The sequence below is a fragment of the Dermacentor andersoni genome, chromosome 6 (genome assembly GCF_023375885.2).
Source record: "Dermacentor andersoni chromosome 6, qqDerAnde1_hic_scaffold, whole genome shotgun sequence".
NCBI lineage: Eukaryota > Metazoa > Arthropoda > Arachnida > Ixodida > Ixodidae > Dermacentor > Dermacentor andersoni.
In genome coordinates, this window is record NC_092819.1 from 146,431,726 (window position 1) to 146,720,083 (window position 288,358).

Below are 288,358 nucleotides of genomic sequence, written 5' to 3' on the forward strand. Positions count from 1 at the left end.
ATGCAGATCCCACGCACTGTGGCAATCAATGTAGGCGAAGCTTTCTGTGCTTATTGCGTTCATTGACACCACTTTACGGTGATGTTGATGGCATATAACAGTCATTTGATGTTAGATGTTACCTTGCCTGCACCCCTTGTTTTTGGCCATGTAGTATACAGAGACACGTGGCATTCATTCTCTCATTACTTTAATTAAAAGCCCAAATGAGCAATTCTTTCTGATGACGCGTTTTCGTTCTCCCGAGTCACGTTAGGAGAACAGCCACAAGCGCAGAGGGGAACGGCTAACCACCTGTTTCCTGACTGCGTCGTACGGTATCTGGTTGTACCCATTCTCTGCCTCCTCTTTCTCTCTCAGCTCCCTCCCTAACATTCACCGTACCTCCTCCCTGGACTGTCATTGTTGTTGCGCGTGAGGCTGGAGGCAAGCGCGCCAGCTTCTGTAATGCTTTTGCGGTGGGTCACGCCTAATTACGGCGCCCAGAGGCCATTGTCGCGTCGCCCACGTCGCGTCAGAGTGCACTGTAGTCCTACTCTCCTGAAATGTCGTCTAAATCGTCTCCCGCAGCCCTGCTCGGAGCACTCAATCACCTCCGACGTGGCGTGCAGGGCAAGAGCAGCAGCAGTTGCAGCGCAAAAGTCGAAGGAAGAGGCAAAGAAAGCTCGTTGAGTCTGAACCCGTCAAATCACAGGGAAGGCGCATACGGAGACAGGCAAAGAGGGCAAGCTGGGAGAGTTTTCTTTCAAGCTTAAACTCTTACACGCAGGAGGCGAAAATTTAGAATGGTCCAAAAAGGCTTAATGTGCAGAAAACCCAGCCATTACCTCTGGTCGATGACCAAGGGATAGACCAGGCCGATGCTCTTATTGAACACTTCGAGGGCGCATCCAGTTCAATTCATTATTCCGAGGCACTCCTAAAACAGAAAGAAATCGCAGAACGCAGGACATGCGACGCAAAACGTAGGCAGAACAAACTTTACAAGCCACCTTTTACTATCGCCGAGCTTAGAGCTTCCTTGAATGCTTGTCTTAACTCTGCACCCAGACCAGAAGAAATCATGTAGGACATAAGTAAACACCTTCTGAACGATACTCAAATGACTCTTCGTGCACTTTACAGTGCCATATGGGCTGCTTGGTACCTTCCATCTTCATGGAAAGAAGCCATTGTGGTTCCAGTTTTAGAACAAGAGAAACGCACCCTTTCCGTGACAAGTTATCGCCCAATTGCGCTCACGAGTTGCCTTCGTAAGTTATTTACAAAAACATTATTCGTCTCTCGTCTTCTGCATTTCCTGGAATGTAACAGACTGATAGATCCTCATCAATGCGATTTCAGAGAAGGGTAATCTACAAGCGGCTATATCACGCGCATTAGAACGAATATTTTAGATGCACTCATACATAGCCACTTCTTCATGTCTGTATTTCTCGGTATGCAAAAGGCGTGTTGACAAAACACGGCGTTACGGAATCCTCCGAGACCCGTTGCCAATGGGCATCCGCGGGAACATGTTAAGCATTATTGAAAACAATATCTACTTGCACAGTCATTTTTGCTATTCAAAATGGGAAATTTTCTGGGCCGTTTCTCCATTTACTCCATTTACTCCATTTACTCCAACTACTCCATTTTCTAGGAAAATGGAGTGGTTCGAGGAGGCGTGCTCAGCTGCACGCTCTTTATGGTTCAGATGAATTCAGACCTAACATAACTGATTTCGGCCATATCTTATTCCGTGTACGTCGATGACATAAAGATAAGTTAAAATCCTGTAACCTTACAGTGTGCGAGCGACAGGTTCAAGTATCCCTGAACAGAGTGTCTAAATGGGTCACTGAAAATGAATTGAAAATAACTCCTATTGAAAGCTCGTGTGTTCTATTCACACGAAAGAGGGCTATTAGCAGGCCCCGAAGTGGAACTTCACGGACAGCACATACTAGCCAACACAGAACCCAAATCTTTAGGCATTATTCTAACACAAAACTTACCGATTCGGCACATAAAGTACCTCAAGGGTAAATGTGCAATAGACAAGGGCAAAAGCAATAGACATACTACAAATTTTGTCGCATACCCCATGGGGCAGTGACAGGAACTGTCTATTAATCTTACACAAAATCTTCATTCGTGAAAACCTGTACTATGGCGCGATAGCTTATCAGTCCACTGCAATCAGTGTTTTAGTGATTGTGGATACTGTCCACCATTTAGCAATCCTTCTCGGGGCCGGAGCCTTCAGGGCAAGTCCTGTGCAAAGTCTTTATGTAGAGTCAAACGATTGGTCCCTCGATTTTCAAAGGACTTACACCAGTTTTACGTAATTTCTGCTAGTAAATTCAAACTGTCAACATCATTGTTACTCCATCACACATAACATTGCGTGTGTCAGACTTTTTTTTACCCGCGCTAGTGCAAGGGAGCCCATCTCAGTACGCGCGTGGAAACCAGTTGAAGAAATGGCTGTTCCACTCCTTGAGCGTCGTGTAGGGCTTCCGGCAAAGGTGTTACCACCATTACAATGGCAAATTTCTAATGTGACACATCGTTCATTGACGCCGCGAAGCACGGTCCTAAAATACACATCCAAGTGCATTTTCTTGAAGTCCAGCCAAAATCCCCTTGCCCGGAATTTTACGCCGATGCGTCAAAGCCACATGCTGGCGTGTGTCAGGCGGCAGTCGGTCACTCCTTTTCTGTATCCTGTTTCCTGCACTCGGAGGAAGGAGGAAATCAACTTTATTAGAGGTCCTGCAGGCCACGAGAGCTTTGGGCTCTCATGGAGTGGGCGTCTCCCACGACGGAACCGGGAGGTTGAGTTTCCTGGCGGCGTCGTGGACCTGCTGGACGGCCCAAAGTTGGGGAGCGAGTTCTTCACTCCGGATTGCTTCTTCAAACTTGCGCTTGTCCTGTTCGTAGTTTACGTGAGCTTGCGAGCACGGCCAGAGTAAATGATATACGTTAAGGGATCTATTGCAACTCAGAAACAAGTATATTATTACGTAGGAAGACGCCGACGAAGAGCTATATACAAGTATATTTATAAGGAAATACGCCGCAATTCGCCAAGAGGCAACAGCCCGCTAGCCCAGGCTGTTGCCTCTTGGCAACAGCCTGGGCTAGCGGAGGCTAGCGGGCTGTTGCCTCTTGGCGAAGTCTGGGCTAGCGGGCTGTTGCCTCTTCGCAACAGCCTCTTGGTCGTCACCGTCTCTTGGTCGTCTTGCCTCTTAGTCATCGTCGTCTTCACACTACTCGCCTCTTCGTTATCGCAAATGCTGTTCCGTAGCACTACCCCCGGCGGCAAAAGCGCCGTCCTGGAGTGACTAAAGGCCGGACTCGGAAACAGTGTAGTAGGCCTTGGGCCTACTGACGTGCACGACATCACTAGATGCCAGAGTAGAGGACGACGTTGAACTCACAGGAGCAATTTCGTACGTCACAGGCGTCACCTGGTGATGCACGTGGTAGGGCCCTGTGTATCGCGAAAGGAGCTTTTCTAAACGTCCGACGTGACGAGAGGGCGACCACAGGAGCACGAGCGCACCAGGCGAAAACTGTTCGTCCCGGTGGCGGGCGTTGTACTCACGCTGCTGAGTGGTTTGCGGGGCCGTCCGTCGAGCACGGGAAAGCTGGCGTGCATGGTCGGTGAGGGCGATGGCGTCGTGCGCATACTCGCTTGTTAAGATCGCAGCAGGAGGAAGTGCCGTGTCAAATGGCAAGGTCGGTTCGCGACAGTACAGTAGATAAAATGGAGAAAATCCGGCCGTGCCGTGCGGGGAAGAATTATACGCAAATGTGACGTAAGGAAGGGCAATGTCCCAGTCGTGGTGGTCCTTGGAAACGTACTTGGACAGCATATCGGTAAGAGTACGGTTTAACCGTTCTGTCAGGCCGTTGGTTTGAGGATGGTATGAGGTAGTCAGCTGGTGTTGAGTGGAGCAGGAACGCACAATGTCGGCGATAACTTTCCAGAGGAAGTTACGACCACGCTCAGTAAGCAGCTGTCACGGGGTGCCATGAAGCAAGATAACGTCATGCAAGGGAAAGTCCACGACGTCAGTAGCGCAACTGGTAGAGAAAGCCTGCGTGATAGCGTATCTGGGGGCGTAATCAGTTGCGACGTCTACCCATTTGTTCCCAGAGGATAACGTGGGAAAGGGACCGAGGAGGTCTAATCCAACACGAGAGAACGGTTCCACAGGGACGGTGATCGGCTGGAGATGACCGGCAGCTAGCACCTGAGGTGTTTTCCGACGCTGGCAGGCATCACAGGCAGCAACATAGCGTCGGACGGAGCGAGCGAGACCAGGCCAATAGAAGCGGCGGCGGACGCGCTCGTACGTGCGGCTTACCCCAAGATGTCCTGCAGTGGGTGCGTCATGCATCTCAAAGAGCAGTCTGTCGTAGATGTTTTGGCACAAGAAGAAAATCAGATCCGTCAGGGACGAAGTTCCTTCGGTACAGAATGGCGCCCTGGAGGACATATCTGTGAACGGATGCGTCGATAGGTGTAGAGCGCAGACGCTCGATGAGTGCTCGCAGCGATAGGTCTCGATACTGCTCACCGGTGGTGTTAGCGAAGGCAGACACAGAGAAAGTGCCGTTGGCTGTACAACTGTCGGCGTCGTCAGCCTCGTCTACCGGGTAGTGAGACAAGCAGTCAGCGTCCTTGTGTAGTCGGCCAGATTTGTAGGTGACAGAATAGAAATATTCTTTGAGGCGTAAGGCCCAGCGACCAAGTCTTCCTGTAGGATCTTTCAGTGAGCATAACCAACAAAGCGTGTGATAGTCTGTGACAAGGGCAAAGGGTCGGCCATATAAGTATGGGTGGAACTTTGCGACTGCCCAAACTAGGGCCAGACACTCACGCTCAGTGATGGAATAGCTGCGCTCCGAAGGTGAGAGGAGCCTGCTGGCGTAAGCGATAACACGGTCGTTGCCGCGCTGGCGTTGTGCCAGTACTGCGCCAATTCCGTGACCCCTAGCATCAGTACGGACTTCAGTAGGCGCAGAAGGCTTGAAATGGGCCAGTACGGGAGGCGTTGTGAGAAGGTCGATTAGATGCGAGAATGCAGAGGCCTCGTTATCGCCCCACTGGAAAGGGGCGTCTTTTTTCAAAAGCTCGGTTAGTGGTCGTGCTATTGCCGCGAAATTTTTCACGACACGGCGGAAGCACGAACAAAGCCCGATGAAGCTGCGCACATCCTTGACACACTTCGGAACAGGGAAGTGCGTAACAGCATGGATCTTGTCTGGGTCCGGTCGCACTCCGTTCCCATCAACGAGATGCCCAAGGACGGTAATCTGGCGACGGCCGAATTGGCACTTCGATGCGTTGAGTTGCAGACCGGTTCCACGAAAAACGTCCAAGACTGTTGATAGGCGCTCGAGGTGCGTAGCGAACGTTGGGGAGAATACTACAACGTCGTCCAAGTAGCACAGGTATGTGGACCATTTGAAACCGTGAAGAAGGGAGTCCATCATGCGTTCAAAAGTGGCACGAGCGTTACATAGACTGAACGGCATCACTTTGAATTGATAAAGACCGTAGGGTGTTACAAAAGCAGTCTTCTCGCGGTCGAGATCGTCCACTGCAATCTGCCAGTAGCCGGAGCGAAGATCAATAGAGGAGAAACAGCGAGCACCGTGGAGGAAGTCAAGGGCGTCATCAATCAGAGGTAGGGGATACACGTCCTTTTTGGTAACCCTGTTAAGGTACCTATAATCCACGCAAAAGCGCCATGAGCCATCCTTCCTTTTTACCTGTACAACAAATGGCGTCCATGGACTACATGATGGTTCAATAATGTTCTTGGCAAACATTTTGCGAACTTCTGCGTGAATAACTTGACGCTCAGCCGGGGACACTCGATACGGGCGACGATGAATAGGAGGGGCATCGCCAGTATTAATGCGATGTTTAACAGATGTAGTTTGCGCCAAAGGACGATCGTTATAGTAAAGAATATCGCGGTAGGGTAACAGAACGCGATAGAGCTCACGAGCCTGCTCGGACGGCATGTCGGGCGCAATCATTTTCTGTAAGTCGGCGATGGTACAAGTTGCCGACTGCGATGGTAGAGGAGGATCGGCTGAATTGTCGTCTACTGCCATAGATGCTACTGAGTGATGCTCGAATCAGCAAAGCTGGGCCAGAGCAGCCCGCGTGGCAGCACTTGTGTCGTCAAGCCGAAATTGACCACTGGCAGGCAGACGCAATTCTTCGTAATAGATAAAACTGAATGAGGTACTGTGATCCCATGTATAAGGAGGACGTCTTGCATAGGAGCCACGATGTAGTGACCGTCGGGCACTGGTGGGGATAGCGAACGAAGTCAACGGAACTGAGGCGACTGGGGTGTGGTTCAGCGGGATCCAGAACAGACAGGTCAAGGCGGAGAGTACTGGCGGAAAAATCGATGAGAGCAGAATGTCCGGAGAGGAAGTCTAAGCCGAAGATGATGTCGTGGGGACAGTGGGCGATGACTGTGAATAGCACGATAGCGGAGCCATCGGCGAAGGAGACGCGGGTGGCACACATACCAATTACGAGGGCTGTTCCTCCATCGGCGACACGGACAACAGGCGTCGTGGCGGGCGTGATTATTTTCTTCAGGTGGTTACGAAGGTCAGCGTTCATTACCGATAAATGCGCCCCAGTGTCTATAAGAGCAGATACAGAAACACCGTCGACTTGCACGTCAAGAACGTTCAGATGAGTGGGCAACGTCAGTAGAGGATTTGGCGGCGTAGGGAGCAATGCAGCGTCACCTCGAGGCGCTGCATCGTCTAGTTTTCCGGCAGGGAGCGGCGTCCGATGGGAGTCGACGAAAAGGACCGACGGGACTGGGGAGAGTGAGATGAGTGAGAGAGTGAGTGAGTGGGACGAGAAGGGCCACCTAGGGGGCGATAGTAGGCAGTATAAGTAGACCAGGTCGGGGAACTCCAGCGACTGTTACAGTGCCGAGAAATGTGCCCGATTCGACGGCAGTGAAAAGAAATGAGCTTGTCGTCAGCAGCGCGCCATTCAGATGGGTCGCGGAAACGTGGTGGGTAATAAGATGGGACGGGGCGGAATCGAAGAAGCCGGGTGGGTATCGGAGCGATGGGCTGAGCAGATGGTGTGAAGACCTATGTTTGCGCACTCCTGGCGGACAACTACCTGGATCAGGGAAACCGTGACTGCAGGTGCATTGGAAAAGCTAGAGTCGAAGGCCGCCGGATAGGCGGCCTCCATCTTACGCCGGATGATCCTGGTAACATGGCCAGTGCTGTTGGGACGAGGAGCTTCGGCACAGAAAGATGTCGCTGGGGTTTTGGGCAGACGGGCAAACTGCTGGTCGATACGTAGGCTGTTAGCGAGTTCTAGGCTGCGGCATTTTTTAATAACTGCAGCCACCGTGCCCACGTTGTTGAAAACGACCAAGTTGAAGGCGTCATCGGCAATGCCTTTGAGGATGTGGGAACCCTTGTCGGACTCAGTCATGTGTGCGTCAACTTTGCGGCACAGAGCCACGCCGTCCTGAATGTACGTGACGTAGGGCTCTGTTGATGTCTGCACACGGCGGGATAACGCCCTCTGCGCGGCAAGTTGGTGACCGTAGGGGTTGCCGAACAAGTCTCGAAACTTTTGCTTAAGCAAATCCCAACTGGTGAGCTCATGTTCATGCGTCCGAAAGCAAACCCGAGGTGTGGCACCTAGGTAAAAGACTACGTTGGCGAGCATGATACTAGGGTCCCACCAGTTATTACAGCTGACGTGTTCGTACAGGCTGGTCCAGTCCTCAACATCTTCCCCATCTTCGCCCGAGAATACGCCAGGATCACGGGGAGCAGGGAGAGCGATGTAGGTCGTCGAAGTGGTAGCAGGTGTCGGAGGCGGCCGAGTCGAATTGTCGTTGCCGGGAGCCATGAAAGAAGGCTCGACGTACCGTCCAGTGCGAAGCTCCGTGACGAGGTACAGGGAACGTCCACCTCTACCAGAAATGTTACGTAGGAAGATGCAGACGAAAAGCTATATACAAGTATATTTACAAGGAAATACGCCGCGCTTGGCCAAGAGGCAACAGCCCGCGCTAGCCTCCAATTGTCGTCGTCTTCTTCACACTACTCGCCTCTTCACCTCTTCGCCTATCACAAATACTGTTCAGTAGCAATATTTACTGTAGAGGCCTTTGTACTATTATCAGCAGTGAAATACATAAAAAACTAAATATTCCAAGAACAGTTATATTTGCTTACTCATGAAGTGCCGTTAAAGCATTAATGCCACTCCGTAAACAGAAAAAAATCTTATTGTCATTAAGCTATATTTCGTGCTGTGCACAACATATATGCCAAATCAGCATGACACAATATGCTGCGCACCTGGTGCCAGAGGTATAGAGGTAAACATGCTTGCAGATGAAACTGCGGTTTCATCATATCGCAAGAAAGGGGTACTCATTCTCTAGAGCTGTCCCTGCAACAGATTTCAAGCCTTTCCTGCAGCAAAGCCTTAGGAGCCAATGACAGAGCTCATGAGACATTGCAGCACTTAATTTCTCCGCCTTTAGGTCACAGTTAGGGAATTCGCCAACCATTCAAAAATACGATGAACTGAGGTCATTTTCTGCCGTCTTAGAATTGGCCGCACGTATGGCACACACTCTGACCTGTTGACTGGTAATGAATCTCCTATCTGCAATAAATGTGGCTAGACGCTCAGTGTACTTCATTATTTAATAAGGTGCCATCAGTTAGAAGAAGAAATAAAAGTGCTTTCTTTTGGCATATAAGCGATAGGTTCCCCTCCACCCGGCAATGTTTCTAGGCATAGATCCGTTTTTCTACTGGAAGTTACTGTTACGTTTTCTTCAAGATGTCGGTACATTGTTCCCTAGATTCAAAGAGCATCCTTTCTCCGGAGGCTACTGCTGCGATAGAATGTTTACAGAGCACGTGCCTCGAGACCCATGCGGTCTAGGGCCCTGTTGAGGCGCTAGTGCCACTTTCCCCTACACGTCTTACGGCATCATTCTTTCGAAACAAGAATTTATGGTCATAGCACACATCATGAGTCTATGTCATTATTGTAATACTGATATATTTCGCGCAAGTTACTGTGACTGATTTTAGCCCTTTTCACATCCATGTTACGTCCACCATTTGCAGTTAATTTCTCCATTTCATAAAGGCTTCATTGAAAGCCAATCATCACGTACATAGCGCTCTTTGGTCATATCTCGCCCTTGTGCCATAAAACCGCATACCTCATCATCATCGTACAGAATTCTGTGACTGGCGTTCCTTCTGGACAAAAGGTGCCTGACAGGCGAGCGTGCAACTATGGAATGCCATCTTCGCTTCATCGTTTCTTCGACTCCAAAGAGCTGGCGAAGAAACCATCGTCGCTTGAAGATAATTGACAGCGATTACGGGTCGCGCCTTCGTCTGTTCGACGACCCAGAGCTGACGAACGAGATGAATTCTGGGACCCAAGACTGCATTGAGTCATCGGCTATGCGCGTCTCTAAACGACAAAGCTTGGTGCGCATCCCGCGGAGCTCCCTTCACGGTGACCATAAACACGGCATTCTTCGGAAGCAGTAGGCACTGTCGAGCCAAGAGACCTGAAGTCGCTACCTGCTAGCCGTTACAGAGAGCCCGCTAACTGCTGCACAGAGCCAACGCACGCGAGTATCGTGGGAACAGCGTCGACCCATGTTTCACATGCTATTGCCTCTTCATTAGATCGAGGGCCCGTCGATTGGTTGGACACTAGAGGCGGAGTCAGGCGAGGTGGTGCGGTGCCATAGGTGGGATTTTGCGGAGTGTGCGACAATTCCAAATGGCCGAGAGGAGGACATTGAATTCCCCTCGTCGAGCGAATGGGGCAAACGGACTGCTAAAAAAGCGGATCTTGAGTGTTGCGGGAAGGTGCTTGGACGCATGAAGACTTTGACATGTAGTGTGCTCCGAGAATTATAGAACCCTTCTTGTGAAATTCTATATTATTAACAATCAATTTTTTCATCGCGCTGACGTCGTTATGGACCTCTCTATCGACCGGCAGCTGGCATGTCGCCAGCCATGGAATCCGTGAGCTCTGGGACCCTCGACTTCGCAACAATTAAAAGACAAGTTCTGATTGATTTATCTACGTAAACTGCTAGGGAATTTTCACACTCCACCCATATCTGAATGCAGCCCGAAATCCGACCCCCCGACCTTGCAAGCGTAACCAGAATGACATAGCTGTCCGGCAACCACGGCGGGTCTGGAGTATACAGTGTGTTCCACGTAACTTAAGCCAAACATTAAAAATATGCAAATGCCACGTAGCTGGACAGAACCAAGGTAATGTTGCTTGCCGTCGCTTTGAGATGCTAAGATATTTTTTATTCCGCTTTATTAGACAGTAAGATTTAATTAATCAAATCCTTCAATATTATTGTTAAATGAAAAGTGTCAATGAGAAAATGTAGAGCAACATGAAAAACTCCCGATACATCTTTCTGTTGCTCAATACGAGCTACATAAAAGTGTTTTCCGCGCGTGAAAGAAGCCCACACATACACGCAAAATTGTCTCGCGAATGGCAGCTCGACGTCATGGGTCGTGCGTTTGACTCCCACCAAAGGTTGTGAGTTCGAATACCTTAATTAATTTTATCTTAATTAAACGTGTCAGTTAACTTTGCCTCAATTAGCCCCAAAAGTCGTGGGTTCGATCATAAATGGTAGCACCTTCGATTTTGGTGCCATTGAATTTTGGTCCCACCAAAGGTCGAGGGACCCACTCCCACCAAAACTCGGGGAGTGCCTTAATTTACTTTATCTTAATCAAGTGTGCCATACTTAACATCGTCTCAATGAATACCAAAAGTCGTTGGTTGGACCATCAATGGTGGCACCATCGATTTTGATGCCATTGAATTTGGTCCCACCTAAGGTCAAGGGATCGACTCCACCAAAGCTCGGGAAATGCCTTAATTAACTTTGCCTTAAAAAACACCGAAGGTCGTGTACTCGGCTCCCACCAATGCTCGTGGGTGGCACCATCAGTTTAGTACGATTGAATTTGGTGGTATAACGCTGGATGGTCTATTTTTCGATAACGCCGGACAACGAATTTTTCGACCCGTGAGCGACTTAAGGCTTTCGCCTTAATAAATTGTTCCTTTGACTGGAGCCTGGGAAGGCTGCATACTAACCAAAAAATTTCGGGGGCAGGGTGGGGGGGGGAGGGGGGGGGGGGGAGCGCGTATTTTAGATCCGCCTTCAACTTTATCATCAATCTGGTGGCCCTCTTTATCGACTTTAGCCTCAAAAGGGAGCTAGAGATAATTGTGGTTCTCTTTCCGATAAAGTTTTCGTTCGAGAGCTAGGGATCTCTTTCTCTATGGGTATAGTATCATACTTTGCTTAAACTTAGTTAAGCTGTTTAGCGAGTGCCCCGAAGTCTTTATCACGTTATTGTGTTATTGCATTAGTCATTACTCTGTTATCTGCAGCGTTACCATACGATGCATATATCCTGTAGGTGATGTCGAATCGTAGATGCCGCTAAGCAGGCGACCGCGGCCGTCAGCGTCAACCCCGCCGTTGTTGCGATTTCATGACGGCGCATGCGCGGCTCGCGCGCAGCAGGTTAGAGACGCGCACCTGGTTTTGCTAGAAAAACGACGAAGCGAAGAGGACGCACCCTATAGGAAACGACCAATCGTCTGGGTGGTGGAGCATGGTGGACTTTCTGCCTTCCGACGCTTGGATGAACGCTGTGCGCACGCACATTATAACCACATTAGCGTGCCTGACATCCTAATGAGCCGTTCTGTGCATGCTCAGCTCTGACCAGTAAACGATGGATTAAATTCTGGGGTTTTATGGGCCGAAACCACGATTTGCTTATGAGGCATGCCGTAGCGGGGGACACCGGATTAGTTTCGACCTATCTTTAACGTGCCGCCAATGCGCCTGGCATTGGCGTTTCTGTCTTTCGCCACCCGCCACCGCGGCCACGTCTCGATCCCCCCAGGTCGTGCTTAGCAGCCCAACACCATAGCCGCTAAGCCACCGCAGCGGGTGACATGATAACGCTAATTGATATTTCACCTGGCGCTGGCTAACACCGACGGTTTATTAACGCTTGTGAACGTTATCGCTGGCACCATTAGTCATTTCCAGATTCCGTGCGCCACCTCATACTTATTGTGCCCCCAAAGTACTCTGTTTCATTATTGCTGCATTCCGCTGCCCTTTTATTTTCAGATTATATTGGTGTGCCTTTCCATTGTTTATGTAATTACTCGTCCTTTAATTAAACATCATATATCTACAGTATCTACAGATGAGGGAGATGAAATGCACGCGCAGCGCCAACATGATACATATATACGTATATATATATATATATATATATATATATATATATATATATATATATATATATATATATATATATATATATATATATATATATATATGGAAGCTCCGTTCTACCCATTGCAACGGCTAGCAGAAGCGAAGTTTGAGTTCACGAGCGACGGCCGTCTACGCCTCTGAAAATCGTGGGCCCAGCGAGCTGCGATGATGGACAGGTACCGCTCTGCAACCGTGATCTGTGTACGGATTCCGTAAACGACATACTTCTGGACCTGTTGGAGCCACACGTCAGGATCTCGCAGCAATCGTTGGCCGAATATGCCGCCATTCATTGCACACTGAGTGAGGTCTCGCTAAACGAAGCCAAGACGGCTAGCATCGCTGAGGCCGTGATTTGCGAAGACCGTGTCGTACTGCCCAAATCTCCCTATCAGACCGACAGTAGACTACGAACTACGCAGATACAGCTGTCTCCTGGTTTGAGTGCGGAAAATATAGTGGCTTCTGACCAGGCATCACTTTTTACTTCACCTTCGGACATAGACGACTCGGCAGCATTCTGCATTGTGTCGAGCTCCGCAGATTCGAGTGCATCGGCGAGCCTTGATCTGTCATCGGCAACGTTGCGAAGAGGCACGTGAAAGTTGACCAGAGAATTTCGCTGTTTGCACGATGCGTCAGTGCAGACAGCCGCTGGTCAGTGTACAACATGTGCTGCCGAGCATTGGCAAGTGCGACTAGATAATCCAGAAGAGTTAACTGCTAGGCTAGTTGGTGATCTTGCATACTGAAAAGATTTTTCGCCAAAAAACAACGCACACAGAAAGACGACGACACCAAGCGCCCGTGGTGTTGTCGTCTTTCTTGTGTGTGTTGTTTTTTGGCGCAAAATGTTTTCAGTAGACTAGATAATCATCTGCGAGACTTGCGTTCGCCTCGAAACAGCCAATGCCGCCCGCCAGAGTCATGTTCCGCGACCAAAGTGGCCATGAAGTCGCAGCAGAAAATAAACTTGCTGCGTGGCCTAGTGTAAGGATCGGCATCGTTAGGCAATCACAAGGCAGCGCAAGGAACAGAGATTGGATTGCCCCGAAGACGAAGAGACGCTTTTGGGCGGCCGCGCTCGATATATATATATGACGGCGATCTGCGTACCCAGGGGCACACACCCAGTATCACATATCACCCCAAATTTTAAGGCTGCGCTAACATCGCTATTGGCCCATGAGAGAGGTTAGAGACGTGCCCGATGCGGAAAAGTAGGGGTAACAGGCTAAGGAACACTTCACCTTTAAAACATCCGCCGGCACAATCATTGATAACTGACGCGCGTCCTATTGAACGCACCTGAGAGCGAAGGGATCGAGTTGTAGGGCAGGGGTTGGTGGACAGCGGCGCACATGATAAAAACCCCTTCGCAAAGGCCCTAAGCGAGGAACGCCCCGTAAGGGGCAATGCCGCCCACACAGTCCAATCCGGTCGTGACTACACATTGCATGCGATTACGCGTTGTTGACAAGGAAATGTATTGACCCGTAGGCACGCTTACAACTGTGGTATGAAAGAAAAGTACAATATAAAGTACATCACATGTAATACATCATACTTGATGTAAACAAAACAGATTAACAAATGAAATTATAAATGGTGTCTACTTGACACTGGCTTTGCCACACACAACTACAACAACAACAACAAAACTCATTATTGCATCCACGCAAAAGCATTATTGTCAGCCTCGAATTTATGAAAAGTACCCGGCGCACATACAGATACAGTCTGAACTCAGGCAACCGAATTGAGCATTATTCTGGCTGTAGAAAGACTTTGCCTCGGGAGACGGTTGTGTACCGCGTAGACCAGCGGCGAAGAAACTCGGCTTCACCGAGTTTGAACAACTGTTCTTCAAGATGGCCCCATATTATCACCCGTAGTTTCCGCATTCTGGGGTACATTGCTCTATTTGACTGCCGAGATCGTTCTGCGATGTTACGGAAGCACCACAAAATGTAGCTAGCGCTGTAGTAGACGAGACTCGCAAACTGATCTCGGCGCTGTGGTGGCCGCACGCTGGATATTCCGAACATTCTTGCAACTATCTTCCAGAAGGTGCGTGCTACAACGCAGCCCTTTACTACATGCGCGTTGGTCTCTGTTTGTGCGCAATATATGCATTTATCATTCGCTACCATATGCCAGCGTTCAAGCCTGTCTCTTGTAGGTAGAATGCCCCACTGATATTGCCAATGAAAATCCTTCACTTGAGAGGGCAAATCAGGTGAAAGCACAGCTGTCCATGTTTGTGTAGTAGCTGTCCGTGGAGGTACAGCTGTCTCACACAACATTTCACAAAGCCTGTAAACTGGTGTCGCACGCCACTTTGTAATTCTTAGTTACCACCGTCGGAAGCAAGTTGCCTGTACTCTGCGGCATAAGCGTTGTGTGCTTTAGATTGCTTCCGTGCACTGCTAATGGAGCCAAATGCACGATGTCACTGCTGTCATAAGCTATCTTGAAGAGCTTCCGCTGCTGTTCTGGGTAGGTGGCAGATTTATACCTGCATATCTAATTGTCCTTAAGAGCAATAATACCGCAGAAAGGGTAAGATAACCTTTTTTACAAAACATTCATATCCTTTAAGATAATGTCTTCTCTGTATTGAGTTTAGCTCTCGAGTGACGTCGAAGGAAGCGGACACGCGGTCGCATCAGAGCACCTTTGCGCAGCAGGAGCAGCGCACCAAAGCGATACGTTCTTGCCATGTTTTGAAGCGTGCAGCTTTCTTTGGCTCTTTCAGCCGTTCTCGTGGTATGTCGATGGTACGACTGTGGTACTACGTGTGTGGAGGAAAGGCGTCGAAAAGCTACAAGGGAAAGTGCGCATGCTCTCAGGCAAGCGAGTTGCGAAGTGGGGCGGAGGAAGAGCGATCTCGCGTGAGCTGTCGGGTATCGGAGTGGTGGGCAGGGCAGCAAAGGAGGGGGGGGGGGGGGGGGGGGGCATGCTATCTCTCGTCAGATCACTCGCTCGTTCGTGGTGGCAGGCATGGAAAAGGGTTCGTGCCCTCGGGCAAGCGAGTGGCGGAGGAGGACTGGAAAGAGGATTAGGGGAGGCTGTCGGTCCCACATTGGTTGTAGATCCCGCCGGCCGTACGATGGTGGCCAGCCCATCATGAACGACACACTGCGACGGACGAGAACCATTACGAATTCTCGCCTACAAAACATACACTGCAGACGCGGGCGAGCGTTCCGTCGAACGCTGACGGCGTTTACGCTGACTCGCAAACGAGAGCAAAAAGTGGACGCGTTAGATCTCCACGGCTGCCTCGAAGGAACTCGAGGAAGGCGAGGCGAGTCGCCAAGGTAAAGGATGCGTGCTTTCGGGCAACTGAGAGATGGGCGGCAAGGAAGGGAGGGAGGAAGGGGGTTACTGCCAACGCCTCCTAGGTAGCACATGGCTGCTGCACATCAATCCGTGACGTCATGCTATCTTGTCCCACTTCCATAGAATCTGATGGGAATGCTCCCAAGTAACCCGTGGTGAATTTGACGTCACCGTTTCCGTCACGCCGGGTTTGGTAATGGAAATTTCACTCCATATAGCATCACCTCATAAAGCCAAGTGCACAGGCCTGCTATCTAGGAGGCGTTGGTACTACTCGCTCTTTCGTTGGTCAGTTCGTTTGGGCTTTTAGTTTGCATTACCAACCATCGGCAATGGTTCCTGCATAACTTTTGGTGAATTTGGTTCTTACAGTGTGTAGATTCAACAAATAGGTTGGTGTTCCTTTCAGGATTTTTAAATTTTTTCTCTGTTTGGTAGATGCAGACACGGGAAAACTTATTTCAAATAGGCTTACTTTATTTTTGAAAGTGCTAGTACATGGTGAAGGGGTCCTAGCGTGCATTGTACGGGGTGCGAGCGTCCTCAGGTACAGCTTCCGGTGGCGAGGAGGAGGAAATGCGTCGAGTTGTACTTGTCCGAGATTCAAACGGTGCATAACGAAGAACCGGTGATGAGAGAGAGAGTAAGTGCACACGAACGAGTCTAGAGTAGAGCGCTTCGGAGGAAAATGGTGAATGAAGTGATAGCGAAGGTCAAGCTACACATGTGGGACACAGTGAAGGAATGGCACTGCAGCTGATTCTAGTAGATGTGAATTCGCACATGAAGGATTTAAAAGGACATTACGAGGCTTCTCGAGCGCAGGAACTGTGCGTTGAACACAAGCTTATAGTAGTTAACAGGGAGAATAAATGTCATGGAAAGGCAATGTAGCTGTGCAGAAAGATGCAGTCAAGAATCGCCTGCACTTTAGTCTCAGAAATGATCTATGAAGACTAGTCAGGAATAATTATAGATGAACATGAACAATATAGCCTTGGTAGCGATCATAAACATACAATCTCAAAATTTTAAATACTGACGCAAGGCAGGAAACAATAGCAGCAGATTTAAAAATATATCTGTGGAATTCAAATAGCAGAGGTAGCAAAAAGCGTAGAGAAGATAATGCAAACCTTTGCTACAGCAGTATGAGAGAAAGAGAGAGAAAGAATGGAGGAAGGGAATGCAGGGAGATTAACCAGCATTATGGGACTGCAAGAAACTGGAAGACGTAAGAGGTCGAATAAGTGTCATGTACAGGAAACGTGGCTATACAGAAAGATGCAATCAAGCATCGACTGTACCTTAGACTGCGAAATTATCTATGAGGACTAGACAAATATGACTGCAGATGAACATGAAGAAGATAGCCTGGGTAGCGATCATAAACATACAACCTTTAAATTTTGGATACTGACGCAAGACGGGAAGAAAATAGCAGCATATCTTTTTAAAAACCATGGAGTTCAATAGCCGAGGCACCAAATGCGTAGAGAAGAGAATGCAAACCTTTGCTTCAGCAGTATGAGAGAGAGAGAAAAAAAATGGAGGAATGAAATGCAGGGAGCTTAAGCAGCAGTATGAGATTGCAGGAAATTGGAAGACGTCATGCTGCAGGAGATAATAGAAACGCCGCTAAAAGCTGTTGGAGGGGGAAATGAAAACCACGTAGCTGACGGTACAAGGAAATAAGGCAATCTATAGACGAGCATAAGCAGGCGTCTAGAGATCACAGCTAAGCCAAAAATTACAAATTACATAAGGAAGGGTGGCTCCTTCGATAACACAAGTACCGAGAAAAGAAGAGGTTGGGCAGTGAGCTTGTTCAAGAAAAGTTGTGTGTACTAGTGAAACGTGTGTGCATGACATTCTCGATAGTGACAAAGGTGCACCAAGAAGATTCTAGAACCCTGTAGGTGCATTAGGCGCATCAATAAAAACATTCACAAACGACTATAAACGATGAAAGAAGTAAGGAGAGGGCGTTTCGCGGTACATGAGAGGCGTTATGAGTGATAATATTTAGTAAGAAAGAAAGCGCAGTTCACACCCGACCAGATCCGGCAACACAGAATCCTGAGAGGTTCAACCCTAAAGTAGAAACCCTTTATTGGTAAAAAGCAGTGGAAAATTGCTCTAATAACATGGCCCAGGACAAGACGAAATCACTATATTGCTAATAAAATAGTTCGGCTCTAAGATCAAGCCACAGCTTACTGGTGCAAATGAAGCAAGTGATTAAAACAAATATAATCACGAATCGGTGGCGTGTCATCTACAAAGGCATAGGGGACAAGTGTAACACGAGCTCGTACAGACCAGTTAAAATAACGTTGGTGATATAGGCAACATTTTTCTTATTTGTTTAGCAAAGTTCGATAGGATACCGAAGTTCGATAGGAATGCAAGCTATAAACTTGAAGTGGGCGGAAGAAAAATATGATAGGGCGGGCCAATCAGACAATGTGTTCAGACAAGGTAGGCGCATGGATCAGAATAGAATTTGTAATATCTCAGTGCATAGATATTTCTATAGCAGACAATGTGCTTCTCTAATTTGCATTTCTAGACATTATGGAGCTTACGACAAGGCATACCAGGAATGAATATGTGGTAGCCTCAAGTACGAAGCCAGAGATGGCGATGTTGTGGAGCTGCGCAGAGAGATAGAGACAACCCAGTATGCATTTAGGAAGCCCAGGAATGCACATAACTTGTGGAAATTCACCGATGACGGAAGCAATGATATTCTCTGTCTTCATCGTTGTTTACGCTCTATGTTAAGGACATAGAAAAACGACTGGAAAACAGTTAATCAGGTTTCCATTTATTTCACATCCGTAATGCGCAAATGTGCAACAGCAAATCACTGGGCCACATATTGCTTCTGGGCAACGTAAGATAATTGAAAACGATTTGCGAATATACGTAGCAATGGGGCGACAAATCAAGCCTTATGTTTAGCATAGGTATATAAGGAATTTTCGTTTTTAATGAAGAAATGAATATTTAAGTAGTATCAATTCAACGGCAAGTCATACCCATATTCAAGTAACATGAATATATCGGTGTATACATAAATGACAGAAAAACGTACTCCAAGCATCCACCAAGATAATCAAAGAATAAAGGGGAACCGAATGCAGCAGTTATGAAACATAGAACTCTTTTGGCACAATAAATATAAGGTGGTGGGAGAAAATTGGAAAGGGAGAATGCTGCTAGATCTAACCTTCGCAAAGCCATTTAATATTTCAAATTTGCCATATCTTTGAGAGTATAAATTAACCAAAATTGAGAGGCCCGGTTGGCTTTTCGGACCCAATGTAAGACCAAAAATGAGCCACGCAGGGTGACATGGATTGGGCCTCGTTTGAAGTCAGAGAAGCGCAGAGCAAAAATTCGTTTTGAAGTCTCAGGAACATGGATCAAAATGAATGGGCGGCTAAAGTGCAAACATATTTGTACGTCAGAACTGCGGACAGAAAGTGGGGAATGAGGTCAAGACAGTTGGCAGCCAAATACAAGGCCATTGAAAGTGTAAATAGACAACCAGGAGTTACCAAAAAGAAAGCGAGAGAAACATAGACAGTAAATTGGATACAGTGGTCGTAAACAAGAAAGATCGTAGAGATTTACAAGAATCGCATCATAAATATTTCAAGAAAAAATCTGTACTATAGCAAAAGTGGCAGTGCCTTGCTATTTCTGGCCCTGACTGGTTACCTAAACACGAAAGCACGCCGGTGAAATTATTCGCCGCTGGATGAAGATTGTGTCTGCTTCAGTGAAAATCAGGCGACAACTCGTCACATCCCAAAGGAATATACAGGTAATCGCCCAGCGAGACCAGTAAGTAATGTTCACCTTCCAGAGCGCTGGTTTCTGAACTTATGGAATTATTAATCAGTAAGCGGTAGAGATCAGCAAGACACGTTTAGAGTATTGGTGGAAAAAAGTAGAGAAAGCATAAAATGGTACCGGATCTGCTGCACGGAGAGGTAACTGTACAACGCTTATATAGAGGGCTACAGCTGAAGGGAAGATATGAAAGAGCTGTTGCCAAATGCTAGTCTGGTAGGTATGTATAGATTACCTGATTAGCTCATGAAGGCTAGGTAAGTATATGTCACCGGCCAGTTTCAAAGAGGATGCCAATAAATGATCACCGGCAGTATCATCGCAAGACGCCTGTTGCTTCTGCACAGCAGAAGCAACATGCAAGCTACCTTGTATGGTGTGCTTCGCTAAATTGTCGCCTCCACGTAAAGATAGACCGCCATCTGTGGAGGCTGTGGTAGTATTGGGTTCATGATCACTGCAGAAAGATAAAGCAGTATGCAGAAGCACAAACACAAGTGAAGCTTGTATTAGACACCTAACAGATAGAAAAAACACACAGAAGCGAAGGTTCCTAAAATACATTCCAGAGGACGTGCGGATATATGTGAATTAGTCGAAGGTAAGCGTGCAGTTCATGTAGAAACAGATGTCGCCATGTCGGAGAAGTCGCGAAACTGGTTTTGGACGGGTCGTACTGCCACGGCAGGCGTTGTCATTTGATAAGCTAGAGCTCAAGTAGCTCAAGTAGGTTTTCAGACGACGGGGTTGTGCTCGGGAGCACGCAGCAGAAGCCCAACGTCTGATGTCCACAGCCGTGTCCTAGCGCTGGTTCCGCTCTCCCCAACGCTCATACTGCAAGGCTCAGGCACGCCATCCTTCGTGGACCAATTGTCCAGTGGATGAACCGACCGAGAAACCGGCTGTCAGCTGGTGAAAGCGTCGGTTCGGGTGCAGACGTAGTGACGTGGGCGGCGATCGCTCCTATGAGCTGGACGCACAGGGAGGAAGCTCTGCCTTCGATCGCCGAATCTCGTGCACTGCACACGACGCGGGCCACGCTCTCTGGAGTCGCTCTTCAAGAGGCACAACTGCCAGTACTCACAATCTGGTTCCGCCTTCGCCACCGCACGGTGCACTGTAGTGATTTGTTTTGCTTTTAAGGTTAACGCCTAAAAACGCGTGGTCATCAAGACGAGTGGTACAAAACATATCATTAGCAGCAATGCTTCATACGCCCGTAAGCAAGCAAAAAATTCATTTTTTTCTATAAATGGTCGGAGATGGTACAAAAAGTCACGCAGTCAAAGCCAATCAACAGGAGACGCGCGCCGTGTCGGTGATGCGTTCCTTGAAGCACCGCGAGATGCTGCTTACCTCAGTGGCAGCGGCGGCACCTGCCGTGAGGGGGAAACCAAGAAAAAGAACCAGAAAGCTTGCTTTCGCGCATAGCGTTCGCCGCAAGCGTTTTGTTTCAGAAAGTTTGTTTCTGAAAAAAAAATCATTTTCTTGAATTTTATTTTATCACATTACACATTCATTTTTGTATGATTTGCGCAAAAAATTATGCTCCTAACTAAAACTCTTCCAAAGATACAGACAAATATGTAAACCCCTGTGCATTTTGCAAAACCGAAACTAAGACAGTTTCGGTTTCCATATATCGAAAAATATTTGGCTCCTTTGGCAGTCTTACCTTCTTTTGCACCACAATTTTTCAGTCTACAATCATAACTTTTTTAAGCGTTTGTGTCTATGTTTGCTTTCATTTAATAACAAAAGTGCTCGCAAGAGGGACGCATAATGTTTCGAACATGTGAGTTGTGTACCCTGGAGCGTTCCCGCGCAAATTGAAGAACCTGCAGACTGCTTGCTCGGTGACTCGTGCGGTTCAACGACATTGCTTAGTTGTTACGCGCTTTACGCACATAGGGAAGTTTAGAGCGCAGAGGAGACGAAAGCGAAAGTTTGCCGGAAAAAGACACACGACAGGTGAAGTGGGTGACGACCCCAATTCTACCAACGTGAGTGCTTCGGCAAGTGCCTTGAAACTCGGCGATGTGGAGGACTACGATGACTGTAAATCGGATTCTACGCCGGAAGGAAACAGGATAATTGACCTTGACATCCTGTCAAATGTGTTTTCATCACTGGCGTGTCCGGAGTGCTTGGCAAAATCCCTGAAACTTGAGGAGCGCTCCTGTGCAGGTGTGCCTTGTGTGTCGGCTACTCTGTGCGTTGAATGTGGCTATGAGAACCATTTCAGGACCAGCGAGCCCTCGTGGAAAGAGCTAGGGCGGCGGCCTTAGCCAACGGAATTCCGGAATAAGAATCCGACCACCCTTCTCCTAACCCCCTCTCCCTTTTTTTTCTTTAAATAAAACGTTTTCATTATCATCGTCATCAAGAAAGCCGGGGCATTCAACGGAGAACAATGTTCGACTTGTATATGCAATGCGACAGCTAGGAAGTGGGCATGCGGGTGCGAAAACATTTTGTAAAGTTATGAATATGCCTCCACCCCCATGGCATTCCGCTTACGATAAAATATCTTGGAACGTGTCTGATTCTGCAAAGGAGGTTGCATCGAAGTCAATGATTGATGCAGCAGCTGAAGTGCAGAAGGCTGTCAACAGTAATCACTGCGGTGTCAGGGGATGGCACATGGCAAAAACGTGACCATTCTTCATTGAACGGCTGTGTTTCTTTGATATCTGCGGATACAGCAAAAATAATTGATGTGGAAGCTTTGTCCAGCACATGCAAGTCATGCAAGATCAAGAGTAAACTGAATCCCACAAGCAGCGAATTCCTGGAATGGAAGGCGAACCACACAACATGTCATGCCAACCACACAGGCACTGCCGGTGGTATGGAGCGAGTTGGACGTTACCTCATGTTTGAGAGGTCAGAAACGACGCGCGGTTTGAAATATGTACACTACTACGGAGATGGAGACTCGAAGAGGTACTCGACAGTGAAGGATATTTATGGACCAAATAGCGTGAAAAAATTTGAATTCATTGGCCATGTCCAAAAACGGGTTGGCTGCCGGCTAAGAAAGCTGAAAAAGACAGTGCGTGGATTAGGTGGCAAAGGAAAATTGACTGATGGGCTCATTGACCGCCTTCAAAATTACTATGGCATTGCCATCAGAGCCAAAGTCGGAAATCTTGCAGGAATGAAACAAGCAACGCTAGCTAGTTTGTTCCACTGCAGTTCCACGGAGGACAATCCAAGGCATGGGCTGCGCCCTATAGGAGCAAGCAGTTGGTGTGCTTTCAACCAAGCTAAAGCGGCTCGCCAATGTAACTACAAGCACAAGGGAGGACTTTCAAATGACGTTCTGAACAGAGTAAAGGTTGCGTACAAAGACCTTTGTTCAGACGAGCTCCTCAAGAAATGTTTGCATGGCAAGACACAGAATGCCAATGAATGTTTCAACGGCATGCTCTAGCAAAGGGTACCTAAAAATGTCTATGTCAGCCTGCCAACACTGAAGTTTGGCTTGTATGATGCCGTGTGCCATTTTAACAATGGCAACAGAGGAACGCTGGATGTCTTGAAACACATTGGGATCGAGTCTGGACGCCACACAATGAAAGCTTGCTTGACAGGTGACCAACAGCGCATCAAGAGATCCTCCCGTCAGTCTACCGATGCCGCAAGAAACGCAAGGGAAAAAAAGCGAGCAGACGCTCGAGTGAAAAAAAGTAAAGACAAACCTAAGGAGGACCTGAGCTACAAATGTGGTGGGTTTTAATCCTCCTTGATATTGTTGTATGGCATATGTAGCTATATCAAATCTTTTTGTTGTTTTGTTTTTCTCGAAACTTACTTTTCTGCCGTTTCAGCTTGCGCGAACATTCCTAACTTTTTTCCTCGAGTAGATTTTTTAACGAAACTTTCAACACTTATTCTTGGTATATCAGGCTGTGCAACCAACTAGAGACAATAAAATTGAGCGATAAGATTTGTTATTGTTGCATTTATTTTAATAACACTCCTTGCTGAAAACCGTCGTTTTTGGTAATACTGTAAATAAAAAACTACGATTGATGATATCGTAATTATTTTAGTTCATTGCATAGATTGTGGCTTTATGTACACAAGTGCAAGAGGAATTTTTCTTGTGGTGAGGTATATATGAGTTATGACTGCTGGCGTGGAATGCATTATTAGTAAATTTTTTTACAATAAAAGTATATAAATTTTTTGTGTATTTCAACACTCTTATTAGAATACAAAAAGGCAATCTGTAATATAGATACTAATTTCCACTTTGTATTCGATACCAAAACATTTTTTCTGAAAAGTGGCCTCATACGCTCCATAAGCTGCAGTTACCGGGAAGCGACAACATTGTGGCCGGTCTATATACAGAACTGCGTGTCGCGGCGCCGCTAGCCGGTGCGCGACTTCGCAGAGTTCTGTCGTACGCTCCCATAGACGAACCTTCGACCTGCCAGTCAGTAGCTGCTCCCGGCTCCTTGGGATGTCCACGCAAGTACGCTAGAGATGTCGAAGCGTCATCCGAGAGACGTCGCAATGCTTTCGAATTCATCCACGTAAGGGTTTCTAAGTGCACTTATTCTAATGCGAAAGCATTATATGGCTCCTCAAGTGGAGAATCCAGCGCCGTCCTCGGAGATGGCACAAAAATGTCACGTGGTCAAAACCGATCAACGGAAGGCACGCGCCGCGTGGGCGCTGGGTTCCTTGAAGCACCACCAGAGGGGGCTCATCTCCGCGCATCCGCGGCCGTGGCGGCGCCGGCCGTGCGTGGCAACCAAAAAAGTCACCTATGATTACGATACTCCCTAATGCGAAATTTGAGCGCAGTTCCATTGGGGGAGAGCTCCACCACTGAAAGACTGACGCCATTGTCGATGTGACGTGGTATGAGGGATCACGCCGGCACAGCATTCGCGTCGGCTGCTTTGGAAGCGCCGAAGCGATCTGAAAACCAAAGTTCAAAGTCCGACCTGCGCTGTAGTTCTGATTAAGCAGGGAGGTTTACCCGCTTCGGGCGTGTGCTTGACAACACTTGAAAGCCCTTTAATGGGTAGTGGCTGCCTTTGAAGGAATCGAACATGGTAGGCTGCTGCTCGGTGCCACAGTGCCGAACGTACCCAACGGAGCCCGATGTAAACCTTCACACGTACCCGCAGGACAAGAAGTTGCGTAAACCTTGGATCGTGAAATTTAGAACCGACAAGCAGCCATCGCCTACAACTCGGGTGTGCTGCAAACACTTCCACGGGGAAGATTTCTGATACGGTGTCGGTGCTGCGATGTTCAGCGACTACCAGAAAGCGCGTGCACTGAAACGCTCGCCCGCCCACACTGCCTGTCTAATGTCATGAAGCTATGGTCTATTGAACTTGTTGGTGCTAGATACTGCAAGTGCACAGGGATGAAAAGGAACAGAAAAAAGCACACTAAAAAAGACACGGCATATGCTCATGCTCGTGTAGCACCAAACATTGAAACGTACTGCATTGAGAAAAAGAACCAACGGGTCATTGCTCGCTGGGGAGACTGATAAACGTACAGTGCGAGGCAACTTGACGAATGATAATATTTAAACGTCCAAGAATTTAGAAGAAAAAAACAAAAACAAAGGACTGAATCCTCGCGACGGAACATCACAAGTCGCGGTCGTAGGTGTCGAAGTCCCTAGTTAAAACGAACACAACGGGGGCGTTCGCTTAGCAGCACTAGTTCTAGGTTTGCAGTGGTATGCCGAAACAAGCAGCGGCTATAGCGAAACGGGCAAGCATGAGCTTGTCGTCGTCTTCTTTTTCACCAGCACCATGTCCACTGCCCAGTGCCTTCAGTACACGAAATTATTTTGTTTTAACAGCTGTGTTAGTATCCATGCAACAATGGTTGCCTGTGTACGGTCAAATTCTCATGCTGTGGCTAAAGTGTCAAGGCACGGTGCGAAAACACACTCGCAGCAAAAGCGAAACATTGTGCGCGAACACGCATGCAGACATGCATGCGTGTCTATGTTATGCTCCATTTGGTTATACAGAGAGCCCAATATGAGAACATTCCAAATAGTTCGCTCTCATCGACTGCCGACCTTTCACGCAAGAAGCCGGTTCTGGTGACTCCATCGCGGCGACTACGCGCTGTGGCCGTTCACTGCATGTATTTGGCGAAGCTATATTGAAATAGTGTCTGTAGACCATTGTGTGCTTTCTGTTTGCCCAACACTGTTACTTTGACAGTAAAAACTTCCTTCGTTTGTGGAGTACTCACAGAAATGCCCAGGAGCTAGGCCTCCCGCGTGGTGTTTATATTCAGCGCCGACAGCCAAACCTATGAGGAGCACGTCGTGTTGTCCCTTATACCGGCCACACAGTTGCCGCTTCCTGGCAGCTGCAGCTTTTGCAAGCGTAATATTTAACAGGAAACGCTTGCGCCGAACGCTATGTGCGAAGGGGAGCTTCCTGGTTGTTTTTGTTTGTTTGTTTGTTTGTTTGTTTGTTTGTTCGTTTGTTTGTTTGTTTGCTTGTTTGTTTCTCCCGCACGGCCGTTGTCGTGGATGCGCAGACGCAGAAAACAGTAGTGGTCCATGCAAGGTAACATTTAACGTGAGCTCACCACTCTGGTTTTGGACTAACCGCTAAACAAATTACACATTCCCCGCCAACGCCACCACTAATTGTCATTAATCAAAGCAAATGGTGTAGAAAGCTCCACTTACATCGATTCCCACGGTGTGCGGGATCCGCAGATTTTCTTTTTTTTTCTTTTCTTTTTGCTCCCGCGTACCATATATTATTACAGAGATCAAGCGCCACGCTAAACCTTTCTCTCTTTTCGTATTCATTTAGCCTTCCTATCGCCCTTCCGCCAAAATCGTGAACTGTTTCCTCGTAATTGACCTACTCATTTCTTGGGCGTGTAGGAACCTCAGCGCTGACGCCCGTTATTGCAAATGGGTCGCAAGCCCCAAGGGTAGCGTTGGCCTGGCGGCCTGGGGCGCAACTGGAAGCATCCGAAGGTCCCGGCAAAGCATGAGTCGACTGGTAACAGAACAACTTGTTTATTCTAGCATCGCAAAAGAGCGCGCGGTCAGGTCGACCGAAGTGGAGAGACGGGAGAGCACGTAACTCAACGGAAGAAATCGGAGCCTCTCTCTTGGCGTCCGGGGGCAGCTGCTCTTATACTCTCGGAGTCGAGGGCAAGAGGAAGGCCTCGTGACGAGATCACGTGACGGCGGGGCACGGACAGGCTGAGAGACACGTTGAGACGAGTGTAGTGACGCATCCGCCAAGCCGGCGCCGATCAGACCTCCTCGCTTCACACTTGGGGAGCTCCTCTCCCCGGCTGCCGCGCTTTGACAAGCGTGGGCACACACACACACACGCACACACGAAGACACGTGGCACTTAAACACGCCTGGACGCGCTTGGCGGGGAGGCTTTGCGGCAGCTCCGAACGGGCCAAAATGTCCGCCGCTTTGAACGAAGCCCCGGCGTCCGTTGCATCCGCGCCGGCTATACCGCGCGTCGTAGGCGAAACGTAACAGGCGACTGAGTTCGCGCCACTGTGACTCATTGAGCATATACAATTACATATATTTACCTATTTGTCGCACGCCTTCATGTCAATGGCTATACATTTCTGTACATGCTTAATTCGTCCAATATGCGGAAACACGGCTCTCATGACTCGCTGCAGTGAAATCCCCACACTAGGTATCGGCATGAATTTCTGTTAGAATTTCAGCATAGCTTATGAGGGGTATAGTGAATAAACCTAGAATCCCTGGTAGCATGCAACGTTTTAAAGACGTCGTTGAAAGGGATAAAATGGATTAAACGGATGTCTCAGCACTATCGGCGTTTTAGAAACCAATTTGGCCTCACAGAGTCAGTCTAGCATATGATAACGCTTAGAAAACGTATAAAAACTAGTTATAGCTATCCCTTTATGAGACCATTCGGACACCATGTTCCCGCTAGAATACGTCAAGATGGCGAAGATGATTTAGTGGCATCCCCTCTGAAACGGGACGTTAACATATGGTCACCTAGATCTTCTCTTCCTCAGAACCTCTATATCTCTACCTCAAACCGCTACCTATGCCTGTAACGCATCCGATCGTATCAATCTCTTCCCTGTTTTTTTCCTCTATCTTTTCAGTGATACTCTAAACGGGTACCTTGCTTATCTAGACTGCTGGCCGCTTGATGCTGCCGTCCAGTTTAAGTACAAGTGCTTCTGGAAGGTTTACGTTACCTGCGGGTCTCGTTGTGTGAATCCATTCGCATTCCATTAGAATGTGCTGAGCGGTCGCCCGTTTTCCCTGCAATATACACATCTCTCGTCTTGTAGCGAGTATTTGCTCCATGTTTTTGTCCTTAGGCAACCAGCTTGGACCCTCAAATAGCAAAGCACAGCTTTTTTTTATTATCCTACACATTTGCCCTTCTAATTTCTTCCTTCCCATTCTTGTAAATGACCACGTTTGACATGGCTCTGACTCTTCTCACAACTCTTGTTTCTCAGGGAATTGTCGGAAACTTGCTTGTTCTGGTCAACCAATGATTGTTAGAGCGAAAAAGAATACACTCTTATAATCCTAATGGGACGGAAAACAATATTATCAGCCGATCTAGCCTACATAACCCACTTTACGGCGGTCTACACACTACTGAGTTGATAAGAAGAAATAGAAGCACGCGCAATCGGGTATCACGTAATCAGAGGACACCTACGCACCCGATTCATTGTGCGCCATCAATTTCAAACAAGGCCGTGTGGAGATTATCTCGAGCTCCAGCGTTCCATTTGTGCTTTCGGTCGAAAGCGCTACATCACATACCTCTATACTGCTGGTGAGCGGGGTGTGATATGTTGCTAGATTAGTCCGTACGATCATCGCTTTCTGCCTCGCCCACCGGCAATGGTAAAGTTTTTAAAAAGTTCAGGGCTTTTACGTGCCGAAACGTAGTCTGATTATGAGGAACGCCCTAGCAGGGGACCCTCAGTACACTTTATTACCTCGAGTTCTGTAGCATACAATGCACGGTACACGACTGTTTTAGCATTCCACCCCCACCTAAATGAGGCCGCCGCGGTCGGGGATCGAACCAGCGATCTCGTGCTTAGCGGCGCAGCCATAGCCGCTGAGCCACTGCAGCAGCTCGTGTCGCCCACGATGTCTGCCACAGCTCCTCGCTGCGAGGGAAGGAATTTCCCCCCATGTGAATAGATCTTCACCAACGTGTTCACCTTGGCCTTAAAGAAAACGCTGTTTGAAATACATGGCAGGAAACTATGGTGGATTTGCAATTTCCAGTGGCTCCTCCTCCTCATCACCATCATCATCAGCCTATTTTACGTCCACTGCAGGACGAAGGCCTCTCCCTTCCATCTCCAACTACCCCTGTCCTGCGCCAAACAATTCCAACTTGTGCCGGTGAATTTCTTCATTTCATCGCCCCATGTAGACTTCTCCCGTCCTTGACTGCCTTTCCCTTCTCTTGGTACCAATTCTCTAACCTTAATGGTCCACGGGCTGCCTAACCTACGCACTAAATGACCTGCCTGAATTGGCTCATATGAACACCTTATTAGGCTATTTGTGAAAACGCTTACCTTATTTCTCAATTCGGTACAAAGCACCTGCAGTGAAACTCAAGAGCATGAGGTGAAGCTTGATTATGCATGCACAAATGTGGGCGGTATAGCTCCAGCTGCTCACGCAATAACGCTCGGACAGAGGTCAGAGTGGTCGATGCCTGTTTTCCGTGCAGGACTTTTGAAATATTCCGTGACCACTGCGGCTACCCGGTGCCGTATGTTTCTTTTGCACGGACAGACAAGCGAGAGAAGGAAAGGTTTGACGCGCAGCTAGAGCAGCGATCGAAAGGTGATTTCATTTGTTCGAAGCATGACGCAGAACGCGATTTATTCAGCCGTCACTCAAAGGAACAGAAATCGTACGTTTATTTCTTCATCTGTGGCTAAAACTACCGGATAGCGTGCAGGCTCGCCGCCGAGGCTCCCCCAAGCCTTGAAAAGGAGGTGCTGCGGTTTGACGGCTTTCTTTCGGTGAGGCGCACACTTTACTGTGTACAGCATGGGGCGCTACGGCCGCACAGTCTCTTCTGTGATCGTGCTTGCACTCTGCTTGGGTTTGACAGTCGGCTCATTTCTCTACTGTAGTCCACCGAACATCGCTAAAGGAAAGCATGCGGTGAAGAAGATGCGCGTTTCAGGTAAGATGCCAAAATGATTACTTGGTTTCGTGGTTCCGTATTTCTTGTCACAAATGGCGTCATTTCAAAGAAAGAAACAGTTGCAGCAACACAGAATGTAAACACTGCAACGCGAAGCTTCACAAAAAATAAACGCAGCCGTAGTTGTTAAAGGCCATTCTGCGCACGCAATCCTGAACCTCTAATGTGAACTTGTAATGGAAGAACATGTGTTGTTGCGAGCTTCAGTGCAACATTGGTGAACGTGCTTCATGTTATGTTGCAATAGCAACTGCAACGCCGCGTGTGCACATCGGTCTCCTTGCTCATATTTTGGTCAGATCTCTGTTATCACGAGTCATGGCTGCCTATGTGCAAAACAAATATGGTGAAAAAAAATTAAATTATGGGGTTTTACGTGCCGAAACCACTTGCTGATTATGAGGCACGCCGTAGTGGAGGACTCCGGACATTTCGACCACCTGTGGATCTTTAACGTGCACCTAAATCTAAGTACACGGGTGTTTTCGCATTTCGCCCCCAACAGCTATTCTACAACATCAAATGCAGAAGCTTCTACGAAGAACCTACTATGAAGAAAGCTGGTGGAGTGTGCGTACATCTTTTCAAATTCATCACCATCAGCCTGGTTACGCCCATTGCAGAGCAAAGGCCTCTCCCATACTTCTCCAACAAACCCGGTCATGCACTAATTGTGGCCAACTTCTTAATCTCATCCGCCCACCTAACTTTCTGCCGCCCCCTGTTACGCTTCGCTTCCCCTTGGAATCCAGTCCGTAACCCTTAATGACCATCGGTTATCTTCCCTCCTCCATTACATGTCCTGCCCATGCCCATTTCTTCTTCTTGATTTCAACTAAGATGTCATTAACTCGCGTTTGTTCCCTCACCCAATCTGCTCTTTTCTTATCCCTTAACCTTACACCCATCATTCTTCTTTCCATAGCTCGTTGCGTCGTCGTCAATTTAAGTAGAACCCTTTTCGTAAGCCTCCAGGCTTCTGCCCCGTAGGTGAGTACTGGTAATACTCCGCTGTTGTACACTTTTCTCTTGAGGGATAATGGCAACCTGCTGTTCATGATCTGAGAATGCCTGCCAAACGCACCCCAAGCCCATTCTTATTCTTCTGATTATTTCAGTCTCATGATCCGGATCCGCCGTCACTACCTGCCCTAAGTAGATGTATTCCCTTACCACTTCCAGTGCCTCGCTACCTATTGTAAATTGCTGTTCTCTTCCGGGACTGTTAAACATTACTTTAGTTTTCTGCAGATTAATATTTAGACCCACTCTTCTGCTTTGCCTCTCCAGGTCAGTGAGCATAGCATCCATTGCAATTGGTCCCTTGAGTTACTAAGCAAGGCAATATCATCAGCGAATCGCAAGTTGCTAAGGTATTCTCCATTAACTCTTATCCCCAATTCTTCCCAATCCAGGTCTCTGAATACCTCCTGTAAACACGCTGTGAATAGCATTGGAGAGATCGTATCTCCGTGCCTGACGCCTTTCTTTATTGGGATTTTGTTGCTTTCTTTATGGAGGACTACGGTGGCTGTGGAGCCATTATAGATATCTTTCAGTATTTTTACATACGGCTCGTCTACACCTTGATTCCGTAATGCCTCCATGACTTCTGAGGTTTCGACAGAATCAAACGCTTTCTCGTAATCCTTTGAACTTAGTGTTAGCTTAATTGAGCTTTGGGTAGAGAGCGGTGGCATTTAGTTTAATAGCTTGCGGGCAGCAAAACGCAGCTTCGCCATTCTTGATCATAACGCTATGCATGACCAGTTTATGAATGTCGCGAATAGTCGGCTTAGTGCGCTTCTCCCAGAAGCTATTCCGTCCCTGTGTTCTCGATATCGCACACTTTAGGGCATAAAACACGTTTTGATTTGATTGCAGTTATCTTCTACAAACGATTTTCGTGAATATACCAACGCCACTTAAGGAATACATATTGAGCCATGTGCACCCAGTCATTTGTGGTCAGTTCAAGTTCCCTGGAGTCGGCATCAGCCAATGCGTTCTTAGCGATGGGCGACAGGCAGTGTGAAAACGTGTAAACTAAAAGCTTTCTTCCATATTCACAGGTCATAAATTGAAACAAACGCCTTTTGTGCACAGCTTAATTACCGCGCTATCCCCCGACCGCGCAGCATAAGAAGGCCTGCCAATGTGTGTTGCTCAAAACGTGACAAATTCATCAATGCGAGCACGGCGACTGCTAACAAAACTCATTTGATCCCATTATCGCATCCGTAGTCATATATTTAAAAGAAAGCTTGGTCCGCAGTACCTGGAACACACGGTATATGCTTTCTGTTCTACCTAGCGAGAAGAACGACGACAAAAGCGTCCCGTCCCGCACGTCATAACCTCGAAAATGGGCGAGGCATGCAAAAATAATCCCTAGTCTTTGTATGCTTCTCTAGAGAAAAGTACGCACAACTGCATGAAAACCGGGTTCTTAACATGCTTACCTTCATGTAGAGTCGGTAACCCGATGACGCCGCATGTCAACGGGTGCACTCTCATCGTGAACGTCTAATAATGCGAAAAGGCGAAGTGGCGTGACTGCAGACCGAACATGTGCTGGCTCGTTCAGATTGCAATTAGCATTTCGCTGCACCACTGGTCGCCCTAAGAAAAAGTTTTTTCCCACAAACCTCGCGTGAGCTCATCAAAAGTTTCAGAGATCATTCTTTGTCTTGCACAGGCTCGGCTGGGAAGTCTGGTAGTTCATAAGCACAGTCAAAACAAAAAAATAACGGCGCTCCGACATCTTATCAAACTCTGTATACGACCGCCTTGTGAAGTGGCAAAATGTGGCCGTGTACGAAAGATCCCATTACCACAAGGCACCGGCGACCAGACTGGGGAAACTTCTATATATATGGCACTTGCCGCGCAGACAAAGGTGCTGCGATTTTACCATATTCGCAGCGCTAGAAGGCCAGTGGTGAGCGTCTATAACAGCGCTTGAACCATTGTACATCTGTATCATGATTTTTCCATCTCTCTTTCATATGCTCCCCAGCCTTCCATGTTACTAAAGTTGAACTGTGTATCGAAAGGCTATAAGTTTTTTCGTGGAAAGAAACAATAAAATTTTGTAGCTCTCACGTGCACAATGGTAACCGAGATTATGCGAAGCATTTCGCAAATAGCTGGCTATCCAGCTTCGTTTGTGGTTCTTCAAATCGTTACCAGATGGACCAAGGTGTTTGTGTAAGGCGATTGCGGGTGGTCGATGCCGCGTTAAACAAGCACGTTAGTCCATCTGGTAGCGTTTTGCAGAATCTTATATCATGCTGGATGTCCCCCTATACCATCATGCTTGAGGGGGGGGGGGGGGGGATGCATTTGTTCACCACCTCGTGTGGGAATTTCAAAACATTCTGGGAAATGTAGTGGCCTAAGGAACGGATATCGTTTCAAAGCTGGGTCCGGCTGCAGACTCACGTCAAAGAGGCACCTTACTCACTATGTAGCTTTGCGTGCGGAAATTCCGTAGTCAGTGGTAGTTAGCTCCATTACCCACTTTCCCAAATAGACTTAGAGCCATTGTTTAAAGATGTTATTCTCTATCTCTTTGCATATGTAAGGCAACAAGTTGTGTACGTGACGCGAGTGTGTGTGACGACGACCATGGAATGATGGCGATGGTATGAGGAGTAATGTTTTCTAATAAACGCTGCCCGTCATCGCAAAGCGGTTACCATATCGATCTCCGAGCTGCACATTGCGTCAGGTTCATGAGCTACAATTCCTGTGGTGGTGCGGTAAATCTTTGTTTCTTTGGCCCCTGGGGACGGTAACGCTGAGGATGAGACGGCCTCAGGACGATCACACGGTAACGACAACGACTTGAAGGCGGCCGTGGTCGTCAGCGTAACGAAAAGAAGGGACAGATGAGCGGGCGGAAGAGCGAACCATGTTTTGACGTTAAAGCTGCTGTCGCTGCCAAAGTAAGCGAGAAGACAGGGTTGTTAAGCACGGGAACCTGCGGTCGGATACGCCTTACTCGGGGAGAGAAACAGGTAACCTACATTGGGGGTCGGGGGGTGGGGGCGAACAGCGTTGTAAAAAGGAGACAGGGGTATAAACGCACCCAAGGTGAATTAATGCACGCGCGTGGACAGCTTTACGCTGTCGAAGGTGGTTTGGGACGAAAAAGAACACGATCCGCGAGGTCATGTAGAGAGGTTCAAAACTTCAGCACAGTACTTCGTTTGCTTTTGAGAGTCAGAGAAGGGCATAAAAAGACATGCACTATACAGCACAGCTGTTAGTGCTCTGTCCGTCAAAATAACGCCTGTCCTGTTCCTATCTTCAATCGCTCCCTCGCACTATACGTAACTAAAATCAGGAACAAACTAGCACGTATTCATCGGTTCTCTTACCTTCGCACTTTATTATCAGAACACACACACACGCGCGCACGCGCGCGCACACACACACACACACACACACACACACACACACACACACACACACACACACACACACACACACACACACACACACACACACGCACGCACGCACGCACGCACGCCCGTTTACTCCCCTGTGGCATAAGAGCTTTCTTTGTGACATCGAAACTGGCAGGTTTAAGTTTGTGGCTCTCGGTAATGTCGGTTGCCAGTTCGTGACATATTCCCTAGGAGGCAATCGTTATTTCGACGTCGCCTGACACCAACCGGAGTGTAATCAGTGCCAATATCCCAAGTGGTGAGTGAGGATTTGATGCCACAACATGGCTCTGATGCAGGTGCCACGGCCACATTGATGAAGAATTATAGACGTTGCTTGCACTCCAATTCCACAAGAAAGCTGATGACGGTAAGAACTGAATTCCTTAACGGCCTTGCTTATATACTGAAATTGCCAGACGCTTCGGTGCCTTGCTTTCTTTGCAGCGTATAAATTCAACAGAAACAACGTGAATGGGTGAATTTGCCTGGCCTATAGATTTATCCAGTCGTATAAAACACTATTTAACAACAGTGTATTCGGCATGCTGCACTGACGTGAGAGGCAACTTTACTTTGCGCAGCACCAATAATAATCAAATCAAAACAACAAAATGGAGAAAAGATTGCTTAGTGTTGTACCTCGTTCTTAAACTGCTGCAAGATATGTTAAGTATTATGATTTGCCGGAGCAGTGCTCTCAGAGATGTCAGTGCTTCGAAATTAGGTCACAACTTCTGAAGTATTGCAAGAAACTTGCACAAATCTCTGAACATGCTCCTAGCAACGCTTCCTTTAATCAAAACAATTTAACGGGTTCCCTTTTTAAAGGTACTCAAGCTATAGATAGTGGTTAACTATTTAATCCAGTTGTCAAGAAACGTACAGAACCAACTGAAATTTTACAAGGGGGCCTCAGATAAAAAAAAATATTATTTTATTGGAACATAAGCCTGTTGGCTATTAATAGAGAGAAATTATCATGCCACCATCAGAAGCCCTTATTTCTAATGTTAGCTGCTTTACCTTCGCTACCGTATAATATAAAGCGCAATTACGAAAGATAAAAACACAGAGAATTTCATATGGAACACGAATATGGAAGCTTGATGAATTTAAGAACATACATTGAAGAAGGGCTCTTTTTTGATGCATATAATACGGGACAGTTATTGTATTACATCAGTACAAAAGATCCATAACGGGAAAGCTTTAAGCTGAGGGCAACATTGAATTAGTTGGGCACAATCATCAGATTAAAAAATTCCCACGGGTAGAGCGTGTGCTCACCTAGGTGTGCCAATTGTCGCAGGACACGGTTAATTTCGAGGTTTGCGAGTGACACCTTAGTCTGGTTGTAGACATGCGTGAAGATCAACTTGCAAGTGCTTCTTATGACGTTGATGACTACTGCAGAGCGCAAGTTAGGGATATATAGATTGCTGCTTCCTTAACAAGTTGGAAATTCCCATAGTGTAGGGCACTGTGGGATTGGGAATGAGGCACACCTAATAGGAAAGCGCACTAGCCACTGAAGTTTATTTGCCGGGTTGCATAGGCATAAGACCACAAAACGCGTCACGTTCGCTGGTTTTATCACTGCTGAGTTAAGAAGCACATCTTTTCAGAAAAAGAAAAGCAAACACTGGACTGGGGCCTTCGTTGATGTATATTACTTTCCCTTCTATGATTTCACCCGTATATTCATTTACATGGAGGCTGATGTTGTTGAGCTTTCAAAAAAGAAAAGAAAGCAGCAATCACCTATAGTCTTGCTCCCTAACAGCCTAGCACCCTAATCACCCTAACACCCTAACAATCACCCTAATCACCCTAACACCCTAACACCCTAACACCCTAAAATCACCCTAACAGCAAAGTGTTTTGTGTCTCATTCATAGAATATTCAGCCTAGTGCATACCTGCAAAGAAGGAAAACATATTTACCCGGAATATATTTTTTTATTTATTTTTCTGCCTTGTCATATCACTTCTCAAGGCTTTAACTACACGCGTAAATGAGCCAGTCAAAGGCAGTAATGCAGATTATTAATTGCATTTTCCAGCTATGGGCCCCGGTTTCAAGAATATTCGGATTTTACGCAAATGTAGCCCGCCTACACGTTCTGACGTTTTAGTAGCCTTGAGCGAGATCTGTATTCTTTATATTGTGGTGAGGTAATATTCAAGTTCATTGCAAGTGGAATGCTGGTAGCGAGTTCCCGTATGCTCAAGAGCCTTTTGGCAGTGATCGCTGAGAGTGATCGTCGTCAGAGTGATCACTCTCAGCGATCACTTCGAGTGGTCGCCGTCAATGCTGTATTAACTTTCCTTCCAGAAATATGGTTTCGACTACAACTTGACAACCTGCAACCTTGAGCTCAGTCGCGATGATATCTGCAATAACCCGGATCTAGTTGCGGAGGTGAGCAGTTGCACCTGTCTTTTACTTTTTCTCAACAAAACATGGCCGTGTGCTCGGCTGCAGCCAAGAGACAGTTTTTGTCTTTGTGGAGGTATGCTCACTTTTTATTCTGGCACATTAGCCAGGTGCTCGTTTCACTTGTAGTAACAGGCAGCTGTGACGATTATTTCGTTCCTAGCATAGTTCTTGGCTAGTCAGTCAGTCCGGGGGGAACGTGTTGATTTAAATATTTATTTATATGATGCACAAGGTGGCGCCTTTTCTAAATGCTGCTCAGATGGTTTTGCCTCAGTACCTTGATGTCCGAATTAACGCTCCAAATTTATTGTTGGAAAGCTGACCTACTACACTTCACTTCGCTCGTAAAATGAAAAGGAAATTTACATATTGAAAAAATTGTGAATCCACCTTACAATAACCATCATTCCCATCGGGTACGTAAGCTCTTACTGTTACCTCACCGTACACAGCACCATATATCTAACTTTTTTCACATGAGTTCCATAATTGACAATGCCAATGGCATGCTCGGGTACATCCGCCGTAACCTCTCCTCCACACCTGCCTCAAGAAACGTACTCATATACAAGACGTTAGTTCGCATCAAGCCAGAATACTCCGTTGCAGTGTGGGATTCCAACTCCGAGAATCTAATTCGTGCTCTCGAATTAATGCAAGATAATTCTATTCGCTTGGTTCTTCATAACTACAACCGCCAGTCAAGCATAGGCGCATGAGAACTTACGCGAATCACCTCCACTTGCTTCTCGTCGTAACTTTCTGCCTGCGTTTATTCCACGAACTCTATTACCATGTCCCTACTCTTCCTGACAGGCGTATTACTCTCCTTTAATACGTATCGGTGAGATTGGGTCATTCTAATAAAGTTGGTCTTATGCGATGTCTGAACAAAACATGTGGAACCTCCAATTTCCACTTACCTGGCACCACCTTCCCGGATCTTTAGTCACGACCACCAATCATGAGCAGTTTCGTTCCGATCAAGCAAACATTGTATAATGAAGTGATCTAACTTACTGTTCTTCTTATAGACATATCCATCTTTTATTGTATTGCAGTTAGCAATGATTGTAAGTGTTATTAAAATGATGTAACTACTCCCCTCCATAATACCTTTGGCCGGGAGGATATTATTAAATTAAGATAACTAATATTTATGTAGAATCTCTTAACTACCGTATACAGGGCATTCACCATAACTTTAGCCATGTTTAGAAAAAACTGCTAGGACATGCGATTCTTAGACCAGCGGGGAGCGGACGTCAGCCTTCTTGTTCCGCCAAAGAATTAAACATTTCCTAATGTTTCATACTCATGGCATGACATCCAATGAGAAAATTGTTATGTATTTTGTTACTTTTTTCTTTTCCTTTTTTGTCCCAAGATGCTCCTAATCAGTAGTTTCCGTGACCCACCAAGCCCTGCGCATGTATTTTTTTCATCGCTTTACTCACAGTGCATGAAACTGAAAAGTGCGGCATAATCGCACGCCCGCACTCTGCGACACCGGTGGTCCTAAACGTGATTTGAAGCAAACAACTCCGCTAATTTAGAAACAGCTTAGTCGATGCGTAGGCAGCGGATGGCGCACGGGCGCACAAAGATTAGCATTTTTCAAGCTACGTAAAGGGCGCAATAATTAATTACGCACAACATTGAGCACTGAAATTGACTTAATGGGCTATGCTAGCACAAAGTGCTAGTTTTCCCACCTGAAGTGCCGTAGAAAGACCAAAAAGAAACACTTGATTAGTTATTCTTCAAGAATCAGTCCGATACTTATGACAAAACTTATCCCGGCGGCGGCATACGACTGAAGAGCGAAAATCACTGGATATAAAATCGTAGATTGTGCCAGTTCTAGAGCGAAGCACATAACGTGACTATATGCGCAGACTATTCTTGGCTAGGAAGCGGAAACTATGCAGGCGCAGCTCCTGCACATGTATTCCTACGCAAAGCACTTCGGGCAAGTTTAGCCATAGTTTCACTTTCGGTTTCTACAACCTTTCAGTGTTTGTTTACTATAACGAAGGCAGATATAGCTAACCGGGTGTAAGTTTTCGAAACTCATTGATGTTAATAGACGTCCCATACGTATTGAGTTCTGAATTTTCACTAAGCAGAAATTGTCAGTCTCGTGTTGGCGCAACGTATATTTGTTTCGAAGAGAGAGAGGTTCACGGTAATGTTGATTATGGCACAGCTACCTACTTCTTTTACAGCGAAGTGGCCAAGGGTGGCGAAGATTTTTGTTTTGTCTAGTTTTTTTTTGCAAGTCATGTAGGAATATTCAAACTGCGCCGAACCGAAAATATTATTTCCGGAAGGCGTTCCCAGCAAGCCAAAAAATATTTGAAAGTGGAGGCGCAAGCGTCGTCTTATAGTTTATCACAATGTTTTCCGATTGCACGGCCGAATTAAATGCAAAGTAAGAATGTTGCGTTCGATAACCTTCCTGCTCATTTTAATACACTTCACAGTAAATTAGTTCCATGCGCTTTTTTTTTTGCTGTCCAATAACTAAAAATGTAACAAATACAGACATGGTTCAAATAAGAAAAAATTAACTTTAATGCGTCTTGACGCGTTTTCTATGGCACACAAACTTAAAAAACACGTCAAGAATGAAACGTCTTTTTGCAACATTTATGCAAAATATTATCTTTCTACATAAAACACAAGAGAAGAAAGAAAATAGTTAAACAAGATTTTCGAAGAAATCTTTTTTCCAAAAATATAAAGCAAGAAAATCTCGCGTTCCCATTTTTCAAAAGAATTTGGATGCACGTCCGCCTATGTCAGGCAAAACGTTGGCGTGATAATATGTTTCGCCATTTGCTTTATTCACAAAATATAACGGGCCAAAGTGGCCCCTGTTGAGCGTACTGGTTTACGTGCCGTGATGACTCGTTTTGGTTTGTTAACATTTATTTCCTTTTAAAAAAAAGCAAGGGCAATGGTGCCACAAATGAAGGAAAGTTTATCTGCATTTTCTATTGTGACAACAGAGAACCGTGTTTTGTGCTTTGTTTTGTGGGGCGCAAGGAAGCACAAAGTCGGCACTATACTTGTGGTGCTCGAACTAATTTATTGCTTGTCCTTTGTGATAAGTATTTAAAAGTGTTTAATCACCGTCAGCTGGCTAGCGCCAGTTCTCGCAATGGGCAGCGCACGTCTGCTTGACTGTTCGCGGGCACACATTCGCACATGCCATGAGTGGATCCCAGCACACGCGGCACTGATTTTCACTCCACCGACATCTGCTGACGATGCTCCTCGATGGCTGCAGCAGGTGTATGAAGCAGGGCCACATGCTTGATGTTGCCGCTAAGTTGGGAGACCCTCTCACGTGCCTACTGAGTGGAGGCGGCGCTTCACACTTCAAGTTGTGCAAGGAAGCTTGGCGCTAAGGGGTCCACCCACACCGTCACAGGCGTTCTTCCCATGGCCCGTAGAGGAAACATATCCCCTCAAGGGCGTGTACTTGGAGTGGCACAACTCCTATAGTTGGTACCCATGTTTAAGGTGGCTCGCTACACCATCGCTGATGTATGTTACGTGACAATAGATGGGTGCTTTTTCATCTAACACTTCATGCACTCTACCTAGGGCGTAGCAAGCTTAACGTTGACCTTGTGTACGGATCAAAATATGGCCGCATTGCATGCTTCTCGCGCCAATTTCGCGCCTTTCTGAGCATGCACGTTGTGACAGCTGGGGTTTCCTCTTGAACGCGTTTGTTTTCAACTTCTGGTGGCACGATGCTTAAGAGAAGGAGGTGCTCTCGATAGGTCTTTGAAGCCTCGCAGGCTTCCTTCAAGCTATTTAATCTGCCAGTGCACGCACGGCATTCTGTCACTGAGGGTTGAGGTGTACTGACGATTCCGTATGCAGCGCTTAAAGTTGAACGTGTCTTCGTCACCACAAAGCTGTCAATCTCGGCCCGGTTTCTCTTTCCGTAACATCGCGTGCTGCGTTTGGGAATGGAAGATGGTGGATTCAATGGTAAACATCATAAGAAAGTTGGACGCACCTGTTCAAGTCGCCAATCGTGTCTTCTTCCTGAAGGTATGCCTCGTCTGCTTCACTGCGGGTGTCACTAGGGGAGAGGATTTCCTTGAGGCACGTAAAGCAGTGCCGGCGGACCTCGTCGGTGTAGCGAACTTCCTCAGTCTACGGCAGTACCTTCCGCAGGGAGGCAACATCCAAAACGTTTGCGCAGCGCGAATTTTTTTCTTCGCAATCTTCTTCTTGTGAACGCGTAAGTAATGGGCACAGAATACTCGGACCGAGCTATGAGCCGCATGCATCGCGTGTAGTGAACAGCTAGACCAAATCGAAACGTTCGTACTGAACAGCGCCGCACTCTATCTGTCGCTTTTTTCTGGGCCTGTAGAATATCTCACGGTTTCATTTTTTATGAACAAGGCCGTCTAAAACTTTTCGCTGTGAAAACCTGTAGGCCACCCTCGTTATCGAAGGACAATGTCTGTCTTGCGCCACCTGTAACCTCTGCTGTTCTCGGCGTGGGAAAGCATGTCACCAACGTGCTGACAAAAAAATTATAAGTAAGGCAACTTCGGCACCCTTTGGCTCAGTCATGCCGCACTGCACGTTTTCGGACCGCTGAAACGCGGAGGTGAAGGTCGAGGTAAGAAAGGAAGACATTATCTGTGAGTGGCGCGGAAAACATGTGATAACGGGAAACGAAATAAGCGGCTCGGGGAATGACTCAGATAAGTTTTTAGAAAGGCACAGTGTGACTCATACGCGGTGTTGCCAATGAAGGTTTCAGTATCTCTTGCACGTGGGGGACGGGGAGGAAGCAGTGAAGTAGTGGTGAAGGGTGCAGTGGTGGCGTAGATGCAGAGCATCCGCCTCGCATGCAAGAGGACCGTGGTTCTAATCCCGGTGCCCCGCAATTTTCCACCGGATAAAAAAAATCCGCGTGTTGATGAGATTGCATAAAGAGGCCTGGAGTGCGGCCTGATCCCCGTGACCAGAAACGGTAACGCACTCCCTCACCAGAACAGGATTGGCCCCCCTGGTGCAGTACTTGACCACAACCTCCTATATGAATACAACAATCAAACCCCGGCCCTCAGTCCCCAGCAGCTACGAAGCAACTGACCAAGGCGGCGGTCAAACCTGTGACGCAGCAGAGGGTGCTAAGAATCTCTGGTTCCGGACAGGCCGCCATTGGAATCTGAACCTGGCAACGTTTAACGCTAGAACGTTATCTAGTGACGCGAGTTAATCAACAAGCGTAAGACAGCTGACATAAGGAGGTATAATATGGATAGAATTGAACATGCTCTCAGGAACGGAGGAAGCCTAAAAGCAGTGAAGAAGAAACTAGGAATAGGCAAGAATCAGATGTATGCGTTAAGAGACAGAGCCGACAATATCATTACTAATATGAATGAGATAGTTCAAGTGGCTGAGGAGTTCTATAGAGATTTGCACAGTACTAGTGGCACCCACGACGATAATGGAAGAGAGAATAGTCTACAGGAATTTGAAATCCCACAAGTAACGCCGGAAGAAGTGAAGAAAGCCTTGGGAGCTATGCAAAGAGGAAAGGCAGCTGGGGAGGATCATGTAACAGCAGATTTGTTGAAGGATGGTCGGCAGATTGTCCTAGAAAAACTGGCCGCCCTCTATACGCAATCTCTATACGCTCTATTCTACAGAGCCTTCGAAAGAGATCTGAGTCCCGAGCATACTTGGCCGTTAATACTCTTGGTTACCTGGGCCTTGACGCTAGAGGCCGAACTAAGATGTTGAAACCACCTTGGTCATTCGCGAGCCTCGATTGTTCGTTGACAATTCCTCACGTTCGCGCTAAGCGGAGTTCTCCTTTGGCGGCAACGCGCTCGCTCGTACCGGATCATCTTGAGACTGAATATGCACGTCATCTTCAAATTTTTACTGATGGCTCTGTGGACAAGGTCAGAGGATCTAGTGCTGCTGCTTTTCACATTCCCTCTTTGAAGTATGATTGGTCGGTTCGCCTCACTGCAGTCGTGTACTCCACAACGGCCGAAAGCGTTGCCATTGAGGCAGCTCTAAAGAAGCTACGGTTTTGAATGCCTTAACCTGTTGTCATTTTTACAGATTCAAAAGCCGCCCTTCAAAGGTTAGAGCACGGGTTCCCTACTGATGCCTCATGTGTTAGCTCCCTACGCTCGGTGCACAATCTCCATATCAAAGGCTTCTCCATACGTTTCCAATGGGTGCCCTCGCACATAGGTATCATAGGCAACGAGATGGCGGACAGCCTCGCCCATAGAGCGCTGCCTGGGAATTCATTGAGAAAAGCGCCTCAAGAGGACAAGAGACTCTTCAGAGAAGCGGTGTTGTGCCATTTCAGTTATTTGTGGAGCTCACTTCACAAGCCATGTGTGACCAAGGGTCTCAAAAGAAACCAAGCCACTTTACTGCTCCAGGTCCAGCTACATGCAGCATGCAACTGCTATGTGCAAACACTACTTGTCGGGACACCTGGTGGAGTATAACGGAACTGCAATGCAAAGTTTGTACGTATCGACGCAATGCGGCGCCCGTGTTCCATCGTGTGTTAATGGCACGGTAGGATGCCAATGATGATGATGACGATTTAATGGCGTTCCCCTTGAAACAAAAAGTCACGTAGCCTGCTTGAATTAATGAGGTAGGTCAAAGATGTTGTTCATTAGATAAATATTTGTACATCTCCATAATCTTCTTTATTTTCCTCAAGAATTCTCTATACACCTTTGTAACTGATACATGGCATGCCACCTGGCATAATAATATGCAAATGCAATGCATAGGGCCCGCATATACACTCTACACGGGGCGCATCTCACACCTCAAGGTAAGTTGCACGACAAGATGCTAAATATGATGATGATGATCATGATTTATTGACATCCCCTTTGATGTCACCTAGCCTGCTTGATTTAATAAGGTACACAATTGTACCTTATGCCGTTCTAGCATTCTTGCATACATCTCCTTAAACTTATTTTTCTACCTCAAACCTTAACTGCCCTGTACCGCCACCTGTGCATCTACTACATGGTGTTCTACCTTGCGTAATAAAATACAACTGCATGCCAAACGCGTACGTATCGACGCCATGCGGTGCGCATGTCACATCGCGTGCCTCCTTGCGTGCTAGACCGTGTTTACAGCGCGCAAGAATTTTTTTTCTTCGCGCATTTTTCTTCTTTAAGAAGAATAAAAATGAAAAGCCGCTTCGAACCGCGCTGTTCAGAATGTGCTCTGCTGAAAACAGCGCATCGGCCCTAGGACGAGGATTTCTTGCAACGCCTACCGTTACCAGTATTACAAGATTGTTCTTCCGCGTTTGCCATCGGGAAACACCGTTTTCAACTCCGTGTTCCTGACCTCGCTGGTTGGCTGTACCACATCCCATATTTTCGTGATGCTCTGCTCTCGGTGCTGTTGAGCCAGCCTTCGACGAACTCGCATAACGAAGAAACGAAATACCTAAGCAGTTATCTCTCGCGTAGGCCCGCGCGGGTGGCTTATTGACAGGTGGCGCTACCATACCTGAGCATGCGCAGATAGGTTTTGCGTCTACTTTCGTTTCAGCCACAGTGCGCTCTTCAATGGGTAGTTGGCATTTGTGTTGTCTGGTTCTCTTGTGTCCGTGTCGGCAAGCCGTACTTCGTGACGAATCCCTACAAAGTAGCTCCACTTTATCTGCTTCTAGTTACGTTCCCTGGTCTCCTCGATAGACTACGCGATACACGCTGTTTGTATTTCGTCGATGTACGGGGCATGTTGTGATTGATTAGCGATAAATATTTCATCTGTGGAAGGTAATTAGCGCCTTTGTAGAAAGCTACTGATTCAATAATTTGTAGCGGTCATGCTGCCTGTATTCGGAATATTTACAGGAGCCTAAACGAACTGTAGAGGGCGCCAAGCTCAAATTCAGATAAAAGGAATGAATGGTAATTGTAATTTGTGGCCAACCTTTCATGTTCCTGGATCAATTAGAGGCGTGGTAAATTACGACTGAAAGCTCATTTCCCTTCTATTTTCATGTGTGGTGAAAAGTTTCTAGTTTGTTGCTCCGGTCACCTCGGAGGACTAGACACTGCGAATTGTTTATATTTAGCTTGCAAAAGGGGGCAGGTAACGTCTAATGTGTAAGCAAAGTTCATATTGCGTGACCGATTACGGTTTTTGTCATAAATTACGTTTTCAAATTTACCGGAGCGTTATCGTTAAATTTTGCTAGTGGCGCGAAGGTGGGTCCACTGCCCTAGCCTAACTTCAAACGCCAGCGTAATAAAACTTATCGAGGTTGGTCGAAGACGTTATTGCAAATTTCCCTGTGAAGTTAATGGTATGGGGGTTGAATAAAGCCTTTGTAAAAGATTCCTTATTCAAGTAACTGAAATAACCACGCTGTCATTATCAGCTACTTTTCCCAGAGGCCCAAGCGAACTTTCCGTTACATAAACTTTCTATTTAGAACGAATGGCAAACATCTTAAGTGCAGTGTGTGGCGAAATTGCAACATTTGTTGCTTAACTAAGAACGTTATAAATGATTATTGAACCTTCTGTTTATTTTCTTATTTTCCCATGCGGGATATGACGTTGGCATGGTGTCCTTTGTCAACCAAACGCGACAACTTTTTTACAGTTTGGTGACGATAAGGGCAGGGAAAGTTCAAAGGGAGGAGACTGATCGGGGTCTTCGCAATAAATTACGGATTCAAGTGCTCTCCAGCACTATTAGTGTGCTTTACGGGAGGCAAGGAATTGGAAGGCTACTGCCGTAGCAGAAGTACATATACCACCGAGATCAATTTTAGCGAAAATGGGTAGAATGCTATGCGGCGAATCTCTCTACAAGGTTAAGTACGCGTGGATCAAATGCAGACTCTGTAAGCATTTTCTTAAGTGTCAGAAAAGGTTCGTGAGGCTGGCATCAGCTATGAATCCTAGTGTCTCTACATAACTGTGGGTTACATTAAGTTTCTATTTCACGCAAATGGGGATCATGGTAAGCGTAATATGTGACGAAAATCAACGTCTTTCGCCTAATTAGAAACATTGCAAATAATTATTGAACCCTCGTGTTCTCCCTATTTTCATGCACCATACGAAGTTCGTGGTTCGTTTATCCGGTGTCCTCATTATGCTAATCCCTACCTTTCCTTTCTTATATTTCTCTCTCTCTCTCTCTCTCTCTCTCATTAAACTAAACAAGGGAACTTGTTTAATGAAGGCGGAAGTAGGGGCACGTTATGTAATGTGTAGGCAAGGTTGAAAGTGTGGTGAATAATTACAGCCTTTGCAGCAAATTACGTATGGAGACGTTCCGGAGCGTTATACGTGGTTTTAAGAAGAATGCAGAATTTATTCCGGTGCCCTAGGAGAAATATTAACACAACCAAGATCAATTTTACGAAAACTCGGAGGGGGGAAGTTGGGGAAGGCACATTATGACCATTTTTGTGTTTCTTTTTTCGTTGAAGAATGTGTGGGGATGAATAACTGCCATGCCAAATTTTCTTGAGTGCTCTAACACGTTTGCTGTGGGCAAGGTTTCAAACGGAACAGTCGCATACGGGCAACGTTATCAAGTATGTGAATTAATTACAAGCACCTGAATCTCTCATTGAAACGACTCGAAAGAAACATCTTCGCTGGAAATTATATTGTGATTGTGAAAGGTCACATATGTTTGCGGTCGTTTTTTTTTTTTTTTTTTTACCACTTTGGCTAACGCAGATGAGACACCCTGGATTCATTAATGTAGCCTTGCGGAAAAGGCAACAGCTCGGTAACATCGAATGGCTCCAGTTTGGACGGTCGCCATCACAATTACGGATGACATTCATTTTCTGGCAAATTCTCCTACTAACGGTAACTTCTGGCAGTTCATGAGATATTACAGTACTTTTAGCGTCCGGGTATTTAGAGTCGTAAGCATCAAATGCTACGTATTTCTTTTTATTGACGAATTGCAATATTTTAATGAAGGCGGAAAGTCCATGCCGAGTCGAAAAAGTATACTAATGCCAATTGCCCTGTCCATTTTCTTACAGTATTACGACTGCTTTTTCAAGCAGCAGGCCTTAATAATGGTGAGTATAATTTACTTATATGAATCGATCCGGGAGCTGCGAATCATGCTTCTCTGGAGTTTCCTTTTTCCGGAAACGATTTTACACGAAGCAGGGATGAAGAGTGGTAGAACAAGAAATGTCGCCCGACACCACAGCTTCGGCATGAGGTCTTGTCTTTATCAGGACAGTAGCTGATTCTGTTGCCTTGACGAAGACAATTCGCCATGTCAGAGCATTGGTTCCAGCGACATTCTTTGCTTTGCCGCTGTTCATCACTTGAAGTATCAAATTACCTGGAAAGCTCTTGTTTTGTTTTTTTACGTCATGTGGCCACAAAGATATGCGGTACCAGACAAAGAACACGTGGTTTCGTCGTGGCGAAACCACGTGTTCAAAAGATTGGAGACTCTCGGATATCCTTATTCTTCTCGCTGATCGCGGGAGCTGTTTCTGAAGTCGGAATTGCTACTAATATATTCCTCAGTTCAAAGTACAAATTTTGTTGTACTGAAACTTCGTTATGAGACGACAACGATCCCTAATGTGAACAAATGTCTACAAGAAAAATACGAGTGGCAGAATATTATTTGCCAAAAATAGCACGCGTGGCGATTTTAAATAGAATATGCATAAAACATCTGTGTTCAATTGTGATCTGAGTTGTGCACGTTTCTTTTTCCTCAGATCAGCTAACTTGGATTAATACACAGCGTTTAATGAAATATAGTTGTCCGACCACTTTAGAGACTGTAGAAACGTGTAGTCGTATCAATTTGTACCGAATCTTACACTAAGCGATCGTAATCGCATAACCGTCAATGCCCGCTAGCATAGCGTCGATGTTATTATAAGCTTAGCGGAGCCAGTAGCATCATTCGTAGACTGCATCTTATTGGACAATATAAGGTTTAAGATTGTGTCCATCGAGGTGTTGTATTAAAAGCAAGACCTGCAGCATAGTTTCGTAATGGTGCGTTGTTAGAAGGCATTAAAAAAGCGGAATATGGGGACATAGTAGCTTAGAAGTAGTCGGAAATTTAAATCGAAACATCACGTGCGTTACGTGCCAGTTTCCTGTGCGCAGAACTGCTGACATTTTATCTCTCAGATTCGTCATAAGTTGGAGAGCTCCGTGGTTATGGCTAGACTTGCCGCTAGATGTTGAAGTTAACTTGCCCGATTAGTGCAGTGAGCTAATCAATGCATGTGTGAAACGCATGGATTTTCAGCCCCTAACAGTTCGTATGCTCTGCCGTTTCAGCACAACGCCAATGCCACAGCTGAAGAACACGTCAAGCTGAAAACTTTATGGGTCGGTATACCTTTCGACTTGTACATTTTTTGACGTACCGTCTCAGTGCTCTAGTGCAAGAAATACAATTTCGGCCGTTATAATTCCCTGTAAAGAATGCTTCTCTTTGTTACTGAAAGAATTAGTAAGCCTTAGTGAAATAACGCTGTGCCCGAATCGTAGATGAAAGTAGCGATCAATCTGCTGAGCGTTAGCAAAGTCCTTGTGAACATTCGCACGACACTAGTAACAAAGTTTCTTTATTTATATTTTCTTCCGGACGCATTTTCCGCCTTTCCCATATATGTTACAATGAGTTTCCCTTTCCTACATCATTGATTCCTTCCCTGGATTGCAAGCGATGACACGTTCCTAATGGGGTGTCCATCATCTACTTACGGTGTAATCCTTCCGCCTCTTCTTGCAGCCTTTAACGTGATGCATAACTCAACTCTCCCTGACACATGAGCAGTATATTTGTAACCTCATTTAGAAACACACTACATCTAAATCATTAGATCTATGCCAGGCCATATATTTCTCTGCAAATTACAAGCAACGTTTGGGCAGCCACAGCACACATATGAGAGATTTACTTTGTGCTCCAAATCACGATACTGGTTTTTAGGGTACCAAAAAATTCAAGTTCTCTTTTTAGTTGGGACGTTTCGGGAAAATATATACACTGAACATGCTTACGAAAAACCCCTAGCGCAGGAAGCGCCACAGCGCCTCTTGCTCTCTCCATAATATAAATTGGCTGGCGTTCACGATGTCTAAATTACACTCTGCACTATTAAGCATAGCTTGAAGATTTACCTTTTGCACTCTTACATCGGAAACGGCGGGAAAGTGCCAAAATCTGTTATAAACAGCAGGTCAGAATTACACTCTACACTATTAAGCATAGCTTGAAGATTTACCTTTTGCACTCTTACATCGGAAACGGCGGGAAAGTGCCAAAATCTGTTATAAACAGCAGGTCAGAATTACACTCTACACTATTAAGCATAGCTTGAAGATTTACCTTTTGCACTCTTACATCGGAAACGGCGGGAAAGTGCCAAAATCTGTTATAAACAGCAGGTCAGAATTACACTCTACACTATTAAGCATAGCTTGAAGATTTACCTTTTGCACTCTTATATCGGAAACGGCGGGAAAGTGCCAAAATCTGTTATAAACAGCAGGTCAGAATTACACTCTACACTATTAAGCATAGCTTGAAGATTTACCTTTTGCACTCTTACATCGGAAACGGCGGGAAAGTGCCAAAATCTGTTATAAACAGCAGGTCAGACGAAGCGGCAATCTTTATATAGAACTTGCTTTTCTCTCAAGATTCCCAAATGAACAGAAAGTAACATAAAACTTTTTTTTGGAGCGTAGGTACTAATGTCCCGGTCCTACGGCGAGCTTCGGAGGCAGCCGTGGCGTAACCGCGCGAACGAGTACAACAGCGAAAAATGAAAGCGTGAACCCGTCGTGGTAGATGAAGGACACGAACCGAGAAGGGCGGAGATCAATGAGCGGCCCCTTAGTGACGTGCGCGCAGGAACTCGCTTCGTGTGGACCCACTGGATCGCTCCATGCGTACTCGTATCTGGTCTCAGCCAGACCACTCGTTCCGTATTATCGTCTGCTCGCGTTATCTCTCGCGTGCGCTTGTTTGATTTCTTTGGTTTGGTCACGTTCGCACTTCTTTCGCTTGTCATGGTTTGTGATTGGTTTGTATTCTGATTCTATGTGCTACGCGAATTGTGTAATACTTTCTGGGAGCCAAGTGACACCAGCGATTACACTGAGACCTTCGACGAGTCATGTATAAAAGCCACGAGCTTGACCCACATATCAGATTTTCTACGATTTCTGACTCTGCTACATGTGGCTCTCAAATTCTTTGCCTCAATGTACCGCGAAATGCAAACACGTATAGACCTGCACTCAACTTTCGCAATAGGGAGTATCGTAATCATCGGTGAGCTTTTTCTAATTATTATCAACAAGTTGTTACAGCAGGAGAAAGGTTCACCAGTACCTAGTTCTTAGTTAAAGGGTTATTTTCGTCCTAGTGATAGTGTACGCTGGGCAGACAAAACGGCTTGCAAATTGAAATTAATTCAGATGAGATTGTGCAGAATTTCGGCACTCAACTATTTATTGAGTGCTACAGGATCTAACTGCCGTGTATAGATGTTACAAACTTTTTTTCACTACCCACGTGTATCTTTAGGTATTACCTATGAATCAAAGTATTCACATAAACTTCACGACAGACTGAGAAGTTCTCAAATCGGCCGGCCGGCCAGCTGCTCCGAAAGAAATAGCACCAGAGACTTCGCGTTTCCTTGCCGTCACTGCTTCCAGCTGACCGCTAAGCACAGGCTTGACATTTGATGGCCTTAGCTATCACTCCGTATTAGAGCTGCCTCTGCTTACTGAGATATCGCCTGGCCCTTTGTGCACACGTTAGACATACTTCCCTAACAAACAACAAGACAGCGTCATCGCCTGTCACCCGGCCTAAGAACAAAATCCTTGAAAGTTTTCTGAAATGCTCCGGACAATTATCCTGGCCCCTATTTGCGTCCCAACTCTTTTGTTAACAAGGCCACACTGAGGCAAACACAGCACTCGATCCTTTTTGGTTCCTAAGTTTCCAATTGGGCACCATTGTTGCCCATCGCTTCAACCCTTTTATTCTAGATACAAGGTCATCGTTATATATATTCCGAATAAAAATAACGCCATATGCGTGCCGAATCCCGTGCAAGAAAACCGCCTAAATATGCCCTGCATGCTTCAATTTGTTGGATCTTAGATGTTAGAAAAACTGCTGGTAAAAGTATGCGTGAGAGAAGAATAGAAAAATGTTCAAAGTTTAAGGGAGCACAAATGCTCACAGAGTATAGATGCTCAGATCACAGTACATGTGACTATATTTGAGGCTGTGCACTATCACATCGGCTCATGTAGTTGGCGTTAACGTTCACATATGTTTCGTGAGCGTCAAATGTTCACGTTCTACAGGTGAATATACTGTTTTGGGTAGTAAAAGATGCTCTCTGGCATGGGAGAATCAGTGGAGAGCCAGATTGTTCTTCAGCAACAAAGCCACCATTCAACTTTGCTTGGGGGCATCTGTCCCGTGGATCCTGGTTATCGACGAGGCTTGGATGCGGATGGTTGGCCTTCGTCATAGCACTTCAACATGTTGATATGGAAGAGCTTTCTGAAGCTACCTACTTCCAAACAGTAATCTGGGTCGATCTTTTTCCCAACTACGTGGTATGGACCTTTCCAATGAAAAGCAGCGTGTTGTTTATCACTGGGAACAGGATCAATACTATTTCCGACGTTTTGTTGTCGAAGCGTGGAACCTCTTTCAATATACTCCTTCTGCATGTCTTGATCTCGCAAGTGGTTGTGATGCACTAGTTTCAACGTTCGTTCGAGAAATTGCCTCAGTTTCACGACGTAGGTGTATGCAGTCTCGATCTGGTCACTCAAGTCTAGTTTGTTCCAAAGTTCTTTTAGAGCAGCGAGTGGTCCTAGCACGTGCCTTCCGTGCATCAACTCGACTGGTGAGCAGACGAGACTTGCTTGAGGCACCTCTCGGTACGCAAACAGAAGCAGCACAAGGAAATGGTACCAAGCCATACGCTGTTCATGACACAGCTGGAGCAGCGCTTGTATCCGAGAGCCAGTAAGGCGTTGAACCATCCCGCTGCGCATGAGATGGTATGGCGTAGAACTCACGCATTTCATTGCGAGGAACCCATTAATTTAGGTCATCACCTAGAAGTGAAACAGGATGCTTCGTCCCATAAAATCTCTTGCGGAAAGCAAATCCGAGAAAACATTTCCTTTAATCTTTCGGCTATCGAGGTTGCGCCAGTGGTAAGTAGAACAGCTTCCGGGTGTCTTGTGGAAAAATCCACCTGCATCAGTATATGCACGTTTTCTGTAGATGAGACAGGAGACAGTGGGCCAGTGATGTCGACGGCCACTCGCTCGCAAGGCGTGTCTATCAGTGGCATGCATTCCAATAGTGCTTTGCCAGGTCTTCCTTTAGGAAAAGTCTGTTGGCAAATTAATTAATGAATATAGTTGGGCTAGTTGGTGTTGATGCATTTGCTACGGCATCGTTACTAACGCGAACAAGGCTACGAAAAAAAAGAGGAGGGAGAGGACCACCTTTTTTCCGTAGTCTTGTTCGCGCTAGTAACTGTGTCACCGCAACTATTGGCAAACATCGCATGAACGTACATACTGGCGGACTTCTTCTTGCACTCCGGACCAGCAAAACGATGCAAGGACTTGGTCCATTGTATTTTTCATGCCCTGGCGTCCTCCCATTGAGTTTTCATGTGCCAGAGATAGGCGAGGGCTCGCAGACACTTCGGTACCATGGCTTGCTGCACTGATTTACCCGGACAAAGCTGATAAGTACTACACAAGACGCCTTTGTAGTAAGAGAATGTCTGAGTTGTGTTTTCCCCCTGACAGCGTCTTCCCAACTTTTCGTCCACACCCATGTAGATATTCGTCTTTTTCATGTTCAGCACCAAAAGCAGCTTTTGACATTTATAATCTATTGAGACCTACTTTCGGGTATCCCCTTGCGGTCTTGACCCTGACAACAGACGAAGCCGCCCAATGCGGGTTAATCTCGTCAATGGATTCATTCCCGGCATGAGATGTCGAAAGGCCTAATGGCGTCTTCCACTTGCAGTCTGGATTCGTTGCTCGACGACAACCAGGGACAATTTCAATGATAACGTCGTACAAAGGATTTCCAAGAACTTAGCTACAGTGGTGCCTAAAAATACGACGTATGACTTTCCACTTGAGCTTCTGGGACCTCGATACTCCGGTCATATGCCAGTAGCATTATTGTTGTTGAGCCCGTTAAAGCAGCATCTGATATGAGAGCACATCACACCAAACTGGTGTTGCTGCCAGTGTCCCACATTACGGAAACCACCTGGCCGTAAAGTTCACCACTCTGCAGTGGCATGTCGTGGTTTTGTAACGACAAGTCCGTCGCATCCCTCTGTTCGTTGCAATGTAGAATGCATGAGAATTCTGGTTTTACAACTTTGTTTTCTGGCGTCATACAACAGGCTGCAGTAGAACTTGCAGCGCTTTTCTTCCGGTAGTCCCGCGACTCATGTCCCAGCTGTTGACAATAGTCGCAGTAAGGCTTCTTCAAGTTTGCCTGAGAGTCAGAAGGCTTGTGTCCCTGCTTATTGCAGAGGAAGCACTTGACTTGGTTTTTTCTGCACTTGCTTCGTCCTCTTTCGTGTAGTGGTCTTCTGTCTTCTCCTCGAATGTGAGCAAATTGTTTTGCCACTGTGCTTCCAAGAAATGGTCCGTGGTTTCTGCGATCCTCTCTAGTGTTCTGCAATTTCATGCGCCCAGAAACAGGATTAACCGGGTATGGCAGTTATTCATGAACTACTCTGCAAAAGCTAAGTCGCGGACCACATCAAAAGTCTTTTCTCCATTGGAGAGTTCAACTCACTGGTCACAAAGGCTAAATAGTCTGGCAGCGTACTGCTTGCCAGTATCTCCATCTTGGGGCTTGTTGTGGCCAAGCTTTTCGCAGTAGCCATCTGCCGTAAACCTTAAACATTGTAGTGACGCTAGTTTGGTCTTGTCATAGCCGAGGGAGTCCTCCGGAGACAACTGACCAAACACCTTCAACGCTTCATCATCGAGACATAGGCTGAGAGTGAGAGAGTGAATAAACTTTTATTTGGTCCAGCAAAACGCGATAAAACGCGCACCCGGCTAATCCCACGACGGGACTGACAGATCTAGTCTGCCGGCCCGATCGCGGGCGTGCTGGACGGCCAGGATTTGGTCCTCAAAGACGGGACTTCGCAGGAGTGCGTCCCACTCTTCCTTGGTGAACTTCGGGCACATAGGCTGAGAGCTGTATCCCATTTCTCTTTTGGCCAACCGCATGCGGTGGCTACTCGTTCAAACCGCTTCAGATGCGTATCCAAGTCATCGCGGACTTCGCTTAAAACAGGAATCATGTTGAACGGGTTTGCGGAAACCGAGGATTCTGCCTGCTTGCTTGCAAGCGTCTGAGACATGTTTACGAGACTGCCTGCTCCACTCATCTCCGCTAGCCTTATGCGCAACCGTAGAATCTTTTCCTCGCACTCGAGACAATCCTTGGTCGTCTCATGTTCTGCCACACGTTCCTCAAGCGCCCCTCCCTGTTCCTTATCGATCCACTCTTTCGGTTCTGGACCGACAAGACCCATGCGTTCAGCTAGCGTGCGAAGCTCAATGGGTACTCATCTCGTATCTACTCCAAGCACACTGTGTCGCAACCGGCTTTGTCCTGTCACGGACGCCAATTTGTAATGTCAGGTTCTAGTGAGAATATCGCTCACGCAAAGTCAACCTTGGTGAAAATAATGGACAGAGCTGTTTGTACACAAAGTGCAATCTTTTCACACTAAATTCTCACGAAAGCGAATAACCTATATTTACAACACAAGAATACTTGGAGGAAAACATCGTTATTGCATGCAGAAATGGATCAGCAAGATGCGATCGAAGTTATAGAGTAGCTATATTTTTCTTCAACTATGAGGCTTTTCTTTCGAGGAACCCGTATGGGTTTCCTTTGTAGCAATTGCTACGAACGGGTGGATGTCTGGTTTTCCCTTTATTCAGAGTAGCTCTAAGTATTGTAATGTTCCGTCCGTAAACGACACCGAAAGTAATAAAGTCACGGTAAAAGTGTACGCACGCATTCACCCGGGGAGTTGCGTCGGCTCAGACAATGGGGTGATTGCCGAGGACGCGACGCAGGACGAACCGCAGAGCCTCTTGTCGAGGCTGTCTGCCACGCCAAGTTGGGTTATCATGACGAGTATGGTCGACGAACGGGTCCGAGCTTCGTTCTACGGGATACGTCGGTAGGTCCGAATGCGGATCAGCATTTAGCAATAGTCGGCGGAGGCCAGGTTAGGGGGCAGGCCATGGTCCTTTTGCCTGACCAGCCAGTCAGCTCCATCGACCAAGCACTGTTCGACCATGGAACGTCCTCCGTGAACGTCGCCGCAACAGTCTGGTTCCTTGGATCAGCAGAGATGCCTCCTGGCTTTGTCTAGGAACGCATTGCCATCACCTCACGAACGGGCACCGCCTCCTCGTCCTCTGCCTTCCCAGCCCCCCTCCTCAGGCTCTCCTTCGCCCTGTGCCTCGCGGTTTTGCCTTCATTTTATTGTCCCCCTTCAGTTTGCCTCCACCTGTCTTTCTTTCCCGGGGTGTTGCTTGTCCCTCCGTGGGTCTGTTTTCTAATCGACGAGCACGTCTCACAACACAAGTGCAATGTCTCGCGCATATCACCGTTATGCAGTTAGGGGCAGCTGAGTTGGTCCACTCGTCAGCAAAGCCTTTAATTTCGTTTTGTTATGGAGCTATTCGTCTTGCTGCATGTGTGCGTGCGTCTTTTCTCTTTTGAGTGACTTTCTGGGCTGGCGTTCAGAAGTTTCCATGTGCTCGTGTTTTAGTCTTTATTCAGCGTTTTTCAGAGCTGTTTGCTTTTATTTTTGCTTGCGACCAGGCATAGCTAGTGACACTTGAAAACGCGAACTTCTCGTTCCAACCAATATAATTTAAATGGTTCACCATTTAGTCCTTATGCTGACGTCTTAGCGCTGAACTTCGGACGCACATTTAAATTGCAGCTGGTTGCTGTTAAGAATAATTATTGCACGCTTTATTCGTTGCTGTAAGAAAAGGCTACTTCATAGCGAAGCAAATCAGGGCGATCAGTCCCCGCCCAGACAACTTCTGCACTACTACTCATCATGATCCGATCAGAACAGTCATGCGGCAGTACAATTTCTCAGCCTGTTTGAAATGAAGTTCAACAGGACAGACAGAGAAAGGGCGGACATAGCCGTTTCGCATATGCATTTGACGATTTCGTATTAGAAAGATATGCGCCAGCCTGTAACCATGGTTGGGATTTTTTCTAAAAAGGAAGACAGTACCAGATAACATGAAAGAAAAGGTTAAGCAATTATGGATTCAAGATTCGTACAGGTCAATCCACTTGATGTTTTAAGGAACGCACCATTCTGTCCCTTAGTGAGCTGCTTGGGTAATGCGCATAAATATATTGTTTCTTGCGTTGTCATAGAACTGCAAAACGTCCATGCATGATTAAAATCACAAGGTAGCGCCCATTTATGCTTAAGTGACTTCAAGAAATGTCTCATGAGCATGTTCGTTCTTTTTTTCAGAAATGCATGAAAGACGCCTTTAAAGGTTTTCAAGAGATTGTAACGAGGAAGCGTTAAAGAGTTATCGCCGATAGAGGTAACCTAATTCCCTGCGATGTCTTCCAGAAGAGTCGTGCTACAGAAACGTTTCTTTCCTCGTACTCCATTTAGGTCAAGTTCGTTTTTCACCTACAATATGATCGAGCGTCCAGGATGATCTCGACGACTCCAGGCCATGAAAATTCTGTTTTGCCACCATGTTGGACATATTGGATACAAGCGGCAAAAGATAGTTTCTACTATTGCGCATATACTAGGTGAAAATTGTACAACTGTAATAAAAATAAAGCCGTCACCGCGTGATCACTACACGTCGGCTGTCTTAGTGAGCGGCTGAGTGAGCGAACAAAGTAATGGCAAGATCATCGCTACGAAACAAAGGGTAAGATGAGTGCATGTTATTGGTGCAATAGGCGATTATAATTGTGCTCACATCAACATTTTTGTTTTGCCCTCTAGGCCTATTTAAATGTCTTTCTTGTTTACGGTAAAACTCGTTATGTGTGTATCTCCGGCGTCGTCCACGGCCATAACCGGTTTTTCTTATTCTTATATTTTCTTTCTTTTTTTCTAAGCAAACGCATCCATACAGCGTTTAAAGAGTGAAGCTCCTAACTCACGAAAGGCCAAATGGTGCTCGTTTCTCGCATCATGTCAAAGGGCACGTATACGTGTTCTCAAAAATTCTCCGGAGTTCTTGAGACTGTAGGCAATAAACACACTTGAAACTTATTCTAATATAAAAAGGTTACATGGCTATTTATGTGGCCCATATCGCAAGTTACAAATTCTAGGCGTAGAGTTCGCAAGGTGGATCCACTCGGAACGAATTCTCGGTATGACACCAGTTTCGAGAATTAATATCTCACCAAGTTTAGGAAATGGTACCTCGAAACTGGTGTTATCCTGAGAATTGGTTCCAAGTGGATGCGCCTTCTGAACTACACGGCTAGAATTTTAAATTGCAATAGGGACCATAAGCTAATAAGGTAAAGAAACTTTATTAGGGAATTTTTTTATTAGTCAACTATGCATGTCAATTTTTTGTTCAGGTAACGTCCGCCTCTTCGAGTAGACCGACTCGTGAACTAGAATTGTACTATCCGCCATAAGCATGCAACCTTTAAAATTTTTTTATAGTGTTCGCTAAAACACCCGGTATATTTTGTAAACATAGTTTTGTTTACAAAGTTGTTTACGTATAATATGATGAAATCTTGACCTAACAAATCCTTTAGCAGGAACACAGCAAATATAAATATTAGTTTCGGTGTCTTAATTCACCTATTTTACATACCTCCTCAAGAGCGGTTGTCTCAAAATATACTGGGAGTGAGCACCAACAAATCTTTTTGGCACAAAATCTGTATGTAGGCTTCGTCGCTGTCTTATCGCACGTGGTGGTCACATTTTCGCCGCAGCGAAAATCATTTTCGTTATTTAAGGAAGCCCTTAATTTTTATATGGACCGAGGTGCGCCTGAAGAATACATATTCATTTTGTCAGTTTTTGTTCATAGATACCTTGTAGGGTGGCGCACGTCTCTGCACGACGATACTAAACGAAATTGTTTAGCTACTAATTGTAGGTTGAGGCACGCTTTTTGTGCTGTTCATCAGACCTACGGCCTTCCATGGCTTTTACGAATTTCAGGCAAACATTATTTTCTAACTATTGCATTTACGTGAAATATAGCGTATCAGTCCCATATTTCAAATGGCGTCCTGTGTGACTTGAAAAAAAAATTATATGGCAGCACATGTTGCCATGAAACGTCGGTTTTTCAGCATTCCAATGACTCGTGTATTGTTGCATCTACGTTGCCACGAACAAAGTATACTACAGTATAATGAGAGGGCGACGAGACGCAGCGTGAAAAATTGCGCTGCTCCCGAGCCACTCAGAGCTTCGTTCAAACGGTGGTAATGTAGCTGACCAAAATGTGGGTCCTAAAACATCAAAGCGGTAAGCAGGTAACGAAAATCTCATTGGTCTGACATTGTTGCACCGCGTGATAAACATTTGTGTGGGCTAAGCAAAATCGCACTTTTTTTTTTACGACTCCGAAAATATAACCTCGAATAGTGTAGGAGAGACTAGAGATGAAGAAATACACAAACCACGTGCAACTTTCAACCAGATCTAGCAGTATTTGCTGAGACGCCAAAGAGCTAACGTTTTGTGTTCATTCGTGCTACTCAGGACAAGGCAGTGAGTACGTCAAAGGTAGAAAGCACCCGTATATGACAAAACCCCTGAAATAAAACAAAGCCAAACTTCCTAAGTGACCATGCCGAAAACGTTGTGGCAGGTTACCTCACTGAGCAGAAAATTAATCTTTCACTTCCTTTCCAGCCAGAATTTAACAGAGAGGCCACTTCATCTTTCGCACACCGAAGCGTTTCTTAGGGCAAATGGCAAAATTACAATGTGTTTCTCTGTTTGATGAGTACAAATAACTGTTTCGTTCCTTTTCGCCATTACTAATATTCTAGAAAAGGCACACGGCTGTAGTTCACGAGTACTACAAAACACCACTCTTTCCTGATACATTTACCTTTACCTGGCAGCACAATAATATTGTTGACCTACTGCAGATCGCTTAGTTTTTGGATAAACCTTTTATATTTCAATCTGTATGTTTTATCCATCATGTAGAAGAAATCAAGCAATAGAAAAATTCTAGGTCACGTCTTTAGTACATCATCCTGTTAAAGTGTCAAATACATAGCGGCATGTCTCATTATAATTCCGCTGACAATTAGCAGCCACAAATTGTGACTATAGTTACAGCCAATTCCTTGTAAAGGTCATGATTGAGCCTCTAACCTTTCTAGCTCTGATTAGCTTACGTAACCATTTCACGCACATCGTAATTTTTACTCCTTATAAAGTTATATTTTCAACTGCAGTAAATTAACAGTGAACTGCAGTGGTACACATAAAGCAGGATTTGCGATTATTGTGCTATTCTTTTTGTGCAGGTTTGACACTATGGATTGTCTAATTTTAGTCACAACACGAAAGACAAGTGGGTATTTGAAACAACTTTTAATTCACTATATACATATCTCGGTCAAGGAACAGAACAGGAAAGCAATGACACAGGCACTTTCATTTGTTAGTTCAAGAACGCAAACATCACGCGCATTCAATACGCTTTAGCAAGCACGCGAGGTGTGTGTAATACCACTCCACCATATATTGCAGCAGAAGATAGATTGCCATTTACATTACGCGATGTGAGGCACAATACATTCGTGCGCTCTGCGAAGAGGGCAAGACTCTGAAGGATTCGCACAGCGCGTCTTTGAGTATGGCGATCAAACAGAGTTCACAACGAGTGCCATTTTCTTACTAAGACGAGTCCCAAGTTTTGGCACAATATTGCGCACAGTAAGAAATATTATTACACAAGGAAAATGCACTAATAGATATATTCACGATTTTGAATTCTGCATTGCACACACAAAAAGCTTCTTTGCTAAAATTTAATTGCTTTGTCAGCTACTTAGATAAAGATAAGGCATTATGCACTTGAATAACACCTTCGCTCAGTGAGTGCTAAAGACGGGTAAGGCTTATGAGGGGTTTCATAGTGTCACGCTCCATTTATGAGAATATAGGTAGCGCAATAGCGAAAAGCAAAGCACATAGCAAAACAGGTCCTCTGACATGTCGTGAAAAGGACAGTAGAGAAAGTCGGAATAGTAAAAAATTACAAAAATACATTACCACGTTTTCAAGATCTATGTACAAGAGGACAAAACTCCTCGGTATAGAAAGAACAGTGACTACGCGCAAGTCACGTTGAAAGTGACTGGTGAGCCATTCTTGTGACTATTACGTAAACTGGCAGGTAGCCACACTCGCCCTGATAAATCACTACAACTAACTGTTGGGAAATGCACTGAATGGAGCCAGCTGTAAATTCATTGCAGCCTTCATTTATTATTTTAACGTAAAATCAATTACTCCAATATCTCTCTTCGAGGAATAGCATTTCTTCCGGCAGAATAATATTTGCCAAGCTACTACCATCTCTAATATATTCTTTTAGATACGATGTACCGCATAGAAACGCAGATGGTAAGAATACTCGATCACTTCTCACTTTTTGCTCACACGTGATACAATTGGAATTGATAATCAACTTTTATAGACGTGCCTGCTTTCACCTAGATAAATTTTTGCAACAAATGGTCAAAGAAAGGGAAAACAGGAAGCAGTCTAAAACCACAAATGGAATGGCCGCGAAGTATGTGATGCATCAGGAAGTAGAGCTCTAAAAGCTCTTGTAGGACACCATGGCATCATCTCAACGTCACCACAGTTTATTCTGGGTCACCAATGCAACCAGATGTGCAGGGGAAAACATCCATGCAGCATCAATTATGGAATGTGGGGCTGAATATTTCTATTTCGAACAAAATGGCAAGACTTTGTTTTAAGGCACTTCCAGCGAGGTGTCCGTCGATGGCTCGATGTACAGTGCGGTGAAAGAAGGATACGTTGTCATTGTCTAAATTTATATAATTAGTTAATCATAGACGCTACTACGGTGCTTTCTTTCTGAGCAGGAGAAACAATAACCAAGTAGACGTGACCAAACAGCTTTCAATGATTGTCTTCTGCATGTTCTTCATATGAGTTTTGCAAAAAAAAAAAAAAAACATGAAACTTACAGAGGATAAAAGGCCTGAAGCGCTTAAGCGACGTACAGCTTGCTTTACCGAACGCTAGAAATTATTTTAAAGGCATGCTGCAGATGTAGACTTTAAACAAATGTGCATTTTATGCCAGGTAAAATGAGATTCTCAACGAAATTAACACCAGCATATCTGATCGCGACTTTTGAACTGACAACTGATCGTGACTTGAGCGCGAAAGCCTTTACCCAATGATAGTTATCGATAAGATTCTCTCAAAGAACAAACACGCTTAATTAACTAAACTAGAAACCTTGGTTAGTCATGGATCAAGTTCATGCCTCTCTTCTCAACAGTAATCATACGCGCCCATGCGGTTTTGTTGCGTCTTGTTTTTCTTTTCATGATTCGTCGAGAAGCCTTTTATTCATTTACCTACATAATCTCACCTTGGGACGGCATGCCCCTTTTCCATATTATATTTTGAAGCACAGGTAATGGCCTTGTTTGGTGCATTACAGGCAGAGCAAACTACCACTAAATGATCTTCGTCTTCGGCAAATGTCAAATGGGCCCCTTCGCATTGTATTTGTCCTGCTACCCAAGTGCGCTCAAGGTTTCGCGCGTTCGACACAAACACACACACTAGCAGTTACACGATATTCACCCATAAACCTCTCACAGTGATTGCGCACCCTTCTAAGCAATCAATATTATTATCCTCCGCAAGGTATATCAGGACAAGCTGGAAACAGCGCATTCGACGAAGGGACGGTTCAGTATTCGTTTCTGGGTCTGAATATAACTCCATAAATTACAAGAAAATAAAGTCTACCACTCCCAACAAAACGTTATGGCCTCACACAGAAAAAAAATTAGAAAATAAGAAAAACAATCTTCAAATTTTCTGGTAAGCACTGGCTCAGGGTCAAGCTGCAGTGACAAACAAAACAGAAAGAAACACTATATAGGTGACTGGAATGTGGCTGCTCGCTCTTGCCTCGTCTTCATAACTTAAGTATGTCGTGCAATAAAGCGTTCCCAACGAGAACGCTTCCGATGGCACCCGATATTCTTCGGCGAAGCCGAGCTCACTACAAGCGAGACGGTCGACGGCGAGAGGTCAGCCCGCCAGGCCTCTCGTCACATTGCACGGCGATCGCGGCGGCGATGTATTTCACACATTGACGCGCGCAGGTGAAGCCCAAGCAGCTCTCGCGTGGTACACTGACTCTTCGGTGCAGCAGCGTGGCCGCTGCATTGTAACACTGTAAAGTTCTCGGTCGTGGTCCATCTAGCACTGAACGTGACCAGCCAGGCAGTGTGCGCCGTTTGCAGGGCCACACCGGACACTGGTTGTAGCTGGGCACCGTGTGACAAGACACGCGATTCTCGGTGGAGCCGCGCGCGCACCACAAGACGCTTATGAATCCAGAAAGGCCAGAAAAATCACTGGAGTAGGTTTTCAGAGAACCGCAGTGCGTTGCGACAAGGCTGAAATGACTCATGGCTACGGATGCAAAGGCGAAGCCGAATGACCTCTTGATGTTCTGGCCATCAGCCTTCCAATAGTTCGTTTTGCAGTGAAATTGGGCCTACAGTGCGCGTTAACGTTTCTTTTCAGGCGACTGGCTCTGCGACTTTTGGTTCTCGAAAGGAAGCACCAGCTACAGGAATTGCTAGAATTATTATTACACAAGCAATTCGCAGTATTTTCTGAAGAGTTTCTGTACTCGTGGAGTATTTTGTGCGCTTACAGAAGTGCTTTTACACTGCAGGATCCTACGGAGTGCTAGCTGTTTGACATTCTTCCATTGCTTTTTATATATCTCCCTTTAGAAGTGCCTATTGGAAGCTGCTTAAGCTCCGAATATTATCACGGTACACACATTTGAACATGTATGCTTCCTAACCGAACCGTGTGCATGCTGCCGAAAATAAGAAAAATCGTTCATAAAGAATTGTTCCTGACTTGAACTAGTTCCGAATCTCACTGGTACGAGTGCTGGTTTCTGCTCACCCGGGAAGGCCAATAATGCGTGGTACGCACGCGGAGACTGTCTTCTCCCACATTTGCACTTTCTACGTGTTCTAGTGCACCCGCATCGGAGGCCATGAGTCCGAAAGCCCTGCCTAGCAGCCAGTTGCGGTACCCTGGAGATCTCGTTCCAGCGGTCCGACAAAGACCGAGCTTCAGAGTCGCGTGTCCTGCGCGTCGCCAGGCGGCTTGCGCTCGTTGACTATCTGCGAGTACGGCACGACCCAGCCGTCGCCGTTGATGTGCGTGCCGTTGCCGTTGAGCGCGTCCTTCAGCTGCGCCTCCTCCTTGAGGATCTCGTCGGCCGGCCGCAGGTCGCCCATCTCGGCGCGCATGTGCAAGTCCTTGGTCAGCTTCTCCTGTGCGGCCAAAGGGAAAGCGCGGGTTAGAGGTAGGGCTGGACGCCTTGCTGCCTTTCTGCAGCATCTAAACTGTAGGTTGAAGTGAACGACCATCTCAATGAGATGCTATAATAATAAGCAGTGATTCCTCCAGTTGAACCTTTAATTTCCGTTTCATTTCAGTACCATGAAGACCCGCTCGGTGGTGGATATTACATAAGGGGTGGGTTACATATACATTTAACACAATACAAAGGCAGCAACGCGCCGTGATTAAATGTCAGACAGCTAAGTGCATTTATAAGCAAGCACAATACAACAGTAAAAACAGACCTGTAAGTAGACAAGAAAACCACAGTCAATAAAACATTACATGTTAGTGAAACGAAAGCATTATTATTCTATAATCGCAGAATCTCAAGTAGAAGATGAGTAATTGCGTCATTTATGAATAACTCAGGGGAAGTAATGGCAGCAACAATTCTTCAACAGACGCACTCTGCAAACGTGCTTGATAGGAAAATCTTACCTAAGGATTTCTTCATCATGCGTTTATTCATATAATGTGGAGTTGAGATACTCCATCAAACCAATGTTTGAAGGCTTCAGGGGCCGAAATTACAAAACCCCGATTGGTTCGTAAGAGCTCTGCCTATTGGATGTCACCCTTCGCTAATAATATGTTCAGCATCAGGCTAAGGAAAAATTGTCTGTCACGAACAAATCTAGCGTACGACTGCATTTCTTTATTACGGGCCCTGTTTTCTGAGAATTACGCGTATCGCAACAACTTTTCATGCACCCGTGCGCTAAAAATCGCGACGAAATCAACTTGGCGTTCTACGTTCTTTGCCTTCTGCACGGGTTGCATACAAACCGAGCACGTCACCTGCTCATTCCAACTACCTCCTCAACAACGTCGCGCAATCTTCCGGATTGTGCATCAGAAGGCTACAACAGATAGTGAATTTTCTTGTTTTGTTTTTCGTAAGCTAAACGTAGAGCATTTACAGGGCCTTCTTTTTTTACTTTTTAACGCCTTTTCAAATTGTTCCTATTCATCTTGATAAACAGAGCGAAGGACGATAAAGTCCAGAATAGATCAAAATAAAACACTAAAGAAAAGCGACGGAACAAACGCTTAGCTTTGAACCTGGTTAGTTTCCTAGGGGGAAAACACACACTTTGATGAGCTGAACCTACTCACGAGGCTATAGGTAAGCTCTGCCGCAAAGTTACAACATATTATGCCACGGCACCCTACATAACCTTTTCTATATATATATATATATATATATATATATATATATATATATATATATATATATATATATATATATATATATATATATATATATATATATATATATATATATATATATATATATATATATATATATAAAGAAATCTCGAAATGCTGTCTGTCTTCTAGCTGACGTGACGGAGTTGTGCAAGTAAAATTTATTTGTTTGGTGCACATAACTGAATTCCTTGTTTGAAATAGCGTTTTCATGCGTCCACAAATAATAAAACGGACCCGTCGTTGTTGCTCAGTGGCTATGGTGTTAGGCTGCTGAACACAAGGTCGGGGATCGAATCCCGGCCAGGGCGGCCGCATTTCGATGGGGGCGAAATGCGAAAACACCCGTGTATTTAGATTTAGGTGCACGTTAAAGAACCCCAGGTGGTCGAAATTTCCAGAGCCCTCCACTACGGCATGCCTCATAATCAGAAAGTGGTTTTGGCACGTAAAACCCCATAATTTAAGAAAAATATATATACGGATATATTTAAGTACATGCGGCACATTTCAATATACAGGGCGATCATTTTTAAGTTTTATGGAATTTTAAAAGATAAGCCTGTTGCAGATGACATAATTCTAGTCCTTGAGCTGGATAGTTCGAAGAGGAGGACATCACTCGCAAAATAAATCGAAGGTCATATACTATAATTATTAAGAATCGACTAATTATGTTCTCAATTAATTACTTTAGGGCAGATATTCCAATTTAAGAATTGTAGCCGGTGAGCTTGCAAGGCGTGTTCACTTGGAATGAACTTCCAGAATGACGCTAGTTTGCAGATACGCGCCATCAAACTTGGCCTAAAAATGCACTGTTCGTCTATTACTTTTTTAATATAGCGTTCTTTCATGCATTGAAGCACAAAAATAACCTCAACACCAACGTATTTCGTTCCACAGGAGGAGGAGGTGGAATGGTCGTTCCACAAATTGGGAAATAATATCCGGAAACTGGTGTCATCCTGTAAATTCATTTCAAATCTGTCTTGCAAGCTCACCCACTACAATTTGTTAATTGCAACATGTGCCATAAGAAGCCAATTTTTGCTAATTAATCAAATGTGTGTTTCGATTTCTCGTGCTGGCAATGTCCGCCTCTACGAATAATCAAGCTCAAGGACAAGAATCATGCTATCTGCCAGAGGCGATCTTTAAAAAGTTCGATAAAACATCAAAATGATCACCCTGTAGTAACAAGGTCGTGTCGTCTGCTCTGCCAGATTTGTTTATTTTTTTTATATATATTTCTTAGCCGTTCCGCCTGTAGCGCACTGATAACCGTGATGTTCGAATTGATAATGAAATAATACGTGCAGAAATACGTAAACTGACCGAATCAGGCGAGTACTGGTTCGAGGACAGCGTCCGGCACTTGACCATGATAACCACGAGCAGGGCCAGTAGGAGTAGCGCTGCCACCGCGGCACCCACGATGACGTAGACGAGGCCCAGCGACGAACCCAGGAAGCCAGCCACACCCACGTCCTTCTTCTGTATCACGGGCAGCCCGTAGAAGACGTCCGTGATGGCAGTTCCCAGCTGCGCGGAAACAGTGTTGTTCAATAACCTCGTTTCCATTGGAGAGCCTATAATGCGCTCGCCAAATGAACAGCTGCAAAAGTAATAGAGGACGCATTTGCACACCGCATTCTCCGAATTTTAATTTAATCAATCGCTTTCCTTACTTTTCGTATTTGGCAGCGTACACGAAAAACCACCACTGCCGAAAAAGAATTTGCCTGCACTACCTCGCATCAACACAAGATATCACTACTACTATCGATGAATGCGCGCGGTTTGTAAGAGTATCTTTAAAGAAACCATAGCATTCGACGAATACACAATAACCGTAAAAGCTGTATGCAAATGTAAGGAAATCAGAACAAATCTGCGGTGTATCGCGCTCTGAACTCATTTAATGCAACAGCAGCAGGTCATCACCGCGGCCATGCTCATGTTTATGTTTTTGTTGTTGTTACCTTTAAGATATATGGCACGCGCGCCCGAACGAGGATGCACCTTCTCAAGAACTGCTTCGTCTTTGCAGTGCGCGTGACGTCGCCTTCAACCGCTATGGTATTACGTGTTGCGGTATGCAGAATATACAGGCCTAATTACTCTGAGAGTCTTCGCGGCATGCGGAATTCTTTACAAATTACCGAGCGCGAATGTTCCCCGGTAGGCAAGTGGTTGGCACACCCAGCTGCCACAGGAGTGTGAGTTCGACCCTCAGCGAGCTTTAGAGTGAGGTTTTCCGTGCCTACTTCTTCGCCATATCGCTGGTCGTCGTGATCGTCGGCTCTCACGCCGAGTTAAAGCTATCGCTACTCCTCGCACCATCTGTCGGAATCGGGGATACGATCACTATCGCGAACTTTCGATTGACTCGGCAGCTGGTGCGACGCCGTTCACTACCGACAGCACTTGTGGTAGCGTGCCAAGCTCGCCATCTTTGAAAAGTGCCAGGAACGCTTTCTTCGATGTGTGCGATGCCCAGTCTTGCGAAGTGTCGCGAAAGTGATGCTATAATCGAAAGTGATCCCCTGCGAGCTTCTTATTGTGATGCGCTTCTGGTTGGCCTCCCTGCCTTTCCTGTCCTTGCTCTCTCCCTTTCTCTTGTGCACATGTGCTTGCAAGTGCCTGTGTACGTTTACGCTTGCTGGAAAAGCATTACTGTAATCGCTCGCCTCGCCATAGTGTCCTTGCTGCGGTGTACCTCACTTAAACGTTAAGATTGTGTGCTGTTTTCCGCCTTCGTGACTGTATAACTTTCTCTTCATTTATGTTCTTCAAACGGCACCGATTCGCCCAATCTTGCCCTCGTTAATTCTCTAGAACTTTCATTGCATATCATTAGAGCAATATCTGCATGCTCTAACCGTAGCCCGTTAAGTCACAAATTATGATATTCTGCAGAACAAAATTTAAACTTCCAGGTATTGATGTTTTATGTGCCCAGAGTTCGAAAAAATAAGTTCACTTCTCTGGAGCAATTATTGCGCAAATTCAGTCGCGTCCTCATGCGGAGACATCGTGACTCAATACTATTTTTTTTTTTTTCGCACTTACACTTTGAGTGGTGCAACAACAGGCTCAGAGGTCGTGATATTGGAAGAAACAGTCCTTCTCAGCTGCGATACACAGGAAAACATCGCATTTCCGTCCGTGGACCCCGGTTTTCGCCACACACTTCTCGTATTTGCATCACTGCGGAAACGGCGACTGGGCTTGCTGAGGCCAGCGGTCCTTCGCATCGTACCTCACACAAAAATGATAGCAACCCGTCTAATGCAAGGACGATGACTTCAAATTAGCTATTGAGGGACGAAATTAAAGGAAACAATGCTAAACTGTAATGCATACCTAATTCTCAAATACGAAAACGACAGTCCCGGGTGGTTCTGCGGGTGTGCTTCGCTGGAACAAAATTCTTTTGACCTACTATAAAACTAGGAGTCACTGATATCCGGACAACCATTCGAGGACGTGACATAATTCTCAGACCGCCGTCATTCATTCTATGGCCCAGCGACAAGAGCTTCTACCCTCTTCATGATCAAACCGTGCGTACGGCGATCTTTGTTCCACGTTTAACAATTGCCGCCACTCGTAAATTAAATAGGATACTAAGAAAAAAAATATTTTTCGACAGTGAACTACATGGCGGAACCAGTCTACAAAATCGTCGGTAAACTTAAATTTTCGCTCGATGCGTATGGGTGGGTGGCGTGGTACAGAAAGAGTAAACTACTGCGTCTCCGTATGGAGACGCATATCGAAACAGGATCAGAACTATTCATTACCAGAACGCGAGTATTGAGTAACTGTTTTTTACAAAACGTGGTTCTTTCTCTGCGTAAAACAGGGGCTTTTAACGGTTCTGAATGATCGAGGCAGCGCCAAAAGAGAAATTTGAATAGCGACTTAGCAAAGCTCCCGTAAAATGTGGAGGAGTTCGTCTTGAAACATGCTTTTCTTCAGTAGTATTTCGCCGCTTCATATCAGATGGCGCTCTTTACGTTTATTAGTGTCTCGAAGATTACTCGCACCAGTGTGCGGCGTGAATCGTTCGCTTGCTGATGAAAAACGCAACGAAGGAAGTCGCGTCTCCGAATGGAAACATGGTGACTGTACAAAAATATATGTCATGTGTCGGCACAATCAGCCATTACCACGCTTATTATGCGAAGGCCATTCACTGCCAATATTTAGGCCGGAGCAGCGAAGAAATAACTTCGACAGACAGAGCATGTGTACAGCCTTATCTATAATTTACGCCACTCTGAAGACAGTCGATGTTCGTTAACGAAGCTAAGGAGGTGGTGAACGTGAATATTTTTCTCTTCGGTGCTACGCATGCAGTGTCATTCAACAAGATCATGGGTTACTGAATAATGAACGAGGAGCATAATGGAACGCATTTACGATTTATTCTGGGCTGGGTGCCTTCAGTCGTCGGCGCGGACACTTTACGCTGCTCAATAAGCGCGCTGTAACATCTAACGAAACGTGTTCCGCGTAAATAAACGGACACTCGGGAGAAAAGTGGGCTGACGTGTGAATTACCATTCTACAGCATCACAACAGGCACCGTTAGGGGAGCCTTAATAAGCCAGAAATTATGCAACTACAATCAATCTAGATTGAGTTAGTTTAGGCTGTTAAATTTCCTTGTAATAGTTAAAGCGGGTACCTACTAGCAAGTGCTTAGGTCGCTGACACAACTTAAAGCCCAGCGTTACATAGAAGCGTCGGCGACGAATGACATTTCGCCGCCAATCTGTGAAGCAGAAGACGTCTAAACCTAATTCAAACCTGACGCTGTGTTACGGACAGCGTGCTTATAACGAGTACAAGTCGGCACCGGTATGCAAGGTTACTACACAGTATATCAAGTGTAAATCAAGGAGTAGGGATTCTTATAGGTACACGCAATACATAATATTATGCCAGCCATGTTGAGGTTATCTATCTATCAGGGGAGGGGGGGGGGGGGGGGTGAGTCGCGCAGTCGGTCTGCTCTTGATGTTAGTTGTGGGAAAATGTTTTCTTTTTTTTTGCATTCGAGAGCTTCGAAAGGCGGGAAATTTAGCAACTGATGTGCTGTCACTAGCGTGGGCCGGTAACTGTAACATTCCTAACAGAACAAAACAAGTAGCAGGGAAGGTAATGTTGTGTTTGTAATCAGAAGGAGTTTTTTTTTTTTTTTTCAAATCCTGAGAAGTGAAAAGGTATGAGTGGAAGGCTCGCGTCCGCGCGATGCTGACCTAATTTGTTACCCGTTTGATCACCCTTTAATGGGGCGTTGCGTTTAGAGGCGTCTATTATACAGCCCGCAGGCCAAACCGAGCGGCTAAGCGAGGACGGTGCTGAGTAGACGCCGAACCGCAGCGCTGGTGGCAGGTAATTAGCAATATTTCAACCAATATCCACTACTGTGTAGATAATGGACCGGTTTCAACTTAGCTGCTCCGCACCATGCAACTTCATGTCTTTCGTACTTTTGCAATGTACGATAATAACAATTGCATAAACGAAATGGACCGACCTGTAAAAGAGAAGCCAAGCGGTAACGCTATCAGATAAGTAACGTGTCTTAAACGTATGTGATTGTGCTGGATACCACGGTGCGACATAAACAGTCCTTGGATGTTTAGAGCACCTAGTAAACCTTGTACGCTTGCTGATTTACTCACGCAAGCGTCCACACAGCCACCGTGAATGTGTAGCTCTTTGCTAAAGAGGAACTGTTTGCAAGATTTTGCTTCTCCCTTTCGCTGCCTGTTAGACACGCGAAATCGCGGCCGCGGATTGTTTAAGAGTGTTTCTGGGAACAATTTAGCACGCAAGCGCAACATCGGTGCTGCTTCTGGGCTAGAGGGAGGTTTTATTTGAAGTAAGAAAGTTAGAAAAAACTTAGCAAATAATTTAGAAAAATAAGCGATGTAGGTAACTGCAGCAATATTACAGCTGAGGTCAAGCATGTTTCCATCGATTCAGTGAGAAATAGTTATTAGTGATGCACAGCGGCTGCGCGCTCCTGACCAACTTTATTCGCCCGTGCAGAAATAAGGGGATACAGGGTGTCTACCAAATTAACATTTCCAAATTCCCCGAGTTTTCCAGGTTCCCCTTGAGTGCCATTGCACAATTCCCTGAGTTACACAGAACTTTCGTTTTGTCCTGACGGGCAGACACCATGTCGGCCGATGCTGTCACTCTCTAGTAAGCAAGTTAAAAATTAGCAAAAGACCGCTTAGTTTAGTTTGAATAGTAAGGAGTAGCGTCTATTTTATTGAAAAAGAAAACAGAAGAGGGAGGTTACTAGGATGCACAGCGAGCAAGATATCTCCTAAAAAATGGTAAACGCCATTGCAAATAGAGTCGAACATTTCCAAATACAGATAAAAAAAGATGCCTAACAAAGTAAATATTTTCGAATATGGGCTATTTCAATCAAATGATAGCAAGCTGATTGGTATGCGGCTCGAACTTTGTCACAAGTGATATTCTCTCTCCGCAGCTGTAAAGTCAAGTAACCTCAACTGTCCTGACATACTCTCAGCCTGAGAACAACGCCTTAGTGTTGCCTTCCACTGCTTTAATGAGTTTATTTTGGTTTGGCTGAGGGACACCTGCATCTCGGCGACAGCCAACACTTTGTTTTTTTAACTCAAGCTGCTTCAACGAAGCAGACGCACGCTTCCTTTTCCAGTCATTCCTCAATGCGTCGGCCCTTTCTGTTCTCGTCCTCCTTCTGCCACGTGTTTGCCCCGCGGACCATTCGAAGCATCCTCTTGGTCAGTTATACAGTCAACGTCCGATTTTTCGGACTCCCTAGGGGACGCGAACACGTCTTAAAAATACGAATACAGGGCTTTTAATGCCATTAGGGGGTCAAACCGCCATAGGTACCGCCTAAAAAGCTCTGAAGGCCTGCCAGTAGACCTATTAGGCATATCGGTGCAAGTACTGTGACAGGAGACGGCGGGTGTGGGCGTGTATAATTAACGAACACATGTGTCCTTTCACATTGCCCCATCTTACGCTTGTTAAGCTTCACCGCAGTACTTAACGTAGGCTTCACCGCGTAACAACACTGTCTTAAGGTGAAGCTGACTTTTGGGAACCAGCATTATGCAACGGGTCGGGCTTTCCGAGCTTCGAAGCTGATCGCGAGGATTACAAAGGGGCAGTCCGTGCCATTGCTGACAGCGGCGAATTCTTTGAATGGAAAACATGACACCGAACGGCAAGAAGCTTAGCAGGGAACGCGGAAGCAGCTAGGCCTAGAGTGGCCGTGGGAGTGCCTGCCAGCGGATCTGCGTATGAGATTACCGGTTCGAAGGGGCGATATAATCAAAACGGTGGCGATGGTGGTTTTGATTAATGGCATTTCGGACTTAAGATCAAGGCAAAAAGTCCGGAAAATCAGACTGCGAGGGGTTCTTGCACCCGACATTTCAGACGTACTTATACATTTTCTCTATGGAGTACGTGGTGGGGCCGCGAAGCCGTCCGAATTATCGGGCATATCCGAAAAATCAGGCGTCCGGAAAATCAGTCGTTGACTGTACACTGACCACTCTTTCAGCCAACGACACCGCGTCCAAGGCGATTAGTTACAATTCCTATCTGTTACTCGAGCCAGCAGTAGCGCGACTTTCGTTCTTTTTCAATAAAGTTACAGCTAATTTTATCTGATAGAGCCACAATTTCCCTAAGTTTTCCCTGAGTTTTTCCTGACTATTCAAAATGCCTGAGAATTCCCGGTTTTCCCTGTTAATATATACCTTGGAATATAAATGTTTACAAAGTGAATGTACCTACAGTCCCGCGAAGTTAGAAAACTTGATCTAATCACAAGTTTGCGCTTTCACAGCCTAAAAACGAAACCACCTTATGGAAGGAGGAGACGTCAGTGTGAAGCCCCATTTCCCGGTTTGAAGGCTCTGCTTACTGCTGTTCCACATCTCTTGCAAAAAAAAAGGAAATATGAAAAAGATTGGACTATGCAACTCTCATCTTCTCAGAAGTAGCTGAGTCAATTATTTATGATACTTTGCCCCTGAAATCCTTACTCACGCATTCTTCTTTGCAGAACCGATACAAAATAAGCAATTAGATTTATTTGTGTCTTTCCTATGAGTATCTATAAAAAACTAATATCTGAACTACTTAAGTGACCGACCAGTGAAAAGACTGGATTCGTCTTGGCCCAAACGGGTTGCTGCTGCATGTTGTGCAGACACTCAAGAAACCTCAGTGGGGACTAGCAAATACAGCATGTTTTAATGCGCCGTTGGCTTCGTTCGTCCAGAAACATGCAATATTCCCGAAGTCGCGTTTGCAGTGAGGTTGAAAAGCCCTTTTTATGTATATGTGCAATGAAAAGCAGTGTGCTATATGCGTGCTCAGAAATGGCATCACCTCGATTTAGGCCTTAATTGGATTATACTTGTGTGCCCAATATTGTGTTCAACTTCCAGTTTCCAGAGACACCTTCCGGAATAGCGATGAGGCTGAATTTGGCCGCAATAAAAAACTCACGTTGCATGCTGCAATATAAGTGTCAGAGTAAAAACCAAAGGAAACGAAAGCCTACAGTGTCAAATAATAATCTTCAGTTGAGGCAGGTGGACCCCACGGCATCCGTTGAAATACAAGCGTTATTAATGTCTGTTGAAGAGCCATACCAGGTGAAGAGATTGAGTGAAGTAAAGCCGCTTCATATAGTACATAGACTTACCTTGTCTTCAAACGTCAGCTTCATGTTGTTTAGGACTGCAACGACCGTATCACTTGGAACCACTGAACCTGCAATGGGAAAGCGTGAAACGTAAAACATCTTCAAGGAAACTATGCACAATAAATAAATAGCTTCGAATTAATGACAAGGACAGCTGTCATTTCAAGGACGTCATCCTTCTATGGTGAACAGATATATTACAAAAAGATTGTCAAAAATGGTAGCGCCAGTGTTCGTATGCCTGAACGAATACAAGTAAAATGTCTGCAGATTTTCTTGAAGGCCGAAGCATAGACAGTGATTATATAAAGTCTAGCGCTGCGCTCGAACTCCTCGCACCTACGCAGCTGCGACATGTTGGCGCGAAGCAGCGTGTGACGTAACTGCTGCTGGGCCGGGCTGCATCCTCCTTGAATCTAGGCTGCTAGCATGAAAAGCGTCCCGCTAGCTACCGGGCGTCTCAGAACGCTGGTGCAACGAGCTCCTCCAGTGGGTGTTGCAAACGTCGCACCTGGACGGTGCGCGAGATGAGACCGACGACGGGATATCCTCGGCACTGGTCAGCGCCCAGCGAAGCGTTAAATCACGTTAGCTTGACCTTTAGCGCTCAGACCAGAGCATACACGTATCAGCTCAACAGGAACACGGGGGGTGCCTATAGCGAACGCGCGCACAACCTTTGCTCTAGCAGCGGAAGCCGAAACGGCGCCCTCTCTCCGCCACCGAGTGGTCGACGGGACGTCCGCTTTGCTTCGTCGTTCTTGAAGCGAAATGCACTCCACGTCTCCGGAGACCATCCAGCTCTCCCCGCGCGTGAGCCGTGCGTGCAGCCTTTAGGGAAAAAGCACAGCCTCGCCGGCGGCGCTGACGAAGTCGGTGCACCTCGAGCGTCCGCTTAATCAGTAAAACGCGCTCAGATGATACAAGGTGTTGATAAGAGCATCAAAAAAGCCCTACCGTAGCAGAATGCAGCGTGCAACAATATTCGCTTGTTTATATGTATACAAAGTTCCATAAATATACCACAAATTCAAATATCAATTTTCTTGGTTCGTACGTACATACACTATGCGTGAAATTACGCGCACCCGCCCTTTGTATTTGCTACACGCCAGTGTCGAAGCGTGAATGCGCGCGGCTACTTTTTCGGAGACATTTTGCATTGCAGCACAGATGCACCAACCACCTATCACGTAAGGAAGACACCAGCTGGATGTTAGATTCGCAGCACTATTCTTGGTGGAGCAACAGTACTGCTAACTAAATATATTCTCTAGGCTTCTTCGTGGAACGCCCCCATAACAAAATGTCATTCGCCTTCTCTAAACCGTAATGCACTTGAGCGGGTGAGGTATAAAGAATACTTGGGTGTCACAGTAGATTAACATATTCATTGGAAGCCTCATGTTGCATCGCTCTGTAAACAATTAAGTAAAGTTAGTTTGATTTTGCACAAATGCCGTTGTTACTTTCACACCACCACGCTGCAAGCAATTTATATTAGCATATTCCATAGCCATTTATCCCAGTGTATTGCATCTTTGGGTCACACGTACGTTTCATATGCAGAACCTATTTTACTTCTTGAGAAAGGGGTATCTCAATTTATAATTTTACTGATTACAATATTAAATCAATTCGCTGTTTCAAAGTGAAATATACTGCATATTAATTTATTACTGTATTTTAAGACAATAACCACACATAATAGCATAACCACTAAGTGCCCTTCGAGTTTTTCAATTTTTTTTACAATCCAGAAACCATTTAGGCAGTGCAATTAAGAAAAATTATATCTTTCCAAAAAGTCATAATGTATATGGAAAGAGGAGGTTAAACAGCACTGGAGAACTTCGATGGAACATCTGACCACTAGAAGTAAAACAAGGCAAATATTTTCCTTATCATCGAAATACCATTATCATTCACTACTGTTATCTGTTTAGGGCATTCATTTCGTTGGGGCATTCGTCTGTTTTTATCACTTGCAGTATTGTACTAAGTACAAATGTCTGTCTGTAGGTTTATCGTAGGTGTAACTAGAAACACCCTGCCTTTTGTTTATAAATGCATACATATATATATATATATATATATATATATATATATATATATATATATATATATATATATATATATATATATATATATATATATATATATATGTATATATGTGTGTGTGTGTGTGTGTGTGTGTGTGTGTGTGTGTGTGTGTGTGTGTGTGTGTGTGTGTGTGTGTGTGTGTGTGTGTGTGTGTGTGTGCGTGTGATTTATTTATACTTTGCTGTATTGTATTTGTGATTCTCAGTACTTACTAGCATGGATCCCAACTAGCCTTGAGCTGGGGATCCATATGTTTTATACCACATTGCCTACATAGTCTCTTTGCTTTGAATCAATTTGGATTTGAACATGTGTTTACGTTGAAAACTTCACGACGCATTCAGTCCTACAAGGACAATCGTGGTTCGTGCTACAACAAACTGAATAAGTAGCTCTGCACCACAAATCCAATTCAATGTGTGTCTAATTCATTTTCTTTAGTAGCCCTCTACGATTGGTCAAACTTCTTCGATCATCGCCCACTTCCTCTGTTTGTCACGTTACGTCATGAAATCCCTGAAAGCTCCCCATATGATACGCCTTGTACGCACCGCTTATGAATGATTAGCCCCCCCCCCCCCCCCCCCAAAAAGGTTATTTCGTATTCTACGCCTTCTTTTGCCATAAGCCCTCCACTATTGTTAAAAATCGCTTTCTGGTGGCGCCCATTTTGTCTGTTTGTCACGCGATATCACAAAGCCGCTAAAACTCAACAAGTCAAAGTGAGGTGTATGCACTAAAAATACCATTATTATGCCTATAAAAACACAGAATTTCTTTCGAAATAACGGGACAGTGTCCCGTCTCGAAATTGATGCAAGAAGGCTGCCCGCCGATCGCTCTGGCACTGGAAATGGATTTCTTTGCGTTGAATAATATTTTTGCTTGGCAGTATAAGATTGTCCAGTCCTTTTGGCACGTATACAACGTCGCTCTCCCAACTCTTCTCCATGGAGAAACCATTGTAGCGTCATTTTTTACTTTTTTTACCGCCATGATTTTCGACCAGCCACCGCAAGCTAAGCAAGGGGGAGCAGACCAATCGCAGACGCCAGCACCACTCTCCTAGCCCGACACCTGCTTGCACTGCTCGGCCCCAGTGATTCCCTCTCCACTTCTCCGCGTTCCACGCCCCTTGTGAGCTAATTCGATAAGAAAAATCCTGTCAAAGTAAGAAATACTATTCGCTTCGAAAGCAAACAAATGTAGCCTATAAACAAGGAGATCGTTTGACTGAACTCTTCAGACAACGCTGCGGGTCACCACACGATGCTTTCCTCGGCGGTTGCGTAAATTTGACGTCAAGAGATTGGAATTAATTCAGAATGGAATAGTTTTACACTATACGGTCCACGCAGCTACAAGAATGTGTTGTTTGTTCCTTGCTAGTACTAGGCATGTACGATTATTCGATCCTTTCACGTAAGCAATTCTGATTCTTAAGTGGTCACCAACTATAATTCATTTAGAGCACACAAACATTCAAACTACAACCTTTTCTGCAGATACCTGCAGAAAAACTGCAAACGCTGTTCGTTTGTAACACTGGCTCGAAACGAAAGCGGTGCTCTTTCGTGTCGGCTCAGCAAAGCTCTATGTGCTCTGAGCGAAACATGCGATGAACTAAAGCGGGAAAGCTACAGAAGGTAAATCTAGAAACGCAACAGTGTATTTCATCTTCAAAGGTATACAAGCTCCAACTTCATATTGTCGCTAACTGATATTACTAGCTGGCAGTGAGAGCTCCCTTTGTCTCTTTTGATATAGGAAGCCTCCGCTCTCAGGGGTAAGTGTAAGCTATTTGATACTTTATTATTGGTTGTATCGCTAAGTGACGCAGACGAAGATCAGAAGAAGTCGGACGAACGCTTTTAGCGCTCCTCCTGGCTTCTTCTAGTCTTCGTCTGCGTCACTTCGCGCTACAAACCAATACCGTACTAACTCGCCCAACTGTCCCTCTTCTTGCACTATTTGATATTAATGGTGTCCAATCTGTCGATCCATCGTAACTTTGTATCTTCATTAGCGACCATTTATTAACGTTCCTTGGAAGATAATGCCTCACTATGAACGGTTGGCAGTCGCGTAAGCACTCCTCAAAATATTTCCAGAAGATATTTCGAGCAACTGCAGCAACATGACGAACAAACTTAAACCGCCGTGTAATCTTGTAAACGTACCTCTCGTACGGTTGAGTACGAAGAAGGAGATCAGATCCATGCCCCGGTCTCCGCTGAGGAACACCACCAGCGGGTCACCAAGCGGGATGCCATTTTTCTGCCGGTGAAAAGTCCGTGAGACACACGAGGTAAGTCACTTTACCATTCGCTTAACGCGCTTGGTAACGTTCTTGTAAAAATTGCTTCAACTTTCTTAACGGCTGCGAAACAGCGCACACATGAAAAGCTGGAGCGAAACTGTAAGCTCCAAAGGAAGCGCATATGATCATCTCAGGGGGAAGAGATAAGCCAAAATAGCACATGGCAGATTCCATGTAAATGCTAGATTCTAGAGCCCCCATATGACCACATAACGACCGCTGCATGGCATTACAGTTTTGTTTTATTTTCATCACATAAATTCTAAAAAGTAACGATTGAGTCAGGCACATTTCTACTCCTTGAGCAGGATTTGTGGAAAAGGCGGGAATCACATGCACCAGAAATCGAAACGCGAAACTGAATAATTAACAAAATTAAGCTAAATAACCTGTAATTGGCCTTACCCGGGCTCATATTGTGATGTATGAATTCAGCCCGGCGAATTTCCTGAGGCACGTTTAACTTTGACATAATTTCGAATGAAGCACTTGTTTTGAGAGAACCGTCGGAAAATTTTCGGTAAAACGCACCGTTCTTTCACCAGATTTTTTTTAACTAAACGCATCTTTAAACTGCAGGATCCATTTAACTGGAACGTTCGTCCGTTTCGTCGTACGATTTGGGGATCCACACCTACGAACTTACGCCGACCTGAACGTTTCATCCAAGTATTCACGCACTGTGAAGTCGCCAGGCTGCAGATGTTTCCGCAGATCTTGCGGCAATTTTTGTGAAAATATGCGTAGCTATCAAAATAAGATGCTTCCCCACTCCAAAGGAGCGCTGGCACACAAGCAAACAATACAGATGAACGACAAGCAATATCAGACCAAGTGCACCCTGTTGCTCCAAATTACAAAGACGTGTGATTTCCTGAGCACAGGGCATTCTGTAAGGCAAGGAGCTTGAGGTCTTTCTCGGAAAACTTCGTCACCACATATGCTCCCTGAGTTTTTCTGCACATAGGACAGACTTGGTGGTTGCCTCTCTGTGCTGGCTTAATAATTCGCACGAAATTATTCATCACATCTCGTCACCGCTTTACTGTTGCAAGAAAAATGATTGTGTAACATTCTCTTCGAAAACTTTGTCTGGATTTAGCAGTTTCTGTTGCAGCTTTCTCCGCGCCTTGACTTTGCCAAAGGCATTTTATCCCAGCCGCCAATAAATTAATGATTCAGTTGAACCAATTGCCTTGCTAAGCTGTCATCTTTCTTCTGTCTTTGTCGTGTGCGTTTTAATTAATCATCGCTGATTCTTACTAGCGCCGTTTATTTCCAAGAGGTAATTTCGTTTTTTCACATCATTTACTTTTTATAAATGCTGCTAAGTTGTTTTCGATTACAACTAAGAATAATCCATCCAATTCATGATCGATCATCGATAAACAAATATCAGCCAGAATTCTGCAGGACAACGACAACGAAGCTCAGAAGTGGCCAGAATGGGAATTAGCGTCGTCACCGAAGCTGGGGGAAACTGCTAATGGCTCTCTGTCAACTGCCCACGTTCCCAGTGTCATATTCTCCTTCAGCACCCTTAGCAAGATATCCTATGGTGCCAGGAATAAAATGCACAGTTGTGCATCTTCGTTGCTTCGCACTGTGTGTTTCACGGTAGTTCTGTAATTCTTCTGTGTTTAAAGCAGTTGCGCCCTTTTCTTTATACTTGTCACGCACAATGACCCTAACGCAAGCAATGCGACCGGTTGCCCCATCCCTACAATTAGGCACAATTGGATTCAGCGTCAAAACTCTGGCTCCAACTCCACGCAGCTTGCACTGTATGGTCATTAAAACACCGCTATTTGTGGTGCTAAATGCGTCGGTATCATGTTTCGGTAGCCAAGAATTTGGATTTTCGACCCACTGGTGCCCAACCAGTACGACCGGTACGGCTGCGCAGTACCAAGGGAAAGCCAAGAGAAAACGCTGTCACCATCTTTTCACTGGCAACAACGTCTTGATCACAGCCGCCTATATCTCTTGAGGAAGCTATCTGCTCTAAAAGAAACATGTGGTTTTTACAATTTGCAGTATGAATGCGCGTCCCCATTGTGGCAGAATCTTTCGATGCACGCGAACAGTAAAAAATTGCGTTTGACAGCCAAGCTAAGCGTAGCGGTTACTGGCTAAGCAGCAAACACGTTTGTTACCTGGCTCATAAATATCGTCCAACCATGTGTCACCCCCACTACCTCCGAAATACTAATATTAGCCATGTTCTAGCATATTCTCGTACTTGGCGAGGCAGAAAGTTCAGCAAATACATACTTACGTTGCAATAGTCCAGCAGCCACACCCGGGCCTCAACTCGGAATGTTTCGGCCCTCGTTTTGTTCAGCTGCAAACAGAAATGAAATTTTAAGGGCTCCATGCATTGCCGAGTTATGAAACTCAACACATAACAGGATTAACTGTGCCAGTATTGTTTAAACGATATCCTGCAGACTGGTTGGCGCTGCCTTAGCGGCAGTTACGCAGTTATCTATTTCTTGCGTTCTATTGGTTAAATTTGAGGGATGCTCGAGCGCAATGCTTCACATAAAACATTAAGCCGAACAATCTCACTGATTCTACTGAATTTAGCCTTACTGCTTGAGTGAAGTGTAAAGGGCAGTACGGAATTACTGCTGCCTTGTTAACGAACATAAAATAAGAGTGAAAAACATACAGTTAGGATAGTAACCCCTTACACAGTACCAACAGAAACGAGCATGATCATTAAAACACCACGTTAAAAACGATTCTGTCAATGCTTTTGTCGTTCCTCACGCCTTCGTGTTAGTGTACTACATTTACCGTTCCCCCCCCCCCCCCCTACGTCCCCCACTCGCTCCCATTTAGGCAAATGCTGCAGAACAGGCCTTACAGCAAAACTGCTGTTGTTAATCACGCAATACATCCCCTTTTCTTCTCACTTCTACACTACAAATCGCTGAACAAAGTTGTATTTTAACCACAAAGCACTGTATTATTAAAGGAAAACGCAAAGCACATTGACAACTATGAAATGACCGTGCCTAGGGGGTCTCTAGATAAAAATCATCCATGCCCTTTTATAAAACTCAGATACCAGTCTTCTCAACAAATAGGTCATTCATTCATTCATTCATTATAATTCTGAGAACTTGTGCTAGAACGCAGCTCAACTCTGTTACGGCGGTACTCACATCACCAAACTTGACTGTCACAGTTTGGTTGAGTTCCTCGGGCAGAAGGCACGACACCGGTAGGGCCCCTTCCACGATGTTCTGCACAAATGCCACTTGACAGGTAAGCGAGCATAAGGAGAAAGCCACTACATGGCCGAAGAGCAACAGAATGTTTATTAACAGCTCAATATTTCAATCCGTGTACAAAGAAACTACATGAGAATTGGCGCACTCTATACAGAAGAACGATTGTTGAATTTATTCAAAACAAAGCATTGTATTTTATGTATCTATAGCACGAAAGTTTGTTTGCGCTTTTGCGTCCATTTTTCACTATATATTGAAGCCCGAAGCAGTGACTGCTCTCAAAGTAGATGTGTTTGAAATAATTTCTTAGAAACGAGCGATTCGGTTTTTCGGAATTTCCACTGTTATGCTTCTCGACGCATTTCTGAATTCCCTGTTTGAATCCTGTATATGGCGCCAATCTAGCGCGTGAGTGTCACCAAAGTGAAGTATTTAGCGTGCACCATTTACTGCGATTATTGTATAAATTGGGTCTAACACCCCCTTACTTCGCGCCAGCGCTTTACGCTAAGCAAGCATTTCGATAAAATATTTCCATTCTGCTCGTTGCGTTCTGCTGGGCATGGCAGTTCATGCAATGCTGCTAAAATATAACAGCCTTTCCGCTGCGAAGAACTGCAAAATACTACTCGTAGGAATAGAAAATATTGTGCATACGAACATTTTATGCAATGTGGGTGTACGAGCGCACAATCCAATTACCCTGGTATAGTTTTTATGTAAATCCTTCCCGCTTCCTAGCACAATGTTTCAGGATCTGAAACGTCCTATTAGAAAGACTTGGTAGACTGCCGATCTCGCCACAGATCTCTATCTCTAGGGACCCGCTCACCTGGATGCCGTGAAAAGGCGGCTCATTTGAATGACCGTAGATATGCTAGTTCGTCCATTTTCAATCTCTGAATATTATTGCCGATTGTTCTAGACTGTGCTCATTAAAGCAAATAACGCCACGTAATTTCTTTTAAAATCCACTTATGTGCTAGACTAGATAGCGGCACTATAGTATTACGCTACACGTGATCCCGCGTAAAATTGTCAACACATCGACACAGTCGTAACTTTCTGCGTCGAGATTGGGTGATAAACGCTTTATTTAACCTCGATATTATACAACAGCCCAATTATTGTTTCGTGTCTATGTTCAAATATACGTACACCACGGGAACACGAGACGGACAGGAACAGAGGCACACGGTTTCGCACTGCCCGCCCACTCCCATTCGTCTGGAGTTGCGGCTTTCCATGTACGAGTACAATCGTGAATCTCCAACCAGGCCAACTTTTGACTCTTTGAATTTACTTTCCCGTGAAACGCACTGGTATGACATTTCCTGTCTTTTTGAGGTCATAGCACTTGAGAATTTGTCAATATTATGTCACGTGTGAATGAACATTCCCTTGATTCCACTAAGAGAGGCGCTACAGGCAAACGGTTCCCGATTCACTGCTTAGCACGACGTCTTCTATAAGCGTCATCGAACATCGGGCAGGGGGCAAAGCTAACGAATCGTTTCTAGTGAGCAGTGCGCACCACGTTACTCTCGCGGCTACACCCACAACCAGGGACATCGAAAACGGGTCTTAACGCCCGTGCGCGTCGATATGTGCAGAAAAGGTGTGGCGATCGGGGGCTCGCGCAGAGGACAAACATACTCACGCAGGACGTGTCGTCGGCGCCGATTTCCGTGCTGGTTGGCGAACCTGCGAAGCCACAAAGAACCGGAAGTCGTAAATAGCGTCGGCGGCTGCTGCCACCATCGGGAGCGTCTCGCAATGCACCGACACTGACGGGAATGCCTCCCCGGCAGGAGATCACTCGGTTGTTCCCATCGGCAAGCACGGCTGTCGCGGGTCGACGCTGCTCCAGCGCCTGTCGTGCGACGCCTGAGTTACGGCGTCCTCGGGAAATCGAGCGCCATGCGAAGCAAAAGTTTGTGCCGCACTCTTGCTCTTCTCCGATGTGCCGCGGGCCGACACTTTGGAACAGGTTAGATACAACGAGAAGTAATCGCGCCACGAGTGTCACCGCAGCATTTCTGGCTCGGAGAGTGATGTAAGCAGACGAAGGAAAAACATTTAAAGAAGAGAGCCGGAAGTGGCGGCCTTATTAGTGGCAAGTTAAACGGGGCGCAATTTTTGCCATGTTTCCTTACCGATAGCTGGGAACGAGGGCGCGATGTACCGCGTAATTAAACTCAGAGAAAATACGGGACACGCCACGCGACAGAATTCGCGATGCTGCCTCTAAAGAGACCTCAGATTGACGCAGACAGATCAACGCATGAGCTTGTACATTTTAGTTCCCGTGGTTCGCTGTGCCTGTCGAACCAAATCAACGCACAAACATCAAGCCCAGCCATTTAGCGCTTAAAATAGAGTCCCCAACCAATCGCCGCGTGAACGTTTTACTTTATGAATATCATTTGTGCATTGCACCCCGAGAGAGCTTCATTCATATTTTAGCATACATGTTCCATATAACTGAGTGCAGCAGAAATATCACAGGAAAACTGCAGCTGCTTGGATCGATTACTTGCTTCAAAAAGTCTTAATTGTGCTCTATTTTTCATCTACGTCGTTTTGTCTGTGTGTGCTTATCTTCATCTTGCTGTTTCGCCTTACGCCTTCCCCAGTGAAGGATTGCAAATGGGATATCTATATTACGGTTAGCCTCCCGGCCTTTCGCATCTCATTGATCTCTTTTTGTCTCTCTCTAGACCACGTACGCATAAAGCGCATCTAATGCGAGAAAGACAAATGATAGCCATAGACGCAGTCACTACAATACTAGCGCCAGTTGAAGGCTCATGTGCAGTACAATGCATTGCTCTCCCGCTGAAAAAGACTACCCAGAAACTTTCAGCATATGGACACTAGAGCAAGGATATTCTAGCGTCTTCAATGTAAATTATATTTTGCCGTTGCTACTGGATCAAGCTAGTAGGAACGAAAATATTCGGTGGCATCAAAAAAATATCACAGACCAATAGCAGCTTGGATCGATGACATGCTTCAAGACGCCTTAATTGCGGTTTTCGTACAGATATTCCTGGAACAAACTAATAACCTTACGAACGAGCCCACTGGTCACAACTTAGTCGTCATAACCACTATCCCACAGCCTGCCTGTCAAAGGGAACACGAGCAAGCGTTATGCCGCTAGAACGCGTTACCATGCGAGAAATTGGTCCCTCTTTGCAAATGCAAGAGCAATTCAAAGCACCTCCTTTGCTATCAGAACAAATTTAAGGGAACATTTCAACGCACAAAAGGATACCGACGTCCACGCTACTCAAAAAACGAATTTGAATCTTATTCTGTGCCTTAATTTCAATTATTATTTTTTTTTTGCAGCCTGAACTGTTTGTGTCAATGTGACAGCATGACAATCGTTATCTGATGCTTAATTAATTTATGGCGGTCACGCGATTCTCCAGTCGTCCTACCTACGGGCCTTCAGTTCAGCAACAAGAGTAAAATTTGAAATGCAACTACGTCAAAGAGCGGCGTTAATAACTGCAAGGATAGATTGACGTAAAGTTAATACGCTAGAACTGCTTGTAAGAGTATGTCCCAACCAAGTGTGGCATCAAACATATTATTAGGGAAGTTGGCCAACAAACCGAAAAAAAAAAGCACCGACGAAACCTTTCGGAGTAAGGCCTCAGAAATGCAGCGAAACCGAATGATTTATTTAAAGGTATACAGCGGAAACCTTGGACGCGAAGCCTTTCAGAAAGGGAAAGGTGAGCGCAATGACAGGGCCTAGAAATTTGGCAAAGCATCTGATAAGTGGCCGAACAGAACTTTTGTTACTTTACTTAACACCTTTGTAAAGGGGAATTACCTGGATGGAAACCTGCTGCACTGCGATGAGAGAGCCACAAGAAATAATATCTCATTTGCGCAAGGCGGTAAGTAAGGTAACGCCATTGGCAGCCCCAAGAAATCTTAAGGACCACATATAGACATGAGTATACCACTTTCTGATTGTTTACCTGGACTTACCTTCAAGTTGTGTCTCGCAAACGATCCAATCTGCACAGTGCCTGCACGAACATGTATCCGCGCCGCCTTTTTACGTAAATCGCATCATACACTGTATAGATGCTGCGCCAATTACTTTATCTAATGAGTTTTCCAACATCAACAGGCTATACTACTCAGGCGTGACTGTGGGCGCACCCATATAAAAGGCTGTTTGAACGAAGGCGCAAGGGCTGACGCAAACGTGACGATTTTCAGGTGCATGCCTTGGATGACAAAGCCAAAACGACATGAGTAAAGCGTCACGTATACTGTCTTACAAAACTCCCGCGTCGTCATTGAGATGTTTTATCGTTCTCATCAATCAAGATTGGCTGCGTTGACGACGAAGCTTCCTTGTTGGACACAGGAAAACGGTAAAAGTGAAAATTGTGGGTAAATTGGAAATAAGCAAGAGATGACCCACTGCGTTACACAACAAACGTTTTGGATTGATGTTCTAGCCTATTTCTCTGGAGTCACTGATCGATATTTGTGTTGTAGTTTTTTATCGCAGCCAGTGTCGTCATATTCAGAGAAATGCTGCTACCAGCTCTTAAACAACATGTCAGCTTCTCTCACCCGACGTGTAGGCTGGCGCCTCGGTCGACGACGTCCAGTCCTGGATAGAGGAGGCCGTTGTAGTATCCGTATTCCAGGATGTCCCTTCTGTAATGTCCCGGCCAGCGGGCTCCTCAGAAGGTGGAGGATGTGTTGTGCTTTGCCGCCAACTTGTGTATGACAGAGTAGTTGAGAACAGGTCAGGGGCAGTCGTGAAGCTGTGCTTGGGATCGTGTTCAGTAGAAGGTGACGTGGTCCACTCTGGCAGAGACATGGACGTGCTCTCAGAGAGTTGTTTAGGACTTCGGCTTGCCGAGGAACCACCTGTCACCTCTGATGCCATTGAAAAGTCAGTAGCTGGTTCCGTCGACGGGGCGTTTCCAGGTGTTGTAGCTTCGACTGCTGTCGTCGTTATAACATCGCTTACTTCTACTGTTGTAATTCCGACAGCCGATGGTGACGTTGCCACCTCGCCTACTGCTGGTTCCGTTTCAGGCACATCACTCAGGGCAGTTGTGGTCTCGGCGGCGTGGGTTAGAATCTCGGCTGTCGGTGTTGTACTTTCGGCTGGCGGTGCTGTAGCCTCGGCAGCTGGCGGTGATGTAGCCTCGGCAGCTGGTGGTGCTGTAGTCTCGGCAGCTGATGGTGCTGTGGTCTCAGCAGCTGGTGGTGCCGTAGTGTCGGTAGCTGGCGGTGCCGTAGTCTCGGCAGCTGCTGGTGCCATGGTCTCGGCAGCTGGTGGTGCCGTAGTGTCGGTAGCTGGCGCTGCCTTAGTCGCAGCAGCTGGCGGTGCCGTAGTCTCGGCAGCTGGTGGTGCCGTAGTCTCAGCAGCTGGCGGTGCCGTAGTCTCGGCAGTGGGCGGTGCCGTAGTCTCGGCAGATGGCGGCGCCGCAGTGTCGGCAGCTGGAGGTGCCGTAGTCTCGACAACTGGCGATTCAGTAGTGTCAGTAGCTGGCGTTGCAGAGTCGGCAGTTGGTTTTGTTGTAGTGTCAGCTGTCAGTGTTGTGCTGTCGGCTTCTGATGTTGTAGATCTGCCTTCTGTGGTTGCTGCAACCTCAGCAGTCGGTGTTGTAAACTCGGCTGGCCTGTCGTCTGCTATTGGCGTTGTATCCGCGTATACAGATGATCGTGTACTCTCACCGTCTTCATTCGAAATAACAGGCGAACGGGGTGTTGTCGCCTCGTACGTCGGTAATTCTGTTGTTTGTACTTCCTGCGTCGTCATTGCCTGCTCGGTTGCCGGGGAAGTGGTCCCCTCCGATAGGATGGGAGTGCTTCCTTCCACGTTGCCTTCTCCTTCTGTCGTCAACTCTTCCTTTCCAACTGGCTGAACGATTTCGGTTGTACCTGAAACGGAAGGGTTGGTCTGCGTGTGCGGCGGGCCCTCATTTGCTGGTCCATCTGTCATAGCAGGGGTCATGGTCGTGAAACCATCTTCTGTCCTTAACTCTGGGTGTCCTGACGCTGCGTCTGTAGATGCTTCTACCTGGGATGTCGCATCCTGTGAACTCACATGAGATTCTGTCGTAGCAGTGTCCGTTGAAATGTCAATGGTTTCTTGTGTAACAGAAATACCCGGGTACTGCGTGCTGCTGTCGCCACTCGGAACCGTTGTCGAATCTGTGGAAACCCCTGATTCTCCCGTCGACTGTGACACGCTCTGAGTAGACGAATCTGTGGGTGCAGTTTTCGCTGAATCCGTGACACTCTCTGTCGTAGCGTCTGTAACTGAGCTTGAGGTCGCCTCCTCAAGAGATGAGGAGGTCATTTCCACCGGTGCTTGGGACACGCTTGCGTCGCTGGTCTCTGACGTAGTACCGCCCTCTGCTGCCAAATGCGTAGTCGTGGTCTCCTGCGAAGGTGTTCCAGAATCTCGAAACGTGGTAGTAATGACAGGGGTCGACATTGTACTCTCTGTAGGTGCTCCTGTTGCGCTCTCGCTGCTTGTCTGCGTAAGATCTATGGAACCGGTGGTGTGGCTCGTTGCTATATCTGAAGGTACGGTTCCTGTGGGGGCCGCTGTAGCCGGTTCTGACATGACGGAGGCAGTCGCTGTGCTCTCTATAGGAGAAGCTGTTGTTGGTTCCTCTGTTGCACTGACACTAGGAGTGCTTTCAGAATTAGTGGCGAGCGGTGATGCCGGGTCAGATGTGCTATCTTGTAGCGCATTTTTACCTATTACCGGAGGCTCTGTGTACTGCGTCATTTCTCGAGGTCCCTGCCCGGTTACATCATTCGAATCTGGGTCTGGGTCCTCGATGGTACGTGCCCTGCCCATTTTTGCTCTAATAATGGAAGGCTCAGGCATCACGCTTGACTCTGTGGTCGGTAGGTCGGGTGCACCGTCATGAACACTGGTAGCAGGCGTGGGATCTGTAGTGGGCGTCTCTTCATCGTGTTGCTTTTCTGTAGAACTGGTCAGCTCACTCCGATGTTGCATGCCCGTACTTGCGTGCTGAGCCGGAGATTCTGTTGATAGCGATGTAGAATCAGCAGAGTTAACGTCGTGCGACGTGAGAAAGGGTGCTGCATGAGTGATTCCTTCAGTAGTAGTGTCAGCAGCTGAAGGCGGCAACGATGCTCCAAAATCAACGGCCTCAGATTCGGTTGTAGTGCCGTAAGTGACAGGTAGTGAGGCCTCGCCGTACGCGTGACCCTGTTCCGAAGGGGCTATATTTGCAGATGGTGTAGTGTCATCAACGCTATCCGGAGACAATGTCTGCCCTACGGTGACCACTTCTGGAGGGCTAGAGTAGCGTTTACGCGAGAACCCCAGGCCAAACCTAGGAAAGGTGACGCCGTTCGTTCCCGTTGGATTAAAATAGCCCGGAACGTTCGTGTTCAGCGGATCAGAATAAAGACTCGGAGTATGAAAAGGACCCGCTGCAATACCAGGTGAGGATATTGCTGGCTGGAAGTAAGGATCGCCTCCGTAAACACCGTCACTGGGCGTTTCCAAGCTGCTCTCTGCACTCTGAGGACCACTAATGCTCGGCACTGAACTGGACTGCTGCAGAACATCAGTGGAAAACGGTACGGCTTGTGCCTGCTGAGTAGCGACGGACCCCGGAGAAGTAGTCTCCCTCAAGGCGTGTGGCGTAGTTGTGGCTGCAAAAGACGTCGCTTCCGGGTTTACACTTGATTCCGTGGTGACCCCGGAATCGTCAGCTGCTGTAGCTACATCCGGTGGCCATGTACCTGATGTAACAGGAACCATGGACGACGCGCTCGTTGCGTCGTCGCCACCGATGTGACTAGACACAGTCGTGCCTTCTGCTTGGAACAACACAGAGTGTTCTTTTGACCCAGTCGTTGCGAAGACATCAGCTGAATTTGGCTCTAGTTCTGTCGCAGGGACTTGCGTAGGTGTCGTGGTACCATTCGTCGCCACCGCGGGCGTCTCTGCACCAACCGCGCTTTCGGGCTCCACGTGGGCTTCTGTCTTCGCTAGCTTATCGGCTTCAATGTCGTTCAGTTTATCGTTTTCCGTGCCGAATATATCGTTGTTCGTCTGCGTTCCAGAGCTACTCTCCGAGCTTGGTGGCAGAGTGGTAGGTTCATCACTTGTTTGGTCCGTGGGCCCAGTGGTTGTTGTCCCCTGTTGGATAAGCAAACTCTCCTCAGATGACGTCCCCAACAGATTGTTTGAGGACTTTTGCATCTGAAAAAAGAAACAGAAAAAAAAAGGACCGTTGTTAAAATTAAGCCCACAACTATTACACAGAGCACTGAAGTTTACACATTGACCACCACAGAGCGGCACAATATTGACTTAACTACATGCACATGACGGCACCAAATTACAGAGAGAGCAAGCTGTTTTACGGTGCCTCAATTCTCTTTGTAGCACATGTACTATAATGAACAAGCTAGGAGGAAGTTCCTGCCGAAAAAAAAGCTGTGCATAGTCAATGTGGCTCACATTACTCGCATCTTTGATGTTGCTTCTCATAAAAACATTTCTTCTCTGGCCACATTTTCTTTCAAAAGAGCAAAAAGGATAACGGTAATGCGATGGTATTACTTTCTTTTAGCGAGTGTGATCCAGTGATCCACTTATCCCAAGTAAATATAAAAGATTTCTTGGAATAACTGGATCGTCGGAAAAATGGGAAATATGAACTGGAAGTACATGGACTTTACGCTTATGTCTTTCTTACCGCGTTTCTCGTTTAATTACGCATGTCGTGTGTGTAGCTTAGGGTTGTGCAGAGCTAACATTTGGGGGCAAATAATCGCAAATAATCCGGATTACTACATTGTGTTATATTATTATCAGCAAATTTAGAAAGTAATGCGAATATCAGTATTGTGTAAATATATACAGGGTGTCCCAGCTAACTTTAGCCAGAGTGTAAAAATATCTTAATGCCACGTAGCTGGACAGAACCAAGGTAATGTTGTTTGCCGTGGCTTGGAGATACTCAAGTTATATTTTTCATTCCACCTACTTATACAATTAGTAATAATTATTTATTTTGTCGAATAATATATTTAGATGGAAAGTGTCAATTACAAAATTGTAGAGCGACATGAAAAACTCCCGATACAGCGTTCTGTTGCTGAATACACGCTACATAAGTGTTTTTCCAAGCGTGAAAGAAGCCTCAAAATGCACGCAAAATTGCCACGCGACTGGCCGCTAGAGGCGCTCTGCGTGCATACGCGGCCTTCTTTCACGCTCGGAAAAACACTTTTATGTAGCACGTATTCAGCAACAGAAAGCTGCATCGGGAGTTTTTCATGTAGCAATACATTTTTTTCATTGACGCTTTTCATCTATCACATTTGAGAAGTTCATCGATTAATTAAGACTAATTATATAATTAGGTGGAATGAAAAAAAAAATAATTTAAGTATCTGCAAGTGACGTCAAACAAGATTACCTTAGTTCTGTCTAGCTACGTGGCCTTAGCATATTTCTAAACTCTAGATAATGTTACCTGGGACACCCTGTAGTAAGACTCAAAAGAAAACTGAAAGGTAATATCCTATTTCGGTTCCTTAGTGGCGGCTTAGAACCATGACGCGCGCTAGATTATCGGGGACTGTAGCTTCATTTTAATGGGACCGCGATGAAACAACACTGTTCTATCGCCTTAGCGGGTACGTTAATTAGCATCAGAAACTCTAAATTATTACGGGAACCAACTCTACAGCGTCCATCAAAGAGTCGTTGTGCTTCGGGCACATAAAGTCTCTTCTTTTACTCCCCCCCCCCCCATACTAAATTCTTCACTTAAATTGAAAGCTCTTGCAGTTTTTCGGAAGGCCGGACCTCGGCGGTGGCCAGTGGTAGGGACTAACAGATTTATTTAGTCTTAACAGCGATTGGAGTGCGGTGTGTGTTTACATATCTCATCTAACATGGATGGAAACAGACCCAAGTAGCCCGGTGCGCCCGCAATGAAGAAATGTACCGGAAATAATTGGCAAGCTTTAGCTAGCCCTAACAGAATCGTTAACGACAGTTTCAGAGATCTCTTACGACTGTCGTCAGTTATTGGTGTTTTCGTCGAGCAAGTACCACAGTTACAGGGGCACTGATATAAGTGAAAATTTGAAGCCTTTTTCAGCGCGTACTCCTCGCTAGGCCCGAACCGCTGCTGAAGAGGCGAATCGTGGAGCTACCCGCGCGCAGCTGCAGCCAGGCAACGTCGGGCTCAGCAGACCGCTGCGCAGAGAGCAGCACAAGCTGCTACTCGCCGTCGACTCCGGGCGGACAGCGTTCGTTCTCAAACGACTCAAAGAGATTTTCGCCGCGAAGACCCTCTAGTGCATGACGCAGAAAATGGAGCTCCTAAGGAGCTGCTCCTCCAGCTTACGCTGTGACTGTGCTACGGGTGTCGCGCTGCTCTGTCACATTTTTTTTTTCTCGAATGAAATTTGTTTCCACTCCTCCTACTTGCGTTCTTTATTGCAAAAGAAGTAAGCCTTGTGTTCGCCCATGATGCCTTATTAGGTCGCAAATCTGCTCAAAAGGTGTCTAAATGTGGCGCGCTGACTCAGGCCTGTCTTCTTTCAACAGCGAACACACATTCACTTCCCCTTTCAGCGGGTCTCCTGACCTTCGTAAGGGACCAGCACTAGATTATTTGCGTTCAATGCTTAGCGTTGGCAGACGCAGCGGTAGCGCACCAGGGTCGTCCTAGCTGTCCGAGTTGCACGACGAATGCTCATCGCACGGCGCGGGCCAACAATGCAAAGCCAGGTTGCACACTGGACATCGTACGGCGATTCTCGGGCGTGCGTAGCTTATATACGCGCCGCACAAATGGAGACGTCAACGTCTCGGCGCGATGCCTCGCCAGTGTACTCTCTACATCACTGCGCCGCTGCTCTCCCACGGTCGTGAACCCTCCAAGGGCTGGCTGCCTGTACGTACGCCGGCTAGGGCAACGTGCTCCTCTTCGGTGCACTCGGTGTGCGTGCCACGCACAATGGTGCATTCCCCGGCTTGGCCGCGGCGGTGAAAGCCCGCGCCTCTTTTGGAAACGCTGCCTGCTCAGCCGAAGAGGGGCGGCTTCGGCGGTACAACATCGTCACCATTAAGGACCGGCCGCAGTAATAAACAACAATAAACCGAGGTGCGACGGCTGGGGGGGTGCGGCGTATACGGCTGCCTTCGCACAAAAAAGTAGTTGCACCAGCTCGGCTCATAGAGCCGCGTCTCAACGCCTCGCGAATGGACTTTACGACTGCGCTTGCCAACGGAGATGCCGGGAGAGATTTGAGCCGGCGAAGGCGAAAGTGACGATGCAGAGTTCCGACAAGGGAGCGGCTACAACTGATGGCTACAGGAGCACAGCAAGCGGGACGTCGAAATGCATTTCGCTTGGCGAAGCTCCTATCAAACCTCGCTTCCTATATTTAGGACCGAATATTTACACGTATACGTTGCCACAGACGGGCCCTATGCATCGCAGCACGTTGATTAAGGGACAGGTAAGATAATTCAAGGCCAAAATAGCCACTTCTAACAAGGTCAACAACACCCAGTATCGCTATCGCACTCGCGAGCTTCGGCTCACCAAGGCTGCATAGTTCTTTAATTGGGTCACCATACGATCAGCGTCTAACTAGGATTGCAAGCTTTGAAGCAAGCAACTTTGGAGCACATTCACAACGTGCACAGATTCCGGAAACATGTATACACAGATGGCTCAGTAAAACTCCACAGCGCTGCTGCTTCAGTCATCATCCCGGCACAATCTGAGGAAATCAAATTAAGAACTTCATGTGTGACCACATCGACGGGTGCAGAACTCGCGGCGCTCCGTGCTGCACTTGATTTCATTAAGCAGAAATCACCGCAACAATGGACAGTCTTCAGTGACTCCAAGGCAGCCCTTCAGTGCATACGAAGCCCAATGCTCCACGGACCCAATGAACAACTGGCCTCAGAAATTCGGCACATATATCATCAAAGCTATGATAAGGGACACAACATAATCTTTCAGTGGCTTCCAGGACATTGTAACATCAGCGGGAATGACCAAGCCGACGAAGCCGCCCGATCGGCACATGAAAGTGGTCAACGAGTCTTCATTCCGCTTTCGCGAACAGACGCTGCGGCTGGGCTGCGATTGATGTCCCGTGAGTGTACTTTGCTCCTGTGGGACTCAAATGTTTTCACCATGTGTCGGTTGCGTTCGTTGTCTCCGGACATACGGATGCACCTCCCGCCTGGATTACCACGACGTGAACAGACCATGCTTTACCGTCTGTGGCTAGGCGTTGCCTTTACAAACGCCTATGCTTTCCTCATAGGAATGGCCAACAGCCCCACGTGCGACACATGTAACATCGACGAGACGCTCGCACACATTATCTGTGTCTGCCCGCGATACAGTGCTGAGAGACAAGTGATGTGCAGGGTACTGGACCAGCTGGACAATCGTACACTTTCAGAACTAAAAGCTTTAGGCCAATGCTCCGAAAGAACATCCGCGTTGAAGGCCTTACTCGCGCTATTAACATTCTTGCGGTCTACGGGGCTTCACGACAGACTCTAAGAATGCCGCCCCCTACCGTTCTGTAGTGTACGCGCTTTGTTCGTGCTTGTCTCCCTTTCTTTCTATCTCCCCCTTCCACTCTGTTTCTCTTTTTATCCCTCTTAACCCTTCCCCCTGCGCAGGGTAGCCAACCGGAACTACCTCTGGTTAACCTCCCTGCCTTTCTCTGCATTATTTTCTCTCTCTCTAGGATTCAAACAGCGCAGTAGGAATGTGATAAGCGTCGGCGGTCTGAAGTATACGCATACGTTGAAAAAGACAAACTGTGAACAAGAAACGCTAGAAACATTTCATACGAGGCTACTGCATGCGTGTAGTTGGCTAAACCGTGGTGCATTATACTTCTGTAATGTCACCACTGCAATTTGCCGACTCTGAAGCGCTGACATAGAATCGTAAGGTACACAAAGTTGCCAGTATTTAAACTTGCAATTAGTGTGCATCGCTTATGACAGCCGCACAAAACCTAGGAAGAAATGGCGCTTCTCTATCATCTCACAGGCATAACGTTACAAACTTACTCCAAACTTTCCTCGTCAGCCCGTTCACCAAACGTGGCTTGTGACGCACATATGTCAAGTTTACCACCGGCAGCACCCTAGAGAGAGCGTGCCAACAGCGCCAATTCGGGCGAATCTGAGGGCAAGTTGCGGCCTTCCACTTCCATGCGGAATGCCAGGCCACTACCTGTTCCATTATCGCCCTTCGATGAAATGCCGCTCACCCTCTGATGCTAATAAACAAAACAGCAAAGTTATTTTGTGGGTCATTTCTGCACCTAACGTTCCAGTGAAGCACTGTCCTATGACCCACACCACTGACTTATTGAACGAAATAAGCACAAAATAAAGAGCCGTTCACACGCTCAGTGAAGGCTCAGTTACCTTGCATTACCACAAGCACTTCCATACTGACTCAACAATGAACAACCTTTCACTGTCAGTTTGGATGATATGATTGGATGAAAAGTTGTTGGAGGCCACAGTTGTGAAAGTATTCCTTATCAGTGCGAACGTTTGCTTTTTTATCTATTAGTCAAATGTACAGTGCTCAGAAATTCAAACGCGAAGAATTCCGAAATGACTCCGAAGTCTAGTGCTGTTTCCCGTTTCGCCTGCGTTTGTAACATCGGCTTAATTTGCGCACGAAAGCCGACACTTCGAACTACTTCAGGGTTAGAAACCAGCCGCAGCATGGTTACGTGTAACACGTCTATTTAATTAGCGCTTAAGTTTTTTAAGACTTTATTTGTTATTTCTTTTTGTTTATCTCTACTCGTTTATTATTTGTTTTTCCCTTCACTTTGAAGGATCTGTCAGATGCACAGATTAGCTTGCATATCTATACTTTTTCGGAAAAGCTAAACAGAGGAGTCGGAGACCGCTGCTTGGAAAACCATTATTTAGACCTTGCTTGGTCTCTGTACCCTACCATTCTTTAACCGTAGCTGCCCTGCAAAGTATTGGCTTCGACTAGAATAGCAAGCAATTCGATTGGTTCTAGTTGAACTTCACGGTCCCTTAAGCCCACACCACGGCCGTAAAACGCATGCCGCTAATTCTGTGCATTAAGGCATTCCTTTCATGTCGACAAGTGGGAAGCATGCGACGATGGGACGTGGCAGCGCAGGGTTGCGGTGCTGGACCGTAAAATTGGGAAAACCCTGCTCTTTCTCGCTGCCCTCGAAACGGGCCCACGCGAAAACGCGCTGCGCGAAATCAGCGCAACTCCGGAAGTGAAAATGAAGGGGGGAAAAAAAAGAGTGAAAAATGTGTGTGACGCATGCCTCGCTACATATCCAGTTCGATGAAAATTTGTTGTTTGCCCGCGAACATACGCGAGGTCGTTCTAGAAAGTAGCCGCCAAGGACGATGGCCACGCGCCCTGGACAGCTGGAGCAGTCTCTCCAGGGACAGCTGGGTCTCGCCTACGCTTGGCGGGGACTTTCGCACTGACACCGGACGCGCATTGCTGTTGGTAACGACACTTTACGAGTCGATTTCCGCAATGTCGTTTGACGGTTAAAGTTACTACCGGTAGGAAACAAGATAGCAACAAATAATATCGCCTCTGAAGCCCCACGCGGGCCTTAATGCGCATATTGGGTAAGTTTTCCTCAATACCTCACTGTGTGCAAAGCACGAGCGTATGTGCTAACTTCGCCACAACAGTAAGCTTGGCCAGTTTCGGAGCATGCTTGGAATTATGAATGCTATTTCGGTTCCTCAGGAGAAGCACCTTCTCGCGATTGTTAACATCCACAAACGGCCACTCCAGGAAGGGTTTGTCATGGACAGACGCCATAAATCACACTCCTGGATCGAGCTGCGGGGCATAAGTCCGTGGGCCGACGTGGACAAACGTTTTTTGTAGTTGACATGTGCATTCCGTGCAGCCCTAGATAGATATCAGGCAGCATTAGTCGGCTGTCTTACGCCCACTGATAATTCCAAGCCTATCGCTACTAACAAGATTCGCTGTCAAAGTATCTCCTCCATACATCACAACAACCAGCCCACAGGCCACCACCAGTTTTGGACTTGGCCCCATCATGAGCAGGAAATACTTGTACTAATGGTCCACGCTATACCATTCGCATGGCAGTGTGCGGCATAAAAGAAGCGGGACATATATCTTAAAACGCATAAATATCCCGCAACGACTCCAGATGGCCCATGGATGTGAAGAGGGTTGGGGAACTTGTATTTGGGAAACCACGAGAAATTGAAATGTTGATAATTCAATTTAATACGTTTCTCCAAGTGAAAATTGCATCGGGTTGCGAAAATGCGGAGATAATATGAATTGCTTGCATACCCCGCAAGCAACGTAGCACGTAGTTTATTGTTGATCGGTTGTTGTCATTCTTTCGTTGATCCAATAGGTTCTGTTTTCACCTGCTACTAAACTGTTTCTGGTTGCCTGTATATTGCAGCCTCCTCCCCTTACCTAACTTTTCTCCTATATCTTCGCCTAGCACAAAATCAAAAACAGATGAAGAAGTAGCGCAGAGCGCATGTAATTCGGAATAGAATAGGCTACCATTTGTTTGTAATTAAAAAATAATAAGCTCCATCGCGACAAGTCTATGCAGAAGTATTTCGTGGGTAGGCACTTCGGCGGAAAAAGCTGAACAGTCTTTTGTGCCCAAATTAACCGTTTAATAATTGAGTTGCCAGATATGAAATAGTGACGCATTACTGGAACTACGAAGGCAAACGCAATGTTCTTCAAAAAAAGAAATGTAATATGCTCCGTTCTTTTTTTGGCTTCGTGGTCTATACACAGAATGTTTTCTGCAGGTGGAGACGAAGGCTATGACATTCGCGCGTCATGTTCGGCCGTAGAGCTTTTCTTTGTTACCTTTATTACTGCGTCACAGATAGTTGTTTGCAAAAGTAAACTACATTTTTCTCGAAGTGCAGTAACGTGCAAAATAGCGTAGCAGAGCTGCAGCTCTGTGACATCTTTCTGCAAAAAAAAAAGTGGCGCAACGCTCCCTCCACATTGTCTTATGCTATCAGGCCGAAAGCAACGGTGACACAACTCCTCCGGGAGCGGGAGCATAATTTTGGCGAAAACTTTGAGCGCGGCGCAATTACAAGACAACTCGATCTACTCTATCACACCGCCACCGCACCTCGATCACATCAAGGACTGCAGTCCCGACCGTCGTTATCGATCTGCGTCTGCTCCTCTTTGCCATTGCGAAACGTATCGTCCTGATTAACGTTGTTCCGTCTGTGGCGACCCTCCCTCCATCAGTGGCCACTTTCGCGCTTCCCTCCCCGCACGATTTCACCATGGCAGGCACATTGCCGGGCGGAACGGGCCTGACGTCACCTCGGAACCGCAACTGGAAGTGAGTCAGACGGGGCCGCTGGAAGCCACGTGCAAACCATGCAGCCGCAATCGATCAAAGCGCTGCGTGTTGCCGACGCCGCTTTATCGGTAACCCCCCCAGCACGGGGACGGCGCAGCGCCGTCGACGGTCGGCGCGAAGAATGCCGTCTTTCCTGGAAACCTCATTTTCGCCTCCATCCAGCGACTCTTCCATTTCGTTGGCGCGACGACGTTTCGGCATCGCCGCGTAATCATGCTTCATACCTCCGGTATCTCTGCCGGGGCTGCATATCCCACTTCCTCCCACACGTTATTCGGTTATGTGTAAATAGGCGCCATTGCACCAGAAGGCAGAGCCCTGACATGTTACGAGTCAAGTCTACGTGAAGAGACTCGGACCCTACACTAATTTGTACAACAGCGTTCGATGGGCCAACGAGTAAAGTGGGAATGTGAACGATATATCAGAAGACAGTGGACGACGAAAGTTGAACACTTGTTGACGACAGCATACCTGTTCCCGACACGTGCCTGTTCATTTTTACCGCTGTCCCAAAAGGTGCCGCAGGCTTTTTGATTTTAATTCCGCCAGGGAATTTCAATTAAATGGTTCAAAATATTTTGGTCCGAAGAGTATGACAAACTCTTCGGACCAAAACTCTTCTTGGGCGTTATTTTCTGTCGATGACTCGTAGCCACTTTCGTAGCGACCGTCGATGTCAACCAAATCGCTGATTTCATCTGGCGAAGTTTCGCCGTATAGAAGTGAATAATGACCGGTGATCATTTATCACCGGACATTAAGTGACAATGCCACATGCACGTGAAATTTAGGTACGGCTTATCGATCAGCTAGCCAAACGCAAAAGCCTAGGTGCTGGGGCTTTCACCGCAATAATAATGGTGTGAATTCATAACGTCAGTATCTGCTCGGACGAGGTACTAGTGAAACGAAATCACGAAGACCTAACGTGGGTCGAAAGTTGTCGCGGAGTGCAAGAAAGGCAGTGAGAACGATGAAAAGGCCCTGAAATCAAGGGAACCGTCACCGTCGTAATTGTCATCGTCTCCACCACCAAATGTCGTGATTAGCCATACTTAAACTTCTTCTTTTGCAGCAATATGTACATCATTGCGTTCCGAGGTCCACTGACACCTTTGTAGATGCCATTGCAAGCAGTGCTCCTTGCTTTAACATAATTTATTTCTACCATGTCGTAAGCTGCTCATGCCTATGACGAGTTTACTTATGTTGCTCTTTCATGTTCATGTGCGTGGCTCTACAATCTTCCTCCATATCCTCTTAATGTAGTTCTTACCTTCCGTTCTTTCTGTTTGTTACTCCTGCCAGTGACGTCGACGTTTACGGTTCTTTTTGCTTTGCTATTCTTGTTTCTTGACGCACGCGCAAGGCTCCTTGTTATATCTTATCTGACTGCTGAGCAATACTGTAGGCAGTGACACAGTGCACATGCTGTCTACAGTCGCCTCACATACATGGTTGGCGAGGTCATATGTGGAATTAGTCGACACCATGTGCCAAATTTACAGGAATATGTTTCTCACACAGCACGCGTCTTCCGCCCTGAAACTGAAGTCCCACATAGCATCGTATAGTTAGGACTTCCAATCGCTTAGCTACAAGCCCATAGTGTCACCAGCGCTCCCTCGGTCGCAATTTCCACTTGATTGGGGAGAGTTCGCGGCCAGACATCAACATCAGAGTCAGCGCAAACTGCACAATATAACGTCTATTCTAATTAATTCTGCCTCATTAAAAGCCAGCGGTGTCAGTACGTTGGTGCCATTGAGGGTGCACTTGGATTAACAATCATTCTTCCCGCATACTTTCCGCACATACCTCTCGCGTTTAATGTTCGATGGTTTCCCCTTGAACTCACGTTTTCAACGTAACACGTCGAGGCTAACATCCAACAAGCATTGTCCAATGTGGGGCCGATGTTGCTCAGCGGATCACCTACATTGACCCATCTTCCCGTTCTGCTATATGCTTTCTTGTCGATACTGACAGTCCACCCCGAAACATTATACCATGTGCGCAAGTTTTTCAACCATCCGTGTACAGGGTTTGCTGCGAACCTTTAGCCTGCTTAACTACGCATTCACTGGCAGCAGTGACTGCACATGTTTCTGGTTTTTCTGAAGGGCCAGAAACCCATGCCATGAGTATCAGCATGGAAGAGTGAAAAAAGAAGTAAACCAATCAAAGGATAAGAAAGGAACATAGACGAAGTAAACTAAAGAGAGATGCACAACGTGCCCTGTGCCCTTGGGCATCGTTTGCTTTTGCCTGTGTAAATACTGCGCGTTCAAACACGCATGGTCATTACACGCCGCTAATGGGACAGCGGAACACTTGCAATCTGTAACCAAGTGATCTTTCCCGCTTGCAGCAAGAAGCGTTGTTTCTCAGAATGCCAGCTTAACGAGCCGTGAGGCCCGGCTATTAAAAGCCTTTATCTCCCGCCCTTGCTCGGGTGTCGCCCGCTTGGGTTCGCCGCCTTCTTCCAGAAGGCGTTGGCCGCGGTTGAGCAAGAACGGAACAAGTAATTGACGGCGATGCTTTCCACGCAGGCGTATCGGCAGTGCTCCAATTAACGCGATGTCGTAAGTGACCCAAAACTCTTCCGCGTTCGAAAGCTTAGAGCGAAGGCTCAAAGCAAACGACGAGGGTGAAAAATGCCTGAAGGCATATCAATCTTTCTTCGAAGCCTGTCGGCGAATCAATCAGGAATGCGACTCACAGCAGTGGCTCTTTGACAGGACTTCGTTTTTCTTCGGCTGTCCAAGTCTTGCGTAAAAGATAAAATTTTTGCCCGCTTTTCCTACAGGGTAATATCATCGTAGATGGTGCTGCGCGTCTTTGAGGAGCACAAAGCAGCTCGCCTGCCGTTAATTTGGTGGTGCAGCTACTGCTTACATAACATCTGCGCACTGACATGCGAACGGCCGCATTGTCGTAATTATAGTAGCGTACGAGGTTATTTTACCACTGTCCTCGACTTGACTTAAGACAACAGTCGATATCTAATACAGTGGAAAGACTAGATAATCGTCCACTCTCCATGCAGACGCTGCTCAATTATGCTCACTACTGAAAGCAGTGTGGGCTGCTTTCGGTACCACCGAAGAAAACAGCGTGTGCTAAAACAAAAGCACGCCGGTCGAACGCAATTTTTCAATGGAAATGACGTGATGATTGCTTGAGTTAACACGCTAGCAGGAGACGCTGATGACATAAGTACAGTCTTGTAGCCTGCAGCTCTTAGCTGTATGTGTCACGCGGGAGAAATCGGTGTATGATGGTTGTTGTCGAGGGTAGAATGTTGATGAAAGGTGTATGAGGCACAGAAGAGTACGTCACATATAGTCAAGGCTTCATAGTCCTTGTGTCACGGTGGCACATCCCTCCTGCATTGGTGACTGACCAAGAACGAGCACATACCCAGTAGTACATACCCAATTCCACATACCCAGTGGCGAAGTATGGGCACATAGTAGTGCATACCCAGTGACCCGAGCTGCCCAGTTGGGACAGACAGCAGCGAGCAGCAAGTTGTCTATTCCGGCACGTGCCCAGTGACCCAAGTTGTCCATATCATCCGACGAGAAAACATAAACAAACACCAAATCTCGGGATGTGGCAAATTGCTTTAACAACCACTGCACGCTAAACACCTCGTGTGCTTGAAACCTTGATCAACCTTAGGCACCTCGTTTTCCCTACATACATTTCAATGGCTTTCAATGGACTTTCGTCACTTCGGTGCATGCAACGTCACAGTTCAATGTGTCCATCCATGCTATCTGTTGTAGCACTTCTTCGCTAAACCAATTCGACAGCATTCGTCATCGATGCGCTCTCGAGAATAATACCAAATAAGTTGTTTCACCGAAATATAAGAGAGTCCTTATATTGTCAAGTTGTATAATGACGGTGAAGAACACAGTAGCGAAAGCTGTGAATCACGTAATGAACTCCAAACCAAGTAACAATGAGGTACAACAATAGCGACGAGCAAAGTCGGCGATCGTCGAAACCGGTCTGCAGGTCAAACGCGTCGTCTTATACACATGACTCGGCGAAAACTGCAGCATTAGTCGCTGGTGCCCGCGTGCCTCCCAGAAAATACTACGCAATTCGCGTGCCGCATCCAGTCAGCTTACACAGTGCCCCTTGACAACAGACAACGAGTAGAACTGTAACATTTGAGAAACGTCCGATGCATGCAGGCGTGTCCTTTGTAGAGCGATTACGCTTAACATTTTTTAGCCCGTGAAGCGCGATCACTGGAGAAGAATAAGCATGTACACGTGTCGATATACAAACGTTTTCGACTGAACGTATTATTTATGAACAGCATTTGTGTCGCATAGGTCGAACCACTGATCAATAGTCTGATATTTGTGGGAGTCCAGAAACTGTGAAATACACAATACTAGAATCTTACGCGCACCGCGACGAGAAATCTGTTCTTGCGCGCCAGATGGATACGATTTCTAGCGCTCCGCTGAGGCTACGTGGAACCGTCGGTCCAATACCGTGCCCTTAAAAACCACGACGGAGTAAGTTTTTCATTCTATTTCCTCCAACGCCGGGTTCTTATTTCTTGCTGTTTTAGTTTGCGGTCGTTGTCGGCTCTCCTTGAGTCACTGCCCTGTTCTCGTGCTTCGGTATTCCGGGCTGCCAAGATCGCGGATGTGAATAACTTGAACTGAATTTAAATGGAGACAGGACATTAGCAGTTACGCCGAAAATACATAGTCGACAAGGAGAGCTGTCAAGTGCACAAGGTTAAAGAACGCGGTCCAGCAAGCAGTCTGTCGCTCCCATCGGACACTTCGTAGATCGGTCCGTTGTCTTTGTTCGCGTCACGCAATGTGCTACCAGAACCACCCGAGCTGCCGGCGGAGCCTCGACTCCGACCAAAACACTTCCCAAAAACTTGTTGTGGTGCTCGCAAGAACCGCTGCGCAAGAACCCTCCCTGCGGCTCTCTCCAGCGTCCCGCCACCGCCTTCCCAATGCAGGCTTTGGAAGTGTTCTAAGAAGGCAACTCGGGTGCGAGCCAACAGCACAACATTACAAGGTAGCAAATCCATAGACGCAGAAATAACCCCGGAGATGACGAGCGAACACGTATTTCAAGTAAACAAAAAAACTGCATGCATGAGTTAACCAAGGCGAACATTCACAACGACCTTAAAGACGGGTCTTGGATACATGTTTCAATAGGCTTTCAGAAATTCATCTGCTCGGAAATCTTTAGCCAAAGTTTGATTCGTAATAACTATAAAGAATAATTTACCTCCGTGGCTTCGCGTGCAAACATCACCAGGTTTCTCGCATGTAAGAATCACTCCGAAGCTTTTCATATATAAACATTTTGTTAAGGTTTTACTCGCGTACATACATTTTGTTTTCTTTCATATTTCGTATTGCTTTCTTTTCTGCAAACTTTAACGCTTTTACCTCTTTCTGCACAGAGTAGCACTTCAGAAGTCATATGCGCACCAGCGAGTGAAAGTACCTGCAATATAATGAATAGCTTCTCTGTTCTTTATGACTCAGACGTGATATTGCGAAGGCGCAAGCAGATTGCCTATTTTTGACTTAAAGAAGAGTTTGTAATCATTCGCGACTTGTGAGAGAGTTGGTCTCACGTATCGCGCCTGTTATGTGTGCAGCTAAGCGCTGTCCCTTAGTATTCTTTTCGGGGGCGGGTCAATAAGCGGTGGACCCTGTATCCAATATGCTCGGCTCATCGCAGCCACGCGCACGGCCTTTGCCTTGTGCGTTGGCAACTCGAGGACGTTGCGGCTATCGAGGCTATACAAGGCTCTCGAAGCTATATATTAGTGAACGCTTTAAGGGTGCTACTATAAGCGTAAAACAATGATGAGGAATTATTTGCTACAAAAACGCGAGGCTTCCTTTTGAAGTACTCTATATAGTCGGCCCGTGGGTGGAGAGATTGGCGTAGTTATATATGGAAGCCCGACGGAGGCACGCCCGCGAAACGCAACGTGCCCATGTTCTCAAGGCTCATCATCGGCGGTCCCGTTCGCGAGACACGTGGGTGTCGCCCGTCAGACTGGAGAAGTGGGATAGTTTGTCCAACAGGCCGCCGAAAGGCTGAGCGCGCCTGCGTCGAGTGCCCGTGCCCGGGCAGCGTTAAATAAACGGCACCGCTATAGCGCGTGGTTGTTTGCTTACATTACACATAGGATCTAGCGGTATAGACACCGCCTGACTACTCGGTCAAGTCAAATCTGCATAGCGGCATCTCCATCGTGGCGGCCTCATACCTGTAAAACGGCGCGATTCCACCGCTTGCCTTTCGAGCGCGATCACCGAGATTATCAGAGGAGGGGCTGCGCCGCATCGAAACGAGGTTATGGAGTGGCGCGGGGAGAATTGGCTGTTTATATACGGCATCTCCAATCACTCGTTCGCTGCAACTAGCGTAAGGATACTCCTGTCGATGGTGCGCGATGAGTACCGTGGATTTTTAAAACTCCGAAGCCCCTTCTCCACCTGCACTATGCACACCTTCAGTCACGCGTATATTCACTAAGTAAAAAAAGTCGTTATATTTTCGCAATCATCAATCAGACGTAATTTCAACTCCCGCAAAGAATTTCGCCGACGCGAGCCTGTCGTTGATGCATACGGCGGTTGCCCGCAGCAGGAGCCCCACGCATGCGTTAAGCCTCCCGAACGGTTGCTCCTCTGAGCGGCGCCCGAGAAGACAACGGGTATAGCGCTGTTGCGGCGGTCGCCAGACAAGTTGGGAAACGGGGCAAGTGGAACGCCTCGCGAGCACACGGCGTTAGAGCGCCGCCGCAGTTCGCTTATAGACCGCTTTACGAACTCTTTTCTTTTGCTTCGTCACTGCGTAAATCGACGCCGGTGTTGTCTTTCTGCACTTTACCTTTGCGATTACGAGGTTTCAACCACACCTGTAAAAATGCTTGCACCCTCGAGGGTGTTTTCTTGTCGGACTGGTAACACCTTTATCGTTAGGGCCTTACAATAATTTATAGAGGACAACGGAGCTCTAACTATAAGTAAAAGGCGCAGTTGAAAACTGTGTAATCATTCAGAAAGCCATTGGCGCACAGAAATATCTGATAGGAGAGTTTCAGATCCCTCCCTGCAAATTTTTGTGCGCCCAAGGCTGTCAGAATGATTACATAGTTCTCAACTACGTCTTTTGTCATCGCGCGTCCAGTGATAGCTCCATCGTCGGCCTCTATAAATTTTTGCGAGGCCCTAACTGTAAGGGTTTCACCAGTGCGACAAAAACACCCTTAAGGGTGCAAACATTTTTACAGTGCATTAAATTATTTTTCTCCAGAATTCCTTTGCTCAGACTTTGCCAACTTAGATCATATGCTCTGGCGGTGCCCCGCGTTACGGGACGACGAAGATGTTACGTCGTCCAACTGGGAGACTGCCCTGCGCAGTCCCAATTTCGAATCCCAACTATGGGTAGTCCAACGGACCCGCGATGTGGCGGAGAGGCTAGGTCTTTCTGTGCGGACGTGGGAGCAGCCCGCTGCGTGCTAGTGCATGTCCCTATGGACCTTAATAAAGTATTTGCATCCACCTTCCAACGCAGAAGCACAGCCATACAAATACCACGAAGAAACGGCGACGAATGGCAGTGAGTTCGTTGGCAGCCGTAGTGCCTTCTCCGTGCTTAGTGTCAAACGCATGACGTACTTCGTGCGTTATAAAACTACACAAATCAATCATATCCTGCCATACCACGGGATGCGCGCAATACATTGGCAACACGCGACTATCCAATCCCAGCCACATTAACGCTTCCATCAGCACCAAATGACGAACACGCCGCTCCAATTGCTGGAACATGCACCACGACTTATCTATCCTCATCGACGACCATAATGAACGCTTTTCGTCCACGATCGCTCAGTCCGATAATCACGCGGCATAAAACCAGAGCACCGACGGCGCAAGCGACTAGCGTGCTGATAACGCGCCCGAAATACCCGCCCCACGAAGCTGCCGCCTCAGGGTTGAGGAAGTGCAGATCACAAATTGCGTCAGCGCATCCAGTGCATTCTTTCTTTTGTTCACTGACACGTTCGCAGACCTTCGTTGTGCTAGCAACACGGCTGCGGTAAGCAAATATATATATATATATATATATATTTTTTTTTTTAGAAAGAAAGACACGCTCTGCCCGGGTCTTCCGAGCTCGGGATGACTTCGATAGCCACTGTGCTGTCAAGGGACGGGTGGCGGTCTGACGGCGCGGTCGTCCGTCGTCGATCGCTTCCTCAGATATGCGTCGCACTCGTATAACCACTCCGCGCGTGCATGCGGCTGGCTGCCGCAACTGTGTCGCCGTCCCAGTCATAGCCGCCCGCGAAACGAGCCGGCCAGGCGGGCGGCGCGATGCAAATCTCGTGTCGCCGCACGCGCCCCGGCTAATCCAAAGGGACGCCGCGCAGATTACGGCACGCAGACCACGCGCCAGACTGAGGGAGGGGGGAGGGGGAGAATAAAAAGAAAGGACGTCGGCTCGCTCGCGCTGTGATAGATAGCGAACCTTTATATGCTAAACGGGCACACCGTAAATACGCGTTCTGTAGCACGTCCGCTTCTCCGGGTCGCACCGGCGGCAGTGCGCGCGTGCCCAGCTGCCTGCCCACACGCGCAGTCCAAACTGCCCCAATTTTTTGCCTTTGCACTCGCGCATTGTCGCGCTTCGATTTCCTCGTGTGTTGTATCATACGTGACACTGGTTCCGGGCTTCTTTTCCTGTGCCGCCGTGCGGGATAAAAATCTGAGTCCCGGCCGCTCTGCTCTGAACGCGGATCAACGGCCGTCCTTCGCTGACATTCGGAGGAAGGAACAAGAAGCAGGGACTCAAGTTCAGACATTCGCTTCCGGAATGCAAACAGACTGGGGGGGACTTCCGCCAGTGATTCAGTTTGCTTCTCGGACAGCCTTCCTATTTTCGTGCTCCTCATAAACAGGAAAATGTTCGCGGGCGGAAAAAGGCGCGACTGTCGCTAACTCGAACAGTCGAGAACTGTCCGCATATTGCTATTCCGGGACGAATGCTCCCACTGAACAACGCCCGCCCGCAATGGGAGGACTAAATTAGCGGACAGGCACGGGCCTGAAAGCTGCTGCCGGTACACCGGTTTGTCCAGCCATTTTAGTATACGGCCGCTGCCTGCATTAGGTTAATCGCCGTTAGTCTCTCCCACGCCCTAGAATTTTTAAACACAATTTACGCGCTATCTAGATAGCGCGGTCAGAGGCCAGAGCTAAGCAGCTTGCATATCAAGCAGGGGCCAGCAGCCAACTGCAACCCGGAATGGCACACACGTACGCAATAAAGGGGTCCTGAACCACCACCCGCGGGTTTGCTTAAAGAACACAGACCGAAGACACGCTGCCGTGAACATCTCAGCCAAGTCTTGCAGTCGTGCGGTCGCAAGCGGAGCCCGAAGTCACCTTTCTCTCAAACGCTCTCTTTTAACAGAAGCCTGCTCCTCACTCTTTTCTGCACTCTACATTTCGAAATATAGCGGATCCCCATACGCGGCTGCTGTTGCTGAATAGCTGACGTCGATCAAGAAGGGTATGCAAAAAGAGGAGTAGCGATGCTCTGTCTAGAATCGTCTCTCCAGAAGTCGTGCGTGCACAGGATGCAGCTTGCACTTTACCATCATATTTCCCGTCTTAAGACGGCAGGGTTCCTTCACGCCACGGTAACGCCAGTGGTGGAAAACCTCAAAAGGGTCTAGGAGCAAAGTAAGGGTGAGGACGACGGCTATAGCCTTAAGACCTGAAGTGGTACCGTATGTTCTCATGGTCACTCACAACCTAAGGAAGGAGGCAGACAGGTTCGAAGTCCTCCTTGTCTTTTCATGCCCCTTTTAAGCTGCTGCGGCTGTGCCCTCGCACCTCCAGTGATCCTAAAAGAAGGCAAGGCTGCGGCAACAAGCATGCCAAGCCATATGTCAAATGCAATGTAGGAGTTGTGTATGAAATCCCCCTGGCGTGTGGCAAGTCTTACATAGAGCAGACGGGACAGGGCCTGAACTATCGAGCCAGGGAACATGCACAAATTTAACTAAAGACGAACTGGTGCACTTGCCTGCGCGCAGCAATGCCCGCCCCTGTTTCGACGTTTCAAGGAGATAAAGTTTCTAGGGAGAAGCCATGACGAGGCTGCACGCGAACTGATAGGGGCATATCATATAAGACAGAAAGGCTAAAACTGTGTTAGTGATACTTCCATTGGGCTGTTTCAGTCGGAGACAGATTTTTTTAATAAGTGGTTGTCCCGCTGGACTGACGAGTGGTCTTGTTGCTGCGTTCTGCGCATGTCATATTTGTCTATAAATTGCCGAGTGTTGCCGTGAATAAATCCATAGAAAGTTGCCGCCCGTGTCGTCGTTTTGTGTTCGCTTCCCTTGTCCTCATCTTTATAAGCGGTCAATATGATATGCGGCAAACGCCAACTAGGCCAAACTCCCGAAAAGTTCTTCTGAAGCATATACTATCCGTCGGTCAAGCTGGTAAGGGGCAAAGCCGGTCCGCGCCACGTAGCATGGTCAGACTGGAGCGCTTGAGCGCGAGCGCGCACTCAAGCCCCGTCGTGCACAAAGAAAATGGGGCGCATACGCACTAACGTTGCACGTAGCTGCGGTCTGCTACATAGGGTAGATACCGTGGCCGCCGCGAGTCCACTGGCTAAGCGCACAGCGGCTCGCTGAGGACAATCGCGTTTGGCTTATGTTTGGCACGTAGTAGGCGCCAAAATCGGTAGTGGCGTCTACGTTAACATCCAAAAGCAAATTTTAACTGTGCGCCACGGTGACATTCAGTAGGCGGAGCGTTGACGGCTGTTAAGAACGGCCCGCGACGTGCAAATTTTTTCAGTCAGTTGCGACAGCGGGCGTCAACTTTTCTTGGAATGCCACCGCAAACCTCTAGCTACGGCGTCACTCCGTCGCTGGAGCCAAGATGAGTGCGACGAAGCAGGCTTTGTGCCTGAACCCGCCACCGCCAACCTGGTCTGCTGTGAACGAGGGAGTCCCCGAGGGAACGTAGTTCGAGCCCCCTTCCCACGCGCCGTTCAAGACGCAAGACAATGGGCAACCGGCGGGGGCGCTGCGGGGGTCAGCTCGGGGAATAAAATGCGCCTTTATTGACGTAAGCCCCGAATTCTGCGAAGACCATCTGACCTCGGTTGGGGACCGTGAACCTGTGCGGAAATGTGTGTGTAAGCCCTCCCGCCTACGGTGCCTGGTCGTCTCGCCTACGGTGCCTGGTCGAACGTTTCCTTCACCTTGGGATCGAGGGAGGACCGATTGTTTATAAACCGCTGTTGTGCGGCTGCTCAGTGTACTTTTCACTCGCAGTCATGCTAGACTGATGAACTGCAACGTCCTTATGTAGATACCGTAAATAAACCCATATTCCTCGATGAGAAGCAGTCCTTCCCTTCAACAACGTCCTCAGCGTGGATAAGTTGGACGACGGCATGGGCCAGCTACCATCTAATTCATGCCCGACTCCAATCTTGACAACTGGTTACGAGCGGTGGGATTGAGCCCCCCAATCCTTACACGGCACAAACCGCTCCGCCGTAGGCTTCGCAGTGCAAGTCATTGAAGAAGGAACGGAATCGCAGCGAACGGCGTGTTTAATTGGCCATAACTCCGCTTCTGCTGTACGGATTGAAGTACTTCTTGCGGCTTGCGGCAAAGTATTTCTCGAATAGCCTATTTTAACTTCAAGCGCTTTTCTTCACTTCGATAAAAAGTGGTTCAGGGTCCCTTTAGTGTAACCGTGGCGGTGGTCAGAAATAGTTCGAGAGTGTTACTCGCAGAAGGCTGCAGCTATACGCATAGCATCCGCATACATACTGTGTGAAGTCGGCGACTACCTAAGAGTTTAGTGGCAGATACACCTGTGTCCAACTCAAAGAGAAGCTATCAAGATGCACCCACCAAGTACAATTCCTAATTTCCGTGCCGCCATGGCGGAGACAAACTCCTTTCATATCGTTGTCTTTTGGGGAACTATGTTTTGGAGTACGGAAGCGCGGTGGGCAGTTGCAGGGCAGTTTTGTGAGCGAGGTTTGTACTGAAGCCTTAGGTTGTTCGATTCGTACTGTCTGTCATTCTCTATAATTAACTGCGATTAGCTTGTATTTGACGACAGGCATCGCTCAGAGTCACGTAACCTGCCTGCTGTTTTGTAGAACTAAGTCAGTCTCAAATGGCTTGCTGCCACTTTTGATCAACATTTCTTGTGCGTGTAGGAGAAGTACTTCAGCTGAATATAATATTCTTGTCCAATTTATTCAATTCGTGCGCCGCCCAGCTCGGTTCTATCACTTATACGCAATACGCTCAAAACCACAACTGACTAATGGGGAAGACCGCAAAGCCGTTTCCTTTGTCTTCTGGCAGGACACACAACGAGTGGTCAACTGAATGTGAGGCTACACGCTTGACAGAAAGATTTGAAGTAGGAATCTTACAGTGAGAGATGATGTCGACGCCTGCTGAGACGACACGGGATGCCTCCTCATCTGGCGCAACATTTGACACCTGTCTCACCAAGGTGAGCAGCTCCCGGCTCGACCGTTTAGTTTGGACCGCAAACTTGGGCCCCATTGAAAGAAACTTGCCAGCAGGTCCCGGTAGAACCGCCTCCTGAAGCGTACGGACAGGACACCGTTGTGCTGGCCTCATATTTATTTGGCAATTCACTGTGTGTCCTGCCAGCAGACAAAGAAGGCGGCTTTGCAATCTTCGCCATGAGACAGTTTCGTACAAGTGCTGGCGAAACCATAAAGGCTGTCAAGTGTCGTTGACAGCTCCCAATAAGGGCTGAGGCCAAAAAGCTTTGGAACCGTATGAATTTCGGCAAATTTTGAAGTGTATTGACAAAAGCAAGCGCGATTTTCCGGAAGCTTTCTTCTCTGCTAAAACACATAAAGTAGAAGTGCCTTTTTATTTCTGAGCATGACACTTGGCAAAAGCCAGTCGCATCGTTTCTACAAGCCAAGCTTGATGTTCTATCACTTTGTGACGCATATCCTGTTTAAGAAATGGAAGAATTTGTTAGTTTTATGATACTTAACCATGACAAAGGCTTCCAGTATTTTTATAGCTTAAAGATTTGTTTATTGCTTGCCTCATGACGAATTGTTATTGTGTATTGAAAATGCGATTGATGAGTATGGTGTCATTTCCTTACAAAATGAGAGAGGTCTTTCGTGTGGGCAATTCTTGGAACTACTGAAGTGCTACCTAACATCTACCTATATTATGGTGGAAGGAACATCCCTGTTACAGAAAAGCAGTATCTGTACAGGTTCACGGATTACTGTACGTACAGTATCTGTACAGGCCACCTTGGTGTGATGCTGTCTGCAAGACGACTAGGTGCAATAGTAGAAAAAGATTTAATTGATGATGATGTGTTTTTTCTCATTTGCCCTTCCGATCAGTTAGAACCTGAGGTTCACGCTGTGCTGCCAATTATTGCAGCTTGTCTCAAACTCATGGACGTAACTTATGAGTTACGACAGAAGGGAATCTTGCGCTTTCTGGACCTACGCCTGTCGCTAAGTAATGATCACTCTTGTTGGCATTATGAGCCACGCGCAAATAAGCCCCGGCTCCGTTACCACTCAGGGCACTCTAAATTAGTTAAAAGGCCAATTGCTAGCCTATGCTTCAAGAATGCCCTAAAGAAGTCTTGGCACCATCTAGTTGCCTTCAGTTTTGACCAACAAAAATTAGGCTGATTGATGCTGGATACCCAGAGCCAGTGCTGGTTTCTCTGGCTCACCGTGTTGTGAGGGACAGCAAGAATGTTTGTGAAACCGTGTACAGATCGTTTGAGCGCGCGAGTGCCATAAGCGTGTTGCCGTACATGCACACTGTCTCCCATTATTTGAAAAGAAAAATCGCTCAACGAACCAATGAGCGTGTGGACTTTTCAGCATCAGAAAAGCTGGGAAAGCTGTCCAAAATCACGGCTCCAAAGGCAAAAAATAACAGCGGTTGCGAAGACAACCGCAAAACCAAATTTGCAGATTGTGCTGAATACGTAATTTATTGCTTGCCATTGCCATGTGGTCGCAGCTACATTAACCAAACCGGCCGTTGCCTCAACGATGGGATACGCCAGCATAGTTATAACGTCAAAAATCGTGGCCAGTGGCTTTCTCGCGATGCATTGTAAGAGTCGCGGTTGCTTCCCTTGTTTCACGCTTGTAGAATTGTTGGCCAAAACAGAAATCAGCTTACAAGAGAGATTACAGAAGCAGAACGAATAGAAAAGGGGGGCGAAATGTGCGTAAGCGTGGCGTCGATCACGCTGACAAGGAAATGATTTTCTGGGTGTGCCATCCTCGCTCGCGTGGAACTGTTGATTCATGGTGCCTCGGTGTTCTGCGCACAGATGTGCTCAGATTATCTGATGCACAAAAAGTACCGTCGGGAGCAAAAATAAATTGTTTCAAGTTGCACCTATATTTGTGCCAACGTGTGCGTTTTCTCGTCCGCGTTTTTCGTGCGCTTGTGCAGTTATTCAAAAAAGAAAGGAATACCAACGTGATCAGACTGCCACATTGCTAATAAGATCATTGGCTGTCCTATAGCGCATCGCTGTTTGATCCAGTGGGACCCATCTCTATTCAATCACAGCTAGCGCCCAATTTATATGCACCACTTGGTAGCCATCAGCTGTTTGTGTTCCCGGTATGGACCGGGAACACACAGGGTCAATAGCAACGCTATGCAAGGTAGCGCAACACTGCTTTTGTCAATAACGTAATATTGTCAGGGGAGAGGAAGTTTTGTTGCGTGGGTAGTGCATAGCAAGCAGGCCTTGCAGTATTGAATGGTCCTTTTTCTTGAGCAGTATCGTCAGTGCTGTGTTGAGTGGATTTTGAACACAAGACTCGCAAACGTCTGCGTGGAGCTGTGACCTCGACACACTCAGGATAGTCGACAAAGTACTTCTCTAGCTCGAAAAAAAATGAAAGAACGTAAATCTAAGTACATGGGTGTTTTCGCATTTCGCCCCCATGGAAATGTGCCCGCCGAGGCCGGGACTCGATCTCGCGACCGCGTGCTCAGCAGCCTAACACCCTAGCCACTAACCACGGCGGGTGTCCAGCCTCGCAACCTCGTTCAGAAAACCCTGAAGAGACACCGGAAAGTATGGTCTGTCTCTGAACCATCTTACGACAGCCTAAAGAGTGGTGTGAGAATGCCAACACCACCTCGCGTAACCTTGGTGGAGCACGTGGTCGCGCGCCGCGAAAGTCTATATGACGGAGCTTATATCGAGGCACAGACCACTGTGCTTAATCCGGATTGTCGGGCCCGATCTATCGATGGCGTACGTGAACTCGAGCGGGCTACGGATTTCCAGGTGTGTATATATATATATATATATATATATATATATATATATATATATATATATATATATATATATATATATATATGCGCGCCACAGGCATCGGGGATGGCCGGCAGCTCATCCGTCACGCAGCATCGCCAGACGGGTATCTGCGAACCGCCGCCAGTTACTTTCGCGCGCCGAACCTCACCCTCGCCCGCTTACGCCACCCTTCGCGCCATACTGCAACAATGGGGGGAAGCTCGCCTCTCTCTCTCTGTCAGCTCTGGAATGCGAACAGGCGTCTCCTTTACGAGCAACCGCGGCGCGCCCCACGAATGGCGTTTAGCAGTGCCGACGAGGCCGTTGACGTACGTATGGGGTGTTTTTAGAAAGGGACGTGGAAAACTTAGCCCCGCGTGAGGGAGTAAATCAGGACTATCTGCTCGGCGGCCTAGAAACGAACGCTGTGGCAGGCAAGGAAACAAAGCGACTGCAGGCTGCAGGTAAGTATAGAACAAAGAGGAGGTAATCCTGCACCGAGATGCACGCATTCTCAGCTCGGGAAGCCTACACCAAGGCCACGTAGCGAAGAGTGAAGTCGAGGTTCTCTCCTCAGTAGTATGCGTGGGCACGCGTAGCCTGTACTTTGTACTTAACGTGGAGTTGAGTTATAGACACAGCAAAGCAGTAGCCGGAGATACGTAGACTCATAACGAGTACGCGGCCGAACTATATATACGAGCATGCGTTTGCGACGCAGCATAACCGCATCAGGTGCACTGCGAAGTGCGCAGTGGCGTATGCAGTGGAAGCGCCGATTCAAGACTGCACTGCCGTATAGACGAGTTTAGTCACGTGCTTTTTTTAGTATCTCAGCTCGTCACTATCACATCACAGTGCGAGAAACTTTAAAGTGTGTCTCAGTGTGTGTCAAAGTTAAAGTGTATCTCACGTAAAATTGCTTCGGGTTGAGGTGGTGTCCAAGAAATGAAACTGAGGACATCGGTGTTTGTGTTAATTGTGAGTGCGAACTGAAGCATCGTGTACAAATGCCACCTGTACGCTCTCATGGCTGCACGAAATAATTGCCTGCGTCTTCGACAGATCTGCTACGAAAGTGAGAGAAAGTAAAAAGTGAGAACCAAAATGTACGTTTTTTTGATTAGCACAGCATCACTCCCAATGTCATACATAATTTATGGAGCCACTGTGTCTCCATACCGCACTGGTTGGTCACAGTCTTACAACTTGTGTCTGTATTGCAAGAAGGAAAAACTTTTTTCGGAGTGACTTTAACGAATGCAAATAATTAAAACATTTCGTGCTCTTTTTAATCACACGTACACAACTGTTAATCCATAAGTCCATAAACCATAAATCCATACATTTCCAGCTTTGATATTCCTTTTAACAGTTCCAGTTTACTATTTTACAGAGAAGAAAGTGAACTGTGAAGAGATCACGTGGAAGGTTCTCCACAACACAGGAAAAATAAGAAAGCTGCAGTTCAATATAACAGATCATATTTTTAATATTTCTTGTAACCAGCAATAAATAACATTACTTGAACTACAAGTAAATGCAAGTAAGTATGTAACAAGTGAGTGCCTGTGGCTGCTTAAGCAATTCAAATGTAAAAACTAGCCGCTTAACGTTGAAGGCCTAAAGATTTGTTCTGACATGATTTCCTTCTGAATTAGGTTTCAAGTTTTAAGTCTATGCATTGAATATCTGTGATAATGGACAACTGTACAGGTTTCAATTTTTTTCTTTGTTGCACTATGCGCCTGCTCATAGTGATTATAATAATTTGCCGGCCATTTATACTCGACAATAAGGTGATCTTGATATTTATATGACATTGACTAAATTAGCATCCTTGAAAACACGTCGAAGTAAACTGAAAACAACTAGAGCGTCAGGACAAGATATGAAGGATATTGTTAGCATACACTACATTCCTTAAACGCAATGCTGACACGCTTAGATTGTCTGCCTATTCGGAGGCCATATAGCGTGTTTCCGCCATTTCACTATCTTGAAACCTGACCAAGACTTTGTTTGTTTAACTTACTCCTACTGCCCTGCACACTATCTTCCAGAACTCTCCTCGCATGATCGGGAAACTTCCAAAAGGGAAAATGTTCGACGGAATAAAGCTTTTCTCAGCTCGTGGTTGACGTGTGCAAGTACGATCAACCGTGAACTGGACCTCACTTCGCGTCACACTCATTCAGCGTGCCCATAGCAATGCAAGCTCGATTTTAGACAAGTTGCCTGCGCGCACTCACCGGAGTTACTGTTGTCGTTACAGCTGGCGTCGTCGTCTCGGCCTGGCCGACTGTTGTTGCCGACAAGGCAGCTGCGAAGAGCAAACAAAAAAGAAACTAGGTTTCAGTGACGCAGCCACAGCCTCTAGAGATGACCACCACATGAACAAGAATCAAAGTCACTGTTACATCAATATATATTTTAGCATTACCAATGGGTTGGGTTCTTGAAATGAAACGGTGCTGAAATCCAGTCAGTCGCTTCGTGTATTTTGATTTTGAACTGCTATCCTGATGGGAACGGATATAGAAAACAAAAGTGCATAGAACTGCGAGACGATTTCGAAATCAGAGGCAAATTATAAGGTTTTCAATAAACACGGCAGCATATAAGTGAATAAATGTATATAGATCACCGTGTGAAATGTTACCTGCTTCGTCATAGTGTCTACAATCACGTGATTAGCCGAAATGCTACACCTTGCCCTTCACATGTGCATCCGAGCACAAGCAAATTAGCACGCTTAATGCCGTTTTCCATTAAGCGATGCCTCTTAGTTTGCCAAAGCAAGTACGCGCACAGTCGTCATCGCTTCGTGTAACCGGGCTTGTTAACATTAAATGCAAGGGACGTTCCGAAAGTAAGTGCCGCCATTTTTTAATTTTTTTTTACGGAGAAGACGGTACACCGGGTGAAACAAACAATCGCCATAAGAATCCACGCCCGTTGCTGGTTCAATGACGGTAGGAGCGTCAGCGGAGGAGAAATGATGCTTGCGCAGAGCGCCCGAGAGTGTATCAGGTGACCGGCGTGCCCGAGGTTTATCATCATCATCATCAGCCTGGTTACGCCCACTGCAGGGCAAAGGCCTCTCCCATACTTCTCCAACTGTCCCGGTCATGTACTAATTGTGGCCATGTTGTCCCTGCAAACTTCTTAATCTCATCCGCCCACCTAACTTTCTTCCGCCCTCTGCTACGCTTCCCTTCCCTTGGAATCCAGTCCGTAACCCTTAATGACCATCGGTTATCTTCCCTCCTCATTACATGTCCTGCCCATGCCCATTTCTTTTTCTTCATTTCAACTAAGATATCATTAAATCGCGTTTGTTCCCTCACCCAATCTGCTCTTTTCTTATTTCTTGCCCGAGGTTATTCGAGTACAAATCACGATGGCAGACAGACGTGTGCTGACAACGTGGTCGCCAATGGCAGTATGAATGGGCACGTGGGACTAGTGTGTTCGTCATCCATGAACGCCTGCAGGTCGTGTATGGTGAAGAGGTCATGTCTCAGGCTTTGCATCGCAGGGCACCCAGTTTTACCAGAGCGGTTTCTCCAAACAGATTGCCCGCTACGCCAGACGTCTCAATGTCTGTGGCGACTATGTGGAAAAATAGTGCAAGGTGCCGTGGTGTATATATAAATAGTTCATGATGCCGTGGTGTATTATTATTTCTTTTTGGCAATAAAGCTTCCGTGAGAAAGTAAATAACGAAACTTACTTTCGGAACGTCCCGTATCAAGAAGAGAACAGCTTTTCTTCCCATTATTGGTGTCTATTTCCTCATACTTGATTTTTTTCCGTTATTGTTAAGTATTAGTGTGGTGTCAAAAGCACACATTCTATAGATTGTCACGTAAACCCTCTCGTTTCTTACTACGCTAATGTAGCACCAGATACAAGGTGCGTGGCTCCACTGCGCCGTTATGAACATCTAGTTTCGGCACTCCTCAGATATCACTCTGCGGTTCCTCTTGTACACTCACTAGTACAGAGTGTAAGTGCCTATGGTATTTGCACAGCCATAACTTCGCTATTTTTTCGCGAGTAGAACTCTTTTCAGGTACTTCTTTCTCCTTTTATTTCAGTTTGGCGCCTTGCTGCCCATAGTGCATCTGCCATAATAACGGAGTGCCGACCTGAACAGAGGTTGTGGCACTTTTTTTTATTGACAAGACAAGAGAGAGAGAGATCTTGGCGTGTGAACGTGGTTTTATGTCTCATGAACAGGTAGCGTATTGGCAGGTACACTTCCAACACGCTCGCATAACTGTAATTCCCTTGTCGTCATCATAATCATCATCATCATCATCATCCTGGTTACGCCCACTGCAGGGCAAAGGCCTCTCCCATACTTCTCCAACTACCCCGGTCATGTACTAATTGTGGCTATGTCATCCCTGCAAACTTCTTGTTCGCCTGTACGCCTGCACATATATAACTTACGTAATTACTGCACATGTAGATAACGTACACTCTTACGCATGACTAAGTAGACGACACTGCATCATCATTCATTTATAACTTCCCTAGGGGTGAAATTCGGGCTTGTCGGTTATTCTCGCTCGTCAAATACCATCCCCTAAAAAACAAGGCACGAAGGTAAACAGTGCTGTGTATGTCTCTTTACGTTCGTCCCTTGTTCTTTTTTTTTTCGCGCTGGTATTTCGCGATAATTTATAGCATTTGCGTATAGCTTTACCTTGTTCTTCCTCGAATATCTTGTTTAGCGCAAAACAACAGACACAAGAAAGACGAAAGGACAAGGCGCTTCTTGTGTCTGTTGTCTTGCGCTAAACAATATATTCATGGATTCGCACCAACTAGCCCGCCAACGCATTGTGTTGTTCCTCCTCGCTCAACAGCATAACCGTCTACATCATACGTTATACCTCGCACATCCAACACATTCTCGTCTTTGTCGGTATGGATCTTCACATCGACATCGACGCCGTGCGCTTTCTTTGCAGTGTCAGCAGTTGCTCATGCCACATTTACAATGGGGCGGGCGAACTCGACTTATTAGGTATAGAGCACCCTTCCATAATTTAAGTTCGCGGTTCAACTCCTGTCTAGACTATCTCTGCAGGATTCTCGTCCTTTTCTGTCATAAACACGTGACCGGTGCGCCATGGCACTTAATGACACTTAAAGACTTTCAGAAACTCTGTGGGAGCTTTGCTGAAGTCTTATTGTTGCCAGCCATACGCATTTTAGAGTTTCTATATGTAGTCGACACGGTACAGAGATTCTAGCCCACTGAGAAGAGGCAGTCTGGTGCGCACCGATGTGAAATGAATGAATGAAAAGTAATCGCTGTTTGCATGTCAAACACTTTTGCTTGAACTTGGTTACTAGACGACTGAGGCTTTTCACAAATGTTATCCTCGGGGCCGGGGTATCAACACCGCCCCATAGCCGCCACATTCCGATGGGGGCGATAATGCCAGAAAGCTCGTGTACATAGATATAGGTGAACGTTAAGAACGCCAGGTGGTCGTAATTATTCCGCATTCCCCCACTACAGTTTGCCTCGTAATCAGATAGTCGTTATGGGCACTAAAATCGCCGAACTTAGTTATTTATTTCAATTTTTAAATATATTATCGCTGTCTTTTCAACTTTTTTGTTGCTCGTCCGGACTTCCCGTTTGCGTTCCCGCGTTGAAAATGGATTCAGTAGGGTCGGGCGCTACATTTTCGGGGCTAACGAAACTAACAGTGCGTCGCAAAAGAGAGTGGGACCTTGTGGTTTTTCTTTGTCCTGTATTGTATTACGTTACTTTGCTAAATGTTCCAAGCAACAGATTTGCCGCAACACGTCCCGACGGTAGCACGCTTCGTGTCATTCGATAGCCTGGCGAACGTTCGAATACATTTAGTAGCCGCAAAGGTGTAAGGCGAGTCTTTGCCCACCTTGAACTGCCGGCGAACATTGGAATCAGTACACTAAAAGGAAGCCACGTCGATGAAGACGTATAGTTTGCCTTGGTATCACATGACACACTTTTCTTAGAGAGCCTCATTTGCGTTCTTGTCTTCAGCGTGTACGCACACGTCGGTCAAGTATTCTTATTTTAGCCAGGACCCGTCTTTCTTGCGACCGACTCGCGTCGATATACAGATGCCAGCCGCACGGGTAAGAACGCTGTGTACTCTAGTGCAGAATGGTGTCAGAATCGGGGGGGGGGGGGGGGGGGGGAGGTGAAGGCGGGAACAGCCACGGGGCCACTCAGGCGCGTTGAAAAGATGGACAAGCGCGCAAGCGTACAGCACTTCGTCGGTGGATCGCTGTCTCTCAGTTACCACAAACAGTTTTAGGCACTTAACAATGTCACCGAAAGTACTGTGCAAAGCAGGCCTTTTTCACATTGACGTAGTAATTGGAACGAAGCAAGCGGGCAACATGAAAGCCAATGACAGCGCATTGAACGCGCCGATGACGTGTTGGAAACATTGTCGAGCATTCAGTTCTACTGAACATGAAAACAGCATAAGCGGCGAATGCTCCGTGGATGATTAAGTGGCTGTAGTGCAAACGCAGAACTAAAGAACAAGAACGGATGGAAATACCTTACCTACGGAAACCAGCAAACAAACAAACAAGGGGATGTCCGCAAACCGACCCATTATACGGGGCTGTAAACACATGCGCAAATGTGGCCTGTCGAACAGCACAAATACCTGAAAATTGAGCGTATATGGCAGAGTGCGACATAAAACTGTGAGAAGACGCCCATCTGTATAGTTCGCCTCCCTTATTCTTAAAAAACAAAAAGACGAAAACAGAAAACCAAGAAAGAAACAAATGTGCGCTGCTATTTCAGGGCATTAAGTAATCTTGCTCCTTTATACTTCCAAGTGTCGACAGTGCCACTTTATTGTCGGTCTCAATAAGCCAGAGAAAAAAATATTAAACTACTGAAAATCATTAGGTTAAAGATATCTTCAAGAACACACGGTAGCTCTGTACTGTGGTCTCAAGACGACATTTATTTTGTGGCAGTTTACTGATTGAACTCATTTATGTGGTTGGTATCATTGCGGCACATACTTGCGCCATGACTCGGCTCGGACTGGCGACCTTTAATTCTGGAAACGCTCATGTCGGGCAGCATTAATCGTGAAACTTTCGCCTTTCTAAAACAGAGAATGTCAACAGCCCTTCGACTTCCTTTTCAGATTTGCCTGTTTTCTGTTTCGATTTTCCTCTTTGTGCTCTCGCGGGACAGCTTAGATTGGAAACAGCTTCAAGATACTATTTCACATCAGAGCACTCTGGCAATCGCTCAAACCATTGCCCCTGCCTGCCTTATGATCCAACGTTGAGGAATAGCGCTCACGTAAAAGAGAGTACAAACACATAAATAAAACATGAGCGTGGATGGAACCAAAACTAAGCGCTAATGCCCATCATGTCGTTTCCTTTTAAGATAAGGTCAGAGGTATAACAGTGCTGGCTCTTTTTAATTATATATGTATGTATTTTTTGGACGCGTTCCATGAAGATGGCCCGCTGTATCAGAGGAGCTATCGAGGTTACTTCTTTGCGTTCTTCGCCAGGGCCTAGTCTTAGCTGTTTTTCTCTTCTTCTTCTTTTTCTTTCATTTCTTTTCTGCGCGCCTGTGTCAAACTGCCAACGAAGTCCCATGAGTGCAGCCTAGCACACTGCATACATGACAGCAGAAAGTGCAGCCTCTGCAACCATGGCGTCCCCCATGCAACACCAAATTTAGTATACGGTACACTGGCTGTTTCAATGTCTCTTGCTCGTCGCCAGTGAGGGCGCCACCGCGATGGCTATACTATGTTTCGGCATTCAAACCCAGGGAACCGCGATTTGAAAGAAGCCCAGGGCACCGCAAAACAAGGCCGACAGATGGGGAGCTTCTCCTATCGCAAGGCGCTCTATAATTATATAGTTGGCAAGACAACGTACGTACAACTATACAATTTAGAGAAGTCTGCCGGAAACATTAAAAGAAAACGAAAAGATAAAAAAGAGGAGAAAAAAACCTATCCAGGATGAAGGGTTATCGCGCGTACGCCGTTAAGTGCGGAGGCGCCTCTTTCGTCCACATGGTGCTCGAACCTGCTGCCTCAGCTTAGTGGCGGTGTCGTTGCGATGCTGAAATCGAGGTAGCGGGATCGAATCTCGGCCGTGGCTTCCGCGATTCGATGGGGGCGAAATGCTAAAACCCTCGTGTACTTCGATTTGGGTGCACGTTGAAGAAACCAGGGTGGTCGAAATTAATCTGGGAGTCGCCCACTCTGGTGTGCCTCACGGTCACATCGTGGTTTTGCGTTGTCACTAAAACGACGGAATTTAATTAATTTTTTTGATGCTACCCGATGGACGTAGGTGACAGGATATACAAAAAAAAAATGAGGCAGGTATGTATGATGAAAGACGAAGATGAACATTGTACGCTCCCGCCGCGTACTTAGCGTACGTCATAAGCGTGGCACAAAAAAAATATAGTGGCTGTTATATATCTCTTTAATTACTCCTGCGAGTCGTTTATGATGAGAAAAATTTCAGTGTGATGAGCGTGACATCATTACCCCCCGCGGTGATTCAATAGCCATGGCGTTCTTTTGCAGAATACCAGGGGCCCTATAACGTAAAACTATTCCAATATGTTTTTATTCCAATCTCCTGACGTCAAATTTGCGCAACCGCCGACGCAAGCATCGGGCGGTCGCCCGTAGGGTTGTCTGAACAGACCAATCAAACGCTCTCCTCGTTCATAGGAGGTAACTTTTGTTTTCTTGAAAAACGAATAACATTGCCTACACTGAGCGGCTTGTCTTATCTAATTGGCTAACAAGAGGCGAGGAGCACGCTCAAGTGGAGAGGGATTCGATAGGGCCGAGCCACTGCACTGAAAATCGATAACCGGATGAAGAGGGTGGCGCCGGCGTCTGCGATTGGTCCGCTTCCATTTACTTTGCTCGCGGTGGCTCGTCGACAATCGCGGCGGCATGCAACGGAAACTTAAGAATGACGCTAAAACGTATCCTCAGCAAAGAAAAGTTGGCAGAACGAGGTCGCAAACGTGCTGAAAGTGCTCGAAAACGTTGCACGGCCACGCAAAAGGTCTTATTACACGCAAATAAACCCATGCTCACCGACAGGAGCGAGTAGCCAGTGCGTGAGCGATCGGCGGCATCTATCTTTTATTCCTTTCGGAACGGGGCAGCCTGCGGCTATTCAGAAGAAAATTATGTTTTGTTCGGCATATTAATGCATCTTTATCGCGTACACGTCACTTTGACGCGGTGAGTTGTTGCGGTTTTGTGAAGTCGCGTGAGAGGCAGGTGAAGTGGGCGCAGCCCGAGAACTTTTGACCAATAGCCGAGGGCTAATGGCGAAGAGGCCTCGAATCAGAAAAAAGCTATTTTTCTTTTGTTCGGTCAAATTATGCATAATCCGTGTGTGCACGTCATATTGGATGGGGAGCTACCGCGGTTTTCGTGACGTCGCGTGACAGACCGGTGAAATGGGGGTGGTCCAAAAAAGTTTTTGACCAATCGCGAAGGGCTGATTGCAGAATTGGAATGGAAGAGTTTGTAATAGTTTTACGTTATAGCACCCCAGGTTGCCGGTTCGATTACCGACGGCGGTGGCCGCCCGAGGAAATATGGGTATGTCGGACTTAAGCACCAGTGACAAACGTCATTGACTTGTTAGGAACGTTTGTCACCCGCATGAAAGAACACAAGACGCGCTTAATGGCTTTGCTTTTTACGATATGTGCTTATGGAAGCAAAACTTTCATCTTTGTGCTTTTTTCCTCTTGAATAAATATAGACTTGACCCTGTAAATATTTCGAGTTTTTCTCAATTAACGAAATAGTTGGGTTAGCGAGATAAGAGTCGGGTCTTATCGGCTACGCTAGATTCAGGTTTCATCATCAGGCTATCTTTTTAGATACACGGCCAAGACGAAGGCTTCTCCCACTGTTCCGGAATTATTCCTGTCTTGCGCTAGCTGATTCCAACTTGCGCCTACAAATTTCCCGCCTTCAACACCCCACCTAGTTATCCGCCGTCGTAGGCGGCGCTTCCGTTTCCTTGACACCCGTTCTGTGATTCTAGTGGTGCACAGGTTATCCGTCCTACATGGCCTGCCCAGCTCCATTTTCTTAATTATCCTAACGCCAACTAGAATATCGGATACCCCCGTTTGCGGTCTGATCCACACCGTTCTCATCCTGTCTCTTAATGTTATGCCTAACATTTCTCGTTCCAGCACTCGTTCCTTAACATGTTCTCGAGCTTCTTTGTTAACCTCCAAGCTTCCGCCTCCATATCTCAGCACAAGTAGCTAGCTCCCAGTCAGGATTTGGCCGTATCCACACCAACCCACCTTTATTCATCTGGAAATTTCCTTCTTATGATCAAGCTTCAATTCAGGTTTAACCATCTCTAAATACGTAACACAAAAGAATCCGCTTTTGTTACGTTCCACTTCATTATGAGCTTGCTGCACACTTACCTGGCGCCCTCTCCTACACTCAAGTAAAATTTTCCTTTCGTCAGTCCTGCTTAACTTCCCTGCCTTTCATTTATGATTTGCTCTCTCTCTCTCTCTCTCGCTCTTCCTTTCATGGAATGCCTGAAAAGCAGGAATGCGAATTGCGCTTGAGCATCTCGGTATTATATGTAGACAGTGTTCCGTCTGTCGCTGACCGCCTCGCACAATTGAGAAGCGCCAGATAGCACGGGCAGACGTGCGGAGATTTCCGAGCACCGTCATCGCTTACATTTTACCGCCAAGCGGAGGATGCCTTTCCTCCAGTTAACGAGAACAGTGACACTTCTTTGCATACCCTACGCAAGCTCCGCAAGCCTGCACATTCAACAACGAATGCGCGAAACAGCGTATTCTCTCCAGAGGCATGACTAACACACCGGCCCCTACGAACAAGTCGGGCAGCGCTTGTTATGCATGACAATGAAAAAGACGAAAGTTGGCGACAATCTCCCGTGTGACGTGGAGCCCTTTTTCTGGAAAGCGCACGTAGAGCGGGCATGGTACAATAAATTTCTTCCTTTTTTGTTTTCGCTTTCTCATACTTTCTACCCCCGGTTGCTTTCACGCGTGTCTAGCCTTGCGTAGACGCAGGCACAGGCGCGGCGAGCGTGTCGGCATCTGGCGACGCTTGGCCGCACAAGCGAGGACGTTTCCGCCGCTGTCTGCACACGTCGACGCAAGAAAGAATGTGGGAGCTGCGATGGCAGGTCCCGATCGAAATGGTAACCATACTGCGTGTACTTTGCGAAGGAGGGGCCCGAAAATAAGGTGAGGTGCAGGGGCCGCCGAAAGTTTACCCGCCGTGAGATTTGAATGAGGGCTGTATACCTGCGAAGCCAGGACGCGTATCCCAGGCTGCGCTAATCGTATTTTCAGCCTGTGCTACAGTGTAATACTAATATATGTGCTACTAGCAGTGCACCTACTGCTGTATAATGTATGTACTAGTATATGTTCTAGTTGTGTCAAAGAAATTGGCAACGAGGGGCCGTTCCTCCGAATGCCTGCATGTTTTACTGTCTGACTTCTTTCTTCGCTTCTCATTCTCAGCGACGCCTTGTGTATTCCGTCTCGGCGTAGTGTAGTATAGTGTTGTGCAACAATTTTACAGGTTGAGGTTCACAGATTGCTTGCTCAGAAACTCGACGCTTCTTCGGGACCATAGTCCCTAAATGTTTGCCGCAGACGGCACAGTAATACGGGTCGAGGCTGCAGAATATTCACAATTTTTCTCAACGCTATATATTGTTCGTCCTAGTGCACAGCCTTTGTGGAAACTTTCAGAGCGCGTCCTCAACAGGCAAGCCCTCTCCGTGTATCTAGAAAACACCGTGCCAAATGAGATCAAGGATGTTAGGATAAATACTAGGCGAAACATCCTGGCAATCGATGTGATGAACCCGAGTGCACTGACCATACTACAACATGTAACGCAGCTGGGAAACATCAAGGTCCGATCCATCGTGCCAACGAATGGTGCCACAATAACAGGAGTCATCTATGACATTGACAATGAAATATCTAATGCAGACCTCCCAATTCTCATAAAACCGGCAAGCGAACACAACGTGATTGTGCATGTTGGTCGCCTCGGCAACACACGTTGTGTGAGGATAACCTTCAAAGGCGACTGCCTTCCACCCTACGTGAAGGTCGGCCACTTTCGCCACCAGGTTCGACCATTTATTCCAAGACCAATGCAATGCTTCAATTGTCAGAAGATTAGACATGTGAAGGGTGTTTGCCGAAATTCGGCCGTGTGCCCTCGATGTGCCGAACCCCACTCAGAAGACAACTGCAGCGCAACCACGTTGAAATGTCCTAACTGTCAAGGTGATCACTGCGCCTCTTCCAAAGACTGTCCCCAGATCAAGAAAGAGATCTCCATTCTTAAACAAATGGCGAGAGACAACTCTACCCACAAAGAGGCTGCTGTGAAAGTACGGCGAAGACGACGTCACAGACGAAGGTCTTCCCGGCGGAAAACATCAAGCTTTCAGGAAAAGTCACCTCGTCAAGCATCACCATCAGCAGATGTTTCCAGCACTCCGAACACCGATGTTGGAAGGGAGAAAACTGCCAGATCTCTCTCCACAAAGGAATGGCCGCCACTTCCGCGTACACGACCGCCAGAAGAGGCGCAGAAGAATCCGCCCCCAGTACAGCAAGGTGCTGTATCCGAGGAGTCGCGGAAAACAGATGAGCAAGTGATAGCACTTATCAGGCCTTTAATGAATGCCATTCGCGTGCTGCTAAGCAACATGAACACACCGTCTGCCAGGAGTGCGCTTCAAGTACTGGACGCTCTGAGTCCGGTGCTTGCAACCCTTGAGTAGATCATGGCTCTACAGCCACGGTCTTTTAGGGAAGAGGTCCGACAAGCAGCTATTTTTCAGTGGAATGCCCGCGGACTCAGAGCGCGCCTTTCGGACTTTCGTCGCTTCGTGTACGCCAATATGTTTCCCATTATCGTCATTTGCGAGCCCAACTTATCGAACAAAATCAGGCTTTCTGGATATGAATCATTTATGTCGTCAGCTGTTTATGAAAACAGCAAGGTTTTGGTGTTTATTCGCCGTGACCTCACCTACACTCATCAGCCTGTACCACCTAATGACAGTAATCAATATATATGCCTAAACGTAAGGAAAAAGAATCTGGCCTTTACTTTTGTAGGCGCCTACCTATCTCCGTCAAGTCGATTTGATTACAAAAGACTACGAGACATCCTTTCCTCAACGTCCAATCCCTGGGTCATCATTGGCGATTTCAACGCCCATCATACACTCTGGGGAAGTCCGATCATCAACGCAAGAGGCAGAGCACTGGTTTCTTTCGCCTCCAGTAATGAACTTTGGCTGCTGAATGATGGAAGTCCTACGTTCTTACGTGGCTCCACGTACAGCAGCTGTCTTGACTTGGCTTTCGTCTCACGAAGCCTAGTCAGACGTGCAGGGTGGTTTGCGGACATAGAGACGCACGGAAGCGACCATATCCCCACGTACATCAAGATCAGAGGATTGACCACTTCCAAAATACGGGATACGATCCAAAGAGTGGACTGGCCTAAATTTCAGTCTATTATGGAAGAACACTGCGACGCCAATACATCTTTCGACTTGGAAGAGGCAATCAAGAGCGTGGTGCAAGACACTATGCGTACTCTAACATGCTCCTCGAAACTTAATGATTTCGATGTGGAACTAGAACGACTTCGAGCAATCCGACGACGTGCTGAACGAAGATACCGACGTACGAAAACAATGGACGATCTACGGACCGCCAGGCGCACGCAAAAGAAGATACAGCGCCGGTTAGACAAGCTCGAATCGCAACGTTGGGCTGCCTTCTGTGAGTCGCTAGATCCACGTAAGCCTTTATCTCAACTATGGAGAACGGTGCGCGGACTGCGGACACTTCCCGTACAGCGATTCCCATTCAAGGCGCTTGCCCTCTCTCAAAAGAGATCGGAGATTGACGTGGCAGAGGATTTCTGCGCCAGATTATCTGGCCAACTCACAGCTACCAACATTCCATCGCCTTCGAGCAGCTGTCCGCCACCACGTGATCACCGGTTGGATCTACCATTCTCGATCCACGAACTTAAGGCAGCATTAGCTTTGTGTAGCCGCACATCAGCGCCAGGACCTGACGGAATTTCCTACCGAGCTCTGTGTCACCTGGGGGAGCGAGCGAGAGGAGTTCTTCTTGAGGTGTATAATGAATCTTGGAGAAATGGCACGCTACCAACAACCTGGAAGACAAGTCGCCTTGTTCCACTGCTGAAGCCTGGCAAGTCGCCGTTGGAGCTCTCATCATATCGCCCGATCGCTTTGGCGAGCTGTGTGGGCAAAGTGATGGAGAGGATGGTCCTAGGACGCCTGGAGTGGTACTTGGAGTACCACAACACCTACCCAGATGCCATGGCGGGCTTCCGACGCGGTCGATCATCGATCGATAACGTCGTCGACCTGGTGACATACATTCAACATGAGAAATGCCGTAAGCGTCTCTGCGCATCCTTATTCCTCGACGTTAAAGGGGCGTATGACAACGTTACGCATGAAGCCATCCTCTCTGCTCTCGCAGAGGTAGGAGTGGGTGGTCGTATGTTTCAATGGATACGGAGCTATCTATCCATGCGATCCTTCTTTGTAAGCACCGAGGAAGGCCATACTTCTCTACATTATAGCTACCGCGGCGTCCCCCAGGGCGGTGTACTTAGCCCCGTGTTATTTAATCTAACACTAATTGCTCTCCTTGAGCACGTGCCAACCACAGTCAGGCTATCAATGTACGCGGATGACATCTGCATATGGACATCTGCAGTAACACGCCTACAGTTGCGAGCGAGAATCCAGAGAGCCGCCACACAAACTGCTATCTACCTCCGTAATCGAGGCCTGGAAGTTTCCTCCGAGAAATGCGCACTAGTGCCATTTACGCGCAAACCCATGGCAAACTACAGTGTAACGATAAATGGCCAAATAATACGACGGGTCCGATCGTACAAGTTTCTAGGTGTCATAATCGACAGGGACTTGTCATGGAGCCCACACATATCATACGTGAAAAAACGGTTGACAGGCATCTGCCACCTGTTCAAGTTTTTCGCTGGCAAGACCTGGGGAATGTCGCCTAGTGCCATGTTACAACTGTACAGGGTGCTTTTTCTAGGATTTCTACGATACAGCTTGCCAGCAATAAACAACACAGGCAAAACGAATCTACGCACAATACAAAGTCTTCAGGGTCAAGTGCTCCGGATCTGTCTAGGCCTGCCTCAGAGTGCTTCAACAGTGGCTACGATAGCAATCGCTAGAGACCACCTTGTCAAGACCCACATTGAAATTGAAGTACTCAGGACCCATATAAGGCATCTAGCCAGGACTCCTCGTCACCATTTAGCCTCTCTACCAGCGGACAGGCCACAGACATCTTTCAGCCAAACGATAACTGCATATGATGAATCATTGCCAGCTTGTTTCACTCCGGCTGCGAGACCTTCGATCCCTCCATGGTGCCTCGCTCAGCCAAAAATCAACCTCGCAATACCTGGTATCTCAAAAAAAGCTGATCTGTCATCACCAGCCCTTAGACAGCTCACGCTACTATATTTGTACGAGAACTACCGTGACTCTACGCATATTTACACTGATGGATCAGTCCTTCCAAGCAGCTCCGCGGCGGCAGTCGTCATACCAGCGAAAGCTACAACAATTAAGTTTAAGACGACCCACGCGACAACATCGACGGCAGCAGAGCTCGCAGCGCTCTTTACTGTCCTTCTTCACATTGGTGATGAACCGCCACACAAATGGACAATATTCTGCGATTCGAAGGCGGCACTGCAGTCTCTACTGTCACCTTTACGACGCGGACCGCACGAACAGCTAATATTCCATATTACCGAGACGTTACACCATATAAGTGATGCAGGCCATGAAATAACCTTCCAGTGGCTTCCAAGTCACTGCGGGATTATCGGCAATGAACGGGCGGATCACGCTGCCCGCTCAGCCCATACTGAGGAGCGCCACGTCCCAATTCCTGTTTCTAGAACTGACGCGGCACGGAAGCTCCGCCTACTTGCTCGGCAGTGCACCGCGTCGCAATGGAATGAGCCACATTTAAGAAATACGCGACTGTACTCACTTGATCCAACATTAAGTCTTCGAGCGCCATCACAGCTTCGCCGTAGAGACGCCACGCTGTTATATCGACTTTGGTTGGGCGTTGCCTTTACTAAAGCCTATGCCTTCCGCATAGGGATGACCGACACACCAACCTGTGACCACTGCGGCCATGAAGAATCAATTGGCCATATTTTGTGCGCCTGCCCGCAGTACAGTCCACAGAGGGCATGCCTTAGCCACGAACTTGACCGACTGGACGACCAACCGCTATCCGAAAAAAGAATTCTACAACATCGAAAGGACCTACCTGCACAGAAGAAGGCCGTGCAAGCGCTTTTGCGCTTCTTGCGATCTACCGGCCTGTGTGAACGACTTTAACTGGAACGCCTTTTGTGTGTGTGTCTCCATGTGTGCGCGTTCCCTTTTTTTCTTTTATTATTATTATTTTTTTGTATTTTTTTTTTTTCGTTTTCCTCTCTATCAGCTTTCCAACCCCTATCCCCCATCCCCAGTGTAGGGTAGCAAACCGGAGACTCATATCTGGTTAACCTCCCTGCCTTTCCTCTTCATTCTCTCTCTCTCTCTTCAGAGCCACTGCACCCGTGGCCGAAAATCACATGGCTGGTGGTACTGGGGTCTCCGAGACATTAGCCGCTACAAAGTCCAAAGTGTCAAAAAGATCACTGCTCTCCCCCTCTTCTGACTTTCGGAGCGCCATGTATTCGACAGGAGTCCGGAGGACGCGGCGACGCATTTTCGCAGCGGTGGTGAGACTGAAAAATTTAATAAAGGCTACAAGTAAACAAATCGTCCCAATTATGGACAGATATGTGTCATAAATTTCTTGTCTGACTTATTGACATTTGGGCAGTGTCCCCATTATTATGTTGTTTTTTTAGTCCACGTACATTTTCACCACAACCACGTCTTACCTGTGTCCGCCATGCTGTTTGGATGCGCGAAGCTGACAAGGCTAATCCACGTGCGTTCTAGGCTATAGGATCGCTATAAACATGTTACGTTGGTATATTACATTGCCGCGAGAGCAAGCTTCGACGTGCTTAGCAGTTCATGGGGGTATTGAACAGAAATAATGAATACCGGTCTTTCCCATGTTGGTCAACGCTTCTCATTTTAGAACTCACGTCGTCACGCTCGCAGCGCTCAATTTAAGTGCAACAGCTAGTATACCGAATTCATCGATTTCCACAGAAAGCCGACTAAGTGTATCAAAGGACACACCGAGGTTGGCGCCGCCTTCTTTTTTTTTTTTTTTCAAACAATACCGCTCGGCTGTATAAGATTATCCCTTAATCTTCAAGGCCTAGCGCACGCCCATCGCAGTCTCCACACGGGTCACAATGTGTTCCTGCTCGAACGGTCACTTGGAGCGCCCTACTAAGTGATTTCCCTGAATGACACAAGGGCCGAGAGATTTCCTACGCGATCCTATTGCAAGCGATTATATTCCATTGCTTTTCCTATTCCAAGCGATTATATTCCATCGCTGTTACTATTCGCTCTTCGTCAAGTGTCAGAGCGGCGCATTTCCCACGTCATCTCTAGACCATGAACAACTGGGATGACGCGAAAGGAATTGAATCGAGAGAATGAAATCCTTGCACTATACCCATGCCGCCGTCTGCTGCTGTCGCCGTCGGCCTGCAACAAGAATGAAATCAAACGATGGAGCTTCGCAGCCAAGAGCAACACACTTATTACGAAAGATGCCACGAGAGGTTGCGGAATAAGTTTGACCACCTGTGGCGCTCCTCAATATGCCTAGATGCTCGGTCGTTCGTGCCTTCTGTTCGCACGAGAAGGCTCGTGCCCTGGCCAGGAATGGTACCCACGACCTCGCGCTCAGCAGCGGAGTTATGTAACCACTGCGCCACCTGAACGGGTCCACCTGCTACTCCCTGAATTCCGTAGGCACCTTACGTTCTTTCCTGTTCCTCTCCTCTCTTTCTATTCCATTGCCCCTACTCATCATGCAGGGTGTTCACTCGACCAGGGTAGCCCCCAGTGCAGGGTACCCGACCTCTGGTTAACCTCCCTGCCCTTTTATACGTCATTTCATAATGTCTCGAACTCACCGATGCCGGGGGTTCAGTGGCTACGGCGTTGCGGGGCTGAGCTGCAGGTATCTGGTTTTATTCTAGGCCGTCGGTGTGCGAAAATTCCCTGCGTACCGTACTTTGCGTGCACACTAAAGAAACACGCAGACGGCCAAAACTGACCAATAGTTCTTGAGAACAGCTTTCGTCGTAGCCCAGAGTGCGGTTCCGGCACTTTACCCCGCAAGTTAATTTCTTATTTCGTGCCCGTCTTTCCCAAAATTAGGTTCAACTATTAAATTTTTGGGCAGAATTTTCCTGGGCGCTGACACTCTACGGCCGCGCACATCGTCGCCGTTTGTCCCGCTGTTTCGAGTCGGCGTTCCATTAACAGAAGGGTTCGGTCGACGCAGAGGAACCCGTCTGGTTGGACGCATTGGAAAGCCACGCGAGCTCCGCGGCTTCGGGAGCTATAGGCGATGACCCCGTCCTGGCCCTGAACCGAAGCGGGCTGCGTAGGGCCAAGCAACTCCGTTCGGCGAGCGGCGCCGACAAAACAAAGACGAGGAGGCGGCCGCTGCGCTTCCAAAGAATGGGCGCCTCCTCCTCCCCGAGCCCGTTATCGGGAAGTCCACCGCCATCGGCTCGAAGAATGCGTTCGCCTTTTACACGTACGAGTGACCCTGGCACCGAGTGCCACGTACGTGACGCAAGCGCGGTAGGCCCGGTGCCGTCGAACGGCGGACGCCGGATGTCTGCCCGGGCAGCTGGAACGCCGCGGCCAGATGAACCGCTTCGAGAGGCGAAGGGATGCATTCCAAGGCGCCATGTGCACTCACCGCGCAACACCCGGCTGTCCTTGTTTCGAATGACCGAGCTGACTGAGAATGCGGGGAGTGTATATTGTCGAGGCGTCATCCCCAATTAGTGCTTACTTAGGCAGTAGCCGCCGGTAGATTATAGCGCGAGTAGTTAACCAAGATGTAGAAGTTCGCGCATAATCCTCAACGCTTTTACAACAAACAATGAAGACGTGGACGACTGTAGCGGCGGGCGCTCAATCATTGTGCAAACGTGCATGCCACCGGCTAGTGCTTTAGTGTCCTTTTCTTGTCGTTTCATTTAGTTATTTATTTTAATGGAAATTTAGCCATTTTCTTCATACCAGCTTCATTTATGTGCAAAAAGACTAGAGAGAGAGAGAAAATAATGCAGAGAAAGGCAGGGACGTTAACCAGAGGTAGTCCCGGTTGGCTACCCTGCGCAGGTGGAAGGGTTAAGGGGGATAAAAAGAGAAACAGAGTGAAAGGGGGAGATAGAAAGAAAGGGAGACAAGCACGAACAAAGCGCGTACACTACAGAGCGGTAGGGGGCGGCATTCTTAGAGTCTGTCGTGAAGCCCCGTGGACCGCAAGAACCTTAATAGCGCGAGTAAGGCCTTCAACGCTGATGTTCTTTCGGAGCATTGGCCTAAAGCTTCCAGTTCTGAAAGTGGACGATTGTCCAACTGGTCCAGTACTCTGCACATCACTTGTCTCTCAGCATTGTACCGCGGGCAGACACAGATAATGTGTGCTAGCGTCTCGTCGATGTTAGATGTGTCGCACGTGGGGCTGTTGGCCATTCCTATGAGGAAAGCATATGAGTTTGTAAAGGCAACGCCTAGCCACAGACGGTAGAGCATGGTCTGTTCACGTCGTGGTAATCCAGACGGGAGGTGCATCCGTATGTCCGGAGACAACGAGCGCAACCGACACATGGTGAAAACATTCGAGTCCCACAGGGGCAAGGTACACTCACGGGACATCAATCGCAGCTCAGCCGCAGCGTCTGTTCGCGAACGCGGAATGAAGACTCGTTGACCACTTTCATGTGCAGATCGGGCGGCTTCGTCGGCGTGGTCATTAAATTGCCTTAAATGAAGTGGACTAGCCAGAGGCCTACAGCTTCCAACGTCTCCAACTAGATCCCATTTAACCCTACCTTACCTACAACAAGACAGGGGTCAACAGTAGAAACGAACACTGCCTTCTGCGCTGTCACGGGGTTGCAGGTTCGATACGCTGCCCCGGGGGGTACATTTCGACTAAGTGGAGGAGGAGCGTGGGCTGGAATATTGCAAAAGCACTTATGAATTAACCGTGCCTTGTGTGCACTTTAAACAGTTGCACATGTTCAAACATTGATCCGGGAGGACCTCTCCGTGCGGGGTCTCACGCAGCCCGGTTGTTGCTTTGCGCCATTAAACGGAATAATTTAATTTCAGTGCTCCTCCGTTCCTTCAACAAGCTGGTTTTCTGGTAGAAGACGGCGTGAGGCGAGCTGAGGTTCGTAGACTGGACTGTTCATGTCCTATGGCAATGCCGTGTAACAGGCTATAGTTGCGTCTTCATTCTCTGTCACATGTCACACTGTCCATTTTCCTGCGGTCACGTCTATATCGGCCAAACAGGTCGTTGCCTGAACATTCGATTGTCTGAACATAGGCGCTCGCTAACGGGTAATGCCTACTCACATGTCGCACGGCATTGCTCTGATCATGGGTGCTCGCCAACCTATGAAAACACCACAGTACTTTCCGCGCATAGAAATCAGACTACGATGGAGATTATTGAGGCCTACTATATCAGAAAGAAAGGGCCGCGCAAGCATGCCATCGTTATATTTGTATGACAGTGAATTTGAATTTCTAAGCCGCCTCATAGTGTAGCATTAGATAACAGGGTTTTGCGTTTTTGCCTGCGCACTGATAATGACGCCATCGATGGGAGAGCGCGTGGCTATGGGTACATAGGTTTGTGTATGCCTTCGAATAAAGTTAGTTGTCAGTTCAGCGCTGTCCCGTGTGTTCCTGCCTTCTGTCTTCGTCATATTGCGCTGCCCCTTCAAGATGTTCAACCAGTACCAACGCGCCCAAATGTAGATCGCTCTTTTTTGTGCTCTCTTCGTGCGAACTGGAATCGTCCGAAGAGTATCTATCGCGCGAGCGATCGCACTCTACGGCGCTCGCTGGCTACCGATCATTCATTGGAAGCAAAGGTTTCGAAATATCCCTGCCGTCAGATCTACTGCGGTAGACAGAGAAGCTTTACGATCCTCGACATCCCGCATCCAGCGCGTTTAGTCCACCACGCCCAATCACTTTCAAAGCGCGTCACCCAACCCATACCCCACGGAGTGCTCACCCCCGATACCTTCGCCCGCTACACGACAAGTAGCATTCGAGAATTGTGTCTTATCGCTACCCTTCGGCAAGGCATCTTGGCGCGGCACGCGCGAATTTCGCTTAAAGCAACACGTGCCCTCGTAATAGAGAGGCGCGCATTTAGTGCCGCTGTCCGGCATCGGGTGAAAAAAACGTCGCCGTCAGGCCTTAATCCTCCGGACTTGTTTGCGGCGTTTTCTTCTCTCCCCGCTCGGTAGATCGGCGGCGCTCTCTTTCTGCGGCGGGCGCCCCGCAGAGTCTGGCGTGTGCCAGCCACGTTGGCCGCCGGGCAAGGTCGCTCGCCGGTCGCCCTTCGAGGAAGCTGCGTCGCTGCTCTACATTGCACCGCCAGCCGCTGCCCCAAGCTGCTGCAGCGCTACTAGCTCTTTTTTGTTGTTGTTGTTCTTTTCGTTCTGCTCTTCTTTCTTTCTCTACCCACTCTTCCTTTCTTCTAAGCCCAGCTCGCTTTCGCCGCCCGTCTCTTATGAGGACTCGGTCCACGCGCCAGCCTTTTACGCGAGCGACTCGACTCGGCTTGCTCCGTGACGCAGCGGGAGGGCATGCCGTCCCCCGGCCGGCGAACATTTGTACAACATGTATGTACCATAAGCGGGGAATGCCGAGACGACGCTGGCGCGTACCCCGTGGTGGGGATGAGAAATACGCTGCGCGCGTCTTTTGCTACCGTTCTCACCGAATCCAGGGCGCCTGGTGTTTCGAAATTTCCCGCGCTCGAAGAGAGTGCTGTTCGCGGATGCGCGGTGTCCTTTCCAAACGGCACGTCGTGGTCTGCCACCCCCCGCTTTCGTCGACGACCGCGGAGCTCTAAATCAACTTTTTCGTGCCGGACAACTGCGTCGTCTGCTCGCGGCGCAAAGCGGTCCTTCGCTCGCAAGTGAGCTTATCGGCCATATTTCTAAATTCATGGGCGCTATAACGTAAAACTATTCCAAACTTTTCTATTCCAATTCTGCTATCAGCCCTCCACGACTGACAGTGGAGCATGCGAGGTCTGTGGCACGGAAAAAAACATCGACCACCTGCTGTGCCACTGTCCACGATACACCCCTGAGAGACAAGAACTTGCCAAAGCTTTTCAAAAACTGGACAGTCGGCCGCTTTCTGTGCAGGTGCTGCTGGAGCACCGCCACCATCGCCCGTCGGCCCATAAAGCGGTGAAGGCACTTTTGTGCTTCTTAGGGACAACGGGCTTGTGAGACCATCTGTGACTATTTATGCAATTTCTGTAAGGCCACACACGTCAGTGAACTCACCGCAATTTCCTTCTTTCCTTCCCTCCTCTCTCTCCCTGTTATCTTTGTTTTCCCCTTTCCCATTCCCCCGGTGTAGGGTAGGCAACCGGACGTTATTCTGGTTAACCTCCCTGCCTTCTACTTATCTCTTTCCCTCCCTCCACGATTGGTCAAAAACTTTTTTCGACCACCCCCACTTCAACTGTCTGTCACGCGACGTCACGAAAACCGCGATACCTCCCCATCTGACATGATGTTTACACACGGATTATGCAAGATTTGACAGAAAAAAGAAAAACAGTTATTTCTGATTCGACCCCTTTTCGCCATTAGCCCTCGGCTATTGGTAAAAAGCTTTCGGGCTGCACCCACTTCACAAGCTTGTCACGCGACGTCACAAAACCGCACAAACTCACCGCGCCAAAGTGACGTGTATGCGATAAAGATGCATTAATATGCCAAACAAAACTGAATTTTCTTCGGAATAGCCGCAGGCTGCCCCGTTCCGAAAGGAATAAAAGATGGCTGCCGCCGATCGCTGAGACGCTGGCTACTCGCACCTGCCGGAGAGCATGGGTGTATTTGTGTATAATAAAAGTTCTTGCGTGGCCATGTAACGTTGTCGAGCACTTTCGGCACGCTTACCACCTCATTCTGCCAACTCTTCTTTGCTGAGGGTCAGTTTTAGCGTCATTCTTAAGCTTCCGTTGCATGCCACCGCGATTTTCGACCAGCCACCACAAGCTAAGTAAGGGAAAGCCGACCAATCGCAGACGCCGGCACCCCCCTCTTCATCCGGTTATCGATTTTCAGTGCACTGGCTCTGCCCCAGCGAATCCCTCTCCACTCGAGTGTTCCTCTCGCCTCTTGTCAGCCAATTAGATACGACAAGCCGCTCAGTGTAGGCAATGTTATTCGTTTTTCAAGCAAACAAAAGTGACCTCCTATGAACGAGGAGAGCGTTTGATTGGTCTGTTCAGACAATCCTCCGGGTGACTGCCCAGTGCTTGCGTCGGTGGTTACGCAAATTTGACGTCAGGAGGTTGGAATAGAAACATATTGGAATAGTTCTACGTTATAGAGCCCCATGATACATAAATATTTGTGTGTCTACCATTTGCGAGTCGCAGCGTAATATAACCCCCTTGCCTTTTCCCACTACATCGTTTTTCCAATGCCTAGAAGATTTTTAAGCTATTCTACATAACTCTACGCATTCTAGCTATTCCAGGACTAAGTCTAGAAACAGACTTGATTCGCTCCCCTTTCTTCTATGTATTGCTCATGTCAATGTCACAACGTTGACAAGAGACGCACGAGATAGAGGACACGTTCAGTAATAAATGTGCATTTGTGTTTTTGCTACATAATAATTTGTTTTGTTCGTTATGACCAACGACATGTAAGCACCAACTCTGGTAGTCTTTTATGCTCTTTATAGCAATGAAAGTAATTCAGCGGAAGCCTGCAGGCACCCTTGGCGTACATATGTACAAATTTACGCCCCACTCTTTCAAAAGAGAAATAATTGATTTCATAGACTGTAAACTACAAATGGCGATGGACGCTTTACGCGTCTGCGAACGCTCACACAGCTTTTGTCCCGTTAACACAGTGGAGTGGTGCGGGCGCTTAGCATATACAGGAGATGGTTCAGGTGGGTGTCAGTGTTCCAGATCGTTGGGGCTTGTCACGATGAACAGGTCACAACCAGGAAATATTTCACAATTACAAAAATCCACACCGCTGAAACATACCTCGTAACTCGCCCATTGGCACCAAACCATGAGTGCTGCTCATAAGTGCTGTTAGTCGTGCACACTACACAGCACCAAGGCGGAAACGTAGGTTTTTTATTGACTCGTTTACCACCAAGAAATTTTTGAAATCTCGCGAATGTGCATCGCTCGTCACAAATGAAACACAGTTGCCTTGAAACCCACATACATTTTGTAGAACTGACTGCATGTGCAAGTGTTGCAATGTCCACGAACGGCGATATGATTGATTGATTGATTGATTGATTGATTGATTGATTGATTGATTGATTGACTGACTGATTGATTGATTGATTGATTGATTGATTGATTGATTGATTGATTGATTGATTGACTGATTGATTGATTGATTGATTGATTGATTGATTGATTGATTGATTGATTGATTGATTGATTGATTGATTGATTGATTGATTTTAACGTCACAGAGCAACACTTGGGCCATCAGAGAGGCGATAGTGCAGGCCTGGGGTTCTTTATCACGCACATAAATCTAAATACCCGAGTATTTTTGCATATCGCCTCCTCTTAATGCGATCCCTATATTTCGTGCGTCGCAGCGCAACTCCGTAGCCGCTGAGCCAGCGCGGTCAATGGGAACGGTAATCCCTTTCTAATAGAAAAGGAATTGGGTTAAATTTTCTCGCCCGTAAGGTCATATCTTGACTCTGCGAAATACAGAAACGCACGCGTTAAGCTGACTTGCGTTCCCGTTAGAACTGCAAGTGGGATCAATAGTACGAACGACTAGGTCATTCGATTGCCTCTTTAGCGGTGCAAATCCCGGCAAACTTCTTTATTGTGATGCCGTTTCTGAACTGGCTGCAGCAGCGCTGTTTTTACTGAGTGACTATTAACGCAATTTACTAAAGGTTCTGGGTGGAGGAGCTCTATCAGCACCGAAATACGCAATTTCACGTGCCTTTCAGCGCGAAGATGACGCGATGGGGCGTGACTGAAGACGCCGAGCTCCGGCGTAGCGCAGCGACGGTCGGCAGTGTGCATAGGCGGAGCGCGCGGCTTCTCTAATCGCGCCACTGTGAAAAGGAGGCAGGTCATGGTGGCGAAAAAATAAAGGAGCCGAACCCAAGGGAGCGGGGGGTGGCGGTGCACCGTAAGCAAAGGGCTGCAGCCGCGTGACGAAACGCGCAGTGCGCGTTTTTGTGCCCCAATCCGCGACAGCGCAGCCGTGAAGACTCGCGACCAGAGGACCACACCCGGTAGGTGACCCCGCGCGGGGTTGCATGCACACAGCAGCAACAGAAGCAGCAGCAGCAGCACAAGTGTGGCGCTCAAAGGAGCCGAGGTTTCGAAGTCGCCTCCAGCGCGCTTGGTGGGAAAATAAGGACGAGGCGATTAGGGGCAGGCGGAGAGCTGCGGCGTTTTACGTAATGCGCCCCGGGTTTCCAAGAAAGCGAGGAGGAGGGGAGGGGGGAGGGTTGTTTACTTACGCGTATTTTGTTTGAAGTGTACACTTCACGCTAGCCGAGGTTCGAGCGTGATGCTCCTTTAAGGGAGGCCGCGAGGCCGAAACCGTCGCCTATGCGCATAATTAGCCATTCTGATGCGCGCGCACGTGCGCGTCATTTGCTGTCGTTATTGTCGCCGCTGTCTACTTTCATTACATTCAATCAGCATTCAAGTTTAATCATTATTAGATGTCCCTCATTACGCCGCGGTAAGCTCGTCGCTGCGAAATAATGTTGGGGCACACTCCTGGTACCATCATAGAGCCAGTATATTACAGAAGCAAACCCTGAAGGTGTACAATCTCAGCGGCGCATCAGTCGAAGTCATTATACGGTGTAAGTGCTGTGTGCTTGAAGACGTAGGTGTGCCGACGAAGCGCTTTCTAACAACATACTAAGGATTCACATGTATCCTCAACGTGCACCTAAATTTAGCGCATTTGTCTTCGTCAGGGTCACAACAACAGGGATCGTTGCCCTGACGAAGACAACTCCACTTGTCAGAACACTGGCTCCAGCGAAAACCCTTGTTTGACCACTGCTGATCATTATAGCAAGAGGGTACTTGATGTGAGACCGGCGGAATTTATTCAAGTAGGAAGTGCTTCGTATGAAATAGTGTGATATCGCGAGCTGAAGAAGCACTTCTTTGCCGCCCGTGGCTCGGCGTGGCATCCACGAATGCTTATGTTCATTCCGCATCGAATCGGCCGACGGCCCTGCGTGGACAACTGTGGCTGACGATTAAACATCTCCTTTTATATTGTCCTCGCTAGTGCAGCCAAAAAAAGAACTCTCTACAGTGGCTGCTAGACTACGAAACCACCCCTTGCTGCAGGGCATAATCTTCTGATACTTGTCAGGGCAGTCATGAACACAAAATGCTTTGAACACGTCGCTGCGGTTCCGGAGGCTTTTTGACCTAAGCAACAGATATTAGAGATGCCGCGCGCTACATCGCATTTAGATGGCTTTTGTATATCTCTATTTTATGTAATGTAATTTCTTTTCTTATGACATTTAATTGAATTTACCCCCCGTATAATATAGCCAACCGATCTTACACGGGCCAACCCCTGTGTCTCTCCAGGTCCCTGTTCTTCCCTGCACGATCTTACTATTCCAAATTCGCTCGAAGCATGTGGATGTTTGTATGTGAGTGTACATGAAGGGCGGGGGAGGGGGAGGGGAGGCAAAGGCTAGATATATAGCATAGGCTATGACACTGTCCCCGGGCAGTGGCCAATGCCAGTTCTACGTACTAAAGCGCAGCACTTCGCTACACGAAACTTGAAGAGGCAATCGCGAAACTACACAGAAGACCGTGCGACCATCTGCCGCTTCCCGAAGAGCTGTGCCAAAAGCGATCCGCCAAGCGGGATATGCGTGCAAAATATGTACGCCAGTCAATCCAATTTTCGTCCTACGCTCCCCAACGAAAGAGCAGTGTAACTTTGGCAACAGAACTGAGCAGCCGGCCCTTCTGCAAACACGAAAGCGACCGTGCCGAATTCCTCAATAAACACCAATCCCCGACCGCGCAGGCAAACGGCAGGGTCGCCCACCTGTCAATCAAGAGCGCGGGCGCCCTTTGTGTCAGCTTGGGCTTCCGCGTTGTGCGCGGAGCGCCCACCACTGCCCACCGCCGCTACCCGATTCGGCCTTTGGAGACAGTTCTTCTCACGGCCACCGCCGATTGCTAGGCGTAGAAAGCGCAGTCTTCTACGCCCAGTCGGACGTGCTACCGAGGGAGAGAAAGAACAGGAGAAAAGGACAAATCTGCAACGGGAAGCGCAAAAGCGTTCAAAATAAAAAGCGGCCGCATATTTTTAGGCCTCCCCGCGGTCCCTTCGAGACAGATGAGCCGCGCGTGCGACCACGTACAACTATCCTCCGGCGATTCAGGTCAGCAGCCGGCGGCGCGTATGCGTCAATGAAGGCGCTCGGCTGCGGCGAAGGAGAGAAGGGCGTCCCGCCCGAAGAGCCGAATGCCAGCAGTGCAAAGTCGGGTAACAGCGGGCGCTTTGCGCGCGAGGCCCGCCGCCAGCGTTGCTACCGCTACTTTATTAGCGACGGGTTTTTGGCGAGTGGCTGGCTCCGCCTGGGTTCACCGTGACGAAGCAAAACGGTGCAGACCCCCATGTCAGCTCGGTCGCGTGGATTGTCAAAGAGTCTGTACGGTAGCCGTCCGATTTGGGCAAATTGTTCCGCGCACTTCGTGTACTTTGCGCCTCCCAGGTCGCCTAGACGAGAGAGCCCGACGCGAAGGGCAAATTCTTAAGGTCGACAGACTGAGCTGTAGTTTGACGAATGCGGGAATGTGAGTGAAGGGGGGGGGGGGGGGGGGTGAGGCTTCTGCATTGCCGCGCTACTGCCTGCGACCGCATTTTCAATCAGGTGTCTCAAAAGATATTTTCTCTTTCAATTTCGTACAAATCGAAATACAAGAGGTCGACGACCTTCGATGTCCGCCTTGTCGCTTGACGCTGTCTCAGTATTCACGTGTCAGACGGACCACTTCAGCTTTGTACACCTGAGCGGTGAGCAACAGTTAGCCGAGTGACAAATACTTCGCCACGACGTCGGCACAAGACAGTGCATTCAACGACTGTTGGGGAACGCGGCGCGCTCCATTAAGTTGCTCGGTAGCTGTCGGTGCTCATCGAGGTATAGGAACGATGCCACTGCAGCGTTCACTATAGAGAGAAAATAATGCAGAGAAAGGCAGGGAGGTTAACCAGAGGTAGTTCCGGTTGGCTACCCTGCGCTGGGGGAAGGGTTAAGAGGGATAAAAAGAGAAATAGAGTGGAAGGGGGGATAGAAAGAAAGGGAGACAAGCACGAACAAAGCTCGTACACTACACAACGGTAGGGGGCGGCATTCTTAGAGTCTGTCGTGAAGCCCCGTAGACCGCAAGAACGTTAATAGCGCGAGTAAGGCCTTCAACGCGGATGTTCTTTCGGAGCATTGGCCTAAAGCTTTTAGTTCTGAAAGTGGACGATTGTCCAGCTGGTCCAGTACCCTGCACATCACTCGTCTCTCAGCACTGTATCGCGGGCAGACACAGATAATGTGTGCGAGCGTCTCGTCGATGTTACATGTGTCGCACGTGGGGCTGTTAGCCATTCCTATGAGGAAAGCATAGGCGTTTGTAAAGGCAACGCCTAGCCACAGACGGTAAAGCATGGTCTGCTCACGTCGTGGTAATCCAGGCGGGAGGTGCATCCGTATGTCCGGAGACAACGAACGCAACCGACACATGGTGAAAACATTTGAGTCCCACAGGGGCAAAGTACACTCACGGGACATCAATCGCAGCCGAGCCGCAGCGTCTGTTCGCGAAAGCGGAATGAAAACTCGTTGACCACTTTCATGTGCCGATCGGGCGGCTTCGTCGGCTTGGTCATTCCCGCTGATGTTACAGTGTCCTGGAAGCCACTGAAAGATTATGTTGTGACCCTTATCATAGCTTTGATGATATATGTGCCGAATTTCTGAGGCCAGTTGTTCATTGGGTCCGTGGCGCATTGGGCTTCGTATGCACTGAAGGGCTGCATTGGAGTCACTGAAGACTGTCCATTGTTGCGGTGGTTTCTGCTTAATGAAATCAAGTGCAGCACGGAGCGCCGCGAGTTCTGCACCCGTCGATGTGGTCACACATGAAGTTCTTAATTTGATTTCCTCAGATTGTAGCGTTCACTATATATACACACGATCTTCGAGCCTGGTCCCCCGAGCCGCGCCTCGCCCACCATTAATGTGTGAAATGACCCTAGCGTATACGCAGGAGTAGAACTTTCAAAGAGCGGGCACCGCTGTCGGCGGCATCTGAAGCAATCTCCCGTGACCGATGACGACGAGAGCGTTGGGCGCGTCACCAATCACGCTCTTAATTGTCGGGGCACGGTGAAGACACGGCGTGCCGCTCTCTCGCGCCTTCGAGTGTCGCTACGAGGCAATTACACGCGGCGTGTATACACCCCGTTCCGCGTCGCTGAACCCGCTATAGGCCGCGCTACTGCAAACGCTCCGCCCGCTCTCGAGATGCGCTCAGCGAGGATCCATACCTTACGAGCCGGAACAATGCGCCGTGCCGCCGGCCAAGCCTGGCGCGCGCGCGCGGTACGACTGTTACGCAACTTAACCAATTCGGCTTCCGGCACGATTGTCCCTCCCCCACCTCGTTTGCCTCCTCTCCTCCCAACAAAAACGGTTTCTGAAGCAAAATGAAATCTGCCCGCTCTTACCATCCTACTTTTAAATGTATGCTTAGAATTTATTTCGCTTTTATGCTCGGCTTCTTCCTTGCCGACTCCCTATCTTCAATGCGAATCGGTCTGCATGCAATGGCTCCGTGACACCCTTTCAAGCGAAGCGAGTCGACAGAGCGTTCCCGCTGCATGTATATATGAACGTGCGGGCGACTGAAATTGCCTAGTCGCGCGCAGTGTGGTCTGTGACCAAAACTCGAATGAGAGAAACGGCGGCTGTTCCTTTCCCGGAAGCCTGCCATTGCTGGAGCTAGCCCGGAAGAGGAGGCGAAAACGTGAAACCCTATCAGAGCGCCTCGCTTCCGGTCTCGCTATAGGAGTGATGATACTTAACATGGCGCGCAGCAGCGAAATAAGCGCAAAAATTCGCGTGTCTGCCTACGGACGATAACGTGAGCTATAGGCGAGAGCAACGAACTACGGAGTTTGCCAGGCAGTTCCCTGCTTGCCAAGTGTGCATTTCGTTAAAAATAATGAAAATCAAAAAAAAAGATGAGTCAACTCGATTTTACTGAATGCTCTTTCTGATAGTGGATTCGAACGTTGGAAAGACGAGAAAGCTACTTCTCTTCTTAACAAAGTGAAACGGATGCCACTACACCGAGCTATTTATACAAGTTCCAGTTCAAACTTTCCGTTTGCAGCAAAGGTACCCCTGAGCTAATATTTACTGCACGCTTCGCCGTCTCATGTGACAAGTCCTGGCATGTAACGCCGAGACATGCGTTACGTTACAGTAGGTCAAGTGATTACGGATAATTTTCACATTGCAGTATTTATGATCTCTAGAGAACTCGAAACAAGTTAACACATGTTCACTGGCGCATAGACTCAAGACTGCCTCAATAATTTTTTTTTTTTTCGGAGTGGATATGAACCCATGCTCGTGCGCAGCACTGTTTCGTACAAAGCTTTGACGTATGATTGCTTGCTCGCTGGCGCGCCAGTTAACTATCAAAGCGTTCGCCTGAACACTTGCAGTGACTATCTGAAATTCTATGGGTGTGTCAACTAGAGCGCTCAATGTGGGCTTGGCAACGCCGTTGCGGCGTTGCCGTAACGCCGCACACTGCCATGTGCTTAGCTATCGAGGGGTTACCTGCCGCACAAGTGCGGTCACGAGTTCAAGCTTCCACCACGGCATACGAACGCCGATGACGGTGGCACATTTAAAACAAGCATGTACCCTGGTTCCGGTAGCCGTGCGGGAGCTTCGTACGGCCAGCATTAATTCGAGTTACTCCAGCGCGACATCCCTTTTAACAACGCTGTAGTCCTGACTATACTTCAAAGAGGCATGATGAGAAAATTTCGAGCGGCATGCATACAGTAAAGTAGGCAAAATATACTTCTACAATGTGATAACAATTGCACCCAGAAGACCTGATACGTCGTATCTAACAGCGGATATGTCGCCAGTAAAACGTCACCTAGGTTTCAACAAACGTATTTGTTAATAACGAAAAAAAAAAAAAGAAATTCGGATAGGCATTGCACGGCCCATATGGAAATCGTCTCAATTTTTCGCGAACAGCCCAAGTCACGTGAGACAACCTATAAGCGCAAGTTATCCCAACAGATGTGAGAAACTTCGTGACGGGACATATTATTGCGCTCTGCGTTGAGGAAGTGGGAGTCGTCGGACTTGTGAATGGCCAGAAAAGTCACTACAATTGGCCTGTGTTGACCTTGATCGACAAACACATTCACCGCTTTCACCGCTCTAGTGATCCACTCCTCTCCCCCCCCCCCCCTCCCAACCCCCGTTTTCTCTCCTTATACATCTGACGTCGCCAGCGGCCGCAACCTCCCGAGTGGACACACACAGCGGGGACAACGACGCGGCGCAGTCCAATCAGACAGCGCTTTTCACCCGGGCCGCGCGGAACGGCACATTAGCCAAAACGGACAACAACGGACAGCCGTTTTATTGCTCGCCTCCCCAAATAGGCCGGAGCGCGCTTCCTTGATGTCACGAAATGATGTTTCCTCTCGTACTCCATGCAGCGGCTGCCTTTCCCGGCCTGCGTGTGGCTTCGGTGAGTTTCTGGCACGCCGAACGGGACAGCTCCTTTCAGCGCGTGCCTCGCTCTCCCGTGGGGGGCCAAATCTCGACGGCTCGCATCGCGAATCGGGCGCGCAGCCGTCGACTTTTACGGGACTCGCAGCGCTTGGACTGTCTGGAGATAGCTGACCACCAGGCCGAATATGACAAGTGGCCCGAACATCGCCGACGGCTCCAGCCCGAAGGGCCGGGAAAAGAACGCCACAAAGCTGCTGGAAGTCTGAGATTTTAAGATTCACTGAGGAAGCTGATTCAGCGATGTGCCACTTGTGGTTACCTTCTTTCTCAAGTAGGGCTGCTAACTTACAGACCGCGGCGCCAGCTTTGCCAGGTGGAAATTTTCCGCACTAGGCTAGATAAGCCTTTAAACGAGTGATTCGCTTCGTTCTACGTGTCCTAATCGTTACGTAAGGAAATGTGGCATCCTAAGTCAGTTCGTGTGCTATGATAGTCGAGCGCGATTTTGCTATCGACGGCAGGTGAAACCTGTCACGACAATGTTAAAATACAAATTGTATGGTGAAAAAGTTCTAGCTGCTCGCATCAGCTTTCTTAGTATAACTCGCTTTTCTGGAAATATAATAAAGCAAAATAAACATTTACTTTTCTCTGTAGAAGCGAAAAACACGAGCCTACATTCGGTGAAAAAAGTACTGTGGTAATATTTGAAATCTACTGCCCTGTTGGAGCAGTGAGTGATGACTTGTATGTAGTTACACCGTCCTCAAAACATGGTCGTGAGCCGACGTATGGGCGGCATGCTGCCATTATAATTATTGGCAGTTAGGCAGCTCTTGTCTTGAACTGTAGTTGAAGGTAAAGCTAGAAAGAATGAAGTATTTCGGATTCCTCCCGACGCAGGAGTAGGTTAAGTTTATTCTCTAGTACTTTGGTCTACGATGGTTTTAATAGCCTTTCTTCATAATAAAGCATCTGTGTTAATGGCTGGCTAGGCGTTGGACACCGTATGCTCCATTTATACGTTACTATATAGTGGAAAGGGTTATTGTTTTTTAGCTCTTTCTCTCTCTCTTTGACTCCCAGTTATATAGCATTCTAACCAGCTTTTTCCAATGTCGTCGTAGCGGCTGTCAGTCACATTGTGTTGCCCTTAATTTGGTCTCCGATGCCACGTCGGCATATGCATTATTTGTCGCCGACAGCTCCAGCGAAGCTGGCTTCACTGACATGACTTGTCGTAGACGAAAGGAGACAGTTCTCATCTTTAGAACCTGTGCACTGTTACGTTTCGCCTACAACGCGCGGTAATGCCGGCGCGGATGCAACGGACGCCGGGGCTTCGTTCAAAGCGGCGGACATTTTGGCCCGTTCGACGCCGCCGCAACGCCTCCCCGCCAAGCGTGTCCAGGCGTGTTTCAGTGCCACGTGTCTTCGTGTGTGCGTGTGTGTGTGTGTGCCCACGCTTGTCAAAGCGCGGCAGCCGGGGAGCGGAGCTCCCCAAGTGAGGAGCCAGCAGGTCTGTCCGTCGGCGGGTTGGCGATGCGTCACTACACTCGGCTCACCATGTCTCTCGGCTCGACCGTGCGCGCCGTCGTGGGCTCATGCTCCGCCGTCGCGTGGGCTCATCCCGTGACCTTCCTTCTGGCCCGCGACGCCGAGAGTATAAGAGCAGCTGCCCCCGGACGCCAGGAGAGAGGCTCCGATTTGTACTGTTGAGTTACGTGCTCTCCCGTCTCTCCACTTCGGTCGACCTGACCGGCCGCTCTTTTGCTATGTTAGAATAAGCAAGTTGTTCTGTTACCAGTCTTCTCATGCTTTGCCGGGACCTTCGGATGCTTCCAGTGCCCCAGGCCGCCAGGCCAACGCTACCCTTGGGGCTTGCGACCCATTCGCAATAACGGGCGCCAGCACCGAGTCCCCAACAACTGGTGGCAGTGGTGGGATCGCGACAACGGAGGCCAGCAGCGAAGAGATGCGGTTGACTGTATGCTGAGCAGCACAACGACCATCCGGGAGCAGTGCAACGAGCCCTGTGTGATGACTGGTTGCCTGCAGCGGAACGACTGCGCTGAAGTCTTGGCTGCGAGGTTTGGTGAGTGCGGGACTTTCTTCTTCTGAGTTTTGCCAGGCTTTTGTTAGTGTTAGAAACAGAGCTGGTAATTGTGGTTGTCGTTGCTGCCGGGTTAGTTTGCGGCAAGACAATAGTAGGCAGTAGAGAAAGCAGCATTCAGAGCAGCCATGGATTTGAAGTCGTTGCGCAAACCGATATTGCTGGAGCTTGCAAGAGAGTTGGGTCTGGATGTCTCAGACAAACTCAGAAAACCAGAACTGCTAAGGGCTATTCTTGAGTTAGAAGCTGAGGATGACGAGCTGTCGGAATGCCTTGAGACCATTGAGGAGAGGGAGCGTGAACTTAAAGAACAGAAAGAGAAAGATGAGCGTGAACGAAAAGAACAGAAAGAAAAAGAAGAGCGCGAACACGCTTTGGAAATGAAGCGTCTCGAGGTAGAGATGGAACGCGCTCGTAATGGAAGTCAGGCACACGGTGCAGGAGAACGAGTATTGTTCAAAATGACTGACCTGATGCGGCCGTTTAAGCTTGGAGAGGACATTGGTTTGTTCCTGGTTAACTTTGAGCGAACGTGCGAGAAGCAGGGGTTCTCTCGGGAAACGTGGCCACAGCGCTTGCTCACTTTGCTACCCGGCGAGGCGGCCGACGTAGTCGCTCGCTTGAATAGAGAGGAGGCAGAGGATTTCGACAAAGTGAAATCGAGTCTGCTAAAAAAGTACAGGCTGTCAGCGGAGGCGTTCCGTCGGAAGTTTCGGGAAAATGAGAAGGGCAGAAGTGAGTCATATACAGAGTTTGCCTACAGGCTTATGTCAAACATGCAGGAGTGGCTCAAAGAAGAGAAAGCGTTTGGTGACCACGAGAAAGTTATGCAGTGTTTCGGGCTAGAACAGTTTTATAGTCGGTTACCTGAGAACGTGCGGTACTGGGTCTTGGATAGGCCAGACGTTAGTACGGTGGCTCGAGCCGCTGAGCTAGCCGAGGAGTTTGTGACGCGTCGGGCTCGTGGAGCTAAGGACGGTCAAAAGGGTGAATTTGGCTCCAAGTTTGAGAGGCCGAAGTTCACGCCCATGAGAAAGCGGTTCGAGACGAGGCGAGCGCGCGTGTGTTATACGTGCCAGAAGCCGGGTCACTTTTCGGCGCAGTGTCGGACCGAACGTGAGGAGACGGCGGCAGCCGAAGCCGAACGCAGAAAGCGGTTCGAGATGAGGCAAGTGCGCGTGTGTTATACGTGTCAGAAGCCGGGTCACTTTTCGGCGCAGTGTCCAGAAACAAAAACAAAAGTCGTGTTTTTGTCTTTATGCAGCACTGACGAGAACATGAAGCTTCTCGAGCCTTACATGCGAGACCTCCTCGTGAACGGGAAAGAGTGCCGAGTGCTTCGCGATTCCGCAGCTACAATGGATGTAGTTCACCCCTCTTACGTAGAACCCGATATGTTCACGGGCGAGTGCGCATGGATCAAGCAAGCAGTGGAAGCTCATAGCGTGTGTCTGCCGGTAGCAAAAGTGCTTATTGAAGGACCTTTCGGAGCACTTGAGACGGAGGCCGCAGTGTCATCTATGCTGCCCCCGCAGTACCCGTACCTATTTTCGAACAGGTCCGATCACCTCCTGCGCGAGAAGGGGCTTTTGTTTGGTGAGGCTAGCGTTCAGGCCTTAACCAGATCGAAGGTTCGGGAGCTCGCTGCAAAGGCGGTAGTTGCGGGACCGACGTTGTTGAACGATGAGAAAGGGTCAGAGGCGCAGCAAGCTGGTATTCAGAGCACGCCCGAACGGAATAAAATTGAGCCTGTAGCGTTAAAGGCACCAGATACTGGAGAGGAAAATCCCGACACGGGAAAGTTAGAAGAGCTGTCTCCAGATTTGCTCATCGCGCCTACGTCAGACGGACTAAACAGGTTGCTAAAAGTCAGCCGATCGGCTTTGATAGCCGAGCAAAAGAAGGATGGCAGCCTAGAAAACATACGCTGCATTGTCAAGGAAGGTATCGCCAAGAAAAATGCTCGCTTTGTGGAAAGAGGTGGGGTCCTGTACCGGAAGTATCTAGACCGCAGGGGAGTGGAGTTCGATCAGCTGATCGTGCCTCAATGCTATCGTCAGGATCTGTTGCGCTTGTCGCATGGGGGTTCGTGGTCCGGACACCTAGGAGTTAAGAAAACTAAGGACCGTCTCTTGCAAGAGTACTATTGGCCAGGGTGTTTTCGGGACGCAGACCACTTTGTGAAGACATGCGACACCTGTCAGCGGGTGGGCAAGCCAGGGGACAAATCGAGGGCGCCGTTGAAGTTGGTACCTATCATTACGGAGCCTTTTAGACGGCTCGTTATTGATACAGTGGGACCTCTGCCGGTAACAGCCACGGGGTACCGACACATTTTGACTGTGATCTGCCCAGCGACAAAGTTCCCTGAAGCAGTGCCGCTTAAAGAACTCAGCTCAGTTGAGATAGTCAATGCACTACTGTCCATATTTGCGCGAGTTGGTTTTCCTGCAGAAATCCAGTCAGATCAGGGCACAGTGTTTACTAGCGCTTTGACGACAGCCTTTCTCGAAAGGTGCGGGGTAAAGCTGTTACACAGCTCAGTGCACCACCCCCAGTCGAATTCCGTTGAGAAGCTCCACTCCGTCATGAAGCGCGTGTTGAGAGCATTGTGTTTTGAACATCAAACTGACTGGGAGCTGTGTCTGCCTGGAGTGATGTTTGCATTAAGGACCGCGCCGCATGCGGCTACGGGGTTTTCGCCAGCTGAGCTGGTGTACGGTCGCTCGCTGCGATCTCCGCTTCGCATGCTTCGAGAATCATGGGAAGGCAGGGGCGACGACCCAGTCGTGGTAGAGTACGTGCTTAAGCTCCTCGAACGCTTAAGAAGGGCACAGGAGTTGTCAGGTGAAGCAATGGCAAAGGCCCAGCAGAGGGCCAAGGTTTATTATGATCGGACAGCCAGGACCCGTCGTTTTGAGGTGGGCGATGAGGTCATGATATTGCGCACATCGCTAAAGAACAAACTCGACGTGCAGTGGGAGGGCCCAGCACGGATTGTTCAAAAACTGTCGGACGTTAACTACGTGGTGAGTCTGCCAGGAAAGCGGAAAGCACAGCAAGTTTACCACTGTAATCTGCTCAAACCCTATAAGCAACGGGAAGCAGTGGTGTGCATGATGGTAAACGTTCCCGAAGAGCTCCCGGTCGAGCTTCCGGGACTAGGCTCAGTGACGAACAGGAAAGACACCGATCAAGTCATTAGTGACTTAATAAGTAAAGCATCGCTGTCGCCTGAGCAGAAAACCGAACTACACCAGCTCTTACAAGAGTTTCAAGGTCTGTTCTCTGAGAGGCCTGGTAGGACTTCTGTCCTTACTCATGACATAGAACTTACCTCCCCAGAGCCAGTACGATCCAAGGCGTACCGGGTGTCACCCCGCCAGAGCGATATTATGGAGGCTGAGGTAAAGAAAATGCTACAGCTCGGTGTTATTGAGGCGGGTGAGAGTGATTATACCTCCCCTTTGATTTTAGTTGAGGTACCGGGCAAGGAACCTCGTCCTTGCGTCGACTACCGCAGGCTTAATTCCATCACTAAGGATCAAATTTATCCGATCCCTAACATCGAGGAGCGCCTTGAGAGAGTGAGTAGCGCTCAGTTTATTTCCACCCTAGATCTTGTCAGGGGTTATTGGCAGGTTCCACTTACAGAAGAGGCTAGTAGGTATGCGGCGTTCATTTCACCAATGGGGACATTCCGTCCTAAAGTTTTGAGTTTTGGTTTGAAGAACGCGCCATACTGCTTTTCAAGCCTCATGGATAAAGTGTTGCGGGGACAGCAAGAATTCGCTTTACCGTATCTAGACGACGTAGCGATATTCTCCGCATCCTGGCCTGAGCATATGGCGCACTTGCGGGCAGTGCTAACCCGCCTGCGCGATGCGGGCTTGACAGTCAAGGCTCCCAAGTGCCAGTTAGCACAGGCCGAGGTTGTCTACCTCGGACACGTGATTGGTCGGGGTCGTCGCCGCCCCTCTGAAATAAAGGTGGCCGCCTCCTGCGCTGGAGCCTCGCTTTGCAACAATATTCCTTTGAGGTACGTTACAAAAAGGGGAGTCTCAACGGTAACGCCGATGGCTTAAGTCGAAGCCCCTAACGTGGGAATCAGCCTCAAAATTGCTTGTTACTGATGTTTTTCTTCCTGAGGCAGGATTTTTAACCTATTGCTTTCGTGTAGTGTTTCAAAGTGATGATGTGCTTTCTAGTGCAATTTTCCGATTTGTGGACGCGTTCTGAGTGCTGCTAAACTACTGTAAGGAACTAGGCAGCAGTATAAAAGGGGAAAGAGCCTGGCAGGGCTTAGTGAGGGTTGTGCCGTGCTTGCTGACTGAGCGGTTGACTTTCGGCGTAGTTCTAACGCTTGCCGGAAACGAGAACAAAAATGTCAACTCTCCCGAAGTCACTTTGCAGTGTCCTGTGTGCACCTGAACGTGAGAACGAGGCCTTCTCTGTGCGCTGCGCTCAAGAAACGCCAAAGGACGCCCGACTTCGGTTATGAGCATCATCGAGCGACATCCCTCCGGACAGCGGATGCAGTCCCCTGACCATCGGGATCTCCTTCCCCCCCGGCGGGGCGGTCTGTTACGTTTCGCCTACAACGCGCGGTAATGCCGGCGCGGATGCAACGGACGCCGGGGCTTCGTTCAAAGCGGCGGACATTTTGGCCCGTTCGACGCCGCCGCAACGCCTCCCCGCCAAGCGTGTCCAGGCGTGTTTCAGTGCCACGTGTCTTCGTGTGTGCGTGTGTGTGTGTGTGCCCACGCTTGTCAAAGCGCGGCAGCCGGGGAGCGGAGCTCCCCAAGTGAGGAGCCAGCAGGTCTGTCCGTCGGCGGGTTGGCGATGCGTCACTACACTCGGCTCACCATGTCTCTCGGCTCGACCGTGCGCGCCGTCGTGGGCTCATGCTCCGCCGTCGCGTGGGCTCATCCCGTGACCTTCCTTCTGGCCCGCGACGCCGAGAGTATAAGAGCAGCTGCCCCCGGACGCCAGGAGAGAGGCTCCGATTTGTACTGTTGAGTTACGTGCTCTCCCGTCTCTCCACTTCGGTCGACCTGACCGGCCGCTCTTTTGCTATGTTAGAATAAACAAGTTGTTCTGTTACCAGTCTTCTCATGCTTTGCCGGGACCTTCGGATGCTTCCAGTGCCCCAGGCCGCCAGGCCAACGCTACCCTTGGGGCTTGCGACCCATTCGCAATAACGGGCGCCAGCACCGAGTCCCCAACAGCACCTTAAGTCGAATCTCCGGGAAAACGCGTGAACCATACCGCCTCAATCCGCGCTCGACGAAGAAGCGGCATGCGACCTTGGGAGTCAGAGGTCCGTAACTTATAACACAATGTCGTTATGAGAGAACATGGGTAGAGGATGGAGGAAAGGGGACACTAGAATAAACACTCACAGAGATCAATCATATTGTTAATTGGAAGCACTAGCTTCTTACTGCATGCTGCCCTGTGCCACATATTCGTTTTTTTTTTTATTTGACTATAAGTTGTCAGAAACAACAGGAATCGACGCCACTAAGAGTCCACCTAACCTATGTCAGAGAGCAAGAGAGAGAGAGAAGCAAAGAAAAGCAGGAACCTTACTAAGATGGACGTCCGGTTGGCTGCCCTACAAGTGGGAGAGCGGATAGATGATTGAAAGGAAGAAAACGAAGAGACAAGGGCACACAGGTGCCTAAAGTAAATAGTAGGTACGAGTACACACAAGAACGGCTTACTGCGCAGATCGATAGAATACACCGCATCTGTGATAGCTTTCTTTCTGTATAAGGTAGCTTGCCATTGGTAGGTGTCGACTTCGGCGACGCAACCCTAGTCATTCTGATGCAACCGAAGCGGCGAAATACAGTGAGAGACAGGGACACGTCCGAAAATGGCCCGGCAGAGGCGTCTAAAGTGCGGCTTTAATCCCCGACAGAAAGCTAAAAAAAATGAAGAAAGAAAAAAGAAAAGCTGTAAGCGTGTTCTCGTCGAGTTTAACGAGGTCCGTAGTCAGCCGCTGGCGCCCTGGTGTGAATGACTGTGCCACGACGAGACGCGACGGCAGCCGTTTCGTTAGGCACGCTCGGCGACGAGGGCTCGTTGGCCAGTGTCAGCAAGATGCATGTCTTCGCCGGCCCCCGCGGAAGTAGGTCACGCTGCCGGTAGGGGGGAGGGAGAGTCGGCTGAGGCGAAAACACGCCGACCGACCCCAGTTTGCATGCGGCTCTCGACGCGTGCGGTCTCCGTGGCTCTCCTTACACTTTGCTACGTGGGCGACAAACGACACCTTAAGCTTTGCCCAACGCTGCTCGGTATTCCCGCCCGAGCGCTGCAGCACCTGTACGGAATACGAGTGAAATAATTACTGCTGAGTATTTTTCCAGGGTTTGGTTGGTGTTGGAAGCCAATAGATATGTTTTCGTTAAGGCAGCGCGCACGCTGTTTGGCCGAGGTAATGAGATTTCTTTTTCCTCGAAACAGTAGACAAGCTGTGTGATTCGCGATGACCGCGATGACTGGCCCGCGAGAAGTGGTTTTCTGTGGCGTAAACAAATTTCGTAATTCTACAACGTTTGATACAAATTTTCCTTTAAAGCTTTATTCTGTGGAAGCCTCACCCTCGCACGAGTCGGTGCTTGTGTGATGCACAAAAATAGCTCGGGGAGGGGGGGAGGGGCGGGGTTGCGAACCGGAATTCAACGCCCGCTTCAGTCAGTTATCGTGTCTGCCATCGTATAGCGCTATCGCAAAGACCACGTATTCTTTGACTCTAATATCTCAGGAAGGAGGCCTCCGAGAGCCAGCTTCGTCGAAACACATGCAACGTTTAAGACCAACAAACAAATCTCTTCAACAACATCGTGTTTCCACTATTGAAGTTAAGGTTGTGGCGAGAGCGTTTCGTGGCGTAAAGTCTGGGACTACAGGAAAGACATGTCGGTTTCTCTTTGTCTCATGCTGCCTTCTCCAACAGAAACTTTCCTTTCTTTCTTCATTTCTTCCTTCATTTACTTTTTTATCTTCCACAATTCTCGTTCCCTAGTGCAGTGTAGCTAACACAGATATTCCGATCAACCTCCCTTCCGCTCATTTTCTCTCTCTCATCTTGTCTACGAACGTCCACATGATCCCAGTGCCAAGTCAGGCTTAACGGCGAGAGCCGAAATCGAAGTAAGTTAATCGCAATAAGAAGTAGGGTCGGCTTCACCACATGCGCGCGGGCGCGGCAGTGTAGACAAACTCAAAGCGCCTTACCATGCATATCTATATACAGGATGTATCACGTAACATGGATACGATAGCGCATGAGCGCAGTGACATCGATTAATTATGTCCTGTTCCGTGGGCTTCTTATAAACGCCGAAAAAGATCACCATGCAGCATGCACGTTCCCATAAAAAATTGGATCAGCCGTTTCTCAATCCTCTCTAGAACGTAACAAAACGCACTTGGGCCTGAAGAGAATATTCATAATTTTGCATAATTGGTTAGAGTTGATTAACGAAGTAGGCGGAATATTAAAAAAAATACCATAAGGAGCGGCACATGACGGCAAACCATGTGTCGTTGGTCTCAGTCAGCTGCGGTTCAGCCCCTTTTTTTTAAGTCCTTGGTTCAAGTTATGCGAAACACCCTGCGTATATAAATATATGTATCTTTTTTTCTTCTCTTTCTTCCTGCTCGCTTTAATCTTACATGCCATTCTGCAACTTTACCCGCCGTGTTTTGCACCAGTGTTCACTTGTCGTAAGCTGTTCTCAGTCGACGCGTAGAAATTCATTCGGCGGTTTGTTGGCGGCCGAGAAAGTACCAAGCCTTGTTGACAGAACGAGGGAGATAAGAAATAAGCGGGGCACTCTGTCGCTTATCCGCCCGCCCAGAGACTGTGAGGCTGAGATGCAATCGGCGTCCTCATTTGCAACGACACGGCTCGCTTGGCAAGCTTGTCTGCTGCTCGGCTCCGCTCGCGAGTATGCGTATATACGTATTTGTTGCCTTCCGTCCTTCCGGCCCAGGCAGCGTAGGACGCAAAAGAAAAAAGAAAGAAAGCGTTGGCGAGGAAGAGAGGTTTGGACGAGGCGCTGAGAGATGAAAATTAGTATCGCAGCAAATATGCAACGTATTTCTTGTCTCCTGAAATGCCGCGATACTTCTATAAGATCTACGTGATAGCACCAAAACGTATGAACCGAGATTACGCAGTGATTATGTCATGTTATTCGATTCATTATTTCCTTTCCTAAGTTTATTCTTAGTTGTTTCGCACAAGCTAAATACATTTTCGTGTTTCTGTTCTGTTCAGTATAGAATACGTCCAACGAAACGTTTTTTAACGATAAACGTAAGCCTACCAATCAATTAGTGTGCAAAAAGTAAGAATAAAGTAAGAAAATGCAGAAATATTGTTTGGTAACCATTATATATTATTTCTATTTCAGGCGCAGTTATCAAAACTAGCGACGCGTTCAGAAAAATATATAGCTAATTTCTTGGCGGTAGGAAAGACGGCCGGGTATGCTTGGCTCGTTTTACTACATGAAATTCTACGAGGCCTTTTGCCAACTGCTTTGTGATTTTGATCTTTGGCAGAGGACATATATTATCTGAGGTCGTATTGCATGAGATGTTCGCTTCAAGAAAGAGAATGATTAGGTAGTGGACGTTTATTAGTAATGAGACATTGCAAAGTTACAGCTCAGCTTCAGAACTAATCTTCAGTTTAAGTTGTTAAATCTGTAGTAGTGCCTGACAACATGCCATTTCTTCGATTGATTGATTGATTGAGTGAGTGAGTGAGTGAGTGAGTGAGTGAGTGAGTGAGTGAGTGAGTGAGTGAGTGAGTGAGTGAGTGAGTGAGTGAGTGAGTGAGTGAGTGAGTGAGTGAGTGAGTGAGTGAGTGAGTGAGTGAGTGAGTGAGTGAGTGAGTGAGAGAGTGAGTGAGTGAGTGAGTGAGTGAGTGAGTGAGTGAGTGAGTGAGTGAGTGAGTGAGTTCGACGTCCCAAAGCAACACTGGTGTTCCAATAGACGCCATAGTATTTTTGCGTCCTTCTTCCCTCTAAACGCACCCACGGCGACAGGATTCGAACTCTGTAGCTGGCGCTGAGCAGCCCAATGCCGAAGCCACTGAGCAATCCAGGTGGGTCATTCAGTTTGAGTCCTGAAAAATTTACGTTCTCCCACCGCAATCTTGCAACAACAGTTACTAAACCATCACTGTGTGTTTTGCCCATTTCCAACTTACAGAACTTGTCGCGAGGAAAATGGTAGATACTGCATAAGCACGGCACTGACTACGTTTCGCCTCCATTTGCGTTAATGACGAGACAGTGTTGCTTCCGGAGCGCATTACAATACGAATTCCGCTAAGAATATACGTTGCCAACATCTGTTTTCTGCACATTTGCGTGGCTAAATAAAATATACGTATCCTTGGACATTAAATCTCTGCGAGGAGGTCGTGTAAGCGGACTAGGGCAATGCCAGCTGGGTGCTGTTATGTGGTTTGGCGGCTTCCACCAGAGAAGTTCACCAAGGAAAAGTGGTACGTGCTTCTGCGAAGTCCGGTCTTTGAGGACCAAATTCTGGCCGTCCAGCGCGCCCGCGATCAGGCCAGCAGACTAGATCTGTCAGTCCCGTTGTGGGATTAACCGGGTGCGCGTTTTAGCGCGTTTTGCTGGACCCAATAAAAGTTTATTCACTCACTCACTTCCACCAGAGCCAAAATCAACAATATATATATATATATATATATATATATATATATATATATATATATATAGAAGCCCTGCGCAGTACACTGCATCCGACAGGACGTTTATCGTATAGAAATCATTCCAAAGCAACAGTCTTTTCTTTTTTTTCTTAGAACGGGACAGAGGGACTACGATGTCCTTGCGCTGAGCGTTCGGAAAGATTAAGCGCGCTCTAGTGGACGTGGACTTGATGTTGCCTCTCTCACTCACTTTCATTAAAGCGGTTGCTTGACCGGAACGCCTCAACGCAAGCCCTTCGATGAAGCTAGCAGCACCGATTGAACGGCTGCCAGAAGGTTTAAAAAGAGAACGCTACAGCCACAGAGACGCACAGAGAGGCGTAATTTCCGGCAGCATGGCATCTACTATATATATATATATATATATATATATATATATATATATAGAAAGAGAGAGAGAGAGAGAAAATGTTCAATGAAAGGCAGGGAGGTTAACCATGGCTGAGCCCGGTTGGCTACCCCGCACTGGGGAAAGATTAAAAGAAGAAGAAGAGAAAGTCCACTGGGGATATCGTAAATTTCTTCTCGACCCATTTCGCTCGGGCTTCGTCCACCACGCTGACTCGCGTCGTGTAGACGACGGCCGTGGCTAATGGTCAGAGACACGTTGACGGCAAAGCGCCGCTCGGTTCGCGTCTGTGGCTCGGCGCGCTGCTCCATTTGCGGCCGACTCGCTCGACTAGCGGGACTCGCGCGACGCCGAGCGCTGGCGCGAACAGCGGAGAGAGCGGTGGCGCCGCGCCGCTCTCTTATCACTTCGTTTCTCACGGGGCCCGCGCTGCGGCAGCAGCAACGAGACAGCGACTGGCGCTGATTAAAAGGGCCTATCACTTCAGGTGGCCTCGAAAACCACAGCCAGATGTCGTTCGAGTCGCAGTGCGTCAAGAAAAGAGAGAGAGAAAAAGAAAGATGCCACGGTGCTATCTGACTTCGGTGTACGTCGTCGTATCCATAGCGGGTGGTCGACTTCGCTGACTTAATTGGCCCAATTTTGGTATTCTGGCGTATTCCTCGTCGCGACTGCGCTAAATGCTTTGCGCAATGAAAGTACGCCCCGGTTAAAGTAACTTCTTTTTATCATTTCTGCTTCCCGTGCCCCCTTTACACGATAGTAATAAAATAAATTCTGGCGTTTTAGAAGTACTAGCTGTTCTATGTGTTCAACAATCCAAACTCCAAGAAGAATGGCGTTAACGAACACGGACTGCGCGTGTCCTTGTTTTCGATCCTGTCCCTGTTCGTTTGCTCCATTCTTCTTGGCGAAATCGGGTTTTGCTTACCAAAACCACGATCTTGTTATAAGGCACTCCGTATAGTAGGGCCCTCCGAATTAATTTTGACCACCTCGGTTTCTTTGCCGTGCACCCAATGCACAGTACACGGGCGTATTCCGCATTTCGCCCCCCATCGAAATGTTGCCGCCGCAGCCGGGATTTGATCCCGCGACCTCGTGCCTAGAAGCGCAACGCCAAAGCCACAAAGCAACCACGGCAGGTATACGCTATAGTGGGATGACGCGCCAATCCATGTGGAAGAGAAAAGCTCGCGCATTCAACCTTCACTAGATTGTGTCTATGCGATAACACGATGCGAACCTGTGACTGAATCCATCGACGTCCAACGAGGTGCGCGAGATTTCTCACTGCTATCACATGGTCACCTGCTATTACGACCTTATGAACTACTACTGCCGCGCAATTGCTGTATCTGAGACTCCAGCTTCTCCAATGGTCAGTCTAAACACACCACAGCAGCGACAATTTATTTTTATTTATTTTTTTGTTTTTGTTTTGGTTGTTGTTTCTTCCTCTTCAACCCCATACGTATACCCCTGAACTATTGCTACGTAACGCACTGTACAGCTGTCCCAATAAGCCTTACTAGACACTTAGCGCACCTATTGCTATATATTGAAGTGCACGCACATTCACTGGTGCCAAAAAACATGCACTAGCCAAGAATAAAATAAAAATAAATAAAATAAAGAATAAGAAAGGCCAAGGGACCCGTACGGGGCCCGAAACATCTGTTCTTTATTTTTCATTTATGCTTGCCTAGTGCACGTTTTTTGTCACCAATATGTTTTCTCGCCAGATGAATTTTCGTCGAACACTTGACTACGCACATTCATGTATGTGTGACCGTTGAACGACACTATAACTTTATTACAATCATCTCCATGCAGCGCAGCCTGGTAAGAACATTACGCGATCTAGCGCCTCTGTCGCAAAATCACTCGTCTACCGTCGGCTTTCTTGTCACGTGCCACTCGACGTCACATCATGTTGTCACTACTCCTTCGCCATTCTGTCGCGCTCAATTGCTATGCCGAGGACATGCCTCTCCACACCGCGGAATGAATATTCCCATGCAAAAAGTAATTGCATTAAAAACACGCATTTTCAGTATGCTGAGATACCTGGCTGTTCCTCGGTGTACTGAAAGTGTGCCTTTTGTTCGCTAACGCAAAACTATATGCTGGTGCTTTGTGGCCGCGTTTGAAGCACCAAAGTACGTCGACCGAAACTTGAAAAACGACTGCTGCCAATCAGTTAGCTATGTAATGCGGGTACTTATATAGTTGACTAGCGTGCTTTGATGATATCGCCATATAACTCCATGAGAATCTGCATAGGCAAACGCTACATTGGCTGGATAGAGTAAACGCATGAGAAAAACCGCGAAAGTCCTTTCAACTGCATCCTACCAACCAAGATACGCAAGGGTGCTTTAAACTGTGTACACAACGCGAGTAATCGCATACGGTATTGACGCTAGCGTTTAATTATTCCTTTGGCAGTGCTTCCTGGCATCTTCTATGAAAGTAATGGTGCCTCCACCACCAACCTCTGATTTTATCAGAACGCTATTACGACTCTCAAAAGTTAGTTGCAGTGCAAGCGCGGCCTCTTATTAACGGGATTATGGAACAAAACAAGCAAAACAACATGAAACAAACACAAAACTGTCTTATGCAGCAAAAAAAAATTAAGATAAAATTGTAACAATTTTTAAAAAAACATTTCAGCTAGAGACTGAAATAACTAAGACATGCAAAAGCTATTTCAAGAAACGGGACACATGCATTTAGCTAGGTGCATATATAATTTGCGCGCACTAATTACTTTCTCAGATGGAGCGTCCGCTCCATCCACACCGGCGTTGTTACGAGAGCAAACACAACCGGTGCTGGGTAGCCGCGAACGCGGCTCACAGACCGCGAAGCTGGCAGTCGCAGAGGCGCGGCCTCGAACTGCACTCTCATATCGGACCGCGCCCCTCGAATCCACGCGCCCATTCATGGGCGGACGCCGCGCACCCTCTTGACCGCCACGGGGTGCGCGGAGGTGCCATTAATTAACCGCCGATCGCGGCTGTCGCGGCGGCCCCGCAACAATTACGTGCATCGACGACGAGAACTCGCTCGCGCCAAGTGCGGACGAATAAACGCTGGGCGAATCATTTCATGAGAGAAGGCGTTGATTTTGAACCACACTGGTCATTGCAAGACGCTGCTTTACTTAGCAGGGCAATTGAAACAGCCAGCCCAGCTTGGGTATAGCAGTCGTTTAACTCGCTTTTTCGTTTAACTCGCACAGGAGCAGTTAAGGAAAGCACAAAGTTAGTTTAGATTTGTGGAACAGCCACATCGTTAAAACCCATATGGGGCGCCATATCAAATAATCTCGTTAAAACATCTGGAGTTTCCATTTAAGGACACCTATATTTCCGAAATAAAATAAGGGGCGCGCTCCGTCCGATATATGGGAACATACGGATTTTTATATGGGATTCGCATATGTTCAAATGCGAACATTGGATACGGCGCACGTGGGTTTCTACGATAGGGAGGCGGTTAGTACTCGATCATGGGCCAGCGCCAGACAAGCATACTTCTTATAATTTTTTTTTTCGTCTCAAAGTTGCGTTCAACATTTAAATGAAACTGATATCGACGGGTTGCCACATTTCTTGGTCGTCTTCGACGTCATGAGAATTCCCCAAAGTTATCCGGCCCACTCCCTGCTACACGTCAGACCATTGTCTTGTCTTTCCTTTAAAAAAATTTTTCCTTTGTTGTACTCGGCGTAACGACCACTTTTTTTTAATATGTTACATTCCGACAAGAGTAGCATTTCTCTAGCCTGTCAAATTGCGCCATATTGTCCAATTCGCCATGTTTTCAGCTGTGATTGGCGAAAAGGCGCGGCTACGAAATCGTGGCCCATCATGACATCGTCATGACATCATGACATCATCATGAAATCGTGGCCCATTCGAATGGTAGAATATACCCGCCTCAAGGTACGGTCGATGTAAGGGTCGCCACAGAACGAAGTCTCTCGTTTCGGTGAGCTTCGATCAGCCGTGAAAAGGGTAGATTCTGGTCAGTTAGAAAGGCAGGTTCTTCGAGGGAATTGCTCCGTGCTAGTGAAGTAGCTGGAGAAGTGTCCTTCTGTGAAGATCTGCCGCTGAAAAAAAAAAACCCTGGCTCTGAGAAGAGAAAAACAGCCCTCGTCCCCAGGCAAGAGGCGCACAGATTTTGCAGAAATCTCTTTGTTCAGTAGCACGTACCGCGCAAGTCCGTGATTTCCCGAGGGGAAATCATCCGCCTTCCTACCAACACCGCGCCCACGATAACGTCGCTGTCTCTTGACTAGTGTTATTTCTTCGTCAAACGTTTTCCATGTAGTCATACGGGCTCATGGTGACGCACTAAGATGGTTTAGATGGTCGCGAACCCGAAGGCTAGATCCGCCTTGGTATCTTGTAATCGGAATCGGAATCTTGTAAATATATCCTGCTAAAGCCAAAGAAAACTGTAATGTCAAAATAAAGCGTTTCTGTAATGCACTGGCTTTGGAATGTGAACTTCAAAATGTGACCTCCTTAAATACGTATATATACGGCAGCAGGTTGATATTTCATAGTCGGTGACTGCTCTCTGCAGCAGAGATTTCGTCCTTTAGCGCGCAGGTCTTCCCGAATTGTTGCCGTTCTCCACTTCAATCATTACCGTTGCTTAGTGTGACCGTTAGGCACACGCTCTTCCGGTTAACTGACTTACATTCACCTTTAAGCCGCGTGCCCTTGAAGCAACGCTACCGCGGGGACGCAGAGCGACACATCGTCATACTAGGGGACATTAGGCAGCTTTAGTTGGCGTAACTCTACTGGCCCATACCGTCGGAGACACTGTACAAGTTTTCGAGTGCTAGACAATTCCTCCTGGCCACCGCTCATGCATTTGGCAAGTGCTGCGAAGACTGGCTAACCTACAAACGAAATACTGGCAGGTGGGCCGCCGCTTTAACGACAAGTGGCGCATTTATCTAGTAAAGCACTATAGTCATCCCTGTCTTCATTGACATGTTGGCAGTAATTCATACACCTGAACGTTACACATAAGCTTTCGTTCTTGTTTGTTTGTTTGTTTGTTTGTTTGTTTGTTTGTTTGTTTGTTTGTTTGTTTTCTGCCCTACCAACTATGCTGGAAACGACTGCGGTTGAGTTGTGGTGTCAGGCTCCTAACGTAACTTTTTTTCGATGACGCCGAAACCGGGGTACGAATTCAGGATACCGGCAACAAACAACGCCGATGAAAACAAGCTTAAACATATCGGTGCCTTGGAGCGATGCACGTCGGCCAAGCGCGTGACCAAACATCATGAGGCTAAAGGTCAAGCCAAGCGTACACACCGTCCATGCCCGCAGGGGCCGAGCCGCCTGCCACCTTCCAGCGGCCAACCCTATGTGCTGCCGATCGGTAACCCACGCTTAGCTACAAATTGCTCGCCCTTAACGGGATCTTAGGCCACCGACTGCTTCAAAATAAGTGCCTGTAACGTTTCGGCTCCAGCACGGAGCCTTTCTTCGCGGCGTGACTGAAATACAGAGCGTAGTTTTTACAGCCATATATGCGCTGCGAGACGATTCGCACGGGAAGAAAAGCTTTAATGACGTGATTTGGAGGCGCACTGCGGTCCTGCTGACTAGGCAACAGAAAGTTTGAGTAACTTCACGGTCGATATGTCGTGGTTGCCAGAATATACCTCGCACTGGCATCGCGAAAGTCGGCCGGTCACAAAAGGAAAGAAAATGTATTTGTGGCAGGAGAGAAGGCTATTTGCGAAGCAGTGCATCTCAACGAACTATTCGATGTCATAAAAGTGCAAGATACCTTTCCGCTCGTTGCACGCTCAAAATGAACGAAAGGTACGCCAGCAAACAAAGGAAGATGTGGCCGCCATACAAAGAGCAGTTTGGCATCGGGAGCCTGACAACGTCACCGCAGCGCTTGTCCTTATGGCACCTTCGTAGAGGGTTCGTTACTTCCCACTCTTTCGGCATCGTAAATGCGCAATTATTGGCAAGAACAGCCTATTTACTAAAGTCTCCACCTACGATTCGAAACAACCACGTGCTATGACAATCTCGATGGTTAAATTGCTGCCCGACAGGTTTTCAGAGGCATGCCAACGCCGGCCATCCTGCACCGCTATATCCCTCTCCTCTCTCTCTCTCCCTCCCTTGACTGTGTACCTTTTCCAGTCCTTTCGATCATATCGCTCCTCGCCTGTCCCGCTGTACGCAACCCGCGACACACGCCTCCGCTCCACCGAACGGAGCCGCAAAAGACGTACAATTAGGCTTATATAGGCAGCCGCTCACGGGCCTTGGCCTTGTTTGGGCCGTGAATTCAAGTGCGGCGGCGCCGCGATTACCGCGCAGGCTGCACTATAGACCCGCTCCGATCCGCTACAAGTTACTCTCGTAGAAGAGGACGAAGAAGGAATGCGAGAAGGAGGCAGGAGCAAGAAAAAAAAAATGAAGGCGAGCAGATGAGCCGGCGATTCCTGCACCCCCCTCCGAAGCACGTTGACTCGCTAATGAGAGTAGATGAGCGCGCGGTCATGAGCCTCTTTCACGATGCTGCTCGGCAAACCGCGAGCGGGCACGTACGCGCAAAGAGGGCCGCCTCGCGGGTTTTGCAAAAATAAAAAAAAAAATATCGCTGCCGTCTATCGCGACACGCGTAATACCTAGGTGGCCATCTGCAGTGCATGCGATTGACTAGCGATACGCTGCATGCATTGTACGTCTAGCCAGTAATGGCTCTTTATGCCATTCACCGCTGTACTCTCCTGCATGAACTTTCTGTAGTAGACGCCCGGTATATACGCCTGGCATGCCCAAGCAAGGTGGCAAACTTCTAGTCACACCGAGGTACATCGGCTAGCCTTCGTCACACTTGGCTTGGAGGCAGGCAACCTCACTACTGACACATCATACCGCGAGTGGGCGCGTATAGCCAGTGCCGGCACGGGTTACGCAGTATGGCTTACAGTGCACTGTCCCAAAAGCTCACTTGCAAGTCAGCACCCAATCTACGTCGTTTGTGTTCTTTCAAGTCCTGACCATATGCGCCGCACGAACTCAGTTTTTTAAGAACGATTTGGCGTTACAAAAATGGAGCACCCTTAATTGAGAATTCGCTTCTCCAATATTAAGTTACGTACTTGTAAGGGACAGAGAGAGACAGGAAGTAAGAGAGAGATAATAAACTTTGTACAAAAAGCACACGAGCGTAGTTATCTCCGAAATGCCCCGGTTACTGTTTACATATACGCCGGTAGTTTAATGCGCCAGATAGCTTGCTGAAATCGCGAACTTACACTCAGTCATGCGGCCTGAAGCACTCGCTCGCAGTTCCGCCCTCTATTGAAGTGGACGAAGCTCGCGATCTCCCCGGGCCTGGCGTCTTCCATAATGAAAAGCCCGGTTGTTACGCCACTCTCCGCCGCTAGGTGGCTGCCAGGAATCCCCTCGTGCTTTCCCTTCAAAAAACGAGCTCGTCTCAGTTTTGTTTTTACTCGCATGCTCTTCTTACACATTTCCACCCTCCCATCCCCCATCTTTTATTTGCAGAATGTTCAACCTTTATTGCCCAACCTTAGCGAGGACGAAACACAGATTGCGTCACAGCCAATGAATCTAAACACATATCTCAACAGTTCTGCAAGCGCTTATAGAAAGTGTTTCTGTTCGGGTCTGTTCTTTTATACATGGAATTGATTTGAAGACATTGAGGCAGAAAGTAGCTTAGCTATTTCGTTTCTCCATGTTATACATAAACCAAGTTTGTTTCGTGTAGCTTCGGCCGCCTCAATGTACAGAGTGCACGTGTTTGAACTTTTCGGCTTCAAAAACCGCGGTTAAGTGTGAGTTTAGGGGAACCACCATTTGTGTCTAATTCTACTGTTATATATATATATATATATATATATATATATATATATATATATATATATATATATATATATTCATGACCATTTAAAATATTTTTTCACTCAGATAGCGCCCTAACCCACATAGAAGAGAAATGGAGACTAGCAAGCAGTATGTGAGGAAATTATGGTAGGTCAAAAAAGAATCGACTGCTTCGTTTGAGGCATAGAGTTTCTCAATATAACACCTAGAGGGTAATCTGGCGCCACCGTCTATGGGAGTTTCTTAAGGGGGCACCGTGCCGTCATGGGAATGACGGTATATGTGTCTGCGAGGCTTGTGTTGGCTGGTGTTGTAAAAGGCTTCGTCTAAAACGTGGATATGGCTACGCAAATAACGCGTTCTCAAAGTAAAATCTTCATAAAATGTTTCCATTCACGCATATTACATCTTTACTCACCCACGATGCATGACCGAGCGAAGAAAAGCAAGAACAGACGACCAACTGTTTCAAAGCGAGCGCGAACCTTGTCGTCTGTCCTCCAACTTTAGCGGCCCGCTGATACTTTTTACGTAACATGTAGTCGTACACACAATAACAAGTTCTCATAGTTAAACAAAACATGTTTTCGCGTAATAATAAAGCTAAAACAGCTTTTCACGTGCTATTCTAGTAGAAAATGAATCATTGTGACAGACGGAACGGTACTTGCCAAGCGCGTCTTCAAGGTGTTCTGTCTCTACGAAAACGATGCCAATCCGAATCCACAATATACCGGCATTCCCATGCATACCACAGCGCAGCAGCGCCAGATTTCCCTCTAGGTAATGTAGTGAGAAACTCTATGGTTTGAGGTGAACAAAACAACTAAACTTTATTTCGATAGTGATGCCCGTTGCCGAGCGAGTTCGGAGGAGTACAGGGTTGCCCGTTGACAAAAAGAATGAGGCTAAAGTTGGCAGTTTCTTCAGTATGCGCTTGCAACCACTCCACCTGATACCCCAGCTGAATTTGTCTAGGTTGAGTCTGTCTGTATTTTTGGTTTACTTTTCAAACCTTCGCGCTACATCCTGAAGACGCAGAGGGACGCAAAACGTAAAAATAAACAAAAATATTCATGGCGTAGTGGGGCTTCCATTTATAGTCCGTAACTTACGCTGCCATTTCGCTGAGATGTGATGCCTCAGGTCCATTTCGGAAGAGGAGCACATAACGCGAAGCGCAATTAAGCGTGCGCTATTCTGGGACATAACTACTCTTGGCTAGCCGCGTGGCCGAGACTTGCATTAAACGAGGAAGATTGGCAGGATGCTCTTTCCCTCCAATATATCCATCAAAGCAAAGCCTCTCGGACAACATAATCATTTGGGGAAAATAAACGGGTGGTTTAGTTCCAGCCGTCGTGTTTGTATATGTGAGTTAAACGAGCATATTTCTCTCTGATACAGCCAAAGCCACCGCCAATTCCAGGCGACATTTACTAAGTCACGTTCTTTCTTTCCTTGCCACACACACACACACACACACACACACACACACACACACACACACACACACACACACACACACACATATATATATATATATATATATATATATATATATATATATATATATATATATATATATATATATATATATATATATTTTATTGCCGCTACTGCTCCGCGGAAAGGGGCAGTCTTCGTCTTTTCAAGAAGCCTAGATCTGTTTCCTTTGTTTTCATTTCAATAAAGAAGGAGTACTACACCGCGTAAAAATGTATATTTGTCGCAACTTCAATGTTCCGAAAGCTTTTGAAGAGGTGGTATAGCACCCTGATATCCCTGTGTGCGAAGGAGAAGGGGTGCTTCTCCCCATGCGCTGTAAGGTACCCGCCCCCTCCCTGCTCTCATTGCGTCACGGCGTTGAGCACTCATTCGACGGAGTCCTGCATCGGCATGTGCGTCGCTCTGCGAAAGCTCGCTTCCGTGTGAGTGAACTCGACCCTGGATGCAACCAAGGAAACCAGCAGGCCTGCGAGTGGTCTCTGCTCGGTGATTCACGTCTCTGACTTCCAGCGCTGACCGGCAAGGACGTTCGAGTCAGGACTGCGCCCGGCGAGTCAGGACTGCGCCCGTCCTTGTCGTTAAAAGCCACGCGATTATGTGTGGAGAGAATTAAAAACCGGATCAAGAACGAAGCGCGCACTTCATTCTCCCGGTTGTCGCTTTAGCGCGCTCTTACTTTACAGCTTGCTGCCAGACTTGTCTATAGGCTCATAACGACGTGTGGTATCGTTCAGCGACACAGCTGAACACAGAAGTACGAAATAGATGTCGTTTTACGCGCTTAATATTCTTTGCGCGCACAGCCTTAAATGCAATCCCTTGGGCGATGATTTCTAGCAGCCGGAATTCTGGCTCGGCGGTTCCGGCTGCTGGAGACGGTGATATGTCGACAGTGCCCAACTACGTGTTCTCCGGTTGCGTTCTTCTCGTTCTTTTTCACAACGCAACGCACTTACCTCCACCTTGCTTTCACTGCTGCAGAGTGGCTGACGCAAGCCACAGCCTACGAGGACCAAAACGTACCTGGCACTATTCGTCCGCAAAGCACAGGAAAAAAAAAAAGCCGCCGTGAGGCCGTCGACTTAGGTACTCAAATGCCGCAGTCCTTAACAGTATAACAGTATTAAATAAAGCAGCTGCTGCTATAATTCAACGTGCCTATATCTCAGCCTTGAACGAAATTGCGTTCGAGGCCCTCAATGCGTTATCCAGTAACGGCTGTCGTATATGGGTGAAAAGCAACACCCTAAGAGACCGAAGCACACCGCGAAACATTGGATGATAGCCGGGATAAAAGAAAGCAAGATTGAGGGTGTTGACAAGAGCAGAGCAGCCGGTTAATTATCCTGCACTCGTGGAGAGGTAGAAAGGGAGGCATGCACCACGAATGAAGAAGTAACCACTGGAAATACGGCAGCGGCATCAACGAATGGCAACAAACCGAACGACATTGCAGAAAAGAGGGCGCGCGCCAGAACACTCAGTAATGTCGAAACATCCTTCTTGCATATGGAAGTGCTTGTGGAGCGTCAGCCAAAAAGAAACCCTTCAGGTACATTAAAGCAGAATGCTATGAGTTATACTATAAATTGGTAAATCGAACTTTCCGACTACCGAAAGCGCCCGTATCAGCGTGATCGGCGGCTCGGTAAGCCAGAAAATAGGAGAGAAAAGAGACCATGACAAAATAATGGTGGCGACGTCACTTAGAAGCTCTCGCATTACCAACATGTAATGTCAGAGATTATTACAGCGCCTGCTCGGAACTTCTTAATACGTTATCCTTAAACACCGAATATATTGCACCTCAAATGGAGTCGAAAATTCTTTAGGATAGTTTACATGGGACACTGCCAAAGGACAGAAAAATGCACTGAAATTGCTGACGTCACGATAAGGTACATGTACTGCGGTCTGGCTGCAAAATTCAAGAAAATACACTGTGGCTTTCATTTAGGCCCCTATTAAGCACCCATATTGAGCGAAATAAGTGCAGACAGAACACTAATGAAACGTTCGAAGGTCTTAGTTGATTTGTCTTTGCTTTCAAGTGTTCCTTTTACTGCCACCCAAACAGCACTTGCTAGACCCATGACATCTACGATCATGAGAATAACGACACCAACGGCAAGACAACAATGACGTCATGGGATCGCAACGACGACGAGACTAGCACAACGCCCGACACGTCACTACCGACGTACCGCACTTTAGATGAAGGCTAATCGAATTCTAATTTATGGTGACGCAAGTTTTCGTTTCTGTGAGCATTTGATGCATGTATAGCAGTAATGCCAGTGTAAAAATGTTTCATAATTCAGGTGACTTGTTCTGCAAGGATACATACTGATATCACTTGAAATAGGCTCCACAAACACTGCAGAAAGCGCCTATAACAGCCGTTAGCACAATTTACTTCCTCCTGAACAGCGGATGTTCAGAGCAGCACTCGTTTCTTCGCCTCGACGCGCCCATACGGCAAGAACAGTTTTAAGAACGTCTGCTCCAACAGCAGAGAGAGAGTGACAGAGAGAGTGAGAGAGAGAGAGAGAGAAATCAAGGAGGTGAAAGTCAGAGAGGTCAATCAGCCTATAGCATTCGGTTTGCCACCCTACACTGTGGATAATAGAAAGGAGAAGCAGGAAAGGAAAAGACGGAGACAGGTTACACAGCATGCACAGGGGAGTACGCATAAGACTATGAATGGTCGCTCTGGCTACTGCACTTCAAGAACTGCATCAGTGCACGGATAGAGAGAGAGAGAAAGAAACAAAGAGGGAAAGGTAAGGAGGTTAAGCAAGGGCGTGTCTGGTTGGTTACCCTGCACTTCGAGTGGAGGAAGAATAGATCCTTTTGAAGCAGCGACTGATATGGCCAAGGCCCTAGTATACTTGGCTCAAGAAATGGTCTCAAGTCCATTTGGCTTTAAAGTTGTCCGCAGTGAAAGACGTTGGACCAATGCACAACAGGTGCTGACCAAATGTTGCAGCCCAACTCTTTCGTTGCCCTCGCTGCTCACGACACCGGCGCCGTTTCACACGGGACAGGATCAAGTTAGATCACGCAGTGGCAGCGCCGTGGGCCGGGCGGTCTCCTTTCGAGTGTCGCCGGCCTTGTCCTTGACAAGGTCTGCGGCGCGCCCGCGGGTGCCGACGTCGCGCCTGACCACGCGCGGACCCAGTATAATAGGGCTGCCATTAAGGGCTCGCCGGACCGCTCCGTTCCGCGAACGGGAGCATGGCCGGCCCCCCGGGGCATCGAACCAGCCCCACTCGGTCGACGTGGACACCGGCGAGATATCTAGCGTCCTGGCGCCGCTCTTGCGTGGGAAGACTCGCTCGGGAAAGGATTGAGTCACCCGATTGGCAGGAAGGGAAGGAGCGGTCGTCGATTGTTCAATGGCCAAGTTGCTCGCGCTTTTATGCAATCCGTCTGGCGAAGAGACGAAATCATTGCACGCTATCTCGTGAGCGAGCACACCATCCTGCGCGAAATTGGAGGCACGCAATATACGTCGCTTTGTCTGTGACCTGTTGCGTGTGGTCCCGTAAGCGCTTCCGGTATGATTTCCTGGTCCACCATTGGGCGAACGTATTCAATATCCCGATCTTATCAGACGTATACAGCGCTTGCACGCAGTATTCTACCATGCTGCATGTGGTGCCGGTCGTTCCCGCCATTTCACGACTTTGAGTCTCAGGGTATAACCACGTGCGGGTCGAGTGCCTGTACAGGCCTGTCGCTTTGCGTGTCTCAGAGGTGTTTTCTTCTTTCATTTTTTTTTTTTTTTTTTTTTGCCAGGGCTTTCGGCGCTGCTCAACATGCTAGGGTTTCGGTTGTGCACTTTTTATAATCGTGCCCTACCGTGCGATTCTTCGCTAGCAGTGGGAAATGAAGTGTCAACGACAACTCTGTGTTGTTTGCATGATCACTGTGAACCGATTTTTCGGCACCTTTCACATAGCGTAAATAGCAGTTCCGGTGAAATATTAGCTGTTTTTTTTTTTCTTAGCAACTGCTGAAGCCCCGAACTGTCATCAACAGAGCCTGCTAGAATAAGCAAGTTCTACTGAATCCTCTGGCGCGTAGACAGAGAAAGCGAGAAATTATGTTTAGACAGGAAGGGAAGTTAACCAGCGCTGGTCCTCATTGGTTCCGCTGCCTATGGTTCTACAGATTGAAGGGATAAAAATATAAAGGTAAGAGACATGAGGAACGCAACACGCACACGCAGTTCAGGTATAGCCAACATTGTTCGGAGCTCTACAAGTCGATCATGTGGGCCCGTAGACCTGAGCAACTGGAACAGCGGAGGTACAATCCCTCATCCACCGTTCCCCGTACAAATCAGCCAACTGAATGCTCATCTGGTTAACATCCCTGCCGTTCCGTGCTTACCCCTCTCCCTGTCTCTCTCTCTCTCTCTCTCTCTCTCTCTCTCTGAGTCCACTGGGCCAGGTGCCTTTAGGATAACTGATCTAGAGCGCTGTCTCTGATCCTTGGTGCCTATGCCTATATAGATGGTTGATTGTCGGCGCGTTTTCCTTCTTATGCTACGGCGTCATTGTAGAAGCCTTTAGGATTTTGTAGCAATAATGTAATCAAAGGTCTTAAAATCTTTTTTGTAGAAAGCGTCCGTAATAGAGTATGGTCTTTCGTGCACTATTACGTAGTATATATGCCCACCTAGGAGCGACTAATAATCCCGTTTTTACACTTGCCTGCCTGTTTACCTAATAATCACCAGCAACCTCATGGTCTTGATTTTCTAGATAAAGCTGTAAAACATATAGACTGAACACCAAAGGACTAACGAAACGGTTGGCCGTATGGTTTCGTGAAGCTGCCACGAACACCTGTGTCAGCCACAGCGACGGTATGTTGAAACATGTAATGAAACTGGCGTAATGCGTTTTCTAAAGATGCGAGCGTAAACGTGAAACACTTCCACAGGATATATTTACCTATACCTATTGAGCAAGGGGAGCCGAAGTCCGGGAAGCCCGGCCAACTGCCTTTCGTTGAACCGCTTGCAATAACATAACTTGAAACAGTGCCTCTAATAAGCGCCAGACGCCGCGTCGTAAACCAGGCAGACACTCATAGAAAGTAACGAAATAGAGCCGTAATAGTTGAGTTCACAAGACAATAATTAAAGCGCTGAAGTTTTTCCTGCGAGTGCCTGGTTAGAAATTGATCGAAGGAAGCAATGAAAAGTTTTCTTAGATATCCATGAATGGAAAAGCTGATAATTTTCCTATGTAAGCCACTCTCATGGCTTTCTGCTGAGCCGAAACTCACGTGTTTCGTACCGCCTCTAGGAAACACATTCATGGCAGAGGGATGCATGGCATGGCATGGCAAGAACTTTATTTTAGTCCAGAGAAACTAGGGTCCGAGGGCACAAGCCCCCAGGCTAAGTCGGTGGCTCTGCCCACGTAGGCACCGGTAGGCCAAAGGCTTTCCCGATGTCGTGAGCTCTCCGGACGGCAAGGAGTTGATCTTGGAGGACTTCGCTGGATATGCGCCGACTTCAGTCCTTCTCACTGTTGAGATCTGAAGCCCTTTGGTTGGGGAACAGCCAGAACATATGATCAAATAGACACGGAGTGTGTCCACAACTTTTGCATCCCGCGGGAAAATCCTGGTCAATTCTGTTACGCACCGAAGGTGTGGGATAAGATTTAATTTGAATCATTCTTAATGTGACTGCCTGAGCTCGGTTGAGCTTCTGGTGGGGGGGAGGAAAAAACCTCCTGCCGTCCCTATAGTATGAGGTGATCTCGTGAAAAGTAGTAAGTGGGTCTTTGTAGGAGCCGCAGTCATCCTGGAGCAGTTCCTGATCTGATGCGCGGCGTGTGAGATCTCGCACAGCAGAGTGAGCTTGCTCGTTAGGATTGCAGCCATTGGGGCTGACCGAGTGGCCCTGATGAGCCGGAAACCAGACTAGGTGTGAGCTATCCAGTTGCTCGTAATTATGAGTATTAATACTGTGTATAAGTAACTTGTGTGCTGCCATTGAGACAAAGCCGTCTGAGTAATTCCTAATACCTGTACGGGAATCGGAGAAAATCGTGGAGCCTCTCCTCATTGTAATTGCAAGTGCTATGCTTGCTTCTTCGGCGGCATGAATGGAGCTCGTTCTTAGTGACGCCGCGCTTATTAATTTACCGCTCTCATCGACCACGGCAATAGCGTAGCGGTTGCCCGATACATAACTAGTTGCATCGACAAAAAGAGCTGAGCTGTGTTGTTGGTGCATTTTACCCAGAATGCATTTGGCCCTGGCGTCCCTTCTGCCCTTGTTGTGGACAGGATGAATATTTCTAGGTATGGGGTCTACAACTAATTGTGTCTCCACCTCCTTGGGTATTTTGAACTTAGAGACGTCTCCTCCTCGAGGCAGTATTCCGACTTCATCTAGAATTTTGCACCCTGGCTTAGTGTTGGAGAGCCTTGCAATTAGTGACATCGAATGTGCCTCAATGAGCTCATCTATAGTGTTATTAGGATCCAACTTGTTGAGGAGTTCCGTACTCGTTCCGTGCGGGAGTCCCAGAGCCCTTTTGAGTCCGGAGCGTATAAGTGCGTTTAGCTTAGCCTTCTCTCCTTTCCCCCAGTTCAGGTATGATGCTATGTACGTCACATGACTGATGAAAAATGCATGATATGCTCTGATGAGATTGTCCTCCTTCAGGCCTGCATTTCGATTTGGGACCTTGCCCAGGAGCTTTAAAGTACTGTTGGCCTGACCTGTGAGACGGTTCAGGGCCGTAGCATTACAGCTCCTTGCGTCAATGAGAAGACCCAGAATTTTAATTTTCTCTACTCTGGGTAGGACTCGTCCTGTGTTATCCGTGATTTTAATTGGCAGAGTTTCTAAATAAATGAAATAAAATAAAATAAAATAAGAAAATAAAATAAAAGTGGTAACGTGCCCTTATTTGCTTACTAGTTAGAGCTACATGTGACAGAAGGTAATTAAGCCCTTAACAAAGGGACCCTTTACGATTGGTAACGCGATGGTTTGGGCTATATTTGGTGCCTTCATAAAGCAAGCAATCCGTCTAGTGTCTCAGTCTCTTCAGAAACTGAGTGAGCTTACTGCTGTAAACTTCTGGCAAGGTCCGTTCTACGATGATCTGCAGCAATCATGGCAGACATTTGTGAGGAGCAAAGGTATGAAGACCGTTTTCCATCCAAGAGTATCTCTCTTGGCAATTGACAAGTGAGATATCAATGTTAGCAATAAAACGACTGTGGTCCGAAATGTTTCTAACGTATTGAATTTATTTTTCAGTAAACGCTTTGTAGAAAATGTCGGGCAGGCATCGACCGTTCTGGCGCTATAGCGAGCTGACGACATGCGCAAACTCCTCTGCAACGAAAGTGCCGGTCACCCGGTCCGCACGGCGAGCTAGACAACCGCTCCACAAATTTGTCGTCACTCGAAAGTTGTCATTTTGCCGATCACTTCACGAGTAGTCCAGCAAGTAGTCCTTGCGCCGCAGGCTGTACCTGCCGCCTCTCCCATAACCGTTGCGCCATCAAAACAAGCATCGTGTCTAAATAGCTTCACAAGGGGCCAAATGGGATGGTGTCTCTAAATATAAAGGGCACAATGAGGTAACAAAACTGAAATCGACTGCGAGTTACGGCAGGTGAAAAGAGTATACCGCTGAGCCGCGATTACAGCGCGAGCATTCACGCGTACACTCATGGCAGCCCGCTTGTAATACCGTCACGATGTGCGTCCCAGAACAGGCGCTGAATAGCTGTGACCCCGAGCGCCAGACAATGGCCAGAAACGCGTCCTTCACGAACTCTTCGTCCCGCGTGCCGGCGCTTTTCCTTTCCGAAAGAGGCGCGCGGCGTGACAGGGGGCTCGGCCACTGTGCCGGCGTCTCTTCTTTGCGCATCAATCTCTACCGCTCACTCGCAGAGCTCGGATGCCGGGATCCTTTCTTTCTTTCGTTCGTTCTTGTTCTCGCGTGTCTGTGCACCGGAAGCTGACTGCAGCGCGGCCCTGCGCTCGCCAGCACCAGTCCTCACGCGCGGTCTTCTTCGTGCCCCGCGTGCGTTGCCGGCGGGTTGGCCCGCCAATTAGGCACCGCTGCGACAAAGGCGCGCTGCGGCACGGTCGCTCGTTGCCGTGACGTACTACACGCAGCGAGGCCCGTTGTCCCGCGCGGCGTATCGCGTGCGCACGCCAGGCAATTGTTCGCGCATCGACGGCAAACATGCGTGCGCGCCCCCGTCGGACAGCGCCGTCTAGCGTGAAACGCACGCCGCAAACAACCGCATGACCGGGAGGACGCTGTTGAGCAATGCATCATTGAATGCGACGACGCTTAGCACATGCCTCGGCTATCGGCACGAACAGCTCTGCTGTGCGCCGTACTGAAAGTTATGCGCCGGAGTGGCGAACGCCATGTCCGGCTCCCAGCTCGCAGAGTGTACTACGTTGTACACTCTGCGTTGTAGAGGAGCTTGATTGCGTCACCGTCTCTGGGCAGGGATTGTGATTTCATCGGATCTTGTGCTGATTTGCATACTTCTCGGCTCTGTTTATTCGTACGTAGTTAGCAACATCGCGACTCCGATTAGCTGTAGCGCATGCCAAGCTTCGATCCGGGAAAATAAAGGTCGAGCGGGTCAATATGACCGGGGCGCGACGTTCTTGATCACGTCAGACAAGGGTGGGTGCCGAAATGGAGTCGCAGTGTAAGCGAACAGAGACGTTCTAGTGGAGATTTCAGTGGCTTGTGTGGAGAGCGACCGTTATTCTGAAAGAATGAAAACCATCTGCGCCGAAATCAGGGGCTACGGTAACGTACGCCAATCATTCTTCCGTGTATGAGGAAATCGACCGCACTTGGCCCCGTCACTTCGTGCCTTTTGCAAAACGACTACAAAAGAGCGCCGATTCCGTGGCCTCGTTGCGCGTATTTTGTGCACGGCGCCACGAAATACGCGCAACGAGACCAGAAAATCAGCGCCCTTATTGTGCGACGCTGTGCATTACGAACGCTTGGCCGTTCGTGTACATTCCGTTGTGATGCAACACAATAAACCCGCATTGCGCAATTCTCGTATTTCTTCCGTTCCTCAAAAATCGCTAGTATACGACATATTTCCACCTTGCTCTCAAATGAAAACTCCTTAAGCTTGCTTGGACGAGGCAGCCGCCCTGGAAAAAGGATACTGCCGGCTGTAGCAGTTTTTCTTTAACAGAAATTTACAGCGTGAGAGACATTTAGAATCGGAGACGGTGACTATGAGGAAGAGCCGCCGCATGCGGATTGGCCTCCAACTGAAGCTCTATTTGTTGTTTGCTTCCCTGGGGAGACTTCTTTTCAATAAGCGATTGCAAAGAGATGTTTGGGCATGAAACTAGAGTTGTCTTGTTCTTTTTGTAATACGCAATGCTATATGACAAAAAAAAAGCACAGCGTATGCTAGTTATCTTCTGCGAATACTCAAAGCGGCTGTTCAACTATTTGTTCACTTCGGGGAACTGTAATAGTGAATGCACGACCGGGTAACTATAGCGCTACGAACGACGCTAACCACACTGAAATAAAACACCAACACATAGACACATGCGTCGACACTGTTCGACGCCTTGTTCACGTCTCTCTGTGTGTAGTCCGGCCTGCGCCGATGCGTCTGGTTCAGTGTGCTCAGGAAAATTCTTTGCACTGGTTGCCTGCTTCGGTTTCATCAACGGGCACCGCAGTCGAAGAACAGAAGCTGTTTTACAATGATATGAAAGCACGAAGGAACAACTACGACCGAGAGGACACAGGAAGGCCTCCGCACCGCAGCCGACGTGTCAAACAGGGCTCAAAGGCTCCGATGATGCGGACTTCGTGCGAGATACCACCGGACGCTTTCGTTACCTATCGCAAGTGCGCCCTATAGAGAGAGAGCAAATGATAAAGGAAAGGTAGGGAGGTTAACCAGGACTGAGCCCGGTTGGCTACCCTACACTGGGGAAAGGGAAAAGGGGACGGAAAGATTAAAAGAAGAAGAGAAAGTCAACTGGGTATATCGTTCGGTCACTCAGTTCGGATCACAGACGCTGACTCAATCCAGTTGCCTTCAGATATCGCAGCCCTATATTGCGCCCTATAGATCGTCCAGGGGATCTCAAAGGTGATTTCGAATAAGAACAGCACGTGACATAATTAACTTATATCGCTTAGCTAATGGGACTGTACTACAAAATCGGCGACGCACTTAGTCACGTGCTACGCACCAAGGCGCCGTTTCACTAGCTTCCTCGTGGTCATGCGTTTATCGTAAGATCGAGTGTGAGAGCTTCCTTTCCGTGTACGTCGTTCTTACTCCCGTGTTGTGTTTCCTGTACCGCGTGTCTCGGTATACTTTCCCACATTCAGCTTGCTCAATTGCAGGCACTGCACTGTGAAACGCAAAACGTGCACCTCTCAGGTTTCGACTGTTCAGAACAAAAAGGCAGCGCAGGTGTGGGAATCGTCACTCGGCATATCAGAACCTTTCTGAATGCGACTCTTGTTTCTAAAGGCGCCCAGTCAAAACAGCGCCCCGTTGCGGTCGGGCAGGCTTCGCTTATAGATGCTCACGTGCACGCTATGACGGGCGCGGCTGTGCTATGGACTTGTCATTGCAAAAGCCAGAGCAGCAGATTTCCCAGGATGTACAAAGCTTTTGCCTCCTGTGTAGCACTATCTTTGTAAGCTCTGAAGGCTACGTTGTTCACCACGAATCCACCTCGTAAATAGCTAAGTTTCACGTAGGCACGATGCTATAACTTCAGTTCATAGTGCGCTTCCCGGTCTGTCTTGCCTCACGTTTACGGAGCATGAGCCCACAGTCAACAAACATACTGTTCTTTGCCCCGGTTACTCAACGGCTGCGGACCCGCAGCTGCCAAGCAAAAGGTCGCGGGCTTGTATCACGCCCGTGCCAACGTTATTCCGTTGCCGGTGGCACATAAAACAGCTTCAACAAAATGTTTAACTGAGCGAATTGGTGTTGATCCATTGTTCTTTATAAAAGCACGAAGGGACAAATACAAACGAAGAAAGCGCTCGTCCTGCGTTATTCTGTAGCCATTGTGCATTTGCGTTCTTTCATGAATTTGTAAAACGGCTTCTGAACTTCTATTTTGCTGCTCGTTAATGAAGCCTAAGCTGGCAATCAGCGCAAAATATTACACAGGGCAGGCTGAACCACACGTTGGCGCAGACTATTCCCCACACCCTGTCCTTGCCTACACACACGGAGACGGACGCAGACAAGCGTCTACAAGCGTCCACATATGTGTATGCGTCTCATTTCACTGTGGTTAGCGCTATTTATAGCGCTGTAGTTAGCCGGCATGGATTCATTATTACAGTTCGCCAAAACGAACACCGGGCGCTCAATGCCGAGAGATCGCTACAAGTACGGAGACCTCCCGTGCGCCGCGTCTGTTAGCCAAGAATAAAGTCTTGGGGCCTTAAACCCAGATTAATAAACTAAGGAAGAAGTTACGAAGGTATGCCTTCCCGCCACGATCGTTTGCGTTCTACACAGAAGACAAACAGAAGAGTCCCATCTCTCGACGTACAGTTCCCAAGGGTCCCACGGCAACAGTAAAAGTCAGTGCCCGAGCAAAGAAGCGGCCCCTTCGAAACCGGATCAAAGGCTGCATGCAGCGTCCGAGGACAATGGACCCGACTCTCCCTTGCGTCTGCGTGTCGGTGGCCGCGAGCACGCGTCCGAGTCACGGCCGTCGTCCACAACACAGCCCGAGTGCCCCGCCCAAGGCGGTCTGCGTGTGTTGCCTGCTGGCGCGCGGGCGTCGGTAGGAGAGAGAAACCGCGTAACGATCGACAGCGCCGCGCCGGCCGGCGTCTCGTACGCCCAACGGACAACAGAGCGGCGCTGCAGACAGCAGCGCGGCGCGCATCTCCAGTGGATGGGTGGTGGGGTTGCCAGGCAGCGATTCACCGCCAAAGCCGCCCACTAACGACCAGCGCCGGCTGCGCCATCGGCGTCACCGCTGGTTCGACGCCGGGAGCCGATGAACCGGCATGGTCCATTCGGCGCGTTTTTCTTGGCGTTTGCTTCATATTTCGCCGTAGGGAAACGGCGGTGACCAGGAAGAGGACAGATTGTCTGCGGTACGCTCTCGAAAACGATTATTTGCGGGGCTAGCATTGTGGGCTGCGAGGGGAAACAAAACGAAAAACGGATACGCTGAGAAAGACTCACATCAGCCAATTGCACAACAATGCGCGTGTCAAAGCCGCAGTGAATAACTAATGTTATTTCTCTTGAGCAGTGTTGGTGAATTGCGATCGGAAAATTACAGGCACGTCACTGTCACGGCGAGAAGAGGTTTGTTAGGGCGCAAAGAGAGCGCGAAGCGAAAGGCAAGCGGCGACATTGCCTTGAAATTGTAGCACTACTTGCGACGAGATTTGCTGCGGCAGAATCTGGGACCCTATAACTTAAAATATTTCAGTCTGTCTTTATTCCAATGTCCTGACGTCAAACTTACGTAACCACCGACGCAGCCATCGGGCGGTAACCCGCAGCATTGTTTGAAAAGCCCAGTCAAATGCGCTCCTCGTTTATAGGAGGTAAATTTTTTTTTTTTTTCAAAGCGAATAGCATTGCCTACATTGAGCACATTTTCGTATAGAATTGGCTGAAAAGAGGCGAGAGTACTAGTACGCCTAAGTGGAACGCGTTCGATAGGGCCGTGCCAGCAGAGTGAAAGTAGAGAGAGAGAAAGGCAAAGGAAAGACAGGGAGGTCAACCAGAGATTATCTCCGGTTGGCTACCCTGTACTGGTGAAGGGGCAATGGGATGCGATAGGTGAGAGAGAGAAGGATAAAAGAATTAAGAAAAAAAAGAAAAACCTACACACACGCACGTACACACAAACTGTTTCTGTGGGCACTGTCGCGGAGCCCGCAAAGGCGTTCCGAGATAACACGATCAGGAAAGTCGTGCCGGCGTCCTCGATTGGTCCGCTTCCCCTTACTTAGTTTTGTGTGGCTGGTCGAAAATCGCGGCAGCGTGCAACGGAACGGTAAAAATGCCGCCAGAACGGATCCTCATCAAAGACGAGTTGGCAGAGGGATGTCGCATACGTGCCGAAGGGGCTCAATAACCTTATACTGCCACGGAAAAATGTTTATTATATGCAAATAAATCCATGCACCCCGGCCGCTCCGAATAGCTGGTGCCAGAGCAATCGGCGGACAGCCATCTTCTATTCCTTTCGGAACGGAGCAGCCTCTGGCTATTAAAAAAAAAATCAGTTTTGTTCGACATACTAATGCGTCTTTAACGCGTGCACGTCCCGTTGAGGCCGTGAGTTTTCGCGGTTTTGTGACGTAGCGTGACAGACAATCGAAGTGTGAGCAGCCCGAAAACATTTAATGAATGGCAGAGTATCCAGACTAAAAAGGCGTCAAATCAGAAATAATTATTTTTCTTTCGTTTGATCTAATCATGCATAATCTGTGCGCACACATCCTATCAGATGGGGCGTTTTCACGGTTTTCGTGATGTCGCGTGAGAGACAGGTCAAGTGGAGGTGGCCCGAAGATGTTTTGACCAATCATGGAAGATCGATTGCAGAATTGTAATGGCAAAGTTTTGAAGAGCTTTACGTTATAGTGCCCCTGGCTGCGAAAACTTATGAATAAGCAAATGTTGCGCTGCATTCGACACTTACAGCGATACGTGGTACAATTGTGATATATTGTTCCTTTAGGAAAAAGAAAACGCACATGAGCGCAATATTGGTCACAACAAAAGGACGTCATCAGCTCAACGGTATACACACGAAACCCCTAGAGGAAGGTGTGGCCCTTGCTTCCTCCCGTAATAAGTCGCTTTCTCATTTCCCGCTGACACAATGTAGACAAGAGTATCGCAAATAACCGAGCAGTCCGGATTGAATAATGCTTTCTTTTTTCATTTTTCAGGGTCCCTTTATTGTGGACACTATCGGTAGTTGCTGCAACGATGTTTTTCCGTCTTCTACCTTAATTAATTTTCTGATTTTTTTCCTTTTCATCGGCCGCGGTACAATGCGTGCGTGCAGTTACGCCACGGCAATGTAAAATAAGCAAATGGAATCTTTCTATAGTATAAGGGAAAGCAGAGCACGTTCACAAACGCTCCAGCGAGGTCTATAATCGTTTCCGATTTAGAGAGCGCTCTTCCGCGTCATTTTCGTTCACGGCAGCCCCTGTAGCTTTCATTTATTTATTTTTTCATGTTATTTCGTGCGCAGAGGCCGCGTTGCCTCTCAGGAAGTTCCTCTGCGCGCTGAATTCAGCGTAATGCATTGATTGCCGACCCAATGGCTGCGCCTCCGCTCGCACGTGAAAGGTTCCTGAAATATCCAGGAAGTTCCAACTCGGCGAGTGAGCCAGACGTCCTTTATTTTGTTTTATTTTTCCAACCGGCCGCCTTCGGGGACGTTCCGTACTATTTAAAAAAAAAACCCGGAGCTGCGATTTTTACTCACCCTTTTATTCTACGTCGCCCACACACTAATCTGCGGTCCCAGGAAGCTTCTACTCGGTAAAAGGGCGAAATTACCTCAAGCTATCCACGGCAAACTTCAGAATATCATGCGACACGCAGTCACACACATGTGGTCTGGGATTGCAACACGGCACGCGAGTTGTGGACGTGAAACAGACGTTATAACGGCGGCAATGAGTTCCGTTTTTCTCTGAATGTTGCTTCATTCTCCGTTTGGCCGCAATTCCTATTATAGTGAACTGGAATAAGCATTCCCACAGCGTCGCGAATTCGGGCACTAAAGTGACGTTGCCCGAATCGACCATCTCGATTGTGCTTTAGTTTTCGGTCAACCTGCGAGCTCTTCAACTCTCGTACCATGAAAGGCCACGGTAATCAAAGCTCGTTCTACATAAAAAAGGGCGCTTATTCAGAACATTCAGTCATCTATACGTTTTGCTGCGAAGGACAACCACAAGGTCGAAAACCTGCGCATTTGTGGCGTTGAAGCACGCCTTTATCGTTTCCTTTTTTTTTTCTTTTTTTTAAATCCCCAAGATGATAGCAAGTCTAGAGTGGATTCCCGATTTTCGTGAATAGGCATAAATTAGCTGAAGAAAGATATCCATGTACCTATAACTTGAAGCAGGTATTGCAACACGTGTCACGACGCATAACATCGTTTCTCAAGGAAAGGAAAAAAAACAGCTTATTAAACAGGAGCCAAGCTGAAATTGCGCAGCAACCCTACTTTAGCCTGTTTCACTTTTCTCTACCTTCTCATTTCCGCGTTTGCCAAGCTCCACCTGTGCCAAGTTTCTTGAATCTCTGGCCTTTCTTGTTTCCTTTTGATAAGCAGTTCTCATGCGCTTTGGACTCGAAAATGACGCCGACCTTGCGAGATTTCTCGCGCTATTCCCGGTTAGAACATGCTGAGGTCAAAGGTAAGGACGCCGGTTAAGGCATGAATACGAAGAGAAGATCTCGCACGCGCGTCTCAAGCATAGCCTCGAGCAGGCAAGTTCACTGCGTTTGCGCAACTCAACTTCGTGGCTGCTGATGTCATTAGGTTTAAAGCACGCAGTCTAGTTCCAGCGAAAAGAGAGAGAAGAGGAAGCTTCAGCTTGGGGACTCATATATCTAAATGCGCGGGAATGGAGAAATCGCTTTTCTCGGCAACCACTGCACCAAATTTGATGATGTTTATAGCAAACGGTGATGTCTAGTGGCTGCTGGAGGCAGATCTTTTATTTTAAATTTAAACCGTCAGCACTTTTACAAAACTTGTTCAAAATGGCAAAATTTCAGAAAACGAAGCTCTGAAGTTAAAAGCTCTGTAACTCAGCATTAAAAAAAGGGTATCACAATTCCGTACTGCACCTAATATTAGATCAAAAGCGGGCAAAAATACATGTGTTTACACCCCTTTGAGATTTACCGTTAATTAGTGAGGGGGACATTTACAAAATCCTTGTAAACACTGACAAATTTACGTGAGCTCTAAATTTATGCATCAAAAGTGTCCGCTTTAGGTGCTCTAGCGCATGAAAGTTACAGAACTGCGATATCTGCTTCTGGTGCAGAGTTACTGATCTGCAAACTTGGTGATTCCATACCTTTTTTCACTTGCCGTCCTCAACTAATTAAAAAAAAAAAAGACATCCAGGGTCTAAATCAGAATTATGTTTGCTGCAGTCACTAGAATTTACCTTTCTCCTTCAAATGAAACAACATTCGTTGCAATTAGTCTAGCGATGTTCTCATAAGCATTTCTGCGTCTCACATGTAATTCAATAAGTTTCACCGAAATTGGGCTGCAGCTAAAGCTACCTCTTCATTCTGTGTAGCATGCCGCAACTTGCATACTGAAATGAAAGCTAAGATTTAATATCTTCTTTACACGCTTGGCATTAAGGAAAACCCGCTCGACTCTTCAGAAAGCTTCCATCGCGCGTGCTCGACAAAGAAGAAGCATTAGCACTTGCCCGGTTGCCATTTCGAAGCCAACTGCTGCATCGAATCGACAGAAAGGCGTCACTCATGCGTTAAGAGATATTGGTTATATTACAGAGTATACCCCAGTGTTGGAAATATGCCATCCGATTTGGTTTGGTATTTTGGGCGGATCGATAAATAAGGGAAATCGACTACGCGTCTGCGCCCAGAATCTATCTTTACCCATACGAGTGCGCGTTTGCAAAATTGCAGCGCGCGTAATTCTTGCCTTTGCACGCAGAATCATTTAAGCAAGCATATGTGATTTAGACGCACGTAATCAGGCAATTCTCGCCATTGGATATCATTGTGAATCGGGTCAGTGAGTCCGAAACACCAGCTTTATGAGAACTCGGCAATTCATATTTTATGGCGCTTTCAGAAATTATATAACACTGCGTTATGTTTGTTAAAAATAAATGTGAGCCTGCAGCCGCAAACTTTGTTTCACTCCATTCCAAAAACAGATGGCAATAATTGAGGTCTGTCGTTTTGCTCCCGGAGATTACGCTAATAAGTGGGATCAGGTCTAAAATTTATTCGCAGCTACACAAAGAAAAAAACTAAACATACCGCAGCACGTTTTCATTTCTGTTAAAATATTTCGGCATAGAGTGCGCCTAGAGGGCTGTAACCGCCTCTGCGTGATGTCAGAGGCTTTCCCGTGTATCTACACGAAGCGCAAACCTCTACGCTTGAGAAAAGCGCAGGCCATCTGCAAAAGCGCTGTAATGTATGGCTCTATAAACAGGTGTGTTCGAATAGCATCACTCCAAACGTTGCCAAAGCAGCTCCCTTCTTGTATGACGGTACATTTTATCGATTTATTTTATTACAATTTATCGCAGCCGTCGAGGGGGCGAAACATCCACCCGAGGCTCAACGTTTGGACGCATTACTTCGTCATCTAAGGTGTGTACTGTTGTTGAATGCACACGCAGTTATTTACAAGGTTCTCTCCGCTGCGGAAGCACACACCGCAGCCCAACTGCAGTTGTGCTGTGGCGCTTCACATCTCTAATTCTGCTGCAAAACGCCGTTCCTTCATTCGTATACCGGCGGTCCTCTGGGAAAAGGAACCTGGATTCAAGCCATCTCGCTGCTAATTCAGTACGAAGGCGTTGGCTCGCGATAAGTGTGAATGTAGACTATGACGGGCTTCGGGTTGCGGTCGCTTTGCCGGCAAGAAGTGCAAGAAAGTATCCGCACATAGAGGGAGTGACAAACGCCTGCAGCGGTGGGAAGTGGCGGCTGGAATGCTGCGCTCAACTGTCGGCGGCTCGGTTTTAGCGCGCATGCATAAGTTATATACCGAGCTTGTCAGGCAAGACGGCGGTGTGACGTACGGGCCCGAATGGCCTTGCTCTATGTCTATCCCTTTCTGAGGCTGCTCCGAAAGCGTAGTCCATGCGGCGGCGGGACGCGAAAAATGCGCTAGAAGAAGCGAGATTCTTCGCGCGGCATTTCCACTATTCCTCGAGAACCTGTCTTCGGAGTCCATACGAGGGAATGACAGCGCTAACAGAAAATTGGGACCCTGATTTTAATGGATATATGCGCGGATGTTAGCAATAATATAGAAGTGCCGAAAACATACAAACAGACACGCACGCGCACAAACTCAGTACGCGTACAGGCGCAGAATATGTCATTGAGATTCAACGCTGAGAAATGGCTGCCCTAAACATTAAATTTTTTTTTGTGTGTGTTCAATCAATGCCACTGTGTTTAATTGGAGTAGTACGAGCAAATAGCTTTCTTCTTCGAGGCGTCCAGGGAAAGGCTTTGCATGTTTGTCCGAGGACGAGCTGATACGACTTGGTTTTCCTGAGTAGAAGTAACATCAGAATGTGTCACAATAATTAGATATGCCCATGCGGCCAATAATCTCGACACGTTGTTTTTTCTAACTACGAGCGCACGTCACTGTTCTCGTCGGATATGTTCGCCAGGTGAGGCCACCAGCTGCCTCGTGCAAGCTCCGAGTTAACGTGGTAAACAGGCTAAGTGACGTCCCTTGCGAGGCTATAAGAGAGCCCTCTTTCGCGACGTGAAAAGAGTAAGCTCCGCTGACAAAAGTTTCACTCTCCCTATCACCGTAGGCTGCCAAAAAGAAAACATTAATATAAGACTTAGCTAACGTCATCACCTATTCTTTATTCCCAGAGAGAGAGAGGGAGCAAATGATAAAGGAAAGGTAGGGAGGTTAACCAGGACTGAGCCCGGTTGGCTACCCTACACTGGGGAAAGGGAAAAGGGGACGGAAAGATTAAAAGTAGAAGAGAAAGTCTACTGGGGATATCGTTCGGTCGCTCACTCCGGATCACAGACGCTGACTCAATCCAGTGGCTTTCAAATATCGCAACAGAGCTTTTGTGGCCTTTTATTCCCAGAAGGTACATACATCACTCCTATGCACATGTCTGGATGCCGATCATGTTCAGATTACCCCGGTGCACTGTACACGGAGGATAAATTTAATGAAGTACAGTTCGAGTAATGAAGTACGGGAGCACTTTCACAATGGTGCTCCCGCAGACTTCACATTGCAGACGTGTTTCGCTAAAAAAGTTCGTAACCCTCCTTCGGCGCGCGTGCACGTCGACGGGACTGATTCCCCACAGTGTGCGTGCCGCTGTTAGAACCAGAGCCCGAACCCTGTCTACGTGCCAACGTCTGAGTGCGAGGTAAAAGTCCGCTGCCCACGCGGTACTCTTCCAGCCCCGCCCCGCGACTGCCACAAACAAGAGCGCTCTGCGACGAAGTCTGGCAAGCTGTGCGGCGGTTGAGGTGGTTATTCTTTCACTCTCTCTGACGGGCGGTGAAACCACCTGGCGAGCGACGGCGGCGGCGCATCGCCTTGTGGCCTACCGAACACCCGGCGCCCGGCTGGGGCCTAGGCGACGGGGGCTACCGGACCGCAGGGAAGGTTCGGTGGCTGCCTTCTCCCTCGAGGCAAAAAACAGGCAGGGCACTTCGCCGCGATGGATCGGCCGAACAGTGGAAAACGCGCGGGAAATTCCGCGGTCCGCAGTGTAGGTGTTCTTTGAAGGGAGCTTTCACTACTCAAGCTTTAACGGAACTTCATTCGCTAGCCGGGATAATTTTGTACCTTGCCGCAACGGATGTCCCGAAACTGATTACATTTTTCCGAGTTTAGAGAGTGCGAGGTGTTTAAAGGGAACGTCCGGTATGGTGTCATATACATTCCAAGGTTTGGTGCAAGCGGTATTCCACAGCGTGTAAATAAACGATGCCTTTTTTTTTTTTTTTTGCTCTTTTCAGGCATCAACGAACCGCCATCACTTCGACAGTACTAGACACCGCATGGTACGATTGACATTAATATGACGATACAGGAGGCTCGGTGTACTGTCCGTGTTTGTACGTGCACCACCGAAAAGATGCGAACGCTTCGGGGTAAGTCTAAGGAACCTAAGAAATCGATAAAAGAAATATAATTCGGACTCTATCTCTTCGTGCATGAATTGGCTGCTGAAGAGCTTTGGTAAACAACGACTTGCTTTCTGCCCAGCTGCTCGAAGCAAAAAGCCTCCACCGGCACTTCTCCATCTCGTTCCGCCCGACCTTATTAGCTTTCGCTGCAAGAATCAATCGCTATGCATATCATTTACGGGCGTGTTGGAGGTCGCCATACCGTTGTGCAGCCAGCACGGTGAAAGGCCTCCGCGTTACCCAGATCCGCTTGTCTCCAGAGGAGCAGTGGAAGCTGCGATAAGGACTACAAAATGGCGTACGTCGCGTCACGCATGTGATTCTCGTGGCACCGAGTGTCGTCGCACCACCGCTCCGTGTGATCGCGGCGCACCCCGCGTTCTGCTAGGTCCGGAAACGAAAGGGCGACCCTCCCTCCCCTTCACCCGCTCCTCCTCCTTCTTCGGGGCAGCGCACTTGACGGAGGAGACGGACGCGCACCACCTGCGAGATGGCGGAGTGAGAGGGAGAGATAGGGGGGAGGGCAGAGCGCCACTTTCTTTGCGGTCCAACCACCGCTCTCACCCCCCGCCGAGCGCCCCGTTGTTCGCACCGCCGCAGACGACTACGCCAATGGCCCCGAAGGCTTTCCCGGGCATCTTCAGCCGGCGCATCGCTGCTGTTGGGGCGCCTTCCCGTGGAGAAAGTATGGGCCAGAAGCCAGAAGTCGGTTGCGCAAAACACTCAACGTTTATTTATTTATTTATTTGCTTATTATTTATGTATTACATATATACTCAAGTCAAATAGACATCACAAAGAGGGAGTGTGTTATAAACATTGGCCATACCGCAGTTCTTATACAATGTTAGCCGAGCAGCTGACAAACTGGTCGTGACCGCGAACAGTTACAATCGGTACGAGAAGGAGGATCAACTCTATCGCGGTGAGCGGGAAGAAATAAAAAAAAATATATCAGTTTTGTCTTAAACAAAAGGTCTTACGGTGACGTGAGGAGAGAGCGAAGTTTAAGGCTGGATTTGAATGAATTTATGCTCGCTTTGCAGTTCTTATTCGAGAGAATAAAACGAAAAGCGTCGATATAATGAAACCCGCCGTGGTGGCTTAGTCGCTTTGTCGTTGCATAGCTAAAAACCCGACCGCGGCAGCCGCGTTTTTTCATGGGGGCAAAATTCAAGAAAACGCTTGTCGGCTGGGAATTGCGTGCACGTTAAAGATCCCCAGGTAGTCAGAATTAATCTGGAGTGCCCCACTACGCCCTGCCTCATGATCATATCGTGGTTGTAGTACGCAAAAACCCAGGAATTAATTAATTGTACAATGATGGATACTTACCCCACATGCATTCATGTTTCTAATAAAATGGGCCTCAATAAAGAAGAAAATACAACTGTATATGCTGTCTGTGTAAGTCAAAACTACGAGTCTCCAAACGAGGCGTTCGGTAGTCTACAGCGCTTAAAACAAACAGCCCCCCCCCCCCACCTCCTTGGTAAAGATTTATAAGTTCGAAATTTATTTCACAAAATTGCCATTCTCAGCAACTAAACCGCTCGCGTGGCAACAAACCAAGAACAGAGAGAAAGAGAAGCGTGACAGATAACGGCCGATTATCGCGAGCAACTTAAAGCGCACAACGATGCGAACTGGCCACCTTGGTTAGACGGAATGTCTAACGTAAATCGCCGAAGTCGTTTAAGGTGAATGAATCTTTTACTGCAGCAGGTCCGGCAGGGCGAAATTTGACAACCTTGGTCCCGGAAGTCAAACAAACTTCTGTTCTGGTGAAGGGGGCACAATACCTCTCCGAAACACGATCGTGTACGCGCGATAGGCCGTGCCTTGGCGCACATAATTCACGGCCACTGCACTTCCTAGTCTGCTGCACGTAGAAAAAGTCTTGCGGACGAAGTGGTTTGGCACAATGAGTCGCAGAGTAAGCGCGCTAACGAGGACACCTGCAAGGACTGTGACCAGGCGTTAGAGCTTACGTCCCACTGATTTCACCAGGATGCGCGCACGTCCTTCTGGGTGTCCTCGTTAAATCAGGCACTTTTTTTTAATCGGGAACACACCAGCGCGTGTATGTGTGTGTGTGTGTGTCCGGGCGTGTTTCTTCCCTCCTCGCTTAGTCGTCGTCGAGTTGCGTATTTTACGAGTAATTACGCTTCTTTAAACTGCCCTTTTTATCAGGGCGAGGTCGTGAAAACGGACGACCAACTATGACTGGCATTGTTGGTGCTTGCTCCCGCTAAACAAAGCACGCGCAGAGAGGGCGAAGCGTGTGGAACAAGGACGTACGAACACTGCTTGAAATTTCACTGCGTCTTCAACACTCTTTGAAAGTGTGTTACACTTAAGGCGCTCCGCAACGGACGCTGCACGTTGAAGTTGAATACTTTATGCAGAAGCTTTTGTTCACGGGCGTGTTCACGGCATAAACCAGAAGGAAGATATTAGTTGACACGAGTGTAACGTTTCTCATATTCAAACCCAGGGTAGCCGATATGGTGGACGGCAACACTACCTTGCAAAAACGCATTTTTTTTCTTTTTTTTTTTTTGAGGAAACGCCTCCTTCTCAGTCTTTCTTCCGTGCTTTTTTCTTGTATTACCATTACAACCTGTATACGAAAAACAAGCCATATTTTTTTTCGTTCCGGTACTGAGCCTACTTTTGAATTGTTGCTTTTGTTTTCTCATCTCGTCACATTTCTCCTTGGAACAATGCCATCCGCTGCGCACCCCCCCCACCCCCCTTTTCAGGGTAGGCGCAGTGGCATGAAGTAAACTTTATCAATCTACTTGGACCTTGGAGCCGAACTAGTGGTGGTTTGGACGCAACGAAGGCCTTCTTAGCGTTTCCCAGAGAAACCGGCCTCGAGCATGCAGGCACTTTAGTCGCTGTGTGTGCCTGTGTTGAGTGCGGATGTCGTCTGTGTACGTGTGTACTGCGTTAGTATGCGTCATTTGATAAGTCACCATCATCATCTGCAGTGGCACGCTGGGCCGTATGACTAAAGGCAAACGCCTCCAGCATCCATTAACGAGTGCTTCCTTCGCTCCTTATCAACGTGTCTCTGTCATTTGTTTATTTCCTATTTGCTATTTCTTCATTATTTGCTATTTCTGTTATTTCATTTGCTATTTCTTTGTTTCCTATCTTCTTCTCCTCTTTTCATTCCCTCCTCCCGAAGGAGTAATAATAATAATAATAATAATAATAATAATAATAATAATAATAATAATAATAATAATAATAATAATAATATAATAATAATAATAATAATAATAATATCAACGTGGGGTAAGAGCAAGCCCTCTGAAGCTGCTTGCTGAGCTGTTTCCCCGGTATGCCGCAACAGTGACTCAAATTCGTTTCGATCACGACCTGTCTGAAAAGCTTCTGCGCAGGAGAAAAGTCGCCGGCGTGTGAGTTTTACGGGCGTCAGTTAAAAGCGACGTTGCCATGAGAAGCGGAATGGGAGACACAGCGGCGTCAGTTCATGTCAGTTATGTTTCGTATTGTAATTGCTCCTAAAAAAAAAAAAGAAAGAACTTCCGTGCTGCGTGATGCGCCCTTTAGGTTCCACCACGTGCGCTCCCATTGCCGGGCTGCAGGAAGTGTTCGTGCTACGGCTTACGGCCGTTGTTGCACTGTTCCCACGTCCGAAGCTATTAGAGGCTCCCGACAGTCAAACGAGAATCGAAGCACGCGGTACAGAGCACTTTATTGTCGTTAACGTCACCTACAAAGTGACAAGCCTTCTGAGTCGAAAGCTTTCTTCGCCACATTTCGCCTGCTTCGAGCACCCAGAGCAGGAGCAGAGATCTCGGCACGTATCCGCGTGCTATGGTGTAGGACTACCACGCGTGCGATCCGAGGGCGCCGGAGTGCATGGGGGCGATAACGGGGTCGCGAACGGTCGCATTCAATGGGCGGGGCTGATAAGCGGACCCGGAAAACTCAAGGGCGGGCGACACTGCAGCCGACACGGAGGTCGTGTGAATGAGTGAATGCGGGTGAGAAGCGTACTCACCGCATCTCGCGCGATCTCTGTCGACGGCTTTCGCGAATCGAGTGGCAGTGTGTGTCTGCGCGCACGCTGCTTCATCCGGTGCGCGGCGTAACCGACGAGGAATTGCACGACGCAGTTGTGGTGGGTTGGTTTGAAGACGGGATAAAGGAGTGAAAGAAATAATTTGCGCTTCGTGGTTCAATTCTGACTTCGTACTGATGATGATTTATGCGGCGTGACACTACACGGTGGACGAGTAATTAAGTCATCGTGAAGAGGGGTAACTTATATCTACTGACAAAATTAAAAATACAATAAGTTCCGCTGTCACATGCGCCATAACCACGATCCGATTATGAGACACGCTGTAGTGGGCGGGGGGGGGGGGAGGGAAGGGGTCCTCGAATTAATTTTGACCGCCTGGTATTATGTAACGTTCACGTAAACTTAACTAAGCGATAGTTTCTTTTTCTTTGTTTTGCATTTCGCGCCTGGCGAAATGTTGCCGACGGTGCACATGGGTTTGAACCCGCGACTAAAAGCTCAGCAGTGCGGCCTAACAGCCACTCAGCTAACGTGGCAGGTCTAGCTGCTCGCCGTCAATAAAAAAAAACTATCTTTCAGGGATAAATCAGAAGAGATATATCCCTTTATCACACCGCGTCAGCATTCTGCTGTATTCTCAAATTATTTTTCAAGCGCACGTGCAGTGCGATACTTTGTTTTAACTAACGACTCGTTAACAGTGCTCAGCTCACGCGCTCGACAACGCCGCACCGCTGCCCGGCTTAGTCTGCCGGTCTTCCGGTGGAACGCGTCGGCAAACTGTGCACCGCGGCAAGCAAGGTGACCCGAAGCAGGCTTTAAAGCTGAGCGTCGATCCGGAACACGAGCGGGCATGAAAGCGTGCAGGCGCCAGCACACGTACGCGTATACTACACCTGAACGAAGCCACGGCGAATATCGTATTACGCGTCTGTGCCGTGCGCCAATACGGTGCGATCCCTTTCGGGTTGCAGGATGCGGTGGTGGAAGCCGAGCGCGCAGAATTTGAACACCTAGGAACAGACTCGGCGCTCTGATTCATCCGTTTCGCGACGAGTACAGCGTGCTGCACGACTTGTTGCTTAAGAGACTGTCTTGACCAAAAAAAAATAATAAAAGAACGAGGAAGTACGACTCTGTTTTCTCTCTGTCTGTCTCTCTCTTTCTCGCTCTCTCTCTTCGTGAACGCCGAGTTGCCATGGTCGCCGGACTTATATCGGTGTCTGAAAAAACACTTGTTTGTCCTGGCACTCATTACAGGAGATTGTAATTTTGCAGGGGGAAAATGCAGCTCGAACCTGAAAAACATGCATCAGTTTTCTTGTCCGAGGACTTTTGTCCAGTATACCAGGGTCTTCTAGTGCTGCGGAAACAGTTCTCTGCGTTGGACAGATATTTTATTCTTCCATACAACGTTTCAAAGGAATAGTGCGAAAGATGGCTTCTGCAGGCGGCGAAAAAGTCAAGTGCTATACAGCCGAGTGGTTTAACAACGTGTGCACGACATGGCTGTCGGCGATAGTGCATGCGTGTAGATACGCTCATACAATGAAGGAGGAAGGAAAACAAGCGGTGAAAGGCAGGGAGGTTAACCAGAACAAGTGTCCGGCGTTCATATAACAGTATTTCGTGTATGTATGAAGAGATTTGCAAAACGATGAAAAAATCCCCGAGGCACCACTTTTACACTCCGCGATGACGCGTGTCGTATTACGGGACAATGCCGGTTTAAGCGCCGTCAACACTTAAATACGTACTGCTACATTCAAACTTTATCGAACTGCTTTCTGCTGCCTGGCACGCGTACGCTAGAAGTGATCAAGTATTAGCAGTGCATTTCCATTTTTTTTCTCCTTTTTATTTTTATTTTCAAAAGGCGCGACAGAAGTACCTGTGCTTTCATCACCACCCAGTAACAGTAAGCACTTGCTCTCTCCGCTCTGTAATGCTTCGACACTCAGAAAGCGAACAGAATATTTCTTCCGACTTCCGCGCTCCCGTCTGCCGCAGACCTCCGAGGGTTAAACAGGAATATCGTCTGATCGATCTCGAATGGGCCCGTTAATGTGGATTCACTGTGCAAATGGTCTGGAACGCATCATAAGGATGTCACATTGGATGTAGCAGTTCTCGTTATCTTCAAGCGTAGTAATATTACAGGATTTATCACAGAGCATTGACTCAAATAACGGGGGATACGCCACGTCAAAATTCAGTCAGTGACGAATGCACTTGTCTAATTCCGCAAAGGGAAAGCCCCTTAGCTTGAAACGACATTCATATCATACTCCGCGTTCATCACACAATGAGAATGAGCATTACTCGCTTAATAATATCCTAAAATAGCTAATTTCCTGCCCATATGGGCTTGTTTATTTCGCTCATACGTGAGGACAAGCGCTATGAACAGGTATGCAAACGTAATCGCAGCATTTACTTAAGAGACCGCACTACATTCAAGGACTGCGCGTGCAGCGACTCTACAAAGCGTTCACTAATCTTATTCACATCTCTGCGACACAATCACCGGGAACGCCCACCCGAGAATAGCAGCGGAATTACGAGCCGCCGGCTCGTAATTTCCCTTCCATCATCGTTCATGCCCGGCATTACACAAACACACAAACACAATGCCCTCGTACCCAGTGACGCAATTCGAGCGCATCACCGCTCGGCCCCTGAACAGACTCAGCTCAGCCGTGGGGGCGGGGAGGGCCTACGATTGCTAAGCAACTGCGAGCGTGCGCGAACGACGAGGAGGCGATCGCCGCCATGACGGGCGACCTCTTCCGGCGCGCGCTTGCGTGAGCGGCTGAAGCGAGCGACCCGCATGTCGCGCCGCAGTCACCGCCGCCTCGCAACCTCGCTCCGCCTCGCCTGCACTGCTTTCTCCGGTCACGAAGATCGGCGCGACGACGAGCACGCGACCGTGACGCGTTCGCGCGCTTCGCGTCCCGTCCCCGCAGCCGAACGCGCCAAGGACGCCGCGGGGATTTCGCCCGCCGCTTGGATGAGAGTGGCGCGACGCGCCCGCTCGGAGAGAGCGCCCGACGCGTGGCGTGGTTGTGAATGCAGAGGAGGCGAAGGGAGGGGGTGATCTCGCGTGCGAAATCCACGAGTCTTCCGTCTTTCGTGAATTTGCGTAAGCGGCGGTGGGTTACGTGGGTGTTCAGCGCGATATGGGAAATTTGGTTCTGAAGTGCGAAAGGAAATGGGATAAAAGAGCGCAGGATGGCGAGTGCTTGCCAGGAAAGTAATGTGGTAGAGCCCCTTTCTTACGTAAACGATATGACTCAGGCTGCGTGAAAGTGCACGGAGTGCTAGTGTATAGCAGGCCAGTTTTGGGGACAATGACGATGCGGCTCCGCGACACAGCGATGAAATAAAGTCGCGTCCCTTTCTCAGGTCACACTTTCTTGCTCGTCTCAGTTATTTCTCTTTGAATGCAATGCATTCTGCGTGGCTGGGGCGCTATTACGTAAACTTATTCCAAACTGTTATATTCCAATTCTACAAACATCCCTCCGCGATTGGTGAAATACGTTTTCGGACCACTCACTTCACCTGTCTGTCACGCGACCTCACGAAAACCGCGATAGCTCCCCATCTGATATGACGCGTACACACTGATAATGCATGATTGGACCCAACAAAGAAAAAATAGTTATTTCGGATTCGACGCCTCTTCGCCATTAGAGTTCGGCTATTGGTCAAAAGGTTTCGGGCTGCACCCACTTCACCTGCCTCTCACATGACGTATGCATTAATATGCCGAACAAAATTGAATTTCTTTCTGAATAGCCGCAGGCTGCCCCCTTGCGAAAGGAATAAAAGATGGCTGCCGCCGATCGCTCAGGCACTGGGTACTCGCACCTGCAGGAGAGCACTGGTATATTTGCGTATAATAAAACTGTCTGCGTGGACGTGTAACGTTTTCGAGCCCTTTTGGCACGTTTACGACCTCGCTCTGCCAGCTATTCTTTGCTAAGGAACCGTTTTAGCAGCATTCTTAACCTTCCTTTGCATGCCGCCGCGATTTTCGACCAGAATCCGCAAGCTAAGTAAGGGAAAGCGGACAAATCGCAGACGCCAGCACCACCCTCTTCATGCGGTTATCTATTTTCAGTGCGCCGGCTCGGCCCCATCGAAACCCTCTCCACTTGAACGTTCTCCTCGCCTCGCGGCAGCCAATTACAAACGAAAAACCGCTCAATGTAGGCAATGTTATTCGTTTTGAAAGCAAAGAAAAGTGACCCCATATAAAGTAAGAGAGCGCTAGGTTGCTCTCTTCAGAGAACCCTGTGGGTCAGCACCCGATGCTTGCGTCGGCGGTTACGCAAATTTCAGATCAGGAGATTGGAATAACAACATATTAGAATAGTTTTACGCTATGGGGGCCCTATGTTCCTGCATCACTGTAACTGTCTGAATCTATATTTAATGCTAATTTTTGTTTTGTTTTCAATTAACTAAAATGAATGTCCTATGTGCAATCCTTTCTTTTTTCTTTCCTTTAGTATTTTTTTCTTTCATACCAGCAACCATCAGGTAGCCGCTTCTACACCATGCAATTCTTACTTACACATATTAAACGCTGCGGGCAAAGTTCCTAAGGTTGTTTCAGCGTGCCCCCGAGTCCAGAACGAGAATAGCATTTTGTAGCGTCATGAACAGGAGAAACACTCGAGGTGCAGAAACTTGTATATTCTACAACATTTTTCCCCTCCGGAAGTCTTGTTGCACTAAAAGCGACGGGAGTTGGAGCGGAAAGTTGTAGTTCCAACGAATACGTGTGGCTAAATTCTCGCTCAGTGTGCATCCACCACCTACGTCCGGGAGCCGTAAACACCAACTAGGGACGCGCACCGGCAAATACAGACTCCGATGTACATTAGCGGCAAAGTTGAACGTCCAAGTCGATAAACCTGAACGATGGTGAAGGTGATCGACTGCGGTTTCTAGAAAAGCTCCGGACAGAGAGAGAGATAGAGAAAAGACGCGAAGAAACGGTTCTCTCCTGAAGCAGTAACACTTTATTCTCACTGCGTGCGACGCCCACCGTGGAAATCGGAAAGAATGGGCGCGTCGTTTCCTTCTCTATTTTGTGAAGTATTATTGTAATTTTCTTCCACATTCGTCGGAGACGTATATTACGACAGCATGAGTGCGGCGTAAACCACGCGTGACAGTTAGGGTGGGCTGAGGTGCGATTTGCCGCGCGAAAGAAGAAACGGAGATTCATTTTGCTTTCCACCGAAGAGCGCGAAGAACGGCCAGCTGCCCCCCTCCGGTCCCGGAATCGAGCTGGAGGACGTTGCCTCATGACTTCTCCGAGCAGGAACGCGTAAGGTGCGCGCAGGCGAGGAAGGAGGTGGATCCCACCAGTTGCTCCAGATTCCGAGAAGGCGCTGAGTCACGATAAAGTGGGATGCCAAGCTGGAGAGGAGGATAATGGAAGCGCGCGCTCCGAGAACGCGTGCACTCGTCGGTGGGGGCATCCCCGGCGAAAGCGTAAGGCCACCCGCATATAACCCAACTGCGCCTACAGAACCGAAGGAAGAGAGGCGGCGTATACTTTTAATGAGCGCCCAAGAAGGGAGAGGGCGCCGAGAACCAGTGAAGCCTCGCTGCGTTCGCAGATATCTTGCGCAACGCGGCTCGGACGGAGTGAATGATGTCGGTGGTCGCGCCCTCGCTACCGGCAGTCCGAACTGATGCAGGGGACATCCTACGAAGTATAAGCATACCAACACGCCCAGCAGTCACGTTTGTGGCACTTTGATATTCCGGCTTAACATGAGAGAGAAACCGTACAAGAAAAAAGAATGTTGCATTCGTGAGCAAAACGTGATATGAGATTAAGGAGGACTCGGCAGACGATCTTGTGGAAGCAGGTGAGGTGGCTCCCGTTTGCAGCTCATTTACCGGCCCTGCGTCATCAGCCTGAGTTCTAGGCCGCACCATCGTGGTCGTGGCTTCGCAGTTCGCACTACGACCGTTGCAAACTGTACCAAGAAACCTCGACTGAACAAGTGCTTGCTCTAAAAGCCCGTTAATTGCAAATTGAATGCCCTGAATTAAATGCGGCGTGCTCCCTTTGTGCTTGGCAGTATACAAGCTCAAGAATGTCGATTTCAAATGGAGTCACCATTGGGAGCTTTGGATCGCGATTGAGCCCAATCGGGATCGATTGCGATCGAACGTGCCCCGTGTTTGGGAGGGGGGGAGCGTAATTAGCACACATCGGCATCGCATTCAGCAAGCGAAGGGAGGGTTCCTCGGTAGGGAGGTGGGAGGAAGAGTTTAAGTTTGCGACTTAACTTAGTACTTTGAAAATACGATAAGAAAGGCGGAAGAGATAAGCCCCGCCCGAGAGAATATTTGAAATCCCTGCGTAACTTAGGCACGCTCCGACCTGAAACGCTCACCAACCTGAAACACCAACTCTAAACCCCCACACTCCTCTCTACCCGACGTTGCGTCGCCGATTGCTACGAATCCGGTCACCCCCGCGTGTAGCTGGAAATATTAAGCCACCGGCGTCTAGGTCTTGCCGAATTTTCGCGGGGCTCTCCGGTCGGCATTAAACGCCCCACACAACACGCGTTCGGAAATCGGCGGGGAAATAACGGCCGCCCGTTTCCGCCCTCTTGTTTTTCTGCGTGCACGTGGCAACCGGAAGCGCGCGACGCGAACGAGCGGAAGCAGCGTTTTCACGGGCGAGTGAGCGCCATGCGCAGGTCGTCTAGGCCTCTGCGTGCGGAAGGAAGCCATTTCCGGATGAATGGTCTTCGCCGCTGCTCTTTCGTTTTCGTACGCTTTGCTTTCTACGAGCGCTCAGTGGGCGGACTGGGTCAGACCCCCCCTTGCCCGCTGCCAACCAGATCTCGCGCGCTTTGTTTCCCCGGCTGGCAGCCGTTTTGTCTCGGACCGCCGGCGGTCGACGTGGACTGTTCGCGGCCCTCGGGCTGCAGCCGTCACGGTGGCGTCGTCTTGTCGCGCACGCCATCGACGCCTCGAGAGATAATAGGCTGACGGTATCGCCTTCACTGGCACCGCCTATGGGGAGCTCACAGGCATAGAATGTGTAGAACGCAGATCATAGTGGTGTCCTGGACGCCGTCAAACTCCGTCGTATTGTCGACTTCGCCATCTTGTCATCTCTGATTGGTCCACGCGGCTGGTATACCGCTTCTGTGGTTGGCTCAAAACACCACCATTGCAGAATTTTGACTGCCAGGAAGAGGCACTCCGGGAGCTCAGGAACAGGAAAATGGAATAGCATGGACGAAGAGCTAATTCCCTCCCGGTGCTATAGCGGCCATGGTTTTGTACTTCACGCCCGCCGTCGTCCTTTTTGGTGTGGCTTCCCAGTCAGTCACAATGTCGCGCCGGGGTGCTATCCCGGAAACTGTCTAAATTAAACTTGCGTCACGGTGGCGTTCTGAGTGAATCTGAGACTGCTTAACCGCTATGTTCGTCTTAAAGCAGACCAGATGGCGAATTCGACAATATGCTGGACTGCTGGACCTCCAGCCTCTTCCCTTCTGTTCAAAAAAAAAAGAAAAGAAAAGGAATTATGCGTATCTCACGCTCCGTGGAAATCAATTTCGTCGAAGGTTCGATTGGTGTTTGCGAAGAACGCTGTTCTTGTCTAGCGACCATTTACAATTGTAGAGGACACAGCCAAGTTGTACAAATGTTCGCTCGGGAAACGCGTCGCTCGAGCCAAACTTGTGGCGCTATAGGACATCAGGATCACACGCATGGCGATTCGTTATTGCGCGATGGTATCTTTCCTTTCAAGTACGTGTTCGTGTTTGCGTTTGCGAGACATCCTTTATGGTTGCTTTTTTTTCTTTCTTTTGTAAATTTTACGCCAACTCCTAATTTTTCGATACATCAGTCAGAGTAGTGGGCGACATATACAGTTCCCAACCTGTCTCCTCGATGCCTCTAGGACCTCTGCCAACCTTACCAGCATACACAAGCGCAGAGAAGCTCGAAGTGGTTGTATTCACAGGCCCGCTGTTCTTAGCTACGAATACGACAAGTACAGTGCTCGGTGGATAGTTAGCATTGCTCCTGCTCGCCGTCTCGTGGGCTCCGTCCTTACCCAGCACGGAAAATTCGCTCACACTGCATTTATGACACAGAAGCTGAACTGAACATATAATATTCAATGTCCACACTATCCTGACTGCCGGCGGCTTGCTGCTTCCTAATTAAGAAGCAATATTATTAATTTATATTTCCCATCGCAAGCACTGTATTGTAGATTGTGTTCTTCTACCCAAAGATATAACCCTTTCGATACGCGATACTGTGTACCTTGGCTGCGATGCAACATGACGTAACTCTGAGCGTAATATCATAGGTTGTAATGTAACATGCTTTGTTTTGAGGGGCGGGGATAGCACTGTGGCCACACGGAAAATCACTACAGAGGCTTCCAGAAATTTAACTCTAACATAACATTTAAGCTACCACAAAAATTCAGCGCAGCTGTGCCAGTATTCTGCACAGACTTGGGCTGGGAGTTGCGTTTACTCATGGTTACGTGCATGCACCTAATGTGGCGCACCGAGTCTCCAGACGGTGATCTGTGTCACGTGCTTGAGACTATAGGACAGGTGCTGTGTGCCTGCCCTAATACGTGCACGAACGACAAAAGTTTATTGATGATCTCGCCCGCCTTGACTGTCAATCGTGGTCAGAGGACGTTATATTGGGCTCTTGGTGTGACGGTAAATGTAGAGGTCAGGCCATCTGGGCCTTACCTGACTTCTTCAAAAGTACGACTCTGGCCCCTAGGCTTTGAGTAGACCTAGCTAAGTGCTTGTTGTATGTTTCGAATCGTCCTTCTGTCGTCCTCGTCACCCATCATGCTCCTCTTCCTTTTTCTCTTATCCTTCCCCCAGCGCAGTGTAGCTGGCTAGAGGAGTGTACCTCAGAGCAACATCACTGCATTTCGTACGATTAAACTGTTCTCTTCTTTTTCCTCAGCGATAGATGAAGCACAAGACGGAGAAGAGCAACATTGTCTGACGTCTTCGCTCAGAGAGAGAGAGAGAGACAGAGAGAGAGTCCGTCAGACACTCAAGAACGAAGCGAAATATACGTAGGCAATTCCTACAACGTCATTAGCGAAGAAACCATTAGCAAAGCGGAGAAACAAAAGCGTTTCACGATCGGTCATTTGCTGGGCCTTCTGACATCCTTGCGAAACTTGTCACCGTAGCTCGCCAACTGAGCCTCGCGTCCTCACACGCTACCGCATAACAATGCGATGAAACGCAGCCTCGGAAACAAGAAAGGCGAGGTAGGACGCCCCGGCGTCCAAAGGTCAAGTCTCCTTGGCGTGCGCTCGACAATGGCGACCTGATGCACGAATGACCGAACCCCTTCGATGCCAGCGGCCGCTTCCCAGGATGCCAGCAGCGCACCGGCATCGAACGGCACGCCGCCGAGGAGCACCCATGGGTCTAGTTCACTGCACTATGGGTGGCCCGTGAGAACTGCCGCGGCCGACGTCGTCGCCCTGTGGGCGGCTCGTAGTCGCGACGAAAGACGCTTCCGGTCTCGCGCGCGGGCACTGCACGACATTACCGTTGCCGGGAGGCGGCGCGTGGCAGCTAGGAAGATCTCGTCGGCGGCGGCATCCGGTCGGCGCAGGTGCTAACGAGGACGCTCGAAGCGAGGGGAACAGTAACAGCCGAGGTCACCCCGTTCGGTGCGACCCACACGGTCCCCCTCCTGCCGCAGTATAGTCCACGAAGAGACACACCGCCTCGTCGTCTGTTGAGAATCTCGCATTTGTGTTGTCTGATGCGAGCATGTTCTCTTTTTTTTTTCACGTGTGTGCGCTCGTATGCTCTTTCCATTTAGATAACAGGCCAGAGATGCTCTCCGCGATGGTTATCTCGTGTTCATTATATTCTGCACCTCTTGGTAAGGTTTCGACAGTTTCGTGCGACAAGTGCGCGTGCTCTCTGGGTCAATGCCATATGACGTGCGCTGGTGGACTTAGATTTGCGAGCATCCAGATCTCGCGACTTAATCTGTCAAGTGCTATAAGCCAAAAAATTTATCTATATATATATATATATATATATATATATATATATATATATCCTACTCTAGACTGCGACAGCGGAAGGCGGGGAATAGACGCTGATATTGCAACCGCTGCGAGGGCGTTCACGGCGAACTCCGTCTTCTTTGTTTCTTTTCTTTTTGAGCAGGAAAGCAAAATTGCAGAGGTGTCTGGAATCCTTTCTCTTTTCTTCATGATTCTCCTTATCCGAGACGTCACTGCTGATGCGTGTTTACTGATATCTACTTTCGCTGCTTTCGTAGTAATGATATTAACCTCCGAAGGCCAGTCACTGTAACTACTCCGAAACGAGTGGCGTATTTAACAAAGGCGACACATTCCTGCCAAGAGCATTTTGTTATATGTAAACCTAATTAGGTTGACACGTAAGTACGAAGCCACCCGCAATCTCCGTGTCTCTTGATTGACTGATTGATTGATTGATCTTCATGGCTCAACGCAATATACCACTGCGCAGTGCTCCGGTTAATTTCGACTACCTTCAGCCCTTTAAAGTCCACACGATCCTGATACGAGAGCGTTTTGCATTTAGCCCCCATCGAAATGCGGCGGCGATGGTAAGGGAATCAAGTCATCCAACACCATAACCACTGCGGCGTGTGCTTTTGAGTTTGTCTCGTCATCTCCTGGTACAGTCCAAGGGCTGTAAAGGTGCAGTGTAGGTGCTGTGGAGGTGTTGTGCGGGTATGCCACTGGTATACGAGAAGACGACGCACGGAGCACACCTGTCCATTTCTTTATGAGTAACATAGTCACGCTTAGCCTTCCGGCTACATAGCGTCAGCAAATTTGGCTATGCATCATGGCCGCCAAGATGGCGTTGAAAATGGCCGAGGTGCGGCGTTTCGAAACCAAGTTTAGTGTCACGTTAGGATATCTTATAAGTACTTCCAAACCTCCATAATTACTAAGTGACATCCCTTTAGGAACGAGAAACGTACGGTAGGGTTTCTACGACATCCAAAAATAAGTATTATAGCTGTCCTTGAATCAGAACTCGGTCGTTCTTTCTACTGATTATCGCTGCGGCTTACGTTTTTTCGGAGGCCCATCCGTTCCAGAAAAAAAAAAAGGGGGCCAGACTGCAGCTGGCCTCTGGGAAGGCGTGTGCTCTTTTCTGGAGATCCCGTAATGCGAAATAAAATCTGACCTACGTCTCCGTTTCGGCAAACGCGGGGTCGATCTCTCTGAGAGCCGCCTTCCCTACCGTCTCTCTTTTTTTTTATTCTTTTTTTTTGTCTCTTTCTCTCTCCGCCTCTATCGCCCGTTCGACGCTGAATCGAACAGGTCCCGTGGTCGATTTGGTCCCCGATACTCTCCGGCACGCACGCCCACCCCGAAGCGGGTTCCCTGCCTGCCCACAGATCGCGCCTGCTCGCGAGTCGGCTTACGTTTCTAGAAGCAAAGGCACACAAGACGCAGTTGCTCGGCACAGTCGCTCTAGGCGGAGTGCGTGCATCTTTCTCTCTGCTTTTCGTCTAATACATTCTCTCTCTCTCTGTCCCTCTCTCTCTTGAGCAGTGTGTAAATCCTTGACGTTATCGTAGGCAGCCTCGCAGTATTCGCAGCCCTGTCGATGTTTGTGGTTCTGCGAAATCGCCAAAATCTGTTGCCAGAGTATCATAAATACGACACGGTCCACTGAGCGCGTATTGCATTAGCTGGCTAGGCGGTTCACCGATCTCTTTTATTTAAAAAAGAAGAAAAAAGGCAGCCACTCAGCGCCAATCCTGCAGCATAATGAAAAATGTGCACGCTTTTTTTTTCCCCCTCTCCGTTCTTAAAAGCACACTTGCTTTCTTTTGTTGCAATTCTTCACTCCAGCTCAAAGAAGCGCGGAAGCGCAAAACACACATTTTGTTCTCTGCTGCAAAACTCTTTTTCACGCTGAAATATCAGCACTCCTAATTCAAAGTGTTATGTGAAGTTCAATCTATTCTCTCGGCATTTGGACCAATTCCGCGAAAGAAGAGCTCACGAAGCCTTCTAGGTTGAGTCTTGAGTTCCCGTACAGTGCGATGTATAGTGTTTATAGAGAAACAATTAACTACACTCGAGCTTAAATGCTGTCAAAACACTTGTGCGGAGACTTCGTGGCGGGGTTTCAGCTGCGTGTCTTTTCTGGAAATGCCGAGCACCTTCTTACGGTAAGAGCCATTGTTTTGCCATTTCAGAAGCATAGTTTAGTATTGCTTGGCTCAACTCTACATTGCTCTTTCGTGCCCTCGAACGCTAGCGCAACAAGGCGGACGGAGCAGCGCATTGCGCGGGCCTTGGAGAACTTCCTTAATGTAGCAGCAATGCTGTCCACCCGCTAGTTAATGTCATCGACATCCGGAGCACACTTTACATGACGCCTCGCAAAGTACTCCCAAAATGTTCCTTTAAATATCATCAATATTTTGTGTCCACTGCAGTGCGAAGACCTCTCCCAGCCATCACCACTCTGCCCCGCCCCTCGCGTACCTGCCAATTTCCTAATTTAATTACACTGCATAATTCTCTATAATCCTTGAATGTGCTTCTCTTGGTGTTCGGCAGGAGATGTGATGTGTGGGACTGGAGTTACGGAGGGGACGCTTTAAGGATCTATAAGCCTGACCTTCTTTGTGTCTTTTCTAAATCCCCGGCAGATTTGGTACGAATCCGTGAAATCACGAGCGCACAAATTCCCATTGGCTGGATTTCTATCTTACGAACCAACCGACACTAGCTCGAGAAGAACTGGAGCGATTACCGTCACACTAGCAACGTTGCACTAGTTTCGCAGCAATGTCCGATCACGCCCGTACTTAATGAATGGAAGTGAAACGCTGCTTTCATCTAGAAAATAATAACCCTACTTCGTTATTACTTTCTTTTCTTGCTCCCTCCGACTATTACACACCGTTATCAAAATCACTTACCTTCCCGCGTGCGCCTATGACACGTTTCACTGGTTATCTTTATTATTTCCTTTTTCTGATTTTCCTTTGCGTACGACTCTTACAGTATAATATTTAGGAATTGTGTGCGCCTTACGTGGGTGCCGGCTACTCCTTTTTGACACAGAACGAATATGTACTACAAATGAATACCAAGCCGGCCCTGAAGAAAATAAAGCTTCGTGTGTGCCTGCATCTGTGGTTTGCGGGTGCGTGCTGCAGGTACCGAGAACGTGACATTTATTGTTTGCCCGTGTTCACAAGCTAGCCCACCATCCGCAATGTACCCGCCCCAGTAATGCAAGTGCACAGAACCTATCCAAAGCACACGAGAGCGTACTTAGATTTAGGTGCGCGTCAATAGAACCCCGGGTCCCCCAAGTACGGCGTTTCTAAACGATCAGATCGAGGTTGCCGCACGTAAAACTATAGAATTTAAATTTCTAATTCTATTCCTCCTGCTATCTCTGCAGCTATTAGCCAACAATGCAGTCGGACGAATCCATTGCAATCGTTTGACCTTGACAGCCGTCTGCTGGGTCGTCACCGTAGGGTACCATATGCGACACCGCGGACCCATCGCACAGCGCGTACGACGCGACCATCGCGCACGGCTGGTCGAACCGGAATCGAGCCTTCGCCGCGGAGGAGCGAAGACGAGGGCCGCTCGCACGCAGCTCCTCCGAGACGACGACACTGCGCACTTCGCCGGCTGGGAGGCGGGCGAGACGTGCCCGGCATGCGGAGACAGCCATGCGGCTCCGAGTCGCATGGCATAAACAGCGCCTACTCGCGCGCCTCTTCAAAACAAAAAGCCGAAAATGTTTTTTTAGAGTGCGTACGGATTTCTTATCGAGCGCATTTCAAGAGGCTTCTTTTCCCATTTCTCTCGCTCATTTTTTTTTTTTTTTAATCTGGGCTCATCTTCGAATCTGGCCAGCGTCCCGCATGAATGAGCACTGCGTCTGAAAGTTTTCTATACACAGAGGTGCCGCTTTTATAGGACGATGTTGTCTCTGTTTTGTTTAGCAAGGCGCAGTGCGTCTGTGTGTTGTATGTTTATTTGCGCAGCACTGTTCTTGCGTTGGTCTGCTGAGTGCGTGCGCGTCTCGGTGTGTCTGTGTGTGGTTTGTGTTAGTGCATATGAGTGGCGTATATGTGTGCGTGTCTTTCTGCAAACTTGGCTGCATGTGCGCGTGTGTTTGCGGGAGGAGGGGCTGTGCGTCTCTGCAGATGCGTGCATAGGTGTATGCGTATGTATGTAAACCCACGATCGCGTGTTTATACGCGCGCTTCCAAATTATGTTCGTTTGCGAAGTTTAATTTCGCGCCTCACCGCTCACGCCCTTACCGAATGTGGCATTTTATTCTGGAATGTTCCCCATGCTCATGTGAAGCCGCACAGGGCGCTGAAAAGCGGAAGAGCAAATCGAGAAGTGAAATTAGCGAAGGCGCCGCGCTCTTCGACCCTATACAAAAGGCGTAACGGCCCCATCGAATGCGATAACTACTACTTCGCGCTGCATCATCGCGCGCGATGACGACAGCAGAAAAGGGGGACGCGCTGTAATACCTCAAAAACGCAAGCAGTATCGCCAGCCTGTTTTGCGACACTAAACCCTCGTGAGATCGACTGCCGTTCTTCAGGACTGACAGCTGGTTAAACTCTTCATAATATAACTGAGCGAAATGATGGCGAAAAAAAAGAGAAATATGGGAGCGTACCGACTTCGTATGATTTCTTTAACACTTAACAGAAACTCACATCTTCCTGTACAAGCTTCCCCAGCGAAGTAACACAGTTATCGCACTGCTCTTCAGTTAGATTTACATCTAAAGTTATTATATTTTTTGAACGAGTGCGTACTTTTCCCTCTGCTCCAAGAAGTGTCAACGAAATCTCTGTGTGTTGGAGACAGTTGTGAGGAAAAGGCTCCTGTATTTGCGCAATCACGGAGCGCTGTTGTTGACCCATTTCCCAGAGAGCCAACTCTCTTTGTGTTTAAAAAAAAAAGTGCGAGATGTGTCAACATTCCACGAGCAGCCATGGTGCCCTGTTAAGTGTCTGAAAAGTTCCATAGTTGCTTCACTTTTCAGCAATGCGGAAGTAAGAGATCTTGCAGCATTGGGGCGTGCGTAACGCAAACAAGATAGAATAATCCGACGGTATGCCGTTGCCAGGGCGCGTACGATACGAGCTCCGAACTAGTATGCTAACCAGTCGAGAGCCAATTAGTAAAGCTCACAGTGGTTCCAATACGGAGCCGCCGGCAAAGGAAAATCGCGTCAGCGCGGAGGGCAAAACGACAACGCCGAAGCTCGGGTTATCCCCACGGCGCGCAACACTGGCAGCAGCAAGAACGGCTTTGCAGTAACGCCACTTCTCGGTTGTGCGAGTGGGCGAAACAAGAACGCGCTCAATCTGTACTGCCCCCTCCCCTCCTCCTTTCTCCCTCTCTCCCCATCACTGCTATCCTTTAATGCAGATGCTGCAGCGGGCCAGCGCCTTTCCAAGCCGAAAGCGGTCGCGTCAGGTTCGGGGCTGAGCCACCGCGTGCCGGATTGCGCCTCGCGATTAGCCGCGATCGGATAGCCTGGTCGCCTGTGTAGCTCGCCCGGCCTGCCCGCGTTTAACGGGTTGTCCCGGCGAGAAGATCGGCTGCCATGCAGGCGCGTCGCAGTGCGCGGCCTTTTTTCTTTTTTTTTTTTTCTTTTCTGGGCCAAGTCGAGGAACGACCGCTCCGGTTACGTGACGACTGTCGCGGTGCGTATCGGGAAGAAAAGGCAGCGCTCTTTTGCATAAGGGGATTGCTCGCTTCCTTGCTTGCTTGCTTGCTTTCTTTCTTTTTATCCACGTCTCAAGTAACAACTACGCGCGCAGCCATATACCGGAGACTCGGGATGTCTTCCATTCGGTTTCTGTAATTCTTCCCATTCGAATTGCCTGTACACTGCATTTTTGATCATGACTCGAATTTTGATCAAAAATTACTAGAGCGAATTCCGGCGGTAGTGTTTACGGGAGCTACCAGTAGATGCGAAGGTCCAGGCAGCGTGCGATGGGTATAATAAGTGGATTCTCCTTAACTTCGCCCCACCGGATTGAAATGGCTTTGCGACATCTCGAATTGGCCATTTTCTACAAAGTACTGCGTTACAAATGCAACGATTCTATTTGAATACTCTGCGATTACTGCGCGATTTCTCATTTCCGCCACAGTTACGAAGGTTGGTCAACACAAATTCGAAACTTTTTTTTTCGAGTCCTGAATTTGTCATAATGCGAGCCGGTCGTCCGCCGAACCATGCGATATAGTATACCTCGGCTGTAGTTTTTCACAGAAAGCTTACCCAATTTCCAAGCGCATATCTGAGTGGAAACCTTTCACCATTACCCCATCACGTGATTAATCTGTGCGTCACTTAATGCATTGAGAGCGAATATATGCGAGTGAGCTGAGTTCAAGTTATATTACGAAAGGCCTACGAATCCCTAAGTCTAACCACAACGGAAGATACAAAGTATACCTGTCGACGCTATTTCTCCTATGGAGAGTTTCGCAAGAACCACGTTTACGTATGCGCAAGCCGCAGAATTGGATCACGTGCAGCCACACGATCAATGCATCTTACTATAGCGACCGAAATGTACAAAAAGATACATTCGTATCTTTTTGCTACAGCCGGGCCCAAAGCCAAAAACTTTGCTTCAAGGCCAAAGGAGGTGGGCGGGGGCAGCGTATAGGGCGACACCTGTCTACGCGCTTAGCATCTTTATTACCCAATTAGCATTCAAGTTGTACGTCCATCCGTCTGGTGCTCGTGTCTCTACAATTGCGTTTCGTGCACTTCCGCTTCGCGTCGGCCGCCAAGCGTGCCTATGTCTACACGAGTGGGTCCAATAGGGAGCTCTATTCGTTATCTCTGATTGCGGAAACACCCTTGGCTCTTTAAGGCAAGAGGCATGTTCCTACAGGCGCTGTCTCCGCTGCCTCCAGCGCCAACCGAGATCTAGATTCAATCAAACAGCATTCCTAAATTGTCGAACCCCACAAGAAAGAACACAAAATTCAGCCGTCGCACGGCGCCGTTGAATCAGAGACCGCATTCCACCTCCGTGGGAGGAAAATTGGCCGTGGCGGCGCTACGCCCTCAATACCGACTTCACGCCGGCCACTAAGATACCGCGCAGGAAGCCGACGTTGCAGTGATGCAATCGATCGGACATTTCATTTGAAATCCGAGCAACACTAGGGTCTGCGGGTAGATGGAGCTTTGAAGTGATCAACAGCTGCGAATAAGAAATGTCGCTGAAGCCAACGTTTCGACAAAGGGACTGACGAATGCAAGTCGCCTTGTCGAAACGTTGACTTCAGCGATATCCATTTTACCGATGATGGGTGCGCAATTGATTACTGCTTGCGACCGATTCCCTCGATCGTTGTAACCTGTTAGACACCGTTAGCACTATGACAGGTGGCTTTAATTCAGCCATTAATAACTCACACTCCCCGATTGTAGCTTCCCGTCAGCATATATATCTTCCTTTCCTAGGTCAGGGTACGATCTGTCACGCTGCTGTAATCGCCATGGCCCCTGTCGCCCTCATCCTCTTTATGTACATTGTAGGACGATGGACTCTACGGCATATCTCAATCTAACCGAGTATTGCGTCAGCCGACACCATTCTATGTTTGTATACGAATGTCCGAATCTCGGCACACCGTATCCTCCGCCGTCCTTGACTGCGGTGTTTCCGTAAAATCAGCACCCATTTTGTGACTCCAACAGACCACCGGTTATCCGCTCGGCGCCTTACATGGTTTGTGCAACTGCACGTTCTCATAATATCAAACCAGTGTTTCAGCTACGCTCACCCGCTCTCTAACGAATACAGCCCTCTTCCTGCCTGTTGACGTTACGCCTGGTATATATTTTGCATCCCATCTCGTTGCGCGGTCCTGGCTTCTTCCGCTTCTTCGTTATCATCGCGGGTATGGAGACCCCAATACGCCAGTGATACATAGGCCACTCTCGGACAACGTATCAGCTGATACTAATGCAGCGCCGTGTTTTGAGGTGCAAGTCCCGCTTGAGGGCCACGCGCGTAGGTGCTCGCGGCCTTAGCGCGTATACTGTACGCGCAGTTCGTCCTTGACCGGTAAATTTGCCGCTGCTCGGATGAGGTCGGAAGACGCCGTGTCTGCAGCAGTGGGGTTCTCATCGGCCACGAAGCTTGTCGCGAAAGCACCTTCCGCGCGATAACATACAGAGCCTCGGCGAGGCGCCACCTGAAGTGCGCAGTAAGCGCCGCAGTTAAGTACTTCCTCTCACAGAGATTTCACCACAGTTTGCTTTCAGAATCCCGTTATGTCGAGGCTCGGATCAAGGAGACCGCTGAGGCAGCACATCATAATGCAAGCAACTCGTGGTCAATAGTGCTTCGCGTATACAACGCAACGCACGATCGCAATTTTTTTTCTTTTTTCTTTCTTTTTTTGCAGAAGTTGCCGAGCGCTGCGCCGGTTTAATCTCGAAGGAATCGAACGCCGCTTTCGCTGCGCATTAGGTCACCGTGGTTGCCCGAGCATGTCTTCCTTTCTTTTGTTTTGTTAATCGCGTCGCCCGAGCACGGTATAACACGATAGAGGGCGCGTCGGGAGGGAACGTGGGTAACCGGTGGGAGCGCTAAGTCCTGACCCCCACGCACACCACGGCAAAACAAACGCGCCGCTGGAAGTTCTCAATGGCGCCAGCGCGCCATTGTCTCCACCCCCGAAACGCTTGGTCGCGTGCTCACTCGGGCGCTTGATCGGCTCTGTCGACGGCATCTCCTTTCGGCGGGCGAGGTTCGGAAGGGGGGTGTAAACACTTTTTCCATTTTATCGACGCGAACGGTGCGCACAGAGCGGGCGTTCCTACGGCGCGTCGCGTACGCAAGCAGCGAGACGTTGCAGCAGCGACGAATCGCGCGACTCCAGTGAGCGATGACGCAAGCGAGAGGCCCGCCAGTGCTTGCGTGACATAGTAGGTTTCAAAGGTGCTCCGGGCAACGCGTGGATTAGAAGCGCAAACTAAAGGGCGGTTCCGCGTTACCGCGCCACCGCGCTTTCGGAGTGGTGGACGCGCAGGCGCCTAAGCATCCAATAACCATTAATGCTCGCACAGAACCAATCCTATAATCTCTTTTACTACGCTGAGAGTACCGCTGTAAATTAATCGCTTCGCGCAATGTTTTGCCGGTTTATCGGTTGGTGCTGTACACTTTCTTCTAACAGGGCACGCGATGCCGCTGCATACGCGCGTAATTAAGGACACCGGGCCATTTGAACACACTACACGAACGTGGTTATCTATGCAAAGCAAGCGCGCAATACTTCGAAACACAAAATGCGACCACTCACACTAAAGAAGAAGAAAAACGCGCAATACAATCGCGTTTAAGAGGGGCGCGCCTTCGAACGGGACAAACACTACCATTATGCCAATCACAACGACAGCCCGAAGTCGAAGCGGAGTATTCCACCGTCGCTGTGGGTGCGGTGTTTAGAAAAGGCTGCGCGTTGCACTCACGCCGTAATATGCACCAAGAAGAGCCATGGTTGATCGCGGCGCCCGTCTATTATATAGTTGCCGCCAGAAGCCGAGGGAAACCGGTCACACCGCGCGACACACACACACACACACACACACACACACACACACACACACACACACACACACACACACACACACACACACACACACACACACACACACACACACACACACACACACACACACACACACACACGCACGCACGCACGCACGCAAACTCCGTAATAGCGGAGGCTACTCCACTGGTTCATCATAGACTGCAAGAGGATGCGACGAGAGAGCGGGAAAGGGTGGAGGAAAGGGGTCGCTAACCAGAACATCGGCGGAGCCAAGAATGAAGGGGCCTCACGTATATAGCAGCAGTACGTGGGGAGCGCTCGCGGGCCCGCTAACGTATCGGCCAGCTCGCGACCCGAATTTTTTTGATAATGCTCTCCAGCGACCCCGTTTTACCGCGCGCGCCGGTCGGTCGGATGAGCGGAAGAGGACGGCAGCTCGTCGGCTGCGGCCGCAAAAATCGCCGCCGCCGCCGCCGCCGCGGATATATCACGCCGCCCGAAAAGGTGCGCGCACTCCGCGAAAGAGCCCGCGCGTACAGTTTGTCGCGGTCGTGCCCGCGGGGGGAGCGCTCGGGGCAGGTTGGGGTGAGGCGCGTATAAACGCCGGCTGCTTAGGCGGCAGCCCTCCTCCTCTGGAAGCTCTTCGGATGTGTGCGTCTAGCCCGAACACGAGCCGTTTCTGTCTGGGGGTACTGAACAGCCCATACTGACACACTTTAGTTTCCTTTGATAACCCTCGTCGACACGCATTCTATTTGTTTCTCTTTCTTTTTTCGGAGCAAATTTGCCACGAAGTCGATCGGGACAAGGGTTTGCTGCTCGACCGGGACCTTATTCTTTATTCCGTATCCGGCTCTGTCGGGGAGTGCGGCTCTCTTTCCATTCTGACACGTTTCTCGAAACGCTACAGCGGGGGCTTTAGTTGCCTTTTTTATTGAGTAGCGCGAGCAGTACCCGGAATGAAATTATGAATTTCTGCCATGTTCGAACTCTATTCAAGCTTTACTCGGAAGCTTGGACGGCAAAGAAGCAAATGTCAGTGAAATATTATCCGTCATTGTTTCCCATGAATTAGGTTTTTGTTGTAGGCGGGAGACGAACTCACACTTAAAAAGAATATTTCTTCTTTAAATGCAATGGACGTGTGAACCATCGAAGAAGTAGGATGACAGACAGACGGACGGACGGACGGACGGACGGACGGACGGACGGACGGACGGACGGACGGACGGACAGACAGACAGACAGACAGACAGACAGACAGACAGACAGACAGACAGACAGACAGACAGACAGACAGACAGACAGACAGACAGACAGACAGACAGATAGATAGATAGATAGATAGATAGATGCGAATAAGCATCGACGAGGCTTGAATATGAACCAGCACACAAGACCGATCCTGGAGATGAGTAGTCACATCGTTGCCACTTTTCTCGAACATTTATTCTTTGTTTCTTGAACTTTTTGTGAAGAACACTGTAGAGATTCCAAGTGCAGTATTCAAAGGTCAAACCAATCTACAATATTTTTGCCAGGCAGAGACTGAACTTCTGCGTACGTTCCACTATAATGGCATGTACGCCTGTCGTTTGGCTTTCTATTTCGGCGTTTCAGAAGAATGGAATTATTTTAGGAGTGCAGAAGCAGACAGCGTCGTTGGATGGCTAATGCTGAGCGCACAGGTCACATCTTCGCTGCCGTTCGTATAACCTCTTCCGCATATGCTATATACAGTTTCGGATATTTCTGACTTGGTCGTTGGCACAGGTCTTGGTGACAACTAGACGGCTAATAAAGAAAAAAAAACGCTTATGGGGCAAATACCTTCCCGGCCGCATACTCGTACAGTGCGAGGTAAACGCCGCGGATATTGACCCAGGCCTCATGCTGACACAATAAGGACGAACAAAGCCCTAACTTGTTTTTTTTTCGCTCAGCCTTCACGGCTAGCTCTACGCCAAGTTCGAGAAGCAAAATAATTTATGCAGACAGTATGACGCTTACATTTAAATATGAATTTATCAGTCATATAGTGAATCAGGCCTAGCGTCTTCTCTCTCAACTTTACTGTTCCAGCCGCATTCCAATCGTGGCAGGAGGAGGAGGAGACCTCTCGCAGATCTCTCGCAGCGCGTCTGCATCGCGTACACAACGTCTCGCGAGTACCTTGAAGGCTTCGTTCGGATCCGTCTCTCAGTTTAATCAAATTACGAAGCTTAACGGCGCGAAGCTGCACAACGTGTTATGAGGGGCGCCAGAGTGGTTGACCTCCGGATGAATTTTGACAACACGAGGTTCCTTAACATGCACTTATTCTGTTTTCAATTCAATTCAATGTATTTATTTCTTACACAAGAAAGAGGAGCAAGAGCTAAAGGCCATGTGGCCTGACAGAGGCCCTTGCTAAAGCTAGGTGCACTAGCGTTTTCTTTTTCTTCTTCCTTTTCTATTTGAAATCCGTATGTATATATGTAAATTCGGCTGCCGCGGAAGGGAACTGAAGCCGAAACTTTTCCAAAACAGCATGCTTTTCAGTGTACTCTCTTTCTTACTTTTTCTGCTGCCTTTTCAGTTACTTTAGTAGCCCATCGACAGCTTCCATCTTAAGTGATCTTCGTCTCCGTTGCTAATCGTATTAGCCTTTGTATCACATGGTGCTGACCCGGTAAGTAGGCCGCTATAGTATACGGCAAAGAAGCAGCCAAGGATTCTCGCAACTGCTCGCGGTGCGTCACCCATATATAGAGGAGATACGGTGGCATAGCCCACAGCGTGGCCTATGCGCCCAGTTTGGCGCTTTCTTTTATTTTATTGTCTAAAGCTAATACACACGATACCAATGCAATTGACAGCGACAAGACACGGAGTCTGAAATTGGCCCCACGAGCGAAGGGCGTCGTCGACGAACGCGAGGTCACGCGACAACCGCGAGATTTCAAGGTGTCCGCTTCTGGCGATCTCGAATCGCGCTCTCGCATGACTCACCCGCGAAGGACATCGCTTGCGGGGCCCGCTTTAATCAAGCGCGCCCGTTGGCGCAAGCAGAGCGGAACGGTGGCCGGCACGGAGGATTTGAGTCTCTGTCAAACGCTTATACCGTCGTCGTAGTCGCTGGCAGCCTCTGCGTACAGCGAGACACTCAGGTCTCTCTTTGACACACGGTGCGCACTGCGTATGCCCGAGTGCGTCAGGGTAGGTTGCGGGGAGGTGCAGTGTTCGGACACTGAGTCACAGTTTTTTCCAATAAAAGCTGCAGTCCGTGGACCCCGAGAAGTTTTCGGCATGGTTCAAGGAGGTTTGAGTGGCATGTTGTGTTTCTATATATATATATATATAGTGATATAGTGACATATTCTATACAGAATGTCCCATTCACTGGCTTGGCTAGGCACTTGCGCCGATCTCTGCGAGTGAAGTTAGGCTTGCAGCATGGAATGAGGCCAAATTGAAGGCACGACGTCCTCAGCAAAGTCGTTTCGCACACGCGGCGCCGCATTTTGCGTGGATCGAAAAGTGTGCGTTATATGTAAAGTACCCGATGCGTAGTCCTGCACGTTCCGAATCTTAAATAAGGCTAATTGTGGCATAAAGGTTATAAAGAAAGATAAGGTTACTCAGGAAGTCTCCATCTCCAGGCCAGCGTTTCTAAGACACCTTATGCCTGTTTATAACCTTTATGTCACAGTGTGCTCCTGCACCTGTCAGTCCCCTTCTTGATTTTGAATAAGGCTAAAAGAAAGATGTATAATCGAGTGAAAGGAACTCGAGGAGCTCACAGCCTAGACGCTTCGCGCTTTGGCAACAAGCCCTTTTAGTAAAACGCACGTTGGCACTGAATAAAATAGAATGGAATGTGTCATCCCAACCGTTCTCCCTCATGTTCTTAATACATGTATCTTTTTCTGTTCTGAAGCGATTTTTTGACTGATGACTGAATATGAAAAGAAAATTGATAAAACAAGCATTGCAATTCTACCAGTGCTAATATCCTGGCCACTGTTTCCTCTAATTATTTTTTTCAATGTGCGATCATTTACTTAGGTTCATTCGGCAATATAATGTTTTGAAAGCCTCTGCGATTTATGCCGTGAGACCCATAAACAAAAATAAATAAATCTGCGACAACCTTCCAATGATCTGTTTCAGTGCATTGTACATTACTCACCGGATACATTTCCTGCCCAATTTTCGATCGCGCCCGACACGGCGTTCAACTGCATAAGGGACAACTTTCGGTATCTTTGCGGCACCGGCTCGCCATTGGCCTCCATCACAGTGTACGACGAGTGCCACAGACGAGGTATAGCAACGTGGGCGCGGCGCCAGACAGCGCCAGAGAGCGCTTTGGACAGGAGTGGGCGGGTCGGCTCTGGAGGTCGCCACTTCAAGTGCAGTGTCGCAGCGCGTTGCACGTAGAGCAAATAGCGAAAAAAGAAAGTAGCCACTCAGGTATACGGACAAATGAAAGGTACGAATGCGGCGCGTGGCGCTACCGGCACACGCCCTACATAGACCACTCATGCGAGCCACTCATTCCGACGGAATTAAGGAGAAACGAGACGTCTGTTTAAGGAAAGCAAGGGCAACGTTTCGGAAAGGAGGAATGGAAAAAATAACGAGGAAAGAAATAATGCAAGAACACTTAGGTCGAAGAGCTTTCCGGCATTCATCGCTTGCACCTGACACGTAATAAGCCCGACTTCTCTAGACGCTTGGAAATCGCGTGGACGAGAGGCGCAGTTGTTGCCGTGACATAGACGAGTTTCATTGTCGAAACTTGGCCTATGTACCCTAACCCCGTGCAGGGTAGCAAACTGGGAAAGCACCCCTGCTTAACCTCCCTGCGTTTTTTCTCTCGCTCTCTCTCTGTCTTGACTTCATGTGACATTCCTTGTTCCGCCCCTGTTGACCCCACCAAGACAGAAATATATGTGGGGTTCTACGCGCCCAAAACACGATATGATGAAGAGACGCGCCGTATGGGGGACTCCGGTTTAATTCCGACCACCTGTAAGTATTCAACGTGCGGCTAAATTGAAGTACAGGAGTATTTTTTTTTTCATTTTCTCCCATCGAGATGTGGCCGGGAAGGAACCCGCGATCTCTAGCTCTGCAGCGCAATCTAGTAATCTATAGTGGCAGGTGATCTCATCAATTTTTTATTGTGAACCTGTGTATTTTGTAAGTTATACACCTGATGCTCGCACTTCGGTCACAGGTCTACCATCCGAAGACCATGTCGAATGTCCAAAGGCTTTTGCTCTTGCATATGCAGCGGAAACGCGCCGTCTTTCGTGGACATGCTGTGAGAAACATGATGTTTTCGAACAGTCAACAGGGTCGTGTTATTTAATGGTTTGTTTCATCTCCGGTCTTGCGTGCCCTTCGTCATGCGCTCGCATGAAACCACTTCTTTCTTAAGGTCGGTGTTGGCCGTCAACTGCCGCTGGTCTTAAGAAATGAAAAGACCCAAAGGAAAATTATTTGTTACAAAAGCGCAACGCTAGAGCTGGGTTAGGCTGCCAATTGGCTATTCTGGGCCTGTATTTGTCAAACGCTCGCACAGCATAGAATTACTTTCTCGTAAGAGCAAATTCCAGCCAACTCTGAAAATTTCATAAGCGAATGCGGTCGGCTCACGGGGTGAAGCACTTGCGAACGAACAGCTTTGTGAATTCGGCTCGTGATGACTATGAGTGCAAGATGGGTGATGGACAACGTAGTTAACATGCTGCTTACATGAAATGCCTGTATATGTATGAACCGGGCATGCGTGCTCCAATGAGGCGATATATTTATAAACATGCCAACCTGGGGCCCTATAACGTGAAACTATTCCAATATGTTCTTATTCCGATTTCCTCACGTCAAATTTGCGTAACCGCCGACGCAAGCATCGGGCACTGACCTGCATGGTTTTCTGAACAGACCAATCAAACGCTCTCCTCGTTCATAGGAGGTAACTTTTGTTCGCTTGAAACACGAGTAACATTGCCTACACTGAGCGGCTTGTCTTATCTAATTGGCTGACAAGAGGCGAGGAGCACGCTCCAGTGGAGAGGGATTCGATGGGGCCGAGCCACTGCACTGAAATTCGATAAGCAAATGAAGAGGGTGGTGCCGGCGTCTGCGATTGGTCTACCTTCCCTAGTTAGCTTGTGGTGACTGGTCGAAAATCGCGGTGGCATGCAACGGAAGCTTAAGAATGACGCTGAAACGGATCCTCAGCAAAGAAGAGTTCTTAGAACGAGGTCGTAAACGTGCCTAAAGTGCTCGAATACGTTACACAGCTAGGCAAAAAGCTTTATTATACTCCAAATAAACGCATGGTCTTCGGCAGGTGCGAGTAGGCAGGGCCTAAGCGATCGGCGGCCGCCATCTTTTATTCCTTTTGGAACGGGGCAGCCTGCGGCTATTCAGAAGAAAATTCAGTTTTGTTCGGCATATTAATTCATCTTTAACGCGTATACGTCACTGCGACGCGGTGAGTTTTTGCGGTTTTGTGACGTCGAGGGACACGCAGGTGAAGTGGGTGCAGCCCGAAAACTTTCGACCAATAGCCGAGGGCTAATGGCGAAAAGGCGTCGAATCAGAAATAACTCTTTTTCTTTTGTTCGGCCAAATCATGCATAATCCGTCTGTGCTCGTCATATCGGATGGGGAGCTATCGCGGTTTTCGTGACGTCGCGTGACATACAGCTGAAGTGGGGGCGGTCCGAAAAATTTTTGACCAATCGCAGAGGGCTTATTGCAGAATTGGAATAGAAAAGTTTGGAATAGTTTTACGTTATAGCGCCCCCTTGCTTTAAAAAGAACACGGAATACAAAGCGCTCACTGACAGTTGAGAGCTCGCGGTTGGCCAGTAGGCGAAAGGAGGGGGCTGTACGTCTGCTCTTTTTTTTTTTTTTTTTTTTTTTTTACATTTACGTCCTCTGAGCAGCAACAATGGTCGCGCGACGCAGCAGCTCGGCCCTGAGAGGCTTCGCTATCGGGTGTCATTTGGTGCCACGCGGCAGACGCCAGAACATTCCGACCGGCGTCTCCCCTGGCACGACGGACAAGACGCAGCTGCGCGACCGATCGCCGCTCGGAAACCGGCTCGCTGCTCGCGGAAAGGCGGTCGGACGCTTTCAGGCGCGGAGACAATGAGACGACCGCGAAGAACGCCGTCGTTGTTTGCATATGCAAGCGCGCGTGCAGACGGCGCGCGCTCTCGATCACCGGGCCAGCCGAGAAACGGGCCAAATGCGCACGCGAAGAAAGAGAAGAAGCGCCGGGCATTGTTTACTGTGCCGCTGCGACGCGGAGGCCTGTTTTGTTTTCTCTCGGCATTTTTGCCCCCCGACATTGCATATACGATGCATTATTCGTTAAGCCTTTCACTCTTCTCCGGGACCAGTGATCCAGACTCATCGTTGTAGCGAGAGCAAAAAGTTGGTCGCAATCGTTCTTGTTAAAAAATGCCGCGCATGCTCCTGCTGATCTATAAGAGCTGTTAGGTACAAATTTTCAACGTAAACGATCGGCGCGATGTTCGTGCGTTCATCGATAACGTGGTGCCAGAGCGGAGCAATAAACAACAGCCGTATCGATTTGCTTCTGTTGTTAGCCTGTTTACCTTGTCAGTGAATGGATATGTGGACCGTGCAGGTCACGACACGCAATGCCGAGTGGGGCATTACGGTTGGAAATAAAGCCTGAGCACAACAGGCGCGTCTTTGTCTCTTGTTCTCGTTTTGTGGCTCTCGCTGGGCTGCTGTCTCTTGCTCCTCGTTAATATATGTAGGTTGGACTGGTCCGTCGAGTCCACAGGTTGTGGAAGTTGGACTGTGCTGCACATTTCTTGGACGAAATTGTAGTCCCAAGCTGTATTTATGTGTAGGCAAGCTGCATTTACTATATTTTAGCCCGACTCAATTTTATGTCGATACCACACGAGAAGAAAAAAGTAACAGAATCCCATCGTTCAAGAAATGAAATAATTGCTTCATTAGAAGGAGACCGGAAACCAAGCATAAGCAGCAAACGTAAAGTAGTTGTTCTCGTCACCGACGCTTCGTTTGACATTTTCAGATGCCACTCAAGCTTGATCGCAACTCAATTTGTGAGTTTGAGCACTATACACTCAATCCTTGGCGCTGCTTATTGCTAAATTTGACTTCTTTTTGCTTTCAGATTCCAACGATCGACTCTCCTCTTTTGGTAAGAGTGCGTTTAAATGCAACGCTTTCTAAGATTTCCAGGTGCCACACAGATATGCGACGCTATCGCTCCTATTAAGCTGACATGTTATTCGCTGTCTACTTTGTCAAAGCGTGGTTCTCGTGACAAGCCATGGCCAGCACAAGAAAAACTAGCAGTTTCTCCCGAAGGGCGAAGCCCTGACTGGAATAGCACGCTCCAGCTTCGCGCTTGACATTCTCGGATGGTGTTCTAACTGTACGCACGTCCGACTAAATTTTTGGCACCCTGAAAAGCTCTTAACACGCCGTGTAGCTCCTGTAGTGGCATCGCACAGGTACCACTACGTTGCCCGTAAAGGGCCGCGCAAGTAAACTTGAATCACTTTCAGGTTCGTACTTTAAGCATTTATTTGTCTGAAAACGTTTAAGATAAGAGGCATGCGCTGCGAATGATATGTGTCGTGACATTTGTTTATAAGCTGTCATTCTCGAAATTCCGAGGAACAACTTAAGGAAGAACGTAAGACCTGGCTTCAGCAACCTCAGGGATTGAAGAGTGTAGCCATATGATGGACCGGATATAGAGCAGGGTAAGCATATAGCATGCATAATGTACGTGGAGTCCGACGGCGACGCCGACGGCAAAAGTTAGCTTGCTGCATCCTTATAATTGATATCGCTATAGAAAAAAAAAACATTTTTTTTATTGTAATTGAACAGTGCTGCAATTTGGCAATAATGACAGGTGACGAAATGAAGTATACCCTCTGCGTGGGCATTCTGCGCAATATATATATATATATATATATATATATATATATATATATATATATATATATATATATATATATATATATATATATATGTACACGACGTTTTCGCTTTCGCAAACGCGTCACTCAGCGCCGAAATACTTTCTGCATCCGTTCTGTGGTTTGTGGCATTTTTATCGCGCGAGTGTAATTGCAGACACAAGGCAACAGGTGCCAGGTGCCAGAGCGTGCGCATCAAGGACATAAGACATGCATCCTCTCGGTCCGCTGCGCAAGTGGTTACGGAATGTTTTCGAGCAGATAGACAATGGCCCCGCGATTGTTAACGTCGCGCAAGACACACCAAACTTTCCGTTTCTGTCGGAGAAGGCGCCTTACAGGCAGCCATTTCAAATTAAATTTAGGGTCAAAATACACTGGCAGAGTGCAGTTATTTGTAAGCGTGACCATATTAATTTCTCTACTCTCGGTTACAACAACAAACTGAGAGTAATTAAGTCATCACGTCACGTCTCCACTAACCTATGACGTCTGTGCGGAGACAGAAAAAAAAAGAAAGAATAGAGGCTACAGAACTGCCTAAAGTGTGTTCTAGCGAATGTACTTGGCTCATTATGACAGCCGACACCCTAGGTTGAAATTATCGCATAGCATCGGCTGTGAATGCGAACGTATCTGGCGCCTCATTTCGTAACAATTCATATCATTTTCTGTTCTTATTTTCTTATCATCCATCGTGCTGACCAGCTGATCCCTCTGACAACAGCAGCGTAGTACCATTCCGAACTAATAAAAAAGGACACGATGAATGGAAAATTATGCGTATTGTGAGATAATATGGCCCCTGCAGACCACTTTCCGAACAAGTCTAGTATCAGTGAAATCTCTGTGGATAATTGGTAAGATGTTCACGAATGCGTCTTCAATTCCTTGAGCCACGCAATGCTTCTATGACTACTGGTATCTCCGCTGAATCAAACGCCCTTTCGTAATCTATATTTAGACTTCATATGTGAAGACCGTATCGACATAAAAGGTCACGTACAGCATCTGGTTATATTCTGAAACCATTTCAATTACCTGATTGATTACTGAGATGACTATCATTTCCATAAGTCAGCTTGTTCTTTTGATTGATCAAAGCGTTGGCAAACTCCGCTTCAATTTACTTTAGTGAATATTTTTTTCAATACCAAAACCAATCCCGATGCGCCAATAATTATTACACTAACAATTCTAACTAATACGGATTCTCTTTTAACTCTTCTATGTTCCTCTTACCTCTTAAGTGATAAGGTACCGTGGGGGTCAGATTAATCTAAGGGCTGATGGGGCTGCAGCCCCGGACCCCGGACTTCCAAGGGGCCCCATGAGAAATGCTTGCTGGACGGGACCATCAACAATTTTAACGGGCTCCTCACCAGGGCCCCGTCGGCAATTTTGGTGCTACAACAGAAATTGCAAAGCGTAGTCCGAGGAGCGTTCTAGCGCAAAAATTCTGAAAAAGGGTTAAGCAGCAGCCGAAACGTAAGCAAGAGAATGGTTGGGGCGAGGACGTGGCTGGCCCTTCGTGTGCTGAGCCTCTCTTCCTTTGCTCGACAGGCACCCCCATGCAACCTTCATCTCCTGCGTTCTCCCGTTATAAAAGAAGAGGGTTCACCTCCTGTAGCACATGCGGTTTCTGGTATTCGCCCAAAATAGACTGGATGACAGGCCATTTACGGAAGCGAAGATCTTGGGAGCCTGGCCTCACAGTTCATTGGCCCAGAAAGCAGTTCGAGCGCTTTTTCGCTACCTGAGGGCAACAGACTTGAGTGCCCGACTATAGACATCCTACACCTAAGTTCTCTCTCTCCCTCTTTCACTCCCCATTCCCTCCCCACGTGTAGGGTAGCAAACTGGACTCAGTCTGGTTAACCTCCCTGCCTTTCCGTCTTCCCTTCTCTCTCTCTCTCTCTCTCTGGTATTCGCCCAGATTTTATGGCACATATGCGGAGAAATGTAATGCGTATATGTATAACTAATGTGTTTGTTGCTTTACACCACGCGGTTATCCTTTTCCTGAGTGATGGTGGGGAAGGAGCTCGTGCATTTGAGAGTAGCTTCGCGTTTGAATGCGGATGACCTGCTGATTGGGAAGCAAATATAACATATACATATGTAACAACCTAACCGGAGAATAGAAACACGTTTTGTCAAAGCGAAAATGTTGCGAAAGCTGTATCAAGGTGCAAGATGCCTTCGTATCTACGTTCATATATACGTATAGGCATGTACAGCCTTTTACCTGTAAAAGTTTAACCACTTGTCATCTGATCAGATCGTCATGATCATTGCCCTCGTTGTCATCATCATTGGGGCCCCGAAGCAGACTTATCTCCGGGCCCCAAAATTTCGCTATGGGCACCCTGAATAATAGGCGAAAGATTAATGCGTGGATTTGTGGAGAGACCTGAACCTCATTCCAATAAAAGTTTTCACACACACGCACCCGCACACACACACACACACACACACACACACACACACACACACACACACACACACACACACACACACACACACACACACACACACACACACACACACACACACACACACACCGTAAATAAAAGATCGGGAGCGTTACAAGTACACTATTTCCTTCACGCTTGGCCAGATCCACCGGTAATCCCCTTTCTCCTGCCGACTTTCCTCTAGGCACATTCTTTAAATGCCTCCCCAATCCTTCCCTGTGACGCTAAGTTCGCTGTTTCCCTAGTAGTTGAAAGCAGGTGCTTTTAAATCGGACGCAGGACCACCCTGTCGCGAATCATAGTTGACGCATCTATTTACGCGCCAAAAGGCGTGTCCGGAAAGAGGGCATTCGGGGGTAGAAATTCAGGGCGAAGAACGCCCGCCAGCTACCGCGACCATTTTTCGGCCTCTCTTTAACAGCCAGCCGAAGTCTTTCTTCCTCTCTCTCGCTTGTGGCATGTGGTCGCTGGAAGTCGAAAAGGCACAGCGATCCACGTGGAGCCGTCGTGCGCCCACACCCTCGAGCGCGTTCGCTGTGGAGCAGCTCGCCGGGAAAGGTGAAATCCGATCGCGTGCCACCATCTTTTTTTGGCGCGCAGTCGCCGCCGACATTCCTCGCAAGCAAACCGCGTCCCCTGCGGACCCCGCAGTGGCGGCCGCCGGTCTCCGGGCAACCGGAACGCAGTGTTGAGTCGCTGCATTCGAGTGGTGGCCACGGCGTTCTCTCGCTGCGCGCAAAGTCGGCACTTCGATTCTCGTCCGAGGTGGCCGCATTCCGTTGTAAAAGGAATGAGAATACAGCGCGCAAGGATTGCAACCCATGCAAGGAACTTTATGCGGATAGCGGAAACCAGACGATTTCTGTCGATGTGTCGCTGTCGTAGCGAGCACCTTCGTTAGTGTGTGTGAAACACGGTCGATCAATCAATCAATCAATCAATCAATCAATCAATCAATCAATCAATCAATCAATCAATCAATCAATCAATCAATCAATCAATCAATCAATCAATCAATCGATCAATCAATCAATCAATCAATCAATCAATCAATCAATCAATCGGTAGATAGATAGACAGATGCACAGATAAGATAAAGGTGCAAATAAGTACTATAAACAGACAGACGATAGATAGATAGATAGATAGATAGATAGATAGATAGATAGATAGATAGATAGATAGATAGATAGATAGATAGATAGATAGATAGATAGATAGATAGATAGATAGATAGATAGATAGATAGCTAGATAGATAGATAGATAGATAGATAGATAGATAGATCAAACAGACCGACAGACGGATGAACGGACGGAGAGACAGACATGAATCGTTCGCACAATTAGGATATGTTGCCCATGACTCCGCTGACGCACCACTGTAGTGAGAAGCACTTTTTCTATCTGACAGTTCTTTTCTCGACATCGCCTGTGATGAAAAGACGATAAATGTGTTTTCGTTTAGCACTATGACATTATTGCACGTGCTCGCGCTGATCATCGATCACAGTGTGCCGCGCATTCTCAGAGCAAGGGACGGGGTGTCCTTATTTAAACATTATAGGGAGTGTGGAGACAATGTTTTCATGGCAAGGCGATTTAAAATGCGAACAACGATACTGGTGTCGTACGATATCGTTTTACAATTTGTCGTATTTGCGAATGCGAAGACTTCGACATGAGCAGTGTCCATCTTTGAGCAACGAAAAAGGTGCCTTCGTAAGATTATCATCGTCACTGAAACACGGGGGAAACTGCAGTGGTTCTTTCTCTTTTTGGTTTGCACTGAAATCGACGAACAAAAACGATTAGCCAATGCTTACCTCAACCCTAGTTGCTCGTGTTTGCAACTTGACAACGCTGTCGACATACACGAAAACATGTTTCTCACTTACTGCGCACTTCCTCCAGGTAGAAGGCAGGTAAGCAGAAAAACACGGAGTAGAATGTCTGAAGGTGTGCCGAGGAGCGTAGCTACGTGACAGTAATTATTATAAGCAGCGCAAAGGCATGTTAGCATGATGACTATACTATAAGACGAAGAAGCCCCATTGAGGGCTGCATTGGACAATCATTGTTACTAACGCGTGCAGCAGTTTATCCTGTGTTTAATCGTCTTTCTGCTACCATTGCGAGCAGTGGTATGATTATGTATTTCTGTTTATTTATTTTTTATTGATGGTACAGCCACCAATCTTCAAGCAGGGAAATGCAATACATCACTCAATAATGCACTGGTACACTCCACCAATGAATAATTGTTCGGTATATATAACCATACGCTCGTAAGTATATATTCCATCCAGCGGCAGTATTAGCAACGGTATTCGGCTCATGGGTTAGCTGGTAGGAAAGATTTTCCCGACCCGACACAGTTCTTTAGGGATTTTTTTTTTTTTACTCTTCCACATGCCAGGCTGTTTCGCATGTATTCTGCGCTATTCGGAGTAAATTTTTGTGTCGTTTGCTTCCTTTATGCCTGATGTAACTCGGAGCTGTTTCTTTCCTAAAGTGTACGTTACCTCTATTCTAAACTTGCTTTTACGTGGGGCCGTTCCATTTACAGGCCTGCATAACTTATCACCAAAGCATTTCGGGTGTAAACACACACAAAAACAGCTGCTAAGTGAGGACACACATATAATGCTTTCTGTTATCTCTCTCCTCTCTCTCTCTCTCTCTCTCTCTCTCTTTATTGTGAAATATTATTTGATCTAAACGGGGCCCCAGGTATCATTCATACGTTCATCGCCCTACAATTCGCTCAATCTCCAGAAAAAAAAAAAAAAAACTGATTTCACAGCGCAACATGTCTACGCAATACCTCCTCTACCAGACTTCTCTCTCTCTTTTTCAACTCGTTTTCGAGGCCTTGTTCTCTTTAAAGCGTGTCATAACTGACGCAACCGTGCGCCAGTCGATATCTGCGAGCACCGCGCGGTGTGTTCCATCTCGCCCGCGGACACAACAGCCCGGGGGCCGAAATATCGTCGAACATCCTCGCGGCGAGATTTCGGCGGCGGCGCCCGCGCGCGTCCGACACGGCGCGCGGCCGTCGGTCGCTCGCCCGCAGCCCTGTTCCCGCTCGCCATCGCTTCGCGTGTATTAAGGTCCGATCTAGGTCGGTCGGCTCGGCGACGGCGGCGGCAGCAACAAAAAAAAAAAAAGGTAGGCATTCAAGAGCCGGTGCTCCCCCCTCCCACCTCCCCATACGTGCCCGAGCAGCCGTTTAGCGACCACGTGCCACACCGGCTATATCGTACACCGCGAAACCGTCGTGGAAAAAAAGAAAACATAATCGGCACGAATTATACCAGAAGAAAGAACGAACGAAGGTAACCACCAAAAGAAAATGAAAAGAAGGAGAAGCGAGCTACGGGGATCGCGTGGGTCTACCTGAAAGCGGCTGAGAAGAAAACGGTTCGAGAAGAAAGGAAAACACGCGAGAAATATAAAGCGCGCAGCAGCAGCAGTACGGACTGCGAAAGGCCGCGATGGCGCGTAATGCAACAATCGGCCGAAAATCCCGAGTCGGCCCAAGCCGCCGCAGGGAAGGCATGCGGCGTATGCAGGGGAGCCAGCTGTTACCTTCCAAGTCCCGAGCTGCCAGACGACGGACGGATTCTTATCGAGCGTAGCAGACAGCCCTGCCCCCTCTGTATAACAGGAACAACAACAAGCCGTTTTAGCGATCCGAAGCGAGAACTGGTTATAGGAAACTGACCTGCACTCGCCTCCTTGCGTTGGAACGAAGAACAACATGCAAAAAGCGTGCCACGTTTGGGGCAGCGGGACGCCCGGAATAGTAATAGTCACGCCGCATTTCTTTTTTTCGGCTGTGCATATGCAGGCACGATCTCTCTGTCGATGGATAGAGAGCCGCCAAGTTCGCCTGGTCACCAGCAAGCTTCTCGCTTCTGACCCAGAGATTATTCCATGTAACCCAGAAACACGGCACTTCTCCGCCATAGTGAGCACGTTCTACCTTTCTGCTTGTTTATTGATATTTTTTGCTCTTATCTTTTCTTTCTTTTTCGTGTACAGGTCGAGCGTCGTGCCGTATCCTGACCTCTGAACTCCTGGCGTTCCGAATTATCCAACGTGTGTCGGAATGGACGACCTTGGCAATGTTCGGGTGGAGATGGAGCGCATCACGATAACGACAGTTTAGGAAACGCTATCTTTTCTCCGTGTGCAGGTCTGAATGTCCTTTTATTTTTTCAAGACTGATAAACCAGGCAAGTAGATCACATGTTCTCGTTAACGGCCACGCACACAACTAGAAACAAGACGTGCATGCAGTAAACTGCGCAGTACAGTTTAACATCTACCTTCTGTTCTTATTTTTGAACTCTATCACGTTGTTCCAAAAAGTACGAAAGCAATTGGAGTTCTGGAAATATATTGGTATACACATTTCAGCAATGTATAACTAATTTCTAGCAATTAAAGAAGTTAAATGAGCGTGTTCATCAAAATGTGTGGAAATTAGAATCTGCACCATCAGCCCTGTGCTCTACATACTTTTTGGTCATTGCCATCAATACATGCTCAAGTCAGTGCGTTAGGAAATCCAAAAAAGAAGGAAGAGGCAGCAAGCAAATATGAAGGCACACAAAAATGAACACGAGCACGGTAGTTCAGCTCGTGTCCACTCACAATGATGTCATTTAGTCCTGCGTTTTTCGGCTGGTCGTATTTGCTACATTCAAGTACGAAAATTTCGTGTCAAACTCAGCGCAATTGATGGACAGCGTCTGATCTTCACTACGGCTGGACAATTCTCTCTCTCTCTCCCCCCCCCCCCCACCCCTTCGGCTAACCACTCGTTTTTTTTTTCGCTGCTATTTGCCTCATGCCAATGAAAAGGCGTCCTGCAAATGAGCAAGTTGCTGTAAAGAAGTCACCTGCAGTTTTTTTTTCTGACCTGAACAAATTTCATCTTACGAGTGCAAGTGCAAATAAAGGAGCCTTCAATTTTCCTGTTGGCGCCTGCGAAATACCCTCCCCTTAGAGATTCACACGCCTCTCACGGGCAGCCAGAACTCGACTCTGCGGCACTCGACCATGACATTGGTGCGAAAGCGAGCGAATGCGAAAGCAGCCGATGTGTCCCTGGACAGCCGCACCAGCGTCTCGGCGCGGTCGTCTCGGCGCCCCAAGCGCATACCGCACGTGCCTGGCGAGCCGATTAGCCTCTTATTGGATACCGCCTTAACACGCAGTAAGGAGCTCGCCGGGTTGAGCGAGCTACTAGCGTCCCGAGAAGAGTGCGCTTACACCCGCGTCCAACCAATGGCCAATGGGATGTGTCGCACGATATCCTGCCGTCTAGATGCCTAACAGAGAGACGTGTAAGAAAAGGACGCTAATGAGAGAGAGAGAGAGAGAGAGAGAGAGAGAGAGCAAAAAAAATAAAAGGATGCGCTAGTATTGTCACGGGCGCCGATCCTGAGGTCGGTGCTTGTAAGACGACGACGGTGTGGCTATTCAGTGTGCACCCGCTAGCCCTACAGATGCTACAGCGTCGTGCGCCTTCCCTTGTAAGAGCATCCCCTGCACATAGATTCTTCTCGCAACGATATCTAGGAAAGTTCCAAGCAGCGCGAAGAGATGCACACAGGGGCAGAGGAAGCAGATCGGACAAGCGCTACGCGGTCTGTTCTCTTCACCCTCTGTCTGCATTTTTTCGAGCTGGTCGGAACTTTCTTAAATATGAGTGGATACCAAGTCGCCCAACCTTCGGTACTACTGAGATAAAAAGTTTGAGTGAGTCATGAATGCGTAACGTTAGGACACAAGAAAACAGCGGCGCGGGGTTTAAAGTGCAAACTTGGGGAATTGAAATTCTTGTTGACATTAAGAGGAAGAGATGGAACTGGGCAGGTCCTGTAATGCGATGGGCAAGTAACCGGTGGTTCAGTAAAGTTACAGACTGGGTGCGAAGGGAACGGAAGGGTAGCCGAGGATGCTGGAAAATTAGGCGCGGTGATTAAATTAGGAAATTTGTGGCCGCCCCCTGGAATCAGCTACAGAAAGGTGGGCGTAATTATAGATCGTGCCTTCGTCCCGCAGTGGACCCAAGCATAGGCTGATGGTGATGATAATTAAAAGCAAAAATGTAGAATGCACTACTAAATTACCCTTGTACTATACAAAAAAGAAGGCCAACCTCACCGTGAAAAATATTTGGCAAGCCAAAAAGAAAACAAGAAAGACGCAAGAAACGAAGGACGGGTGGCGACACTGCTGTGAAGTTGCTGCACAAGCACACCGTGACGTCAAGGATCTCGACGGCGATTGCTCGAGCCTAGGTAATTTTTGTATTTGCAAAGATAGAATACGTTGCATCTCTAAATAGCTAAGGACGGTATTTAGAAAGATCCAAGACTTTTTCTAAACTAAAGCCTCATCCCCCCCCCCCTCTGCTTTTCCCACTTGTGCAATACATCTGAACTATTAATCTAAAACGGCACAAACAGCAAAAAAAAAAAAAAAAAATCGCAGTTTCACCCGAAAGGGGAAGCATCGATTGTGGTAGCGAATTATTAGACATCTATACGAAGTAACGGTGGTAGTCTTGTCGGCTGTATAAACTTTGAAGTATTCGCTCACAAACTGAATTAACAAGCATTGTGTCGGCGCGCACAAGCAAACACGAACACATCACCCTCGATGACTACGGACACTCGCTGTCGAAACGAGGGCGTGAGGAAGCGCGGCAGCAGCAGCGAGCGAAGTGACCTTCGTGCCGTCTGTCGCTTCAACGCAAGAGCGGCTACAACAATGCGCACAAAGGTATGAGCCGTCTGCAGCCGTTTGCCCCGCGCGCGCCACCCACCCCCACCCCTTCCTTCCGCGCTGCATCCCCGCTTTCCTCCGCAGGCGCGCGAGATTGAGCCGCGTTCGTCAGTTCCCCTTGCGCCTGGTCGCGAAATGCGCAGTTGCTGCCGGAGCACAACGCCGCCCCCACCCCTCCCTCCCTCCCTCCCTCCCTCCCACGACCTTTGGCGCGATGGAAAACGGCGCGTTCGCTCTCCACTGTCTTCTTGGCGCGCGCCGGCTTCCTCCGCGTGCTTTCACTCGCGCATACAGCATACCACAAGCCGCAACGGTGTTATCGCCCTTGGACTTTACACGGAACATCACGGCGACGGCAAAAATGCGCCTGGAGTGTCCCTATAACTGCTATTGCAATAAATGTATTTCCTCAGATGGCAACGCACATCCGGTGCTACTACGCTGCTTTTTTTTTTTTCTCACCACGCTCAGTTTTGCAGAAACTGGAATACTCTGACTGATTATTTGATTGAAATATATGACGTCACACTGTCGTACCGGCGCCGGGGCTTCTGGCAGGCTTCGACATTCGTTTTCTAACTATCAACATATCTCGAAATTAACGGGAAGATGGTTTTGAAAGAATACGTTACTGGTTAAAACTGATCTTCCTTTTCTGTTTAGTCTAACTTCAAGTTCTTTGAGCATGCTCGCCGATACCTTTCTGCGAGGAGCCGCTTGTTTCCGCATTCAGTTGACTGTGCCCAAACCCCAGCAGAAATGCAAGTGCGCGTTCATTTCTTTACTACTTTGGCTGTGTCGGGAAGCCTTATTTGTATCACGCACTATTACTTTGCAACATAGAGATATTCCACCACTACTCTGTTTGAAGGCACTCTGTGGAAAAGAAACGAGACAGCGAGAAGCACGTAGTGCGGTTTTATCCGGCCAATAAGCTACCAAGCCGAATTACAAAAAATGAAGTGCATCGAGAAAGTGAAGGAATAGAAAAAAAATCATTAATATTTACGCGCACCTACATTCCGTGCTGGTCACTTTAATTTCAATATCCGACATGAGGGCTAAAAGCGTCGAGAAGGAGCAGTATCGTGTTTAAACGCTTCCGTAGCTGCATTATCTTTCTACAATCAATGTTTCAATCGCCTACCAAGTAATCCAGTCTCTCACGTCATAAACGCTTTATATATACCGGCAGCTTGCTGTATAATGCTCACACTTAGAGGTAGTGCGCAAAATATTGGGATCAAGGCCGGCGTAATTTTCATCCACAATAAAAAAAAAAAGAAACTGTCATTTTCAGGGCTTGTGATCTGCACGACGGACTGTCTACGCTTGAAAGTTGAGACAGAATGCGAAGGTTTATTCTTGTTTTTTTTTATTTTCCAATACTTTTTCTTTTCTTGAAATGAGCCGAATTTCTCCAAAGCACTAAATGACATCTAGAAACAAAAAAAAAAGTTTCTTAGGCGGCTTGCAGCAGAGTTCCACAGTTTTTATGGACATATGTAATAAACCGTATTCGTCAGCCAAACGAACGAGAAAATCCTACCGTCATTTGTCGGCATAACCTCCCTAATCACTGCGCCTATTTCAGTGATCTCTGTAAACAACCCTGACTTGGGCCAACCAACACCGCCCTGTGCCTGCAAGTTTCGTTATCTTACCACACCCACGAATACCCCGCATTCATAGATTGTGTGTTCCTTACCTTGGCAACAACTCTACGGGGCCCCAATAGACCGCATGCTGTGTGCACAACCATTGCATGAACTCTACCAGCTCCTCGTATCTTAACCTCCACTAGATAAACACCCGTTCCTTCTCTAATTCGTGACAACAACCATTTCACTCTCTCTTGGGGAATGAGTCAATTTTCGTCCAAGAATATACTAGTCGAATTGTAAATGCGACTTGTACCTACATGACAGAAATGCAGAGAGAAAGAATAAACCTTTTTATTATAGGTAAATGCAGCTTTGGAGAGGCGTCCTCATTCCAGAATGCCTTGAGCTAGGGCCGCGTCCTGTGCCCTCGCAATCAGCCGTTGCTGACGCTTGGAAATCGAGCTCTGCATAACACTGGTAAGCGACGAAGGACGCGGCAATATTTGTTCTCTTCCCCAGGTTATAAATGCGAACAGCATGCGATATTCAACGAGCTCCCCGTAATGCACCGACTGCAAGGACCATGTAGATGAGCCACGCTTGCGGAGAATTAGTATGCACCTGTCGCGTCGCCGAGGGCCATCAAAACAGTGGTTTCATCACCCGCCGGGACGTACGGCAGCTGGTAGCTTCTTATTCACTTGCAGGATTGCACAAAACCCCGACGCGTGTTATGCTCTGCGCGCTGTCCCGTGGAGTAATAGAGCATGGCCTGGCGTCGCAGGTTGTAGTTGACAAGTGTGCGCACCCGTAGGCATTCGTTTACGACGAGACATTAGAACACGTTTACCTTTCTCATCACCACCGAAATGACGCAAATGGTGAACCGAGCGAATGCAAACGCATGTTGGGATTGCTCGGCGACCTCTTTTGCTAATGATGTCGAGTCACGGCGTCCACTGCAGTAGTCGCACTTTCGGAGACGTTGCCGACTGATACTTAATCTTAACGGTCGCCTGAGTTCGCCTGAGACGCTATGATGGTGAGTGATCGATACCCTGCCCCTTCCCCGTATAGGTTCCTAATATATTATTCTGATCCGATAGGTCGTTAGCGCTTTGTCTTTCCGTGGTACCTTGTCATTGTTGTTACATACGCAAACCAAGAAAAGCAGAAAAATAAAGCTGATAGGATTGCCAATAGGTGCAAGCGCTTTCTTTTCATAGATGCAACCAGCTTCTACGTATGAAATTAACGCAGCACGATTACGGCAACGAAAGATGCCAGGGCATTACTGAAAGCTGCAACAAAGAGTTCACAAGTGCTCGTTCAAAACGCAGCCTAGCATGGAGTTCAGTGATACAGCCGCATTGCTGTGATTTAAAAAAAAAGAGAGAGACTAAAGTAGAGCAAACTGGGAACATTAAACAGCAGGTATCCATCATGGATTCGACGCCTTCGCTACTCGATGCCGTAGGGAAGCATTCTCAACGGCGCTCGATTATGTTGCAGACCTTCACGGCACCTAAACTGCCGCAGAATCTGCGGCAGCGTGATCAACCCTTCGCCTTCGCTCTCCAACTTCTTTTTTTTTCCTTTTCTCATCGCACAATCCGTCCGGGTCACGGTATACAGCGCACCTGGCTTTTTTCAAATGTGGGATGTATGTGTATCGATATGCCAGCCGCGTACATGGGGTCTCGCGTCCAGGCACATTTGTACGCGTAGGAAGCGAGCAACCTTGGGAGATTCTATTTTCGTTTCCTTTTTTTAAGCAAACCGACGGCCGGCGTCCTTGCCAGCAAAGAGATCACAGTGTCAACTCGTTTTCTTTCTCATTCTTTTCCTCGTTTCTTTCCGCCCCTTAACTTATTTTCCTATACGTCGTTCTGAGGCGGTCAGGCGAGGCGAAACTAAAAGCAGCTACCAGGTAGCAAATGAGTAGAGGTACATGAGATGTGTGCCGATATATACACGGAGGGCGTATGGCGCAAAGGGACGCGACGTGTGCCCACACACTTGTCGTCGCATTACGCGGCCTCGAACTGGATCCAATCGAAGCGGGTCCTGCGGCTCAAATTGGAACGCTTGTCGAATCGCATTGGCGATCAAAGAGCAGAGCGAGAAAGAAACGCACCACAAAAAAAAAAAAAAAAAAAAAATAAGCAAGGCCTCAGTGGGTGTCTAATCCCCTCTCGTAACACTTCCTTTCTGCAAAGGAGCGGCCGCGTTCGCCGTGTTATGCGACCGTGAACTGCGGGTCAGGTTAGACGCAGTCCGTAATAATGCCACGCAAGAAAAATGCACGAACATGGTTTGAGACGCCCCGTAACCACTTCGAACAACAGGCGTTCGGCCGCCTTCCGTCTAGTGTAAGCGGGGCAGAATTGTGTTCACAAATATTTTACACGAGTGCCGAAAACGTACGATAAGGAGCAACGGCTTATTGCGGTAACTGTCCTACAGTCAATACGTTGTTACAATTAGAGTGACGTTCTGTTTAAGTATACATTTAAATTAATGAAGTGTCCTAACTGACAAGCCCCGTAGAATGCCCTCAGCGACCGCAGCATAGCGCGCTTTCGAGGAAGAGCCAGGCGAATCGAAAAATGTTAGCTGAAAACGCCGCAAATCGATGTAATCAGTGCTGAAAACTCGCAACTGCTCTCTGGCGCGCGCTCAGATAGCTCTGCGTAATGTGCGACAACTGGAAGAAGCGATCGAGCAGCAAGCTCCATCGAAATCACCTACTTGGCATGTTTTCTGAGCATGTTGATAATTGCCACACACGCCCTTTATAACGTCTACCAATCACTTTGTCATACCCGCCAATGAAGCTTCACCAACACGTCCAATTTCCCGTCTTCCTTCTTGTGACTACTGTATGCTTGGACGCCTCAAGCTGTAGGAACAAGTATGTCTTCACCGCATCAGATTCAACATGTTCTACACGAAACTACGTCGAACGCCGCGACAACGAAAGCTTCCAGAGTGAAACGAGCTACATCACGAAGCATTTCGTATTTCCAAGCTAAATTTTTAACTTTCATATTGACACGCGTACCTATCCTTTTCTCGGGCGCTGCACTTCACTCACCAACAGCTTAAAGTTATCGCTCAACGCAAGATCCGTCCGCATGATTGGAGCTTGCTGGAACGTTGTCGATGATGCCATCCGTTGTCTCTTGTCACCGAAGCTTGTGCAATCTGATTGCATGTGTGACGCGAATTGTGCAGTACTTTCTGGAAGAGGCGCGGGCACGAGCGATTGCTCTGGAACCTGTGACGACTCTTGTATAAAAGTCGACGCGCTTTGACCGGCAGACCAGATTTTTGGCGATTGCCGACTGTCTTCGCCGCTGTCATTGTGCTTTGTGGGCTCAGGTTCGCCCAATAAAAGAAGTTGGGTTTTCACCGTCACATGTGACAATATGTGTTGTGGACATTACTACTGCGGAAGACGTTACAACTAATTTGCCGATACAACGAAGGAATTTCGACCTCTCCGACGGCTGATTTGTTCCGTTAGAGCAAGCGCGCGTGGTGCTTGCGCGTTTGTAAAGCCGGCCGTACGGCTTAACACTTTGACAAGTGGCCCTGAAAAAAAAGTCAAGGAAGAACTAGACAAAACAATCTTCGCGTTCGGGGAGCATCTGCGACGCATCGCCGCTTCACCTACATGGCGTCGCTCGCGTGTTTCGCCGTAGAGCACGCCGTGATGCTCGATGCCATAAGGTTGGCTGCAGGTGCACATGCCGTCGAACGAGGTGTGCAGGACAAAATTAGCTACCGTTTCCTTTAAGCATGCGTTTAATGCACGGTAAACGAACTACTTTCATCTGCTCAATGTGCTAAGCGTGCTCTATTGCGAGCGGTATGGTGCGTGATCTTTACAACGAAATGACCTTTATAACGTAGGATTTTCCTCACGAAGGCGTTCGAATGTGCTTTAAGTACGAAATACTGCGGACAGACCCGCCAATTTGCTTGCTGTATATGCTGTCGCTGACGACTTCCAACCTGTTCTATGCGAGCGCTGTCGTTTTATGTACGGGAGACACTTCTTAAAACCCGCAGTACACTTGTACTCCGAGTTCGATATTGGGAAATGGAGCAGCGTGGCATTTTTCTCGCGTGGTGAAGCATCAACTACGCGCTACGAAATCGCTCCTGGTCTTTCTGAAATGTAGGGACCTTAATAAGAATGTGTGAATAGCGTTAAAGTGAATATGCATGAGAGCGAGCACAAGAGCCATTTCTGTGCCCTTGTTGTAACTGTGCATATTTCATATTATTCACCCTATAGATGTACTATAGCGTTTATGACAGCAGTTCCAGCTGTTCAATAAAGTCAGGCTCTCTCTCTTATCTTGTTCAGGCCAGTGAACAGAACCGAGACCATAGTGATACATCCATAGTATGACGCTGTTTTACTGAGCAGTTAAATGCATTTGAACCACGTGGACAGATGGAAAACGCGTTAGGTTTCTCTCAGTCACAACTGCATGGTAAGGCTGGGATACTGGGTTTCACAGTTACACAACAATTTTGCTGGAACGAAGTTCTTTCTTACGATGCACGGGAGTGGTATGCCGGCCGAGCGCAGCATCCCATCCGTTTCTAACACTCGGTAGTAATTTCAACCCCTGAATTGAAGATACAGCATTTGAGTCATACAGCCTTGCAGTGTAAATGCCACGCTCCTTCGTAGGCATCTCCTACCGCGCACTCGTAAAGCAAGTGCACCAGAGGTTCGATAGAGAAAGTTGCGGGGCAGTGCAAGAGAGTTGACCGAGCGGTAAAACTCACCCAGCAGCAGAAAGACGGACGTGAGGCAGGTGGTGGTATCCATAACTGAATGTAAGGAGGCGGCGGCGGCTTGGAAGCTGCCGCGCGGTCTAGAAACGACGAACCGCCAATCGGCTAGGAGATTCCACCGAGTCGATCAAGAAGTCACCAGCACCGTTCGGAAGTCCACGAAACAACAGAGCGTGCTTCTTCTCACACACAACACGAGCCTGCGGCGGCGCGCATCCACGCTAATCCCGCTCGCATCCGGGCGTTCACAGTCGCGCCAAAGGGAGAGCACTCGGTGCCAACATCCGAAGCGTCACAGCGCACAAAGCGGAATGCCGCGGACCGGTGTTGCCTCTCACTTCTTCTTGATGCTCTCGCCCGTCGAGCCGCCGGGCCAAGACGAGCCAGTTTGACCGGTAAGGGGCCCCCATTGGCAGTTGCCCGTGGCAACAGGGACGACGCTCGCTCTGCCATTGGCCGCCGGCTCGCACGTCGTGCGTGCCGGCCGCCGTCGTCTGCTTCAAAACGTGGCCGCATGGTTGTAGGCTGCCGTTGCGGCATTTTAGTTTTTGCGTTCTTTATTTCCTAAGTAGGGTCCGGTCGCGCACTACTCAGCTACTCCCCCCCCCCCCCCCCTCCTCCCTGCCGGCGTGCTCGTTTTGGAGCGCTTGTTTTGCAGCGGTGGCAGAACGCTCAGAGCCGTTCCGCCTCCCCCCCCTTCGACACCGACCATGGGGATATCGATTGCACCGACGGAACTCGGGGTCGGACTACAAAAACACAAACAGTCCGTCCGGCAGGCCCAGCAGGCCCTTTTATCAGCGCCCTCCGCCAGTGTTTAGTTACCAAGGGACTAGCCGGATAGCTGGCGGTGACTATCGGCTTTCCACCGCGCTGAGTCCGCAATTCTCTGCCTTATGCGGACGTTCTACGTTCCCACTACGCCTGTGAGAGTTCTTAGTGCGCGACTAGGCCAGACTTCATGTCAGCGGTTCACAAAAAAAAAAAAAAAGGAAAATCTTCGAGGCCAGAAGAGCTTCCTCGGCATTCTGTTTCTCTTCTTTTATGCGTGTGTGAGGGGGTAAAGCAGCGGAAGGACAGGGAAAATATTTGCGCTGTTAACACAACTTTCAACCGACCTGTTCCAGGAACAGTGAACCGAAAGAAAATAAAATAAACAGACTGCTTTCTTTCTGTGTGTTCTGAATGAAAAAGTAAAAGAAAAAGGCTGCTGCTTTGTGAAAACTTCACACGGCCAAGCGTTTTTCAGATCTCTAAACAGTGCGCCATACTAACTAGCGCTCTTTATCTGCCACTATTCTTTATCTGCATCGTCTCCTATTCAGCACTAATCAGCGACGTCTGCGTGAAGTGCAAGCTATGAAATTGGTCAGAACGGTGTAACAGGGAACCTGCTCAGCATAATTTTTTCTAGATTTCTTCCTTTCTTTCATGGGAGAAGGAAGTTGGGTAGTGGTTAAGAATCCGAGAAAGGCTGAAAATTTGGTCCACTATACGAAGACATTCATTTAATCACTTCATTCTCAGCAATGACCCGCGTACGGGGAAACGTCTTTGTTTTTTGAATTGTTGAACACAGTAGAATACAGTCTTTCTGATTTTCATGTAGGAAACAATGGAAATCTTACTCTTAATGATGGATCGTTATGCGTGAATAACGTACGTCTATCAATGATTTGAAGCCATGCTGAAGAATGAGACAAAGATGCGACGAAGCTGCAGCCAGTATCGGCACAACAAAAAATCATGAGCCATTCCACTCTGTGTAGGTGGATGACCAGCGAAGCTGTGTGGCACGCGACAAAGAGGTGACAGAGTTTTGAACAAAGGTACGAACACATTTATTGTGTTGATCGGTGGTCGATCGTGATGAAAGGTATGTGTTACACATTCGTGTTTTCATTTTGCGATATACTGAGCCAAAGAATTTGAGACCGAAATCACCGCACCGACTGGCAGTGGGTTAGCCACCAGCACCTTCACAGAGGAAGGCTGGTATGCGAAGGCTGGTATGATGAGCGGCAGTGGAGCCAGCTGTGAAAGTCGACTACGACGAACGCGCGAGGACTAGCACGAGCTATTGCTGATGATGATGGTTTTGCCTTACACAGATTTGGTGACGGACACGAGAAATGCACGGAACCCTAGCCATAAACAGGTTCACTGTAAAAAATAAACGATGGAGAGAGAAGAAAACAATGATAACCGTGTGCTTGGAGGTGGGGTAAAGGAACTGGTGAGCATAATGGAGAATAATAGGGTCAACAAGCTGTGACATTTGCCGACAGAGAATATTAAAGCTTGCAACTTAGTTTTCTGGAGGCATCTGTCGCTGACTGTTCTTTGAGGCAGTAGGTGTGGCCAAGAAGAAAGAAGCAGAGGGCCAACGTATTCACCAACAACATTGTGTTAACTCAAAGTTTTAAATTAGTTTTCTGGCGGCATCTGTCGCTGACTCTTCTTTGAGGCAGTAAGTATGGCCAAGAAGAAAGAAACAGAGAGCCAATATATTCACCAGCAACATTGTGTTAAACACTATAGACTATCTTTTCACTTGTACATAGTTTTCGCTTTGACGTATTTTATTGGTTACTATTTATTTGGTTTTTGATGCAACCACTCCCCTCTGTAATGCTTCGGCGCTGAGGTTACAATAAATGAAGTGAAATATAGCTACATACAAGCAGAGCTAGATGAAAACAATTTGAAGCCTTTATTTGCATTTGCCTCCGGACTCAAGTGATGATCGTAACAATGATGATCGTGGGCAGCAATTTAGGTGACAAACATTTAAACTATTACAGATTTTGTTCTTAAGTTTACAGATTCTGTTCTTATGTTACAGATTCTGTTCTTAAGTTTACTCTCAGATAAAACGTTACCTGCCTATCAACATGCATACGTGGGCATGTTGCATCTTGGTGGAACATTTGCAACATTTCTTTTTTGAGAGAAGGTCTTTCTTTCTTTTTCTACTTCAGTATCTAATGCTTATTATCGAACGAGCACGTCGCTGTAATTTATTCACGAAGCTAGCCAAAAATACACGAACTACTCCATCACCATAATTCAGGTAGAAGCTGATCGCGTGATGCACAGCGACACACATTTTAGTTACACATGGACATGTTGAATTGATCTGTGTCTGTAGAACACAATGTACTCGAATTCCAGAAAACGCATGTACAGAGAGTGAACCCTCGTTTCTTGTACAGGAGAACGCAAGAACGGTAGGTTGCATGGGGGCGCTACTCGAGCAAAGTAAGAGAGCCTCGGTGCATGAAGGGCAGGTTGGCCTCCTGGCACGGCATATTCTTTGCTTCTATTTCAGCAATTATTAAATCATGTTTAAGAATTCGTGAAGTAGAACGGTCCTTGGACGATGCTTTGTAAATTCTGCTGTATAACCAAAAGTTTGCGATGGGACCACGCTTAAGGGCCCACTAATATTGTTGAAGAGGCCTAAAAAGCATACTTTCTCTTGGGGGGGGGGGGGGGGGGGGGGTATGGCTGCTAGTCGACGGTCCCAGAGCTGCAGTCTACTCAGCCCATAGGTGATTCAAGCCCGGAAAAATCTGAAGAAATGAAGTTAAAAACTTCATGTGTGACCACATCGACGGGTGCTGAACATTTCATTAATCAGGAACCACTACAACAATGGACAGTCTTTAGTGACTCCAAAGCAGCCCTTCAGTGCATACAAAGTACAATGCGCCACGGACCCAATGAACAACTAGCCTCAGAAATTCTACACATGAATCATCGTAGCCATGACAAGGGACACAACATAATCTTTCAATGGTTTCAAGGACATTGCAGCATTAGCGGGAATGACCACGCCGACGAAGTCGCCCGACCTGCACATAAAAGTGGTCAACGTGTCTTGATTCCGCCTTCGCGAGCAGACACTGCGACTGGGCTGGGATTTATGTCCAGAGAAAATTGCTTTGCCTCTGTGGGACTCGAACGCTTTCACCATGTGTCATTTGCGTTCGTTTTCTCCGGACATACGGATGCGCCTACCGCCTGGATTACCACGACGTAAACAGACCATGCTGTACCGTCTGTGGCTAGGTGTTGCATTTACCGACTCATATGCTTCCCTTATAAGAATGTCCAGCAGCCCAACGTGCGCCACATGCAACATCGATGAGACACTTGCACATATCATCTGTGTCTGCCCGCGATACAGTGCCCAGAGACAAGTGCTGTTCAGGGTCCTGGACCATTTGAACAATCGTCCACTATCAGAACTCAAAGCTGTAGGTCAGTGCTGGCACAGAACATCCGCGCTTAAGGCATTACTCGCGTTATTAAGGTTCCTGCTGTCTGCGGGGCTCCACGATAGACTTTAAAAACGCCGCCCCCTACCGCTCTGTAGTTTACACGGTTTGTTCGTGCTCGTCTCTATTTCTCTCTATCTCCCCCTTCCGCTCTCTTTCTCTTTTTATCCCCATTCACCCTTCCCCCCGTGCTGGGTAGCCAACCGGAACTGCCTCTGGTTAACCTCCCTGCCTTTCTGTACATCCTTCTCTCTCTATCTCAAGCCCTGCATATAAGCATCCTACGTCGAGGAACTTCTCGATACTATGCCCTACGGTGCAATCTTAGCTTACTAACATGCACATTCCATATGGGTCATTTTTATGTTCTCATATACTAAAATAATACATTTCAAAGAAGAAATATATACCGTATGTCACAGCTAATCCTAGACAAGCTATTCAAACATGAAAACATATAAAAAGTTACGGGGCAAGATACGATTATAAGACCTGCGGTGCTCGGTCGTCCGAGGTCTGTCGACAGAACGCCGTATCTGTTAAAATCGTATCTTCCACCGTGTTTTCTAAATCTCTCTATTTTTTTTTTAACAGCTTGACTAACGTTACCTGGGACAACCTATATAGAAGGCGGCATCTTCGCAAAAATAACGATCCAGCGATTTTCTATTAGGGCGTGCATCAAAGATAAACAAACATTACATGAACAAATGCAGAAAACAACACCGGGAAGAAGGCATATCCTCATTACTACCCGTAAGATACAACTAACGCAGAAAACAGCAGCAAGTCGTATTGATTACACTATATCAGCAAATTGCAGCGTATCAATTTCTATTTTTCTGTCATTCACAACGCACTCCCAATGCACTCCAAAGCGGACGTATTTGTGGCCCGGCTGGTTGCGGATGATTGTACGGACGGCAGCACACTTGTCGACAGATGGGCGAGCACAACCTGTTTGCATGCTTTCGTGTTTCTCGCATTGTCAACAGCTGCGCTGCTTTACAACAACGTGGAAGCCAAAGTATGCAACGCCCCACCCCCCTCTGTGAACATAGTTACACCTGCAGCAGTAAACCTAGTACCTCGAGCTCCTTTTAATCTAACTGCACATTAGGGTTCATTTAGTTCAAAGGGTTAGTCTAAAAGCTATGTGCTGCAAACGAAATATCTTGTAAATCACGAAGGTATCTTGCACTCGCTGCAAATTCTGAATACCTATATTCAAGAGAATTTGCAGGAATTAGCTCAACAACGGAAGTTAATTGTGAGATATGGCATGAGGTAACCGTCATAAAAGAAGTCCGTTCAGATGTGAAAATTCACTCGGTACCGTAAGTTGTTGCAGCTGCGTATATTACCGCAGATTGCGATATTTGGCAATTTGTTTCACAGCGATTTTGTTAATGCCAAGAGAGCCGTTCACAGTAACGTAATATTCGTGTGCTCACGGCTTTCACGTTGTATCACGAAGCTCTCTAATCATATCCACCAGGCCTGTTATCTGCTGTTGACAATAAAGTATCTGCCCTTTCAAAAGAGCATCCTGTGTACCCGCGAGCTCACTCTCTCAGTAAATATCGCAAACATCGCATTAACCAGAACTTATTTCTCTGTTCACTAGATGTTCCATTTGCCTTGAGTCACTTGTATTAAAGTATTGGGATTCAAATACAGGCAACAGAAATTCATGTAAAATGCGCGTTGATCAAATACTGCCTTTCTGAAAATTCTGTAACGAGTTTTCAAAAGTGCTATGCGCGGGCAAATTTACAAAGCGGCCAGTCATGTACGACAACAAAGTATTGTGATTCAAATACAGGCAACTTAAATTCATGTAATTCATGTAAAAACGTGTCACAACTGCTTGTGAGCGTTTTCTTAAGTAACAGGAGGACAAACTAGAAAGATCATCTCGCGATGTAACTGAAAAGCATGAGTGCCGTCATTTTGCCCAGGACTGATGTTAGGCTCGGGTTTAGGTGAACCTCTCCAACCAATCATAAGACGACAATGGCTGTCATCTGCTGCTCCTTTTCTTGGTCGTCTGGCCCTTCTATGGCCTGTTGCCTTTTACATGCTCTGTACACGCAAACCAACATAGTGGCGTCTTTATGAGCATTGTGCCACGCACTCTTTTAAGAAAAGTGACCTGTCTCTAGTAGTATGCGTCACTTTGGTCATATACAGGTTGATCATTTATAAGTTTTCCGGAATTTTTAAAAATTGTCTGTGGCAGATGGCATAATTCTTGTCCTCGAGCTGGATTATTCGAACAGGCGGATATTACTAGCACGAGAAATTGAAACACGCACACAACTCATCAACAAAAAATCACTGTTTGACATCGTAATTAATTGCTTTACTATATATATTGCACTTTAATAATTATAGCCGTGCAAGTTTGCAAGGCGTATCCAGTTGGAATGAAGTCCCAGAATGACAACAGTTTGCAGATATGCATCATCAAATCCGCCATAAAAATGCAGTGTTGTTCCACTTGCGTTTTTCAGAAAACGCTCTTTTATGAATTGAAATTGAAATTAATTCGGACGCCCATCTATATTGTCTCACACTTTGGGAAATAATATCTCGAAACTGGTGTCATTATAGAAACAAATTCTAGGTCAATACGCCTTGCACACTGACCAGCTATAATTCGTAAAGTGACGTAAAGTAATTATTTTGGAAGGTATTTTATGAATTCTTTTAATGAGTTAAATAAGTGTTTTGATTTCTCGTGTAGGTAATGTCCAGCTATCTGAATAATCCAGCTCAAGGGCTAAAATTATGTCGATTTTTTAAAGCTTCCGTAAAATTTAAAAATGATCACCTTGTATATGAATGAGTGCGTATGTGTGTGCGTGCGTGCGTGCGTGCGTGCGTGCATATTTCTCGAGCTTATACACCAGAACACCGTGAATTCTAAGCGCGCCGCCATATTGATGAGCGCCGGTCGCGCCATCTATCCCAAGCGCCGCGAAGTAGCAGGCCTTGGCTGCCACGCTGGGAGATGCGACCCGACGCGAAAGTGAAACTTGGGCTTTTTAGCTGGGCGGAAGGCGTGTTTCGCGTTTTTTCTAGCCTGTCATTTTCGCTGTCTCGATTCAATCAAACTTCAAGACCTCACGCAAGTCCGCAATGGTCACACTGAGTGCTGTGCAGACTGCAGAAGCGAATATATCGGGTAGGTACGCTATTACGTTTGTACAAACCGCGCGCTATATGCAAGAACACGTGTGAGCTTTTTGGCACGTAACCTGTGAAGGATTTTACAGCACTGTGTTGGTGCCACATTTTATTAAAGCACGCAGAACATTGTCCTCTGCACTTTCAGTTTGGTCTTGTTTGTCATGGTCACTACTGGGTTGGCCGCGTTTGGCAACCAACTGGCGAGGTCGTTTGACTGCCTGATTAGCAGACGCCTGCCCTTCACCAGCTGCACATTGAAAACAAAATAGATGTTAGAGTAAGAAGGGCTGTAGTTCTTTCCCATGCCATCACTGTTGCGAAGATATAAAGTCCTCTCAAAATGAAATAGAATATACACCAGGCCAATTGTATCGTACAACCACTTAAGAGTACAACATTCAGAACACAAGCCTACAGCACGCGAACAAGCAGCATATGATGCTAAACCTGCACTCATTGGAAAATGAGGAACTACAGTAGTTATAATGTTCAACTGCATGTGCAGTCAAAGCCCGTTTAACAGGGCGAGCATGACAGATGTAGGTGTTGTACAGTTGCACAAACCATGACAGGGCACATAAAATTACCATTCCTACTTAAAGCTGCATCATCAGGGACCCCTTTGGTACAAGACAACAACCGCACCTGCATTCCACAAAATTAGCCCCACCAACTGCAGCTACCTGGCATCAGAACTGTTTCGCTTGCGCGAGGCCATATCGGATTGTTGGCGTTCCCTCAGAAAAAACAGTCAGAAAAAAAAAAAAAAAACTGGTGAGAACGAGCAAAATTTTGTTACAAAAAAAAAACAACGATTAAGCACCTTATTTTCCTCGCCAAACAGCCCGCACGCAGTTTAGAGCTCAGGAGGCTCAAATGAATTCGTTACGAATGACACCTGCAACACCAGCTCGGAAAGACAGGCGCGCTGCAAGAACACCTTCGGCGACGAGCAGTCGTCTACGTTTTTGTGGACGCATGCTACGTGACGAGCAGACTTCGGTTTACTTTCATTAGCAATAACGCCCACCAGCAGGGCAACATACTATTGCCTACAACTTGTCGTTTACGCTTAATGGTCATGCCGTGCACCAGCTGCAAGTATCGCTAACCGCAAGCTCAACTGTTCCGCTTAACCGTCGGGAGCTCTGCCTGAATGAAAACACGAAAAGGCTTGCCTTCTTGTTATAGCCAAGGCGAAGCACCGGCGCGGGATTCTGCTCTGTAGGCTTGTTGGCCAGAAAGTGCTCGGAGCAAACCTGCGTGTTACACATATTACGTTCGTAGGGCGCAAAGTTGAACGTGGCACCAAAATATACACAGATCGAATACTCACTCGTGCATTTTCACTGGGTTGGTAGTTCTTCCTATTCACTGCAGCTATCCACCGGTGGCACAGCTTGTCATTCTTCGTTGCGGATGGAAATCGGTGCAGGCTGAAAGCACCGCACCGGCACGATTCCCTACGTGTATTGTGCTCTTCGCAAACAGCGCTGAGCAACCTGCCCCTTTTCCGCTGGTTATTTTGGTATCCAAACACGACGCAATGATGCCCAGATGACGTCTTGTACTTTGGATCCGCGTGAACGGGCACATTTCCGCACTTTGGAGTCCTAGAGCTGGCGCTTGCCATGTCTACTGGTCGCCGGCGAACACACTTTGGCAGCCCAGTACAATATGGCGCTGGTCGACCGGGCAATCCGGGTGCGAGAGTATGCGTTCGGTTACTCTGGGTGCGAGGCTAGCGTATTCTGGTCTGCTTATAGACTCGACGTAACCGTAGCCTCACTAAATTCATAGGACTCATCTGTACATTTTTAGATATCGTTGGGACCACCTCCAGTGCATTCCTAACTGAATGACAATTGAGAACGAGGGAAATAATATACGTTGCTTACAACCACGCACAAGTGCAGCGGTATGAGGTGGTGCCCTATGGAATGTAGTTCTGATCACACCTTGCCGATCTTACGAACGATTTTAGCCTTGTGAATACGCATTTCTTGTACCATATTTTCTTACGCTAAGATTTGTTCATAAGTTCGCTTAGTGAATTCCGCCCCAGCTTCAGTGCAAAATGACTTGTGATTCTGCAAGGTTGCCTAAGACCGCTGGATTTTTCGCCTTTGATTTAGGTAGTAAATACAGGGACACTCGAGGCGCATTCGTGACATCGGCGCCGCCACCTTCGTTGTGGTGCTGCACCGCGGACAGCGCGACATGCGCGCGGAGGGTAAAGTGTCTTCAGAGGCGGGGAGTAGGTTCGGCAACAGAAAGAGCGAAGCCAAGTACACGCATCATCAACGCTACTCGCGCTACTCTCGTCTACCTGTCGCATCGTCAACCCATCGCCTCGGTGGCGAAGATAAAGGGCCGCGTTCTGGCCTCGCTGGCTGGCACGAGCGTTGTGCCGCGACAGCTCGATCGAAACGCACGCACGTTTTGGTCTCGAGCGGCCGCGGCACTGGTCTGAGCAGTAAACGCCAAGCTAACGTTATCTAACATTTTACTGGGCGCCGACTAACACCGGCACTGTCCCGTCGATCTCGCCCCGTGCACCACCGAGACGCGATGCCTGAAGCGCCACTGGCGATGCTGATCACGCCTTCGTAGTGAAACGCCTGGTGGTCCCCAGGCCGCTGTTTCTCCTTCCCAACGGGTGTTGCCTTGCGGGGTGCATCGCGCCAACATGTCGCACCCGCGTATAATTAGAGCCCCGTCCAAGGAGTTCGGGCGCAATGATAAACCTTGCTACCATTGTCCACGCCTTGCCCTGCGTACGCTGACCGTTTTTCTCTCATGTCTTCCTACTGATTAGTACGTAACCGTAAATAGAAATAGCTTCCGAATGGTTAACATCTTCTACTGTGTACAATCGAACATAAGATTGGAGTAAAAGTGGGATAAATTTTATCCCGGTGGTCATTGTAGACCTAAAACGTGAGATGTCACACATTGGAGCACGCGATACATCGTTGATGCAGCCAGATTATTTCTCTCTCAGCCATGACGATTCGCTCATTTCGAAGAATTGCGGGCACGTGAACAAACGTGAACAAATCAAGAAAAAGAAATGGGCATGGGCAGGACATGTAATGAGGAGGGAAGATAACCGATGGTCATTAAGGGTTACGGACTGGATTCCGAGGGAAGGGAAGCGTAGCAGGGGGCGACAGAAAGTTAGGTGGGCAGATGAGATTAGGAAGTTTGGAGGGTCAACATGGCCACAATTAGTACATGACCGGGGTAGTTGGAGAAGTATGGGAGAGGCCTTTGCCCTGCAGTGGGCGTAATCAGGCTGATGATGATGATGATGAACAAACGGCCCATTTGTGCGGAAAGCACCATATGGAATTTGAAGAAACAACGCTTCATGACGTGGATTGGATTGGATTGGAAAAACTTTAATAGAAGTCCTGCAGGACGCACGTCAGCGCGCAGTGGGCGTCTCCCACGCAGGGACCGACAGGGAGTACCTGGCGGCCGCTACGCGAGCCTGCTGGACGGCCCATTGCTGATCTTGTAGGAGCGGGCTTCGTATCGTATTCTGCCACTTGTCGGAGGTAGAGTCGGGCGGAGCGTTTCTGCACTCCCAGAGCACGTGTGCGAGTGTCGCCGTGACCCCGCACGAGGGGCACGCATCGTCTGGGTAGACGTCCGTGTAGATGATGTGTAAGGTGGCGGGGTTCGGATAGGTATCTGTCTGTAATAAGCGTAGCGTTAGCGCCTGTGGCCTGTTTAGCTTGGGGTGCGGGGGCGGAAAGCGAAGTCGTCCCATGTAAAAGTGTTTGGTTATTTCATTGTAGGTTACTGGGGCGTCCCTGTTCGCCTCCAACTCATGGAGACTTGGTTGCCCGGGGGTGACGGCGCGGTCGGTAAGCGCGCGCGCCGCGTCGTGGGCTGTCTCGTTGAGGTTGGGCGGGGCGCCCGGGATCCGACCCAGGTGGGCGGGAAACCAGACGACGGTGTGGTGTTTGAGGGTGCTTGGATCAGCGCCGCGGAGAATGCGTAACGCCTTGACGGAGACGACTCCTCTCTCGAACGCTTTGATGGCCGGTCTCGAGTCGCTGAATATTGTCGTTCGCTTATCGTCGAGCATTGCCAGGGCTATGGCCACTTGCTCCGCCACATCGGGATCACGTGTGCGTACCGTTGCGGCGTTTAAAGTACGTTGCGAGGACGAGACGGCTACCGCGGCGAAGGCTCGGTTGCATCTGTAGGCGGCGGCGTCCACGAAAGCGACGTGGTCCGCTTTCTCGTTTATTCGTTTGAGGAACGCGGTGACCCGGGCTAGGCGCCTGCCTCGATTGTGTTCCGGATGGACGTTTCGCGGAATGGGTGCGATTGTGATCAGGTCGCGGAGCTCGCGGGGAACCGGGGTAAGCTCCGGTGGATCCTGGGTGTTCGGTGGAAAGTACCCCAGCTCGCGCAAGATGTGACGGCCAGTCTTCGTCATCGTCAGACGTATCATCTGCGCTCTCTCCTGAGCCTCAGCGATCTCTTCGAGGGTATTGTGCACCCCGAGCTCGAGGAGTCGAAACGTCGGCGTCGTGATCGGGAGCCCAAGGGCCCGCTTCATTGCCTTTCGTATGAGTGCATTGAGCTTGTCACGCTCCGATTGTTTCCACTTATGCATTGCTGCGACGTAGGTGAAGTGGCATAGGACGAACGCGTGTACGAGAGGCAGCAGATTGTCTTCTTTGAGGCCGTGGTGGCGGTTGGCCACCCTGCGTACAAGTCGTATTGCGTTGTCCGTCTTTGTCGTCAGCTTGTGGACCGTTTGGATGTTTGATCCGCCCGCCTCGATAATCATTCCCAGTACTCGGATGGAATCGACCCTGGGGATTGGGCGAGCGTCTCTGGTGCGGACAGTGATGTTGCGCTCGGTCGGTGGTTTCCATCCCTTAGGCCTTTTGCCTTGTCGTTTTGGGCTGTACAACAACAGCTCCGATTTGGCGGAGGAGCACTTGAGGCCCGTGTGGTCGAGGTAGGATTCGGCAGTTTCGATTGCCTCCTGCAGAGCGGATTCGATGAAGCTGTCCGACCCCGCGGAGCACCAGATGGTGATGTCGTCCGCGTATACCGTATGGTTGAGGCCTTGTATCTTCGACAGGCGTTCGGAGAGCCCAATCATCACCAGGTTGAACAGCGTCGGCGAAAGGACGGAGCCCTGGGGGTGCCACGCTGTCCGAGCTCGACTTCTTCCGACGGGAGGTCTCCGGCACGGAGCACGGCCTTGCGACGGGTTAGGAAGGAGCGGACGAACTCGTAGAACCGGCGCCCTAGCGCTAAGGCCGTGATCACCTTTAGTATTGCCGAGTGCTGGATGTTATCGAAAGCCTTCTCCAGGTCAAGGCCGAGTATGGCGCGGGTGCCCCAAGTAGCCCCGGCGTCTATGATCTGGTGTTTCAGGAGAAGCATCGTATCCTGAGTAGAGAGCCCGGGTCGGAAGCCGATCACGTGGTGTGTGTAACAGTCCTGGTCTTCGAGATACCGGCCGACTCTGTTGAGTACGACATGCTCGGCCACCTTACCCACGCACGACGTGGGCGAGATGGGGCGAAGGTTATCGAGGCCAGGCGCCCTGCCCGGTTTCGGAATGAGGATAGTCTGGGCGAGTTTCCAGGCATCAGGTAACTCGCCCCGCCTCCACACGTCATTGATGGCGCCCGTGAGGTACACGACCGAGGGGTCGTCTAAGTTCCGCAGGAGCTTGTTGGTTATGCCATCGGGGCCCGGGGCGGAACGGCCGTTTAGTTCGTGGAGAGCCCGGCGTATCTCTTCGACGGAAAATTATGACGTGGATTTATGGGGTATTCTTGACAGCACTGTATGCAAGATATGAATACTGTTCTTATATAGTGGGGAAAACAGCGGTTTTTCTTATTCGAAAATTATTCGATATTGGATTCTATTTTATCCCGGCACACTTCGAGCTGTATTTGATTCTGTCTCAAAGATGACTGGTCGCACATGCTTAAAGTTAATTAGGAAATTTGGCACTGCGATTTTTCCGCTACCACGGGATTGACGTGCACAAAACAAAGTTATGTGACCTTACTTGTGGCTTCAGATATTGTCCTGGCTATGTTTACTACGTTTTAACTGCCTTTATTGCGTCATAATTTCAAATAAGGTTAGTTTAGACGCTGGAGACCAGAAAAACCTGTGCACACAAATGATTATTCCGAATCATCGCGTTCATAATGGAATATTTTGCCTAAGTCGTTCTGCCTACGAAGTCCAAAGCCATCTGACGGTGCAAGGGGGAAGTTAAAGGAATCCATGCAATGACTTTCATTCCCACGTGGACTAAACCGTCATGGTGGAACCACCCAAAGACACCAGTGCCGGAGTTTCCTGTAGTAAAAAGGGGGGGTAAACGCTTATTATTGGTGGGCAATTTCCTCATTCCATCACCGGAAAAGTTCGAGCTTTTGGTAGTGAAAACAAGAAGCAGGGAAGGCCTCCCAAGGAAGAAATCCCGGACCCAGAACTTCTCGTGAACTGAGTCAAGATACCCAAGGTGTAATCGCTGAGAATCCTTGGCCTCTTCATACATAAGACGGGTCGGGAGCAGCCACTCTAGCCAAGCTATAAAAAACCGTGACACACGTAGCCCACAAAGTGAGACGGGTTGCGAACAGAACACACGAACTGAAGAAATAAGACACCGTGAGAATTGTTCAAGCATTACTCATCAGCAGGAATACCTACGGCATAACCTGTCTCAACCTCAAGAACACAAGCGTAGAAAAGCTGAACATTGTGATCACAAAAGCTTTCAAGATCGCCACTGGCATCCCTGAAAAAGCCCCGACAGAAAGACTTCTCTGCCTCTGTATTCATAACGCCTGGAAGGGTGGGGGGTATCTAGCTGAAACACATAAAGTCCATCAACTACAATGAGAGAAACTGACCTATACGCGAAGAGCCACTGTCAGAAGACATGGGTACACGAAACGGCTAGATGCACAGGACGAGAAGAGAAGAATTCCGGTGCCGCTAAGAGAAAACATCACAGTGGCATCGATAGTAACAAACATGCATCGAGTATGTCGCCGAGAAAGAAGGAAAGCAAGAATTGAAGCTCCTGTGTCGTTCTCCCTTTCGTGATTGTCTTAGTTGGCGCTGATCATTCCTAATTCAAGTATGCACCATCTAGCCCAAATGAATGTTGTCCTGAGCTGTGGAAAAAACCCGGACACGAGATAGAAGGACACGGTGAAATACCGAAGAACACCAACTCGCGCCTTCGGTGTCGTCAATAACACAGGAAAGGAAAAAACAACGGCCACAGCACTCACCAGGTAAGTAGAGACAGCCGAAGAAGTAGCCATAGCCATGGCCATCATGACCCGCATAGAAAATGCCATTGCCCTCATCAACTCCAAAATGGCGTGCAGAAACTACCGGAAAGGCAGAATATCCGAGCATGCTCTATGCATTATCATGAGCGTGAAGGAGAAATTACCAGATACATATCTCATATGCACTCCGGAGCACAAAGCACTGACAGGCAATTCGGCGGCATACGCCGCAGCCCAAGGTCATATCAAACTGGGCCTCCTTGCCAAGCGTGCCAAAGAGAGACGACGTCCCCATGACGTACATATACAGCTTACAATGCTACATACTAGGCCGAAGAATGTAGCCCACGCCACACCCCAGGCTTAGCAGGGAAGAGGCAGTAAGAACCAGAAGACTACAGACTAACTCCTGTCTCCACGAGATCTTACTGCAAAAAATTGCAGCCACCCACTTTCTGCACTTATACAAGCTCTGCGACGTTCCCAACACCTTACGCAACATTGTCTGGGAGTGTGGATGAGCAGTAATAACCAAGCCAGAGCGCGCAACCAGCGAAGAGCAGGGGGTTCAGTAAAATTTCAAGTGGGGCTAGTTGTTACAGGATATTTCGAAGGCGAAAAATTCAGCGCAAGAAACCAAGGACAACCCACAAAGAACAGACGCCAGTGCTTGTCTCGTCTCTTCTTTGTGGGTTGTCTTAGGTCTCGCAGTGAATTTTTCACCTTCAGAAGAGCAGGGGGATCGAGGCCCGGAGTCTAAGGACCAGCTAGCACTGGTGAACTGAGCCAGGGAGATGACCAATAGTCATGGTTTTCTATTGTAAGAGAGACGAATTTATTTGCGGTGTATATATAACGCCGGCCTTAATGTAGTGACGACGAAGACGAAGTTCGCTTGGCATATGGAGGAGAACGCGCTCGCTGTCTGGCTAGATGATCGCCATGTAGTGGTTCCTCAGCCGTCGTGAACCAGCCCGAGTTTACGGCCGGGTCGGCGGCTGATAGAAAAAAAAGAACATGGCAGCACAATTTGGTTGGTCTGAGCTATATGTAGCGCTGGCCTGCTATGTTACATTTGCAAAAGGCGCAGCGGAGAAAAGCACTGACATGTTCGAGGAAAACCTATGGTAAAGTGCGCAGCTGGCTTGCAGCATTGGGTCATACACAGTTTTATAGTGTTTATGTTACGACTAAGAAAATCAAGACGCAAGGTGGCATTGTTCGCGCCCCTCACCAACTCTGGGTTTTAATAAACGATTAGAGGCCTCCGTGGTCCCTCGACCAGCATTCTCAATCGCAACTTGGCGGCACTGTCTGGAAGAAAAATTGGGCGCCTATGTCAAGTCTTTCTGCGATGTACTATATGCGTACCGTGATTCACAGCCTATCAAACAACGCACATTTTTTTTTGTAGCTTCCTACTCACAGCATTTCCTTTGCCGGTTCCACGCGCCACTCCTAGCCTGAAAAATGTAGTTGACAGGACAAAGATTCCAACGGACAATCTTCCGATTAGAAGTCCGGTGTTTCAACTTCTACCGCTGAAAAGAAAAGCGTACAAACAATGCATTCTATCGTTGCTGACACATGGGGCAGAAACATGGAGGTTAACAAAAAAGCTCGAGAACAATTTGAAGACCGCGCAAGGAGCGATGGAACGAAAAATGTTAAGCCTAACGTTAAGGTGCAGGAAGAGAGCGATGTGGATCAGAGAGCAAGCCGCGATATCCAGTATTCTATACGAACATCCGTACAATCACCCCCTATATGCAGAATATAGCGTTCCTGCCAAACTGCTGTTAGTCGCCTCGCGAAACTTCTTCCAAATGAGAGCGAGTTTCGCAAGTGATAGCTCGCACCTGCTGCGCGAGCCACATCGAGACGTAGTTTGGCGAGTACCCGAGTTACGGTGCATGTCCATCCTTTTCTGTTCCCTTCTCGCGCGCAGCATGAGCGCATGAGCGCACGAAAGAACAGACTACCTGCTGAATAAATTCAACATAAACGCGTTCACTGAGAGATAGCAAAGTGCAGAATCCTGCGTCCCCCGTTTCTTTTCCTTACTGCAGTTGCACTCGGAGAAGCCGGCCATCTTGTGACGGGCAAGTCTGGGACACGCTGAAGGGCGCAGCAATCATTGTGAATGACTGACGCGCCTCGAAGAAGAAAAGAGCCTAGCGGGCACGGTGAAGCAGCAGGCTCTGCGGCGATTACGGAGAGCCAACCCTTGCGGCACAGTTGCAAAGCTTCCTCCTGATATTATAGCGCTGTCATTTCAAAATCGGACTCCGTACTGGAGCGAGAAGCAGCTCGTTCGCGAACTCAAAGAAAAAAAAAAGCAGAAAGATCAGGGAACCGGTCGTTGGAGTGCGGTATGTCTAGGAGTAGCCATACACCCGTTTTCGTTGTCGCTGACCGAGCGATGTCCTTGATACACCTATTTCCGTGTCTCCCACTGATTGCCGTTCTTTCTCTCTTATTGGTTTTTATTTTTCGTAATTCCCAGAATCTGCATTCTTCTCGCAATTGACTCAGCTGCTCGTGAGTTGAGGTGTCCAGGGCCGTCTACGCAAGTACTCTAAATAACGAAAGCGAGTGTGGCGGAGAAATGCAGCCCAATACGTGCTAAAACTTGTCGACGCCTGCGCTATCGTCATCCTAATTAATGCTTATTCATAGCGATTCAAGTCCAGGTGATCCCCATTGAGCTTTGTAAGCGGGAAAACTAAGAGCTAACGCCCGATCGCACGAGGCTCGCTCTTTATTACAGCCCCACAGCGAGTCGCTTTCTGTTATCGTAAACTGAGACACGCATTCCTCTACCCAAGAGTAAACTTTGCTCGCGTCAAAGTTCATATCGTCCAAGCGAATTGTATACACTGCATACCGCTGCGTTGCTGGATAAGGCACCGCTCTGAGCCCATGGGAGGAGTGTTGCCGGTGCTGCTGCAGAAAAAGAATTGTGTAGCATCGAAGTTCTCTTGCGTCATCTTTTCTTTTCTTGTCTAATTTCATATTAGTACCTTAGATGTGGACTATGCAACCACACCAAACGTGTTTCGGTCTCGGAATTATTGCTTGAATGTGCCATTTTCATTTACATTCAGAAGTGGCTTGATTACCCGTGAATTATTAAAAAACGAACGAAGTTGCACTCTTTGAATTTATCGCCAGAACCGCAGCGGCAGTACGCAAGTTTGACAACACAAATTGGCAGCTATTTCCGCGGATTGAGGCTGTTTTATCTATAAAATGCATTTCAAGCTAGCTACAAATAAAACTTATTTCCACCAGAATATCATGTAATACTTGATCGTAGATAAACAACGAAACAGATTCAAGAAGCCGCTGTGAGGGTCAATTACATCACGAGAAGCTAGTTCAGAAATTTCAACGAAGCGTCACCAGCGCTCTTCGTGGATTTCTGGCTTCTCACACCTCCGCTCACTGTTTATTCTTTGCTAAATGATGATCAGTGGGAAAGCATAAGCAATTCCAATTGTCAAAATAAAGCAACACACATTAAGGAATGTGTGAAATAAAGAAAGCAAACAAGAAAGTGGAGAAGGTGAATAAGAAAGGAAGAACAGTGAAAACTTGAGTATCACTTCACTAGAGTGTAGCCTGATAAACAATACAGAGCGCGCTGTATCGGCGACATGCGAGCGTCCAGTCACAGCACGGTGAGCGGTACAAAAGCAGTCTCGACCTGTGCAGTCACGGCATCAAAAGCAAGACACAGTGAAGAATAAAGCACGCACAAAGAGTACAAATTGACATAAACGTGCACAAAGTCAGACAGTGAGCACGTTCACAATGAATTGCCATTCAAGGAGACTGCATAAAGTACATATTTGTCGTAAAGTCAACAAGGGCTATAACAGCGCGTCTTCGTTTGCATGACCGCGACCTGGGTCCAAGGACCTTCTCAACGGAAAAAGGACGCTTCTCCGGTCGATTCAAACGGCTGCGCAGGGTCTCTCGTTGATGCCCGCATTGCGGGCACTCGATGATCATATCTTCCACAGACGCATCCGGGGTGATACCATGAGGGCAAGCAGCGGATGGCCTCTTCTTGATCCTATGCAAGGTGTAAAGTGTCTAGGCTACCCTAAGGTCTAGTCGACGTATGAATGTGTCAAAGGTGCAGTCATTGCGTTGGCATGTTATGAAGCGAAAAGCGGGCAAATTCGGGATACGAGAGATGCCTTTGCCCGTTTATCGAAACACGGGGTTTCGTGAAGTTTTGATGCAAAGGCATCAATTGGCTTATTAAGCGAAAACGCTAGTGGTATCTGTAGCAGCGAAACGGCACCTAAATTCCCATTGGATGTGACGCCGCGTCCCGAGTGTGCCTCGACGGAGCAGCGCAGTTGATAGGACACACCTGCTGAACGTAGTACACCAAGTGTTGCATGAGAGGAGAGGGCACCGCCGCGACGCCACGTCACCACCCTCCCGCTCTCAGAAGGCGGCGCGCGGTCCGTATCTCCATATATCTCTCACATCCACTGGGCTTAGCGGCTGCGCACGCCTGCCAGCCTTGGTGGTCGCTGCTGCTTCATCCTGCTCACGTCACGCAGGAGGTCGGTGGTCTGCGGCGTTGGCACCGCAGGATGCGGCTGCTTGCTGGCTCGGGAAGAACGTACCACTATAGTACATTAGTCGCAGCTCAAAACTCTAAGGACCCCAGATTAACCAGTTAGGCTTGTTGGTAGAACATAGAAGAGCCCTACAGCGCGGGAAATGATGCAAACAAAGGAGGTACACAAAGTGCACAGATGAATTGCTGAAGAATCTGTTTGGTGGGCCAATACTTCAGCGCTGCCTCTGTGTACTTTGTGTGCCTGCTTTGCCTCTGTTGGTACCCGCGCTGTAGCCTTCTACTATGTTCAATCCACAAGCCCAAGTGGTTACTCTGCTCAACTTTATTTCTAGTCCATCGGGCACACCTGCTTGTAGCAGCGCGAATCCTTGCTCGCTTGACGCTATCGTTTCAGCGCTGCATCTGTGTACTTCGTGTGCTTCTTTTGTCTCCGTCGGTTCCCACGCTGTAGCCTTCTACTATGTTCAACCAACAAGCCCAAGTTCATTTCTAGTCCATCGGACATTTTTGCTAGTAGCAGCATGAATCCTTGCTCGCTTGTTGCTATCGTTTCAGCGATGCGTCTGTGTACATTGTGTAGCTCCTTTGTTTCCCTCGGTTCCCGCGCTGTAGCCTTCCACTATGCTCAATGAACACGCCCAGCTGGTTACATTGCTCAATTTCATTTTTACTCCATCGGGCACCTCTCATTGTAGCAGCACCAATATTTGCTGGCTTGTTGCTATTGTTTCAGCGATGCGTCTGTGTACTTTGTGTACCTCCTTTGTTTTTGTTGGTTCCCGCGCTTTAACATTTTACTATGTTCAATCAACAAGCCCAATTGGTTACTCTGCTCAACTTCATTTCTTACCCATCGGGCATTTTTGCTTGTAGCACCATGAATCCTTGCTCGCTTATTGCTATCGTTTCAGCGCTGGGTCTGTGTACTTTATGTGCCTCCTTTGTTTCCGTTGGTTCCCGCGCTGTAGCCTTCTACTATGCTCAATGAAGACGCCCAACTGGTTAGATTGCGGTCTCTTTGCGAGACCATACGGTATGTTGATTTTATGTTAACAGCGACCTAAAATAAGTACGGACGCAGCCAAAGTTGGCATTTTCATAACGTTGTGTAAGGAAATTGGTGTGCAGTACTCTATAAATGTTGAATAAAGATGCTGAATGGCTTAGGGCTAAAACAACGCAAAGGACGATCATATATCACCATTATACTGCCATTCGACATTTTCACGTACACCAACTTTCCGTTTCGTAGACCCAACGTTCCTATTAAAGCGAAACTTTCCATTAGCTACTTCGGCCACTTTGGATGACTTGACGTTCTGGCACGATAAACAGAGGCACATATCTAGTGACGCTAGTTGTATACTAGCTTGGGCCACTACGCGCGTGCTGGCTGCTCCATGTCCCACCAGACAACGCCTACCGTTACGTATTGCCAGAACAGACGGCTTGCTGATGGTTGCTGTCTAGCCTACAGCCACTCAATATGCACATGCCATTGGGTATTTCTCTTAAGAGACAACTTCGGCGCTGACCATTCTAAGGAATTGTCCACCGTCAGTCGCGCTTCGCTCCTCGAAGAGGCAGCACGTGTGTCGAGTGAGCTCCTGGACAACATTTTTCAGTTCAGTGAACGCGGTTTAAATAATGGACCAGGGACCACAGAGAGGTGCGACGTAATGCTAACGAACTTCTGTCGCATTTACCGCTAAATGGCCACTAAACTTCTTTTTTCTTCACCGTGAAGCGCGCTCCTAGGTCGCCACACCAAGTAGGTCGCGTGACCTCTGTGAAAAGCCGGTGGGAATGCCGCCTTAGTTGGGTATGTTGTGCTTTTCGCAGGTTTAAGGCTGGTGGTTTTCATAGCTGAGCGAGGCGCGAATGTCTTGCTTCAAATGAGGGAATAACTGCACGTGTTTTGCATGCACGAACATGGCGCGCGTGCAATTTTTGATGATCAGGCGTACGCAGCAGGCCCCCTACGCATCTAACTCTGCGTTAAACGTCCTTTATATCGAAACCTCCTTAACTTCACGTCGGCGGGAACGCCTCTAACGGTGGCGAGCGCGACTACGTCGGAAAAGCGATTGCTCTGGTAGCGTTCGCAGAGCTGGCTCTATGGAGTGACCGCCGCACGGGATTCAACAGCACTTAACGCCAAAGCTGGGGCACAAAGCTTTATGGCTTCCCAACGGGGCATTGGGAAACGACGCACCGTGAGCTTTGGTCACAGGTGGCTCCCGGACATAAGTACGGTGGTACTTCACTGTTTGAAACTGTGATATTTCTGAGTGAGCATTTAGCTGTTCTTCGATAAAACTGCCAAATATTACCGTCTTTATATTTACGGTTTATAGTTGCGGTACATTTTATATGTTTCCTTCTTTTTTTCCCTGGAGAAAATTCTGGAAATTGTGGCTGCCTACAAAGAATGCAAAAATACGCAGTGAGCCCTTTGTCTGCTACATGAAATTCAGTGAAGAGCATTGTCCTGCTTAACGCCTACATGTTTTCTATCAGTCTACAAGAAGTCCGCAAGCGGTTTGTACGAATGGTATGAATGGTAGCATGAGGCATGCAGTTGCCAATTGATATATTTTTAAGCTTATAATGCATAATCGTAACATTATACAGCCGTTAAACAGGAAAAAAAATGTTGCTTGCAGAAAAGGTAGCATTGATGTCTTTCGGATAGTACCACCGCCTTACAAAGCGCGTTTCTAAGCGTTTCAGGAATGCAGCGGCCTGAAACCTCGACGCTGACCATCGACAAAACTTTTTTCACGTTGAGGAGATGGCCGGCTTCGTGGAAGGGTTCGCCTTTTATTATGTTTCCACATCGAAAAAGAAAACAGCACAGTGCGCGGCTCAGTCATAAAACCGATCGTTATGAACAGCGAAGCACTGCTCTCGGTTGCCCTCACATTGGATTGTCAGCTTGGCCGCGACGCGCAGCGTTCCCGACATGGATGACAAGGTGGCCAGGAGGGGCACGGTTCGCGAAGCGAAGCTCGAGGCTTTTGGCGTATACGGCGTACCTATAGTAGTTCCGAAGGCTGATAGAATCGGCTTATACAGCTTCGCAGTTTTATTGAGATAGCAATAAAATTGGCCCTCGAGACGCAAAACCGCCGTCGGCGCAACCGCCACCGTTGTCATGATGTTTCCCTCGATGGTGCTATAACCTTCTTTAACACGCACGTGCGTGAAGGGCTAGAGGCCCCACAGAGACGTGGAGTGCATTTGGCTGTAATGGCAACAAATCGAGATCCACAGAAAGACAAAAAGTCCATCAAAAGTAGAAAATGGGCGAGTTGGTATGAAAGCATGGCTAAATTCAGAGCGAGAATTACTGGGACACAAGGTAAGGCACAAAAAAGACAGGACACGGTGCTACTCGCAAGTGGAAGTTTATTGGGAAGGTTATAGACTTCATAAACCAGACATGTCCTACGTCACCAAACGTCATCAAACGTCATAAAAAGACGAAGTAAAAGAAAACTTGACTATTAATCGGTGTTAGCACGCCAAAAACGTGGAGGGGGAAATGGATTGCACACAGGCATCTCGCAATGCAACTAAGTGACTGGAATCCACAAGGTAAATGACCACCCCAGTTTGGAAATATAACATTCCTGTATAAGCACAAAGACAAAACAACAACAGAAATTGTAAAGGCCCACGAGTTAAAGACGAATGGGGCAGGGCGTATCAGTCATGCTACTATAGCGCTTCATCACACTGAAAGATATTTTCTTGATACGACTTAACACGTGGCTGTTCTTGGCTAGCTAACACCGATTAATATTCATGATTTTTCACCTCATCTTTTTACGACGATTGATGACGTTTGATGACGTAGGACATGTCGGGTTTATAAAGTCTATAACATTTCCAATAAACTTTCAGTTGCAGGTAGCACCATGCCCTGTGTTTCTTGTGCCTTAGCTTGTGTCCCAGTAGTTCGCGCTCTGAATTTATCCATGATAGAAAGTCGTCGCTCTACTTGTCTTTGTGCGTTGTTCTTCCTCCATCGTTTTCATTCTCCCTATCGTCTATGTTCCGATTCTTGCGAATGGGTTGTTGTGTCACTTGCATGGTTTGATATGGGGATATTTTACGGCACAGAAATGCGCTCTGTGTTATCTTGTCTATGTTATTTCCCCGTTCTTACACTGAAAAATATAATTACTTCTATCCACTCTTTCTTGAAGAATGAACAGGTGTTGTTCGGCCTCCCAGTTGCAGTTGCCAGATTTCAGTTTTCAAGTTTTTTTCTATCCATTTGCAGAGTTACGGGTTGTTGGACGAAATAGCACTAGGGTTACATCGGGCTTGTGCGTCGTGAAACATCGCACAATGGCCGTATATGATGCTCCCATTGCTTCATTTCTACTTAAATTGTTTAATCATCTCGGCATAGCTGGAACGGGCCACTATAGACTGATCCTGGAGGGGACGGTGATGTCGCTACATTCGAGACAACGACGATGGGCGTACAGAATTCTATGAAAATGTAGTGAATGGGATACCCTTCGTTGTTACCTGGACGAATAGTATGGCACGAATGGAGATGGTGATTCATTCAATAGTTAGAAAATATGTATCCAGGTCTTTCGTGCATTTCGCTTTAAACGCGGAATGCATATTGAACAAAATCGACAGTCATGTGTAAACTCATTTTAATAGCACTTTTGAGCGTTTCCATTGAATCGTTTTCATTCTTTTTCTTCTTATTTTTTTTTTCTTTTTTGGCCCCGTAACGGTAGGGGACCAGAAAGAGAGCAACGAGCTGCAGGCGACGACTCGCTCCCACATATGCGATGCTCGCCTGCTGAAACGCAATATATGGTCGACCCTCAAAACTGAATTCCAGCAATTGAGGCCACTTTGCACTCCGTCGCGACGACCGCTCAGCGGGAATAGCAATGGACTTTCACCGCTGTGCGGTGGTTTATCCCTGCCCGGTGCGGGTCTGCTGTGTTCATCGGTGTAGTGCAACCGCTTATACCGCAGCAGGCGCCGCGTGCCTTTCCTCGACCGCCGTGGAAGCACGGCCTCTGCTCACGTTGCCGCACTCTGAAACAGTGGACATTCTCAAAGTAATTCTTCGGCGCACCACGCGAACTCTCGTACCTCCGCGCAGTTCCGACCTCCCGGCTGGTATCACCCACAAAAAAAGGAGTTATAGCTCCGAAGAGCTCGCGTTAGCGCGGCTTTCACACCGCCGACCTGCGCGCAACGGAGATATGTCGACGCCTCTTCTGCATGTCCGTACTGTCCTGCGCCAGTGCTGGAGGCAAATCTTCAACACTTGCTGTGGACGTGCCGTGGTCTGCAAACAACTCACGTCATCTGAGCCGTCTGGGTCTCCACCCTAATCGGCCACCAGACTTACACAAGTGGATCTTTGGCCCTCGTCACCGCTCCTTTTTGCGCTTGATTCGGGACGCAGAGCTTCATAATTGTGTGTAACATTTCCTTTCGATGCCGTAGGGCGAACTAACGCAATAATAAAAAAGTAAGTTATTTCCGCGACATTCGTGGTGGCAGCAATGGAAACATAACATGTATAATGACACAATATCGAAGCATGTTATTTTGTGTCACTTTCGTGTAAGGATTAGACGCGCACAGCCACTTATGCTGTGTAAAGAAAGAAGGCTGACATAAGTGACTAGAAAAAAGTTGCCGCAGAGCGTACAGGACAGCACTGGTAAGGACAGCGATTGACAGATTCTACAACGCGCACCGAAGAGTATCGGCATTCAGACGAAGTAGCAAAGTTCAAAAAACATCTCGTCGCCAGTAGCCAAAGAATGAAGCACTTGCAGCGACGTGTCGCTGCCCCGCTGATGCATAAATACGCAGCTCCAAATATCATAGCGCGCAGAAATTCTGCTTCGGGCGCCGCCTTCTTTCATTTTCCTCCACGTTTTCACCGGTGCCATTGCGACGTAATTCGCCGCTCCGAGGTGCCAGGGGCGCTCCTAACGCTGTTGGGTAGGCGTGAAAACCGAACGACTACACCGCGCTATAGACACAAAACAGGGAAAGCTTTCTTGCGTCGCGTGCATAAAAACGTTATTTGGCACAGCTAGAGCAGCATCTCTACATATATAACACACAAGTACCTAGGCACAAGCATACAAAGAAAGAAGCAAGCCAATGCACTCGCACGATAAGCGGGCCTTGGTGCGAGCGAGGAGCGGCTATTGAGACGGGCTCACGGAAAGTGTCTCTGGTACGGGAGGCTGTACATCCTCCCACGCCCGCTTAGAGCCGCGTCAACGAACGCTGGCTGGAAGAGGAACGAATGCGACGATTTACCAAGCGAACGGTGATCAGTCGTTGCGGAGGCTATTTTCCTTTTGTACGTGCTGACCAGCGTGGAGAGTCACGAAAATGCGGTCATTGATGTCTGCACTATTGGGAAGGAAATCCAAGAAAACACCGTGTACTTAGATTCAGGTGCTTGTTAGACAACCCCAGGGGGTCCAGATTTCCAGAGTCCCCCACTACAGCGTGCCTCAGAATGAGATCGTGGTTTTCACACGTAAAACCCCATAATTTAATTGTTTGTTTTTGTTGTGGTCGTTGTTTTCTTTTTTTGGGGGGGGGGTGGGGAGCATACACGCCATGGTGCTCCGCCGAGCAGGGAAGCAGGACAGTGAGTGGATATTAACCCTTTCATAATGCCATACCTAAACACTAGAAATAAGTATGTATTTGTTATCTAAATGGGCAAAAGACATCGAGAATAAACATAACCAACGAAAATAAAAGACATAGCTTGCCGAAATTTTTTCAGCAATAAGGGGGAAGATCCACGAAGAAAACTAAAAGTGGGCTTGACTCCAAGCCACCTATTGCTTCGTTTAGAATTTGAACAGATAGCTTTCGCCATCAGTGAACCACAGGTGTACATTTCATTTGCTTTACGTCACGTTTGTGACACCAATGCAGCCGGAAATCTTGCATCGGCCTGTCTCCTCTCATTGTGCTTTTAAAAAAGAGCGAGTCGCGCACCTAAATTCTTTTCCTCGTGCTGTATTCCAGCTCTAATCCAACAAATGAAGCTGGCGAGCTGTCATTCAGTGTTGGCTGAAGAAATTTAGCTAAAAGCTTTGTACTGACTAACTAAGCTCAGGAAGAAGAAGATAAAAAAACGCTTTTTGTTATGCTCATCATAAAAAGTATATAAACGTTAAGATCCAGTGCTGGTTTCAATGTTGCTTGTTCTGGTTTGATTTGAAGCGTTCATTAATTAATTAATTAATTAAATTATTTATTAGCCTCGATGAGCGAGCAAGCCGAAGTCAACTCGCTCAGAACCTTACCGGTCTTAGCTAGTAGCTGAGTTGCATCATTAGGCCATGAGTCGGATAGACTCCAGGCGACGGTACCTTCTGCTTTGGTCGAACCAGCCCGAACCCTCACGTTCCGTTCCTCTCGCACATTTGCTATCTCTGCACGTCCCGCATTAAGTCGCTAAATAGGCTCCCGAATCCCCCAGACCGTTCAACGCTTCATGAGCGGCCTCTGCGAAAGCCAGTGCGTGCAGAAGTAAGCGGTCTTACTGTCCCCAGGGCAGCACTACCGAGTGCCCCTCGAGCCAAAGCGATAACGCATTAAATCAACAGACCAAGCTCTTAGACCCAACGGACGCCGCCAATAGCAGTCACACATCGTTGCATCACCTCCCAAAAATAAAGAATAGACAGCCATCGGCGTGCGATCAGACAATGTGGCCTCAAATCCTGTCCTAACCCTCGAGGCGCCTTTCGAACTCCTTGGCATGCAAAAGATGACCCATGTGATTGCAGCGGAATAATCGTCTCCTTTGAGCACCTTCATTTCAGCCGCCCTTATCCACGCACGCCAGATAGCCGATTGGCGGGTATTTTCAGGCTCCGCTTCAAGATCGACCCCACGGCGACGATACTCTGCCCCAAAAATAGTTTATATCAGTCACCGCCGCGCTTATCAATCCGTCTGTCGACCCTCTTGTCATGCGGAGAAGCGATTGCGTGTGACCTCTCCGAGAATCGGGAATCTTCGCGGAAGCCAGAATGAGGTTCGCGGGTGGGGCGCGGTGCCGGGGTGATGGCGAGGCGTCGGCGCTGCGGCGAAAGTGCGACGAAAACATTGCGTAGCCCCGCCCGCATCAGATCCGCCGGGCGCGCGACAGCGCTGAGGGATCCACGTGGCCAGAATGACGGCCTGAGGGGTGTTTGCTTTAACGGACTCTTCTTCGCCGAATGGGAAAGCTAGTGGTGTCGTGCGGTGGCACTCGATGTTTACCGGGCGTCATTTCACCGTACTGCAAGACAGGTTGTTACAACAGAACCGCTGAAACGGACTTATGTTCATTCTAATGAAACCGAGACGAGAATCCTCCTCTCGCCACAGTTCTTAGAAGGCGCATGCGACCGGAAATTGGAAGACACGCATACTACAACACACTGAAAACGCGAGAACACAAGAGAGCCTTCACACTGGAGTCATGTCCACTTGTCCAATAAGAAGGCCCGTTTGCGTCATCTTCGCCAATTGCCAATCAATCAATCAATCAATCAATCAATCAATCAATCAATCAATCAATCAATCAATCAATCAATCAATCAATCAATCAATCAATCAATCAATCAATCAATCAATCAAGTTCATACTAACTGTCAGAGTGGAAGCCCTTAAGCAGGATTGGGTTTTGCCCGTGTAAAATGACATCACAGGGTAACAAGACGAGAAATCATTTGCAGCATAAGACAGTAAAAAACCCCACACGAGATCATGTTCGTCAGCCCAGAAGCTACATAGTTACAGTAAAAGCAGAATGTACAGATTCATGTTACTCCTAGACCGCTGAAGAATTTAATCGCTGAGAGTAAACTATGTGAAATATGTTCTTAAAGTGGGCTGTCTGTATAACCAAATGGGGCATAACAGAATGAAGCCTCAATGCAGCGATCGGACGGGTTCGCAGCCACCTACTGCGCGTCTGCGTACATGTCCGCGCACAATGTCTTGCTTCCGCTGTGAGCGCGTTTTTGGACCATGCCGTGAGCTTCAGGCTGCAGCATATGAGCATTTCACGATACACTAGCAACCATTGTTGCGTGGACGCTACCAGAAGTGTTCAAAAATAATTTCGCTATAGACTTGACGCCTGCGGCGACTGCGATGTATCGTCGCGACGATTCAATCTTTTTTTATCTTCTCAATTCTTGGACATTTCAATATTATTTCTCAAGTTGCGTTGCACCGTATGTTTATCGGTCTTCTCAGTGTGCGATTTCCCTCTGCTTCTTTTTCTTAATAAAGTGCATTAATTCGTAACACAAACATGACCATATGCCATGTGCAGAAAGACGGGCCCGAGTAAAGGGGAACCTTGTAAAGGGGATCCAAGGAACAGGATGGAAGATTTTGGTAGCACGGAAGAAAATGCGATTATGACCTTTATTTAAACAGCGGCCTTATATGCAGGGTGACCCAGCTAACTTTAGTCAGAGTTTCAAAATATGCAAATGCCACGTAGCTAAAAAGAACAAAGGTAATATTGTTTACCGTCGCTTAGACATACTCCAATTATTTATTCATTCAGCCTAATTAGATCATTCGTGTTAACTAATTAATAAAATTCGCAAATATTGTAATTACATGAAAAGTGTCAATGAGAAAATTGTAGAGCGACATGAGAAACTCCCGATGCAGCTTTCTCTTGCTCCATACATGCTACATAAAAGAGCTTTTTCGAGCGTGAAGGAAGCCCGCTAACGCACGCAAAGTGCCTCAAGCGGCCAGTCGCGCGGCAATTTTGCGTGCATTTGCGGGCTACTTCCACGCTCGGAAAAACAATTTTATGTGCCACGTATGGAGCAAGAGAAAGCTGCATCGGAAGTTTTTCATGTCGCTCTACAATTTTCTGAACGAAGCTCTGAACGAAGACGAAGTGATTCTCGTAAAGACCACTATTCCTTCGCGCTGCAGTATTTTCGTATTTTTCCCGTGTTTTACTGGGAGACGAAGCTCCCATTGCCACGGCAATGGAAGTGGAGTCGGCAGAATACCGACGCGACGTGACTGCTTCGGCAGGTACCGGCCCGAGGAAGAGAAATGGCCCACCGAGTCAAGCTGACAGCGAGGACACTGTGTTGTACTCCTCCTCAAGCGATGACGCCTCAGATGACGAAGGCTTCGAAAGAGTGCTACACTGGAAGGCCAAGAGGAGAAATATCAGCGGACGGTCTTCGACAAGTAAGTCTACCGTCGTTCCACAGCGAAGGCCATCGGCGCACACAATTCTTTTTGCGCCGGACTCAGCTGCCAACAACCTCAACCGCTTTAATCGACAAGCGATTTCCGTTTCTCTGGAGGCTCTTTTCCCAGGAGAAGTCAAAGATATCAGAATTAATGCTCGAAAGAACGTCCTGGCTATTGACGTCCACAACCGAAGCGCAATCAATGCTTTGATGGCAGTAAATCTCCTGGGCAACATCACTTCATTCCGCAAGACAACGAAACCATGGCTGGTGTTGTTTATGACTTTGACACATCCGTTAACGACAGCGACCTGCCAATTTTAATCAAACCTGCGAAAGATGGTGTTGCCTTACTACAAGCTCGGCGCCTTGGCAAGTCGACCTGTGCAAGGCTCGTGTTCAAAGGTGACTGCCTACCATCCCATGTAAAGGTCGGCCACTTTCGGCATGTGGTACGACATTTCGTACCCAAACCACTTCAGTGCAGAAGGTGTCAAAGAATTGGACATGTGAGTGCTGTCTGCAGAAATACAACGATATGCCCACGATGTTCCGAACAGCACGACACTGACACTTGCCGTGCAACAGAGCTCAAGTGCCCAAATTGTCAAGGATCGCACGCTGCGTCCTCAAAAGACTGTCCACGCCTAAAGAAAGAGTAGAAAATTTTGAGAAAAATGGCCAGAGACGGATCGTCACACAGAGATGCTTCTGGAGCCATAAGGCGACATCGCTCCCGGAAACGAAAGTCTATGAAATCCTCTTCCGGTTCAAGGGAAATGTCTCGTCCGGCACCGCCACCTCCTGTTCCATCTGTCTCCAGTAAGAGCACGAATGTCAACGAAAGAAGTGGCCATGCTTCATCAAGTGAGGCGTGGCCGGCACTGTCGAGGACATGCCACGCGCCAGAGCCACAGCAAATGACTCGCCACTTAAAGTCAAATGTCACTACAGTTGACCAAATGCAAGACAAGGACTCACAAGTGATTGCCATGCTCAAATCGCTCACGAATATCATGCGTCTACAACTGACGAACATGGACACTCCGGCTGCTCGTAGCGCACTGCAAGTATTGGATGCGCTGACTCCAGTACTTGAAAGCATCGCATAGCACCATGGCCCGCCCCTAGCTGCCCTTCCACAAGGAAGTCAAGAAAACATCTTTACTGCAGTTGAATGCCCATGGTCTCAAGTCAAGAATTTCAGATTTTAGACATTTTGTCTTCGAAAACCGTTTTCCCATCTTCATAATTTGCGAACCGAACGTGCAGAATGCTATACGCATTTCTGGCTATGAGGCATTCATGTTCTCTACCTGTGGTGATGTGAGCAAGGTAATTGTATATATTAGATGTGATCTGACTTACGTGATGCACCCAGCCCCGCCTTACGACGACAACCAGTACGTTTGTTTAATCGTGAAAACGAATAAGCTTACGTTCACACTCGTCGCTGTGTACATTGCTCCTTGAAGTGGCTTCAACTCTAAACGACTGCACGACGTGCTATCAGCGACACCCGGCCCTACGATTCTCACAGGAGATTTTAACGCTCACCATCCGCTTTGGGGGAGCTTGAAGATGGACTCCAGGGGAAGGCGACTAGCATCCTTTGCCACACAGCACGACCTTTACTGCCTCAATGATGGTAGTCCGACATATTTACGCGAACCTACGTACAGCAGCTGCCCAGACTTGACCCTGGTTTCTCGGCGTCTTGAAAGAAACGTGCAATGGTTTACAGACATCGAATCACATGGAAGCGACCATATTTCGACGTACCTGAAGATCAAGGGACTATCGAAATGCTCCTCCATGACCCTCCGGCGAATTGACTGGTCGGCGTTTCGGTCGCACATGGAGGGAGTATGTCAGCAAGGGAACCATTCAAGTCTGGAACACGAAATTCCAAAAGCCATGCAAGAGGCTACGCGTAATTTCCAGCCTTTCCAGAAATATGAAGAATTTGAAGCAGAACTGCAGCGACTACGAGCAATTCGCCGGCGGGCTGAAAGAAGATACAGGAGAACTAAATCCATCCATGATCTCCGAGAGGCAAGGCGGATGCAAAAGAAGATTCAACGTCGCATCGATGCACTACAATGTCAAAGATGGAAACGTTTCTGTGAGTCGTTGGATCCACGTCAGCGATTATCTCAGATATGGAGAACCGTGCGTGGGCTTCGCGTATCACCACAACAGCGTGTTCCTTTCAGATCCCTCGCTTTGCACCAAGGTCGCAGCGAAATTGACATTGCTGAAGAATTTTGCTCAAGACTTTCCAGCTTGCAGCTCCAACGCGCAATTACACCATGTGCCACTCCTGTGCCACGGGATTCCCGCATGGATGTAATTTTTTCGCCGGAGGAGCTTGAAGCGGCACTGGCGACTTGCAGGCGCTCTTCGTCACCTGGCCCGGACGGGGTTACCTATGCGGCGCTCGCCAATCTTGGGCAGAAAGCACGGCTCACGCTGCTAAACCATTACAACGAGTCTTGGCGCAACGGTTTGGTTCCACGTGAATGGCAATGCAGCCGGTTGGTTCCACTTCTCAAACCTGGTAAATCACCGTTAAACTCGTCATCGTACCGCCCCATCGCTCTGGCCAGCTGCATAGGGAACATAATGGAAAGAATGATTTTGACGCGTCTGTAATGGTACCTGGAAAATTACAACGTGTACCCAGATGCTATGTCTGGCTTCCGGCGTGGGCGCGCATCCATAGATAATGTCATCGATTTGGTTACGTTTGTTCAACATCAAAAACGTCGGAAATTACTCACTGCTGCATTATTCCTAGACATAGAAGGCGCCTATGATAATATAGCACATTATGCCATTACAGATGCTCTGATTGAAGCCGGAATCGGTGACCGAACTATTCAGTGGCTGTGCAGTTATTTGACCGACAGGCATTTCTTCGTGACCCGCCGTGGTTTCTCAGTGGCTATGGTGTTAGGCTGCTGAGCACGAGGTCGCGGGATCGAATCCCGGCCACGGCGGCCGCATTTCGATGGGGGCGAAATGCGAAAACACCCGTGTACTTAGATTTAGGTGCACGTTAAAGAACCCCAGGTGGTCGAAATTTCCGGAGTGCTCCACTGCGGCGTGCCTCATAATCAGAAAGGGGTTTTGGCACGTAAAACCCTATAAAGAACAATTTCTTCGTGATGACCGAGGATGGCGCCACGACTCAACACCAATGGTCTCCTCGATTTGGCTGCACTTTCTGCACTAGTTCAGGGGGTGCTGCGCTCTAGCACTCGATTTGCCAGTGCAGCTAGCGCCACCTGCACTTCAGCACTCGATTTGGCGTCGTGCTGCACGAGTTCATGTACACTTCGGCACTAGATTCTCCGTGAGTTCTTTTCTCGTGCACGTAGTGCAAGGCTCTTGATGGCAGACGACGCGTACGGCTCCGTGGCCATGCGGGTATTGGTAGACGACATAGAAACGGCAGCGTTTCTCGTGACAGAGAGTGGCTGTCACGTGCAGTACGACGGAGCATTTCTGTATGAGACAGAAGGTGAGTGCTGTTATTTCAACACGTTGGCGATCGCAGCGTTTGTGATGATTCGCTACAACTTTTCTTTTTGCTTAGACGGCCTTCGCATCACCATTGGACATGAGGCAGCGCCAGTCTCACCTCCGCTTGCGGCAGCGGCTGGCTTTGATATCGCCAGTCAGGCGATGCCTTCGATAGGCACACCATCTATGACCACACTGCCGCCGACAGCCACGCCGCCGCCACTGTCCGCAGACAGTGAACGCGAGGTGTGGAGCACCAACAAATCAAAGTTCCTTAACACAAAATATCAGGAATTCAAGGAGGTATTTGGCAAGAAGGGCGGCTTGAGGTAAGTCGCCTCCATTGCTACCAACATGTAAAATTGCAACTAGAGAAGCACTACTAATTTCGTGCACGCTTCGGTAATTGATGTGTATGCACGATAAAACATCACATAACGCAGCTGCAGCGGCGCCTGTTATTAGTAACGCAGCACGGACGCCAGTTTTCTTCAGGATGTGTACGCAGCATCTTGTTAAGGGCGCTTTTCGGGTTCAGCTGCTGCCAAGTGCACTAGAGGCCGGGATTTTCCCACAGGTCACAGTCGTTTGTATTAATTTTTACGAGCTTACCGCTACCTCGACATTAAGCTTACGCGAAACCACATCAGTCCGTCGTTTAAAACGTTGTACCATATATGATTCAGAAAGATGTGGGAACCGCGCTTGGTCATGCTTTCTGAATAATGCCGAAGTTCGAACTAATTTCCAGGTACTAATACATGAATTTTTTCCACAGGACCAAAAAGGCCATGTGGGAGAAACTGGCCCATGAGATTAATCAGGAGTTCCGATGTCATATGACGCCTCTGCAAGTGGAGAATAAAGGGAAATCCATGGAACGAGCGTATAAGAAAACAAAAATAAAGAATAGTTCATCCGGCCATTCCCGTACAGCCTGCGAGTACGAAGGGTATGGGCAGCAGGCGTTTTCACATCATTGTTCTACTCATGTCCCGACCAAGCATAATTTTTTCGAATGCGGTTTCTTAACAGAGAGCTTTCCGAAGTGTTGGAGCGGGAGCACCACATCACCCCTGTCGCATTGCTCGCCCCGGGGAGGATTGTTGCGTAAGTTTGCATTTTGCATCATCTTTATCTTATCCTCAAAACAATTTTAAAATGTCACCTGATCATGCATGCAAATTTTGCTGACAGCATATTTTAATTCCACTTTATGTGCATTTGCGCATAACTGTTAGCCAGCTTTAAACTTGCATATTGTGTGCATGCATATTTTTTACTGAAGACACTGCTCCCATTAGTATGGCATGCAAGGACAATTTATTATTTGTACAGAATTGTTAGCAGACTCTAAACTTGCTGTGTGCGTCCATGTTTTTGTGGTAAAACACTACTTCCATTAGTACGCCATACACGGACCATTTATTATCATAGGATGAGGTCACTAATGTGACCTCGTCTGTTTCTCCATGTGCAATTGAATCCTCTTTGCAATGAAGATGTATTCAGCTGTAAGAATACTTGAACTTTACCCACTGCTTCTGCTTACAGCATTGGTGTGAGTTGAACGTACCCAGAACATGTACAAAACAATTTGACACTTGTTGACATTAATGAAACTTTATTCATGGAAGTAACAGGAATGGCGAAAACATCCTGCCGGAAAATGGGCCTGCTGATGAACCAGCCGAGGAGGCACCAGCCGAGGAGGTACGAGCACCCCGCAGAAGTGAAGTTGAACCTAGGAGAGGTCGTGGTGGTGGCCGCCACATGGGCTCGTCGATTGGCAGCCTGATCAGTGTTTTGCAGGAAGCCATCGCTGCGAAACAGAAGCAGCACGACGAAAAAATGAAACTTCTTGAACATCTCGTAAGCGCTACGTGGGCAATAAATAAGTACGCCTACACCGGCAGTTTGTTTTCACATTATTCCCATGTGCACTTCAGCATTGATGTTGGGCAATGTGTCGCCTTCGGCTTTCACATTGCGATGTGGATGTGTCGCATTCGCTTGGCTCATTATCATTGACAACATCGTCGTGAGGGGGCAGGTCTGCAAGTTCTGCAATGAAATCTCTTTCAGAATTGCACATGTTGTGAAGTACACATGCTCCCATAACAATGAGACAACACTGCATAATTGTCTTGGCATCAACAAGATACAGCCTTCTGAAGCGTTGCTTCAAAAGGCCAAAGCAGTTCTCAATGGCCACCCTTTGCTGACTGTGAAACTTGCTGAATTTTTTTTTCCATGTTGGAAAGCTGGAGCCGTTGTCTTTGTACGGCGTCATAAGCCAAGGCAGCAAGGGGTATGCTGAATCTTCAAGTATATAAAATTCACCGCACTTGGCTGCAGCCTCTTCAAAGAAGGTGCTTTCTCTCAACACCCGGGCGTCATGCGCAGAACCAGGGAAGCCAATAAAGACATCCAAAAATCTGTTTTGGTCGTTGCGAACTGCTCGGAGGATTATAGACGCCCACTTCTTCCTGTTTATGTATGATGCAGTGGAGTCGACCGGCTTCAGAATCTCAATGTGGCTGCCATCAATGCATCCCACGGTGTTGCGGGGGCCTTTCCCGCCGCTTTTTGTCAGGAAGGCCATTTTGCTGCGGGCCATGTCGGCAGCGCTAGGACAGCATATGACTTCAGCGCTGATCACCTGCAGAAAATTGAGCACTCTCTGCATGCACAGCACAACTGATGATTCAGAAACGTCGAATCTATCTGCCACCGAGTACATGCTTGTTTGTGCACCAAGGTAGCTCAAAGTTATGAGGCAACTGTTTTCTGCTGTGATCTGCGGACGGCCGGAGACACTTTTCGGGTAGAATGGCGACAAACTGAACCACGAGCACAGACTGTCAAAAGTCTCATGCGACAGCCTAAACTGCATTTTGAATTCAAAGTCCAAGTATTCAGTTGTCACCTTCTCAAAGTACCCGTTGATTCGGTGACGGTCGGCCAGTGCCACTTTGCACAACACAACGGAAAGAGCTGCGTCGAATTCCTCGTCACTGTCAGAGTCAACGAGTTCCATAGCCGTTGCCAACAAAGACGCCATTTCGAACAAATGCACAGCGTATCCGTGTTCTTACAACTAGTAGTAATTGCGCACACGTTTGAACGCACACGCTCGCGGCACACACCAACAAAAGAAAAGCCACAGCCACCCAGTCGCAGCAGACAAATGTCTGTACGTTTCTGCACTTTTGTCCTCGATTTGACCGCTGCACCGAAAGCGCTAGTGTCGCGCTACACTCACACTTCAAGAACTGGCGCTGCACTGGCACGGCACTTTTCTGAACTAGTGCAAACAGTGCAGCCAAATAGAGGAGACCTCAAACGTGCCGTGGAGTACCGCAAGGCGGAGTGTTGAGCCCGACGCTATTCAACCTAGTGCTCGTTGGCCTAGTCCGATGCTTGCCCAACACAGTTCAGGTATCAATATATGCCGACGATATCGGCATTTGGGCCTCTGCTGTAACACGACTGCAGGTACGAGCACGGCTACAAAAGGCAGCTACGCTAACATCGCTGTACTTGCGAAAACAGAACTTAGAGCTGTCTTCAGAGAAATCCTGCCTTGTTACATTCACTCGAAGGAAATGAAGCGTTACACTGTAAAGGTCAATGGGCAAGCATTAGCAAATGCACGGAAGCGCCGCTTTTTAGGGGTAATTACTGACCGCGACCTATCATGGAGCCCGCATGTTTCATACCTGAAGAAGAGATTATTGACAATAATACACCTCCTCGAATTTCTCGGCGGAAAGTCATGGGGCACTTCGGTGCGGTCAATGCTGCAGCTTTATGACGCCTTGTTCCTCGGTTTCGCAAGATACAGCCTCCCTGTGCTTGGGAACACCTGCAAAACAAACCTTCATGTACTCCAGGGACTACAAGCTCAAGCCCTAAGGACGTGTCTCGGTCTTCCGAGGTGTGCGTCTACAGCGGCAACAATTGTCATAGCTCGAAATCATCCAATATCAACGTACTTGGCAACCGACGTTCTCAGGGCGCATATTCGGCACGTTGCCCGATTACCTTCTCACCATCTTGCCGCTCTACCCGCAGAAAGGCCACACACAACTTTCAGTTGTATAATTGATGCCAATCGTACCTCATTGCCATCGAGCCACATGCCTGCAGCAAGACCGTCCTCACCTTTATGGTGCCTGCACAGACCTGCCATACGCCTCACCATCCCAGGAATCATGAAGAAAGCCAACATGCCGTCGTTTGCCCTTAAGTAGGCCCCATTAGAACATTTACATGATGTGCCCAGTGGCCGCGTACACGTTTACATCGATGGTTCAGTCACATCTGCAAGCGCAGCTGCCGCAGTGGTGATACCGAGAAGATCCGTCAAAATACAGCTAAAGACGTCACATCTATCATCGACGACAGCTGCTGAACTGGTAGCCCTGCGTGCGGCTCTTCATTTCATTAAGGAGGAACCATCCCACGCATGGTCAGTCTTCTGTGATTCCAAGGCAGCCTTACAGAGTGTACTCTCAGCACTGCGCCATGGATCACATGAGCAGCTTGTCGCAGAGTTCAGAGAAGACCACCATCGACTAGTTGACGAAGGACACGATATAATATATCTGTGGTTGCCTAGTCACTGTGGCATACATGGCAATGATCGAGCAGACGCAGCTGCCCGATCTGCCCATGACGGCGTCAACTGCGTTGCCATTCCTCCTTCGAGAGCCGACGCAGCGAAAACACTTTCCGCACTTGCGCGTGACCTGACATTAGTCCAATGGAATTCATCCGATTTCACAAGTGCATGCCTCCATACCCTGGACCCTAATTGACAGCTCCATATTCCGCCCGAGCTTCCACTACGTGACTGCACCCTTCTTGTCCGTCTATGGCTTGGAGTAGCATATTCAAATGCCTACTCTTTCCTTATCGGAATGGCCAACAGCCCACTGTGTGACTTCTGCGGGTGCAACAAAAGGATCGAGCTTCTTCTTTGTCAGTGCTCTCGTTTTAACCCACAAAGAGCAGTCCTATCAGCCACCTTAGACAAACTGGACAAGCACCCAATACAGAAAACAAGATCCTTGGAACCTGGCCTACGCGAACATCAGCGCGATCCGCTATGAATGCGCTGCTGCGATACTTGAAAGACACGGGACTTTCTGACAAATTGTGACTGTACACTGCGTGACGTAGGACTGTACGGTGACACTGCGTAAGACTAGGAACGCCTTTGCGGGCTGCGTGACAGTGCCCACAGAAATAGTTCGTGTGTACGTGCGTGTGTGTGCTTAGTTTTCTTTCCTTTTTTTGTCCTTCTTTCTTTCTCATCTATTGCATCTCCTTGCTCCTCCCCCAGTACAGGGTAGCCAACCGGAGATAATCTCTGGTTAACTTCCCCGTCTTTCCTTTGCCTTTCTCTCTCTCTCTCTCTCTCTCTCTACAATTTTCTCATTTACACTTTTCATGTAACTATAACAGCTGAGAAGTTGATAAATTAATTAAGATTAATCTTCTAATTAGGCGGAATGAAAATAATAGTTTCAGTATTTCCAAGCGATGGCAAAGAACATTAAATTTGTTCTGTCCAGCTACGTAGCATCTGAATATTTTTAACTCTTACTAAAGTTAGCTGGGGCACCCTATATAGTCCAATCCTATGTACTGTTATTGAAGAATCTCTTGGCTGAGACATAGAACCCTTGAGTTTGCCTAGAATTGTGTGGCGTGGATGCTTCCCAGACAAGAGACTACGCAACACCGAGACCGCGTTCCCAGCGTGCAGACGTCAATTACGAGCATTCCTCCAAATCTGGGCTCCTTTCACGGTTGAACTTATGTCCATAGTACATTAATAAAGGGAAAATCATACATCCACCCGTTCGTAGCAATTGCTACAAATCTGGTAGCCGCCTGGTTAGCTCAGATGGTAGAGCGGCTGCCCCGGAAAGGCGGTGGTCCCGGGTTCGCGTCCCGGGCCACGACGAATTTTTCTTCAACTGCGAGGCTTTTCTTTCGAGGAATCCGTACGGGTTTCCTTTGTAGCAATTGCTACGAACGGGTGGATGTCTGATCTTCCTTTATTAATTACTTCTCTTCACCTTGCGCGTTTTCGCAGAACTATTACGTCCATAGCACATGATTCAATGCTCAGAATCAGTTTATTATTTTAGTTGTGATAGTGTTAGGTATAAGTGTATAAAGGAGCAGTTTCCGTGGGATGTGGTTGCAGAGAGACCTACCATCGCATTTGGCAAGGTTAAAATCGAAAAGTAGGCTAATATCAGCTTTTTTTCAATACGAATCGAATACGAATAGCGAGGAGCGAATGTGGAATTAAATATTGAGTGGTCAAACGCAGACGCGCATATTTACAGCAGTAAGATTTATTAAGGTATAATTTACTACCACACTTGAACTGACTAGTGAAAAAAAAAAAGAAGAAAGACAGCTAACTATCAGGGGCAAGTAGGATCTGTTTGAAACGCAAGATCACAAATTATCCTTAAAAACTGATCAAATAGTCTCTCAACATCTTTAGAGATCTTGAGCTTCAGCTTTTCGAAACCCCTAAATAAATCGTTCGCAAAGAAAAAAAAAAAGATGACACATTTTGCAAAGAAACAAAAGGAAAAGATGCTGAAGGAATTGTGTCTTATGTAAAAGGGGGCGTTGCAAATCACTGGCTGTGGCGTACTACACTAAACTTCTACATGATTAGACTGCCGAAAACAATAAATGGCAGGTTAAAATTAAAAAAAATCACAGATTCTCAACTAGGATTCCTCTGCCAAACCGAAAACTTGTCTTACCCATTTTATTTCTGTATTGCTTCAAAAACTTTTGTGGTTGTTTCACTTCTGATAATTTTTGATATTTTGTTTCGCCGACAGAGAATGAAAACTAAAACTTAACCGTCGGTTCTTTCAAAATAATTCGTTAGTTTCCGTATTATAATATGCCGAATAGTTAATTTTTTCAAACGAATGTGGACAATTAGTATGTGATATTCAATTGGTAGTCAAAACTTCGAATATTCGGCCACTCCTAGTTACAATACAACAGCAATAGTACGCCAAGAAGTGATAATAGCGTGAAGCCACTCGAAAAATATGGCTCAATAGGACAGCAAGAGGTACTCGTATTGAAAACTTTGAGCCCTCGCGGTGTCGAACTTTTCAAGAAGCCTGCGGCGATGCTCTGGTTGAGACCAGCGATTCTATACACGAAGCTTGCAATCACGTAAGTATGCAGGGGAGGTGCTCGTCGAGCCGTGTGCGAGAACACCAATGTGCCCAACCTCGCGAAGAGGATGTGCCGGCCCGACAGTTCGGCGACCTGCGGCCCTCTTCGCTTCTTCCCGTTCTTTTCTGGCCGGGTCGCCGGAGCCAGCGTCCGCACGGGGTAACCCCCAAAGATACCGGCGACCGGTTGCGCAAAGTGTAACGGACGCTGCACTCTGGAGACGACCCTTGGTCCTTATCAGTGTGTGTCACCGAGAACGACGTCGTGTCCTTCGCATGCAGGCTGTGTGCAGTGCGCGGTGCAGTGCGTTCGCAGAGGCGGCCGCCAATGCTGCTCGAGCAGCACGGGCCAATAAAGGCAGGAATGCAGCGCGCGGCGATCCTTGCTCGATGCCGGCCCATTCCTCGTTTCTTATCGAGACCTATACCATGTAAATGAGGAGAACCTGTATTTGGCAGAAGGAAATCGACTCATCGTCTTCAGCTCACGATGAGTATCGACGCGACGTGGTATCAGCGGCATGAAGATCAGTTGCTCATGTTCGTGTCGAAAATAAGCGCGTGAACTATGAGAACATTGTTATAGAAAGACAAAAAAGCACCGACCTTTTTAACTGTGGAAAATATTTTATTCAGTTTTCAGAAAAGACAGGTACGTCTGTTTTGGGCATAAGTGCCCAGCTTTTCAATCGAATTTGTCCGCTTGCCAACAGGTACAGTCGTCATTAGTATGAAAGAGAACAGCAAACTTTTTTTGACACGCCCATAGGGGCAAAACACAGATTCCCTGCACAAATGTGCTCAATTAGACTACAAGTTTAACAGGAGAACTTATCAAGTTCCTAGATTTGAGGCCATGCATCACGAGTTATCGTAGCTTTAAAACATTTGCCCGTTCCCTTTAATGGTGATGGTGACTACCATATAATCGGAATCCTGTCATATAGGGTTGAAATGCGTCAACTGTCCTGGTCATCTGGTCTATCGTCAAGCCACTTCTACAGGGTATACACTTGCGTAGGGCGCTCAAACACACCCCTTAACGTTGCAAGAAAAAATAGTTACTCCATGCTGCGCCCGAAATATTTCGACAACTATAGTGACTGCACAGCCCTACGGGGGACACGCACCAAAAAATAATAATGAAAATAATTGCTGAGCACTGCTCTTCTTTCCCCAAATGGAAAAGAAGACAACCATCGTTTTTTTTTCCCACAGCGTTTGCAACTGAACAACTGAACTTGCGTATAAGACGTGCATCTGTGTAGCCGTGGATGAAGAGAGGTGGCCTTGCATGAAAACTACTTGCAAGTCAGTGCGGTCAACAGAACTTCTATATTAAGACTGCGCACAACCTTGCTCAGCTAAAAAAACCAGGAAAACGTAGAGTACGCTACCCTGTTATACTATGGTTTTCAACATGTGCCATTAACAGCAGAACTCGATTTTACTAGCTTTACTGTTCTCTTTACTTTTTCTCGTCCTTAGAAGACTGTGTAGTGAAACACAGGTGGCCGTCTGGGCATTACCCCTCACCAGGTGGTCCCGGCAAGCGTCGCCAGCTTATCACAATTCAAGCCTACGACAAAGTAAACCTCCGAAACGGTTCGTTGATGCCACTAAACATTTCTTTTTTTCAGAAGAACCCAAGGCAAAGCAATTAACTGACGCAACGTTTCAGGTTCTTTCGCATGACGCATTGAGTTTGTTGTGCTCTATGGTTGCGTTCTATGTCCGGACTTTCACGGATGAACGCTGACTGCAGAACCAGAAATACGGCCTTGAAGCACTTAGTAGGGTACGACATCAGTAGTTCGTGATAAATTTGGCTTGGAGCACCTCCCATGAAAGGTGTTCATTACGCTACCAAGGTTAAGGCATTCGCCCTCTTTCATTACGTGCACCTTGAAGTCGTAAGGCAAGCGAAAATATGCTCCCAAAGGCAATGCTCCAAAAATCCTTCCATTTGCGTGTTTTCCTGCAAGGTCTGGATCGCTGTTTCAGCCCTTGTCGAAATTGCCGTGCCGGGAAAAAGCAAACAGGAGGCCGTGTCGACTGCTTAGTAGTACTTATAGTCATAATAATGCTTTGTAATTACGACAAATAGCCTGCGAACAATTGTAATTGCGCAGAACCTTTCTTATTTAAGGTTGAGTGAGAGACTGAAGGAAAACTGATGTAGAGGTTTTTGATACGCAATCCTTTGTTTACTCGAGAGATATGGTGCTACATCTTTGCGAGCCCTGCAAATTATAGCACACAAGTGCACTGAAAAGCGGGAAACATGCCGTTTTCGAACCCAATAGGCCGGCCTGAATTCGAGGACTGTTCTTTCATTATCTGGAGAAGTGCTCGGCAAATCCCCTCCTCTGTCCCCCTCCCCCTTTCTGCATACTGAGCTTACATAAAACATCTATAAAAATAAAAAAGGCGCTCGATCTTTTACTTCGAATCAGTACTTCACTCTTAAACATTAGTTTCCTGATCCTAACACATTTGTCGATAAATGCGGCTTGCCTTTGCACGCATGCAGGGAAACAGCCGACATCGGAGTGGACCAGAGGAACTTTCTTCTAGCTCCAATGTAACTCCCTTACCAGACTGTTACCCAACTCGATCTTCAATGGTATGGTTAAACCTTACTTTTCTATCGTCTGTCGTAACTGTTACTATTTGTTTCGCTACTTCTGAATTGGTTAAACAATAACATTATTCGCTTCAAATAGCTCTCGATTGTTGACACCTCCTCGACCTCAGACACGCCTCGTGCTCCAGTAAAACGGCAGGAAACGTTCGAGCGCGCGCTCCCGTCGTAGCTAAGTTTGGCGAGCCGTATAGCCCCGTTGCTTAAGAGAGCGAGATTTTGATCCCCTGCGCTACGTGTATTGCGCAGCGTTACCACCTTCTCGGCACGCGATGAGCGATGACGTCTCACGAGACTCCGACTCGACTGTGCGGCCGGCGAAACCATTCGAGCTCGTGAACGCTTTAAAACATCATTAAATTGTGGGGTTTTACGTGCCAAAAGCACTTTCTGATTGCGAGGCACGCCGTAGTAGGGGACCCCTGAAATTTCGACCACCTGGGGTTCTTTAACTTGCACCTAAACCTGAGTACACGGGTGCTTTCGCCCCCATCGAAATGCGGCCGCCGTGGCCGGGATACGATCCCGCGCCCCTGTGCTTAGCAGCACAACACCATAAGCCACTAAATAACTACGGCGGTTTCGTGAACGCGTGGCGTGAGAACGATATCCCGTGAAAGCTCGGTTCAAAAGCTTCTTGACCTTGCGCCTAAGGGCTGCACCCACGAACCCGCCACAGCTATTGGCCTGCTCCAAGCCATGACGTCATTCTGATAGCTGCGTACTGTCGCCTGTGGCACGCACCTGCCGACTCTAGCAAGCGTGCGCGATTTGATTGGTCGTGAGCCTTTTATCGCTGCACAGAAACGTGTCGCAGATTATGGTGGCCAGGAATTGAAGTGGCTCGACCAGGAATCGTCGCAGGCAGCGTTCTTGTGTTTTTTTTTTTATTATTCTGGCCATGCGCCTGCGCGCAGCGAAGTCACAGGCTTCTTCTTTGAAAGCGTGAAGTTTGTCTATAGACGCACTGTTTCGACACGGGCAGATAGAGAGCAGCGTCGCGTCTCCAATCGCTGCGCTGCCAAAAACCAGGTTCACTGATTCCTGTGTTCCCAATACACTTCTTTGTAACGCAGACATTTCAGCACCTCGAAGGCAATGCACTGGAGGAAAGTTTCTCATGCAATTCACACGGATGTACGATGTCTAAGCCCGTACATTAAAGACGACTGAATGCAAGTAAAGCTTGTTATGACGAACAGCCTTATGCGGTATAAGTACCTGAATCTATCAGCTAACTTGATATACCCAAACTCGCATGTAATAAAGTTAAGTGAACTTTTGCAACGTGTTCGTTGTATATCGATTTGTTAGCTCAATTGGAGAACGAAGACTGCGCGTAGTGGGCAGTAAATCTTGACTGTCCCGCTAGTTGTTTCCCGGCGTCGTTAAGAATGGCCTTATCGATGCGCGAGATTGTGTAGACCTGATAAAGTCCTCGAGTATACTTGTCTCCTCTCCAGCACAGCAGCGGCAGCCCACCCCATCAAAGAAGGAAAAAAAGAACATTCTTCGAATACCGAGTCCACGACGTGTAAGCGGCCGCGAGTTTTATATATGCAAATGACGATTGTGTTATGAGGGAGACGGCTTACGTGAGTATCGGTCAGTAAGTTTAGTCTTGGATATAGCCGATAAATTCGTGTTATTCGGGATGGTTATATCAAAAATAATGAAATTCTAGCGTTTTACGTGCCAAAACCGCGATTTGATTATGAGGCACGTGGTAGTAGGGAACGCCGGATCGATTTTCGCCCCATCGGGTCACTCAACGTGCACCTTATGCATGGCACACGAGGGCGTCTGCATTCCACCCTCTTCGGCATGCTGCCGCCGCGGGCGGAATCGACCCCACGACCTCGTGCTCTACAACGCAACGCCATAGCCGCACAGATGCCGCAGCAGATGCACCGTTACATACAGGTCCGACTGTATTTCAGTCGAGACGCGAGCTGGCCAGAGTAGCGGCAAGAAAGCGATCGACGAGCCTAAACACGTTTGTTATAACGGAGATCGGGAACTCGTTCGAAAAACAGAAAGAGGGAATATGTCTTTGAATAAGCTGCGTAATCTAGCGGTTCAAAGCCAGATACAAAGCACGAATGTTATCCGATGACCTAGAGGAAAACACATAAGGTCAGGTCACCCTTTCTCTAAATTTAGAAATATTCTCTTTTGCGAACTTCAACAGGACCGACGACATTGCTGAGCTTCAGCTCTAGAGCATCTGGGAACTTCCAGTTTCTAAATGGTTTCATCGTTGGGCGAATCAGAAATCTTTGTTGACCAGAAAATTTCCGCTACAAAAATATGAAGGGCACAAGAGCGAGAACGAGAGAAAGAGAGAGAGAGAGAGAGAGAGTAAAGAAGGCCCTACACTGCGGCAACGGAAAAAGATTAATAGAAAGAATAGAGGAGGAAAGTGGTCGCTCAGGCGCACAGGCACAAAAAAAAAAAAGAAAATAAGCACGCAAAGCTTGTTCTAAATGAGTTCATTTTGCGTATACGCTGAAGAGATATACTTAATTTATTAAGAAGTGATGCATGCGCACGGCTGATGCTCTTTCAAACAGCAGTGTTTTCTAGTGGACAGCAGAAACACAACGATTGATTGGCGGTCTGCTAAACAGTTTTCATCAGATTTTTATCTTTTAATTCGTCATCTTGGACTATTTTTCTGTCAGTTCACCAAAATGTCGTTTATGTACGATGCACTTTTTTTCAAACATGGACCTCAATTTAGTTTTTAATGGCCAATACTTTCCATCACTGTGTGGCGACTCACATTTTAATTGTTATTCCCCGCTGTGCAAGTTTATCCGAACGTGGCGTGCATTTGATTAGTATTACTTCAAATTCCTTTCATCCTATGTCATTTGATAACAGCAATATGGCTGTAGTATATAACACTGCGGGTCCGAACAACCGAAGTGCTAACACAGCATCCGGATGTATGAGCTGTGTACTCTTATACACTGAGATGTGGTTATGAGTGATGGTAAATATTGGTTGTTCAGCAGTGACTGTCTCCATGTTTAACAAGAAGTGATTCGAGACTAAACGATAATTTCGGCTATCTAAAATTTACAGCAGTCAAGAGTTACTGATCCGTCAGTGCAAATATTTACGTGGTCGGCTTACCTTCCGTGAAAAATCAGTAGACATAGTTGTTTAACGTAATAGTTCTGCGGAAACCCCCAAGGTGGGAGGAAGTAATTAATAAAGGGAAAATCAGACATCCACCCGTTCGTAGCAAATGCTACAAAGGAAACCCTTTCTTTCGAGGAACCCGTATGGGTTTCCGTTGTAGCATCCGCTACGAACGGGTGGATGTCTGATTTTCCCTTTATTAATTACTTATCTCCCCCTTGCGGGTCTTCGCAGAACTATTACGTCAAACTGTTGCCTTTGCTTCGAGTTGGTGACAAATTCGACTTCGCCCTGCCATCTGACAGCCGCCTGGTTAGCTCAGATGGTAGAGCTGCTGCCCCGGAAAGGCGGTGGTCCCAGGTTCGATTCCCGGACCAGGACAAATTTTTCTTCAACTGCGAGGCTTTTCTTTCGAAGAACCCGTATAGGTTTCCTTTGTAGCATTCGCTTCGAACGGGTGGAGGTCTGATTTTCCCTTTATTAATTACATAGTTGTTTAAGAGCGGTGAATGGCAGCCGCGATTCTTTCCTCATTCCTGGTACGGTGAGGTGCACTGCAGGTCGAACCAAACATAATGGACGAATAGATGGTGCCTGCAAGTACTTGAATCTCTAATTTGATGCCGATCGGGAAAACACATTGCCCATTGTACAGGTGAAGTCCAGCCCACCCGGACAGCGTTTCCTTAGTAGTGTTACTGTTAACTTCAAACGTATAAGAAATGTGTATACTATATGGAGCAAATGTGCGTTTATTTAGAAAAAAAAAAACTGCCCTGTTACACTCGAAGTGTCACTGCGCTCTTCCTTGAAAGCACCCTTATTGTATACAGCGAACATTTATTTATTTATTTATTTATTTATTTATATACACGTGCCCGTTCGGTAAATTACAATAACGTACTCGGTAGATATATTTCGAGCATTGTCGCCGCTCGTTTTCCGAGCCTTCTGCCCATCCTTTTTCTTGTGTTTTTTGTCATGCACACAGGTCAGTAATTCCGTACACTCTGCGGGAACACTAGCAAAAAGCTTTCAGTGAAGCAACGCATGGCTTAATAGAAGACGACTTGATAGCATAAATGGTGGCATTGCAATTGCAAGCCCAATTTTCTTTTTCTTTTTGTTCAAAGCTGGCCTCGAACGGCCTGAAATCTCCAGTGTTACACGACCAGCAACAAAAAACGAAGCCGACGAGGGCCACTTGAAGATCGAGCGTGACGTCCCACTGCCTCTTGAAGAGGGGCTCGCGACGGAGAAAGGGGATCCCGCTCGCGGAAGTCTCTTCTCCGCAAGGTGTCCACAACGCCCGGTTATGTGTAACGCGCACGACCGGACAAAAGGGGTGCGAAAACGAGAGTAGGACTGGAGGGAAGAAGAGGGGCAGAACAGCGCGAATACACGCGGCACGCAGGGAGAAGTGGCGGAGAAAAAAACAGATCGACCCGCACGGCTGTATTCGCACGCCGACAGATTGGGCAAAACGCGGCAGCCCCGGCCGAGTAGGACGTCGTTCGGAATGCGGTCACCTGACCTTTGCGTCAAACGGGACGGAAAGTGCTGGCCTCGCCGGGCTGCTGCCGTGCGATGTTGCACAGCCGTGTGGAGACGAGTCGCTCCGTTCGAGCGAGCCAAAACAACGGACTTCCATGACGTAGAGTCGGGGCTAACGCAGGGGTGTAGCCAGGTAACGCGAGTTGCGCGGACTGCGGTGCGCATCGAGGGCCAAATTGAAACGCGATCAGGATGCCTCGAGGCAATCTGCCAGGCCTGCGGGCTACGTACGTCACTCGGAGATTAGTCATCAGCATGCAAAAATATTCCGTGACATGCGGCTGCCGTGACGGATCGCACCACCGCCAAACCGGCCCCCTGTCAACGGATTTTTAAATATACAATAGCGTCTGGAGTTCAGCTGGTCACCTGATGTTTGGATGACGCTGGAGTTCTGACTGGTCGTATATCATTCGTAATACGATGGCACGCAAGGGATGATTACTCACGGAGCCTCCAAAGTAGTAGCATGGAAGCTGCCTGCAGAACTCGCATGCGTTTCAAATTGTTGCCAAGCGCTTGAATTGTTTTTTTTTTTTTAATTTCTTCATGCCAGCTGTCTTGCTGTAGGGTTTCCTCCCGTGTTATCTTAGCCATTACGGCACGCAGTCTCTCGTCGCGTTGCTGGTTATTTTAGTGCAAATGTATCATATCGCTAGCAGTTACTCCGTGCAACGTTCCCAACGCACAGAACACTAAGCAAACATTTTACAATCTTGCGCAAACTCTACCGATGTTAGGCAATTACGACGACAAGGACGACGGCGCCCTGACGACGTGTGCCGCGACGCAGCGGAACAGACCTAAGAAACCACGTTTCTTAGGTCTGTAAGAAACCAAGTTCTGCATATAACATCCGGATCCTATTTTGACTAGTTGATTCACCGTTGCCTGCACAGGAACGCACGCCGAAGCGTAACGGGACGAATGGATGAACGGACAAACGCAAACCTGCATATTGTCGTGCCCATTCGCCCTTGCGAAGCAAATTTTATTTTGTTCTCTTACGCGGATGTTGCACTTTAAGCGCAGATACAAAGGCGCTGACGCAGCAGGCGCGTGTACTCGTGCAACCAAATTGCGGGGAGGATTCGTTGCCGCCGATCGCCAAGTGTTGTAGCTCTTTAGAAAAGCGCGCTCTGTCACGCGAGAGCACTGGGTTGTCCTGAACGTTTAGAGATGTGGTCACCTTGACTACATTGTGCAAAGTTTTGCGCACACTAAACGACGAGAACGAGACAAAGGACAGAAAGACCTGCGCAGGCTGACAACTGAACTTTATTCCTAAAACAGCCCATATACAACCTCGAGAACCATCTCTTGATGACCGCACATGGCAACAGAACATCCGTTCAACATGATAACATCGTTCAGAAATGCTGCATAATCGACGAACTATCTTCTGTTATTGAGTAAGTTAATTTCACTCTCATCCGAAGCGATAGACGGATGGCTAATATGTGTCAAGCTTCTACAATTTCTCTCGTTAACATACAAAACAGCGGTTTGGTCAAACAATGGCTTACAGGGGCTCAATGAATATTGCGCACAGTGCATTGCTAAGTGCGTGTAAGGCCTTCCCTTCAAGCTGGCCAGGTGTTCCCTTAACCTTACATTTATGCATCGGCCCCCCTCACCGACATAGTACTGCCCACACTTGAAAGACATTTTATACACTACATTAGACTACACAAACTGGTGCACATGATGCATCGAGCACTTATTAGTAAGACTGTTAACCTAGCTATCATACAAACTGTTTGCCAAAGAGCAAACACCCCCCCCCCCCCCCCCCCCACTCTGTCTCTTGCCGAAAAAACTACATTCACGTCATATTTGGCGCCAACCTTTTTGAGTTTATGCGATAATCCAGGCACATAAGGGATTACCAAAATTTTCTTTTATCTTGGCTTCATTCCATATATTGTTCTCCCATTTTATTCTCCTCGCTAGCCTTTCGCTTGCAGTTAGCAGCATCGAAGTAGGGTATCCAGCCTTTTCGAAGTTCCAGCTCATGGAAAGTTCACTGAACTTGTGTTTGCACGGTTTCTTTAAAGCCGAATGAGAAAAACCTATGGCGATTCCATGTCTCACCATCTTTGAATTGGCGGTAGTGTACTGTAACAGAGGTGTCTGATTTCTCGGAGAACGTTTCCAGCAGAAGTCGTCATCTTCAAATGTGAGCTTCACATCAGGAATTGTCAACAGCTATCTGTTGGTACTTCATATGTGAAAGCTAGCCCTTTGCCTCTTATCCTGAACGCTTCCAACGCATTTGATGTGAACACATTTGAATCTTTGTTCAGGCCCAAGATCACATAATCGTCTACATATCTGAATATTTTTAGCACCTTGCAATCTAAATCGGAATTCACCAGTTTGTCAACACAACTTAAAAAATGGTGCTGTGCACTGGGACTACTTTCGACCCTATGCATACCCCATTTCCTTGAAGGAACACTTAACTTTAAACTGCACATACGTGCTCTACAGGTACATGCGGAGTACTTCTAGAAGAGCTTCTAGTGACATTCCACTCCGGAAAGCAACTTCATCATTGTCTTGTTCCATGCATTTCTTCATGCACTATAGCAGAACATCCGGTGGCAAAGAATAATACAGGTGCCTGAACGTCAACGCTAAAGCCCTTATAACCCCCTTGTTTAAGACCCAAAATATATTGCACCACCTCCTGAGAATTGTTCACGAAAAATGGGTCGTTCACTACAAAGCACGCCAGCATTTTTTTTTTTTTTTTTTGAAGGAAAGCAGACACAAGGAAGGGCCACGAGTTCCCTCCGATACTGTTGCTTCGGAGGGAACATTTTGCTTATTTGTTCTTGCCGCGAAGAAAACTACTAGTGTGCGACCCTTTTGTTTTTTAACTAATGAAACCAGCTTCTCTAATTCATATTTTTCTGGAAGCGCCATCTCTCGTTTCCTTGTATTCTACCACTTAACTTTATTTCCTTGAAGCCCTTGTGCAACAGGTCCAAACATCTATCACAGTACAGGTTATCCGGCAACACAACGAGATAACCTTCTTTGTCTGATTTTACTATCCAGAAATCCTTTGACTACAAATAAATAGCCAGCCAGCGGCCCCACACACGCTTGTTGTTTTGTCCTGCCTGCAACAACGACCGTTTTCTACAACGACCTTGTGTGGCACTGCTGGCTCGCCGGCTCGCCAACAATGTTCGTTTCGCCAAGCTTTCCCAGGTTTCTCACATCTTAAGGAACGTAATAAATATACTGAATTTCTGGTCAGATCATATATACTGGCGGTCAGCAGGAGGTCGCAGCCCGACAGCTACACCTTATTGTTTGGGCAGCGGGGTCGTAGACTGGTGAGCTGAGGCAATTTGCTGTTGTATCGAAAACATTTAAAAGTTTAGGAACTCTTCCTTATAATGAAATATTTTTCCAGGTAGCAATATAGCTTTCTATTATTAGAGAAAGATCAGGCCATAACGAGGAGTCGAAGAGATATTGCTTCGCACAGCAACCTCGTGCTTACGAGCGTTCCTCGCTTTTTTTTTTTTTTTTTTTTTACTGCTATGCATTTTTCTTGATCTTTTTCAAACGATTACGTTTTTTTTTTTTTTTTTACCACTGCAGGCACGCACACAAGCAAGCTGTCGGACGGGGTGACGTGCGGTCCGGTGATCGGTTTGCGGGTTCACGTATTTAATTTCTTTTTTTTTCAAGACATTAAATGCTCAATCACTTCATAGTGCGTGAATTCACAGTAGTAATCTAGAGTGAAATTAATGCTAGCGTGAATCCAGTGAGAATCGTCACATTGTTTGATAACGGATTGTTTGTTATTGTGCTTGCTTGTGCCAAGGACGAAAATATAGACCATTCGACATGATAAAATACGATAAGAAGTAATAGAAAATGCTCAGAATTCCTCAGTTTCGAAATGTCCATAACATAAATGAAAGCAATCCATAACCTTCGAAGTTCATCACACGTTCAAAAACACCTTTGAATCCTCGAACGCCCTTTCATACTTTGAATACACTTTGAATTGTGGTTACCGCCGCAGTAGAGAAAGCGGCCGCTGTTTCTGCGATAACAAAACGAATATTCTAAAATGGGGTTTCCACAGGGCCGGGCTTGTTAAATTTCCAGTGCGTTTAAAATTGTGCACTACTTGCTGTCACGGATGAAAGCTTCCCGTGGGCCCCACGGCCCTACCCGGCAGCAGGACAAGTCACGAGTGACATCGAAAATTTCGGCACGGACTGCGGACCTCGCGGTCACGGCGACATTCATTCCTCTGGTGTCGAGCACGGGGACCATCCTTGCCTGCGGTCGCGAATCGAGGCGCATTCCTCTGGGACGTGCGTATAGTCCGCGGAAGTGCGCGCACGGGGCCAGAGAGACCCGGTCACCTCCGGCGAGCAGTGCCGAGGACGCAAGCCGAATGGAGGAATGGGAGTTGTGGCGCGCGGTGCTGGGGTCTCCGGGGCTCGTGACAGCCGCATGGGCACACGGCGACACTGGCACGGGGCGCGTGGCCAAAGGCAAAAGCCACGTCTGCGCCCCCGTAGGCCGGGAAGTTTGGAGGCGAAAAAGTGGCTGTGGCAACCCGGCCTCTCTGAACCCGTAGCGAAAAAAGAAAAAAGAAAGACAACTGCACTATTGCAATTGCAAACTATTTCTCGCAGAGGCCGCTATATCGAAAAATTCCAAATTTCGGTACATCAAAAATATCCAACGGATATGTTGGAATCTTTGGAGCAAAGTTGCAGTGAAGTTTTTGACAAACTATTTCCTTTTGAGCTAAAATAGTTTTATAGGCAGTCACCTGCAGAATGACTGTTTCTTCGAAAGAAAGTGTCCTGCATAAAAAAAAAAAAAACTAGAACAAAAGAACATATGGAATAAGCGCTCTTTGTACGTAGTCATTCCGGTGAATACTGTAACATATACAAATTACGCCGCAGATGGTGTCCGGTATATTTGACAAAAACACACCGCGTTCCGAGACATTTCATTGCATTGACAATTATGCGACCGCTATATTTACCACATCTAGGAAAGTTGTGCCCTTCTTCATTGTAATTAAACTTCAAA

General features: G+C 47.9%; 2 protein-coding genes, 1 long non-coding RNA gene and 1 pseudogene across 3 annotated transcripts; 3 read left to right on the forward strand and 1 right to left on the reverse strand.

Annotated features, from left to right (window-relative positions):
- The first annotated feature begins 5,250 nt into the window (after nucleotides 1-5,250).
- LOC140219114 (uncharacterized) lies at nucleotides 5,251-23,364 on the forward strand (annotated as a pseudogene).
- Nucleotides 23,365-29,682: 6,318 nt separating this feature from the next.
- Nucleotides 29,683-56,783, forward strand: LOC126523312 (uncharacterized). The gene is made up of 7 exons (XM_050171960.2): nucleotides 29,683-29,845; nucleotides 34,620-34,690; nucleotides 36,659-36,745; nucleotides 46,848-46,886; nucleotides 48,130-48,180; nucleotides 56,439-56,514; nucleotides 56,589-56,783. The coding sequence occupies exons 1-6, from the start codon at nucleotides 29,707-29,709 to the stop codon at nucleotides 56,493-56,495; spliced, it is 444 nt and encodes a 147-aa protein (XP_050027917.1). The 5' UTR covers nucleotides 29,683-29,706; the 3' UTR covers nucleotides 56,496-56,514; nucleotides 56,589-56,783.
- Nucleotides 56,784-59,513: 2,730 nt separating this feature from the next.
- Nucleotides 59,514-235,902, reverse strand: LOC126523638 (uncharacterized). The gene is made up of 10 exons (XM_050172235.2): nucleotides 235,492-235,902; nucleotides 115,415-115,485; nucleotides 85,837-89,476; nucleotides 82,886-82,929; nucleotides 81,157-81,237; nucleotides 80,262-80,327; nucleotides 77,844-77,940; nucleotides 73,561-73,628; nucleotides 66,144-66,350; nucleotides 59,514-63,523 (listed from the first exon to the last, which is right to left on the reverse strand). The coding sequence occupies exons 1-10, from the start codon at nucleotides 235,532-235,534 to the stop codon at nucleotides 63,320-63,322; spliced, it is 4,521 nt and encodes a 1,506-aa protein (XP_050028192.1). The 5' UTR covers nucleotides 235,535-235,902; the 3' UTR covers nucleotides 59,514-63,319.
- A 33,486-nt stretch (nucleotides 235,903-269,388) lies between these two features.
- On the forward strand, nucleotides 269,389-270,548 carry LOC126523391 (uncharacterized). The gene is made up of 3 exons (XR_011895016.1): nucleotides 269,389-269,639; nucleotides 269,723-269,797; nucleotides 270,325-270,548. It is a non-coding gene; the product is annotated as an uncharacterized lncRNA (long non-coding RNA).
- The last annotated feature ends 17,810 nt before the right edge of the window (nucleotides 270,549-288,358 follow it).

What these genes read in the sequence shown, in the direction of transcription:
- LOC126523638 (XM_050172235.2), bottom strand. Translation starts at nt 235,534, where the DNA reads ATGGATACCACCACCTGCCTCACGTCCGTCTTTCTGCTGCTGG. An exon ending in GGCTGCTGGACTATTGCAAC is followed by an intron (nt 77,941 to 80,261) that starts GTAAGTATGTAT and finishes TTTCACCGGCAG; the next exon opens with AAAAATGGCATCCCGCTTGG. An exon ending in AGCTGACGTTTGAAGACAAG is followed by an intron (nt 66,351 to 73,560) that starts GTAAGTCTATGT and finishes GTTTCCGCGCAG; the next exon opens with CTGGGAACTGCCATCACGGA.
- LOC126523312 (XM_050171960.2), top strand. Translation starts at nt 29,707, where the DNA reads ATGGGGCGCTACGGCCGCACAGTCTCTTCTGTGATCGTGCTTGCACTC. An exon ending in CCACAAGAAAGCTGATGACG is followed by an intron (nt 34,691 to 36,658) that starts GTAAGAACTGAA and finishes CTTTCCTTCCAG; the next exon opens with AAATATGGTTTCGACTACAA. An exon ending in ACCCGGATCTAGTTGCGGAG is followed by an intron (nt 36,746 to 46,847) that starts GTGAGCAGTTGC and finishes ATTTTCTTACAG; the next exon opens with TATTACGACTGCTTTTTCAA.